The sequence below is a fragment of the Misgurnus anguillicaudatus genome, chromosome 25 (assembly GCF_027580225.2).
Source record: "Misgurnus anguillicaudatus chromosome 25, ASM2758022v2, whole genome shotgun sequence".
In the NCBI taxonomy this organism is placed as follows: domain Eukaryota; kingdom Metazoa; phylum Chordata; class Actinopteri; order Cypriniformes; family Cobitidae; genus Misgurnus; species Misgurnus anguillicaudatus.
The window spans coordinates 30,076,887-30,323,336 of NC_073361.2; the positions used below are offsets into that span (position 1 = coordinate 30,076,887).

At 36.1% G+C, this 246,450-nt stretch overlaps 14 protein-coding genes across 27 annotated transcripts; 6 read left to right on the forward strand and 8 right to left on the reverse strand.

Annotated features, from left to right (window-relative positions):
• Positions 1-9,141: 9,141 nt before the first annotated feature.
• Positions 9,142-11,934, reverse strand: dcakd (dephospho-CoA kinase domain containing). 2 transcript variants are annotated; one of them, XM_055182785.2, is made up of 6 exons: positions 11,795-11,860; positions 11,589-11,673; positions 11,093-11,205; positions 10,687-10,890; positions 10,509-10,596; positions 9,142-9,837 (listed from the first exon to the last, which is right to left on the reverse strand). In XM_055182785.2, the coding sequence occupies exons 3-6, from the start codon at positions 11,202-11,204 to the stop codon at positions 9,552-9,554; spliced, it is 690 nt and encodes a 229-aa protein (XP_055038760.2). In that variant the 5' UTR covers position 11,205; positions 11,589-11,673; positions 11,795-11,860; the 3' UTR covers positions 9,142-9,551. The 2 variants fall into 2 exon arrangements, with proteins under 2 accessions (XP_055038760.2, XP_055038761.2); XM_055182786.2 differs by lacking the exon at positions 11,589-11,673 and having other exon boundaries at positions 11,795-11,934.
• A 2,058-nt stretch (positions 11,935-13,992) lies between these two features.
• On the reverse strand, positions 13,993-24,991 carry fam171a2b (family with sequence similarity 171 member A2b). Its single transcript, XM_055182777.2, has 8 exons — positions 24,641-24,991; positions 23,681-23,908; positions 22,752-22,844; positions 22,177-22,329; positions 21,287-21,466; positions 21,086-21,199; positions 18,359-18,485; positions 13,993-18,245 (listed from the first exon to the last, which is right to left on the reverse strand). The coding sequence occupies exons 1-8, from the start codon at positions 24,735-24,737 to the stop codon at positions 16,712-16,714; spliced, it is 2,526 nt and encodes an 841-aa protein (XP_055038752.1). The 5' UTR covers positions 24,738-24,991; the 3' UTR covers positions 13,993-16,711.
• Positions 24,992-25,965: 974 nt separating this feature from the next.
• LOC129426039 (carnitine O-palmitoyltransferase 1, liver isoform) lies at positions 25,966-44,848 on the forward strand. The gene is made up of 19 exons (XM_055182157.2): positions 25,966-26,226; positions 27,911-28,053; positions 28,975-29,114; positions 29,592-29,763; positions 29,875-29,976; positions 30,579-30,716; positions 30,968-31,045; positions 31,241-31,348; positions 33,072-33,159; positions 33,944-34,139; positions 38,349-38,537; positions 38,637-38,742; positions 39,034-39,150; positions 39,950-40,114; positions 40,267-40,395; positions 40,499-40,654; positions 40,871-40,984; positions 41,404-41,496; positions 42,936-44,848. The coding sequence occupies exons 2-19, from the start codon at positions 27,913-27,915 to the stop codon at positions 43,059-43,061; spliced, it is 2,358 nt and encodes a 785-aa protein (XP_055038132.2). The 5' UTR covers positions 25,966-26,226; positions 27,911-27,912; the 3' UTR covers positions 43,062-44,848.
• A 1,175-nt stretch (positions 44,849-46,023) lies between these two features.
• Positions 46,024-74,914, reverse strand: dnaaf3 (dynein axonemal assembly factor 3). 3 transcript variants are annotated; one of them, XM_073864155.1, is made up of 12 exons: positions 74,809-74,914; positions 74,468-74,550; positions 74,145-74,257; positions 73,883-73,976; positions 73,542-73,702; positions 73,280-73,456; positions 47,533-47,655; positions 47,314-47,436; positions 46,840-47,050; positions 46,622-46,736; positions 46,468-46,542; positions 46,024-46,374 (listed from the first exon to the last, which is right to left on the reverse strand). In XM_073864155.1, exons 2-12 carry the CDS (start codon positions 74,547-74,549, stop codon positions 46,236-46,238), a joined length of 1,413 nt encoding a protein of 470 aa, XP_073720256.1. In that variant the 5' UTR covers position 74,550; positions 74,809-74,914; the 3' UTR covers positions 46,024-46,235. The 3 variants fall into 3 exon arrangements, with proteins under 3 accessions (XP_073720256.1, XP_073720258.1, XP_073720257.1); XM_073864157.1 differs by lacking the exons at positions 46,468-46,542; positions 46,622-46,736; positions 46,840-47,050; positions 47,314-47,436; positions 47,533-47,655 and adding exons at positions 71,948-72,022; positions 72,130-72,244; positions 72,342-72,552; positions 72,834-72,953; positions 73,072-73,194; XM_073864156.1 differs by lacking the exons at positions 46,024-46,374; positions 46,468-46,542; positions 46,622-46,736; ... (1 more) ...; positions 47,314-47,436; positions 47,533-47,655 and adding exons at positions 71,201-71,848; positions 71,948-72,022; positions 72,130-72,244; ... (1 more) ...; positions 72,834-72,953; positions 73,072-73,194.
• Positions 50,006-51,935, forward strand: LOC141362020 (butyrophilin-like protein 2). Its single transcript, XM_073863590.1, has 4 exons — positions 50,006-50,136; positions 50,236-50,565; positions 51,374-51,706; positions 51,901-51,935. The coding sequence occupies exons 1-4, from the start codon at positions 50,100-50,102 to the stop codon at positions 51,933-51,935; spliced, it is 735 nt and encodes a 244-aa protein (XP_073719691.1). The 5' UTR covers positions 50,006-50,099.
• Positions 74,915-86,456: 11,542 nt separating the features above from the next.
• kcnc3b (potassium voltage-gated channel, Shaw-related subfamily, member 3b) lies at positions 86,457-157,074 on the forward strand. 6 transcript variants are annotated; one of them, XR_012368174.1, is made up of 7 exons: positions 86,459-86,648; positions 99,896-100,555; positions 127,090-128,068; positions 128,156-128,344; positions 133,698-134,358; positions 142,195-142,235; positions 152,799-157,074. XR_012368174.1 is itself a non-coding variant. In XM_055181339.2 (6 exons), exons 1-6 carry the CDS (start codon positions 86,634-86,636, stop codon positions 147,074-147,076), a joined length of 2,019 nt encoding a protein of 672 aa, XP_055037314.2. In that variant the 5' UTR covers positions 86,457-86,633; the 3' UTR covers positions 147,077-147,440. The 6 variants fall into 6 exon arrangements, 5 of the variants coding, with proteins under 5 accessions (XP_055037314.2, XP_055037315.2, XP_055037318.2 ...); XM_055181339.2 differs by lacking the exons at positions 142,195-142,235; positions 152,799-157,074 and adding an exon at positions 146,922-147,440 and having other exon boundaries at positions 86,457-86,648; positions 133,698-133,718; XM_055181343.2 differs by lacking the exon at positions 133,698-134,358 and having other exon boundaries at positions 86,461-86,648.
• Positions 157,075-158,791: 1,717 nt separating this feature from the next.
• cog7 (component of oligomeric golgi complex 7) lies at positions 158,792-169,550 on the reverse strand. 3 transcript variants are annotated; one of them, XM_055181337.2, is made up of 18 exons: positions 169,179-169,550; positions 168,859-169,044; positions 167,456-167,604; positions 167,214-167,330; positions 166,965-167,133; positions 166,643-166,725; positions 166,431-166,553; positions 166,139-166,337; positions 164,965-165,092; positions 163,456-163,610; positions 163,262-163,378; positions 163,124-163,189; positions 162,857-163,037; positions 162,637-162,777; positions 162,467-162,550; positions 160,173-160,287; positions 159,929-160,072; positions 158,792-159,453 (listed from the first exon to the last, which is right to left on the reverse strand). In XM_055181337.2, exons 2-18 carry the CDS (start codon positions 169,022-169,024, stop codon positions 159,287-159,289), a joined length of 2,304 nt encoding a protein of 767 aa, XP_055037312.1. In that variant the 5' UTR covers positions 169,025-169,044; positions 169,179-169,550; the 3' UTR covers positions 158,792-159,286. The 3 variants fall into 3 exon arrangements, with proteins under 3 accessions (XP_055037312.1, XP_055037311.1, XP_055037313.1); XM_055181336.2 differs by having other exon boundaries at positions 169,230-169,545; XM_055181338.2 differs by lacking the exon at positions 169,179-169,550 and adding an exon at positions 169,156-169,174.
• A 1,588-nt stretch (positions 169,551-171,138) lies between these two features.
• LOC129426595 (interleukin-4 receptor subunit alpha) lies at positions 171,139-183,983 on the forward strand. 2 transcript variants are annotated; one of them, XM_055182997.2, is made up of 9 exons: positions 171,139-171,599; positions 175,553-175,616; positions 175,732-175,852; positions 175,955-176,130; positions 176,212-176,354; positions 177,025-177,193; positions 177,300-177,384; positions 177,467-177,533; positions 179,363-183,983. In XM_055182997.2, exons 1-9 carry the CDS (start codon positions 171,543-171,545, stop codon positions 179,666-179,668), a joined length of 1,188 nt encoding a protein of 395 aa, XP_055038972.2. In that variant the 5' UTR covers positions 171,139-171,542; the 3' UTR covers positions 179,669-183,983. The 2 variants fall into 2 exon arrangements, with proteins under 2 accessions (XP_055038972.2, XP_055038973.2); XM_055182998.2 differs by lacking the exon at positions 171,139-171,599 and adding an exon at positions 173,770-174,951.
• Positions 183,984-184,838: 855 nt separating this feature from the next.
• Positions 184,839-188,468, reverse strand: ube2ib (ubiquitin-conjugating enzyme E2Ib). Its single transcript, XM_055182714.2, has 7 exons — positions 188,308-188,468; positions 187,248-187,355; positions 187,043-187,126; positions 186,885-186,957; positions 186,694-186,803; positions 185,860-185,939; positions 184,839-185,573 (listed from the first exon to the last, which is right to left on the reverse strand). Exons 2-7 carry the CDS (start codon positions 187,311-187,313, stop codon positions 185,510-185,512), a joined length of 477 nt encoding a protein of 158 aa, XP_055038689.1. The 5' UTR covers positions 187,314-187,355; positions 188,308-188,468; the 3' UTR covers positions 184,839-185,509.
• Positions 188,469-189,703: 1,235 nt separating this feature from the next.
• kctd5b (potassium channel tetramerization domain containing 5b) lies at positions 189,704-199,672 on the reverse strand. Of its 2 annotated transcripts, XM_055182973.2 has the most exons (7): positions 199,251-199,672; positions 196,455-196,563; positions 196,284-196,375; positions 193,631-193,726; positions 193,388-193,498; positions 191,699-191,824; positions 189,704-191,459 (listed from the first exon to the last, which is right to left on the reverse strand). In XM_055182973.2, the coding sequence occupies exons 1-7, from the start codon at positions 199,446-199,448 to the stop codon at positions 191,430-191,432; spliced, it is 762 nt and encodes a 253-aa protein (XP_055038948.2). In that variant the 5' UTR covers positions 199,449-199,672; the 3' UTR covers positions 189,704-191,429. The 2 variants fall into 2 exon arrangements, with proteins under 2 accessions (XP_055038948.2, XP_055038949.1); XM_055182974.2 differs by lacking the exon at positions 193,388-193,498 and having other exon boundaries at positions 199,251-199,671.
• A 2,165-nt stretch (positions 199,673-201,837) lies between these two features.
• On the reverse strand, positions 201,838-211,690 carry pdpk1b (3-phosphoinositide dependent protein kinase 1b). Its single transcript, XM_055182301.2, has 14 exons — positions 211,532-211,690; positions 209,745-209,939; positions 209,254-209,296; positions 209,000-209,137; positions 208,060-208,204; positions 207,694-207,791; positions 207,522-207,597; positions 207,240-207,308; positions 206,143-206,239; positions 205,878-206,051; positions 205,452-205,681; positions 205,311-205,368; positions 203,419-203,571; positions 201,838-203,336 (listed from the first exon to the last, which is right to left on the reverse strand). Exons 1-14 carry the CDS (start codon positions 211,553-211,555, stop codon positions 203,229-203,231), a joined length of 1,608 nt encoding a protein of 535 aa, XP_055038276.1. The 5' UTR covers positions 211,556-211,690; the 3' UTR covers positions 201,838-203,228.
• A 1,845-nt stretch (positions 211,691-213,535) lies between these two features.
• On the reverse strand, positions 213,536-215,671 carry tsr3 (TSR3 ribosome maturation factor). Its single transcript, XM_055182437.2, has 6 exons — positions 215,162-215,671; positions 214,872-215,079; positions 214,535-214,728; positions 214,227-214,394; positions 213,997-214,051; positions 213,536-213,853 (listed from the first exon to the last, which is right to left on the reverse strand). The coding sequence occupies exons 1-6, from the start codon at positions 215,280-215,282 to the stop codon at positions 213,736-213,738; spliced, it is 864 nt and encodes a 287-aa protein (XP_055038412.2). The 5' UTR covers positions 215,283-215,671; the 3' UTR covers positions 213,536-213,735.
• Positions 215,672-215,836: 165 nt separating this feature from the next.
• On the forward strand, positions 215,837-219,203 carry gnptg (N-acetylglucosamine-1-phosphate transferase subunit gamma). Of its 2 annotated transcripts, none has more exons than XM_073864169.1 (10): positions 215,837-216,095; positions 216,265-216,314; positions 216,399-216,526; positions 216,781-216,864; positions 216,965-217,058; positions 218,175-218,289; positions 218,375-218,457; positions 218,537-218,662; positions 218,738-218,819; positions 218,936-219,203. In XM_073864169.1, the coding sequence occupies exons 1-10, from the start codon at positions 216,047-216,049 to the stop codon at positions 219,043-219,045; spliced, it is 921 nt and encodes a 306-aa protein (XP_073720270.1). In that variant the 5' UTR covers positions 215,837-216,046; the 3' UTR covers positions 219,046-219,203. The 2 variants fall into 2 exon arrangements, with proteins under 2 accessions (XP_073720270.1, XP_073720271.1); XM_073864170.1 differs by having other exon boundaries at positions 215,843-216,095; positions 218,954-219,203.
• An 8,246-nt stretch (positions 219,204-227,449) lies between these two features.
• Positions 227,450-234,172, forward strand: sbk1 (SH3 domain binding kinase 1). The gene is made up of 4 exons (XM_055182725.2): positions 227,450-227,882; positions 230,131-230,315; positions 230,492-230,694; positions 233,137-234,172. The coding sequence occupies exons 1-4, from the start codon at positions 227,842-227,844 to the stop codon at positions 233,908-233,910; spliced, it is 1,203 nt and encodes a 400-aa protein (XP_055038700.1). The 5' UTR covers positions 227,450-227,841; the 3' UTR covers positions 233,911-234,172.
• Positions 234,173-246,450: the final 12,278 nt, after the last annotated feature.

Consider the following 246,450-nt stretch of genomic DNA (forward strand, 5'->3'; position numbering starts at 1 on the left):
TTTTAGTATGTGTGCCTGATTAAAAGAAAATAAAGGTGGCTTTTGATAGATTATCCATTAGTCTGTGTTAATATGTGGTATAAATGTGTGTACATATTTTTATGTATATATTTCTATATAATTTTACATGTTATTTAAAATACATTCTAACATATAGTAAACATGCATGTGCCACTATATCTGTACATATATTGTTAATACATTTTTGCATATCAATCGGAATACAATATGGCGGATATTTATGATTATAATATTGCATATATTTTGAGATATATATAAACACATATATTATATTCACGTGCAATATATTAAAAGCGACAATTATTTATATCTATCAATATACTCCAATAAATTACATATAGAATATATATATCAACATATTACTCATGTATTTTACAATATACTGCAATATATTGCATACATTTTGAATATATTTATCAACATATAACTCCATATATTGCCAATATATACCGCAATATATTACATACATTTAGAATATATGTATCAACATATTACTCCATATATTGCCAATATATACTGCAATATATTACATACATTTAGAATATATGTATCAATATATTACATACATTTAGAATATATTTATCAACATATTACTCCATATATTGCCAATATATTCTGTAATATATTACATACATTTAGAATATATGTATCAATATATGACATACATTAAGAATATATGTATCAATATATTACATACATTAAGAATATATGTATCAACATATTACTCCATATATTGGCAATATATACTGCAATATATTACATGCATTTAGAATATATGTATCAATATATTACATACATTTAGAATATATTTATCAACATATTACTCCATATATTGCCAATATATTCTGCAATATATCACATACATTTAGAATATATGTATCAATAAATTACATACATTTAGAATATATTTATCAACATATTACTCCATATATTGCCAATATATTCTGTAATATATTATATACATTTAGAATATATGTATCAATATATGACATACATTAAGAATATATGTATCAATATATTACATACATTTAGAATATATTTATCAACATATTACTCCATATATTGCCAATATATACTGCAATATATTACATACATTTAGAATATATGTATCAATAAATTACATACATTTAGAATATATTTATCAACATATTACTCCATATATTGCCAATATATTCTGTAATATATTATATACATTTAGAATATATGTATCAATATATGACATACATTAAGAATATATGTATCAATATATTACATACATTAAGAATATATGCATCAACATATTACTCAATATAATGCCAATATATACTGCAATATATTACATACATTTAGAATATATGTATCAACATATTACTCCATATATTACCAATATATACTGCAATATATAACATAAATTTAGAATATATGTATCAATATATTACATACATTTAGAATATGTGTATCAATATATTACATACATTTACAATATATGTATCAACATATTACTACATATATTTCCAATATATTATGGGATATATTAAATAGTATAATGAGATTTATTTACTCAATATATGAAAACGGCAATAATTGCAGTATTGTATAATATATTGTAATATATCACTTACATATATATAATATATTCTTATATAATATATCATGATATATATTACTATGTAAATTTCACAATATATGGAGACACATGAAATATATTGTCATGTAATATATTGAGAAATATATTTTTGTTGCATAAGGGGAGAGCGAGAGAAAGAGAGAGAGAGATGTGGTGATGAGTGGTGTAGTTCTGTAAACAACATGAAGTTTAGATGTGAAGTTTAAATGACATGGTCCACTGCTGAGACGACACGGTTCATTGTCAGTAACTGAGGACAAATGAAGAATCTCAGACATTTGCGATGATATCAAAAGTTCATTGGCCCCTCCAGGCGTTTTTAATTACATTTCTGAGACTCTCATGGAAAATATTCACCGTATCTGTTCTTTCATTAATGGGAAACTCTCTCTGTTAAACGATATCTTTAACTCATAATGTCAAAGTCTAATCGCTTTCAACAACCTCAAAGACTCTCTGTGGGAAAAACCAAACACACACAAAGCAGATGAGATGAAGCTTGAATCTTTGTAGCATTAACAGCAGGTGCTCAGTTTATGTACAGTTCATAGTCAAAATTCACCCTAATACTCATTCATATCAAATTGTAAGTACACGTTTTCAAAAGTAAAGATTTGTTTTTGCTAAAATAGGCTGTGAGAAATGGCAACTAATAGTTCAACTCCTAAAAGGACAAATCAACGACCCGGAAAGTTGACCCAAGGAAGGCGTTTAACCCCAGGACTCGCCCTGTACTAAATTACTGTGGATTACAAGAAGCGTCTGCTAAATAGCCAATAACCAAACACCAAGGAGAGGTCAGTTTACCCATAAGTCTCTGCTTCTCTCCTCTCCTCTGGGGGTGTTAATGTGTACCCTCCAATTAGACTCATCACAATCACAATGTCATTTCAGACACGCCGTCCCATACATCAAGACACGGAGGAACAAAAACAAACAGCCGATGACTGACAGGTGAGAAAAGGTAACTGTCTGTGCTTCATACACAAAGCTATCTGGACAGATTTGCCAAAACAAGCTTCCTGTGGTGATAACTTCAATGAAATATATTAAAAATATGTCGTGTGTAGCTTCAAGAGACCGTGACAAGTTTTCAGATAATACATTTGCAGCTTGTGTATTTCAGACAACAAAATATTTCATTTTCATGGATTAGTTAGTACGAATGAGTGTAAATCAAAAAACGTGTTGTTTTTTAGATAAGCAGATGAAGGTAATTTCTGTGTGTAATGAGATTGTGATGGCATTTCTGGATGGCTTTGATGGGTTAACTTTTCTTATCTCAACCAGACAGATTTGAGATTTCAGCAGGATACCTGCTTTAACAAACAGCGTACAGTGTCAGGATCTTGACGTTGTCTGAATATGTTATCAACACCCTATTTTAAAGCTTTGTCATTCTCATAAACACTAACAAAACTGCCATTTCAATACAACGTGGACTTAATACAAATGTTTAATCATTTTACTGTACATTTTTCCATTTAAATGCTTTAAATTGAGTATTTAATAATAGGCATGGGCCGATAACCGATTTCAAGGTATACCGAGGTTTTAAACAGTCAAGGTTTCAAAACCACTAAAATGTTCTGTGATACCGTCTCCAAGGTATGAGCTGTGTTCATACAAAATTCATTAAATTATTAAGTCATGTGATTGATTTGATGTTTACATTTAATATACATTACAAAAATATATATATTTTAGGCTTTATTTTTACCTGGCATATAAAAATAACACATTTTAGTGTTGCAATGGCAATACCGCAACACCGTAAAACCGTGGTATTTTTGCTAAAGGTTATCATACCGCCGGAATATTATACCGGCCCATGCCTATTTAATAACCCTTTCCATCATTTATCTGACTGAATTAAACAGGCCAATTTTTTGCTGCTGTGCCTTTAAGTCTACGTGAACACCTGTGCACAGGTGATATAAATCTAGTCTGCCAAACGTTTTGTCTTGCCCAATGTTTTAAGAGCATCTTTGCAGATCACAAAAAAAAACCACGAGTGTTCAGAGAGTGTTCAGATCAAACATAAATGATAAATGCGTGGACATAAAATCAGCTTGTTTGTTACAACAGGAAGTTACAGAGCAACAGGTGACGAACAAAGCCGAAAACTAGGGGTGCACCGATAAATGCCGATATACACAAATACGTGGCCGATAACTATTGTGAATCGCACAGCCGATCTTATTCACAGCTATTTCATTTACTATGGCTTTTAATCAGTAAGTCCTTATCGATCTGAAATCACTGTTAGTTTGAGTCTTTTATAACATGCATTTGAAAGGGCAACACTCGTGAAACATAATCATTATACATATTCTTAATTATCATTAAAATACATGAAAAGGTTAGAAGAACAGCAATATAAATATATCCTGAAACCATTTCCTGGAGCGTTGTGTGTATGTTTCTTTGGCTGCATCGCATATTGCGTTACTGCGCGAGAGCGCCCTCTGGCTTTTGGATGTAGCGGCTTTTCCCTGTAATTCATTGAGAAGCATCGTCAGCCGATATATCGGTGCACCCGTACTGAAAACAAAGCAAAGTAACTTTATCTTTTTATTCTTATGGGTGTGACTTTTTCTTTTTTTGCCTAAATAACTTGCGAGATGTAAGATACTTCATCATGTAAGCAAAGTCAACAGTGTTTACAATGTGTTTGCTTTCATTTATTTTTGGGCTATGGTTAGACGCCTATTAAATTTTCACCAACAGCCCAAATTTGGCCTTGTTTTAGCCTTGATGTCTGGGCTCTATGTTTGGACGACTATAAGACGTCTTTTAAACAGAAAATTTCTTGCAAGGTATATTTAAAAAGAACTCAACCATATTTCTCAACCCATGCAATCCACACGTGCAAAAAATCAAACCATAGATTAAGGTGACCAGATTTTTAAAATGAAGACCGGGGACATTTCCTAGTTAAATGGTGAAAATATCATTAAAATCTAGTTTTTTGTTATCCATGAATTAAAAAATGGGAACAAAATGTTTTCTTTTTTATTGTTGTGGGTTCACTGCAAAAAATTACTTTCTTCTTACTTAATAGTATTTTTGTCAGTACAAATATTTGTACATTTGTATTTTCAGTACAAATATCTAAAAAATCTTTAAACAAGATGCATTTTCTTGATAAGCAAAATCCCCTAAGAAAAATCTAGCTTTAAGACAAAAAAAAATTAAATGAATTTGTGCTTAAAACATGCAAAAAATATTTAAGTAGTGGTAGTTTTTTTGCTTGTTTTAAGCACAAATTTGATATTTTGGTCTAAAAATTAGACTTATATCCCTAGGTCATTTTGTCATTTAACATGAGTAGTTAGTACCTTAAGCCCCCATAACTTTAACTGTTTTCATATCTTATGATAACTTGATTGATGATGATGCTTTCTCATGTCTCGTTGTAAATTCTTTATCGCTAAATCAGTGGCGGGCACAAGTAATAAGTAGCTCGCGGCCCCCTCTGCTGGTGAAAATAATCATTACATGATTGCTCCGGTCTGGACTGGTACTACAAACGCTATGTTGAGCGGGTTTTTCCGTGTATTTGCTGGTTGTTTTGGACATGCTGTAAAACGGGGACATTTCCGGGGACAGCTTCAGTCGGGGACAGAACACCAAAAAACGGGACTGTCCCCGGAAAACGGGGACGTCTGGTCACCTTACCATAGATGTCTATAAATGAAGTTATGAGTAATCATGTACAATGACACAAGGAAACGTATTAAACATGCTTACTGAAATGTAATACTTTGTAAAAAAAAAAAAACTTTGTTGGTAATGAAAGCTTCAAGATTTCTCTTGTATGGAGATATATTTTTAAATATAATTTTAAATATATTTCAGAATATACAAAAATGGCCAAATGGTAATTTTTTATATAAAAATTTAAAAATAAATATATTTTTAAGCATTTATATTCACGTTGAATTGAAAGAAAAACCTTGTATGTTGCAAACCTGTAAACATAACATTTAAACTAAATATATTTTCAACTAATACTTATTATTTTATATACCAACTTGAAAATTTTGGTCAGGAAAAATATATTTTTTGCCGTATAGGTTGTAAAATTGGAAATGTATTTGTTGCCCCAGAAATACATTTTGAAATATACAGTATGTTAATATATGAAGGGTAAAACTAAATATATCTTCAACTTTTTAATTGTATTTAGCATATATGTAAAACATATTTTTGGCCAAAGATTTTTTTGCCATATGGGGTTGCATGCTCAGGTGTGGTTTTCTTGAAGGTTCTGGTGGCCTTTTCTATGAACTCTGACCTTTAGTTCTTTCAATAGATTTTCAATTGGATTCAAGTCAGGTGATTGGCTGGGCATTCTAGCAGCTTTATTTTTTTCTCTAAAACCAATTGAGAGTTTCCCGGCTGTGTGTTTGGGTTTACCCATCGTGAGATGTTTCTTGCGTGACACCTTGGTACTGAGACACTAATTAATATTTATTTATTGAACATCTTTGAATGAATTGCATACACATCTGGTGAAATGTCAGCACCTTTAGAAATACATTTACTAAAAAAAAACCTGCCGATGTGTTCAATACTTATTTTACCCACTTTAGTATATAACTGATCTGTTTAGCATTATTCAGCTCATTGTTTTTTGTTTGTTAATAAGTAAAATGATTGTTTTCAATCATCATGGAAATGTTTATGTACTCATTTCATGCACTTTTGTTTATTTCCATCTCATTCTTGAAGTCAACTTCACTCTATATAGACGCCATCCAAAAAGTGCTCCCACACACACGAAATCCGACCTCGCTTACAAGCGCACACAAAGCAGCTGTCACTTCTCATTTGCAGGGTGTTTTCCAGCTGAGTTAGTGTGATAGGGCTGGGTGACTCGACCAGTGACAGTGTGTTATGATGTGGATGAGGTCTGCAGGCGAGAGAGAGAGAGAGAGAGAGAGAGAGAGAGAGAGAGAGAGAGAGAGAGATATCTACAGGACACACGTCCAGTTATGGAATTAAATGCTAAACTATTGCCATCAATTCCATACAAATCATTCAAAAACCTGTCGATAACATGCAGTGTTATGATGAGCATGAGCAAATCTGTTAGAAACTTATCTGGGTAATTTTTTATAATAAAAATATTAAAATTATATTACTGGAAAATAATAGTGTTTCAACAGGTTGAACTATCTCCTGTCTAATATTGGTTTAAATAATTCACAACATTTAGTATAATACATAGATAGTATGAATAAGATTAGATAGGAGAAAGGTAAAAAAGACACTTCATCTTCAAATTATCAATGTATTTATTTGCATTTTTAGTCATTTTTAATGATAATTTAAATAAAAAGGAAATATTGTACTATTAGTGTTTTAATAAATTACAACAGGTCAATTACTACATCCAGACAGATTACAGTAACAATAAGGACCATTTTTATTGTGTTTGTTTTAGACCAGCGTGGATTAAAATACACCCTGATCGAAAATATGTGACCCTGGACCACAAAAGCAATCATAAGGGTAATTTTTTTTGAAATTGAGATTTGTACATTATATAAAAGCTTTCTATTAATGTATGGTTTGTTATGACAATATTTGGCCGAGATACTATTTGAAAATCTGGAATCTGAGGCTGCAAAAAATCGAAATATTAAGAAAATCGCCTTTTAAAGTTGTCCGAATAAAGTCCTTAGCAACACATTATTAATGATAAATACATTTTTATATATTTATGATATGTAATGTACAAAATATCTTCATGAAACATAATCTTTACTTAAAATCCTAATGACTTTTGCCATAAAATGTTTTGACCCATACAATGTATTGTTGGATATTGCTACAAATATATCTATGTGACTGGTTTAGTGGTCCAGGGTCACATACATGGGTGACACCCATAAAAAACACACACAAAATCAAATTCAAAGAGATCCAGAGGTCTTATACTGTACTCCTCAGAGCCGCTGGCCCGCGTCACTCTGTATTAGCATAAGAAAAGCTTATTAAAGACAGAGACCATAACCACAGGCCAAGCCTTAAGATGTGTGGAGTGAGTGAGAAAGATAAAGCAAGAACTCACTGTCACATCTGTCTGTGTGTCGATCTACTAAAATAATAATAATATGAATAATACAATATTAGTGTTTACACACCCCTACACCCATGTTAATGTTGCCTTTGTGACTAAAAAGTACTGAAAAGATTTTAGGACTTGCATAGACAAATCATACTTTTGCATTAAATATAATTTATGTGTATTAAAGGGCACCTATTATGACCATTTATACAAGTTGTAATACAAGTCCCAAAATGTGTCTGTGAAGTTTTAGCTCAAAGTACCCCACAGATCATTTATAATAGCATGTCTAAAATGCCTCTATTTGGATGGGTGCACAAATTTGCTGTTTTGTGTCTGTACCTTTAAAGGTGCAGTGTGTAAATTTTAGCGGCATCTAGTGGTGAGGTTGCAAACTGCAACAAACGGCTTATCCACAGCGGACCCCTCGCTTTTGAAATGCATAGAGAAGCTACGGTAGATGCCACAGGACAAACATGTCTACATCAGAGGCAACTTTTTAAACAAAGTTTGTTCGTTAAGGGCTTCTGTAGAAACATGGTGACACAAAATGGTGGCTTTCACGTAAGGGGACCCGCAGTGTATGTACATAAAAACGTATTATGTTAAAGTAATTAAAACATAATTGTTCATTATTTGAGGTCTTTAGACACCCCTGATAATATAGTTACGTATATTATATTGCATTTCTGTCAAGAGATTTTTTTAAAAGTTACACACTGCACCTTTAAATGCGAATTAGCTACAGCTCCTCACTCCCTTACCAAAAGAGACAATGAGCGCTTTTGTTAAAATAGAGATCTGATTCCTGTGAATATAGACCGAGACAATAGTATCTCACTCTGTTGCTTTATCAGTGTGACATCACATTAACAAGAGAATCAAAACAGCATGGCTGCGTCCAAAACCCAAGGCTGCTGATATGTTGCCTCGCTGCCTAATGTGGCAATGACTTTGGCAGCCTTAAAATGTCGAAGGCACTTTGAGATTTCGGACGCAGCCCATGTCTAATGAGACTGCTTTGATTTAATGTGGATTAAAAAAGGAGGTGGATTTTTTTCCGTTGTTGTGTTCACACTGCCAACACACACTCATGTCCAAACACCTTGGATTAAAAGTGGATTTTGCATAATAAGCGCCCTTTACTTTGTTGTTTTTTTTCACATGCATATGTTAGTTCATGGGACTACTTTTTCCTTTTAAACATTTTTGCACAAGATGCACATGAAAGTTGACCACTACACTTTCTCCACTGATACAAATATAGAGAAATCAATCTCTGGTTTTCTTACTGCTCGCCCAAATTAAATGAGTCTCTGGATATGAGTTATGTTGACCAACTTCAATGTCAAGCATGTGCAAGATGGCCTTATCTCATGTCCCTTGCCTTATATTTACCGCATATCATTCAGCATAACATAGAGAAAAAACAGGCCATGATGTGACAGTTTAATTCTTATATAAGTCATCCAGTATATATCTGATAAACAGCAGCAGACACATTCAGTACTTTTTGTGTGTGTGTGTGTGTTCGAATTCATAATAACAAACACACGTGTAGAGGTTAAGAAAACTTCACATCATTACGGTCCTATGTTTATACAGTATTTAAGCTAACATACTGTAAGTGCATTGTTAGCGCATCTCACATTACAGAGATATAATTCACAGTAATTTCTGTGCTTTGTGAAACGGTTGGGTTAGCCTTAAGTGTTTATAAATACAGCTCTGTGAGTGAAAGGTTATCAAGTCAAAAATTTTAAACTGAAACAAAATCTTAAAATGTTAAAATATAAAATGTCTCGGCCGTGGATGTCTCGGTGTGAAAGTAGTTCTGTACGTTTGCTAAGAGACGAGCAGTTTGACTGTATATAAGAAAAGACCGCCGAGCCCGGCGACAGCTGCTAAAGCGACGGCCCTTACGACCAAAAACTCCATGGAGTCCTCCAGCTTGGTGTGCAAGCGGAGAACTTGTCTGTGAGTGTCTTCACGAGAGCTTGAGTTTTCGATGACGTGGCTGGCCAGTCCACGCTTCTCATTGAGGGGCATCTGGGCAGCGATTCTCTGTTCGGCTTCTTCGTGGCTCAGGCCGTCTCGCTGCATGAGTCTGGACAGCTGTGTTGCTGGATCACTGTGGATTTACAGAAACGCAGAATAAGATCAGGTTTGACACCCTCTTATTGTTTACACATTAAAACAACATTTGCTTGGGTCTTTCCAAACATGTATTTGTTATTTCTCAAAGAATTTCAATGGTGCTTTTATCCATACAATGAATAGTGACTGAGGCTGTAAATCACTAACACTATACAGAGGTTTGGAGTGAAACTTTGATTTACATTTATGCATTTTGGCAGGCGCTTAAACTGTCTGTTTCTTTAAAACAACTTTCTTTTTCAGATGATGTCACCAAGCCCACCCCTTAATATCATGCACAGACATGGGACCCAAAATCAAATCATTTTTTGGCTTAAATATCTTATATCATTTAGAAATACATTGCATTATAATATATAAATGAATTTCATGTAGACTTCGATGCAATAAACCACAAGGGGCTGTTTGGCCTGGTGCCTAAAACTCCCAGAACTCTGATAAAATCACGGTCACATATGGCCTCGAGCCGTGTATTGCTTTTTTTACTGCAGCTTTGAATGTGACTCATCTAATCAGATTTTTGCTTGAACAGTTTGTTTTATAAAACAGAGGTTAAACATGACAATTAAAGCAATCAAACATAACTCACTAACATGCCCTGCAAAACATTATACATACTTGAAAGAGAGAAAATGAATATCTTACCAGTAAACAACAACAGTGTGGGTCAAAAAACGAGTGAGACGTCGTGTTTCAAAAAGCAGAGGCACATCCAAAATCACATATCTGTAGCCTGATAAACCAATAGAAACAATTAGATGACATTTATTTATGTATTATTGGCACATAAATGTTTCACTATACCCATGTGTGTGTCTGTAGCCTTTAATGAAGTACAGCAGAATCTGTTTGAACATTTCTTTATGTATCAGTGGATGCGTTATGGAATTAAGAAGTCTTCGTTTCTCGGGGTTGGAGAAGATGATCTGCCCCAGTTTCTGTCTGTCAATCTCTCCATTCTCTAACAAAACCTCCCGTCCAAAATGCTGCAGGATGAGCCTGTACGCTGGGCTCTCAATCTCCACCACTGACGGACAGAGACATTAAGCATCACTTAACTTGTTAAATAAAGGTCAAATAATACATTTTCATATGAGAGTTAGTCGCAAAGATTGAGCAGGTGTATTTAAACCTTTTATTGATAACATATGCATGAGCGCAATGTGACTGTACAGGAATGTAAAGGGCAGTTATATTACATATGCATGCAAATGTGCAATGCATCAGACCTTTGCGAGCAACCACATCCGCATCAATCACCGGACATCCCAGTTCTCTCAGCTGAGACGACACTGTGCTCTTCCCTGAAGCGATACCGCCAGTTAACCCCACCAGAAACATGCTGAAATAGACAAAAATCTGTTATTGTACTGTGTCTGTCATGCAGTACTGTCATTGAATATTAATCACTGGCGGCCTCTATCGGCAACAACTGAAAGTGCAGTGAGAATTTGGACAAGCAAGATGATATAAAACATGATATAAAAACAGAAAAAAATATAAAACCACAACTGTGAAGATTAAACAACATTTAGACGTTAAACAACAATATTATGATAGCTGTCTTATTTATAGCTGTACATTAACCATCATTTTCTCTCGTCTAGTTTATGTAGTTGAGTTTATCCGCTGCTTATGTTAATCCCTTCATTCTTTTCGCCATATTAGAACTGTATTGAAATTAAACACACCTTTAAAAATATTAATGTGCTAAAATGCACTTACCTAACACCAATGACCTACTTCATGTACTGTAAACAGTGATTGTCAAAGCTGTTCAGCATAAACAAGCGCAAAAATACAGACGAACCTTGAAGAAACGTCACAACATAACTTCAATGACACTCAATAGTCAATGATATCTAAAGAGTATGCAGTGCTTTCGTGAGACAAAAAAATAATCTCTAAATGTTTGTGTACATAACATTGACCTGTGTGCTTCAATGGAATAGTTCTCTTCTTCGTCGCAGTACAGTCAGCAACATCAGCGCCACGCACGAGCGCCGCCACACGGCTTGGAGAGGATGTATACGTCACTTCCGCATTTTCCAGAAGTTGCAGGTCGCAGGTTTGTCCATAGATATGTATAAAGGCCTTTATACATATCTATGGGTTTGTCTCTCTTTTACAGATTTAGTGGTGGAATCTAGAAAATGCAAAAGTTAAATTTTTGCGTTCTTTCCTATTTGTTTTGGCTAATTTAAACTGGTTTAAGCTGTTCTCCAATGTAGAAATGTATAACTTATTTTTAAACGTGTTTTTTATTTATATTAAATTATTGTTTGGTGTTTTTATTTTCGACTGCTAATGCACCTTAAGTCTGTAAATAATATTAAACTCTAAACTTTATTTATGTTAGCCAATGAATCAATGTTATTCTGTTTTACATGAAAATTAAAAGCATGTGCATGTACACCCATACAGCAAAAATATATATATATAAAAATTTATTTTTTCAAATAGAATTTTAAACATTCAAAATTTACAAAAAATATATGTGCTGAAATATATTTTGAAGTATGTTTACAAAATGTATTTTTTTACCAATATATATTTTTGGCAATTTATGTATATTTTAAAATATATTTTAAAAATACATATATTTTAAAGCATTTATATTCGCATTGCATTGAAAGAAAAACTGTATGTTACTAAATTGTGAACATAACAGGTTTGAAAAGGATCAAATTAAATGTATTTTCAACTGCAAAAATATATACATTTTATACTTATACTTTATACATTAAATTGAAACTTTTATATTTACCCCAGGAAAAACTGAATTGTTTATAAAAAATTAGAAATGTATTTGTTGCCCCTGAAATACATTTTGAAAAATAAAGGTTACAACGAAATCTATTTTTACATTTTAAAAAATGTATTTAATTAAGCTTTACTTTCTACAAAATGTATTTTAGACATATTTTTGGCCAGATTAAAATGTATTTTTTTATTTTGTTTGCTGTATGGGCACAGACATCATAAGATCTCATGTACTGTGCAACCATGGACTGTTGATATATAGTTGATTTTTATATGTAATTTACAGTGTTCATATCCCACTTCAGTATAGTTTAGACTTGAGTAATTAAATAAATAAATTAATGAATTTAATGTAAGAGTTTTTAAATTACAGCTTTTTGTTTGTTATCCAGATACTCAACTAGGACACTCAAGTGATGGTATGCAGGCATTAAATTGAAGAACTAGATCTTCTGGTTTTAGTCTAGCTATAATACACCTGTTGTTGTCATTTAAACACTCGGACCTTGATTAGCAGGTTTAGAAGTATATCTGATGGTGGTTACTTTTATAGCAACATATGTTGCAGATTTCTGTTACATTTTACAACAAAAATGTATATGTAGAAGTAAAACATGTAAATAACATTTCTGTTATTTATGCCTAAAACAAACAAAAAAAAAACTTTTTGCCAACAAGACAAAAACTTTCATACAAGAATTATTTTCTGAAAATAATTATTAGCTATTAAATCAAACAATCTTAAGTAAATGTGGTACATTTTCAATAATATAATTATTATTATATTAAATTATACCACGGGTCTGTTGAATGCTGCATTCTGATTGGCTGAGAAATGTTCTATGGGTGTTGATTATTTTTCTGTAAACCGCACACCTAACCTTTCAAATGTCTAAAAAATAGGCACCAGAGCAATGTTTGTGGTAACCGTGGTATAAAAGGAATAATTGACTCCGGTCCTTTGAATTATTTGAAAATAATGCACACCCGCGGTGTAACGGCACTCCGCTTCGCGTCGTGCCGCATTACCACCTTGGTGTGCATTATTTTCTTATAATTCAATGGCCCGTCGTCAATTATTCCTTACAAAATAAATTCTAATATAGATAAATTTCCAAGACAGGGTTAAGATTAAGCCAGGACTAGGCCTTAGTTACATGTGATCATTAATGTAGTTTTTTCAAACATACTTTACCAAAAAAACATTACTGGTGTGCATCATGAGACAAAATTTGTCAGTGCAAGCTGCTTTCAGTTAAGACCGCTCAAACATGCATTTACATCATACTTGACTTAAGCCCTGTCTGGGAAACCAATAATGCATTACAAAAACATAGTGCATTGCAAAAAATGACAGACATGATAATAATGAAATGTTACTCTGTAAACAAGTTTATTTTCATTTGGAAGAAAGAATATGGAAAATGTTTTTCTATCAAACAACACATTGATGCAGTTTTCACATAAATCTGACCTTGACCTGCTCTGTTATTGTGGCAGGTATGAGTTTGTTAAACAAAAATGACCTTAAAGATTAACTGAAACACACTGTACTGTAGACAGTTCTCATTTCTGAACATAACAGTCATACAAAACAAAACAAGCATGTTTACATGAATCTGTTTGGGATATTTCAAGTTTGAAAAATCCATGATTGCTAAACGCTCATTTGTGTTTTATATGAAAACAGAAGCAAAAGAAAAGAAGAAAAAAAAAACAAGAAATGCAATTTCCTTTTATTTAACAGCACATGACTTTCTGACACTTCAGAAGTGACACAATCTGTTTTCCACCCGTTTCACATGTGACTTTTCATGAACAAATTATAAAATTGCAAAAGTTCATTACGAAAGCTATTGTGCACAATGGAAGCGACATCTATAATAGTGTCTTTCATATTCATATTGAGCTAAAGCGAGAAATATTTACACGGTACAGAGGAAAATGTGTTCATAGAGCACCACGTCACGTGATAAACGTACATTGACAAAGGCATATAGAGATTTCCTATGGAAGTTATCCACAGGTTTGAGCAAACTTTAAACAGAGAAAGAGAATGGCTTTGATTTCATGTCTTTGTCTCGTGACTGACTGTGAGCTTCGCTTTAAAAAGAGTGAAATTATGTTTTATACATTTTTAAGACTGCTCAAGAATTATCTTGAGGTTTATAAGTGTTTTGCACCCAGTACTATATAACATACAACTGAAATCCTCTACAGCTACAGCTTAGTCTAGATTTGTAGTATTTGGATAATCTGTTAATCTCAGTGCCAGTTAGTTATTGTAGATGTTGGCTGGCTCATATAGTTGCTTTCAAAAATTCTTACAAAACAAGTGATACACATCCAGCATAACATGTTGCAATGTTGTGACAGTCATTGCATCTCATGTGATTGGCACCTGGTGAGCATGAGAAGACATTTCAGTAATTTTTTGGGTTTGATGGTGTTTTTAATAGGATCAGCCCTCATGCAGCATTTGGTACCCTGTAAATCTGTCTTTAATAATTCATAAAATGTGCTTGACGTGTTTTGATTATAGTAAACAATGCATTAATAACTAGCATTTAATTTATGAATGGCTTATTAAAAAACGCTCCCATTTTCACAGTCTTTGCAAGCTACAGCCTGTGTGAATCCAATCCGAGCTGGAAGAATTGTGACGATGTGCATTCGCCAAATGCCGGCCTGTAAAATGGTATCATTTTGGCAAATTTCTCTCCATTAAGCATCAAAATGAGATGCATCCATCGTCATGCGTGAATAGTGTCTACTTCAGTTTGTGGGCATTAAAAAAATCTCTCATCCTATTCTAGTTACTGTATCTCATGCACATAAATGCTATCATACATATACACAAAATGATTTTCACCCTCTAAATAGAAAAACACTCCATAGTCAATGTAGTTGTAAATTCTAAGCAATAAAACTAGTTGTATTGAACTGAAACTGTCTGGGAGACTTTGAATTGTACATTCATGTTTGATATAGTCACTATACAGGGTTCAATTAAATAAATTGTGATGTTAATTTGGAATCAGATTTTGTATACAACTTTGCACTTTGGCACAACATGTGCTAAATTTAGCCCTGTTTCATCATCAAAGAGTAGAATCAAAAACTGTCAAAAATAGTGCATGTGGTGCACATAAAATTAATAAAAATGCAATAATAAAAAAATGCATAGTTATGACCCAATTAGTAAAATCCAGGCTAAAGTCTCATAAACAAATGATTTGGAGCATCAAAGTTTGATTTCAAGTCAATATTAAAGATATCAAGATTATATTTTCACAGCATGTTCCTTACATAATGTAGGATGATTTTATGTACAAAACAGTAAATAAAAAACGACTTTAGCTCGGTTTTTACATGGCAAGGTCATAATTATCTAATGGCTTACGAAAACTGATATAGGCTATAAAATCACATCTAACATCAACATGAAATTGTGTTAATCTAATTGAAACAATTAAGGGCTACGGTAAATCATCTGGAATGTTTGAAATCTGAACTAAACATTTCAGATTTACAATGCACATAACATATAGTATTAGTATAAAAAGAATTGACATAAAAATAATAAATATCAAAGTCAAAAGAGAGAAAGTGGGAAGATTATACTGCATTATTAGGAAATAAGGAAAAAGCAGGTCTCTAAAGATCTAGAGAACAGAAAGATCCTCATCCATTCGAAATAAATACATTGAAGATATATATGTATATCTCCATCCATTTAAAAAGTTTCAAAGCCATTGAATGTAAAGCGGTGGTTATATGTAAAACACCATTTTTTAGATGTCGTGTTGTGCTTTATTTTAACACACTCGCTGTTCGGCTGTTGATTAAATGTAATCCTCCTTTTTAATGAACACACTTTGTAAAAGTGTGATGCCCCCAATTTGTGTTTCGACCCCTGAGATGCATTCAAATTGATTAGTAAACACCTGCTGACATAGTGACAGTTTTAAGTTACATTTTGAAATATAATAAAGTTTGAGTAAAACTTTTAAAATCAATTTGAACACATCTCTAGTTTGTCTATAACTGGTCAAGGCATCTGCTGGGATTTATTATTTCCTTTGTCACTTCTTGGGATGAAACACCATTAGCGGGCGCTCTTCGATGCGTTGCCACGGACTCTTTTTGTTCTCATCTTTATCATCGGGGTCGTTGTCATCTTCTGGGCTGGTGACAGAGTCGCGCTGCGTCTCGCTGTTGCTGCTACGTGAGCTGTTACCGCGACTGCGACCCCTTCGAGGTATCGATGACCCTCTGGGCTCCTCCGGACCGTCGTCTAGAAGAGGTGTCAGGGGATTTTCCAGCGGTGAGCTGGCGCCCATGCGGCTGGCACCTCCGCTTAAATCAAGTGAGTCGTGGTAAAGAGGTTTGGAGTAGTGTTTCCCACCGGAGCCGCTTCCTCCGTGACCTTTGCGTCCCCCTCCGTGGTGTTCCTCTTTGCTCTTGCGACCGGATGCTGGTTTGCGGTCGTGTTGGGTGTCTTTGTGACCCTTGTCCACGCTGCGGTCTTTGCTGCTGTTGGCAGGGGCGCTCAGCGTGCTCTGGGCGCTGTGGTTACCGCTTTGGGCGAGCTCAGTTCCTACGTCGATGTACGAGTGGCGCACGTGAGCGTTGGCGCGACCGTCGAGAGATATGAACCAGGCGCGAGGGTGCTGCTTCACCCCCAGCTCCAAAAGCTTCTTCTCGGTTAGTGCTTGCAGCTCCCCGTTCATCTGCGAGATGGTGGAGTCATTAAACAGAACGGGGATGTGAACAGGTCCTGGTGTACCACCGGGATTCCAAACGCTTTCATCTGAGCCATCTGGAGAGGTACACTGTTGGCCGTCCCCGTGGCCGGGCGTTTGGCTTTGGTGACCTTGATTCTGAGCACCACCGTTGGTACCTTGTGAATTCAGTCCATCTCTTTCGTTCTGGTTCTGTCCGTCCTTACCTTGGTCGGCGCCGCTGAACTCGGACGACAGCCTCATGTAGTGGGCGGGGATGACGAGAGTAGGTACCATGGAACGATACATATTCTCCTTCATCTGATCTAGCGAACTGCAGAATATAATCTGGCCCGGTTGCGTGTTTAGGGATGTTGGACGAGCGAGGTGATCCGGCCCTTGCAAAACCTGCGAATATTCTGGCGGCTTGTCTGCGATTGGTGGAGACGGCGGGTCAGACGTATAGCCACGGTTATCGTTGACGACATGCCTTCGGCGGTAATCGTGGTCTTTGTCGTCAGGGTTGTAGTTACGTCCGTAGTCGTCGTGTAGGAGGTTGGTGTCCTGGCTGCTCGTCTCAGTGGATCGGTGGACCTTCATGGGAAAGCTCTCCACATTTCGCTGAGCACCCTTAGACTGTTTGTTCTTCGAATGCCTGAGTTTATGGGCGGGAATGTGTCTGGTGAACTCATCCCGAGCGCTCTTGAAGGCGTGAGAGGGCGACGCTTCCGATTTGTTGGCGTCTAGATTTCCAATAGAGGCGGCTGATTCAGCATGGCCACCGCAGATGAGGTTCAAGTGGGACGTGGAGGTGCCTTGGTCCCGCTTGGAGCCGTTCAAAGCAGATGGAGCTTGGACTTGTTTCTGTTGACGTCGTGGTTTTAAGCATCGCCGTCTGGATGAGAGAGAAAGAGATTAAGCAAAACCCACTCAGTTCAAAACTAATACTATGTTTACTTATCAATAGTTTGTGCAGTATATGCACATATAAAAAAACACAGAACATACCTGCAATAGTAAAGAAGAACACAGAGCAGAACTAACACAAGCAGAGCCAGAGATCCAAGGATGGACAGCAGGAAGAAAGTGTGGTATGCTGTGATGTCCCTGAGGCCTGGATGATACAAACTTGAGCCTGATGTAAATACAAACCCCGCCAGGTGAATAAAGTGCACTAAAATACATTTTAAGTACACTTATGCTGCGTACACACCAGATGAAACATGAAGTCCCTCGCTCTAGATTACTCGCGGGATTTAACTTTGTGTCATGCAAATTTTTCACTCTAGTTGAATATTTTCAGCTTGTGCAAAGACGCGTTTGAGGCGAATAACACGTTTTATTTTTCAGCAATTGCATCACCCAATTCGGGTGATTAGCATCGCCCCCTGTGAGTTCGTATCTATTCACGTTTTTGCATTGACTTTGTGGCTGTGTCCCAATTCAAAGGCTGCGACCTTCTAAGGACGTATTTTAAGACCGATTGCGTCACAGCAGCGCGACTTGAGGCTGGTAAGGACGTCCCAATTTAAAGGATGCTTAGAATGAAGCCTCAAAATGCGTCCTCATTTCTCCGCGATGTTAAGGATAGAACGAATGGATCCTTAACAGCCAAGGATATCCCAAGATTCATTGCGCGCCTGCAACAGCTGCATATAACGGCTGGATATTCTAAAATAAACAATTAAAACCTTTATTAAATAAAAGTGTGTATTTATCAAAAAAACTTTGTCACTGTTTTAGTATTATAAGTTATGTTTTGTGTTAATATTATTATTTTTATGATGCATATATTTCTAAGGTTGATTAATTTAATATACTATTGAATAGTTTAATCTACATCAACGTGTCATATTTTCTAAACTAAATTAATATTTTTCTGATTTCATATTTATTTTAATAAGTCAGAAACGTTTCCGCTATGTCCTGCTGCCAATTATGGGTTGTCCGAAGGTTAGACCGTCTCATTTCAGTTCTCTTCGCGAACTTCTGAGGCTGCCACTTTGAAAGACCGAGTACTCATCTTTAAGGTCCCATGCTTATAAGGTCGCAGCCCCTGAATTGGGACACAGCTTGTATGTAATCCAGATTTAAGCCGGGTACACACCAAAAGATAATCGGGCTGATTTTGGGCCGATTTCCCCTCTTCCGACAATCCTAGCTATGTCCCGAGTATCACGAAGGTTTCACAGATAATCTTATCAGATTGTCCCTTCATGTGAGGTGTGTTAAGAGTGTCCGAACCTGCTCGGAAGAACGTCGGAGCCGCGCCGATCGCGAATCGTAAATATTCAACTTATGACTTGTGAATGTAATGCTCAGTTAACTTGAATAAACCAGGTTTCATGACGTATGCAGCCTGCATATGCGACCTCAGCAGGCTACAGCCTTCGGATTGAGAAACGGCCAAAGTGAAGTTGATGTGGACAGTAGAGATGGAGGATCAGCTTGTTGATTTGTGGCAACAGCACGAATACAACGTGTCTTGTAAAAATTATTCCAAGCACTATCATTGAAATGTCTTCCTGCATATCGTCCGCCATGCTTGTTTTGAAGTCTTGCGAGATTTTGTGGGATTTCCTGTGTTCACAGTGGAGACTCTGATTAAAAATCTGTTTGTGTGTGGTGTGCTGTCTTTAACACATAATGGCACACCACACACTATAGGAGCAAAACGGATAAATCTAGGATTTTTTATCCTCAAGTTTGTGGTCCATCACATTTTTAAAATCTTATAAGATGTAAAAAATCTTCTGGTGTGTACCCAGCATTAGGTGTCCAGCATCAGAATTTTTAAAAAGCCCTTGAAGCTCTTTTTTGCACATTTAAGATTAAGGTCTGAACTTACTATAACCATTATTTTTAGAGGATTTAAAAAATATTTCCTATGAAATTATTTACATTTTTTAGATTATAATTATAAAAATGATCATTACCACAGCATGATATTACATTAAATATATGCATTTACAAACTCATGTTTCTGTAATGAGGACTAAAAAGTTGTCTAGATACTATAACAAACAAAATTGTAACTTTTATCTACAGAGAAAAATTAACTGTTCACCTGGTAGCCATCTTGAGTGTCACAGTCAATTATGTCCCTTCCAACAATTTTTTTTTTGAAAATGATAGTTCCTCGAGCGCTTAAATAATGATTGAAAAATTGTTGCGGAGGATGAGAACATTTTTCTTTGACACATTTATATTCCTTATTATTGTCTCTACATTTACCAATGATCACCAAATACCACATGTTTCTTTACTGTAAATGTTTATAGTATAACATGCACTGAAGCTTTTTATTTTTTAGATTTTTTAATTTAATTTTCCATGTCAAAGAACCCAAATCCAGTCATGGACACGTTGCGGTAATGAAAATTTTCCCCTTAAATGTGAAAAAACAACAAAATTGATTTGTATGATGTCATTTGAAATCATGTGCAAAAATAGTACACGAAGAGATGTTTGTAACTGTATGCTTCTTATTTTGATATTCATGACACCTCATAAGTCTAATTTCGCGAGAATCACCCGTTTGCTGTGCACACCCGATTAGGCCTGATTTTACAACTACACAACATAGATTAAAAATAAAGGGTGTAATTTTAGCTCTGTTTACAGGAAAATAGTCTATGAATGGCTTCTTTATAGTTAACTCAAAATGTACACCTTTAAATTTTAATCTTTAAAGGTACGGCTGTGTGTTGTTCCAGTCATCTTAACGTTTGTTACCTGCTGAAGAGCGAAAGGCAGCCATCCAGTATCCGAGCTGCGATGCGGTGAAGTCCAGCGACAGGTGCGATCCCTCTCGGGTGATAAATCCGGTTCCATTTCTTACCCATAATCCTGAAATTATGAAAAAATTCAGATGCTGTACTGATTTACAACATTAATAAATATATAAACAGACTTTTAAATTGGAAGCATGTTTACCTGTCTTGGTGTCGTACATCCAAACAGGAACACTGGTGGCAGAACGTATGTGGGAATCGGTGGGCAGAGGAACAGAGATGTGAACGGGTTCGCTGACCTCGACCGCTCGACTCTCGCGGTCAAACAGCTGTGCGCTGACGGCAGCTACGGGTGTCAGGTCTGTCCAGCTGTTTTCCCCTCCTGAACAGTTACAACATCATAAATATATTTACAAAAAAAAAATTCTCTGGCCAAAAATATGTTTTAAATATAAGCTAAATACATTTTGTAGAAAGTAAAGCTTAATTAAATATATTTAGTTTTAACCTTCATATATGAGAATATATTTCAAAATGTATTTCAAGGGCAACAAATACATTTCAAATTTTACAACCCATACGGCAAAAATATATTTTTTCTGGCCAAACTTTAAAAGTTTTTATAAAATGTATTAAAAGATTAAAATGTATAAAATATAAAATAATAAGTCTATTTTTGCAGTTGAAAATAGATTTAATTTAAACATTTTCAAACCTGTTATGTTTATAGGTTTGTAACATACAACGTTTTTTTTCCAATCCAAGGTAAATATAAATGCTTTAAAATGTATATATATATTTTTTAAATATATGGCACAACAAAAAATGCCAAAAAATATATTGATGAAAAATACATTTTTGTAAACATATTTCAATAGCACATATATTTGTTGGGCCATTTTTGTATATTTAGAAAAAGATTTCAATCTTTGATCTTACTCAGTCAATATTAAAGATATCAAGGCTATATTTTCACAGCATGATCTTTACATTATATAGTATGAGCTTATGTAGAAAACAGTAAATTACTGTAAAATTACTTTAGCTGGGTTTTCACGGACTGGGTCACATATTTTTGGGTCTTTTTCTGACCTGTGGTGTTTGGCTCCAGGGCGAGCGGATAAGGGAACGAGCTAATATCATGCTGCTCTCTGGCTGTTGTTAAAACCCCTGTAAGTTCTGTGTAGGAGGAGTTAAACTGTAGACTCCGCCTTGGAACCTGCAACCGTGGCTGACTCCGCCCACCTGAAGGTAAGAAGCCAGAGTAAAATAAATGTGCCATTCTTAGATTAATATTTCAGAGACGGTTATTCCAAATGTGCACGTTTGACATTGCAACATGGTCAATTATCTAGAAATGCACTTTTTTATTTGAACTTTTCCAAATGTACAATTCTCCAAGGCACATCACTGCTAACCCTACAATTTAATGTCTGTCTTTACTCCACAATAAAAGGCCGATCGTCATTGGGGAATTAAGCAATTAGCAGTTTTAGATGCCAGGAAATTCTGTAATAGAATACTTTCGCTGTTGCTATGGCGACTGGCACAGGAATTAAAGTGTCATGTTGACATAAGCTGAAAGCTTTAAGGGGAAGAGGAAGACACATGGATGTATATTCTGCCACAAAGCTTCATTCTGTATCACATTATTCATTAGTTCTTACTTGGGGAGCCATGAAACACCTGGATGACATCATCATAAAGGATCAGTGTGCCAGGTTTCTGAGCCATCAGGTAAAGACTTACAGAGGCATACACTGATAGAGAGAGGAAAAAAAGATTTGTTTACCAAAAGTACCAAAATGAGTTGGATGGTAATGTGTGTAATGTCACACTAAATGATAAAAAGCTGTATGATATCGTACATCATCATCAGTTTGGCATTCAGTAAATAACCGATACAGTGTCTACATAAGGATCATAATAAAATTATGTTTTTCCAGTTTAAATAGTTAAACGAACAGGGTTTAACTCTTAAGAGTCTTAGGCCCGGTTTTTGCAGACAGGCCTTAGTCCCAGACTAAAAAGCATGTTTGACTGAAACCAATTTGCACTGACATATCTTAAAATATATCAGTGCCATTGTTTGGAAGATGCAGACTTTGTAAATAAGGTATATATCAAATTAGGTTTTGTACCCCTGGAGGTTTTTATTAATTAAAGCAAATGTGTAAATTTGTGTTAAATTCGAAACCCTCCTGGTGTCTGACACATCTTTGCACAATCACAAATAACAGTTTTATCATTCATTAATGCACACACTTCCTAAAACTTAAAGGCGGGGTGCATGATCTCTGAAAGCCAATGTTGACATTTGAAATCACCTAAACAAACACACCCCTACCCCAATAGAATCAGAACCTTCTTTTGATAGACCCACCCCACACATACACAACCCAGGCAACGATGTCGGTTAGTACACATGCCCCTTACTGCTGATTGCCTACAAGTGTGTTTTGGTACTCGGCCCAACTCCAAGTGTTTTTCAAAAATCATGCACCCCGCCTTTAAAAAAGATGCATGATTAATGATTACATCATTGCTCATAAAAATGTATGTACTGTATAATGCACTATTTAATGTGTTTACTCACAGGGTAAACGGCTGGCGTGCCATGGCACTGAGCTGGTGAGGTAATCCTTTTGAGATGCGGTAATGATTACCCATGTTCCTGTGCGGTACAGGAAGCTGACAACCTGCACTCCATCACTGCCTGCTTTGCTTTGTGCCAACACACTCTGGTTACCGTGAACGGCAATAACAGCGTTGGACAGAGGCGAAAGATCACCACCATCAAACACCTGAACTCTCACCTGCACCTCTGAAAGTATGACAAAAATGAGTTCATGAGAAATAAAAAAGACTGAGAGTTTAGTGCTTCCAAGCTACACCTTAAAATTTTGGAATATGAAGCATTAACCTACTAACATCATAATAAATTATGCATTTTAAAGCCACTCTGTTATTTTGGTACTTGATAGACTTCCAATGCATTGTGAAATCTTTGAACACACACAGTAGCAGCATGGTCTTTACAGTACTGACAAGTTATTTTTATTTTGTCAGTGTATGAGGTTTTTCCCAGCTCATTCTCAAACAATAGCTTGCAATCACACAGACACCCGAAGTAATAAATAAACGCATTTGTTTGGCGTAATGGGCTGCCAGAAGGCCTCTGTAAATCTCAGATTTGCATAATTGACAACCACACACAAAGCTGTTCAGATTGCATCTATTTACGTTTTTGATACTGGGAATACTGTGGAAATTTCAAATAGGGAATTAATCCGGATTGCCAATATTATGCACTTATTGTTCGCAGCCCGTAAAGCCATGTATAGTGCGTGCATGTTTGTGGTCGATCAAAATTCATCCGAATCCAAATGCAAAATTTTGCTTTTAACAAACACGTGCAGATGCATACCACATTAACATTTTTTTTATTATTATTTTGATGTCTGTTTTTGCTTCAGTATCCGCTCGATTGCTTAAAGATAAAATTGCTCACCACTCCCACATCTTACGCGCTCTGCGTCCTTTATTCTCTACTCACCGAGAGCTCCGCTGTCAGGGATGGATTTACCAGCTATACCTTTAATATTGGACAAAAAGAGAAAGAGGAGAAAACGAGAGACGAGGAAAGATGGCATCTTCAAAGCTACATCGCTTTTTCCAGCTCGTCAGCCGTATGGATATATGCCTGTGTGTTTTTAGACATGGTTGCCTGCATCCTTCTCTGTGTGATGCGGGATGCTGCGCTTCCTGCTGGATCTCATCACAGTTTCATTGTCAGTACCGGGGAAAACAGCGACCTCGTGTGGCCAACTTTGATTATACGTTTAAAATCTTTTTATGGTTTATAGTTTATGATAAAAAAATACCTAAACCATTTAGGCAATTTATATAGTTGTGTGTAGGCTACTGTGTTCATTGTGTATTTTCATATCGTGAATTCTGTCATAGAAGAAAAAAATATTACGTTGATATTTTTGTTATAGCTGCTTAAATGCAAAGTATATATAATTTTGACACTGCTCGCATTATCTGATTTTACACTGTTTTTTAGTAAAGTTTATTAGTTATATTTAAAAACTGAATTTGCCCTAAAAAAAGTGGTTTGTTTTATATCGCCTGAGGGGAAGTTTAAAATGTTCCTCATGGAATGCTGCATAACAATGTGGTGCTTTTTGTCGCTAGATGGCGCAAGAGAGTTAGTGTAAATAATGTATTCTGTTCTGGCTTGCTAATCAGTAAACAAATTATAATTAACCATGGTCAACGTTTGTACAGTAGTTTACCTTATGAATATTTCGACCTTAATAAATATAACGACGGACTAATAAATATATAGTGTGTAAATTTAAAGATAAGTAGCTTTTAAAAGTGTAGAAAGGATCGAGTGAGCGGATCAAGAGCGCGGGATATTTGTTCAGCTCATATATTTCTATACGACATGAAATTATAAACAATCCTAAACTGGATAAACCCTAAACACAACCAAGCGATTGTTTATGTCAACGAACTCAAGTGCTCACTGATATTTTAGGTGGTGGGGGGCGGGTGATTTACACAAATTGTTTGTCTATCTGCTCATTCAACATTCATCGCAATGTTTGCTTAAGCATTATTATTAAACAATATACTCTGCATCCCACGCCCAAGATCAAATTGTAAGCGATTTAAGTGCCGCCTATGCATACTATTTGATTGACGGCGGTGACGCCCAATCACAACAGCGTTTCTAGTTCCTCGCGTCGCATTCTACATGATTATTTGCCAACCCGCCTGTCATGTTCTACATCGCACTCAGCGCCCATTGGTCAGGCCGGTAAACGTCACTACCTCCAGGCCAATCGGGAGGCACTTCCGAACCGCTTGTTAATTCCCGCCCTCGCGCTGTATCTATTACATTCTTTCGCACTAGAACCAAAGATACTTTGTATCAGTCACGTATTTATCAGTTACATTCCCGCGCGCCATCAGGATATTATATCGAGATTAGTACATGCGCGCGAAATTGATCTGTTAGCCCCATTTTATGTTTGTGCTGCTGGAAAGCAGAAGGGAGGAAAAGAAGCTCCGTCACTTTGTTCCCGTCATCAGTGCATCCAGTGCACCCGTATCACCAGTAAACAGCAGGTAGGATGCGATGCTTTCTTGCGGTTACTGTATGCACATCTGATCCATGCTGTTCGCGGGAATACTGAAGTGTGTGGATGTAAACGTGTGTTTTTTTTACTAATGATGGTAGTTCTGTATTTTGTAGCTGATGTGCTAGAGCCATCACGCGTTATTGGCCTTGGTTATAGTAAAAGAAGATGGTGATACACATCTATTGCTATTCGCTGGCATTAGAGTTGATTCACACGAATTTAATATTGATGCATTAACCACTAAATAGATATTTATGATAATTTGTTGCAAAGCTTTTAAATGTATAGTTGGTGGCTGCGTGTTATTTATTTATTTATTTGCTCCGTGTGTGTGTTTTACCCGCCAGGTATTTGATCTGATTTACTAACATCGATTAGTTAACGATTAACATCACTGTTATGCAATATTTTCCCTGTCATTTACGTTGACAAGCACGTGCACTGATGTCTAAAACATGCTCCTTACGATTTGTTATATTTCATTTTAATGTTATTATTTTAATCTTTTTATCATTTATGTATCAAATGAGTACACGACAGGGTTCTAGTGTGCATTTTATCAATTGATTTAATGCGTTATTTAAAATTAGGTGAAAGGTCATTTCGTGCTGCGCCCTCTTATGGGCACTTTTGAAAGTGCGTCTTAAGGACCGTTCCTCGTTTTCATATTTTTCCTTCAGTGTAATTGAATTTGAATAAGTGAAATAAGGTGAATTAGGACACGTTTTTTATTTTCACAGAGAAAAGTCACACTAATAAGTAGAGTACCTAAATGAATGAGCTACTTTACATTTGTGCTTGTGCTTACCCTATTGAAAAAAGTCTCCCAGCTTTTTTTTTCCTGGTTTAGCAAGCTGGTCTAGATGTGATTTAGATTGTGTTTTTGTTTTTAAGCTGGTCAAGCTGGTGGGTCAGCTGGTCTTCTAGCCTGACCTGCTAAGTCCAGCTTGACCAGCTTAAAAACAAAGATGGGGGAGGACCGCCTTAAATCAGCTAAAACCAGCTAAAGTTGGTAGGGAATATATTTATAAATGCATTTCTGTTGTTTTGGTTCATATGAATAAATACATTTTGTGTCTAAATGTCTAAATGTGTAGGCATGCTGTTTTTAATTCTTTGACAATGTAAACATTCCTTTACCATAAGCTACTTAATGTAACCACACACATCGAGCATTTACAAATACTGTGGCAGTGTTTTTGTAAGCAGAATATTATATAGGTAGAGATGAGGGAACCATTTGCACTTGGTTGCTATAACGACACTGTTGCCATAGATACGTCTTGTCTGGATGTAGAAGATATATATAAATATATTGTGTCTGGTCTATCTGAACACATGCTATGACAATATAACAGCAGAAAGAATGAGAGTTCATTGGGACGTGCCAGAAAGTATCAGGCTGCTCATGATGTGGAAAATTTGACTGTAGTTCCTCATTAAATGAAAACCTCAACAGAAAAGTTTGTGTCAGCGATCAGTGTTTTGTTCATGAAGGATAATGCAATATGTCTCATATATAGATTTATACTAGATGGTGATGATCATTCAGAAACATACTTTACATATTGAGACTGAGGTGAGATGGGCGATTCACAGACTGCATAATGCCACTTTGCTGTAATGTTATTTGATTCTGCTGTTGTATAAGCTCGTCTTTCTCCATCTAGAAATGGCTGAAGCCCATCAGGCTGTGGCGTTTCAGTTCACCATAACTCCAGAGGGAATCGATCTTCAGCTATCCCATCAGGCCCTGAGACAGGTTTATCTGTCAGGTCTTCGCTCATGGAAGAAACGAGTCGTTCGGCTGAAGGTAAAGAGTACTGCAAATGGCTAAAAACATAATTTTGTGTGTGTGATGGGGTTGCAAAGGGGTGGAAAGTTTTCAGTAAATGTCCAGAAACTTTCTATTGGAAATTTTTTTAATTGAAAACTTAAAGGTGCAGTGTGTACATTTTAGTGGCATCTAGTGGTGAGGTTGCGCATTGCAACCAACGGCTCAGTCTACTGCTCACCCCTCATTTTTGAGACGCATAGAGAAGCTATGGTGGCCGCCACTGGGAAAAAAAACATGTCATAGTCGGACACAACTTAGGAAAAAAGTTTGTCCGTTAAGGGCTTTTGTACAAACAGGGCGGCACAAAATGGCGACTTCCACGTAAGGGACCCTCGGTGTATGTAGATAAAAAGTCTCATTCTAAGGTAATAAAAACATAACAGTTAATTATAAAAAGGTCTTTATACACCCCTAATGATATAGTTTTGTATATTATTTTGCATTTCTGTCAAGAGATCTTTCTAAAAATTACACACTGCACCTTTAATAGAAAATTATTGGAATTTTTTGGAAATGTAGGGAAATTTATATAAACTATATCATATACAATGATAAATAAACATTTTGTTTGGTCATAAGCAGACATGCATGCAAGATAATACAAATTTTGAAGAATCCTGGATTTATTTGATCAAAAATCTATTATGACTTTTAATATGACTTGCTTCTGTGGAAATCAAGGCATGGAAAATTGAAGGGAATATTATCTTATAGGGGGATGTTTTAGGCAACTCGGAAAATTTTTCAAATTCCCAGTTTATTCCCATTAATTCCCATATATTCCCATTAATTCTCATTGAAAGTATCTAGTCTTGAACATTTTCGAACTTTTACAACTCTACTCATGGCTCTTTTTCCTAATTTTTGTGTTCGTTTGTAATTCTTTCTCTCTTACAGAACAATGTGATCACTGGTGTGTATCCTGCTAGCCCGTCCTCCTGGCTGTTTGTTGTCATTGCTATCCTGGCGACCATGTACACACGCTCCGACCCCTCCATGGGTCTCATCGCTAAAATCCAGGAACATCTGCCAGTCAGGTACAAGAAGATGATTTATTGTTCTGTACCTTATACAAATATTATTTGATTGCATGCAAATTACAATTTTAATAAATCTAACAAATTGGAATGATCGGCAATGATCGGCAGTGCCAACATAGTTTGGTGTGACACACACTGAGAGATTATGTCATTGTGTGACTCGCTTTACAAAAGATTCACACCCATGCATTCTTGAAACTGAAAGGGGTGTGTACACTACACACCTTGATGTGGGTAAAAGCAAAAACAAGCGTGAAAGTCATATGTGATACATACAGTAAAAGGTTTATTAATGAAAAATAATATATTAGTATTAATATTTATTTAACCAACCTATGAGAGTGTTTGGTTAAACTAGAAATTACACCCTTTACTGCTATAATATTATAGTCAAATATTTTGACGTTTGTTTATTTGACTTCAGATAAAAGCATCTGCCAAATGACTACATGTAACTCTTGTCTTTCTTTCTAGTGATTCTCTAAGCATTCAATGTCGGACGGTGGTGTCCGCGGTGTTGTTCAGTACCCTCCTCTGGTTATCTCTCATCTTCACCATGAGACTTTGCCTGAAGCAGTTACTATCCTACCACGGCTGGATGTTTGAGCAACACGGGAACGTGTCCAACACCACCAAAATCTGGGCGGTTAGTAGTACAGTGGAATTATCAGACACACCTGACCTGACCTGAATCAGACACACCTGACCTTCAGCCACCCAACCAGTAACGGCAATCAAACACGTTTGTTTGTTTCAGGGCATGGTTCGGATTTTTTCTGGTAGGCAACCTCTGTTGTACAGCTATCAGGGGTCTCTGCCCAACCTGCCTGTACCCCCGGTGAAGGACACGGTCAAGCGGGTGAGCCCACTGTCGTCATTATTACCGCTAGCTTTATCACTGTGAACCCTCCTAATGGAGGTCGGTTATTAAAAGAAACCCCTTATGTTGGTGAGTTTTCAGCGGACCACTCACGTTTGCTTTACTGTGTGATCACACCAGCCGCGCATGAGGCGTGAAATTTGTGTCTAGTTTGCTGCTTGAACATTTTGAGTTTACTCGCTTCATTGGCGCGTTAAAGGCGCACATGAAATTCTAGTCATCAAGACATTCACGTGGAAATTTGCGTCATGGGAGGGGCTTCTGCGACTCCGCCTCCTTCCTGTAATCATGTCATTACTAGAGTAAGCTCCTGATTGGTTAACATGCCGTGTTTTCTGCCAAATTTTTCAGTTCAAATTTTTCAACTCACACATTTCCCATCGCAACTCTCAATTTGCGCCATTCATGCGAACTAGACGCACGAATGAGGCCTTAAGCGCGGTGCAGTAGAGACCTTCAGACGCGCGTCATCCGTATTGACATTGACTTAACATTGAAATCACTCGCGCTTGACGCCTCTACCGCGGCTGGTATGAACGCAGCATTAGAAGAGATTAGTTAAAGTATTTTTCCCTCTTTAGTACCTGGAATCCGTGCGTCCGCTGATGGACGATTCAGAATTTGAGAGGATGACCAATCTAGCCAAAGACTTTGAGAGCAGTCTGGGAAAGCGTCTCCAATGGTACCTCAAACTCAAAGCGATGTGGGCCTCCAATTATGTGAGTGCATCTAATACATTTAATATATCCAGGGTGCGATTTGTGAAAAAATCCAACTAAAGGCGTAAATGAACAACAGGGGATAAAAAAAAATCCGAAAAAATAATTAATCAGAATCAGAGATATAAAGACCAAAGGTGGGAATAATCCCTCCCAGCAAATCGCACCCTGTTATATCCATTTAATTTAGAGTTTCTTAATATTGTGTTTCTTTAAGGAGAGCTAATTTTTCTTGTGTCTGTATCTTTAAGGTCAGCGATTGGTGGGAGGAGTATATCTACCTGAGGGGGCGTGGCCCAATTATGGTCAACAGCAACTACTATGGAATGGTATTACATTTACTTACTTACTATTAAATACATCTGCATCAAACCCAATGAGCTGTTTTGTTATAAACCTACATACTGCATACTGTATGTAAGCAAGCAGATAAGCGTAGACTTTTTGGACATCATCAGTGAAGTGCTGTTTTATTACAGAACCAGAGTTTTAGTATCTCATAAATGTGCATCTGTTATTCTCAGGACTTCCTTTACGTGACACCAACACCGATTCAAGCCGCACGGGCAGGAAACACGCTGCACGCTTGCCTCTTGTACCGCAGGAAGCTCAACAGGGAGGAAATCAAACCTGTGAGTCCACATTACAGCACTGACAGATGGTGTCGGTAGGGATGGGGGGGAGTTAAATCTGCATCTGTCACCCCGAGCAATTGCAGAGATTGATCGCATGGCTTGTTTTTGCTGTGCATTGGATTTGGTTAAGCTACAGATGAGTAATGCAGACTGTGTGATAGATTCATGTATGTTAGGGACGAATTTGTCCAAAGATGTGACGTAAATCTATTATTTATTCAGCTGAGTACAGGCACGTGTGTGTTTACTGAGTTTGTGTATGTGTTTTCAAGGGGTCATATCACAGCAAATTAATTATTTGTAAAGTTCAGTGTATTCTAACAGTCACATCATGTATGTACCTGTAGTTCACTCAGATTGGTTTTAGGAAACGTCAGAACCATTATATGTGGGTGGGACAAGACCCACCCACTTTTTAAGACCAATGATATTGGAGAAATGCTCTAATAAATTAAACTCCATTCCACGTTTTAGCTACAGCCTTTACTTACATGCCTGCATCCTCAAATCCATTCTACTTGCCTCATTTAGAGTCCATATAAATTAAACTCCATTTCGCGTTTTCAATACCTAGCACCCACGAAACAATCAGTTAAGCAAAGCTTTTAGGCTATAAAAGCAATCGTTTAATTAAAAGGCACCAGAATACTACAGGGTTCCCACGGGTCCTTAAAATTCTTAAAAGTTTGTGAATCTGGGGGAAAAAATTCAAGGCCCTGGGAAGTTTTTGAAAAAACTATACATACATATAAACAGGTAATTGAAAGTGCTTGAATCTATTTTATGCAAGAAGTTTTCTGAAAAAAAATCCATATTATTCCCTGTATAGTGTGTTAATATCATAAAAATTCTACACGCGTGCTAAACTGTTCGCTTTAAATGCTGATATCTTTTGTATGCGAATGTTGATTCATACCAAAATGCTTTTTTGCATAGTTGTGTTTGACACATGTCTCGGGTTACGTATGTAATTGTTGTTCCCTGAAAAGGGAACGAGACGCTGCGTCTCCCTTGCCATACTTCCTGCGTCCCTGTAACGCCATCTTTGGCTATATTTCAGATAGCTATATACTTCCTAGCCCACGTGTCACCCTGTCTTTGTCGTTAAGCCTCACCATTGGTTGAATTTAATATACGCATGCAGACGCACTTACTCCTGGAGGTGTCCCCAAAGTGTCACCGCAGTGACGCAGCGCGAGTTCCCTCATAAGGGAACTGTAACATTGTATCTTAAAGGGTAACACGATGTAACCTTGCTCTAACTTGAAATGTGCCCCCACATTTAGTCCTTGAATTTGAGGGTATTGGACCCAGAAATTCCTTGAAGGTGTGGAACCCTGTACTAAAAAATGGCATCTACACCAGTAAATGCTTTGGATCACCCGCGCCCGTGAATCATAATATTCACAGTAATGAAATGAAAGTGAGAAATAGTTCTTAAAATGCACTTTAGAAGTGTCCAGAAGAGGGCGCAGAATGCAATGACCTTTAACCCAGTTTTAAATAATGCATTAAATCAATTAATAAAATGTGCACTAGAACCCTGTTGTGTTAAAATATGACCACCCACGTAAATATAATGTGAAGAATGGTAATCAATCATACAAGAGGTCATTACTGCCTTTGTTTACATGTAGACATTTAATTCTGAGGGTGGAAAATGCCTGTAAAGAATAACAAATAATCTCTCTCTCTCTTTCTCTCTCTCTCTCTCCATCAGAGTCGTGTACCAGGTTTAAATGTTCCTTTGTGTGCGGCTCAATGTGAGAGAATTTTCAACACCACACGAATTCCAGGAGAAGAGACAGGTAACACACAAACACGATGTGTGGTGCGATGAATTTAGTCTTTCAGCTGTTGGTCAAGATATCTTTGCTAATTTTTCTAAAAGTTTTTGTCTTTCATGTGATACTTCATTGTTTAGTCTTGTTACATATTGTGTTACAACGGCGTTACATCTTCTCAATATCTACTAAATATTTATAACACGTCCCTGGATTATTCATTCTGATTGGTCAGTTTCAGTATGTCCCATATCTCTTATTACGCCCTGCTTTTTCTTCCCACAGTATAAAACAAAATGAACTCAAATCATTATTTCATCTAAATTGTTTGTTCGGTAAGCTCATGTGGAAAACGCAGGATAAAAACCAAAACAAAATACACAGCCTTCACTTTCTATATTATTTTTACAATTCTTCTCATCCTTATCCACATCTATATTTTTTCATTCACTTTTGTTTGCTGGGACAACAATTATATTGTTATATTTAAAGTGATTTTTATATTTGTCAGTGCTTAAATTAGTGTGTGTGATGTTTGCTAGATTCGCAAGTTTAAAAACATCAGTCACACTCACACCCCTACTGGGACCGTCCTGGTTTATAACATACACAGAGCCTGACCCAGATACACAAACACCCCACACAGCAGGTTCTGTTTCTCTTCTCGTCTTAATGGAAAAGTACAGCCATTATTTACTCACCCACTTTCTTTCCTCGAATGCAACTTTTGATCTGGTTGGAGAAATTGAGAATGAATTTGTGCATAATAAAAGATTTGAAATGTTTTGTCCTCTGTGTGCACATTTAGATTCACTGGTCCACTGGCAGGACAGCGAGTATGTTGCAGTATTCCACAAAGGTCGGTATTTTCGGCTGTGGTTGTATCACGCCGGCCGTATGCTGTCGCCCAGAGAGATCGAACATCAGGTTCAGCTTATCATGGATGACCCGTCACCCCCTGCGCCGGGAGAGGCCAAACTCGCGGCTCTGACAGCGGGAGACAGGTACTGACGTACATCAACAGCTTTAATGACACATAGAGAAGTAAACATGCACAGTCAATGTACGTTTAAATACACACATAGCTTTTCTGGAGTCTAGCCAGGGTGCAGTGACAGAACGTCAACGATAAGGGTAACAGCCAAGCTAGAAACCACCAGCAACCACCTAAAAAAGGCCTGCTTTTCCTGACATATATGGCGATATTTTGTTTCCTGTGGTTTATATATGCAAAATACAAGTAATTGCCTTTGCTAGATTACTTGAAAAGCTTTGTTTAAGAGGAATTTACTTCTGCCCTACATTTCCTGTATTTCTTGTATAGCTCTTGGATTGCACCTTTAGGAAAATAGTTGTGTGATGTATTTCATACCTCTTGTCAAACAACCATTGCGTTATTTAAACTCCTTGAACATGTGTTGTTGTTACCACCATGTAAATTTGACTGCATCTTTGACTTATCTGTTGCTGAAAGATGGGGAAACAAGATATTGTGCAACCCTAACTTAAAACACCATAGAAACGGCATACTAATGCAGTAAACACTAAACTTATTAGCAAATGCATAGTGAACTAACCACTTTTGATCCTCTAGCATCATGTGCAAGCATAATTATGCAGTGTTTCCCACAGGATTTTGAGGAGACTGTGGTGGTGATGACGTCACCCGCTAATTAGGATATATGTGACGTCATCATATCGTGTTTGCGTTTGATCTAGTGTTGGCACCTGAAATATGTTTCACTTTTACTCTTTGATCTTTATCTGTATTTGATCGGTATTATATATCAAATTATATTTTAAGCCGAATTAAGCTGTTTTAAATAGTGAAATAAAACTGTAAATGGGAATCATGAAAATTCTATTTGTGGGGGCCAGTGTTGATTCTGTGGTGGGCCACCACAAATTAATCAATGTATGGGAAACACTGATTGTGTATGCAAAATTTAAAAATGTACTTGCGTACTTTAAATCTTTATGGGGCGGTTTCCTGGACAGGGTTTAGGTTAACCTTATTTATATCAGGTTTTTACAAACATACCTTACAAACACACTACAGGTGTGCATCTTGAGACAAAACAACATCACCGTTATATGTTAAAATTAGTCAGGACAAGGTGTTTTCAAATGAAAGCGGCTCAAACATGCATTTTAGTCTGGGACTAAAATAAGCCGTGTGTGGGAAACCGCACCTAAAGTTGGTTTCCTGGGCATGAATTAAAATGAGAGTTGGTCTAAATCTTTAGTTTTATTGTTTTAAAAGTTAACATACATAAAAGAAGCCAAGGTAATATAAAAAATATGAAAAATCTGGATATTAATAGATTTTGCCTGGGCGTGCAATTCACAGACTGCATGTTTGCAACTTGGTGCCATGTTGGAGAGCACTGACCTAGACTATGGAGATCTAAACTAGGAAAAACTGGATTTTTATTTAAATCTGTTTCAGAAAGCCATTTTGTAAGACTAATATTAGACTGTCTGGGAATCTGTATGGCCCAGTTTGGCAGACAGGTCTAGTCCTTTAAGTCTAGTCTCACACTAAAATGAATGTATGAGCTGTCTTAACTGAAAACAACTTGAACTGACATAACTTGTAATATATCAATACCAGTACATTTGTCTTAAGATGCACACCAGTAATATTCTTTCTAATATTTTTTAGGTTTATGAAAGGTACTTAAATGTACCTAAGGCCTAATCCTGGCTTAGTCTGTGAAACTGGGTTTATATGATGAGCTCGGATGCAAAAGCCGCTAAATGCCACCTGCCATCAAAAATTACACTGCAAAAAATGACTTTCTCACTTAGTATTATTGTCTTGTTTTCAGTAGAAATATCTAAAAATTCTTAAATTAAGATGCTTTTTCTTGATGAGCAAAATGACCTAAGTAAATAAGTCTAGTTTTAAGACAAATAATATACAATTTAAGTGAAATTGTTCTTAAAACAAGCAAAATTATCTGCCAATGGGGTGAGAAAAAACATTGTGAAATAAGATTTCCTTTTTCTTAAAAACTTAATTCAAGTAAAATTTTCTCACTCCATTGGCAGTTATTTTTGCTTGTTTTAAGCACAAATTCACTTAAGTTGTATATTTTTTGTCTGGAAACTAGTATTGTTTTCTTAGGTCATTTTGCTCATCAAGAAAATACATCTTGATTTAAGAATTTTTAGGTATTTCTACTGAAAACAAGACAAAAATACTAAGTAAGAAAGTCATTTTTTGCAGTGTAGATAATGATATTAAAGGTGCAGTGTGTAAAGTTTAGCTACATCTAGTGGTGAGGTTGTGAATTGCAACCAACGGCTTAGTCAACTGCTCACCCCTAACTTTTGAAACGCATAGAGAAGCTACTGTAACATACAAACATGTCATTGTCGGAGACAACTTAGTAAAAAATTGTCCTTTAAGGGCTTCTGTAGAAAGCCATGTATAAGGGGACCCTCAATGTATGCAGATAAAAAGGTCTCGTTCTAAAGTAATAAACACATAACGGGTTATTATGAAAGATCTTTATTCACCCGTGATAATATAGTTTTGTATATTATTTTGCATTTCTGTCAGAAGATCCTTTTAAAAAGTACACCCTGCACCTTTAAACGAAGGCTTCTGGCATTATATTTAAATTCAATTGTATTTATATAGCACTTTGCACAATTGTTCACATTCTTTTAAGCAGCTTTACATTAATAAAAGCAAGAAAAAAACACTGAAAAATCAGGGGACAACCAGAGTAGCATCAGCTAAAGTTTAACTGTACTAGCGAGCGGAGTAATAATGTAACTTATAGAAAAGAGTTCAGGCAATGTTAGCTGAATCCCTAGGGGTTGAAAAAACTCCTAGGAGAAAAAAACTAATTTATCTAATTTATGTGGGGGTCTTATGGAGAAAAAACCTTGAGAAGGGTTCCCACTAGTCCTTGAAATCCTTGAAAAGTTGTGAATCTCGGAGAAACAATTCAAGGCCCTGGGAAGTTTTTGAAAATATACTTACATAGATACAGGTCACTAAAAGTGCTTGAGTCTATTTTATGCAAGAAGTTTTCTGGAAAAAAAATCCAATCCAAAATGTAGTGGAGGATAATATCATAAAATTCTAGACTTTTTAAGCACATGCTTTTATCTTCTGTATGTAAATGTTGATTCATACCAAAATGCTTTTTTGCATAGTTGTGTTTGTCACATGAAAACGTCTCGGGTTACGTATGTAACTGTTGTTCCCTGAGAAGGGAACGAGACGCTGCGTCTTCCTTGCCAACCTTCCTGTGTCCCTGTAACGCCGTCTTTGGCGATATTTCAGATAGCGATATACTTGTTGGCTCCCGCGTTACCCTGTTTTTGTCGTTAAGCCTCACCATTGGTTGAATTTGATATACACATTCCGACACACTTACCCCTGGTGGCGTCTCCAAAGTGTCACTGCAGTGACGCAGCGCAAGTTCCCTCAAAAGGGAACTGTAACAATGTATCTTAAAAGGTAACACGATGTAACCTTGCTCTCACTTGAAATGTGTCCCCACATTTAGTCCTTGAATTTGAGGATATTGCACCTGGAAAGTTATTGAAAGGTCCTTGAATTTGAAGTTAGCCAAGGTGTGGAAACCCTGCTTGAGAGAGAACCAGGCATAGCTGATTCTATGGAGGATATATGTATATCACTTGGAGGGTTTTGCATCTGAGCTTTTCATATGTTTTATATCTTTGACTAAGCTTAAAGCAGGTCCGCACATTTAAAATGTTTTTAACGTTAAACAGACGGCTGCCCTTGAACATTTAGAGTTCTGCTTCATGCACACTACACACTTTTTATCAGTCTGCTGGTAAACAAGGTCATGTTTACATGTTTCCATGTTGTGTGATAAACTATTCACTGAATCTGCTAAAGGTTGTCAGGGTCATGATGACATCGAACCTTTGACACACATTCAACTTGTTAACGTATTCAATTCGTGTTCAGACGCTTGGTAGCAAGTACATCACACCAGAAAATGTGATTTGTTTTACATTTGAATTCATACACACCCTTATAATCTTCATAATAAAACTAAACAAAACTGTGGTTAGTCAATAAAAATAGCACACAGTCTGTCTGTGGTCTAAAATGGGCTGCAAAGCAGACAATATGCAATTACAATGAATAGAAGCGCAATTAAATCCCACTGGCATAGGTTACTACCCAGTGCTTAAGTGTTTTTGATTATATTTCCCAGAATCCCTTGGGCTCAAGCCAGGAAGGAATTTTTCAGCTCGGGGGTGAATAAGAGATCCCTGGACTGTATCGAGAAAGCGGCGTTCTTCGTTACCCTCGATGACGATGAGCAAGGCATGATGGGAGACGACCCAGCTGGTAATCTGGATCGGTATGCCAAGTCCCTGTTACACGGCAAGTGCTACGACAGGTGAGTTCAAAGCTGTCCGTTAGTTACATAACAAGTGAGGCATGTCGTCTTAATCAAAACATTCACCTGTATTGCTATATATTGCTCTCCGTGTCTCAGGTGGTTCGATAAGTCCTTCACTGTGGTGATTTATAAGAACGGAAAGAACGGCCTGAATGCCGAACACTCTTGGGCTGATGCACCTGTGATGGCTCACCTGTGGGAGGTATTACTGCTGCACATACAACACACCCATAACCATAAATATTAAGATTAATGGGTGTCACTTTATTTTCGCTGAGCAGGTCATAAATACTTGGGTTGGGCTCTGTTTACCTGCGCCTGGAATCATAAATACCATTCGTAACATATTAGCAACCACATAACAATTTTAAATTCCTTAGCAGCCCCAAAGCAACTTGTAAAATGTCTGTAACCGTTTTTAAAACATCACTCACAACATCTTATGATCAAAGCAGATGTTCATCATCTCTCGCTCTCTCTCTCTCTCTCTCAGTATGTGATGACTACAGATAGTTTCCACCTTGGTTATAATGAAGAAGGTCATTGTAAAGGTGAAGTGGACCCGTCCCTGCTGCGGCCTCAGCGACTCACCTGGGATATACCTGCGCAGGTGCAAACACAGCAACATGCAGGGTTCCCACAGGTCCTTGAAATCATTGAAAGTTGTGAATCTGGGGGAAAACATTTAAGGAAGTTTTTGAAAATGTACATACATAGATCATTAAAAGTGCTTGAATCTATTTTACTGGGGGAAAAATCCATATTGTTCCCTGTGTAGTGTAGGATAATATCATAAAAGTTCTAGACTTTTTAAGCACACGTGCTTTAAATGCTTATATCTTCTGTATGCGAATGTTGATTCATACCAAAATGCCTTTTTGCATAGTTGTGTTTGACATATGAAAACGTCTCGGGTTACGTATGTAACTGTTGTTCCCTGACAAGGGAACGAGACGCTGCGTCTCCCTTGCAATACTTCCTGCGTCCCTGTAACGCCGTCTTTGGCAATATTTCAGATAGCGATGTACTTCCTGGCTCCTGTGTCACCCCGTCTTTGTCGTTAAGCCTCACCATTGGTTGGATTTGATATACACATTCAGACCCCTGGAGGCGTCCCCAAAGTGTCACCGCAGTGACGCAGCGCGAGTTCCCTCGAAAGGGAACTGTAACAATGTAACTTAAAAGGTAACACAATGTAACCTTGCTCTCACTTGAAATGTGTCCACACATTTACTCCTTGAATTTGAGGGTTTTGGACCTGGAAAGTCCTTGAAAGGTCCTTGAATTTGAAGTTAACTTCAGTGGTGTGGGAACCCTGAACATGTCCCAATGTTTACCTTCTCTCTGTACAGTATATAGTGACACTTAATTAAGCCACTGAATAATTGATTTTTTTCATTGTGATTTAGTGTCAGGAGCGCGTGGAGAAGTCTCTCACCGTGGCGCAGGCTCTGGCCGACGATATCGACTTTCATGTGTACCCCATACAAGAATTTGGCAAGGGCGCCATCAAGAAGTGCAAAATCAGTCCTGATGCCTTTATTCAGATCGCCCTACAGCTGGCATATTACAGGGTAACACTAAAACAAACATGATTTCATACATTTTACTACTTTGTTTGCAATAATAAATATAAATAAACCTCACAAGAAGGAAAATTATTTGAACGCATCTATATCTGTATGTAGCTACATTGATGAATGTTTCCTTTCATCCCTTAATCCAGAATCGAGGCACATTCTCTCAGACTTACGAAGCATCTATGACGCGTTTGTTTCGCGAGGGCCGTACCGAAACTGTTCGTTCCTGCACCATTGAGAGCTGTGCTTTTGTGAAAGCATTTGAGAACGGAGAGGTAACGCATGCCTGCTATCTTTAAAGTTTTAAACGACACGTTCATGCATGCACATGTAACCTATATAATATAAACTAAACTAAAATCTCTCCATCTCGTGTAGAGTAAGGACGTGTGTAGACGTCTGTTCCGTACAGCGGCTGACAAGCATCAGAATCTCTACAGGCTGGCTATGACGGGTGCGGGGATAGACCGACACCTGTTCTGCCTCTACATCGTCTCCAAATACCTGGGAGAGGAGTCGCCCTTCCTCAAGGAGGTGTGTGATATTATCTTTAGTTAATTAAGAGGTTCAAATTATTTGATCCTTTTCCAGACAGCAGGCGACTCCGGGCCGGATCTGCACTGAAGTCGAGGCGGATCTGGCTCGGAGTCGTCTGCTGTCTGAGTTATCTCCAAATACCTTTCTAGTTGTCTAGCTCTAAAATGTTCTGATGTAATATGTGTTGGTAACGTTTATATGTTTATTCCTAAGGTTCTCTCTGAAACCTGGCGTCTCTCCACCAGTCAGACTCCTCTCCAGCAGGTGGAGCTGTTCGATTTCGTTAATCACCCTGAATACACCACCTGTGGTGGAGGATTTGGTCCAGTGAGCAGAATTTGTGCTACTTTATAAATTTAAAATAGGAATGTTAAAAGATTAATCGGGATTAATCACATACAAAAATAAAATGTTGTGTTTGCATAATATATTTGTGTGTGTGTGTTGCGTGTAATTATTATGTGTTTATAAATGTTTATTTATGTATATATTTTTATATAATCTATATAAAATATAAAAAAATATATGTAAATGTTTTCTAAATACATGCATGTAAGTATTTATATATACAAAATAATTACACACAGTGCACACACATATATTATGCAAAAACAAACTTTTATTTTGTATGCAATTTATTGCAATTAATCTTTTGACAGCCCTAATTTAGAATTTACTCACCAGTCACATTTACTTATAATGCACATGCTTCTCTTTCAACATTCGATTTGGTGTGCTCTTGACAGGTGGCAGATGATGGCTATGGCGTGTCTTACATCATCATTGGAGAAAACATGATCAACTTGCATATTTCCAGCAAGTTCTCCTGCCCTCAAACTGTTAGTATATTACGTCTTCTCTTACAAGTCCTAGCCATGCAACTCAAATTTTTTTTTTTAAGTCAATCAGAATTTTTTCCCTGTCATTATGTCTGGTGATAGATCGATATATTGCAGTGGCCAATATATCGACAGATATTTGGATAATTTATCTTATAATCGGCATCGTCAACTTTTCTGTTACTTATTTGTTGTTTGTAATGAAAAGACACTTAGATGTAAAACCAAAGTCGTCTTATTCGAACAGTACCATGAGATGTCAAATCCATATTAATTATGTCTTTTTTAATTATGTTTTAAGTACTTTAAAATGCAACTAATCGATAAAACCTATAAAAATCGATAACAGATTTTTTTTTGTCAAAGAATCTCATTATCGATTCGTCACATGCTCTGGCAAAACCAATGGACAGTGCGGACACACGTCCGCTTCATACAGCGCGAGCTGCACATTTGTCAGGCGCTGCTTTCTCACCACGCAACCAGCTTGTTTAAAAACAAAGCAGTGTTGCCAGGTCCCAATTCGTTTTTTATTTATACTGTGACTTTTAAAGATGTTTTACTATTTAAAAGCTGCACAATTTTATTCAAGGCCCTATATGTCAAAATCCAAAATATATATATATAGGGTTAGATTTCATATTTGTTTAAGCAGGTTATTTAATATACAGGTTTCTCTATGCTTTTGTCTATATTTAACCCATGTTCGCTTGGAGTTGGGGTTAGAGATGGGGTTTGGGTTAGGATGTAATTTTTATATAACAAAAAGTTGTTCTAACCCTAAACCCAAGCGACAATGGGGAAAAAAAACAGAAAACAAATGAGAAAACAATAATAAAACGAAACGATTCGCCATGTGGGTGAGTGGGAGGGACTGGCGTATCATATGCATATATATAAGTGTGTGGCTTTTGCACAAAGTACACTTCTACATGTAAATACCCTAATTTAGTCACTTATATAGCTTTAATAAGGGGAGAAAATGATTTTAAATTATTGTTTTTATCCGATTAGTCGATTAATCAAAAAATAATTGCACGATTAATCGATTATTAAAATAATCGTTAGTTGCAGCCCTATGCATAACAAATTACATTTGTGTTATATCTGCCTCATATCGGCCAATACTGCTTTATTAATATCCGCATCGGCTATTAAAAAAAAACATATAGTTCGACCACAAATAATGACACGAAGGTCCTTGAAATTTTAGTTATTTATTGGTTGAACTCGTTTTTTAAATAGTTATGTGGAGTGAAAATTTGTGTCCAATAAGATTTGTCGGTGAGGCTATCTATTATCAAAGTTTTGTTGCCATTTTGAAATAAAACAGAAGCTTGAATGATTCATTGCTGTACTGTGCCACAAATGACATATTTTTACATGAAAATATACTAGTTTAGTTCTAATCTTTTGCATTCACATCTTCTCTATTTAAGGACTCGCATAAGTTCGGATCCCAGATCGTTCAAGCCCTGAAAGACCTCCTGAAGTTGCTGTCACCAGAAAAGTCCGACCCATCCAAACCCGAGCAGAACCACTTTCAGAGCAAAAAAGACCTGTAGGGGTGGAAATCATATACAACAAGAAAACAGAAGGTCACATAAGTGTGTGTGTATGCGTGTGTGTTTGCGTGTGTGTGTGTGTTGAATGCATGTATAAATCATACAATTTTGCATCCCTACATTCCATGCTTGTGTAAAAATGCATCGATGCCATGAAGCCATGAACAACATAAGAATGTATCAATGGTGGAAGTTGCTTCGTCATTAAAAATGAGAAGAAGTGAGATTATAGTTGAATAGTGGAGGAAGATGTTTCTAACCGTATGAGGGCCAGTTGCCTGGATAACTTAGATTCAGTTTGCCCCTAATTCTTATATGAAGCTTTAAAGTGGTTTAGTATATGCATATATTACCACAAAAATAATGAGTGTTTAATGGATGAAGATCTTACTCGCAAGTATAAACAGGATCACACTGCCGTATCACCTCTGTATGTTCTGATGAAGGCACTTTAATCTGCTGTTACACAGTTATAATCACATCACGGGTCATGTTAAGCTCGATTGAAATTATACTTGAAATCTGGAGCAGAGCTTCATTACGGTTACAGTGACTTATGACTCAAAATAATACACGTGACTGCAGTGTGAATATGATTGATTTTTGTGGCATGTTGATCTCACTAAGACATTCGTTTTATAGTGTTTTTTTTATCGTTATTATTTAAATGTGCTATTTACCTTTGACATAAAGTCAAAAATAACCCAATAACTTTATACTTATTCACTGTGTTTAGTAAGTTTGAGTTGTTTATGTTACAGCAAAAGTTTAATGGCATTAAAAGGAAGTAACACCCAAGGAGGAAACGCATTAACACATTTTTGTTAACATCTCAGATTTTTATTTTAACTATAATGTGAGGTATAATTCATGTTTACTGTGGTACAAAAAATGCAACAAACTAAAAGTTGAATGAATCAGTTTAAGATAAGAGGCATTTAACAAAAATGTTAAAACCTCTTCCGTCCGTTTATACAGCACTTAAAACGTTAATATTTTGTGAAGGATATGTGATGACTGATTTGAGATTTTACAGTAAAACCACACGGCTGGTTCACATACATCAATAACCTCAAAAAACTGCAAAACACAATCTGCATTAAATAAATCATTCGGTATTATTGTACGCCCGCTGCTTTACCACTGACACACATCATCTTAGTGTTGCTTTATTAAGACGTAGATGAATGAAATCTTGGTAAGGGCTTCCTGACCTTTCAGTTTTAGTTTCATTCTGCGTTCTTTTGGCAGCTGTAACTGTAGACATTCAGCATTGTTTATTTGGCACTTACTCCTTATTATGAAGTTGCCTTTCGATTTTTTGATTTCACAACTCCTAGATATGGTCATTGTGAGAATATTACTATGTATTATCCAAGTCTTATCTTACTATGACATAATGCTTTTACACCCTATGCTGTATATCTTACTTGAGTTTAAACCTCACATATGTTTTTTTATTGTTGTCGTTTATAACTATTGTTATTATTCTATTAACTTGAAACTGAAAACAATAGCAATGCAAAAGTTTGTGCTGATGTTAGTCTGGAAAGGCGAATATTTTACCTCATCTGTCTTATGAATGTTCATCCAGAGATCTCTTCTGTTCTGGGCCAGTACTGTATTCGCTGTCTGCTTGTCTTTTCCTCCGATTCAGTTTCAGATCATCTGTGTATTGCAAAGCTTTACTCTTTCTCTCTGATAATCTTTCATTCCTTTACATGTTATATCTGAATGGAAAGTTGTAAAGACAAGCTCACTTTTTTAATTAAAATGGTTTAAGCACACGTGTGTTTGTGGTGTTATTATTTCCACGGGCCAAGGTTTTTTTTCAGACATTGAATTTTATATATTTCATGTCCAAATCATGGAATATCAAGGATTTTGTTTGTTGCTTTAAATTTAAGTTTCCATTAATCAAAATCTGCTTGTTAACTTGTGACATAAGGAAAACCATTTCCGAGTCCAATCCTCCACTACTGACTACAATCAGGGTTCCCACGGGTCCTTGAAATCCTTGAAAGTTTGTGAATCTGGAGGGGGGGGGATTTAAGGCCCTGGGAAGTTTTTGAAAATATACATACATGGATACAGGTCATTGAAAGTGCTTGAACCTATTTCATGCAAGAAGTTTTCTGGGAAAAAATCCATATTATTCTCTGTGTAGTGTAGGATAATATCATAAAAATTCAAGACTTTTTAAGCACACCTGCTAATCTGTTTGCTTTAAATGTCAAAAAAGTTGTGTTTGACATAAAAACGTCTCGGGTTATGTAACTGTTGTTCCCTGAGAGGGGAATGAGACGCTGTGTCTTTGGCAATATTTCAGATAGCGATATACTTCCTGGCTCCCGCGTCACCCTGTCTTTGTCGTTAAGTCTCATCATTGGTTGAATTTGAATTACGCATTCAGACGCATTTACCCCTGGAGGTGTCCCCAAAGTGTCACTGCAGTGACGCAGCGCAAGTTCCCTTGAAAGGGAACTGTACCAATGTATCTTTAAAAGTAACACAATGTAACCTTGCTCTCACTTGAAATGTGTCCCCACATTAAGTCCTTGAATTTGAGGGTATTAGACCTGGAAAGTACTTAAAAAGGTCCTTGAATTTGAAGTTAGCCAAGGTGTGGGAACACTGTACAATACAAAAGCTGTTTATTGGCTCTGTTTATTCATTTTACACTTTTAAGCTACATTTTTATAAACTCACGGCATACCAGACATAGGCCCTGAAAATTTAGCTTTTTAGTCCATGAATGTTTGGGAAATATCAGGGAATTTGACATTTGACTTGGGAGTGGGAATCCTGATAGAAGGGCTGTCTGGTTGTTTGTGTGATTGAATTAATGTGACAACCGTTCCGTTTTATTCATTTCCTTTTCTCCTCTTCTATTATTATAGTATTTTAGTTCAATTCCTTACAATTTTCTGTTTGATGATGGAAAAAAGTAACTGGCACAAAATTGAAAGTACATAATATATAATCATTAACAGATTATTATTATTTTTTATTTCTTGTGTGATATTGCTTTAATATACATTTAGATAAAAAATGTCAAAAGTTAAAAATAGTACAGTTCAATGAACAAATCTTTATATAGAAAAACTGAAATACTGGATTGTTTTTATTTATATTCAATGTAGGTGATTTTTTTACTGACACCAATTTGCACGTTCAGTCCTGTTTCAATGTAAATGTTGAATAGACATCATCGCTCTGGTTTTGTTTCAGTGTGAAACCGGATTCTTCAGCGATCTCTTTCACTCTCTCAGCAAAACCTGACACCTGCTCTTTTGAGAGGTCCAACAGATAGCTAAAGAAAACGGGAAGATCAGATGTATAATACTTGAAAAAGATACTCTTCAGAGTAAGGATTATTTGTGTGTGTGTGTGATGAGAGACTTACTTTGCCATCTCTACAACCAGTACAGCATCGGGTGCTGCAATCTGTCTCAGAGATGAATCAATCTGAGGAACCATACTGAGAGAGAGAGAGAGACTGTTATCATTACTGAATCTAGTTCAGTGTAGTGGTTTCTATTTTCTCTTTGATGAGTTACCTGGCTGAACAGAAGATGGTGTTAAACAGGTTTCTGTATCTGTTTTTAAGAGGAAGTTTGGTGAGAGAGTCTGGAGACAGAAAAGAGACTTTCACCCCGTTTAAATTCATCAAATCTGTGAAAACACACAGAAGCAGAAGTAAATGATAGCAAAACAGCAAGAGATTTATATGGTTACAAGATTTCACTGTTTATGTATTTATTTAACATGATGTTACCGTGTGGCTGTGATATCTGTGGTTCCAGTTCTGTGTGAGTTTGAAAGGCGGCTTCATTTGTGTCTTTTTCCTCTGATGTTATTGGGTCATCCGTTGATGGATTATAGGTACCTGAGGTGCTAGGAGCATCTTTACTTAGAGGAGATCGCTCTCTACTGGCAAGACATTCAAACAATGCCAGGACGTTGACTTCAGAAATATCCTGAGCAGTCTGAACATGAAAGATAATCAGAAAAAGGTAAAACATGACATGTATAACATGTATTTACTAGCTGTAAAAACATGTTATAGGTGTGGGCTTGAACAGGTGTCATATTTAAAGAAGGAACAATATGTTACCTCTCCTTTGCATTTTTTTACACTTTAACATGTGTTACCTCACTCAATATAATAATGACGTTCATTGTAATATCTTTAAGGTTTATGTGTATGAAATTTGAATTGTATATGGAGTTTTTATCTGAACTTTTTCACCTTTACATGCTGATTGTTGTGTTTCTTTAGCAGGTCTTTGTCTTCCGTCTCTATGCCGAAGGACAGATATGGACTGGAGACGATATCACCCCAATATCCTCTTACTCCAACCCTGTTTCCTCTCTGGTACACACACACACACACACACACATAGCGTATCATGAGCCATACATAACAAACTATAATAGATATCTGTATGTCAAATTTGATGCAACTCACATGATTGAACACTCGTGTTGAGAGCAAGCTCTGATTGGCTGTTTGATATAACCCCTCTCTCATCTCAAAGGCAACACCACTTTCTCTCCATTTTACATACTGATGTTTGTTAATGACCTCACACTAAAGGAGAAAATCTAACAGTCCTGATATCTTAAACTTTCAGGTGTACAATAATGACATATTTTTACATACCCCTCTCTAGTGCAGTTTTATGGTGAGATCCCAGTCGAAACAGCCCTGTCATGAGTCATACCGAGTTCCCAGGTGCTGCCGAACACGGGTGTCCCAAACCAAACTTAAATAAAGGCAAATAAAAATACTTAAAATACTTCAACCTTCGTTAACAACAACAAAAATATGATACTCCAAACTCTTAATATCATCACAACTGAAAAAAGTTATTTTCTTTATATAATTTTGTGTTTTGTCATCAAAATCAATTGGTGGAAAAAATGACCATCCTTTCCTCGCCACCTGTAGATTAATGCAAACTTAAATACATTATAAAACACTAATACGTCAATGGCTCCAACAGAGGCTAAACTGTACTGATGCTCTGTATCTCATCGTTGATGAGATTTTGGTTGCACACAGAGCATACATTTTACTACAGGTTGCAAATAACTGGGCATTTGACAAAAATATCTTGAAAACATTATTTATTCAACTAGCCTACAGGCCAATAGGAAGTCTTCAGAAGCAGACTTTTTAATATTTTCACATTTTTGTTTTAGAAGTAGCTATGTTTATTAAAACAAGAATACTGAACAACATAACCACATTCTGCTGCTGTGTGAACATGAGTTCTACACTAAAAATTTGAATATATAATAATAATTAATATTATTAATGCAAAAAGTTATCCAACACCTGAACACTTATCCAAACCAAATGCCCAATTTGCAGGACATATCATGAAAATCTGACGTTTTCCATGTTTAAGTGCTATAATTGGGTCCTCAGTGCTTCTATCAACCTAGAAATTGTGAAAACTCCAGTACCGTTTGTTTTTAGAGTGTACTTTTGGTAAACCATTCTCTGCAAGCATGTAAAAAAAAGGTAATTGAAATTTGCCTCCCCTCGTTATGTCAGAAGGGGATAATACCGCCCCTTAATCTGCACTATCAAACCATGACACTGCCATTATTATTGTATTTTGAGCTAGGACTTCATATACGCACTCTGGGGACACCAAAGTTTTATTTGACATTAAAAAAGTATTGTGAAATGTCCCATTTAAACCTGAAATATGTTTGTGCCTTTTTTGCAATAACTCCAAAAGCTCTGGAGACATAAGAGAGTTAAGAGATAACTTGCCTTAGTAAACAACATTATCCTTTTGGGGTGTTTCAGGTTGCCCTTTATGTTACATTTTGTTTTCTTTTTTAAACTATTTAGCATGAGATATAAACAAAAACGGAAGAAACCCGGATGTGTTTCTTAGCGCTGTAAGTTACATCGGCGGTTGAATACACAAGAAAAAAAAAACTGATTTACAAGTGAAAGTGAAAGCATATCAGAAAAATAATGTCAGTTCCGTGTTAGCTTACCTGTACAGGTAAATATTGTGGGTTTCAAATCAAAACGTCTGGGAGAGAACTATTTCTGTCAAAATAATTAAGGTAACTGGGTTTATTTCTGCAGGAAAATAGATATTAAGATTTACAGTTAAATTCTACAAAGTTTATTTAGCCACATAGCCAATCAGTCGCCGATAGCATATGTTGTTCGCTGCGTAGTTGGTATCTCGTTAATAGACAGACCTATGAAACAAAATAACTCGGTATTGTGAAATTAGTCTACTGTATATTTAACCACAGTAAATAACAGGCGACACCTAATAAAAATTTAGAAATATATAGGATGTGCTTTTTTAGTCGTATAACTTGTCTTACGAAAATGGCTTAACTACAGTAAAAAACATGGTTACTGTTGTAAAACCATGGTTTTGTTTATAGTAACCAATACAACAGAAAACTACATATACTACACTTTTACAAAAAAAAAAAATCTATATGGGCAACGTCAAGTATAACTAATGTGGCGGGGAGTAGGCTCTTATGTCAGCCATAGCCTACTTATTTCAGTGTCAGTAGTATGTAATAGTCTAATATTATAGACTGAATTTTTCTATCGCGGAATATGAGATAATAACGCAACTCATGTTTTTTTAGACAGAAGTTGTAACTAGTATTTTGTTTATTTTGCTGACTTAGATACCACTGTTTCTTGTCTAACCGGTTTACATGCTTCCTTGTTTTTCTGCCAGTAGGGGGCAATATTTTTACATTTAATTAAATAGTTTTGTTTTAAATAATAATTAAATTAGTTGCAAAATAAAGTAAACAAACTCTTTACATCTTACATTAGCCCTATCAAGTTATTTTAGTGCATGTACTATTTGATATGTTTTAGATGATTAACCACTCAGGACTAAATTAAGTTTTGTAGTAGACATAATGAATTGTGATGTCATTCATGCAGTTACTTGTAATGTTCTTGTTTATTTTTCAGGATTACAGTAAATTTTTTTATCTGTGTCTTTGGTGTCCAGAAATATTAAAATGTCTGAGCCTGAAGATATAGCAGGAAATATGCAAGGCAAGTTAAAGACGTTACCTGTAACTTCCAGGCACAGTGTATATTAAATACTGTCACAAAAATGACACATCTGACTGAAATATGTTGTTTCTTTTTCAGAGTTCTCTCTTGTTTGCCAATGTGATATTGAATTTGCTGATCCTGGAGATGATGTTGTTCTGTCATGTCAACTTCAGCCAGCCATGAGTGCTGCTTCAATGGAGATCAAGTGGAAGTACAGAGGTGATCTTATCTGTCATTATAAAGATGGACAGATGACAGTGAGTGAAGGCTATGAGGATAAAGTTAGCCTCTCATTGCTGGATTTACAGAATGGAGATGTGTCTCTAAAACTCAGAGACATCCAATTATCACAGAGGGGTGCCTATACATGTGAGGTCATCTCTGAATGGCAAGCAAAAGAAGAATATATTTTTCTCCATTTAAGCTGTACATGTAAGTATACAGACTTAATGTTAAAGTATAACATTCTTGAATGGCCAGAGACTGAACATGTTTTAAAGACAATTCACAAAAGATAAAACGATACATTAGGTAGTAACTTTTTTAATTAGTCAGAAGCAAGCCTAAAATGAATTTGGAAATTCCTGATGTTTATTTTATTTTACCATCATCCACCCACATTTAAATTGAAATCAACATGATTACACTATTGAAAAAAAATCGCTGCCTTTGCTAAGTTTAATCAACTTGGATTTACAAATTATTTAACTTACTGTTTTTTTATCTTGACTAGAGATAAGTTGCTATAACTTATAAAATATAGTTGTTGTAACTCGTCTGTAGTCAAGATAAAAACTTGCTAAAGTTGATTGAACTTAAAAATTGAAGGCAGCAAAATTATGATCGTATTTTTATTTGACCCTACAGCTGCAGAGCACAATATTCAGTTTTACTTTTAGCATGATCTGTTTGTGCTGAAAGAGGTGACATTTTTGAAAAGTTAATTTAAACGTATAAAATGGTTCTTCTTGCTTCAACTGGAAGGACACAGCTTAAATTCTTTGTAAACACAGCCTTCTTATAAAATAAATCTTTGAATGCCATGTAAATTTATTTTGATGAAACATCTGCAAAAAAATGCATTAATGCAAAATATTGTCATACTTTTTGATATGATAAGCTTTATGATAAAGCTTTAAAGGATTTTTAAGTCGCACCTTTAATATTAAGTTTCAAACTAGTTTAACTGATAATCTTTTTTATGCTTTTTTAATAAAAACAATTCTCTCTCCAGCTGAAAACTTTAGACTTGTGGCCCCTTACACAATATTTGCTGACCTCGGAGAAGATGTAACCCTACCTTTTAATCTTGAACCTGAAACTAATGCTGTGTCAATGAAAATCAAATGGCTTAAAAGCAGAGAACTTGTTTATGATTGCAAGTATGGCCAGGAAACAGCAAACCCTGCTTATGTGGATCGAGTGAGTTTGTCCACCGAGGAACTTGAGAGAGGAAATCTTTCTCTGACTTTAAGAAATTTTCAGCCATCAGACTCAGGAAGCTACACATGCAAAGTATTTTACGATGGAAATTTGATCACAGCAGAAGTTCACTTACGTGTCAGAGGTAAGACATAAACTATATCTCAGTTATTGCATTTTTTTCTACAGCCTATTTTTGTCGTTTAGAAATAAAAACATTTATAGATAAATTTAGAAAATATTCAAATACTGTTACAATATCGTAATGTATTTTTTATTTAAGATGTATATTTGATGTGATATGCACATTTTTTAATTTTATGTAATCACTCTCTGTAGGTTCATATTGTTTAACCCTCATGATTAGAAGTTGACAGTGTGTTGTGTTATTTAATGAATAAGGAAATACAGTAAGGCAAGTTTTGTGTAAATATATACATAAATCTGAGTTGAATCAAAACAAATAAACAGAACCATGGAAAAACAACAACAATGCAACAGGAAACACATGCATGCATACCAACAAACAACAACTGACAAGCCAAATGAGAACAGACAGGGCTATATATACAGAGGGAACATGTCAACAAAAGAACATAACTTGACTTCAAAAATAAAAGCACAAGATACAGATAATGTTTTGACTTATGTAGTGATAATGTGATAATCCTATTTTTTGGTTCATTTTAGATAAACCGAAGAGAAAGATCGGAAGGTGGAGAACTAGTAAGTCTAAAATACAATGAGATGCAAAAATGGCCTTGAATATTATAAGATGTAAAAAGGCAGGTATCAAACAGGGAAATATAAAAGTAACAAGTTTAGAACTGTTCACCCTTGATGTTCATGTACTATGTTTAAATAGCTGAACAGAATTTACAGTGTGTTCCATTGTAAAAAAAAATTTTTAGAAACAGTTTTAGATACAGTATTACTGCAGCTGGATGACAGTAACTTATTGTAGATTTAAAATTTAAAATTAAATTTGTTATTTCCTTGCAACATTTTAAATTAAGTTAAATGAACAATACACATTAACAAGTATTTATCTTTACAGAATAAAACTCTAACAGCCTCATGCAAAGCATTCTGCGAAACAAAATCTGAAGGAAAAACAGGAAAAGCTAGATGAGGATTTCTGGTTCCAAGAATGCTTTGAATGAGGCTGTAATTTTATAGTTAATTTAACTTTAAACAAACTGTTGCCAGTAAATATAACATCAATTTAAATCAGCTGCCAGTAATAATGTCATTTCTACGGATTTTGTTTACATTGTAGAATTTACAGGGTTTTTTTACAGTTTCTGAAATTATTTAAACAATCGATTATTAAACAAGATTATTTTTAAACAATCAGCAGGTAATTAGTACAAAACTATTTCTTGTTATTGATTTATTTCATATTTATGGTAATGTTAGTTTCATTATTTATGTTATAGTAAACTAAAGTAAAAAAGAATCTGCTTTAACATAAGTATTTTCATAATCATATTTTAATTATTATATTTCTTAATATTTATTTATTTATCTGTTATTTATTGGGGCTACAATTTTACTGGGGCTACCCTGCTTGTAATAATTTTTTTTAATTACGTTTTGACTTATGAAGTGATGATGTGATTATCCTGATATTTGGTTCATTTTAGAAGAAAATATGTGTGGGAAAATGCTTATGCCAACATACAATCCAGTGGAAAGTTTACAAGAATGTAAGTGTTTACATCTACATTTAGGCATTCAGACGCTTTTGTCTACACTGTCAAAAAATATATGTACAAAACTGTACCTTTTCTGTCACTGCACCCTAAGTTTCCGTTTACTACCTTAACAGGGATACAAAACATAATACAATTTTGGGTAGATTACCGTACCTTTAGGACCTACATTGTTAGAATAAAGTCAAAATATGTACCCTAGCTGCTGGGGCAGCACCCTTTAAGAAGGTAATTGTATGGATCATTAGGTACAGATATGTAAACATTTAGTACCAATATGTACCCTTGAGATACTAATATGTATTTTTGAGGTACTAATAAGCTCTCTTTGGTCCCAGAATGTACATCTGAGGTACTAAAATGAAATCCCTCGGTGCAAAGCTGTACTTTTTGAAAGGGTACAGCCCCAGTGACAGAAAAGGTACAGTTTTGTACCTTTTTCTGACAGTGTAAAGCAACTTAACAAAGACTAGGAAATAATAAAAGCGATGTGTCATAGGGAGGCAATAGTACAAAAGGTGCTTATAAACAAGATACAAGTTTTTACTATTTCTACCTGTTTGAGAGAACAAAAAAATAGAAAATGCACTTCCGGAGGAACCGCAAAAGTGTGCTTGCTCTGTTGCGGTCACTAACATGATTTGTGAAATGTAAAATTTTAGAATGTTTTTTTATCTTGTGCATCCTCGCATTGGAGTCCCAAGTTCATGTACAAAGTTTGGTTTTAATAGGTGAAAGTATTCACTCTAAAAACAAACGGTGCTATATAGCACCAAAAGTGGTTCTTTGCTCGTAATCATAGAAGAACCGTTTTTAGTGCCATATAGCACCGGTGAAGCACCTGTGTTGCACCGGTGAAGCACCTGTGTTGCACCGGTGAAGCACCTGTGTTGCACCGGTGTAGAACCAAATAGGGGCCATATAGCACCACACATGGTCCTACATAGAACTATATGGTTCTACACAGGTGCTTCACTGGTGCTTCACCGGTGCTATATGGCACTAAAAACAGTTCTTCTATGATTACGAGCAAAGAACCAGTTTTGGTGCTATATAGCACCGTTAGTTTTTAGAGTGTTCATGTGACACACACACACAGAAATTTATACAGACTTGTAACAACTGTTTCTCTAAAATTTAAGATAAAAGAAAATATTTTACTCAGTGATTAACAGCATAATGCAATCGATCGTGTTCCCGTTCAACAGTAGCTAAGCATCAGGGACATGCACAGGAATTTTGAGGGGCAGTTGCTCTGACCTGGTTGCTCTGGCATCTGAATAATTACTAGTAAAAGATTTTAAAATGTACTTGCATGAAAGTAAAAAAGTATGCAATGAAAATATTCTCAAGTAGTGAGTTACTTATTACTCTTGAAAAAAAATACACACACACACACACACACACACACACACACACACACACACACACACACACACACACACACACACACACACACACACACACACACACAGTATATACAGTGTCCTCCATAAGTATCAGAAGAGTAAAGACAATATTTTTTTGTTTGCTGTGGAGACCAGATATTGATAGGATGAATATCAGTATGTCAGAAGTACAGAATGTCACATTTTATTAACATTTGTTTATGTTTCAACACATACATGCTTTACCAACAAAGAACAACAGCATTTAATGCTGTATGTGTGTTGTACCCAAATGCACATAAGTGAATAAAACTGATCCTACACATTTAATGCTTTTCATGTGTGAACAATTAATGCATCAGGACACAGTTCATCACTTCAACACTTCTTAGTCAATGGTCTCAATATGCCCACATTAGATAGGAGTATTAAAATACAAATGTGTTGTTCAATTGAGTTGGAATATTGTCTATGTTAAAGGCGGAGTGCACGATGTTTGAAAAACGCTTTGGAAAAGGAGACGGGCCGACTACCAAAACACACTTGTAACCAATCAGCAGTAAGGAGTGTGTCTACTAAACGACATCTTTGCCGGGTTGCGTATGTGTGGGGCGGGTCTTTTAAAAGAAGGTCCAGATTATATTGGGGTAGGGGCGTGTTTGTTTAGGTGATTTATCAAATATCAACATTGGCTTTCAAACATTGTGCACTCCGCCTTTAAAGGAACACGCCCACATTTTGGGAATTTAGCTTATTCACCGTATCCCCCAGAGTTAGATAAGTCCATACATACCTCTCTCATCTCCGTGCGTGCTGTAACTCTGTCTGACGCAGCCCCCGCTAGCTTAGCTTAGCACAAAGACTGGAAATGCATGGCTCCAGCTAGTATACTGCTCCCAATAAGTGACAAAATAACGCGATCATTTTCCTATTTATGTGTTGTGATTTGTATAGTCAAACCGTGTACAAATAACAAGGTGATATGAGACACAGCGATCTTTTAACAGTATACATACTGAGAACTATATTCTCTGAAGACGAAGCACTGCCGCATGGGCGGAGTGATTTGCACAATTCTGACCGAACTCTCTGCTCCTCACCAGGGGCTTCTCGTGTGCTGCAAGCAGATCACTCCGCCCATGCGGCAGTGCTTCGTCCCCAGAGAACACAGCTCTCAGCATGCACACTGCCAAAAGATCGCTGTGTCTCACATCACCTTGTTATTTGTACACGGTTTGACTATACAAATCACAACACATAAATAGGAAAATGATCGCGTTATTTTGTCACTTATTGGGAGCAGTATACTAGCTGGAGCCATGCATTTCCAGTCTTTGTGCTAAGCTAAGCTAGCGGGGGCTGCGTCAGACAGAGTTACAGCACGCACGGAGATGAGAGAGGTATGTATGGACTTATCTAACTCTGGGGGATACGGTGAATAAGCTAAATTCCCAAAATGTGGGCGTGTTCCTTTAAAACAGGTAAAAAGTTTATGTGACAGATTCTGTACTGTATCATGTTCACCTTTTAATGTTTAGACATTTCTTGACTCCACAGCAAACAGAGAAATTTTGCCTGCATTTTCCCAATACTTATGAAGGGCAACATACACAAACAGTACAGAAAAAAATACAAATACAGAATAGACAGGGCCAGATTAACACTTTGCTATACCCTGGGCAACAATATTCAAGGGCCCCATCATCACGACCCCAGGATCACCAGAATATGGTCATATACAGAATATATTACTGTATATAATACTGTATATTATACAGTAAATATACTCAATACTTCAAATTCTAACTGTCATCAGGTGTATTTTGATTTACAAATATTTGCTATGCTCATACAAATGCACTACCATTGTCTAAAAATGAAAATAGGCTTTTACTTAATTATTATTACAAGACCATCATATAGCCTAATATTAGACACCCAAACCAAAGTGAAAAAAATGATCTTTAATTTGCAAGTCTGAACTGAACATCAATGCAGACATGAATTTCATCACAGAAGTTTAAGATCATATAGGCTACACTGAGGCGATTCTTGGGTCTATGGGGGCCCCAAGCAGAAAATTCCCTGTGTGCAAGAAGTGCAAAACTTCAAATACAATGTCCTTTGCTTAACCCACTATTCTACAGTGCAACAGTTACTGGGAAAGATACATATAGTGTAATCCTCATAACATTATTAACATGTTTGGATGCATAAATGGCATAACATGTTTGGAAATAATAACAGCAGATAAATATTTTCTACATTAAGTCATGTATCATTGCTCTCATTGTATATTTTTAAAAGAAATTTTTAAGAAACCAGTCATTTTATGACTGCTATACTAAATAATCTCAGTCATAGTTACTGCTAACTGTTATGTAAGTTAGTGTCCTAGAGTTAAATATTAGTAAACTAAATTTTTATTTCATATGTGAAAATACAGAACAGTATAACACATACATCTGTTGATTTTCTCAGCAACAATGCAATCCTATAGATTTCACAAGAGGTTTTCCTGAGATTTTTCCTCTAATGTTTGAGACCTGACAGGATGTAGTTTGTCTTACCTCCCTTAAACTCATCATCTCTCCTTTCTGCTTCCCTTTCCCTGCTTTGCACAAAACATTTCTGATGTACATCTACAGAAGCCAATCGAGTCAAAATTAGCATTGTTATTTAGAAACCTCCTTTAGTCTCGTCATGTTTTCATAAGCTAACTCACTCGCGTGTGGCGTCTTTTGAATGCGGTTGTGCGCGAATGAACGCAAAGACGCTCGCGGACATGGATACGTGCGTGCACGCGGCAATGCGACTGCTTTGTCGCTTTTATAAGCATTGGGTAAATACATTGCATATAGATCCGTTTTTGCCACGATTGTCATTGTAAAGGATTGCACTAGTTAACCGCTAAAATTTAAACTTGAGATTTACACCAGGGCACAAAAGATTTGCACTTGGGCACGTGCCTGACTGGAACTGGACCGGACACATTAAACCACATGTGCATACAGAAAGCTGCTCACTTTAGCGCCTTTTTGCGGTTAAATTGTTTTAAATCACTTGAGTGTTAGCATTTGCAAGCCTTTGAAACACATGCAAATTATAAACTTTTCCTATTTAAATTTGTGTATTAATCTGGAAATCACATGCGAGCCAAACCCAGGGTCGTGACCCGTACCACTACGACAGCACTACTGAACGATACAACGTCACCCATTCGCCACGTTCATTTTCGAAACTGTCAAGTTATCCACCTGGGTTGGATTTTGACTGGGCTAAGCCAATGTCAATCAACATTCCCTCCAATCGGAATTTTGATATGCAGTCATGTTGAGTATCTATGTTCATCTACCGGGGGCACATTCAATCTCACACCGGTGCGCAACGTTTTGCTACGGTTTCCGGGTTGAACGACATGTTTCCTTGAAACGGTGTGCAACGAAGTGCAACAGGTTTTAGAAGCGTTTTCTCTTGTTTGGTGGGTGTGTCAGAAATTGGTGGTGTTACAAGTTTACAGATTCAGACATAATGCTATCATCGCTGTTTCGTCGTGAAAGATTTAGTAAGTAAATCTAAAACATACTTTGCGTTGTTGTTTTAATCATCTAGCACTAATTTAAAGAGTTTGCCAAAATGTTGCATAAACTATAGAAATGAAACAATCTTTATTCACAAAAACAATCACAGATATATGATGTCGCTTACAAAGAAAACAAGACGATTGATGAATGCAAAATATTGTCTGAGCAGATAGAACTAAGAACAAGTCTGAAGACTGCCCAAGTTTGAAAAGCAAAAGTTTAAGAAAAATACACAAGTATGTGCATCTGATGAGTTTACAAAAAAAAATCTAGCGAATCTGACACTAGCGAAGAAAAAACTATGAACAAATGTATGCAAAAGGCAAAAGTATGAAGACTGTCTAAGTTTGAAAAGTAAAAGTTTGTTTAAGAAAAATGAGATTACAAAATCTCAGACACGAGTTGACACTAGCGAAGAAAAACTATGAACAAATGTATGAAGAGACAAAAGTCTGAAGACTGACTAAGTTTGAAAAGCAAAAGTTTGTTTAAGAAAAATACACAAGTGTGTACATGAGTTTACAAAAAATCTCAAACAGGATTTGACACTAGCGAAGAAAAACTTTGAACAAATGTATGAAGAGACAAAAGTCTGAAGACTGACTAAGTTTGAAAAGCCAAAGTTTAAGAAAAATACACAAGTGTGTACATGAGTTTACAAAAAAATCTCAAACAGGATTTGGCCCTAGCGAAGAAAAACTTTGAACAAATGTGTGAAGAGACAAAAGTCTGAAGACTGACTAAGTTTGAAAAGCAAAAGTTTGTTTAAGAAAAATACACAAGTATGTACATGAGTTTACAAAAAAAATCTCAAACAGGATTTGACACTAGCGAAGAAAAACTTTGAACAAATGTATGAAGAGACAAAAGTCTGAAGACTGTCTAAGTTTGAAAAGCAAAAGTTTAAGAAAAATACACATGTATGTACATGAGTTTACAAAATCTCAGACACGGGTTGACACTAGCGAAGAAAAACTTTGAACAAATGTATGAAGAGACAAAAGTCTGAAGACTGACTAAGTTTGAAAAGCAAAAGTTTGTTTAAGAAAAATACACAAAACTAGGAACATCAGTAACAATGCATAGGTATAATATAATTTCATGTTTGCTTATTATGCGTTGATAGATGTTAACCTAAGTTGTATCTAACCCCACAGGCTGACCTAGGGCCTGTCCGTCACATAAAAATCCTGCCATTGATCATTTGGGACCCCCACCACGTGATAACCACACACACACACACACACACACACACACACACACACACACACACACACACACACACACACACACACACACACACACACACATACACACACCCTCACAGTCTCTCACATCCCCCGCCCTACTCTACGATCGCATAACACACACATACATAAACTGACACGGACACGCACACAGACACGAACGCGACACGGTACGGCTCATATGACATTAGATATAAGTTTACTCTGACACCAAAAATGTTTGATTTTTTCCAAATGTTTAAATTTCTTAAACTTTAAAAACCTTATTTTTAATACCACAGATATGTGTGTGCATGTGCCTATTGCCCTAAGCAAAAGTAACTTGTTTTAATAAGAGACTTGGTTAAAGAAATGGCTAAATCTAAAATAAACTTTTATTTTGCCAGAGCGGACAGAATTACATTTATTAAGTTTATATGAACACACACCCGGTTCGTTCTCTGGTCATCACCGGTGATCGACCTTTAATGCGCGTGAACAATAGATTGCGGTGCATGAACAGTTTCTCGGCGTTCGTGATGCAAATAAACTTTTATTTATGTTAAAATAAATACCCTTTAGTCTAAAGAAAAGAGTATTGGCGACCCGTCCGGAGATTATGGACTCGGGGGCATATTGCTTATACATGTACTGTATATTTCATTAAACAAATTCTTGGTGTTACAAACTTTTAGAACCTGAAGTGTTTGCCATAAAGGCGCTGGTGGACCATCTTAAATCTAAAATAAACCTTTTACTTTTTGTCAATGGCTGTATTACACTTATTTTACCAGCACGGAGTTTTAGGAACAATACGGGCCGCTGAACCCCACCACTGTTCAGACACACTAGGGTCTACTGGGTGGGTGATAACGGGTGGTGAGAATGAGAGACCGCTGGTAAAAACCAACCGTCCAGAAACTGAACGTCTTAGACATCAAACTTTTTTCACATCAATAAATATGACGAGCACTCGCGAGACAAAAAACACGCACTGGAATACCATGTTCAGGAAACCTTTTATTTTGACAATGCGTATCGTGTTACATTTATCGTAAATACACATGTACACACTCGGATGTTAGGTGACATAATGAATTCAAACCACAAGAGGGGCTTAAATGTCTTAAAACGTTTAAAAGTTTCTTAACGACAGATATAAGAGCGCATCAGCGTAAGTTCTCTTGTGCACGCATTCAGACGTTTTAATCACAGACTTGATTAAAGAAATCCCTAAATCTAAAATAAACCTTTACTTTTTGTCAACGTGGGGGTGAATTACTCTTTATTTACCAACATTGAGTTTTAGAAAGCTTTACTCGTTTACAATGGACACCCCGCAGTGAAGGAATGTAGGGCTGGGTGCGAGAAACGCTGACGGGAGATACACGCACACAGAGACTGCTGACAACACAGAACCTGGACAGTCTAAAACAATAAACTTATTTTTGACAGCAATAAACATGACAACATTCGCCTGACAAAAAACACACACACACACACACACACACACAGGAAAAACAACGAGCTGATTGACACTTCGTAAAACACACACATCTCCGGACAGCCGCAGATGAAAACGTCTTTAATCGTTTAAAAGTTTCTTAACGACAGATATAAGAGCGCCTCAGTGTAAGTTCTCTGTCGCCGTCGGTGCACGCATTCACATGTTTTAATCACAGACATACATGGATCAAGAATTGCCTAAATCTAAAATAAACCTTTACTTTTTGTCACCGTCAGGGTAAATTACTCTTTATTTACCAACATTGAGTTTTAGAAAGCTTTACTCGTTTACAATGGACACCCCGCAGTGAAAGAATGCAGGGCTGGGTGCGAGAAGCGCAGTGGGGGCGAGAGAGAGAGAGAGAGAGAGAGAGAGAGAGAGAAAGATCGCTGACAGCACAGGACCGCTTGTGAAACTACGCAGTCTAAAACAATAAACTTATTTTTGACAGCAATAAACATGACAACATTCGCTTGACAAAACACACGCACACACACACACACAGACACACACACACACACACACACACACACACACACACACACACACACACACACACACACACACACACACAGGAAAAACAACGAGCTGATTGACACATCGTAAAACACGCACAGGATACTCGCTGTCTAAAGCCCTTGATATACCATTCTCAAACCTAGACAGATTGTACAGCTTTTGATTGATAGTCCCGCCCCCCTGTTAAAGGGGTCATAAATCAATCAAATTTTGACAGCAAGCGCCTTCTATAACTACTGACGTCACTAGGATTGGAAGACAGGGGGGGCTCAGCCCACAGAGTATTTGTAACTTGTGTTTGCAAAATTTTTGCACTCACATCTGAGCTACAATTATGTCAACAACCAGTCAAGAAACCAAGATGTTAACAAGTAAAACATGACAGACATATCCTCCTCCTCATATTAAATATAATGAAAAAAAATGTAGTGTATGCTATGCATAGTGCCTAGACCTGCCAACAAATGCTTATTGTTATAAGAAATTCAAGAAAAGAAAAGAAAAACAATCCTTAGACCTATAGACCATTACTGACCTCAATCACACCGGGTCCGGCTCCCTCAGAATCAACTGGCCTGCCAATCTCCTGCAGCTGCTTCTCTTTCTCTCTCCTAAAATATTTTCTAATATCCATCTCATCTGCTCAATGAATTGAAGGATACAACAGTATTGCATTAACAGGGACCCTATGATGACATTTAGTTTTCAGTGACAACAACATTCTATGGGGATTGATACTGTTGAATATGCCTCTTTTAGAGATATTTTATTTTAGATATATTTTATTTTAGAGATGTTTTATTTTAAAGATTATTAGGCCTATATTGTTGGCAAAGAATAAAGAGTTGTGATTAGATTGCTAAATTAACAATTTCTTGTATTTTGCTTGTGCAAGACTAAAGTTTTTCATGACATAGCAAACCAAAATATTCCCATTCCTTTACCTCAAGAAAACGTAGCTAAAGGTAAGCAGCCAGCAGGTAATTAAAAACACCTTACAATTTCACTCCTCCGTATCACGACACTTACCAATCTTTATTTCACCATTAGTGTGCGTACTAGCGTGTGTATCAGTATCAGTTTGTGTGTGTGTGTGTGTGTAATAACAAGCTTCTTCTTCTTCTGGTGTTTAATGGCGGTTGGCAAACCAACTAAAGGTGCATTTTCCGCCACCTACCGGATTGGAGTATGGAGCACAATTTGTAAAAACCATAGATATGTATAAAGGCTAGATGGCTCAAGGCGGAGTCCCTAACGGCATCACCTGGCGGCCATCTTACGACAGGGCGCTCGCTCGCTCGTAGCATTGAGTTTAATGGTGCAGGTACTTTTAAATGACCATAACTTGCTCAATTTTCTACCGATTTTCAAACGGTTTGGGTTTTTACAAACGTTATTAACGTGGCTATAATTCTGGATGCTTTAACATGTTTCATGAATTTATTTTTTATTTTTAGTATAGGTATGCAGTGTCATAGGTACATCTTTGACGTTTATAACAAACCAAACCGTTTGAAAATCGGTAAAAAATTAAGCAAGTTATGGTCATTTAAAAGTACCTGCATCATTAAAACTCAATGCTACGAGTGAGCGAGCGCCCTGTCCTAAGATGGCCGCCAAAATGCGGACGTTGCACTCCATTGGCCAGCAGCGCGGACGAGCCATCTAGCCTTTATACATATCTATGGTAATAACAAGCTACAAGCACATACAGGCAACCGGAAGCGATCGCCGCTTTCCGGTTTGGTCACTTGACGTTCGACATCTAGCGTATTCTGTCCGACTTGTCAGATGTTTTTTTTGTAGCTGGATATATAACATTTGTTGTCTTGTTTTCCACGGGTAGTCATTTTCCCATTCAATTCTGTATTTTTGTGCTCGTTTCTTTTTCGCCGGCTGCTCGGATGCAGTCATTTTTACATTTCCAGCTGTTGTCACTTGACGTCATCGTTGCTATGTTATGTGACATCACAATGACTGTAACAACCAATTAAAAGGGCATTCCCCGATGATGCTGCAAGATGTTAAAAACGCTACGCTGATAATCGACAATCAGGGGGAGAAATTACTGCACCGTCAGGGTTTTCTTATACAGATGGCATATTAGAAGCTATGTGTCTGTCATGTATTTGCACTGAAATGATTTTCAAAAAATACGGAACAAAGTGCGTTCCGTATCAGTTCAATACGGAACAAGAATTTTATGTGTCAAATACGGGACGATTCCGTATCATACGGAACAGTTGGCAACCCTAGGCGGCACAGTTGCCTGGGTAACATCCATTTGCAGTTTTGTGCACAAACGTATATGAGAAATATTAATATTCCATCGGATTTAGTATCAAATAATACTCAGTATAGTTTTTCAATACCGTATTCACGCAGTCAGGTCAGGTTAGTTTCTGTCTAGTCATGTGTGAAGGCAATTAAACACGCTTGGGCTGCCCTCTAGTGGTAAAATTGTATTAAAATTTTTATTTTTACATAGGGTTCAATTGGATATTTTAAACTGAAAATAACATAATATAGACATGTTACTGCAATGTTTTTTTATCTTGGGCATTTTCACATTGGAGTCCCGAGTTCATATAAAAATTTGGTTTAGATATGTTAAAGAGATCCTGAGATATGAACTACTTCCTGTTTGGCGACTATGCCACAGGTATCTTGGCTGTGATGGGCAAATGCTTCCGAAAATCAAAAATCCTTCTAGTAACTTTTGTGAGGCTTGGTCCAAGGATCGTGTACGTCAAGTTTTTTGCAAGCACACTTAAAAAGAGTTAGTTTAGGTCTTGAAGATACAACGTCTCCCCATGTGAAAGACTCTTCACAGTTTGGTTTAGGGAGAACTACAATAAGTTCGACGAACTGAATCCCTTAGTGTCCCGTCCCGATCAGTGGGCTTAACATTACAAATCTATACCCACAGAGCGTCATCAAAAAACAAAAACAAAAAAATAGTTGAGTAAGGGAGTAAAGGGAGACGGAGACGAGACTGCAAAAGCCATCTCCCTGATGCCTGTCTGGGCTTCATACTACTCCCTTACCCGCCACCCTCCTCTTCAGAAAACTCAGGAGGAGGGTGAGCAAGTGATAACATTATGCAATACTTATCTTTAATCTTTACTCTATGTTTGGGAATTAATAGCCCGATTTGGGGCCTAGTTTAGTAGACTTTTTTACCGAAAAGGGAGAAGAGAAAGAAATGTGGCCAATAGTCTATATTTATGTAAAGTATTTTGGTTTTTTTGGAAGAGATGGGTTTTTAATTATATTTTGAATGTTGCAAGGGAAGGTCATTCCACCAGCATGGAGAAGTGAAAGTAAATAAGCGGGAACATGAATTAGTGCACCTTTGTGAAGGTAACATAATGCGCCGCTCATTTGCTGAATGTAAGGTTCTGGAATGTGTGTAGGAATGAAGGTGCGAACGTATACTGGTGCAGTGCCAGTAAAAGTTCTGTAAAGCCCTTTTCACACAGACATTCCGTAAAATACATCTGGGCTTTTTCTGGGATTGTTTGATTTTTTTGTTCATTCACACTGCCAATGATTTGCCGGAATCTGTGTGTTCCAGAAAGGTTCTGGAAAGACACATGATGTATTTAAAGTCCTGCACTTTCTTCTCCGCAGTGTCTGAAGTTTGCTTATTGTTTATTATTTCTTTTTCCAGAAACCACTCGCATGCACTTGTATGACAAAGAAAAATGTCCACCTTGGTGAACAATAAAGATTTATTATCTTCTATTCTATTCTAAAATAGTGTTGCCAGTTTGATTATACTTGCAAGTTGCAAATTTAATTCTTTTAAAATGCAAGTTTATTTTTTTCTCCTTATAATGTGCTTTAAGTGCTATAAGTATGTAGGTTAGAAGTAACATATCAGTACAAAACTGATGTGTTACTTCTTAGTAACAATTGCTATTATATTTTTTGTCTTTGCTTTAAATAACTTTGCCTCATTTCAATTGTAGGGCACTCACCACGCAGTTCTTGGAGTGAAAATGATAAGGAAGCGTCAGTTTGGTGGTTTAAAAGTAAGTAGGAAACACAATGTTACAAACACACAGGGAAGAGTAACACACGCAAATGCGACCACACAAAGAGTGCAGATTTAATAATCAGACACATGTTAACTGAATGAACTAATAAACCAAGAAAACAAGAAAGTTAAAAATGCAGTTTGTATTATTTGCGCCGCTGGATGGCGCCAGATCAACCGACAACAACGATGTTGTTTACTGACGCTCTGAAGCAGCGTGGAATTATGGGATTTGTAGTCTTTAACTTTAGCCATATCAGACGAGAACAAGAAATCACGTTGATGGATAAGGTAATCAAGTCTTATAAATGTTGCGTTTGATGACATCGTATATTTCATTATGTAAGTTTATATGTGATGTTCAAAACAAAATTTTCAGTCATAGATATTACAGTATTAGTCCAAATTTGATGGTTAACACAGCACCGAATTAAGTTTTCAATTTACAATCTACAATGATTTTTCACCTAATGTAGTACAAATCTTATTGTGAAGTGTCTTAAAATGACCATTTATATTGCTGTACAATACCTTTGATGTGCATATCGTCCGCAGGAAGACGCGCTGATTACAATCGACACACTAATGTTGTGATCAATATAATAGCATGCGTTTTTTGAAGGGTTACGAATCAAAACAACTCAGCCATCGCGTAAAACACAAGCAGGATCAGAATCTCGATCTAGTTAAATGTTGTCGTGAAGCTCTCTCCATCCAGAATGCAACAAAAAATTTATCCTCTCTCGTTTTGTTCCAAACTCTTCTTGTGTCGTTTGGTTGGACCGTACGCAAACAGGAGCTTACACAACCAGCGGCAGACGGTAAAGAGTTATCCATAAGACCATAAGAAAGATCAAAGTTCATCATTTGTCCACGACACTGCCAGCGTCAGAAAACTCAAGGCTGTGAGGACTTGTTGCCTCGCTGCCTCATGAGGACATGACTTCGGACTCGGAGGCCTGAAGGAAGCTCAGAGAAAGGCTTTCCAACGCACTTCAAAGGCAGCGTGTTTGAAATATAAACCGAGAGCGCCTTTGTGATAACTAATCACATATTTGAAAACTACTATACTAATTTCTCAAGATATATGCTATTAAAATGTTTAAAAAGTGAAAATATACGTTTATTTACACTAAATTTGTGCTCCAGTCGCTTCCTTGGCCGCCATTTTATTTTTTCGAACTCGACCAGTGTTGTCATGTGGGTTACGTCAGTAAAGGCGGTGACAAAGGGTCACATGGATATTAACGTCATTGACAGGAGACTGCGCTGCCCCGTAACAATGTTTTGAATGGAAATTTTCTCACAATTTACAAGTAGTTGAAAACATTACAGATATTGATAGTAATCAGCTGGACAAAATATATAACACTGGCCTAGTGGTTTTTGGAGATTTTACTGCAAATATCTTACAAATTGCACCTTTAAGGAACATAGTAAGAAAATACAAACTTAAAATCTGGATAAACTGGATAAAACATACTGTACTCACCTAAAGGATTATTAGGAACACCTGTTTAATTTCTCATTAATGCAATTATCTAAACAACCAATCACTTGGCAGATGCTTCAATGCATTTAGGGGTGTGGTCCTGGTCAAGACAATCTCCTGAAATCCAAACTGAATGTCAGAATGGGAAAGAAAGGTGATTTAAGCAATTTTGAGCGTGGCATGGTTGTTGGTGCCAGACGAGCCGGTCTGGGTATTTCACAATCTGCTCAGTTACTGGGATTTTCATGCACAACCATTTCTAGGGTTTACAAAGAATGGTGTGAAAAGGGAAAACATCCAGTATGCGGCAGTCCTGTGTGCGCAAATGCCTTGTTGATGCTAGAGGTCAGAGGAGAATGGGCAAACTGAATCAAGCTGATAGAAGAGCAACTTTGACTGAAATAACCACTCGTTACATCCGAGGTATGCAGCAAAGCATTTGTGAAGCCACAACACGCACAACCTTGAGGCGGATGGGTTACAACAGCAGAAGACCCCACCGGGTACCACTCATCTCCACTACAAATAGGAAAAAGAGGCTAGAATTTGGACAGTTGAAGACTAGAAAAATGTTGCCTGGTCTGATGAGTCTCGGTTTCTGTTGAGACCTTCAGATGGTAATCAGAATTTGGCGTAAACAAAATGGCCATCATGCCTTTTAACCACTGTGCAGGCTGGTGGTGGTGTAATGGTGTGGGGGATGTTTTCTTGGCACACTTTAGGCCCCTTAATGCCATTTGGGCATAGTTTAAATGCCACGGCCTACCTGAGCAATGTTTCTGACTATGTCCATCCCTTTATTACCACCATGTAGCCATCCTCTGATGGCTACTTCCAGCAGGATAATGCACCATGTCACAAAGCTCGAATCATTTCAAATTAGTTTCTTGAACATGACAATGAGTTCACTGTACTAAAATAGCACCCACCGTCACCAGATCTCAACCCAATAGAGTATCTTTGGGATGTGGTGGAACGGGAGCTTTGTGCCCTGGATGTGCATCCCACAAATCTCCACCAACTGCAAGATGATATCCTTTCAATATGGGCAAACATTTCTAAATTATGCTTTTAGCACCTTGTTGAATCAATGCCATGTAAAATTAATGCAGTTCTGAATGCGAAAGGGGGTCAAACACAGTATTAGTATGGTGTTCCTAATAATCCTTTAGGTGAGTGTAGAACTGTGACAGGAAGAAATGCCCCCATTCAGTAAGAGACAATGGTACTGTAAATGCTCATACAGTGAATGCAGTAGGCTATAAATCTTAATAAAATTATAACATTTGTGTAAAGGTTAGAGAGGAGGAATAGAAACCATCATCAGCGCAAAAACAGAAAAATAATTTGAAACATAAACAGAGAATATTACACTGCTGTTAAACTGGATTTTTGCTGCATATTAAATTCAGGAAGCAAAAATTGCCTTTGAAAGCTTCATATAATGTTGTTTACTAACTGTTTTATGTTTTAGATTCTGCACTGGGATATAGATACAGAAGTAGTATGGAAAATGTTCATCCAAGCAGTAAGAGTCCACTTTCTTATTTTACTTTCATGTTTTACTTCACATCTTATAATATTAACAGATTGTGTTAAGGGGAACATATCAAGATTATAAAACAGGAGAACTTCAAAAGATATACAAATCTGTGAAACAAACCAGTTTGTGTAATTCTTTAAGGGTTCAAATGTTCATTGTATTGTATTGTACTGCATGTAAAACAATAAACTGGCATTCCAAATGACATGATTTTCATAACATTTTGTAACTGTCAAATAAAAGTAAAAGGCCTACAGTAAGTTTAAGTGACATAAATTAGATAAATATGATTCAAATACTACACTTTGTAAATAGTGTAATGTAGATATTGTAATAAGACAAATAGACATGCATGTTGTGCATCTTACTTCAATCTATCAAGCATTAGCATTTTAAAGTAAATGCCTCAAATTCATGCAAGAATGTTTATTCTTCTTTAATTTAAAATTTTTCACATTTCATTATTTCTTTGTCAATATTGCAGTGAAAGGGGGGAGCAGAAATTCTAGCATACGAAGTCTTGATTTGGGGTATGCTACTCCATTAGATGATCTGCTGAAAAATGAATTAATACTAGATGACCCAAAAGCAGCTGTGACAGAATCACAAGACAACATGTAAAAACCTCAGAAAGAAGATAAAAGAGAATGGCCCAGAGCAACTTGTATCTACTACCACTGAGAGATATCACAATCAGTCAATTATAGAACTTAAACTAAGCTAATTAGGACTAGGACATTTAAGTAGTTTTTGCAAAGATGACTTACAAAAAACAATACCAGTGTTCATCTTTAAACAAAACAATAACACTGATGTGTGTATGCGCAAGCTTTTATGGTTAATACAGCTCTAGCAAGCTTTTTTGTCTTGGACTAGGATAAGACCTGTCCAGGAAACCAGCCCTTTGAATTAAAGGCATCTGACATTTTTTACAGTGATTTTATTTTTTTAATTACACATAAATTAAACACATTAATGAAACTCATATAAGCAAGCTTCTTCAGGTTTACAGTGCAAGTGAATTGAACTGTTTGCTCACAGCAATTGTAAATGTATGTCGCTGTTAAATATGCTTTGTAAAGATGCAAGATTTCATAATCTGATTATTTGTAAATATTAAATCAGTTTGTTCTTTTGGTAATTTAAGTCTCTTCACTACTTTATATTAAGAGACAGTAATATTATGTCACCATTTATAGCAATTCAATGACATAACTACATCTTTGTTTGATTTATTGTTTAACATATCTTGTACTTTTTGGTCCTCAAATTTGTAATTAGTTAAGGTGTGTAGCTGGTGTAGCACTCTTAACTATTATTTCATAATTTTTCATATGACCTGTTATCTTAAATTGCTCTTCATGTTAAGCACAGTCTGTTTATAGTTGCTGTAGCTGCAATGTAATACTTTAGGGTAAAGTTATAAAGATCAAATGTACCTTAAATATCTGTCCAAGTTCACTGATAAAAAGATAAAGAATAAAGTGCTTTTTTGGCTAAATATGCTTGAATATGTTATGCCAATGTGTTCATAGTGCACATTTAGACATACAGCACTATGCTGTATACTTGTACAATAAGTATAAACAATTATACAATTGTCAACACACAAGTTAATGACCATGCACGCATTAACAGTGTTAACAACAACAAATTACATCTGCAATACATGTAGTTATAATTCAGTTAGTGTATTCATTGTCCAGATAGACAAGAAATATATTTACTGTCTGTATAAATGAAATTGGTCTTGCACATGGTTATAATATTGCACATATAAAAAGAACATGTCACGTAACTGAGCTTATGGAAGGCTGTTTAAAATCTTTTGGCTGTTGGCTAATAGCTACAGTATGTTGGAATGTGGAATATTAGGCTGTGTGTGTGTGTGTGTGTGTGTGTGTGTGTGTGTGTGTGTGTGTGTGTGTGCGCGCGTGTGTGCGTGCGTGTGTGCGTGTGTGCGTGTGTGCGTGTGTGCGTGTGTGTGTGTGTGCGTGTGTGCGTGTGTGCGTGTGCGTGTGTGTGTGTATGCCATTAGAGAAGTTGATAAAATAATGAAAGGCATTGCAGATATGTGGGAATTTATCTTTGTCTATAAGCAAATAAAAGTGAACAAACACTAAAGAGCTGAAATCAACTTAACCATTTAATCTGAACTGTCTTTCCATGGCGTGCCATCCACTTAACACAATGCAAGTGTTTTTGGTAATAAAATTAGAAAACATCTCATTGGGAGAAACTTAAACAATGCTTAAACAATGCCAACATTATATGCCAAACCTGAATAAACTGCATAAAAATAATGATATAAAATTAATTTGTGATTTGCCATCAGTTGTGGTCTGACCGGTCTTAAAATTCAGAGTCCTCTTTGTCCGAGACCGAGTAAAAATGCGGTCGATTCCAAGACGAGACCAAGACTTTTAAAAAGTGGTCTTGGCACTTTATTGAAAACACAGAGTCACCTTTTTTACTTGGCACAATAAAATCAGCTTTCATTTGAATGAGTATTGCTTGCATCATACAGACTCTTATAAAATCAGATTTGTGTTGTGTTAAAAGATCCTAAATAAAATCCTAGGTCTAAGAATCTTAGCTAGTTGGAAGAAGACCTTCAATGGCAGACAGTCAAAACAAAAGGCAACTTTTATTAGATTAATAGTCATATTTAAACATTAGGTTATATTTAAATGTACAGAGCTCCTTCACCCAGAGAATCATCAGTTTTTATTGATTAATGATTGTTTAATTCATTCACAAGGCAGACTTCTCTCACCAGAGCGGCTATATTGAACATTTAATTGTCCCCTATTCATAGTTATAGCAGTGCTCAATCTTGTTATTCAACACTGTGGTGTACCGTCTGTTTCAAAGCATATAGTGGGTACATTGAGTGACATGGTGCAAAGATTGCTTCATAATTTTTATTTGCACATCCTTGGTTTCTTTCCTCGCTTTCTTTCCTTGTGCTTTAGCTTCACCCCTGATGCAAGGGAAGGATCCAAGGAAAAGATGAGAGGAATCATTAAGTGGAGCATATAAATATAAAGTTCAATCTCTATTATCAAATACCAAGTGCATTAAACACCAAAAAATTAAACAAGAAGAATAAAGTTCAACACATACTTCAGTTCAGTCCTGTTTCAATGTGAATGTTGAATAGACATCATTGCTCTGGTTTTGTTTCAGTATGAAACCGGATTCTCCAGCGATCTCTTTCACTCTCTCAGCAAAACCTGACACCTGCTCTTTTGAGAGGTCCAACAGATAGCTAAAGAAAACAGGAAGATAAGATGTATAATACTTGAAAAAGATATCTAGACCTGTGTAAATCCAAAGGCATTATTTGTGTGATTGTTGACAGACTTACTTTGCCAACTCTACAACCAGAACAGCATCAGGTGCTGCAATCTGTCTCAGAGATGAATCAATCTGATGAACCATACTGAGAGAGAGAGAGAGAGAGAGAGAGAGAGAGAGAGAGAGAGAGACTGTTATCATTACTGAATCTAGTTTAGTGTAGTGGTTTCTGTTTTCTCTTTGATGTGTCACCTGGCTGAACAGAAGATGGTGTTAAACAGGTTTCTGTATCTATTTTTAAGAGGAAGTTTGGTGAGAGAGTCTGGAGACAGAAATGATACTTTCACCCCGTTTAAATTCATCAAATCTGTGAAAACACACAGAAATGGAAGTAAATGTACAGCAAATATTTATATGGTTACAGGATTTCACTGTTTATATGTATTTATTTAACACGATGTTACCGTGTGGCTGTGATATCTGTTGTGCCAGTTCTGTGTGAGTTTGAGAGAACACTTCATTTGTGTCTTTCTCCTCTGATGTTATTGGGTCATCCATTGATGGATTACAGCTACTAGAGGTGCTAGAAACATCTTTACTTAGAGGAGATCGCCCTCTACTGGCAAGACATTCAAACAGCGCCAGGACGTTGACTTCAGAAATATCCTGAGCAGTCTTTAAAGCAAAAATTATCAGAGAAAGGTAAAACATAACATGAACGTTGATCTATATACAATGTGAATTACTAGCTGTAAATACATGTTATAGTTGTGGGCTTGAACAGGTGTCAGATTTAAAGAAGGAACAACATGTTACCTTTTTACTTATATCCTTTTTTATCTTTTTACACTTTAACTTATGTTACCTCAATCAATATTATAATGACGTACATTGTAATATCTTTGAGGTTTATGTGTATAAAGTTTGATGGAATTTTTTTATCTGAACTTTTTTACCTTTACATGCTGATTGTTGTGTTTCTTTAGCAGGTCTTTATCAGTCTCTATGCCGAATGTCAGATATGGGCTGGAGACGATATCACCCCAATATCCTCTAACTGCAACCCTGTTTCCTCTCTGGTACACACACACACACACACACACACACACACACACACACACACACACAGCGTATCATGAGCCATACATAACAAACTATTATAGATATCTGTAGGTCAAATGTGATGCAACTCACATGATTGAACACTCGTGTTGAGAGCAAGCTCTGATTGGCTGTTTGATATAACCCCTCTCTCATCTCAAAGGCTACACCACTTTCTCTCCATTTTACGTACTGATGTTTGTTAATGACCCCACACTGAAAGAAAAAATCATAGGATAACTATCAGTCCTGATATCATAACCTGTCAAGTGTACAATAATGTCACAGCATTTTTACATACCCCTCTCTGGTGCAGTTTCATAGTGAGATCCCAATCGAAACAGCCCTGTCGTGAGTCATACCGAGTTCCCAGGTGCTGCCGAACACGGGCGTCCCAAACCTTACGTACGCTCGCCGGCACAGAAGGGGGTCGTTCCCACAACTTAAAGATCTGAAGCAAATCATCTCTCTCCTTAAACTAACATAAAGCAACAGGTTTAAATATCTCTAAACTACAGTTTGAATAGAAATATTGAATGTAAAATAAATGCATATTTATGGACCTTCAGAAGGCTTGTATCAAGGCATGGATGTGTGTTTGAGTCGGATGAGAGTGTGTTTGTGATGAAGAGAGAGAGTTCAGCTGCAGTGTGTTTTAAAGTCTCTTCCGTCTCGCTGCGAATCTCAGAGTTCCCAAAGATCTCCAGAAACACTTCTGTCTTCTCTGAAAACATAAAAAATACCTAATTAATCCCAACACAAGAGCACCACTTAATATTATCTGAGTATGCAAACATGAATATACTCAGTGTTGTCTAGATTTATAACAGGAAACAATGCTGACTAAAGGGAGGATCTGTCATGATACTGTGTATAGATATATTAAAAACAGTAGAGTACACACTGTGTAAACTCATGGTCTCAGGGTTCAGAAGTGACAGGTAGATCAGTAGTAATTGTCTGGCAACAACTTCCATGCTGTTCTCTATCACCCAAACCTGCAACATTAACACATTCACATGCACAACATAGAGTAATGTGTGATAAGGTGATTATGTACTTACATAGTTTTACATTTAATTATTATGTACTTCCAAAAATGTTAGTAGACATAATATTGTTTGTTGTGATGTGGGCATTTAAACTGTTTATAAATAATTACTAACATGTAAGCTGTCAGTCTCTCTCATTCCACTGATGGTCTTTAGGATGTGTCTGGGGTCTCCACTGCCAACCAGCAAAATATTCAGCTCATCATGTGACTTCATTGTGTGTATATCTGTAAGTATTTTAAGCATGCGAATAAACACAAATGTTAAATAAAGTGTCTATTTATTTGATGTAATTATGTGTAAATGTCAACATTACAGATTAAGCTTTTCCGTAACATGACTGATATGCATGGTTATTGTGTTTAGTCAGATACGTGATGGTTTATTTTATTCAGTCTGATATGTGATGGTTTAATGTTTAGTCTAAAATAATTTACCTGAGCTCAGCAGGTCTCGTGCAGGTCCGAATCCCCACCAGGTAACACATCCAGCACCTTCAACACTCCGCCCCGCGCTCATTCTTCAGAAATAATATGATTATTATTGTAATAAGTAAGTAAGTAAGTTAGGCCTTATTGTCTGATATCATGCTTTCTTCCGCTTATATAACCATTTCCCAATCCAGAGAACTTGTGGATGGTTAGCTGGCATCTCGCTAAACTGCTTAACTTCATCGCAATATTTAGTCCGTGATGTAAGTTCAAACAAACACACAAAATTTCTGTTGCATCAGTTAATTAATGTAGCGCATACACTAGTTAAACCCCGTTAAACTCACCTGTTTTTCTCTCGCGGTGTAAACACGGTCTGAAGTTTTACTGCGGTTGCCAAGCAACTACAACAGCGCAGCTAACACAACCATATGATATCTATACAACTGTCCGAGTTCGCCCCCTAATGGCACTGCCAAGTTTTCTAGCAACAGCTCACAGTATTTTTTACGTAAAATAACAGTTTTACAGTGTAAATTAATATAATTAAAATATTACAGTAAAATATATGTGTTTACATTATTGATTTACATTTAAATTGTATCTGTCATTTCAATTTATTCAAAGAAGCATGTTGTTTCATGGTGTCTTTTCAGGTTGACTATGTTTTTTATATTTACTGACAATTTGTAATTCATTATGATTTAGCACGTGTACAGTCTACAGTAGAAGGATAGGATTTGCCCCTATTCAGCTCAAATGTCAAGCTACCTACACCTGCAAGTAGCCTACTGTGGTACCAGCCTAACGTAAATGAAAGCAAAAGCATTATGTCAGTTTCAGGTTACATTCGGGATTTTCCAACATTCAATATACTTCTGTCAGCAGAATAAGGTAACCGATTTAATTTCTTTAGGAAAGGGCGAAAGATGGTTATACACATTTCGAGTGTATTTATAGCTAATATCGGTCTTAATATATTTTTGTTCAAAAGCCTAAGTTATATCTTGAAGAGACTTCTAAAATTGAAATGAATGCCGCCCTCGCCCTCTTTGAATGCAGTCACGTCGTCTGTTTCATTGTGCATGCAGACTTGCAGGTTTCTTCATCTGTGTCTCAGATGTCCAGAAATAAAATAAAAAATGACTGAATCTCAAGAGAAGAAAACTGTAATAGGCAATTTGACTTATTTATTTATTATTTTTTTCATTTAAAAACATGATTTTTACGTCAAATCTAGAAGTTCTCTATTTTTAGAAAAACACCATAACCTTTTCTTTGTGTAACTGTTGTAAAATGCTATTGTTGTATGTACTTCCAAGTCACTTGTCACATAAAGTGAGTAAAAGTGCCTACATCTATGGCAAGTGCTATAGGAAGTGTGGGTGAGTTAGTTGGTCGACAGACAAATAGTTAGAATAAAGAACATATACGTTTGGTTTGTTTGTTTAATAAGCTGTACATGCTTGTAGGTTCTACTCTCTCAGAGTTCCTTTGTTTTTACATCCAGGAAGATTTACTGTTTTACATGGTCTATAGTCATTATCCTTTCTCGCCATGTAATCACTCATTATTAAAGTTTGATGTTAAATAAATAGTTGAAAATTAATTCTGAACAAAAAGTTTACAAGTTGAATATACTAAATGTGCAGGCTGTATATTTGTTTTGATTTTCATTGTTAGTTAGCTACAAAAAATCAAATAGTCTAAAACTACCTGCCAAAGTTTAAGTTTTTCCTCTGACTTCCTCTAATTAATTTTGTCTGCCTCATTTCAGATGTAGGTTCTGCACCACCAAGATGTTCAAATAGCAAAGAAGGACTTCCCCCTGTCAGTAAGAAATCACTCCACATCATTACAGTAAATGCTATATACGTTTTTGTGAAAATCTAACACCCAGAAAGGTTTGTGTGAGAATTAGGTTTAGGGGAAATACACTCCCTGACAAAAGTCTTGTCGCTTTATAGAAACACCTGCTATTAACCTGACTTTTAATTAATCAATTGATGAAAAGCTAAAACCCTCACAAATTATTTTTTATTATTATAAAAAAATATTTATCATTTAATCAAGACAAAAATGTCAAATTTTGGCATGACAAAAGTTTTGTTGCCTATACAAAAATTGAACAAATTTACTGCAAATACAAAAATATGTCAGCAAATTAAGTAGTGGTGCTGTGAGATCCGAATTTAATATCTTGTATGACTTCCATCATGAGCTTGAAGGACTGCATCCATGCGGTTTGGCAAGGATTCATACAATGTATTGATGAAGTCATCAGGAATAGCAAAGAAAGCCCATGCCTCCCAGAGTTCATCAATATTCTTTGGTTTCATCTTCCATGCTTCCTCTTTCATCCTACCCCACATATGTTCAATGATGTTCATGTGGGCTGGCCAATCCTGGAGCATCTTGATCTTCTTCGCCTTGAGGAACTTTGATGTGGAGATGGAAGTATGCGATGGAGCACCATCCTGCTGCAGAATTTGTCCTCTTTTATGGTTGGGAATATAAGAGGTAGCTAAGATTTCTTGGTATTTTACTGATGTTGCCTTCCACCCTGCAGATCTCTCACATACCCCCATTCTTGATGTAACCATGATTTTTCTGCCACCAAACTCCACTGTTTTCTGGGTGAATCTTTGATCCATGCGGGCTCCAGTAGGTCTCCTGCAATATTTGCGGCGACTGTGATGTAATTCAACAAAAGATTCATCTAAAAATCAACCTTCTGATTTTCCAGCATCCATCCATTGTCACGGTACGTGTAAAACCGGATTGTGGAAAATAATAGAAGATGAACCCAAACGCAAGATGTAAGAAAATATAACAAAGATTTATTTATCAAAACTGAAACACCCACGAGGGGGTAAAACGGAAAGGAACAAAACAATGTGATGAAACACAAATAACTGTAACAGATAAACGGGAACCAGAACACTTGGATTTAACAGACATCAAACAACGCACGCACACCACACAGAGAACACAAGGGCATTATAAAGACACCACATCAATGGGGAACAGGTGAACATAATTAATCACTTAAGACATGATTACATAAGGGAGTAGGGTAAAAGTGACAAGACACTGGGAATACGTGTTACACAGATATGATGTGAATACACACGTATTCCCACATAAAACACTGCTGCCCTGGTCCTGCCCTCTGGATAATAACCAAGGTCAGGCAAGACCATGACAGCCACAAAACACTGGGAACACGTGTCACACAGATATGATGTGAACACACGTGTTCCCACGTACACACACTGCTGCCCTGACCTTGCCCACAGAACATAGACCTGATCTACACTAAGGTCTGGCAAGATCACGACAGCAACAAGACACCAGGAACATGTGGCAGCCACACACAGAATGTGATCCCACATGTCCCCACACAGAACATGATACTGCCACGGTCCTGTCAGATGCACTCAGACCTAATCTAGCACGGATGTCTGACAGGACCGTGACATCCATTTAGCAGGCAGTGGGCCTCTCGGTTTTTCAATTGTCTTTTGTTTAGTGCTGGCTTCTGGGCACTGATTCAACCATGGAGGCCATTTCGAGACAGAATCCGATAAACTGTTCTGGTTGACAGAGGAACTTCAGGTGACTAGGTCTCATGGAGCTCTGCTGCAGTGGAAAATTGGCTGGCCTTGGATTTCCGAGCCAACAAACGGTCCTCTTGAGCAGTTGTTTGCGGGTCTGCCTGACCTGGCTTGTCAAAAACCTCTCCAGTCTCTTCAAATCTTTTTTGTTTATCCTCTGTACTTGACTCTGACACACATTGAAGGTGTCTGCCACATCAGCAGTGGATCTGGTCTTCAGCCTCTTGATAATCAAAACTTTAGTGAATCTTAGGCATGTTTGCAGAGGTCTAGTTGCAGTTGATGTGAATTAAAATGAGCCATTTTACAAACAGTAGAAGCAGCTTAACCAGAGAATTCAACATTGTTACCATCAAATGCTTTCTGGTTTCTTTTGAAATAAGGGACACCTTATCATTCCAGCAGCAGTTTGGAATTTAGTTAGTTCAAAATTAAATATTTTGCATGTCCAATTTCTTAGCTTGTTTGTCATTATTGCAGTGGGAAGTGAGAGCAGTTCCACACAGCAGGACATCTCTTCATCTGATGTGCCATCACAGGAACCACATATAGAAAGTCAGTTAGCATCATCAGCACCACCACCTGCAGCAGCAGCAGCAGCAGCACCACCTGCAGCTAAAAGAGAAAGACATAAGAAATCCACAATCATATGAGGTGCAAATATGAAATTCACAATAATGACACTAAATTTCCTGCCCACAGGCTCTTTACAGTAATGTGTCTGTTACATAACTTTTTGTAATGATGCTGGCCTTAAGAACCTCTAAACCAGTTCTCAATTTGTGTAATATGGGTCACAGCATGAACTTCAATCTTTGTTATTTTACTTTGCTCTTAAGGTTTGGCCCTATTCACAGACTCAACCTGTTTTGCTCAGACTGTGTGATAACTAGGCTATTTACTACTAGAGGCAGTGAGATTATGTCACAGCTTATAAATATGTATGAAAATGTTTAAAGTTCTGTATGTAGTATTATTAAAGTGTAACCATAAGTCACTTTGAACACTTCGTCATGACACCCTTGAGTTAACTATAAGAAATGCACAGGGCTGGGTTTCCCGATAACGATTGAACTTAGCCCTTAAGAGCGCTTTCTACGAGCTACTTAACAAACATTCGTTGTTCATTTACGTGCGTTTCCCAAACATGCACGTAAAACGATCATTCGCAACTGGGTTTTAAGTGCTACTTGCGAGTCGCTATCCGTTTGTCAAGTGCTGAAATGTCACCAATAGAATGACTCGAATTTGTAGCAGAAGCTTGTTTAGGCTAATGATCTACAGCCGATGTGCACTAATGTTTTAAAGGAACAGTATGTAATAAATGTATATCAATTAATCATAAAATGGCCCTAATATGTCACTAGACATTAAGAAATCATTTTCATTTCAAATACTTATATCACTGACAACAGTGGTCTGGCCAGGATATTGTCATTTAAAAAGTGGAGTTGCAGCCCTCAACTGATGTTTATTTTGTCATTTTGTGTATTGGCCACCAGTTGTGTGATTGCAGTACCAGTTTTAGCCACACGTTTTGTGATTGCAGTTCTAGTTTTGGCCACAATTTTACATACTGTTCCTTTAATAATATATTTTCATTATTGTTCAAAGACTTTTTAAATGTTTTAATAATTTATTAAATATTCTTTTTCGTATTTAGTTAGGACTCGTCCCACTGCGAAATGCCTTCTGCGTTTCTATTATAGTTTAGATTGTTATTATTATTTGTTGTTTATTATCTATGTTTATTTATTATTATGGATTATTGCATTGTACCGTAAATATTTATTTGGTTTCTTTAATTAGATGCAATTTCAGAAAAAAATTCAATTTTTTTTTTTAGATGCATCAATCAGGAACCATTTATCAATTTGCTAGTACCAACTTTTACCAAAATACGTTTTCCTTCTTTATTAATTTATGTTTAGTCATTTAAATTTGATTTCTCATTTGAATTTTAAATATATTATATTATATATTTAATATAAAATAAACAAAGAAGAACCCAATAAATAAAAATACATTTAAAACATTACATTATCGTCATTGCAGGAGTGCAATTTGCTGGTTGTCCTGCAGGTGACCTTGTAACTCTGTTGTCTTACGATGCACTTATGAATGAACGATTACTCCAGAGCACTCGTAGATCTACAATGATTTTCAAGTGCTACTTAAGTTACGAAGCTTTTGGGAAACAGCCCGTAATTCTAAGATGATTCGTACGATCGTCTTTACGATCTACTTAGCCTTACGATGCTTTTGGGAAACCCGGCCCAGGTGGAAAAGTAGTACACTTCCATAGTGTATTTAAAGTGCTTTATTTTCTCACATTAATTTTGTACTTAATATACTAAAAATGTATCTTTAATTCAATTCAATTCAATTCAATTTTATTTATATAGCGCTTTTCACAATACTCAATTGTTTCAAAGCAGCTTTACATTAATAGAAGCAGTAAAAGCACAGAAAAACGACAGATAGCATAACATAATACACAATAGCATAAGCAGTCAAATTTGCTGCGGCTATGACGCGACATTATGAGGGAGCATATTACTAATGTAACGTCGAGAAGAAGAAGCTAAGTTAAGCCCAAGCAGGCTACCTCCCCGGGGTAAAAAACCCCCTAGGAGAAAAAAAACAAAAACCCCGGGTTGTTTAGCCGAGGAAATAAAAATAAAAGTCCTAGGAGGGAAAAACCCTTGGGAGATATACATGTATATACACACATATTAACGGATAAGGAGCTTAAGGGGAGATTAAGCAGAGATTAAGCAGAGATTAAGCGGATATTAAGCGGGTCCTGCCGGTGGTCGTTGGTCAGGCATCAGCTGGGCATCACATTGAAGGACGACCAGTAGATCAGAGGTGTGCCGACTTCCACATCCACCGGAACTGGGTCTGTTTGTCCCATTGTCCTCAGGGTCAATGGGACCCAGGGACGAGACAGGGAGAGAAAAACAAAATCATATTAGCGTAGGGGCCGTTCACATGTAATGCAAGTGTCACACAGTGATGTGGTTGAATCAGCTTAGTTTCAGACAGACTAACTATTGCGGCATAATTATATTATCCACAGTTGAGGATTTTGCAAATTGGGGGCCCACTGCGACGGTATATATGGTAACTAAGGGTCACCTTCCGATTTTTAAGAGAAAATGAAACCTGTCGACCCGTTTGACTAAGGCCTGTAACCCCACTGTCGTCGTTAATGCAGGTTCAGTGGCAAACGGGTCTATATTGCATACTATTTACAAGATCACGAAAAAACGCCAACATCGCAACCTGACCATACGTGTCAACTCGTTTGACTAAGGCTGGAGGCCCCACTGTCGTCGTTAATGCAGGTTCAGTGGCAAACGGGTCTGTATGGCATACTATTCGCAATAGAAAGAAAGCGCCAAAATCACAACCCGACCATACGTGCCAACCCGTTTGACTAAGGCCAAAAGCCCCACTGTCGTCGTTAATGCAGGTTCAGTGGCAAACGGGTCTGTATGGCATACTATTCGCAATACAAAGAAAGCGCCAAAATCGCAACCCGACCATACGTGCCAACCCGTTTGACTAAGGCCGGAAGCCCCACTGTCGTCGTTAATGCAGGTTCAGTGGCAAACGGGTCTGTATGGCATACTATTCGCAATAGAAAGAAAGCGCCAAAATCACAACCCGACCATACGTGCCAACCCGTTTGACTAAGGCCGGAAGCCCCACTGTCGTCGTTAATGCAGGTTCAGTGGCAAACGGGTCTGTATGGCATACTATTCGCAATAGAAAGAAAGCGCCAAAATCACAACCCAACCATACGTGCCAACCCGTTTGACTAAGGCCAAAAGCCCCACTGTCGTCGTTAATGCAGGTTCAGTGGCAAACGGGTCTGTATGGCATACTATTCGCAATAGAAAGAAAGCGCCAAAATCACAACCCAACCATACGTGCCAACCCGTTTGACTAAGGCCAAAAGCCCCACTGTCGTCGTTAATGCAGGTTCAGTGGCAAACGGGTTTGTATGGCATACTATTCACAAGAACACGAAAGTTCCAAAATCGCAATCCGACTATAGGTTAAGATAAGATTTTTATTTATTTATTTGGTTGATCTGTGTTATGACCGCGAGTGCTTTGTTCCGTACAGATAACTATTTCGAGTTAAGTACTTTTACTAGACAAATTATGCGAATGCTTTGTTGAAGAGAAAAAAAAAAAAAAAAAAAAAAAAAAAACTTCTTAAGATGTTCTTAAGATCATCTAAGTGTACTTCACTGTGCTATTTTGAGACACCATAAATATGAACTAAAATGTGCTAAAAATTCATTTAAAAAATGTATTTAGGTAACACTTGTAGTAAACTTGAACCCATCTTGTATGAAAGTTGAGTTCAAGTTTAATACAAGTGTTAACTAAATACATTTTTAATACAGAGATGTTAAAAGTGCATTTTAGTTCATATTTATGTCTTAAAATAGCACAGTGAAGTACAATTAGATAATCTTAAGAACATCTTAAGAGTTACTAAAGATTAATTTTTAGTATATTAAGTACAAAATTACAAAAATAAAGCACTTTAAGTACACTATGGAAGTGTACTGCTTTTTCACCTGGGTGATCCTGACAAAATAGAGTTTTAATCCTGTTAAAACAGTCTGTTTGTATTTGCTGTACCAATAAATGTTATACTTTTATGTAAAATTCTAAAGTGCTCGTTTTTATTTAGGATTTCTCTTAATGTGCCTTGAATATTTGTACAGTCATTAATTGCCAAAAATATTGTTTGTTTTGGTATACTGGAAAACAGTGATAAGCATCATAGGTTTTAAAGGGTTTTAATGGCTTAATAATTAAATTTATGCAAAGAGTCAATGTTAACAGTGTTGACCCTTGTTTTTCATAACCTCTGTAATTTACTCTGGCATGCTGGATATTAACTTCTGGCCCAAATCCTGATTTTTGCCTTGTTAGTAGTTGAACCCAATTTGTGGGCTTTTGCTCGTCCACCTGCAGTCTTTTACTGATTGACCGCGGGTCAAAATTTCAAAGTAATAATCTTTGAGCCACTTCATTATCACACTTGCCTTATTGTGACATGATGCTCCATCTATCATGCCGGAAAATACAGATGTGGACTTGAGACGATACCTCTTTGGTATACACACACACACACACACACACACACACACACACACACACACACACACACACACACACACACATCATAGAGATTTGTAGGTCAAATGTGATGCAACTCACATGATTGAACACTCGTGTTGAGAGCAAGCTCTGATTGGCTGTTTGATATAACCCCTCTCTCATCTCAAAGGCAACACCACTTTCTCTCCATTTTACATATTGGTATTTGTTACAGGTTTTTTTTTTCCGATTGCTAAACGACAGTGGGCACAACTGGAGTCACATGTGCAAAACTCTGCACAGCAGCACTTCATGTGGACCAAACTCTAGTTGGTTTTTCATTGGTTAAACACAGTTTTCAAAACTCTACACACTTATCCCATGACTTTAAACACAACCTGCACAACACTGTGGATTTACAGCACTTTGTTCAAATGCTAACACACTGCTGTCAAAACTGTGAACCACACATTCAAAACACAATTGATTTCAGCCTTGTGCCTTTCAAACATTGCTGATTGCAATTTCATATAAACATATAAATATAATTATATATAAATATTACGTAATAAATGTATATATATATATATATATATATATATATATATATATATATATATATATATATATATATATATATATATATATATATATATATATATATATATATATAAAATAGATATAGGTAGAGCTCAGTTTCCAATTTTGGAAATGGAACAAGGAAGACGGGTTCGTGGAGGGAGGAGGGTGGCAGGTAGTGGCCTGATGCTATAGAGAGGCAGGATTAGCCCCTCAATTATTTGTTTGAATTACAGTATGTACTTTTAGTTTCTACCTTTTTTCTCATTACTACAATTACGTAAATTACTACAGACAATTGAAGCAAACTGCTTATTTTTATTTACCTTAAAAAATTATGATGTTCTAAAAAATTAATAAATCATGTGATAAATCAATAAATAAATTATTCTTTGAAAAAACATTACTTTGTATGAAGTCACTGAAATTGTTGAATCTGTAAAGATAAAAAGTTAGTATTTTGTGTATTGGTGTTTTTTTTTCCTCTCAGTGTGTTGTGAGTGACAGTGTGTGTTATCTCAGTGAGGGTTGTGTATAGTGTTTGGCTGCACTGAGCTGTTTTGAGTCGTGTGTTAAGAGTTGTGCTCAGGTGACTTTTGGTAGTGCAGACTGTAGTTAGTGTTTTGCACATGTAGCTCCAGTTGTGCCCACTGATTAAGGTTTGGCAATGTTAATGGTATAAATACAGATGAATGGTACTATTGATCACTTTGAACAGTTAGCCACTAGATGTGACTCTTGAGTTAACTAGTAAAGGATATTTGCTGCATGTGAGTATGTCGTACTGTTAAACATGTGCACTGTCTGTTTATTTGCTTTAACTGTATTCGTGGATGTTGTATTTTCTGGCCAAATGTACTATTTACAGGTACTGGGCATCAAATTATTTATTTAGACCCAAGCCAACAAGTCAAGTTGTTTTGCTCTCAGTTTATACATCACATCTACAATGCAAACTAAATCATACTTAAACTATTAAGTTATTGCCCTTTAATACAACAACCCGTAAACTTAATGTTCAAGTAAATATTCACTATTAATTTTGAAGAGTTGGAATTTTAACATTGTGTACATTTGTCAAAATATATCATATAAGATGTGTTATAAAATGACCCAAATTTTCTCATGTGGTTCCTCTTTCATTCAGTTTTCCTTTCATCCAAGTCTTTACATGTGATTTATCTAAACTATGATATACCTGTCAGATCATTCATTTTTAATGTAATTTATTTGTGAGAATTTAAGAGAATTGTACTTATTCAGAATTAAGTTCAATGTAAAGGTAGTTCATATATCTGTCAGGCTTTATAAAGTGCATGTGCTTATTTTTATGGCTGAAACAAAAAAAGGTGTACAAAAGAATTCGTCATGTTTTAACAATATGTAAAATAATCATTTTGAATCCTCTCATTTGTAAGTCACTGAAGTGCCCATGAATAAATGTCTCTGTTTTTGTAACATTGAATAGTTTTTAAATGTCTCATGTTGCACTTTCTCAGTGTTTTCTTAGGTTTGGCAGTCAGTTGTGTGAGCTGAATCTGGAGATGATGTCACCTTCAGTCATCAGTGTTGTTTCAGTTTGTAAGATGCTGATCTTGATGGGCAGGTGACAGATGATGGTTTTATCATTTTGGTATCTACAAAGGTGAGTTTATGCACACAGCAAAACCGGCTAAGTGTTAAATGTATCATAATTTTTATGAACTGGGACAAAACAGGCACGATTCTTATTTTTTTACTATTTTTTTTATTTAGGCATAACTCCATATGGGTCAATACCATATGATACAGGTCTTAAATATTTATTAAAACTTCAGTAACTAAATTTAGCCAGTTAATGGATTTTTAGCTCCATCTACCAATATAAATAAGAAATGTTAGTATTGACAAAATCCATCATATCACAATAAAGTGGAACTTGTTTAATTTTTTTAAGTTAAAGTAATTTAAACATGTGTTGATTTGACAAAAATGCTAAGTATTTTATTTTTTTACAGTGCTTATTACGATGTAAAGTTACTTGTAAGAGATTAGTGCCCTCTAGCGGCCAGTAGCTTAAACTACCTGTAAAGTGCAGTTTAATCATTAGTCAAAGTCTTTATTCTAAGAGAGAATAATTTGTATAAGTAAAAGAGGAATTCAAACTGAATGGATCAGCAAAAAAATGGACAACAAATCCAACTGGTCTCTCCGGATGACGGGTGTCGCCGGGGAGGTGAAACTAGGTGTCTTAAGAGGGTTGTTTGTGTCCCCGTTTTGGGATGTTGGTGCAGATTGGGAAGTGTTTGCTGGTGGGGACAACCGGTCCCATAAGGTGACTAGAAACAAGGACACAATGACCCGACTGGAAAAGGAGACAATCAACAATAAATGAATAAGGTTATCAATGTGATTTCACTCAATACAATCAAGCTATATTGTACGATATTGACTGTATTCATTTATTGTCAATTGTCTCTTCAGTAGGCTACTTTTCCATTCTGGTCCTTGTGACTTGACTTGTTCCTTGTCCCCACCGGCTGGCATTTTGCAGTCAACCACTGGCATCCTAGGGGCGGGGATACAGATATCTTTCTCTTGGATATTTGGTTTCACTTCTCTGGTGGCATGTGTCCTTCGGGGGGACCAGCAATAACCAGTTTGGATTTGTTGTCCATCTTTTTGCTGATTCAATCCTTTTGAAGAGAGTTTGAATTCCTCTTTTACATATAAATTAACATCTGTCAGGAAAAAACTGACTATAACTATTGAACTGCAGTTCGTTGTCTCTGTCATTCTTGGTCCCTGAATCTAGAGACCTGCACTACCGCAAGACTACCGCAGAACCCGACGCAACCAAGTGCGACAATGTGGTGGCTGACGGTAAGAGAATAAACTTATATGCAGGACTATACCACAAAATGAAACAGTTTTAAAAAGTACTAAAAAGGTTATTTATGTGCTATTTACTATTTTATCTAAAAAAACAAAAAAAAAACAAAGAAAGTGTCAGAATCTAACTATACACACGTGGCTTTAAAAATATTTACGTTTTACCAACTCTATTTTAAAGTGAAAATTTTAAGGTGATTTTTTTTTTTTTAAATTACTTCAATTGGTAAAATTTTAAATATTTACATTTTACCAATTTTATTTTAAAGTGAAAAATTTAAGGTGAAAAAACTTTTTTTTTAAAATTACTTCAATTGGTAAAACTTAAAATATTTACGTTTTACCAATTTTATTTTTAAGTGAAAAATTTAAGGTGAAAATTTTTTTTTTTTAAATTACTTCAACTGGTAAAATTTACACTTTAGTGCTTTATCCACATAAATTACATATTTAGGTGTTAACAATTTAAGTATTTTTTTAAGTTATTACAACTTTCACTTTTTACAATGTACAAGTATTAGTTTGATAAGAAAGAAAGGAAGAAAAAAACCTATAAAACCAAGCAAAGGAAAATCTGATCTTTGGAAATGTTGATAGTAGTATGTGAAATTGATGCACTATTACAAAAATGCTGCATTTTTGTCAAATCCCTATCTTAAAAAAAAACTAAGATAAACAAGTCTAACTTTTTATAAGTTATTTCAACTTATCACATGCAGGTCAAAACTTAAAATAATAGTTTGAATTGAGTTGCAAAACCAAGTTGCATTTTTTGGCACATTCCTTTAGCCCCCATGAGACCTGATTTTTCAGGTGTTTAATTAGTGTGCCTTATTTTGATTGGCTGATTAGCATTTTTATTGGTTTGTGAACCACAAACACTGTAAAAAATACTTTGCTGCCTTCAATTTTTTTGTTGAATCAACTCGGATTTACAAGTCATTTCCACTCTAAAAAACAAACGTTGCTATATAGCACCAAAACTGTTGCTTTGGATCGTAACCATAGAAGAACCATTTTTAGGGACTAGGGATGAGTTGTTATAACTACAGGTGAGTTGTGTTAACTTATAAAATTAAGTTGACCTTTCTCAACTATATTTTATAAGTTGTGACAACTCATCTCTGTTGACATGACTTGTAAATCTGAGTTGATTTAACAAAACATTTTAAGGCAGTCAACTTTTTGTTAAATCAACTAAGATTTACAAGTCATGTCAACAAAGATGAGTTGTCATAACTTATAAAATATAATTGAGAAAAGTCAACTTAATTTTATAAGTTATAACAACTCACCTGTAGTTATAACAACTCATCTCTAGTCAAGAGAAATAATAGCAAGTTGAAATGACTTGTACATCTGAGTTGATTCAACAAAAAATTTTAAGGCAGCAAAGTATTTTTTACAGTGCACATGCGACAAATGCAGCCACATACATGGGTGTGAGACTGTGTTACAACCGACATACACTGTTAAAACAACTTGGTTTTGCAAGTCAATTGAATCTACTATTATAAGTTGTGACCTGTGATAAGTTGATATAACTTAAAAACAAGTTAAAATTGTTAAAAACTTAATTTTTTAAGTTAAAGTAACATAAAAATGTTAATTTGACAAAAATGCTGCATTATTATACAGTGTACAGCCAGGAACATTAATCTGAAGCCCTCTCAGTTTAAAAACATACCGTATTCCTGCATGGCCAAATTAATTTTATTTTATTTATTTAACTAGATAAATACTCCAATTTATTTATATATTTTTGAGGATTAATGATAGTTTCTGTTTAGTCTTGGGACATTAAAGGCAAATAAAAAGCCAACACACATTTTTAAGCAGTAGCTCTATTTTTGTTTGACCATGAGAAATCTAGGTTAATTTCTTTTTATGGCATTATATCTATTAGTTCTGACTTTATTTCTACGTTCTAAAAAGGTCATTGTTCATGTCAATGTTCATCATTCCATTAAATTAAACTCAGATAAAACAAAACATTTGTTTATTTTACATTTTATTAGGAAAGCAAGTAAAACAAATAACAAAAAATTACTAGTCTACTTATACGTTTGCGGGCAGGAGAAAATAACTTTGTGGAAGCAAATCCATCCCGCGCAGAATCCAGGTACTCCAGTGACTGACTCGATTCTTGATCATTTAATTAACTTTATTTTAACAATCGCAGTGCCAGCTCACATATAAATGCTGTCTTGCAGAAATGACATAGAAGCACTAGTAGTCTCTGAGTTAGACACCACTTGAACAAAATTTCCCAAAATCACAATGGAATTGTGCCCTGCTTATTGCAACGCATCCATGAGTCGCATTGAATTCCCATGCATGTTTTTGAATGAAATGCGCCTTTGATAATCCACGTCATAGTCACCCACTGGCCTCGCGCGTGATTCCTCCCACCACCCACGCGTGGCACCTGAAAGAGAGAAAAGAGATGAACTAAATAAATAAATGACTGCGCGAGGTGCAGCTCCGCCAGGGACACGCGAGTGTGTGCGCGCGCGCCCCCCAGTCTGTGTGGATGTGTGTGTGCTGTCTGTCTGATGCATGATGCGCGTGCATTAAAACATAAGGAGGGGGATTCAAAACGGGGAAATATCCTCATCTTCGTCGTCGTCTTCATCAGTGCACGAGACAGAGCTCTGTTCACACGCGCAGTGGATGAGAAAGAGATGAAATCCGGCTGGTGAATTTATTTTACGCGCAAGAAACGTGTGACGCGCGCATGTAGACAGGGTGTGTGTGTGTGGTTCTCTGTGTTATTTTCATTACTGTTAATTGTCGTATTTACTACAGTGTCATTTACTGTATTAGCACCAACGCACCGCGTCTTATTAACCCTTTGCACACATCCGTGGAAAATTGGACCACACATGTCGTGTTTTCGTCGCGTTTTTCATATGGATTAACATATGATCTGAACTCAACCTAGGCCAAGTGAGTATACTACTTAGTGTAGTTATGCATCTCTGTGTATAGTGCAGTACTCTATGTGCAGTTTATGTTTGTGAACTCTTCATTGTGTCGGTCTGATGTTGCATGCGTACAGTGTCATATATACTTGTTATATATTTGGTGAAATAAAGTATCTTTATATCTGTTTGTTCTGTTTTCATTTTCATTTGATCATGTTTGTGCTCTAAGGTTTGAAATGATTTATGATAATCTGTATGATTTAAGATAAGGCAAGCATTGCCTTACTTTCACAACATTCAACAAGTATTGTATTGTTTTGTGTCAATGCCAATGTATTTGTGGTAACAGATACAGAGGTGACTGTAACAGGCACACATTGCAATATCATGGCAGACAAGCAGCAGGTGTGTCAAATGATGCACAGAAAACACTACATACATGTCCACGTACAAGAATATAAAAATATCTCTTGACATGCAGCTAGATTTATTATCAATAAAAAATAAAATAAGATTTTACACAGTTTTCCCAATTTTCACCTATTGGTCCCAGTCGAAGCTGCCCCAATATATTACTAGACTAGTATCTCTTTTCTGCAGGGATGAGTAATCGAGAGAGAGACAGACAGAGAGAGAGAGAGAGAAAGAGAGAGATAGGAGACTAGAAATCAGAAAGATGTTAGTGTGAAACTCATAAATTTTAAGCACAGAAGTCAGAAATGGAGGATGTCAGTAGGTTATATTTATACATATAGTAAATAATTGAATAGTCACCAGCGAGTGTTGAACCTAGTTGTTAACCTTAAAGTCTGTACCTGGAAATACGACACATGACTTATATATTTTCACATACAAACCATTTGCCCTTATTGTAAATAAAATCATCACATAATACTATTGAATGCACAAATTAGACTTCTTGTAATAATATATTTATATTTTTGTCTGACTTCCTCTTATGTTTCCGAATGTCCATGCACTGTTAGGAAAAATGATCACTGGCTGTCACTGGAGCAACATCCTTTTAAAATGTAAAACTTTTGGACCTATATGCCTGGTTTCACAGACAGGACTTAAGGCCAGACTAAAATGAACGTTTGATTTGTTTTAACTAAAAATAATTGGTTTAACATATGTCAGTGTCATTGCTTTGACCTTAAGATCAGGGTTCCCACGGGTCCTTGAAATCCTTGAAAGTTTGTGAATCTAGGGGAAAAAATTCAAGGCCCTGGGAAGTTTTTAAAAATATACATACATAGTTACAGGTCATTGAAAGTGCTTGAATCTATTTCATGCAAAAAAATTCTTGAAAAAAAATCCATATTATTCCCTGTGTAGTGTAGGATAATATCATAAAAATTCTAGACTTTTTAAGCACACGTGCTAAACTGTTCACTTTAAATGCTTATATCTTCTGTATGCGAATGTTGATTCATACCAAAATGCTTTTTTGCATAGTTGTATTTGACACATGAAAACGTCTCGGGTTACGTATGTAATTGTTGTTCCCCGAGAAGGGAACGAGACGCTGCGTCTCCCTTGCCATACTTCATGCGTCCCTGTAACACCGTCTTTGGCAATATTTCAGATAGCGATATACTTCCTGGTTCCCGCGTCACCCTGTCTTTGTCGTTAAGCCTCACCATTGGTTGAATTTGATATACAAATTTAAACGCACTTACCCCTAGAGGCGTCCCCAAAGTGTCAACACAGTGACGCAGCACGAGTTCCCTCGAAAGGGAACTGTAACTATGTATCTTGTCCCCACATTTAGTCCTTGAATTTGAAGGTATTGGACCTGGAAAGTCCTTAAAAGGTCCTTGAATTTGAAGTTAACTAAGGTGTGGGAACCCTGTAAGATGCACACTTAAAAGTGACTTAAATATCTTAATTTACCTGAGGCATATATAGACAAAACTGTAAACAAAACATAAACAAATGAACTTTTGAGGGTACCACCACAGCAACCCTAAAAAGTTACACTTTTGTACCTTTTTTCTGACATTGTCTGTGAAACTGGGCCATAGTGTTCATATTAGTACCTCAGAGGTACATATTGGTACCAAATGTGTACACTGGGGTATTAAATGCTTATTTTCAACCCAGCGTTGGATCAAAAACGGGACAAACCCTCATTGGGTTGTAATTTAACCCATGTTGGATTTTTTCATTTTAAAAAACAAAGTTGTTTTAACCCATGGGTGAAATAAAACCATTTTCTGGGTTAATTTTAGCCAATGGCTGAGTTTGTCATGATTTTTTCAGTGTGCATGCATGCGTACATAAATGGGTACTGCCCCAGTGACAGCTTCTGTATCAGACATGCTTCATATTCTCACAAGCCTCTGTAAAACGTATAATTGTTCATACAGTGTTTTAGGGTGATTGGGTCATTTAATATATACCACAGAGCATTAAACGTCTCTGGTTTCTCTGCTGCTCAGAACAGTAAAGATTTACAGTATATTCATGCATTTAGCAGATACTTTTATCCAAAACGACTTATACAGTGCATTCAAAGTATACATTTCTCCTATTAGTCTAAGTGATCTCTGGGATTTGAACCTATGACCTTTGTGATGATATTGCATTGCTCTTCCAACTGAGCAACAGGAACATTAATGAAGTTTTTAATCCACCTTAAACATTAGTTGAATGATTTTCTCGTGTCAGTAATCACTCTCAGGATGTGACCTGTAACACAACTAATTAATATAAAGCTCGGATAGACAGACTGGGATGTCACCCATTTCTGTAGTGTTAATAGAAATCTCTCTCTCTCTCTCTCTCTCTCTCTCTCTCTCTCTCTCTCTCTCTCTCTCTCTCTCTCTCTCTCTCTCTCTCTCTCTCTCTCTCTCTTTCTCTCTCACAGACAGTCTTTACTGTAATTACAGTTAAACTAGAGAAAGAGCTGGGCTCTTGGGAGACAAAGGGCTTTCATTCACTGTAAAATGATGCACTTAACTTATTCAGCAACTTTGACCTTCATCTTTCCTGTAATCTCTTACATTTTCAGTCGTTGCTTGTGCAGGGTTTAATTTGTGTATTTTTACGTTGCCTTTTGGCCGCCGCTTAAAGTATGAAATTGAACCCTCGTGATGAGTCACTAAAACACTAGTGGATTACTTTTTTCTCTGTTCAATGAAAATCTCAAATTTCAGTACTCAATAAATCATAAGCAATAATTTGATATAACTAAGGCCTGGATTAATCTAAACCCTGTCTGGGGAAACCGCCCCTATGTGTTCATAGCAGTGGCGTCCGGTGACTTTTTTTTCAAGGGCGCTCAATGCGAAGTTCGTCACAACATGTATTTAGCCCGTCATGTGTGTGGTTCCTTTTTCAAAATATGTGTTCTGCGCGTCGAATGATCCTATGTGATTCACGTGTCTTGTCAAAACAAGTGCGTGCTGCAGACCCGTCTAAAGGGTTTATGATAAACGAGACGCTCGCGTTTGCCAGATACTCGCATAATCTCATGCGTAATCAGAGTTGAAGTGTACTTTGTGAATGTGAGCGTCTCTTTTATCATAAACAGTTTTGACACATGTGCAGCAGGCACTTATTTTGACAAAACATGTGATGCACATAGTAGTCACGAGCCGCCACTGGTTTACAGTACATGATAACCAGCGTGTAGTTAGATTTTAGTCTTTATATACTAGGGTTAGTACTACTAAAGATCGTTCTTGTAAGGATGCATAAGAAGCAGCTAGTTTAACAGGACCACAAATTAAGAGTGTAACTATTGATACATTCATAAAGTTTGTCTTAGCTATAATGCTTGCTTTTCAGGACTAAATTTTGTTGATTTTAATTCCTAGTAGTTCAATGTGAATCTATATCGTAAAGACATTTTATAATTCTAAGAAAAATCCCAATATTCACTGTAAACAAAATGCATTTTATGCTATTTTTTAAAAAAATTAAGTTAAACAATTTCAACTTGTTTTTATACCTTATGTCAAGTTTTTAAAGGTCAAAACGTAAAATAATATGTGAAATTTACTTTCAAAACCAAGTTATTTTAACTTCACACTTGAAAAAAATAATTCATTCAATTTACTCAATTTTTTTAAGGTAAGTGGTTGCAATCAATTTATTTAAGCTACATTTAAATAAATTTTTGTTTTGTTTTGTTTTGTTTTGCCTTTCTCATTTTTTTGTTTAAATGAAGCTTAAATAAATTGATTGCAACCACTTACCTTAAAAAAATTGAGTAAATTGAATGAATCATTTTTTTCAGTGTGAAGTTAAAACAACTTGGTTTTGAAAGTAAATTTCACATATTATTTTACGTTTTGACTTGTAAAAACTTGACATAAAGTATAAAAACAAGTTGAAATTGTTTAACTTAATTTTTTAAAATAGCAAAAAATGCATTGAATGAATGAATAATTTTTTTCAGTGTTTTTGAGATATTAGGGATCGACTGATCAATACAATAAAATACGAAAGTACTGTATTTCAAGTACTCTATTTACTACATTAAGGTGTGGTTTCACAGACAAGACTTATCTAAGTCCCAGACTAAAATGCAAGTTTGAGCTGCCTTGATTAAAAAACACATGACATATCTTAACATATCAGTGCTATTGTTTTGTCTCTAAATGCACACCAGTAATGTTTTATGTAAGGTATGTTTAAATGTCCTAATATAAATAAGGCCTGAATTAATCTAAACCCTGTCTGGGAAACCTCCCCTTAATGTTTTGCCTAAAGGAGATGTGCTGCAAGTAAATGACGTGTAGTAGGTGCAGATGTCTTTTGTGTGAAGTATAGAAGGCTGTTTGTAAACACGGTAGCTCAGAATGATAGTTTTCCCTTAAGAAAGAAAACATTTTTCATCACAGCTGCTAAAGCAAATGTTATGGAGTCCTCATCACTGCGGTCACACACACATCAGTGAATTTATGATAAACAAACACACATATACAACACTGCCTTTCCCAAATGCAGAAACATACAGATACACCAGCAATGCTGCATGCATGGAGCACCAATGTGACGATATGAATGAGTTTTCTTTTGTTTTATTGCTTTGGATATTTTTGGATCAGGAAATACTCCTATGTGTGCAAGAGATAATACTGCTAGCAGGCAGGAGAAAGATTGTCCTTTTATCTCTCTTTCTCTTTCTCTCAGCCCATTCATGCTATATTTTCTTCTGCATCAGTGACTCTGTTGTTTTGACCTTTTGAAGGAGAGAGAGAGACAAGTTGGTGATGATGTGGGACCGGGTGTGTTTTTGATAAATGTCTTGGTGGACTGTTGGAGATTTTTCAAATAAGGATGGAAATGAATGTGTGGTGTATTGCATGAGTTGATAGAGGACATTGAATATGGTGTCACTGCAAAGGGGAGGCGACTGCAGCAGCCTGCATTGCTGCGCTTCCATTTATGATCTATGGGGGGCTCCACTGGACCAGACAGAGACATGTGAGGGTCTGCCAGCGTTTAGAGACACTGAAGCCCTCTAAAGAGGGTCTCTTTTGGTAAACCGCAGTGGTGGAATACAGTACATACTGCTGCAGGGAAGGTCTTTAATCGTCCTACTGCTTTTTCCCTTTTGCCATCTCTCCTCTACATTATCTTGTGTGATTTTATGACCTCTGCGTTTTGTCCTTCAGATTGCTTTTTTTCCCAGCCTTTTTTGTGATTTGATATTCACAATTTTTTCCCAAAACACATAGTGTAATTTTTTCTATACGAAGATGAAGTGTGTGCCATTACATTTGGCTGCATATCCCTTTATAATTTCTGTGTCTGATTGCAGTTTTCTCACCTGTTTTTGACAACTTTGGCAACCCTGAGATAATGTGCTGCTGCTGCCCTGACAGACAGAGTTTCTAACTTGTAAATACGAGTTAGATGAAAATAAATCCTTTGCTTAGTCTGAAACAATTTTGGAGCATCAAAGTTTGATTTTCATTTATTGATTTTACATTGATTTAAATCTTTGAGTCAGTATTAAAGATATCAAGATTATATTTTCACAGAATGATCTTTACATTATGTAAGATGATTTTATGTTGAAAATGTTAAGTAGAGGGATTTTCCAACGCTATGTCACGAGAATTCGTACATATTTTACGAGGTGGCTAATTCGTATTAATTCATACGACCACATTTGTAAGTTTTGGTATGATTTGTCTTGACCCCTGTGACGTCGGGGTTAGGTGCGGGCCGGGGTTAGGGGTTCGATTTCGTTGTTGGTTTTTTCTTCTGAAACTATTTTGGAGCATCAAAGTTTGATTTTCAGTTATTGATTTTACATTGATTTTAATCGCATGACCTTACTCAGTCAATATTGAAGATATCAAGGTTATTTTTCACAGAATGATCTTTACATAATGTAGGATGATTTTATGTAAAAAACAGTAAATAGAGGGACTTTCAAAGCTATGTCACGAGAATTCATACATATTTTACGAGGTGGCTAATTTGTATTAATTCATATGACCATCATTTGTATGTTTTGTTATGATTTGCCTTGACCCCTGTGACGTTGGGGTTAGATGCGGGGTTAGGGGTTCGATTTTATTGTTGTTGTTTTTTCATGAGAATCGTACGATTTTGCAACTACAAAGTCATTTTTCTTATTGAAGATAAGTGTGTGCCATTAAATTTGGCTGCATATTTCTTTATAATTTCTGTGTCAGATTGCAGTTTTCTCACCTCTTTTTGACAACTTTGGCAACCCTGAGATAATGTGCTGCTGCTGCCCTGACAGACAGAGTTTTCAACTTGTAAATATGGATTAGATGAAGATAAATCCTTTGCTTAGTCTGAAACTATTTTGGAGCACCAAAGTTTGATTTTCAGTTATTGATTTTAATCTTTGAGTCAATATTAAAGAGATCAAGGTTATATTTTCACAGAATGATCTTTACATTATGTAGGATGATTTTATGTAAAAAACAGCAAATACAGAGATTTTCCAACGCTATGTCACGAGAATTCGTATATATTTTCGAGGTGGCTAATTTGTATTAATTAATACGACCACATTTGTAAGTTTTGGTATAATTTGCCTTGACCCCTGTGACGTTGGGGTTAGGTGCGGGTTTAGGGGTTCAGTTTCGTTGTTGTTTTTTCATGAGAATCGTACGATTTTGCACGATTAACTTCGTATGAATTAATACGAATTAGCCAACTTGGAAAATATGTACGAATTCTCATGAGATCTGGCTGGATTTAGGTCACAGTTGTTTTCAAAAGCATTGAAGAAAGATTGCTCCTCCATTCTGCCATTGGTTGGACAGATATCTGTATTCTCACCCCAAAAAACATACCATTGATTTTAATACCAGACTGCTTGTGAGCTCAAATATACACTTATAGCCTTTTTTACATACTGCTCCTTTAAGGTTTTAGGCTAAACTACAAACACTTAACAGCCTCTGATCGAGTTTTACTTTATTTGACAGTCTTCTTGTGCTCTCCTCTTTTTTACTTGTTTCACATCGTCATCACATCTCTTGCATTATCCTCCTTTTATTCTGCCTCTCTCTCTCTCTCTCTCTCTCTCTCTCTCTCTCTCTCTCTCTCTCTCTCTCTCCCCCCCTCCCCCTGTTTCTGTCAGTGTTGGTCTCTACTGATCTCTTCAGTTCTCCCTCCCCCTCTTACTGCAGTGTTACTGCTAATGTATATTAGCGTCACTGCAGTCCTCCTCAGCTCACCCCTCTCCTCCTCTCTCTCTCTCTCACACACTCACTCTCTCTGTCTCTCGCTCTCACTCTCCCCTCCACTTTCCATTTCCCATTCGTTTCTAACAGCATTTCTGCCTCTTGCTATGTTTCTCTTATTTTGCTCAGGTTTTATGTGCCGCATGCACACACATGAGAGTGCACGTGCTGGTTAATCACACCTCATCTTTTCTACTCTTTCTCACTTGCATGATTTCTACATATTATTATTTCTCGTGCTTTTATCTTTTTTCTGTTTTTATTTCTTACCCTTATTTGAGAGCCCCCCCTCTTGAAAAATACAAATAAATAAATAACTCGAATGAAACGTCACCGCTTCTGCTGAGCTCTGGTGCTTTACAAACACACACGGTTCAGTGAAAAGATATTAACCCTTTTTGTTCTCGTTCTTCACTTCTATAGAGCACTTGTTTAATATTTATCATTGTCCTCATCTGATCAATATCCACAGCATTTAATTGTTTCCTGAGGCCCATTTAACATTTCCTAAAATGACCAAAACATAGTTTAAACTTTTGTAAATTAGCCCTAATTTTTTTTCACACAAGCATTGAATATTGACATTTTTTATTTGTGCTAGATATTATATACTTGTAATTTTTCTATCTTTAACTAATTTCACGCATATTTACTTTTTGGTTTAAGATTTGGCAACCCTCTCTCTCTCTCTCTCTCCAGTATGCTGCAGTGTTGCTGTCCAGGGTGCTGAAATCAGCAAACTTCTGTCACTTTATTTATTTGCTTTTTCTATATTTTTATATTTATTGCTTTGATTTATTTGCCCTCAGCATCCATTACAGTATTTCTCTCTTTTATCTTTATCTGTATATTCACTTATCTTACTTTTTAATGGTTTCTGTGTTAATCCCTCCTTTGGGTGTCCTAAAGTTTCAAATGATCCTATAAGTAAGTCATATTTATTCACTTGTCCAGTTGCTCATACTATAAAATATATCAGACTATCAATGCCCTGTATTTATATAGTGTAATACTATAAATGCTTTTTATAAAACCTGTAAAAGCTTTCAGCTCATAAAAACATTAAATCATACAGTACACCAATTATCGTTTTATGTGTCAGGAGAACACATTAAAATACAAACTTTTAACATTTCTCTTAAAAAGTATAACTTTATAGCTTGTGAAAGGAATGGCACACAATACTTTTAGTTTCCAACTATTATTACTTTTATTTAACAATAACTAGGACACATTAAATGTACTTAATCATAACATGCATAAGAACTACTTAAAAAAGCAAAACTAACCTAAAAATAGTTAGTGCTTTGTCTGCGCATACTCATACAGAAATGTGAGTAAACAAAGTCTTACCTATGATTTTGTCTTCTTTTTTGCTGTTTTTCTTGTTTGTCAACGCAGTTCTCTTAGAGTTCACGCATGAGAAAGACAGTAAAGTGACTGTAAAGAATTCAATCAAAGAGTTTTCACGTGCAAAAAACCCTGAAAGTGTTAAAACATCAAAATGGATAAAAAGAGAAAGTGCTGAAAGAACAGATGACAAAAAAGACAAAAAATAAATAAAGTGAGCAGGTGATTAAATAAAAGAAGAAAGTGAAAACGCACATGTGTAAGAAGAGAGTTAAAGTAAGGAGTCCGGAGTGCTTCCCTGTGTAGTGTGAGTCCTTTCTGCGGCCCTGGCGCGCGCGGGGGGGGGGGTGAAGGGGGAGAAGAAGAGAAGCGGTGGGGGGAATATATTGTAGACAAATGAAGGAGAGGAAAGTGGACTTATTACTTTAAAAGCATGCAAAATCAGATTCATTTGAAACAGGGACTATCAGTACACCGATGGACGGGATTTGCTGTAAAAAAAAATAAAAAGAAGTTAAAAGGAAATGCAGAAAGTCAGGATTTTACTGCAGCAAAATTACACACACACATTCTCTCTCTCACATTCTCTCACGCTCCCCAACCCCTCCCACCCAGTGACGCTTGGGCTACAGTACTGCTGTGTGTGCATAATGAGCATCTCTCTCTCTTTCTTTCTCCCATGCAATGAAGCTGCAGTGAAGCTCTTGACTTATTAGCTGCTTCATTTAAAGAGATAGAGAGACAGATAGAATCTTAATCAGTTGCAAGAGTCGCTTACCCGCAATTGCATCCGTGCACTCACTGGCATTGCTTTGTGATATTTGACTGCAATAAGGCTGTCAGATTGAGAGACAACATCTACAGTCAATATGATGTTGCTTTAACATGCAGCCCTGTTAAACATATCCTTCAATTTCATACAATAAATGATTTTTCAAAACTTAATTCAGAAAATAAAACACTGCTTATGTGATCTTAAAATCTTGTTTGAGATGGGTTATCATCTTGTGTTTATGATGCCATTATTTTCATTGATGTTTTAAATGTTTACTTTTTAATGGATAGCTTTTAAATGTTGAATGTTGAATGTTTTAGTGCTTTACAGAAAGCGTGTCCAAAAACATACAAGGTCATAGTGTGCACTGCAGTATTTTTGGATTTTTTTACATCTGCAAGTATGGTTAAGCTAGATTTGTTAAATGTTATATATGCCCTCCATCTTTACCTTTACTAAACATCTCCCCTTTTTCCCCCCAACCCCCTCCCCTCCCAGCCTGCTCCTCTCTACTCCCCTCGCCGCTCTTCTCCCTCCCTTATGCTCAGTTCGGTGTGTGTCTCCTCATTCAAAGGGCGCAAGGGTGGGAACAAGTCGTCCAACAAAGCATGTTACAGCGCCGACATGACTTGCCCGTCGGAAAGCGAGAAGATCGTCATCAACTGCGGCGGCGTGAGGCACGAGACGTACCGGAGCACGCTAAAGACGCTGCCCGGTACGCGGCTCTCGTGGCTCACTGAGCCGGACGCGTTCAGCAACTTCGACTACGACCCGAAGTCCGACGAGTTCTTCTTCGACCGACACCCGTCAGTCTTCTCCTTCATCCTCAACTACTACAGGACGGGCAAGTTGCACTGTCCCAACGACGTCTGCGGGCCGCTGTTCGAGGAGGAGCTCGCCTTCTGGGGCATCGACGAGACGGACGTGGAGGCGTGCTGCTGGATGAACTACCGGCAGCATCGGGACGCGGAGGAGGCGCTGGACAGCTTCGAGAACCCCGAGCCGGAGGTACCGGAGGACGACCCGGCGGTGGCGGGGGACGAGGATCTAAAACGACTTTGTCTGCAGGAGGACGGCAGGAAGGCGGGCTGGTGGCGCGTTTGGAGACCGAGGATCTGGGCGCTTTTCGAGGACCCCTATTCATCCAAATACGCGCGGGTGAGTTTTCAGCACCACTGAGCGGTGGACAGCTCCGTAATGTAGAAGTGTTCAGCTACCTAAGCTAAACTTAATGGGATGGTAACTGAAAGATTATAAGTTTGAACCCCACAAGGGTGATCCATGATAGCCATTAAGCCCCTGAGCTTCATCATTAGTAACCACAGACAGTATTCAATCAGGTATGCATGCACTGATTCAGCAAGCATCACGTCTTCTTAGTATAAATGATTAAGCCACTTGATGTACATTTGTGCTTTACACTTAATGGGATGGTAACTGAAAGATTGTAGGTTTGAACCGCACAAGGAGTATCCATGACGTATAGCTATTAAACCCTTGAGCTTTATTGGTAGCCACCATATTCATCTAGGTACTGTATGCATGCACTGATAGTTCAGCATCTATCAATGAACATCTCCCTTAGTATAGAAGCTATGGTTTAGCTTAAAGTGGTTCAGCTTAGTAGGATGGTATCTGAAAGACTATAGGTTTGAACCCCATGACCTATAGCAATTAATCCCTTGAACTTCATTAAAGACCCCTATTTTTCAAAAAAAGTATGCATAGATGGCTATTCAGCATAATTTTACCAATAGACAGCTTTTTAGTGTTTAGCTTAATTTAAGGTGGTTCAGCCTAGTGGGATGGTAACTAAAAGGTTGTAGGTTCAAACCCGACAAAGGGGATCTATTTACTTGAACTTTATCGTACTTTATTATTAAATCTTTGCACCCTGTTCACCCAGGTCCAGCATGCATGGATGCTTATTCAGCCTTAGTATACAAAACTCGTAGTATGCACTGCATCTGTTCAACAAACTTTGTAGTGTGTTTGAAAATGCAGATACTTACAGTATGGTGTAATATTTGGTTTGGTAACTAAAATGTTGTGAGTTTAGCACCACGATCATTGTGCCCTCGAGTAAGATACTTAAAGTAAGATTACTACAGACAGACTGAATGTGTAATAGTATACTCGCTCAAGTCACTTTGGATAAAAGCATCAATGAAATGACTTAATAAAGTCATTAATAAATGTAGATGCTCTTTAACATGTACATTTGTTAGCGCAACTTGTATGTGCAGGTAGTGGAGCATATCGTGGGCTAACAGCTGAAAGGCTTATTGATCTATGAATCATTGTGCACTTCATAAGTTTATGATAAGTGACTGTGGATAAAAGTGTCAGACAAATTAATTTGTGTTTGTAATACATCATAGTGAAGCCGAGTAACTTGTGATCTATCCATGCACTTTGACCTCAGGGAGGTTCAAGGGAGTCTAAATCTGTCAGCTGAATCAAGACAATTTAGACAAAAGATAAACGAGCCATTAAAACATAAAAATGTATGCATGCTCATTGCAAAAGTCGAATGAGTTCAGACCTACAGTATCACGGGCATCGCTAGGGCATCTGTCTCCAGAATCATGTGTTGCACCAACATGTACAGGATTGAGAACCTGCACATATCTGCACAGCCTTTAAGTGCTGCACCATACAGTAGCAGACACATAACCACATTTATAGCTCATAAAACCCACAGCTCTTATGAATGTTTAATGCATGCGATGCTCCACGCAGGAAACACGGTCGCCTGCTTGTTAATCGTGTCCTTGGTAATTTTCATTTGAATGCACGCTTGTGTTTTAAGAGCTAATAACGTCCGCTTGTGTTCCTTCCGATGGGATTATAACTGCCGATACAGACTGTTTTACAGAGGAAAAACTGCAGAGATCAGATAGATTTAATAAAATCTAGTTGATATGGCAAGATCGTGATAGACTGTGATTCATATCTTTGCATGGAGACGGTTAAACGCTTGAAACTGAATCCCTCAGTGTGGTTGCACATCAGGTGGTATATTCATGTGTGTGTGAGATGGAGGAAGTAACTTAAGGTTGTGTTACAGGAAATGGGTTTTTGGTATATATTGAAAATCCATGTCCATTTGTCCACATCGTCCCATTTATAGGCCAAAGACTTGTGGTTATGATAATGCCTTGTTATGCTTTTCAAGCAGTGCACTGTAGATTCAATGGATGATTTAAAAGCATTTCTCTGCTTTATCCATATTTTTCACTGTCATGCAGAATGTTCATAATGGTTGAACGGTATAGCAGTGTACTAATATGCATACAGTAGATGAGACCTGCCCAATCTCTGTCAGGTGTGTGCGTGCATTTAAAACTAGGTTTAGAGTTTTATCAATGGACACTTGGGAAATGCATCTCCATATGTTCAAATGTCACATGCAGGTCAATATTCGCCACTGCTTTCTCAGCCACTTTACTGTACAGCTATTGCTTTGTGCACTGAAGCATTAAAATGCAAATGATCATATACAATCTAATGGTTAACCAGAATAGGTTGTTTAATGACACTGATGTTAATGAGCTGAAAGTGAGAGGCCGTATACTGTAAGTAATTCAGTGTATTGATAGCAAATAAGATGTACACACAACTGAAGTAAACATTTACTTCAAAAAATTTGATCACAAAATACCCTATCTATTGACAAGGTTATTGGAAGATTTTGGTACAGAATAGTCATTCAGCTTTACGCCAACTGGGCGCATTAACTGGGAGCTGTCGATAACCTTAAAATAGGCAAATATTGACTAATTCATTAACCCAGCCAATATATCGGACTATTAATACAGTTAACATAAAGCAACATGATTGCTATATAATCTTAAAAATAAAGCATCTAATAGAGGGCCACGGGGATGATGTATTTTTGTCTTCCAAGGAGTGTTCGGTGCATCATGGGAAACTATGTGCATCGCGTGTCATGTCAGAATATGTGCCTGCTAATATATGCCTCGCAAGAAACTCACTTAACACTATAATCATTACGCATGACATTAAGGGAGTATCTAGCAAACGTGAGCGTCTCTTTTATCATAAACCCTTACGAAGCGTCTGTAGCGGACACGGATTTTGACATGATGAGCTACACAGATTATGATATTTTGACAAGTTTTGCATTTTATGCCTTCTCAGAAAAGAAGTCACGAGCCGCCATTTTTGTAGGCTAAACTTAAAGTTATAGAGACTCTGGTTCCCTCGCAAAAAAAACATGAATTTTTTCCACAGACTTTTGGATTATCGCAAAAACATTGTTTAGCAAAGGTTTATGACACTAACACGTTTTGTCCAACAAGTTCATCTTCACAGATTAATACAAATTTTATGAATTTTGAAGTGCAAATGCGTTCACTAGAAAAAATAAAAGTTGCGTTCATTTGTTGGACAAATCGTGTGTCATAAACTTTTGTTAAAGCCCCCCTAACCTAAAAAACGCACTTTAAATTTTTTTCCATCAGAAAATGAGACGTCAGAGTGTGTGCAGAAACATGCTGTAATTATACGAATCCATCTATTTTTCTTTGTGTAATCTCCTTAAACCGCAACAGTTACAAAAAAACAGGCTGTTGGGGATCTCCTATCAATGTGATGTCACATTGATTACTCCCCACCCATGAACGCTCACAGACTCCACCTTATGAGCATGTAGGTTAACCTTCTGCCAGAGACAGATGTCTTGATGTATACTAGTCAACATTTGAAGTGGATCAAAACCTTTCCTAAAATTTGTCCTAAAACCAATACCAATTACCCGTTCTTGTCTTGGGACAACTTTGATGAATGTTTTTGATCCACTTCAAATGTTGACTAGTGTAGATTAGGGGGGTTCCCATGGTTTTATTAAAATTAAAATAAAATAAAAATACTACAAGAATTTAAAAGTCTTGTGCTGTCCTGGCACAAAGCGATAATTTCGCAATAAACTAATCCAGAAAATTTCTGTCTGACATGTAAACTCTCAAGTACGCCTCACACTGTTTTCTGGAGGAATTGACAGATTGTTAAATTTAGGATTGGGTTAAGGCGTTTTTAAAATATTATTTTCAAACTATTATTTCCCACTAATTTGAGGGGTAAATGGTTAGGGTTTGAGATAAGGATTAATTGGGGTTTCTTGGATTAAAGCGTTGATCCAGGACCAACAAAAAATGTTGATCCAGGGTCACATCTTACTTTGTGAAATCACTGATAAAAAGGGCACCTATGGTCCGATTCACGTTTTTTCATGTACTTTAGTGTTTAAGTGTGTGTTCATGTTCATGTTAATGGTATGCAAAAGGTACAAACCACAAAGTAAGCGATGACGCGAGTTATCGTCTTCAACGTAAATCCCTTTTCATGGACTACAACAAACACATGGATTGTAGGCAACAGTTACCTTCCTGGGATTGATGATGTGTACAAGACCGACATTATCATAATTCCTCCTGCTTTAGACTCATAGCCTGTAAATTAACTCCTGTTAGCATTGCATTGTGAGCAAATCTTTCAAACATGGTAAGGAGCGTCACATTTCCGGCTGCCGTCAGAAGTATTCATGCCAATCACAACGTACAGATTATCTGGCCAATAAAGGAAACAGCGCTTTTCAAATCGATGAGTTTTGTACAAAATCAGAAGACAGGGATATCTGGAGCTACAAAAATGTACGGTATGTGGAAAATAATGTGTTTTTTAACCATAAACCACGCGGGCACATTGTATTATACCAAATACACAAAATAACATTGTTTTTTAGCAATGAAATGCACTTTAAAAATAGCCGATGATCCGTCTAGATTAGATTTTATTTTTGCAATGAAAAACGCATCCGTACTCAAGCTGTGTGAATATTTTTAATTTCATGACACAATAATTTGAAAGAATGAGTACAAAGAAAAATTATCCGTATGTATTTGTATCGGTAGGCTAGATGGCACAGACATATTGTTTATTTAACTGTTAAGGTTAACTATTTTAGGTTCTCCAAAAAACTTTTGAGTTAAAGGTTCTTATAGACGGTTTCAGCAGTAACAACATAAACAAGCGGCTTTCGTGGTCAACACGTTACTTCCGGTAAACCCCGCTAATAATAAATAACAACAAAATACTTAAACTTAGTTTATTTAGATAACAAGCAAAATAAACAACACGTAGATTAGGAATCCAAAACATTTGTTATTTTCGACATGGTATTTGTTCAAAAGTTCACTTTAGCAACTAGTCAGACCATTAAAAAAAAACTGAAACCAGAAGTAAAGTTCGGACCACACGTGCATCTAATAAAACCGTCTATAGCAAACATTTCATTTTTACCTCATCATAGTTTGTAAGACATTTTTCGACCACAAAGTACCATTTGTGCACCAGAACATAAAGGTTTCAAAACTGGTCTTTGTCTGATTATATGGTTTCATAAAGAACCGTATGCATAAAATTAGATACTCCAGACTATAAAAAGGCAAGAAAGAAATGGTTCTTCTAAAAACATGACATGAAATATGACATCGCCGCAAAGAACCCTTTCAGAAACCAGCATTTGTAAGCATGTATATCACATGTATAGGCTGTTGTGATGGTACTGTATGTCTCTGCTCCGATCATACTCGTATACGTAACCTGCATAAGTTACATTTCACTGAACTCACATCTATTAGGACATCAGACAAAGAGAGAACGATGCAGAAAAAGGGCTGTAGTGAAACGGGCATCTGGAGGACAGCGAAGGAAAGGTGACTGGAAGGATGTTGTTGATGTGATTTAGCAGCGATTCATAGCACGGGTGAAGTGTGTAACATTTATGAGCCGAGTGATAATCCACATGTTATTCATACCAGCACCAGTCCTTTCTCTCACCAACACACACACACACACACACACACACACACACACACACACACACACACACACACACACACACACACACACACACACACACACACACACACACACACACACACACACACACACATAGTGCCGCAATCCCACTCTACGCAGTCAGAGCTGTGCACTGGAGCAAGAGATTAGAGAGAGACGTTAAGATATACTGGGAATGAAAGAGGGAATATGGGAAAAACAGTGACTGAGGAATGGAGCAGAAAGATAAATGGATTACGAGTGGACGTTTAATAGTGGGAGTGGCTAGAAAGGACAGGACGAGACAGACGGAGAATAAAAGAGAGATGGTTTATGGACTCGATTTAATGTATTCAATTATGACTGAAGGCATCGGCCGTCCTCCTCCCCCCACTTGCAGCTATTGATTGATCATTTATTGATCGCCCTGTCTTTGTCTGTTAGATCCAATCGACACACACACACTGTGCATTGACACTCCTGAAGGTTATTGAGACTGAATCCTCTGATACATGCGTTTAAAAGAGATCAGTAAACATTGAAGGTTAAGACTAAGATTTATAGATTTGCATTTGATGCACTATGCTGGGTCACAAAACATTGGTGGTTCAAAGGAATATGAATCAAGGCAAACGTGTGTGTGTGTGTGTGTGTGTGTGTGTGTGTGTGTGTGTGTGTGCTAACCCACCAGACTACAATTGATAATTTAATTCATCTGCGATAAAAAAAAGGTGTTGTAGAGAGACAGAAAGGGTATTTTCTAATGTAACCGTGAGATCATTTATTACAACAACCAGGTACAGGTATCAGAAAGCAGGTGTGAAAAAGGTGTAGATGTATCACCTGGGGTTTTATCTCACATGTCATTTGAAGGTGATAAGCAGATATTTGCAGCCGTATTGGGCACTAACACACTTATATATATATATATATATATATATATATATATATATATATATATATATATATATATATATATATATATATATATATATATATAGAAATGTAAAAAAAAACACTTCAGAAAATGTACAGAATAATATAGGTAGCACAATGTGACATAATTATTCTTCTCGGTTGTATTCTGGCCATTATGTGTCTGATAAACTCATTTGATTGCTTTTGAGCGCATTGCTATATAAAGAGATTTACAGTATAAAGAGATAGTATCAGTTAGCATGTTGGTTTTGAAAAATCATTATTTAAGGAAGTATAGGATCTTATTTCAGCATTAAATTCTTGTGGATATCAAATGTCATTGCTCTGGTGAAGACAACATAATGCATGTTTGCTGATGTAAGCATCTTGGCATATGAAGGTCATGTCTAACAATACAATGCGATTGTCCCAGTCTTATCAAGGGTACAGTTGGCATAAAGTCTGCCAACTGTCAACAGTTTTCCTATCCTGTGCAGAGACACGCCGACCCTCAGGGTCCTGGAACATCAATCATCCCACCGGGATGATCCTGTCCCAAACATACAGTAGCAGTCATATTATGCTGTTGCAAAAAAATATAAGTTTGACAAACACTACTAATCACACACATATTGTCACGTTTTATACTTGCATACTTATAAATACTTACACATGTTATATAAACACTCGTTTGTATGAATGACACGCAGTGTGATTATCGTGCAAATACGGCAAATTCCGATTTTGCGTGCATGATACGCCAGTCCTTCCCATATGGCGAATCGTTTCGTGTCATTTTATTTATATTTTTTTCATTTGTTATCTGTTTTTTTTCCCCATTGTCGCTTGGGTTTAGGGTTAGAACAACTTTTTGTTATATAAAAATGACATCATAACCCAAACCCCATCTTTAACCCCAACTCCAAGCGACCATGGCTTGAATATAGACAAAGCATATCCTGTATATTAAATAACGTGCTTAAACAAATGTGAAATCTAACCCTAAACCCAAGCGACAATGGGAAAACATTAAATAAAACAACACGAAAAAATTCGCCATATAAGTGAATGGGAAGGACTGGCGTATCATATGCACGCAAATCACACTGCGTGTCATTTGTACGCATCTTGGTGAGAACGGCTAGCAAAAAACATAATTACAGTTCTTTTATATCAATGTTTGGTCATTTTTAAAAAGGAAATTCATATTGAATATTAACAATGATCTCTACAAATAAATAAATGTTATTACATTAAATATTAATAATGCATGATTTATTTTATAAAATGTAATGAAAAAGTAAACAATTCATATCAATACATTTGCACTTTTACTTGTAAAATAAACTACTTTTATAGCAGTCTTTCACCACACTCTAAAAATGGCTGGGTTATTTTTGACCCATAATGGGTAAATATTGGACAGAGCACGTGCTGGGTTAAAATAACCCAATGTTGGGTTGTTGTTATGCAACCATTGAGTTTAATAACCCAGCAGTTGTGTTAAAATAACCCAGCATTCGGTAAATTTTTAACCCAGCACATGTTCTGTCCAATATTTACCCATTATGGGTCAAAAATAACCCAGCCATTTTTAGAGTGCATATTTACAGCCAATTTTAATGTTTTACCCAAGTAATTATCCTTCATTAAAATGCACAAGATTTGATGCAAAAGTACAGATTTAAACTATATTTTAATATTTTACACTTTAAAGGCGGGGTGCATGATTTTGAGAAACGCTTTGAAAAGGGGAGTCGGGTCGAGTACCACACTTGTAGCCAATCAGCAGTAAGGGGCGTGTCTACTAACCGATAACGTGTATGTGTTGGGCGGTCTGTCAAAGAAGGTCCAGATTCTATTGGGTACACTGTAAAAAAAGTCCGTAAAAATTTCAATGTTATTGCAGCTGGGTTGCCGGTAATTTACCGTAGATTTACATTTATGTTATTTACTGGCAAGAGTTTGTTCAAAGTTAAATAAATTTTAAATATTAACAAGTCTTTATCTTTACAAAACAAAACCATACAACAACAGCCTCATGCAAAGCACTCTGGGAACCAGAAATCATCATCAACCTTTTTTCTGTTTTTTGCTTCAGAATTTGTTTCCCAGAATGCCTTGCCTGATGCTGTCCTTTAGTTTTACTCTGTAAAGACAAAGACCTGCAAATGTTAAATGTTCATTTAACTTTGAACAAAATGTTGCCAGTAAATAACATAAATTCAAATCTACTGTAAATTACCGGCAACTCAGCTGCAATTTCTACGGATTTTTTTTACAGTGTAGGGGCATGTTTGTTTAGGTGATTTCAGATGTCAACATTGGCTTTCAGAGATCATGCACCCCGCCTTTAATACTATGGTAAACTAGTGTATTTTTATGCAAATTTTTGTATGTTTTTTTCTGAAATTTCACAGATTTTATCTAATACAGGATTTTTTTATGGGATTTTTTTACAGTTTACTATTAACGCAGATATTATCTTTACTTAAACAATGGAGTAAACATCACTTAATATTTTGTGTTTTCAGCAGTAACAACATAAAACAAGCGGCTGTCGCCGTCCGCACGTAACTTCCAGTAAACTCCGCTAATAATAAATAACAAAAAAGTACTTTAAACGTAGTTTATTTATATAACAAGCAAAAAAACAACACATAGATTACCTAGGAAACCAAAACATTTGTTATTTTCGACGAGGAATTTGTTCAAGAGATCAGTTTAGCAACTAGTCAGAGCATTAAAAAAAATGAAACCGGAAGTAAATTTCGGATCCAGACGTGTATCACGTGCGTCCGATGAAACCGTGTATACTTAAATGAACTAAGATTTTTTTAACTTTTAAGCATATTAAACACATTAAACCCTTCAATTGGAATTAACTTAAAATTATCATTACTTGCTGTAAAGAATACCCATAAAGCCAGAATATTTTGATTTATGAGGTCTATTTATGCTTTTTTACAGAATAAGAACTAATAAAAAGTTAACTTCTTAAATATTTGTTAATAAAATGTCATAGAGGTTTAAGCTATTATATTTATAATGTAAATTATCATTTTGTTGAAGTCACCCTTCAGGTGATCAGTGTTTACTTACGTGAACCCTGTGTAGCAGTTGACAATTCATGTGAAAAACACAGTTTGTTTGTGTTATGTGGATACTGACTTATAGTCAGTCATGACATTTGTGTTTTAATGCTATTTATAACACTAACTCATTGTTGAACAGAGCAATTGATGTTACAATTTTTTTTAAATTAAATCAACTTAAAATCAAGTTTACTGAACTTGCTGAATTAAATTGGAATTACTAAAAATGTTAAGTTAAATGTACTTAAATGTAAAAAAGCTGTTGCTCTTAAAAAATTAAGTAAATTCAACTTGTCTGGGTTTACAAATAATCAAACATGTACAGTACAGTACAAAATCCAATTTAAATTTCCATTTTCTCCAAGACAGCAGTGAGATTAAATGGAGAGCAACTGGATTTCATAGAGTTGTGAAACTTTTGATTAGGTCTCTAGAAACCAGATTATCTACAGTATGTAATCTAATATAATATATATAGAGAGAGGGAGATCCATACTCTTAATAAATTTAAACAATTGGTTGATATCTGTTTCCAATTTTCACCTAAGAAATTTTTGTAATGCTTAAATGAAACACAACTGAGAAGTGCATGCATCAAATCTCCAGAGCTTTTAAAGAGAGTCTGAGCAATAAAAGTTTTATATGGGTATGTACATTCAGTCCTGATCTCATTTTTAGCCATCCACTGTGATTTTGCACAAGGTTTTTAGCCCTGGACCTTAAAAAACATTCACGTCTGTATAAATGACAGTATTACTGGCAGTGGTTTGCCGGTAACTTACTGTAGAATTAAATGTATGTTTTTCATTGCAATCGTTTGTTCAAAGTTAAATGAACATTAAACATAAACAAGTCTTTATCTTTACAGATTAAAACTAAAATATTAGCCTCATGCAATGCATTCTGTGAACCAAAGTTTGAAGAAAAAAAGAGAAAAAGGTTGATGAGGATTTTTGGTTACTAGAATGCTTTTGCATGAGACTTTTATTTTGTTGTTTGACTTGTTAATGTTTAATGCTCATTTAACTTTAGACAAACTGTTGCCAGTAAATAAAATAAATAATCTACAGTAAGTTGCTGGCAAACAGCTGCATAACTACAGCAAATCTTTTACAGTGTTCATTAAACATGCACACATTGATAAATACACATTCCCACGTTACTTGACCCAGATTTATAGATTTGAATATCTGTTAAATATGCCTCCTCTGTATGTTTTTATGGTGTGAAATAAAATACATATAGAAGTCTTGATCGTGATTGGCTCATGCATAGTTGTGCAACTGAGATTTGTGATCATTTTTGTAAGAATGAAATCCAGAGACAAGTAAGAGTTAATGATGGTGTTTGTTAAATGGATGTGGTTTGACTTTGGTCAAATGATACGCTACTTCCCGCTTTAAAATAATTGTTGTGTCTATAGAGTCTGGTTCAACCTCTTTGCCAATCTGTCTGTCTCGTGATTCCTCACCTGCAGGTCCACTATGAGTTCAGAGACTCTGGCGCCCTGCTCCATGAATATTTTATTCCCAGTCTTGACATGGCTTTAGACACCGAGCAGATGAGCTGCTCTTATGTGATGCCTGTGGATTTGGCTTTTCCCAGAGGCTCGCCATCCAGGCTCCTGGTTGCTTAATTGACAAAGACAAGTTTACTGTCATGTTCCATGGGCGAATCAAACAGCCGTCCCCCTCTTTCATCCTAATGTCCTTGACGGGCACTTCAGTGATCGGTGGTGGCACCAAGGCTCCAGTGAGAAGCTGGTGTGGAGGTTCATAACTTCATGTTTTGAGGGATGGCAGTGGAAGCTCTCACAAATCATTTTTATCGTCTTTTCTTTAATTTACATTGATGCATTTGGCAGACGCTTTCATCCAAGGTGACTTACAGTCAGAGCATTTGTATGAATCCAGTGGTCTTCTAAAAACCAATGTGGCCAGTGAGATGCACATTCCCATTCTTAAAACGTAAGAGTTGTTGAATGTTGTGAATGAAACAAACATCTCCACATTTTATTGATTGGTTGTAACTCTGCAAGCATTGTTTGAGTTACTCTCTGTCATAACTCCTTCTTCTGAAACCAAAAGATGCCCATTGGGTATTATCATCCTTTCACACAATGACACACATTTTTCCCATGCTCACACACACACCCTAGCTCAGATTTACTAGTATGTGCACTATCGGTCATGTATACTTTACATACGCTCTTCATTCTGGCAAGTGTGAATGATTGGCGCCAGACCTTTGACAGTTTCAACATGAGGCGTTTCAGTTTCCCCTGACACAGGTGTGTGTGTGTGTGTGTGTGTGTGTGTCAATCTCTTTAGTTTCATGTCTGATCCACTGGGAACCTGAGCTTGGACCTGCTGGGTAATTTCATCTCTGTGATAATTGGAAGTTCCTGTGGTGATGAGATCATATCCTGCTGAGCCACATCAAAACAGCACTGTTGTCTGACACACATAGACTGAGATCTTTATGATCTGGGATCATGTTGTCCCGTTTATTAATACAGTGTGAAATGTTGGGAATGTATAACTAGGATATGACATCTTTCCCAGTGAACACACATACTATATTTATAGCTTTTTTATGCCTTTAGCAGGCACTTTAATCTAAACCAACTTACATTTAATGCAGCCTATACATTTCTTTTAGTGTTATGTGTGTTCCAGGGTATCAAACCCATGACCTTTGCAGTAGTATTGCAATGCACTGAGGCTCAGAAACACAATAAATACTGATAATTTGTAAAGCTTGAATGCACTGTAATTTAAAAACTTCCACCAAATGCGTAAATGTAAATCTTAGTTTTTAGAAAATGTGTGATGTAAAGTCCTAATCTTATTTCTTATTTTCTATACATACAAATGTTGTAAATGTGATTTATATCCTATTTATATTTATAATATATATGAAGAGCTCAGATCCAAAACCCTCTAAGTGAGTCTTTTTTTGTAAATGAGCATTTTTTATCAGACTCTGCCAGATTTTTTTATGGATTCTGCCAAGAAAATGGTATTTCTGAATGGCCAGTGGCCATACTGTAAAAAAATTCCGTAGAAATTGCAGCTGGGTTGCCGGTAACTTACTGTAGATTTAAATGTATGTTTTTTACTGGCAACATTTTATTTAAAGTTAAATGAACATTAAACATTTACAAGTCTTTGTCTTTATAGAATAAAACTAAAACTACAGCATCAAGCAAAACATTCTGGGAAACAAAATCTGAAGCAAAAAACAGAAAAAGGTTGATGATGATTTCTGGTTCCCAGAATGCTTTGCATGAGGCTGTTATTTTATAGTTTATTCTGTAAAGAAAAAGACTTGTTAATATTTAAAATTTATTTAACTTTGAACAAACTCTTGCCAGTAAATAACATAAATTTAAATCTACGGTAAATTACCGGCAACCCAGCTGCTATAACATTTCTACGGAATTTTTTTACAGTGTATTGGATTTGAAGTGAAAGAATTCAATGAACGTATAATGCAGGCTGAGTTTATCTCATTATCTTATTTTTGACAGAGATGGCATTTAGCGGCTTTTGGAATCGAACTCCTCATATCCCATAAGCTAAAAAAATATATTTTCAAATATAATTTTAAATATATTTCAAAATATACAAAAAATAGCCAAAAAATACATATTTGCTGACATTTATAATTTTAAATATGTTAACAAAAAATTATTTTTCAATATATTTTTGTATATTTTGAAATAAATTTTAAAAATAAATATATTTTAAATAATTTATATTCACGTTGCATTGGAAGAAAAACTTTGAATGTTATAAACCTGTTTAAAAAGATTAAAATTAAATATATTGTCAACAGCAAAAATATACTTTTAATATAATTTTATATTTTACACATACTTATATATTTTATTCAAACTTTAATATTTTGGCCAGAAAAAATATATTTCTTGCCATATGGGTTGTAAAACTAGAAATATGTATATTCTCATATATGAAAGTTAAAACTAAATATATTTTCAAATTCTAAAATATTTAATTAAGCTTTAATTTCTACACAGTGTATTTAGCATATATTTAAAACATATTTTTGGCTAAAGAAATGTATTTTTATGGTGTATGGGCTATCCTGTATTTTTCTTTTATATATAATACTAAAACTTTTTTTTAAAGTTATATGTTTTTGGGGCTTTTATGCATTTATTTAGACAGAATAGTTGAGAGTAGACAAAAAATTGATGGGTGGAGATAGGGGTGCGGGATCGGATCGGCAAAGGCCACCAGAGACGGGAATCGAACTCGAGTTGCCGTGAGCACACTAGTGTTATATCCCTTTAACTACCGTTTTTAGTCAATATATTTTATTGAGAGGAGTATCTAACTGATTGAGCCATCTCTGCCATCTGGTTGAGGTATCTTATGCCAAAAAATGCACGAAATGTCAGTGTGTCAATCAACAGCAGTTGTCACAACACTTCTTCTTAGATGGATGTCAGAGAGAAAGAAATCACTCCTGCCATGTGAACTTTTCTTAGTGAATTTTTGCAAGGAAAGCATATTTTTAAGAGCCCTCACTTTACAAAATGATGTTACTTGGTGACACAAAAATGTGTGTTTTATAATAGTTTTGCAAAAACGTGCTCTACCAAACGGTTTATTTGTCATTTTATGGTAAAAGTAGAAAAGCTAAGCTAATGTTTTCAGATCATTCATTTCTCTTATCAGAATGTACTTTTTGCTGAGAAATATAAATGATATAAAAGGGATATGTCAGCACACTAACCATGAGGTTATTGATGCAACAAGTTGCCAACAATTTTAACTTTTTTAAAAATATGTTCTTAAACTTTAATTTTGTCTTTACAAAAGAGCAAAAGCAAAAAAAGTATTAGTGCCCCAATAGTTTTATTGTTTGATAATAAAATATTGACTTTTATTGATAATCACCCTTTCAGTCTTTTAATTTTCTTGTGTACATTTATGCATTTGGCAGATGCTTTAATCTAAAGCGACATACAGTGCATTACAAAGTATATATTTTTATCAGTATGTGTGTCCCATGGGTTCAAACCCATGACCTTTTGTGCTGCTAATGTAATCCTCTACCTTTGAGCTATACAAGAGCAAATAGTTGATGGTGCCATCTCCGCTTCTTCTGGCCGTTTTATATTTATTTTTATGTTATTTGCTGACTCAGGAAATCTGTGTCCATATCCAGGGATAGGACAATGACAACACACACACACATAGCAATGCAATGGCAAAACCTTGACAGGTGGACACTCAGTATGGTTAAGTGATCTCACCATGAAGTTTTTATAAACATAAAAGACTAAACCATAATCATAAAAAACTTTTGCACTTTTGAAACAATAATGAATAATTTGTTGAGATGTCCAAACCTAAGATTTTCCTACTAATAAATACACACTAAAATGCATGCATGCATACAGTATGTACCTGCTATATTAGGCTGTGTATGTCTTTTTGTATGTTTTTGTTGGCTGTGTGTGCGTGCGTGTGTGCGATGCCATCTGCTCGTTCAGGATAGATGTGATAGATCCCAGGGTAGCCAATGCTGAATTCATCACTTTGACTCATTGCATGCACACACACATACAAACATATGTAGATGCAGGTGTATGTAAGGAGTACTTTCGGTGTTTTTCCCGTTGTAACACGCGTTTGCATGCAGACGACCTTGTCGGTTCTCTTACAACGCAATTTTTGTCACAAAAGCTCTCAGATAGATTAAGGACAAAGATAGAGAGAGTGAGAGAGGGAAAGTAAAAGAGGTGAGTGAGTGAATGAGATGAGAGAGTTTGAAGCAGAGAAGGGGGTGGGCGCTGTGTCGCAAGGACAAACGTGCATGGCAACACTGCAGTGTTTCAGAGAGAATACAAAACAGAGAGGACCTGAGCGCAGTTCACACGCTGCATGCAACAGTACAGGAACCAAATTACACACACACATATAGGCTATAGATTTTCACATTCGTCATCGGTTTATATTGAATGTGTGCAGTATTTGTTAATGTAAAACACACAGACAGCAGATCAAATACAAAACAATCCATCACTTTACAAATAACAGCCTTGTGATATTAGTATCATGCACATGTTCCTCTAAAGCACCTGTAACAAGTGTGAATTGCTATTATACAACACTAGCTGTCAGTATCACTAACATACACACACACACACACACACACACACACATCAAATCACGTTCACTCTTTCTTTCTCGCTCAATCATTCGTTCTCTCTTTCACTTACTCTTCCCTTGTTTTACTCATTCTGTCTCACTCCTTTATGCACATCTCATTTGCTTTGTTTCTTACTCTTTTATTCACTCTCTCATTAACTTTCTCTCACTTTTTGTCTCTTTCACTCACTCTCTCTCATTTGCTTTATTCACACACTCTTTCTTTTCTTCACTTACTCTCTCTTTGCTTTCTTTCTTTCTTTCTTTCACTGACTCTTATTAGCTTTATCACTCATTCTTACATACACTCTCTCTCTCTTATTTGCCTTCTCTCACTCTTTTATTCACTTTCTACTTTGCTGTCTCTCACTTTTTGTCTCTTTTACTCACTCATTTGCTTCATTTACTCTCACACTTTTGTTCATTCACTTACTCTTACTTTTTCTCCCTCTTTCTTTTTCACTCACTCTTATTCACTCTCTCACTCTTTTATTCACTCTTTCTTCACTGTTCTCTCTTGAAACCACGCCGTTTCACTCTGTCACTTTTTTGCCTTCTCACTTTTCCTATCTTTCACTTATTCTCTCTTTCACCCTTGTTTGCTTTCTTTCACTCTTTTATTCACTTCCTCCTTTGCTTTTCCCTCTCCCACTGTCTCACTCACTCTTTCTCTTATTCACTTAATCACTTTCGTTTGCTTTTTCTCTTATTCTTTCTTTCACTCACTCTCTCTCTCGTCTTCTTTCTTGTACTTTTTGTCTCTTTCTCTCACTCATATTCATTTTTCACTCTCCCTTTCTTTCATTCACTAAATCTCTCTTTTAATTTCTCTTTCTTTTTCACTCACTTTTATTCAATATCTCACTCTTTCTTTTGCTCAGTCTCTTACTTTTTCTCTCTTCACCCACTCTGTTTCACTCACTCACTTTTTCTTTCTTTCAGTCACTTTCTCTCATTTGCTTTTTCACTATCTTTCACTTATTCTCTTTCTCGTCCGTGTTTGCTTTCTCTCGCTCTTTTATTCACTCCCTCCTTCGCTGTCTCTCACTTTTTCTCTAACACACTGTCTCACTCACTCTTTCTCTAATTCACTTAATCACTTTCATTTGCTTTTTCTCTTATTCTTTCTTTCTGTGTTTCACTCACTCTCTCTCTCGTCTTTTTGTCTCTTTTACTCACTCATTTGCTTCATTTACTCTCACACTTTCTTTCATTCACTTACTCTTACTTTTTCTCCCTCTTTCTTTTTCACTCACTCTTATTCACTCTCTCACTCTTTTATTCACTCTCTCTTCACTGTCTCTCACTGTTCTCTCTTGAAACCACGCTGTCAGTCACTTTTTTGCATTCTCACTTTTCCTATCTTTCACTTATTCTCTCTTTCACCCTTGTTTGCTTTCTTTCACTCTTTTAATCACTTCCTCCTTTGCTGTCTCCCACTTTTTCGCTCCCACACTGTCTCCCTCACTCTTTCTCTTATTCACTCAATCACTTTCATTTGCTTTTTCTTTTACTCTCTCTCTCTCTCGTTTGCAAATGACCCATAGAGTGATTTTCATTTAACCTTAATCTTGTATTTTTTCAATTTCAAGGCCAAATTTTTGAAATATAAACATTAGTATGTTTCATCTTGAGAGGCGTCCAGTTGTCCTCACAGAAATACAGTTTTTCTGTATTGCTAAAACATTAAACCCTGTTCTCTGAACCACATTCACATTGGCCTAAAACCATTTTTCAAACCATTTACACTTTTGTCAAACCCTTAAACAAGTTTAGATAATTAGACACACAAACTTCTCACTTTACACATTTCACAACGCAATACACTTGTGTTTAACACATCTACAACATAGTTATAGTCATGTAAACACATCAACTCAAAATTGTTCACACTTTGAAGCTTTTTAACATTTATACAAACTGGATGAGGAGGAAAATGTGGTGGATGAGGAAGAGGCGGTGGATGAGGAGGAAGAGTATGAGGAAGAGGCAGTGGTGATGAGGAGGAAGAGTATGAGAAAGAGGTGGTGGATGAGGAAGATTACTGTATGAGGAAGAGGTGGTGATGAGGAGGAAGAGTATGAGAAAGAGGTGGTGGATGAGGAAGATTACTGTATGAGGAAGAGGTGGTGATGAGGAGGAAGAGTATGAGGAAGAGGTGGTGGATGAGGAGGAAGAGGTGGTGATAAGGAGAAAGAGTATGAGGAAGAGGTGGTGATGAGGAGGAAGACGTGGTAATGAGGAGGAAGAGTATGAGGAAGAGGTGGTGATGAGGAGGAAGACGTGGTGATGAGGAGGAAGAGTATGAGGAAGAGGTGGTGATGAGGAGGAAGAGTAGGATGAGGCGGTGGATGAGAAAGAAGAGTATGAGGAAGAGATATTTTCGTCGAGGCAAGATAAGCGATCAGGGCTGGAGCTCCAGTGAACTGTTGCAAAAGTGCTTTTGGCAACCTAAGTTCCAATTGTGGTTCTTTCCTGACCAAAAAAGACTGTTAAGATGAACTCATGCATCGACAGCTATGGGAAATACGACTGGGACTATGATTATAGTTAATAGTGATGCAACAAAGTTTTAACTTTATGCAAGTGATCAGTGACATCATGCAGCAATAACTAGTAGAAGTGCATGTAGTAGAGGTTACATGATGATCTGCACTTTACCAGTAAAGTTATAACATTTAAGTCAGTAGCATAGCTTGGTTTATTAGGTCTTGAAAGAAATATGCATGCACGTGTTGAGCTTTATTTGTGCTTCTCGAATCACAGTCAACTCACAGTGTCACTACATGGACAAAAGGTCTCCCAAACTCCTTTAGTGTTTCACAATAAGAAAAATAACTTTAATAACAAATCACTTCGCAGAGAAATAAAGACATAAAGGATCAGCTCAATGAGATGAGCGTAGACTGTGTGAGTTTAAAGCGATGACTGACTTCTGCACACACGCTGTGAGCCATCGCCTCTTTATTTTTATGCGTCACACACTGTACGGTAGCGTACGACCCTCTCTGCGTTTCCGTCTTGATGTGTGAGAATCTGCACACGAGTGTCAACGTGATTGTAATGACGCGCTGTTTACCGCAACACAGCTTCACCACTGTCTCCATGACAACCACTGCGCTAGCATCCCTTCTGCAGCAAAGACCAAAGAAACAGACATCGGACGAGAGCTGCTTTAAACCATACCATGGTATTACTGTGTTATTATAGTCACCTTGGGGTACCACATAAACATTTTAGGACATTAGCAAGGTCCATTTGAAAATACCACTGTACCATAATGCTGTTGCAGTAAGACTCAATTGTAGTATTATTATAGTGTTAGTGTTATGGGTTGTGCATGTATGTGTGTTTAAGTCAGATTACAGACACACTTCATAGATGTCACCTACATCACAGAAATGTTGCTTCTGTATAGACAAAGGGTCAAATTGGGTACAAATGTGTAACCAGTGTATCAACTGCTTGCTTTCCTAGTTTAGCCAGTATGGAGCCTTGAGAGAAAAAGAGAGAGAGCCTGAGAAAGCTGGCTACTGCAGCAGTCTGTAACTAGGTCAGGTTGAGAGAGACAGACAGAGACTGAGACAGAGAGATACTGAGAGAGAGAGAGACTGAGAAAGAGGAGGGGGGGGCTTATGGCATGAAGCAGGTATTTTACATAATTGAGTCATTTATGTTCACCTGTGATCACTGTTGTCTATGTTCTCCTGATTGCTTAAAGAAAAACGGCATACAACTGTATAAATAATGAAAATGCAAAATATGCGGAAATAGTTCTGTGAGGACTTTCTAGTGAGGAGATCTCTTTAAAATCTTAAAATTATAAATGTAAGAACATAGTAGTTGGTACAGATTTGTGCAAAAGTTTTGCAATATTTTCTTAAAGTCGATTAAGTACACTGTAAAAAAAATCCGTAGAAATTACAATGTTATTGCAGCTGGGTTGCCGGTAATTTAAGAGTTTGTTCAAAGTTAAATAAATGTTAAATATTAACAAGTCTTTATCTTTACAGTATAAAACTATACAATAACAGCCTCATGCAAAGCATTTTGGGAACCAGAAATCATCATCAACCTTTTTCTGTTTTTTGCTTCAGATTTTGTTTTCCAGAATGTTTTGCTTGATGCTGTTTTTTTAGTTTTACTTTTTACAACATTTGTAAATGTTTAATGTTCATTTAACTTTGAACAAACTCTTGCCAGTAAACAACATAAATTTAAATCTACGGTAAGTTACCGGCAACCCAGCTGCAATTTCTATGGATTTTTTACAGTGTAACCGTTATTGCGAAATTACGTCTTTTTCATTATATAAAGTTATGCGACTAAAACATAATTTTTTCCTCCTGTGACAAGTCATTCCAAAATGATGGCGACTGATGTTGGTCCTTGGTAGGCTTATGTATATCGCAGTCACTGCATTAGTCACGATTTTAAACGTGCAGTGTGTAAATTTTAGTGCCATGTAGTGGTGAGGTTGCAAATTGCACCCAACGGCTCAGTCCACTACTCACCCCTCGCTTTTGAAATGCATAGAGAAGCTACGGTAGCCGCCACCAGAAAAACGTGTCATCATCGGAGACCATAGATATATACACTAGATGTCGCCTTGGGGTTCTAAGTATGCTTCAAAACCTCCACCATCTTGGAACAGGGGTCTTGTCATAGGAAGTAGCTAGGTAATGCTGCTATCTCCGCCTGTACTTCAAATTCATGGACAATGCCGGACTTTTGTGCTGCAAATGAATGTTAGGGCTACTAGCAATATACATTAGAGTTAGAAAAAGTAGATTTTCATAATATCAAAACTTTAATTTTTTTATGGTCTCAATGTTAAATACATCTGACTGTTGAAACGAACCAAAAGAAAACCTAGAAAATCGCATTTATGACGATTTATGGTGATTTTATTTCCGTTACACCATTGCCTACAATGACGCTGATGCGGGGTTCCCCTGTTTCAAGATGGCGACTCTATTTGACGCATTCGGTCCAATTAACTGCCATAGCCAAGACAACATCTAGTGTACATATCTATGATCGGAGACAACTTAGTAAAAAAAAGGTCTGTTAAAAACGGCGACTTCCATGTAAGTGGACCCTCGATGTATGTAGATAGAAACTTATTCTAAGGTAATAAAAACATAACCGTTCATTATGAAAAGTCTTTATAGACTGTTTCATCGGGCGCACATGCGGTGATGCGATAAGAGTCTGGTCCGAACTTTACTTCCGGTTTCTGTTTGTTTAGTTGCTGAAACTGAACTCTTAAATAAATACCTCGTCGAAAATAACAAATGTTTTGGGTTCCTAAGTGTTGTTTATTGTGCTTGTTATATAAATAAACTACTTTAAAAGGACTTTGTTGTTATTTATTCCTTGCAGAGTTTACCGGAAGTTACGCGATGACCACGAAAGCCGCGTGTTTATGTTGTTACTACTGAAACCGTCAATACACCCCTGATAATATAGTTTTGTATATTATTTTGTATTGCTGTCAAGAGATCCTTCTAAAAATTACTCACTGCACCTTTAAATCATAGGAGACGCAGGTGTGTTATCCAAGCATTAATGGCAAGGAAGCAGTAAAGCATTAAGGGCCACATATGAGGTGTTCTTGGGAGGATGTAGTATGCAATTTCTTTAAAAAATGATCATGTGACTTTTACTAGTTTTGCACCATGTTTCTTTTTTAAATTGCCTCATGTTAGCGTAAAAACTTTTGTGATATATGAGACTAATGGGAGATTTTTTGGCAGACGCTTTTATCCAAGTGCATCAAGGTATACATTTTGTGTTGTCTGGGAATTCAACCCACAAAAAGAAAACATGTGCGTGTAAAGGTTTAATGTAAAATCTATGGCCTGTAAAACAACGGTCTTAGATGGAGGGATAAATGGAGCAAGCAGATCTTCAGGCTGTAGTGAAGAGGAGCTTTTAACCCGGTGTTCACACTGACCGTAACATTTCACACACATGAGGTTACATGTGATCTCATTAAACACTAAATGCATTCTTCGGTAGGTTTGATGTTGTATTTTTCCCTTTCCTTTATATAAGTTTTTACTTATTATATTACTATTTTTGGTGTGTTATGTCACTGAGCACATTTTTAGGTTTTTAATTTTACAGGTCCTTAGAGACATGCCAAAAATCAGCTTGTGAATACATTAAAAAACTGAAAAGCTCACAAATTGGCAAAAACATTTTTTTTTGTTTAAAGTCACAATATGTAAGTTTCCGCCACTAGAGGTCCTATTTAAAAAACAATAACAAAACCGAAGCTTAATGATGGAACGATAGAAGACGTCGTCTTCACTATGTCTAACTGTATGGAAATCACAAATTATGGTCATGAATGAGGTAATGAAGTCAGTATTTAGTTTTTGGATTTTCTGTACTTGCCTATGGATAATCGTGATTCATGACTGATTAACACAACGGTGTGCAGTGATGGTTACTGTAACTCTACTACTTCTAGCAGTAACGAGCATGTAACGAAGTATTTTTTTAAATCAAGTAACGCAATTACAATTAGTGAAATTTAAATGAGTTCGTTACTCGCGTTACTCTATTTTGTAAAAAATAGACGAGACATATCTGACGTCGCAGGACCGTGGTTGGCGGCGCAATGAATCATTACACTTCATCATAGCTGACAGTGCATACAGAATGAAAGTGAAAAATCTAAATGGGACAACATACCTTTATTTAAAAATTGTGCGCAAGTCATAATCCATCCGTTCTCATGTTTGTAAATTATCTTCGCCAAGCAATACCAGTAGACATCAACTTGCATTAGTAGTCCACAAAAGTAATAAATCTGAGAAATGTTCATATATTTGATGTTTACATCGGCTTCATGGAAGAGAACGATCCGCGATTGTTGTTTCCACTAAAATATTCACACTGCGCTGTACGCCCGTGTTAAAACTCCATAGTGTGAGTTCGCTTTTAGTTTTAGTTTCAGTCTCTCCGTATCCGAAAAAAACAATCCACTCGCTCTGTGTCCGTCCGACAAAACAATCCACGTAGCCTACTCCATTTTCTGATTAAATATCTTCCTTTAATCTTGTTTATCATTTTAATCAAACATAAAAAGTATAGAAACAATATACGACCAAAGAGCACAGTCCCTGCCGCAAGCTTCACAAGCTGTGTTCCAATTCAAGGGCTGTACCCTACTAAGCATGCGATAAAAGGTGAGCACTCGGTCTTTCAAGGCGCTCAGAAGTTCGCGAAGAGAACTGAAATGAGACGGTCTAACCTTCGGAGGACCCATAATTTGTGTCACCTGCTGCACGCGCACCGCGCCTGTCAGCAGGACACAGCGGAGATGTTTCTAACTTATTAAAATAAATATGGAATCAGAAAAATGATAATTTATTTTAGAAAATATGACATGTTGACACAATTGTCTCCAAATTTTTAAAGAGACACTACACAATTTTAACACATTATATATTTTTGTAAACACACAGAATATTTGTCTAAATGGTCTAAAAGCTAAAAGCTTACATATTAAGATAACTTCTAACAAAAATATTCAAAGGTTGAATCTAAAGCAAAATAGGCTCCTACAGTATGTGATATATTAGAGTCTTATGTGTAAAGTAGCCCATCCATATCATTTTATTGTTTGACTGTTCAGTACTGTTCATATTTACATTTAAAAAGCAGACATAAAAGTAACTTAAAAGCTACTTTTCTTAGTAACTAATTACTTTTGATATACAGTAACTGGTAGAGTAATTCAGTTACTTTTAAAAGAAGTAACTAGTAACTGTAACTAATTACTAATTTTCAGTAACTTGCCCAACACTGGTGGTGTGCTAGATGCTGTATATCTACCACTTCCACATTTGTCCAAATATGTTGCTACAAGTTTACAAGTGGAAACTGAGGATAGCACGGATATTACATCACTTATAATTTAATCAATTTTTTTAAGGTAAGTGGTTGCAATCAATTTATTTAAGCTACATTTAAACAAAAGTTTTATATTTTATTTTACATTACTAATCTTTTTTGTTTAAATGTAGCTTAAGTGGATTGATTGCAACCACTTGCCTTGGAAAGGTTGATTAAATTCAATGATTCATTTTTTTCAGTGTAGACAAGTTTCCCAGGTGAAATATGCAGGCCGGCATTAGCCTTTCACTCTGCCAACAACTTCCGGTTAGCGTCTTTTACTGTCTTTGGTTAGCGTGCAGAAAAAGTAAACTATGGATGGTGTTACACGCCGACACGGCTCCGTGACATATTGTGCCGTTCGCGGTTGCAACAACTCGTGGCGAAAACAAACTCGCTAACCGGAAGTGCTTGGCCGGGAAACTTGTCTATAGGAGGATTCATTAGTTAAATTGGAATTTCTATGGATTTAAAATCCTTGGGAACTTTTGGGATAATGTCAGTACACAACCGCATTAAAAAATCACACTGCAAGTGGTTTTTGGATATTTTAGTACAAAAATCTGCTTAAAAATCCAAAAATGTTTGCAGGCTTGCATGGGGTTGCTCACTATAATGAGTTTGGAGCACAGCTTTTAGGTCCGTTTTTTTGTTTGTTTGTTTATTTGACATTTGACTGTTGTGTAAATTAAACTGTAAGAGGTGAGAGGGTTTGTAAGGTAGAAGTCTTCAAGGGTCCACTTATGAAAACTTGAGGTCCGACTTGAGAGGGTTTGGGTCTAAAAGTTTCATGTGTGCCTCGGACACGGGTCGGGTATAATGTAAGTGGCTTCGGGTGTCGGGTAATTTAAAATGAATGTGTTTTTGCCAAACAGAACCCACAAACACCACCGTGTGTGCCTTGAGTCCTTGCACTTGTGACATCGTGTGTTCAGCGGTTTGTTAATTTTTGTCGAACCAGACCTGTCAATCAATTTTGAATGCACACTTAGCGGTTACCTTGGTGTCGTCGTCAGATAACAAATGAAAATAAATGGAGCAGCAGGTCAAATTGGTTGCGAGACCATCGTGTTTCTTTCTGTCTGACTGGTGCGTGCAGAGCCGCTGACTGAACACACCGTTTACATTCAGGTCCAGTCAGGTTAAAAAATTACCACTGGGTCGGGTTGGACACAAGTCTATTTTCTTAGGATTGTCTTGGGTCAGGTCTTTTTAAAAAAATAAAAATGTATGCATGTTGGGTTCAGGGTAGAAATTGATTCGGGTCAGGCACATTTCTTTAAACCTGAGAAGACCTCTAGTGTAAGGTATAAGACTAACTAGGCTTTTTTTCTGTTACTTTACTGAATGAAAAGACTGTGTGTGTTTGAATGTTTGTACATCAAGACCTAGTTTAGGTTCTGGCACAGTTTTGAATGGACCAAATAGAGAGGAAAGACTGTGTGAAAGTGTCTGGGGAGCATAAGATGATGATACGTTTTTCATTTGTCAGCTGTTTAGAATATCATGAGGACTTCACATAAATCAAATCAAAACCTTAAATAGGAAATTGTTCGAATACAACAAAAATTTTATAAAATATGATGATTTGACATTTTATTAAACCTGCGGTCTTCCAATTAGGAGACACCATCCTGTTACCAAGTTGTTATGCTTGCAATTTTAGCCCCTTGTGTCCAATACATGTTTTCCCCTAATATTCCCTGAGGTTTTCTGACCCTTCTCAATATCCTCCTCATATTAGTAGTGACAAAAATGGGAATTGTTACATAAAAACATCCTGTCCTGACATTCCATCCCTTTAACCCTCATCCAGAAACTTGTACATCATGTCTTAATCAGTGTAGGTCAACTTAAAAAATCAATAAAACTCAAGACAAATGTGAAATGATCGATGCGTGTGGTTAGGCTTAACGTCTTTAAAGTGAACGATCAGGTCATCTCATTGAAACACGTTCAGGTCATACACGTCAGTGTTCAAACTACCTTGAGGCCATTTGTGTGTACTGTTATAGAGGTCAAAACTACACATGGGTACTTCAACAAAAACAGACTAACCTAAATAGCCATCTGGAGACATCATCCGCTTTTATCTGTAGGGGACAACGTTCCTATGATCTTGTAGAGGACACATAGCTCTGTGAACGGTCTGGGAATATGTTAGATCATTTTTTAACCAAATTGCAGCGGTTAAAAGGTCTGTTTCCTGGCATTACAGTATATAGCTATGTCTCCATTTATAGAAAGGGTATTGTTTTACCAATGCATAACATCGGACGACTACATCATTGGAGTCCATGTTGTGTCATGGATATTTGAAACTATGTATTGTCACCATGGCCATGAAAACCGATCTTATAAGTAATCAATGTCTAAATATCTAAATGAAAGACAATTAATGATGTTTTAGTAATATTTTTCTACTATGAAAGTCAATAGTCCTCTAAAACTTGATTACAAACATTCTGAGTAAAAATATGAAGATGGTTTGGCAGAAGCGTTCACGTTCCCCGTTCGGACCCCATCAGAAGGGAGTCATGAGTTATTAGCATTGTGTCCTTGAGCAAGCACTTAACATCAAGTTACTTCGGGGCGGTTGTCCCGGTAATAAGCCCACTGCAAGTTGCTTTGGATAAAAGCATCTGCTAAACGACTACTTACTGGAATGATGGATGTTTGTTTTCTCTGCCTAACTCTCTTTCTCCTTCTCATTCCTCAGTATGTGGCGTTTGGATCCCTACTCTTCATCCTTATCTCCATTTCCACGTTTTGCATGGAGACGCACGAAGCCTTCAACACCATCTACAACAGAACTGAGAACGTTACAGAGGGGAACGTCACGAAAGAGGAGATCGTGTACGAAGTGGTGACGGACAGTTGGTTGACGTACGTGGAGGGCGTGTGCGTGATCTGGTTCACCATCGAGGTTTTCACGCGTGTCGTCTTCTGTCCCGACAAGGCAGAGTTCTTCAAAAACGCTTTGAACATCATCGACTTCGTGGCCATCTTGCCCTTCTACCTTGAGGTCGGCCTGAGCGGCCTCTCCTCCAAAGCGGCGAAAGACGTGCTGGGCTTCCTTCGGGTGGTGCGATTCGTCCGAATTCTGCGTATCTTCAAGTTGACCCGTCACTTCGTGGGCCTGCGCGTTCTCGGACACACGCTCCGCGCCAGCACCAACGAGTTCCTCCTTCTAATCATCTTCCTCGCCCTCGGAGTTCTCATCTTTGCCACCATGATCTACTACGCCGAGAGGATAGGAGCGAGTCCGGACGACCCCACGGCTAGCGCGCACACCAACTTTAAAAACATCCCAATTGGTTTCTGGTGGGCTGTGGTGACCATGACTACGCTGGGCTATGGAGATATGTACCCTGAGACGTGGTCAGGGATGCTGGTGGGGGCGCTGTGTGCCCTCGCGGGTGTGCTGACTATTGCCATGCCCGTGCCCGTGATTGTGAATAACTTTGGCATGTATTATTCACTGGCCATGGCCAAGCAGAAGTTGCCCAAAAAGAAGAATAAACACATCCCGCGAGCACCCCAACCCGGCTCGCCCAATTACTGTAAGCCGGATGCCCTCGCCATGGCCACGGCCTCGCCACAGAGGATCCTGGGTAATGTGCTGGGTGGATTAGGTGGACTTACTGGAGACATAGGATGCCCTCTTGCTCAGGAGGAAATCATAGAGATTAACAGAGGTAAGATATACCTGTACGTTCGCACCATACACGCAAAACAATCCATAAGGAAACACCTTGAACATTTTATATCCTTTTTTTCTTTAGACTCAAAGCAGAATGGTGACGCTGCCAGCGCCGCTTTAGCGAACGAAGACTGTCCGACGATCGATCAGGTACTAAGTCCAGAAGAGCGCAGCCCGATGGGCCGAACGAGAGAACGGTATCAGCAGGACCGAGCCTGTTTCCTCCTCAACACACGAGATTTTCGACCCGCTGATGGGAATGTGAGGAAAGGTACATTCGCGCGCTTTTATATGGCACTTACACATACTGACACGCATTTACACAATTCAATATCTCCCTCATAATCTCAGGCCATTGGTCAATAATATCACCAAACACATGTCAGACTTCTGTTTTTTCGCAAGACTCTTTTCACACTTGGGTCTAAAAACAAAACATTTAAATGTAGTAAAAATGTAAATGCACCAACTGGATAGACTCCCTTCTTTATAGATCATGAACTGTAAAGGTAAAGTGCATTGTTTAGGCTTTGATTTTATTTTCATTGATAGCTCAAATTTTGCCCTGCTTTAGCCTAGACGTCTGAGCTGTGTCTTTTTAAAAGCAAAATTCGATTTTCTTCTGTTCACATTTGTTCTGTTCACAAATATATATTAATAAAAGTTATACTGAAACCAGATTAGTATTAAAATTAGCTTGAGAGAATTTCACTTTTTGGTTTACTTAATGTGTCTTGAGTTTGGTTCATTCAAGTGTGAAAACGTTTAAAAACGCACAAAAAAATTCAACACTATTGACTCTATTTTTTGTTATTTTACTACATCTATTTGTGAATTTTGCATTTCTTTAGTTTGAATCTTTTTTATTTTGTAATAATAATATTTAATTGATCTCGAATGCCTCCTTGCAGTCCTGTTTTTCATCACATTAACTAACCTCTTAAAGGGACGGTTCACCCCAAAATAAAATTTACTCACCCTCGACCGATCTTGATGTATATGATTTTTTTTCAGACAAACACAAAGTTATATTACAAAATGTCCTGGCTGTTCCAAGCTTTTTAGTGGTAGTAAATTGTATTACGTACAGTAGAACATAGCGTACGAGATGTAGTGGCATTGTGACAAACACAAAGACAAAAAAACAACGTAATATCTTTTTGTCTAATATCAAAGTCCTCTGACATTAACTCTGATTGTGTTTGTCTGAAAAAGATAATCATATAAGCTATCATCGAGCATGGGTTAAAGGATTAGTCAATTTTCTTAAAAAAAAATCCAGATCATTTACTCACCACCATTTCATCCAAAATGTTAATGTCTTTTTTTGTTCAGTCGAGAACAAATTTTGATTTTTGAGTAAAACATTCCAGGATTTTTCTCATTTTAATGCACTTTAATGGACCCCAACATTTAACAGTTTTAATGCAGTTTAAAATTGCAGTTTCAAAGGACTCTAAACGATCCCAAATGAGGCATAAGGGTCTTATCTAGTGAAACAATTGTCATTTTTGACAAGAAAAATAAAAAATATGCACTTTTAAACCACAACTTCTCATCTTCCTCTGGTTGCGTGATGCACCAGCGCGACCTCACTTAATTGCGTAATGACGTGGAAAGGTCACGTGTTACATATATGAAACACACATTTGCGGATCATTTTAAACAATAAACTCACACAAAGACATTAATTAGTATCATTCGACATACAACAACGTCGGAACGGTCCTCTTTCTCCACACTTGTAAACACTGGGGCGGAGTTTCGCATACCTCATCCGTGACCTCTTGACGTGATGACGTATTACGTGAGGTCGTGCTGTTGCGTCACACAACCGGAGGAAGACGAGAAGTTGTGGTTTAAAAGTGCATATTTTTTATTTTTCTTGCCAAAAAGGAAAATCTTTTCGCTAGATAAGACCCTTATGCCTCGTTTGGGATCCTTTAGAGTCCTTTGAAACTGCAATTTTAAACTGCATTAAAACTGTTAAGTGTTGGGGTCCATTAAAGTCCATTAAAATCAGAAAAATCCTGAAATGTTTTCCTTAAAAATTCATAATTTCTTCTCGACTGAACAAAGAAAGACATCAACATTTTGGATGACATGGTGGTGAGTAAATTATCTGGATTTTTTAAGAAAATGTACTAATTCTTTAAGGGTGAGTAAATCATGGTGTAATTTTCTTTTTTTTTGGGGGGGGGGGTGAATTATCCCTTAAATCTGACCCCCCCACTTGCATTCATTCTTATTTCTTTTTATCTTCGGTTGTTATTTCATTACTTCAACAATACAAATCTTTTGCTACATATAACCTTCCTCAAAATGTTTTGTGACCTGGTTCTGTCACCATCAAAGGCCACACAAATCTCTCCGGCGCACCATAAAACACTGAAATGACCCAAAACACAATCATCTCATACAAATACAAACACATCTACACACAAATCTGCATGTGTGTGTCATTGTTGATAAGTGTCTTGATGTTGTGTTGTTATCCTAACAAGTGTCATTAATTTCGTCCGTTAAAGGAAAATGAATCAAATGTTTTATGATGTCACTGAATATGAGTTAAGGTTGGATTTCATGCACTCTCTGACAGACAATTTTGTTCAGTTTTTGCAAATTCAAACAGATTTGTTTATTTGTCAAACTGCTGACTGTCCCACTCCTGACAGTCAGTGACAGATATGTCTGTTTATTGGGCAACATTTATCATCCACTTTAACCAAGCATTTGCTATATACTCAGCAAAAAACTAAATAAGATTGCAAAAAAATATCCAAAACCCCAGACGTACATTTGGCAGACACTGTGTGGTGTGGAGGACAATGTAATAGAGGTCAAAAGCGTGACACGTTTATTATGTGTCTAATTTAACTGAATAAATTAAAAAAGTTTTTAATCAATGTGAAACCTTTGTAGAGAAAATTCTGTGTTACAGAATGTTAAAATGTTATATATATTTAATTCAAGTTTATTTCTACTACACAACACATTTCACATTTTGCATTGTTGCAAAGCAGCTGTGCAAAACACATGGTTGAACAAACAGCCAATAAATATAGATAATATACAATAATAAAAATAGGAAAAATATATAACAATAGCCTGGTTTCCTTTAAAGATTTGTGTAAAACGTTTGCATTATTTTCTTAACGTTAATAAAAAACTTACTAACAGCTTGCGGCAGCGCAAAACATCATTTTGGTGTTAAATAACGACTGTCAGGATTTTGTAAAGACGTGCAGTGTATCATTAACGCTGAAAAGATGTCGTCTAGTTATTTTTGCGACTGACCTTATTGCATATGCATTTCTAGGAGTTTCCCTTTTAGACACAAAATTTATGGGAGGAGATTATTTAAATGATTCACGCAATTGCGCGTGTTATAACTGGCATTTGCGCCACTATTTAATGCCAAAAAAGCATGTCTTAAATCATTTTGAGCTTGAAATGACTGCAATTGTTGCTAAAAAATCGTCATTACATAGATCAGAGAGCGCGTGATACAAGGCAAAAGATTGTTTAAACATCTAACAGTTTATTTGGAATGCAGAGGAACATATTATTCAAAAATGTTGTTTGGCAAGCCATGCTATTTTTGATTTGCTAAAGTAAATTAAACAGGAGTCACAAAGTCGTTACACAATACCAGACGTTTCAAAACCTTCATCTTTTTGTCCTCCAGTTCTTTTCCGTGTCGTATGGCTTTGTTAGCTGGGATGTCTGTGGTGTTGAGCTCAAGCGCATCAGGTGTTAGTAAATCACCTGCACCTCATGAGCTCTGCTTGTTTGCGAAAATTAACTAATTTGCGCTGTTCTTAGTAGATTACGTTGGTTATTATGGAAATCAGCTGTTGCGCCTATGTTATTTAATTTGCGCTTTTACTTTTTTTAGTAAATAACCCGCAGATATTACCACTCCCATCTGCACTTTTTTGGAATTGCACTCTCACGCTAATTCGCCCAGTTTAGTAAATCTGGCCCTAAATGTTTTGTGAACATTTGCGAAATGTTGCAGTTTCCATTAAACAGGTTTGATTGACTTCATATGGCAGCGCAGACCGATAAGCAGATGACATGAAAATACTGCAAGAACAATGTAAAAACATACAAAATAGTCTAATCTCCAATGGCTCTTGTGGTATGTTGATGTCATGCGCTTGTTGGTTCTATAAGTCAAACACACCTCTTCTGTCTTTCCTCCAACCAAACATACCTCAGCATATTTACATAATGATCATGTGATCACGCACACACGTCAGGTGACTTGTAAAATGTTTTACAGTATATTCCTTCTTCGAATTGATGGAAAAACAACTCAAGCAAATAAACTTTTTTGTGATGAACTGTTTTTTGCAAAATATATGCTTTCTATTGTACCGAGCCCCTAAGGTGACATTGGAGTAAAAAAAATCTAAAGCTAAGTTTCATGTGCTCACGCGAAACCTTCATGTGCAGAACTTTTTTTAACAAAATTTTTTTTACAAAATTGGAGCAAAAATTAAATAAAGTTTAGTTTTGTGTGCTCACGTGAAACTTTTGTGTGCGCATGTGAAACTATCGCATGCGCACGTAAAAGCGAAAGTTTCTCAAAATTGGAACAAAAATTAAATAAAGTTTAGATTCACATGTGCACGCGAAACTAAACTTTATTTAATTTTTGCTCCAATTTTGTGAAACTTTCGCATGCGCACGGCGAAACTAATCATTATTTAAATTTTTGCTCCAATTTTGTGAAACTTTCGCATGCGCACGCGAAACTAAACTTTATTTAATTTTTGCTCCATGTCCCCTTAGGGGCTCCGTACTATTGGGCACATTTTCAATGTACTATTTTAATTTACGCATTTGACAGGTAATGGAAATGCGTCTAGTTGGGGATGCACAATACAATATTTCTGTGCCGATACCGATGTTCAATTACTAACTAGAATGACATCTACCGATACTTTTTGTTTTATCTTCTTGTTTCAAATTATCATGTCGTGGAAACATAGAAGTGCAATGCCAAAATTGTCAAACCGAAATTGCTTTTATCTGCTGATATAATTATAGGTGCATCCCTAATAATAATACAATAAGATAAATATTGATGGACACGATGGTAGAATGGACAGTGCTCCGACATTTGGTGCAGATGCACTTCCGGTGATCCGAGTTTGAATTCTGGCAAGAGGTTTTTTGCTGATCCCATACCCCACTTCCCACCATGTACTTTACTGTCGTCTCCTTAATTACTGTATATCAAATAAATGCAAAAATATAAAAAATATTATAACAGATAAAATGACCTGGATTTTCCCTCTCAAGCGAGCGTGTTGCATTGACAACAGGACGTATACACGTCGTCTCTTTTATTACTATGAAAATCTTATGTTGATCAGATGAGAATGAAAATCCAATCTTACCTCAGACTTATTCAGATCTGTTACACTAACCTCATACTGTAATAACAAGAAGATGTATGTGGGACAAAGTCAGACACTGTACTTGTGTAACAAAGATATTTGACTGTCCTTTGAGATCCGCTGCATTTACAAATGGAAGTGAACCTGCTGCAGTGTGTGTGCGTGTGCGTGTTCAGTGGGATCTCACAAGTTCTGTATTGTCTTTCTCTTCAGGTTGTGTCATATCCCGCGTTTGTATGTTGGCTTCTTCATATATTCTCTCACTGTTTTACTGTCTACCCCGTCCTCCTCGCTGTATGTGTGCGCGCGTGTGTTCGTGGTGACGTCGCTTATCGTGTTTTCAATGTGTTTTCCTCACTCTACCGGTGACCTTTAACCCTGGCGCGATACAGGACGGGCACACGTGCACATCAAAGCAACACTCGCTGAATGTTATGCAAGTTGTTAAGGTGTCCATTGTGTTGCGTTACTGTGAATCATCCAACTGGGGTTAAGGGTCAGGGGTCGATTGAGGTCAAGGTGAATTCAATTGAGCAGAAGTTCTCAGTTCTGTGCCACGCGACCAACGCCACGCATTTGTCATATTAAAAGAAAAAATAAAGGTAAAAGGGCAAAAGTCAAAGACGCGACACAGAGACACACAGAGTGTTGTTGTGCGGCACGGCTATGAGAATCTGCTCATACGACCTCAACCTGCTTTAGTTCCTAGCGTAGCCCAGAAACTCCTATGTGTGTACTGTACGACTGTGTGTGTTAGCTTCTGTTTTGAAGTGTGTGTGTGTGTGTTGTGTAACATTCTGACGTGTGACTGACTGGTTGACAGACAGACACTGGGATATTTGGACAGACTCACAGACAGACTGACGTTGAGAAGGTAAGAACGAACTGCGGTAACACAACCCTGGGCTTGAGCATAGCATCGTCTCCTGAGAGGAAGTGCCGAAATATCACTATAAAATCCAGAGCACACTTACAGTACTGATGATCTGCTGACTCATCAAGACATTTTGTGAATGTTCGGTTGTGTGTGAGTTTTGTTGTTTTGTGTAAAACAGACGGCTTGTGAACTCTTGTCTAGACAAACTGCCCGGCAGGCTCTGTTCCAAAACCCAGCGAGCTTCCAGCATAAACAGCATTTTTAGGCATCGTAGATGTTTTGCTGATGTAAAGGTTGTTATGAACAGTAGGCTGCAAAACCAGTCATGCTTGCCCAATGCACAAGTAGCATCAAATATATCTTATTTGAACACAATCCCAGAATGCATTGCGACAAGCACAATTACCGATTACAGTCCAAGATGTTCATGTTATTGAGCATTATAAGATTTATTATACTGTAGGGAGAGGAATAAATCTCATGGGACGGAGGTGAGGGACAGCTATATTGACCTCATTGACCATGCTTCTCCTAAAAATAGTTAAAGGCGGAGTCCACGATGTTTGAAAGCCAATGTTGATATTTGAAATCACCTAAACAAACACCCCCCTACCCCAATAGAATCTGGACCTTCTGTTGATAGACCCGCCCCACACATATGCAACCCGGCAAGGATGTCGGTTAGTAGACACGCTCCTTACTGCTGATTGGCTATGAGTGTGTTTTGGTATTCGGCCCGTCTCCTTTTCCAAAGCGTTTTTCAAACATCGTGGACTCCGCCTTTAAATAAACTTCAATAAAAGTCGACATAGTCACTCATAAGAAAGAAAAATAATTTCTTTAACATTATTTCAGTGAGATTAACCTTTTAAGCGTCACCCCACCCTATTGAGTTAAATCTACACTCTTGGAGCTTTCAAACAATATACAGTTTGTCATGATTAGATAAGAATTCATATGCAAACATTGAAGCAAATGTAGGCGTCCTGCTGGTGGGACAGTGACATTTAGCAGAAAATAAATGTTTTCAGGCACACTCTCTTTATAAATGAATCAATTACTCTCCCTACATCATTTATTTTATAAAACACTGTTGAAATGTCTATTCTGGAGGCCTAGACCTTTTCAACGATATATAGTTTGTAGTGATAGAATAAAATTTACATCAACAATATTAATGCAAACTTGGGTGTCCCGTATTTCGGGACGGCGACGCTTAACATTAAAGAGAGAGCTCAGATTTGCCAAGTCTGCATTTAAAAGTCAATAATATATCATTTAAAATTTCTCAATAGATAATTTACCCCTAATCCAAATTATTTTTATCTATACTATTAACATTAGTTTTACAGCTCCATACTTGGAATATATTTACATTTACACTTTGGCAAACGCTATCATCCAAAGTGACTTGCAGTGCATTATTAAGTTTTTTTATGCATTTGGCGAAGCTTTTATCTAAAGTGACTTACAGTGCATTACACGTATGTGTGTTTCCTGGGATCAAACCCATGACCTTTTGAAATGCTAATGCAATGCTCTACCACTGAATTATATACACTCAAAAAAATTACTTGTTGGTTTAACTTAATAAAATTATGACACATACTTTATTCCCACACAATTGAATTTGATTTATTATCAACTTATTTTGTTTAAATTTATTTGTGTTGAGCCAACTAACTTTACTTGCTTTTGTTGCACAAATAAAACAATTTATTTATTTATTAAATATTAAATGTTTATTTATTTTTACCATAATGAATGGTGCTGACAGGAAGCACCAGTGAGTTTATACATTTATTGTTTAATGAGTATTTGCACATGATTTACTCATTGAATAAAGCTGCATACATGCCAAAATGGCCCCTATAAGTGAAACACTCACACTTTGCCCCTAACCCCCCAAAAACGTCTGAATTTCAACATTACAGAATAACAAAAAATAACATGTCCCCGTTACTTTCATCTTGCTTAAAAACTCACCGTTTAGTACTTAATTTAACATTTACTGTCTTCATTTGTCATGAGATCAAAGCATGCTGGGAACTCAATTCTCTAGTTGCAGTTAGTCAACTAAAATGAGTTGAGTATTTTCAAAAAGAAAAGAACAAGTTATGTTAAAGAGTTTCCTATTTATGTCAGTATTGTGCATTGCAATTGTATTAAAAATAATAATAATCCTACCAAGGGCCAAAAATCAAACCTGACTGAGGGCCATGGGCCAAAAGTAAATGTTGCTGTGTTGCATTAAAATTAAAGTTGCCCTGATTCTCCTAAATGTATAATTTTCTATTGCTGGGCAGAGATTAATCACGATTAATCGCATACAAAATAAAAGTGAGTTTTTGCATAATATATGAGTGTGTGTAATTATTATGTATATATAACACACACACATTCATGTATGTATTTAAAAAAAATTATATGTGTATATATATTTATTTAGATTTTTATATATTCTATATAGGCCTAATATATACATTTAAAAAATGGATATATAAAAAAATCTGAAATGTATACATGTATGTGTGTGTGTTAAATATACATAATAATTACACACAGTAAACACACATATTTTATGCAAAAACTCACTTTTATTTTGTATGTAATTAATCGTGATTAATCGCACTATAATTTTCTAATATTTAAAAAATAAATAAGCAAACATTACTCTGTTTATGCATAACTAATGTAGTTTTACTTTTAATGGTAACTGCTGTAAAAAAAGAAATCATTTTGCCAATAATTTTTTAATTTCCTTTTGTCTGTGTGCCAATGCCTTCGACCTCTTCAATATTAGCCTATAGTACCCGAGTTTGTTTAGTTTTGTGATGCATGCTATACACCTTTAAGTATGCATGTACATTAAAAAAATATTTATTTTATTTCCTTGCATTTAATTTCAATTTACATTTTTGTAATGTACACATAAAAAAAACATTTTAGAAAATGTTAAATTAGAAATATGAACATCTGCATCAATAACGTTTATCTTTTTCCGGGCCAAATTAAAGGTCATTGCAGGGCAACTAGTTTGGGCACCCTAGTTTGGGCAAGTCTGCATTAAACTATACTGCATAAGCAAAACAAAAAACCTTTAAAAATCATAATCTTTTTTATTTCTCCTAAGCAAAACATCTGAGAACTCAATAATATCTCAATATAAATGATCTAAAACAGTTGTCTCCAACATTGTGCCTGCACTGAGTTTGTGAATTGCCCGCCAAAGCACATTCTATTAATAGCCTCATTTTTAATATTTATTTATTACATATTTTTATATTAGCTTGGCTTCTTTTATAAGTTAAGTAAAATAAAATAAAAAGTTTTCAGTAGACTATATAAAACGTAGCCCTCCAGTTTGTTTTATTCATATTTTTCTGCATTAAAGTCATCTTAGCCACTTTAGTTGATTTTCTTCTCTGCTTCAGTGTTATTTGTCGGAGGCGTACAGTAAAGTGACCATTAACAGGGTTAGTGTCCATGATGGGCCCATTTATAGTCACTTATAAGGTTTGGTTTCAGTCAGCACGCTCGCTGCCTGTGTAGACAGCAGACAAAGAGGCAGCTCGCAGGAGTTTGGAACGGATCCATACCGTCTCATTGAAATGGACATCACTCTGTTAATTCGGGCTGATACGGGAGTGAATAAAATACTGTGTCCAATTTACCAATGGGAGTCAATTTAAGATCTATATATACTTCTGGAGATCACTTGCCAGATCTGGATATCACACACAAACACACACATTGCTCTGGACGTTAAAGTGATCTCTTCCTGTGCAATATAATCCCTAAATGCTATTCACATGTTTTAAGAGGAGTGTGTGAGAAAGAGCTGCGGTGTGTATGAGCGCACTGACCTGCCCTCTGCTAATGCTGTTTGCATGAGGCCGTTTGCTCAGTAAAACTCAGTATCGGACTTCTGGAAGTCTCTGTTGGGATCTCTGTAAGCCATCGTGAGTTCTGTCTCTCTCTCTTTTGTCTTCCTCCATCTCCCCACTTTTTGCTTGTATGTTTATACTCTTGTGTTTGAGTGTTGTGTTGTCTATCATTCTGGTCAACACAAGGAAGCAAACATCTACCCATACTGTATGAAGAACAACATACGTTTCTTAGGATATATAAGTATGTGCTGTACATTTTGTTTGAGCTTAGAAGTACAATTAAATAACAAGTTAACTGTTTTAAAGGGACATTCCACTTTTTTTTAAATAGGCTCATTTTGTCAGCTTTCCTAGAGTTGAACATTTGATTTTTACCATTTTGAAATCCATTCAGTCGATCTCCGGGTCTGGCGCTACCACTTTTAGCATACCTAAGCATAATTCATTGAATCTAATTCAACCATTAGCATCGCGCTCAAAAATAACCAAAGAGTTTTGATTTTTTTATTTAAAACTTGACTTTTCTGTAGTTATATCGTGTACAAAAACCGACCGAAAATTAAAAGTTGTGATTTTCTAGGCAAATATGGCTAGGAACTATACTATCATTCTGGCGTAATAATCAAGGACTTTGCTGATGTAACATGGCTGCAGCAGGCGCAATGATGTTCTGCAGTGCCCGAAAAAATGTCCCCTCTGTAACTTTCAATATCAGGAGACTATTTTCAGGCACTGCATAATACACAATGTAACTATTGATTATTGAGATATTGAAACTCTTTGGTTATTTTTGAGCACGATGCTAATGGCCTAATCAGATTCAATGAATTATGCTAAGCTATGCTAAAAGTGGTACCGCAAGACCTGGAGATCGGCTGAATGGATTCCTAAATGGTAAAAATCAAATGTTTAACTCTAGGGGAGCTGGAAAAAGACCATATTTTCAAAAAAAGTGGAGTGTCCCTTTAAGGATAATAATTTACTCAAAAATGAAAAATGTGACATTTTGTCACCCATATGGCATTTCAAAGAACGATCAGTAACACATGACGATAAGGTTCATTAGTTAACACTAGTTAACTACATTAGTTAACTGCACTTTTGCAGCATTTATTAATCTTTGTTCATGTTAATTTCCGCCATTACTTATACTTTATTCATACTTTATTATCTGGTTAACATTAGTTAATCCACCGTGAACTAGCATGAACAAACAATTAACAGTTTCATTTCTATTAACTAACATTAACAAAGATTAATAAATACTGTAACAAATGCTAATGGTTTGTTCATGTTAGTTAATTGTAAACCTTATTGTAAAGTGTTACCGAATGATCTGTCTGCGTTTATTCATACAATAAAAGTCATTGGGGACTGGAAAGCAGTGATTTGATGAGAGTCATCATATTTTTTTATATGTAACTGGACCAGACTGAGCTCACTGGAAGTCGTGTTATAGTCACAAAAATTTGATACATTTATTCTTGTCCATGGCTCAAAATTCAGCTTTAAAAATTCAACTATAATTCTACCGAGCCCCTAAGGTGACATTGGAGTAAAAAAATCGTAAGGTTATTTTTATGTGCTCACGTGAAACTTTCATATGCAGAATTTTAAAAAAAAATTGTTTCGCGTGCGCAAACTTTTTAAAGGGGCGTTTTAAAGTTATTTTTGATGAAACTTTTCTAAAAATGTAAGTATAAACATGCATTAGTGCTACCTCAAGGCATTTTGAAAATATCGTCACAAAATATTTGATTTATTTATTCATGTTCATGGACACGATTTTCTGCTTTTTTCATGTCGTAGAGCGCAAATGTTTTTCTATAAAAAAGTGTCTATAGTTTTTCGTGTCCCTAGCACGACTTTCTTTTTCATTTCATTTTACGTATAGTTTTTTTCTTTTTTTCCTGTTTTTAAATCACTATCGCATGGGGTTGGATTTTACCGAGCCCCTAAGGTGACATTGGAGTAATGTGCTCACGTGAAACTTTCATGTGCAGAATTTTTTTTAAAAGTTTAGTTTCGCGTGCGCAAACTTTTCAAAGGGGCTTATTAAAGGAGAAAGATTTTTTTGATGACACTTTTCTAAAAATGTAAGTATAAACATGCATTAGTGCTACCTCAAGGCATTTTGAAAATATCGTCACAAAATATTTGATTTATTTATTCATGCACTGTAAAAAATTTCTGTAGAAATTACAGTATTTCTGGGTATTACTGGCAACTAGCTGCCAGTAACTTACTGTAGATTTTACATTTATGTTATTTAGTGACAACAGTTTGTTTAAAGTTAAATGGACATGAAACATTTTCAGTCTTTTTCTTTTACAGTAAGTTACTGGCAACCAGCTGTATAATTACAGCAAATTTTTTACAGTGTGTTCATGGACACGATTTTCTGCTTTTTTTCATGTCATAGAGCACAAATGTTTTTCTATAAAAAAGTGTCTATAAATAGTTTTTCGTGTCCCTAGCACGACTTTCTTTTTCCTTTTATTTTAAATATAGTTTTTTCCTTTTTATTTTCTGTTTTTAAATCACTATTGCATGGGGTTAGATTTTACCGAGCCCCTAAGGCGACATTGGAGTAAAAAAAATCTAAAGTTTAGTTTCATGTGCTCACGCGAAACCTTCATGTGCTGATTTTTTTAAGTGTAGTTTCGCGTGCTCGCGCGAAAGTTTCACATGAGCATGCGAAACTAAACTTTATTTAATGTTTTTTTTTTGTGACACTCGCACAAATTTCTCTAAATAGTTTTTTGTGTCCTTGGCACGACTTTCTTTTTCTTTTCATTTTTATGTTTTGTTTTCTCATAGTTTTTTCCTATTTATTTGTCGCTTGGGGGTTATAATCCCTTTCTGTTATATTTTTAGACATACCCAAACCCCAACTTAAACCCCAACCAATGATTTGAAAATAGGAAAACAAACAATACATAAAATGACACAAAAATGAAAAACTATTTCTAGAAATTTGTGCGAGTGACATGAAAAAGACATTTGTGCTCAAAGCATGAAAAAAGCTGATTTTTGTGCCATGGACACAAAGAAATTAATCACATTTTTTGTGACTATACCACAACTTTCTGTGAGATCATGTTGAACTGGAGAGACCTACTGCTGTTTCAAATGTAGTAAACTTCTATTACTGTAAATGCATTAAGTTAATACTGATATTTCTTCTTTAAAACCCTAGTTGTGTATACAGTAAATATACCAAATGATAGATAGTTTCTCACTCTATCAAACTCCATTTATCATCCCAAACACGCTTCTTCCATGTGTTTATGACCTGCATGTCTGTGTTTCTTCTGCAACTGCGCATTTTCTACCTTTGCAAATATCATAACTGATCATTTAGAGACCCCGGATGTGTCAGTACTTAAAGCGTCCTGTTTAACATCCAAACAGTATTGTGACCGGTGTCATAACCGCCATTGTTTAAGTTTAAAGACTAGTTTGAATCGTATCAGAGCTGCAGATCTGCTCTCTTGTTACAAAGCTGCACACTCCAGCGTCGTGAGCGGCTTGCCACGGTTGCGATGGTCACACGCCGATCAATACAGCTTAATTGTGGGTAATGTGAACTCTAGCAGCCCGTCGGTCGATACGCCAACAACTGCCAGAACAGACCGAGGTGAAATCACATTTCATTGGTCACAGTGTAGGCTACATGAGACCTTCATAGCATCATACAGTGTATCATAAACACACAAAACTACTCATTATCGTCTGTCAGCATATCATGTGATGTCACTTCCTGTTTGTAAAAATGCATTTGCCATAATCATTAACCAACGACTGACGCTGATGCTGTGATGGTCGCAATGTATAAAAAAACGTCAGGGCATCTAAATGTGGTTGTGATATTTGCACGTGTGTACTTTCATGTCTTTTCACTGTGTAACTAACACTCATCTCATCCCTCATATATCTCCAGGCCGCCATTGCAGCGCAAGTGTTTCTAATGCGTGACTGTGGGTAGGTATATCATCTCTGTTTTAAATCTCTTTCTCTGAAGTATTCCTGTCATATAGTAAGTAAATATGTAGTCGGGTCCTATTGTACACTGAACACTACACAATACTACACAACATGTACTCGCCTTCTCAAAGTGACGAAATTTATGAAGGCTGGTTACATTCGTTTGCAATAGGTGGGGTGGAGTTACGAGGTTTTAAAATCCAATCTTCTCATTGGTGAAATATTTGCATCGATTTATGTAATGATTTATATTTGATGAATTATTTAATAGTAAAGAACTACGAAAAATTTAAATGAATAAACATGGAGGTGCAAGGTTTGAACTTTGGTTGAGTGGCTTTGTTTTGCGTTTTGTTGGACATCGGGTTTTGATGATTGATTCATGAAAGTATTTTATTACTTATTATTGATAAAAAGTTGCATATCCTTATTGCATAAGTCATTTTTAAAGGAGAAAGTTATTTTTGATAAAAGTAAAAAAAAAACAAGTATAAACGTGCATTATTGCTACCTAAGGGCATTTTGAAAATATTGTCACAAAATATTTGATTTATTTATTCATGTTCATGGACAAGATTTTCTGCTTTTTTCGGGTCGTTGAGAACAAATGTCTTTCTATAAAAAGTTTCTATTAATAGTTTTTTGTGTCCCTAGCACGACTTTCTTTTTCATGTCATTTTACGTATAGTTTTTTCCTTTTTATTTTCGGTTTTTAAATCACTGTCGCTTGGGGTTAGATTTGGGGTTTGGGTTAGGATGTAATTTTATGTATTGATTTCTACATGTTTTTCTTCGGATTTATTTTCGCTTGGGGTAAGAGTTGGGGTTAGGATGTCTGAAATGTAACAGAAAATTGTGAGTTTTTTCAAAAAAATTTGCACAGGACTTCATTTGCGTTAGATGGGGTGGGGTTACGAGGTTTTACAGACAGTTTGAGGATCCAAGCTCTTTTTAATGCTTTTCAAATATTTCCATTGATTTATGTAATGATTTATATTTGATGATTTATTTAATAGTAAAAAAGTAAGAAAAAAATGGGGGTGCAAGGTTTTAACTTCGGTTGAGTGGCTTTGTTTTGCGTTTTGGGGGACATCGGGTTTTGATGGATTGATTCATGAAAGTATTTTATTACTTTGATATTATTTGTCAAAAGTTGTATCCTTATTGCATAATGACAAAAGTCATTTTTAAAGGAGAAAGTTATTTTTGATAAGTTTTTTTTTAATTAAGTATAAACATGCATTAGTGCTACCTTAAGGCATTTTGAAAATATCGTCATAAAATATTTAATGTATTTATTCATGTTCATAGAGACAATCTTCTACTTTTTTCATGTCATTGAGCACAAATGTTTTTCTATAAAAAAGTTTCTATAAATAGTTTTTCATGTCTGTAGCATGACTTTCTTTTTCATGTCATTTTAATATAGTTTTTTTCCCTGAGGTTAGATTTGGGGTTTGGGTTTGATTTCTTCATGTTTTTCTTCCAATTTTTAAACTATTTTCGCTTGGGGTTGTAACAGAAAATCGTTCTTACCCCAACCCCAAGCAACAATGGTAAAAAATAGATAATTAATGAGGAAACAATAAATAAAATTACATGAAAAAGAAAGTCGTGCTACAGACATGAAAAACTATTTATAGAAACTTTTTTATAGAAAAACAGTTGTGCTCAAAGACACAAAAAAGCTGAAAATCGTGTTCATTAACACAAATAAATAAATAAATATTTCGTGAATATATAACGATTGGGTGGTTCCCAAACTGGGAGGTGGACCGCTTTAAGGGGTGCGAGATTGTGCCAGTTTTATGACATTTTATTAAATACTTCTGTGTAATCAAACCTCAGAAAAATATAGCTACCAACACACAGCACTACATTGTATCATTTAATGTTTTATTTAATTCAGATTTTAAGTTTAAGATTGTTTTATGTCATGAATTTTCTTTGGGAGGGCAGCAAAGGGATGCACCCTACACAAAGGGGGGGTGCACTCCACTGCATTAGTAAACCATGCACATAAACCTAACAAATTTATAATAAAAGTAGACATGTTGTAATTTCATGTTAATTGTCTTCGACATTTTTATGAAATATGTTCACCCAGTTTTTTAACCCCCGTCACACAATCTTCCCTTCGTCTGTCGAATTCCACATCGTTCCTCTATCAAGCATCCATCAATTCCATTAAATGTATTTACTCTTCCTGTCTTATTCCACCCCTGCTAATGCGCTCTGCCTCTTGAGGAATCTGTTTAAAAGCTCTTACTAGACAAACGTAATAAAAAGGGGGTGTGGTTGTCTCACTTGTGCTGTTGACCAGGCAGAGCGGTAAAAGAATCATCAAAGTAAAGTTGTTTTTGTTTGTAGGCGTGTACTGACCGGCAAATGAAGGTACAGGTGATGTACGTGTGGTTACTGTGGTGTACACAGACTGGACGATACTTTAGTGAGAGTGAGTGCTGAGAGGACAGCAGCTATTGTGTAGTAACTTATAGTGTGTAATATAACAGTTAAAAGGTTTCTAATGCAAACATCCGTCCTGTAGTGGTTGAAAAGATGCAGCTCTATACTGATTGTTGTTTAGTATAAAGTCACTTTACTGGACTTCCCAGAAATCAGACGACTCTGGGCCGGATGCGCTCCGGATCCGCTCCAGATCCACTGACTTTGTCCCTGATCCGATGCAGAGTTGTCTGCTGTCTGGGTTTAGATGTTTAATATTGTGCAAAAGTCTTACTGTGGGTTCACAACAGCCGCGCTTGAGGCGTCAAATTCGTGTCTACCGCGTGTAGTTTGCTGCTTGAACATTTTGAGTTTACTCGCTTTATTCGTGCATGAAAGCCGCATGTGAAATTCTAGTCATCGAGATATTCACGCGGAAATTTGCGTCATGGGAGGGGTTTCTGCGACTCTGCTCGCCTTGTAATCATGTAACTACTAGAGCAAGCTCCTGATTGGTTAACGCGGTGCGTTTTTCCGAAAAAGTTACAAATTTTCAACTCGCACGTTTCCCGAGGCAACGCTCAATTGGCGCTATTCGCGTGAACTACACACACGAATGAGGCGGAATCACGTGTACCGCGCTAAATGCCTCATTCACGCGCGAGACCTCCAGACGCGCGTCATCGTGTCTTCAGATTGACTTAACATTGAAATCACTCGCGCTTGATGTCTCTACCGCGGCTGGTGTGAACGCAGCTTTTTTTTTTTTGGCAAAGTTTTAATATATGTGTACTGTTTGTATTCGTGTGTGATTGTGTTTTATGTTGGATGTGCATACATATATTTGATTGTGAATGTGTGGCAAAAATATTGAGAAACTATATGCGTGCGTGCGTGTGTGTGTGTGTATGTGTGTGTGTGCATATTACAACAGACTTGACTCACCACTTTCTTGGTCTGAATGTGTGTGTGTGTGTTGTGTGTGTGTAGGTCATTGTCCTACAGTACTTTCAAGGCAAACTTTTCTTTCATGCTTGTTTTTAATGCAGAGTGTTTTCTGTGGTCAACATGCAGCAAACTTTTCCCACGTTCACATCTCTCTCTCTTTCTCTCTCTCTCCCAGACAAACACACATATAAAGTAAATGAGAAAGAGAGATACAGATCTGATATGTGGGCAGAAGGCCGCTGCTCGTGTCTTCACATCACTTGACTGTCTGATCTTACAAGCCTGATTTACAAACACCCAAATCCTGATGCAACACTCTTTAAACACAATGCCAATGCACAGTTCATAATTATAATATGCAAATGAAGGCTTCTATGACATCACAGTCAGGTGAAGTGTAATAGGATGTTTAAGGAGGTTGTCAAGGAAACCAGCCAGAGGTCTTTCCCTGATCACTCTTATAGTGTAATGTATTGGCGTCATTGACATTTAACTCCGTAATGACTTCATGTCGGCCACTTCCTTATTAGCTCTGTTCTAAAACCTTGTAAGCCGCCTACCAAGACAGCACGACGATGTGTGCTCTTGATATAAATCACCTAAATTTCTACAATGCCCACAATGGTGGATATTTGTGCCACTTCAAAATTATAATTATATTCGGCAAGGTGGCTCACTAGGTTTTAAAGCAGCGTTATTCTTTAATATCTATCAATATCAAACATTAGGATCAGAATCTTCTAGGTTGTCTCAAAATTGCTGCTGTGGTTTTCTTAACCGTCTCCTATGGTCTGATGAAGACCAGCGTCTCTTATTTGTGTCTATTTACAACTACCTGCCCTGCTCGACTACTGTACCACTGGTTAACTGAACCAACTAAACTTCTTAGCAAACAAGCAGCCGTGTTTTTTAACCAGTGGGAACATGTATGTGTGGAGACTTTGTGTTTTTATGTTGTGTAATATTTAGATACAAATGTATAACAATTTTCATAACTCTCATTTTCCTGTTCTGTCCTGTCTTTGTTCTGTGTGTGTCTGTTTATATGTCTCTCCACATTTTTTATTTCCCATTCGCTTTCATTCTATATGTATGTTTTGCAATCATGTTCGCATTTATTTCGCATAATTCACATTTCGTTGGCTACATTTTCAACTATTAACTCATATGACATTCTGTTAAACCCGCATTTAAAAATGTCTTTGGTCTCTCACTAACATAAACGTTTAATATGATTAAACGACAACCTAATTCATCTATAAACCCTATAAACCACTCAATGTCTGCCAGCCACTGGCTACGAGAAATCTCGTAGCCTAAACAACATATCAGGAATGACGGGGTCAGCGCTGCGTTTGACCCCCATCACCAGCACGCCCTTTGACCCTTACGAAGCCCCGGGACCCCTGCGACGCTGCCGATCGCCCATTCCCTCCATTTTGTAGCAGAGAAAGAGACAGAACGACTCAGGAAAGGAGATAAGAAGGGCAGGACGGCCTCATACTCATACTGACATTCATAGCAATAACAACCGTGACTGTCAGTAGATACACGTCAACACATGCAAACTAAATAGTCATGTTTGCGAATGATATCGGGTCATGTTAAAATTAAACTTAAAGTAGCTTACCAGGTCAAAGCTCAGTGCAGTAGTGTGTGTGTTTATAAACGGGAGTAAATAGTTTGAATATTTCATTTTTCGTTCTGGGATGTACATTAATATCAAGTTCACATTCAATTTTTTTTAACCTTATTTCACTGCAAAAATGATTTTCAAGAAAAAAAATCTTAGTATTTTTGTCTTGTTTTCAGTAAAAATATCTAAAAATTCTAAAATTAAGATGCTTTTTCTTGATGAGGAAAATGACCCAAGAAAATAAGTCTAGTTTTAGACCAAAAATATCAAATTTAAGTGATTTTGTGCATAAAACAAGCAAAAGAAATCTGCAAATGGGGTAAGCAAAAAAAAAAGTGAACATTTTTCCTTAAACACTACATTCAAGAAAAATCTGCTTACCGCATTGGCAGATTTTTCTGCTTGTTTTATGCACAAAATCACTTAAATTTGATATTTTTGGTCTAAAGACTTATTTTCTTGGGTAATTTTGCTCATCAAGAAAAAGCATCTTAATTTAAGAATTTTTAGATATTGTTACTAAAAACAAAACAAAAATACTAAGAATTTTTTTTCTTGAAAAAATACTTTTTTGCAGTGTTTGTTTGCTAAATCCTTCAATCTTGTGCTTTCACCTGAAACATCGAATTATCCCTATGAATATTACTGTGAATAAGTGTCATACAAGAGTTTTTAATGCAAGAATATTGTATATATGCAATCGTTATTCTGCACATAGTAACTTTCATAGGGTAAAAAATGTATATCACACATACCTATTATCATTGAATTATCATTGCTCTCCAAATATTTTAAAGGTGCACTGTGTAACTTTTTGGAGGACAGAAATGCAATAAAGTATACATAACTACATTATCAGTGGTTTATAAAGATTTTACATAATGAACTTTTGTTTTTATTACCTTAAAATGAGCCATTTTTATCTACATACTCTGCTTCCGTTCCTTTTACATGGAAGTCGCCATTTTGCGCTGCCATGTTTCTACAGTAGCCTTAAACTGAACTGCCCTACAGAGCGCATTTCTTCAGACGTATCAGACGACGAAATGTTTGACCTGTGGCGGATACCGTAGCTTTATGGAGAGGGGTGAGCGGTGGACTGAAACGTTGGTTGCAATTCTCAATCTCACTGCTAGATGCCGCTAAAATCTACGCAGTGCACCTTTAATTTGTTATTAATCAATTTAATGACCAAAGTACTTTATTAATACAACATTAGTTGTAATTTACATGAGCATTGTTCTGTTTTTGTTTGTGCATTTGCTTGGTCATGTTTGTTTGTTTGTTTGTTTTGTTTATGTTCGATTTTACAGTATCTCATTATAATTTAATTTGTTGCCAAATTCATGTCATGCGAGAAGCAAAAAGTCGAAAATAGATCATTTCCAAAATTCATTTTGTGCACATGCATTGGCGATGTCATAGAGTTTGACTTTTAAATGCTCTGGAAAAAAAGGAAAACTGAGCACAAAATTTCCATCTTCATACATATATATGCAAAACGTGCGACTCATATTGCTGCAAATAAAACTCACTTGCACGTGTTGTTTATAGTTATATGTGTTAACAAACGTATGTTTAATCTTAATTAAATGAAGGTTCAGTGCAGGAATGAAGAATGAAGAGAATCAAACCGGGCATTTTTGTGTGTCTTATCGATTGTTATTGTAATGTTGTTTTCTATTATATTTTGAATGTTTTTCAAAGACAATTTGTTTTTGTTTTCAAAAACACTACACGACAGTTTCATTTGTATATAATATATACGTTGATGTGTTACTGTGTTTCTTTTCGATATAGAAATAGACAAAAAATATCTCTATATATATATTTAGGTCTACGTGACCGAGTGCTTCCAGAATCAAACAAAAAGACAAAGTAAAAAAGCCATGAGAAAATACTGTACTTTGAAATAGTGAAAAGAAAATATGTTGCAATAATTGCAAAGCAGTAGTTTATAGGGAACTGTATGTTACTAGTTTTCATTAAATGTTATTTAGTTTCCCAATGGAGAACAGGTCACTGCTAAGACAGCAAATCAATCAATAAGGAGCCATTTTGTTTTAAACATGGCACCTCTATCATGCAAACCTGGATCCCACGGTGTGTCCGGCGACATTAATGTATTTTACCATGCAAGTAGTGGGACGCCAGGTCTTCTCCACAAACACACTGTGAAACCAGAGACTTCTTTCACTAGAATGTTTGAGTCTCCATTAGTTATAGATCTCTAGTGATTAGTTAGTGAAGAAGATCAATAATAATCTCTGTCTTCCATTTGTAAGTCAATGTTAATGTTTATATTGTGCTTGTATTATATAGATGTTTAGATGTTTCTTTCTGTGAAGTGTATTCCATATAGTTGTACTGTATACGACACGGTCAGCTCACTAAAACACATGTTTATATTAAAAAAGCAAGACCCCTCTATGAGGATAATTTAGGCAACAGTGTTGTTTTAGAGACCCATACACTGCTAGCTAGATTTAACTAGCTTCACCCGTCAATGCGAAGCTTCGTACACTTGATATGTACGTGTCTGTATCTACATGTGTGAATGCCCATTAAACTCATCTCTAATGCTTTTCTCTTTACGTAGACTTGTTATTCTTGACAGTATTTGTTGTGTGTGTTAGATTGATATTTATTCACAGCCAGGAGTGTTTTGTTATGCTGCATATATGTGTTTGAGTGTAATGTTGTGTGTGGTTGTTTGTGTTTTTCAGATGATAGATTTGTAATTAATTTGAGATAAAATGAACTGTATTTTTCATTATTTAAATGCATTCAAACACGTTTGCACACTGTTAATGTTTAAATCTGAGAACATGACATCATATGATAAATTAATATTTTTGTTATCTACGGAAGATCAAACACCACTTTATGATTATGATATCAATACGCTTTAACTTAAAGATTTTTTGGTTACACTTTACAATAAGGTTGTATTTGTTAATGTTAGTTAATGCATTCACTAACATTTTTTAAAAGTGAATAGTTGGATCAACTTAAAAAATTACTTAAATTGGTAACATCTAAAAAAAATTCAATTAAAAATTGAAACATTTTTTTTTTACGTTTATCACACTTTAATTTCATAAAGTTTAAATGCTGATATTAACATGAATTAAGATAAATGCTGACAAAGTATGGTTCATTGTTTCTTCATGCACTGTAAAACATAAAAGTTTAATGATCCTAAACTACAATTACTTCAAAAAAGTTCTTTCAACTTAAATTTTCTCAATTTAAGTTGACAAATATTTCTTTTTTAAGATTTTTCACATTGATTTTTTCACTTAAAGTGAGAAATTTTCAGTTGGAAGAACTTTAAACGTAAAAGTGGGATCAACTTAAAAAATATTTCAACTGGAAACACCTAAAAATTACGCTTTTTCACCTTATATGTTTAAGTAATTTGTTAACTACAACACTGAACAATACAGAATTAAGTGAAAGTTTGATATACTTAAAAAATATATTTAAATTGGTAACATTTTAAAAAAATCAACTTACATTTTCTAACTTTAGGTAAACAAAAGTTGAAAAATCTTAAACAAAATTTAATCTTTCCTAACTTTAATTAGTCATTGAAATTGAGAAAATTTAAGTTTTAGGTGTTAATTTTTAGTGAAAAAAATAAGGTAAAAATCTTTTTAAAAATGCAATATTTATCAACTTAAATGATTCACTTAAACTGAGAAAATTTAAGTTGGAAAAACTCTATTGAAGTAATTTTTAAGTTAATCCAACTTTTACATTTTATAGTATGAACAATACTTCGTCAGCATTAATCTTAATTCATGTTAATATCAGCATTTAAACTGTATAAAATAAAAGTTTGATCTACACTGTAAAAAATACTTTGCTGCCTAAAATTTTTTGTTGAATCAATTCGGATTTACAAGTCATTTCAACTCGCTATTATTTATCTTGACTAGAGATGAGTTGTTATAACTACAGGTGAGTTGTTATAACTTATAAAATTAAGTTGACTTTTCTCAACTACATTTTATAAGTTATGACAACTCATCTTTGTTGACATGACTTGTAAATCTTAGTTGATTTAACAAAAAAATTTAAGGCAGCAAAGTTTTTTTTTTACAGTGTACATAAAAAAATGTAATTGATAACACTTAAAAAAGCTTCAACTTAAATTTTCTCACTTTAAGTGAAAAACTTAAGGTGAAAAATTTGAAACAAATTTAATCTTTATCAACTTGAATTATTCACTTAAATTAAGAAAATTTAAGTAGAATTTTTCCAGGTGTTACCAGTCAAAGTAATTTTTTGAGTAGATAAAATTTTACATTTTACAAACAATGAACAATACTTCGTCAGCATTAATCTTAATTCATGTTAAAATCAGCATTTACACCTAAAAATGTTTTTTTTTTTTCAACTTACATTTTTTCAATTTAAGTAAATCATTTAAGTTGATAAAGATGTAAAATCAAAGATGTAATGATTTTTCACCTTAATTTTTTCACTTTAAGTGAGAAAATTTAAGGAAAAATCTTTTTTAAGTGTAACCAATTTAAATAATTTTTAAGTAGATCAAACTTTCACTTTATACAGTGTATTAATACATATTTAAAATCAAAGGTTGTAATTGTTTGCATTAGTTCATGCACAAAGAACTAACATGAACAACTGTATTTGCTTTAACTAACATTTACAAAAGCCCTATTCGGACAGGATTAGTTTTTACAGGGGTACCTCTGAGAAAATCGTGCTTCTCAGAGGTCCTCTGTGTTTTTAATCCCGTCCGAATCGGCCAAGATTAATGATGATAAACTACATTGTTTGTTAGTTTAACTAATTTTTCTATAGTGGATTAGACAAAATGTCATTGTCTTGCAGTCACAAAACAGATTTATTTGTGTTTGAAAATCACTATTGAACTCAATATATAGTACAAACTTACAAACAAGTGATAAGGTTAGTATAATTGAATGAATTATCTGTTAACAAAATTCTTACACATGCTTAACTTTTACCAGCCATCCACAGGTAAACCTTCCCCAGCTTTCTACTGTTCTCAGTCTTAATCACTAAGTTTCCTTTCTCAGCGATGATGTAATAGTGAATTTTATATCGATCTTAAATGTATCTGGGGTGGACTATTCCATTCCTGCTAAAAAAACATCTTTAGATTTTAAGGTATTATAAATTAATTGATCTTACACGTAGTCAAGTCGAGTCTTTCATCCACAGATTTATGCACCATACACTCTCTAAAAACGAATAATATAAATGTCCACGTGTGCGTCCGGGACTGGACTTTTTCACCCCCTGAGAAGATACATTGCACATTGATGTTCAATGCATGCAGTTCATCTTGAGATTTACGTTCACTGTGTGTAGATCTGTAATCATGTCGTGTCTCAATTCTTCATAGTTTTGCATTTGTGCAGTATTCTTACATTTTTCAATTTTACGTTTTTTATCGATAAAACTGATTCAGTCTATATCAAATGTAGTTTTTTTGTCTAACAGCTGTGTTATATCTCTGTTTTTATTCGCAGTGTTAAGTTTCTAGCGTTTGGCAAATCTTTTAAGGAGACACACAGTTAGTCGCTGAATCCTGAAAATTTTGCCGACGGGCCGCACCATCCACACTGGACATGTGAGGAATGTCGGAGTGGCAAGAGAATGCGAGTGACTGGAAAAAATAAGGAGTACGGACGGATCTTCACACGGTAACCAAAGCAACCTCACCGAAATTCCGGATCGCTCCTCTTCCTAAAGACAGACTCTGACTCTGAACACCGACACAAAAGACTCGAAAGGAAAACATTCCAGTGTTTCTCATCTGCCGTTTAGGATCAAAACATCAGATGATTTGACTGCCACACTGACCTGGGCCCTGACTTTCTGTATATTCATCTATATGTGAGAATGAAGGACCAAGTTAGAATAATTATGTAGCATTTCTGCTAAGACCCTGTAGCATTTCTTGGCTGGGAGAATCTCCAACAACCTTTTTAAAGACATTGACCGTTTGCACAGAATGACTAAACATGGCTTAGTCATGCACAACTTTTTTCTTATCGTCCCCACTCAGCATTTTCGCAGCGAAACGTGTTCGTGCTTTGCCGTGTGGTAGTTTCCATTCGCTGTCTGAGAAAAACGTCCAAGTCTTAGATTAGCTTTTTTCTATTTGAAACGGGGGAAGCGAAACTCGAGCATTGCTATTCCCAAAACAGTCTTCCAGTTTTTCCCGCGAGTTTAGGGGAGGCGACGTCGAAAACACAATGCGACCCGACACACCAAAGCCCACTTCCTATAACCAAATAATGTACGGCACAGATTATCCCTGCCGGATCTCAACGTTCTGGGGAATTTTAGATAGGGTATGTCCCTTTAAATATGAAGAGAGATTGGCTGTACTGCCGGGGTAAACCCCCCAAAACCTCAAATTGAGGATTTTCGATTTCCATATTAAGCCTCTCTTGTTCCTAGAATTATTTTTTTGTAATTGTATGATTTATTTTGTAATTTAGTCAAGCTAATGCTGCCATAGATTGTGCACACGCAAAAGTGCTTGGACCAATAACAAGCGTAAGTTTGTTTACTTTGTTTCGTGTTTTTCGAAAGAGGGTACGCAAAGATGTTCTTAAACGCTCCCTTTCTAAAATAAAAAATATCGTCTACGTAAGACTTAAAACTATAACTGCCTTCAGAGTTTCCCTCCGTCATCGTCTCGTCTCCTATTGGCTTGATGTCTCTCACTGTTGTTCCTTCTTGACCAATCGGAGGGGGGAGCGTTCTACGAGGTCACGCCAAACCAATCAAGGAGAATAAATGTACAAAAAGAACATATTTATATATTTTGATATGTAGTTGCAAAACATCTCCATGGTGATGCCGCAGATGTTGGAATGCGACAAATGCGATCGTTTCGGCTTACGCAAAGAACTTGAATAACGAAAAATACATAAAGGATGCTCTATGCGCAAAATAGATCATCAAAAGAGATTTCCTCATAGACTGTGAGAAAATGGATGTCAAAATATGAACAAAAAACCAACATGGAGATAGAAAAAAAATGCATTTTTGTAACTTTGTTTACCAGCATGAAACCTTTGCATGAGTGTATTTTCTGCGAGCCCTTAGTTGAAGTGAGGAGGGCTAAAATAATAAAAAAATATTAATAATAAATATGTTAATAAAATACAAAAAATCATGATATGCAATGGATATTTAAGAAAAAGAATATATTTAAAAGAGCTATATTTTGTTTTGAAATAGGAAGAAAATGTGAATAAATTCTGCGAGCTTTTATTAGTTTAAAAAAATGCCACCTAAATCTGTTCTGCTACATACTGCCCCATGTACCGTTCCTGTTTGCTTTACATGTTTCATTTGTTCCATCCAAAAACTACCCCATGTATTTTTTGGGTTGCGTATGCAGAAGGGGGCTCGTTTTTAATCCCGAAATGTTCGTCTTAGTTTCCTCTGTAGCCATGGTAACAACTGTGCCCCTCTGTAAGTGGGATACGGCTTTTTTCCCAGCATGCTTGGGGGCCGATTGCGTTTCATCACGTCTCGGTTTCACTTCAGTTTCTCTCATTGGCAATAATACGAATGATGGTCCAGAGATCTTCTCAATGGATTTTGTAGCACGGCAAAGAGGAGAATGGTAATAATCTCAGCATCTTCCTTACGAATGGATACAGTACGGAAAACCGGCGTACTATTATCTCAGGTGAAATATGAGAAAGATCCGCACCAGACTTCTGCCTGCCTGGTTGCCATTGCTTGTCTCTCTGATTCACATCTTTAAACACCCGATAAACGGTTGGACAAGCACAGTTATCTCTTGGGTGTTGATGGATTTCTCATTGAAGCAGGAGGTTGCATGCGGTAGCCAACAGCCAGTTTTTGACACATGCAGGACTGCAAAAGCACAGCTGAAATAAAGCAATGAATAAATCCAATGTTACTTGGGAAAGTACGTGATGCGTGAGCATTAGACGAACGAATACACAGCACTGAGCCATGATTTGAGTATGGGTATTGTCTTTGGGTATTCCTAAACATTTGTTTACATCCATCATTGTAGCACTGCAGCGATTGATAGCATCACATGCTGATTTATTTGTAGAAACTTCAAATAAGGGTGTTTAAAACAATCTTAAATGAGATACAAAGATCCTATGCAAGGCACGGTAGCATATGTGAAGGGCAAATTATATGTGATACACGTTTTGCATACTATGCTTATTGTTGGCGTTGGAAAAAATGTTGAATCTTCTTTATTTTTAAGTCGCTTTTGGATAAAGGTGTCTGCTGAATAAGTTACTATGTAACAAACATTGCAGATGCGAATATCAAAGAGAAGCAGAACTCCCAGACAGCAGACGACTCCGGGCCGGATCCGGCACAGATTCGTCTGCGTTAGAGATATTGGTGCTAGTGGATATAAAAGTGAAATGCGACCCTGTCTGTGAAATCCAGGTTAAAGATCGGTTTGATTTTTAGTTATTGATTATTGATCTTACTCGAGGTTATATATATATATTTTTTACTTTATGTAGGATGAGTTCATATGTAAAAATGACTTTAGGTGGGTTTTCACAGACTAGGTCACAAATATGAAAGGTCAGAAAGTTAAGGATACGTGTACACTTGAATAAATCACCTGACTTTGTTATGCCACACTGTAAAAACAAATACAGCGTGAAGTAAAAACAACTTGGTTTTGCAAGTCAATTCAACATAATATTTTAAGTTTTGACCTGTGAATAGTTGACATAACTTATAAAAAGTTAATTTTTTAAGTTAAAGTAGCATAAAAATATATGTTGATTTGACAAAATGCTGCATTTTTTTACAGTCAGTTACTGTATATGGAAAGCGTCTGTGAAAGATGAACAAAGGTGAAAAGATGAATATGAGAGAGTTTGTGAAGGTTGAAGCAGGCAGCGGTCTGGTGTCATAGCAGAGGGACACTTTGAGTTTTTAGGTCTGCTGATATTGATATGTGAAGCGCACAGGACGGAGATGAAAATTTGATCTTTAGGAGGAAGACGATATGACACGGCTTATATTTTCGAAACCTTTGAAAGCGGAAACCAGATGTCTTCGTGTCGTTGGGTCACTGGGTTCATTCCCACCCCAGAATGAAACCTTATAGCCCAAATAGGTCTTTATTTTACATTTCCAGAGTTGTGCATATTTATAGTTTTATAAACTTTATTTTGTTTATAATTACTGATTTATTGAAATGATTTATATTTTCTACAGAGTTTCGTTCTTCGCTTTTTCCCATATCAGAGGTTGTTCATATTTTTATGACCACTTTGTTCACACGCACACACAGACACACACACATATATAAATATAAATAAAAAAGCCTGCTGGTTTTATTTTAGAAGGCATTAAGACCACTTTGGTCCAAGGGTCACAAAGTAATGCAGAATAAATATTTTAAAGCATGCTCTTCCAGCAAAAACACATATCCGCACTAGGCCTGATGTGTCACATCATGAGAGATTTTGTTTTATTCCTAAACCTGTTCATTCATTTCATTTTCTTTAAAGTTAAAATGGTCTTCTTTTTTATGTTTTGATGTACATTTGAAACCACACTGCCCTCTTTAATGATCTGGAATGGTAGATCTGTCTGCATTTCTTTCTTTGTGCCTGCTCTTGTATTCAGTGTCTGATCGATCATTCCTCTCTTGTGAATTACGTTTTATTTGATGTACTTGAATTACAGATATGCAATCACCACCTCTCTGACCACTGCCAATCATCCCGATCAATAATCAATATGATTAAAGTGATTAACAACCTTGATGTGCTTTTTTTTCTTACACATCGCATTCATACTGACACAAAATACAACCCAGGTAAATAAAAGTATGTTTAAATGTACTAAAAATATTATTAAATACCAGTGAGTACATTGATAATACATTATTTTTTGTGCTAAATGGGAAGCACACACTACAAATATATACTGTTAAAAATTTCTGGGGCAATTACAGTATTACTGGAAGCTGTATGTCAGTAACTTACTGTAGATTTAAATTTGTGTTATTTACCTCATTTGGCAAAAAATACATATATGCTTAATACATTTTATAGAAAGTAAAGCCTAATTAAATATATTTTTGAATTTGAAAAAATTGTATATATCAACATATACATTTTAAAATAAATATCAAGGGCAAGCAAATACATTTTAAATTTTACAAATGATATGGCAAGAAATGTATTCTTGACCAAAATGTATTTTAAATATATGCTAATTTTATAAAGTATATTTTTGGAGTTTAAAATTTATAACAAAGTTTTTCTTCCAATGCAACGTATATATATTTTAAATGCTTTACAATATTTTTCAAAATATACAAAAAATGGCCAAAAAATATATTTGTGAAATATATATATTTTTAAACATATTCCAAAATATATTTCAGCAAATATATTTTTTGGCCATTTTTTGAAATATATTTTTTTGCTGTATGGGACAGTATGTTTGAAGTTACATGAACATTAACTAAGTCTATATAGTTACAGAATAAAACTGAAATAACAGCCTCATGCAAAGCATTCTGGGAACCAAAATCTGAAGCAAAAAACAAAAAAGGGTTGATGTTGATTTCTGGTTCCCAGAATGCTTTGCATGAGGCTATTATTTTGTAGTTTTATTCTTTAAAGATAAAGACTTGTTAATGTTTATGTTTGAGCAAACTGTTGCTAGTAAATAACATACATTTAAATCTACAGCAAGTTTCTGGCAAAAAGCTGCATAACTACAGCAAATTTTTTTACATTGTACTAATTGAAAAATGAAAGTACCTTAAAAACTTAGTCAGTAATCAGTCATCAGTATCAGTAATAGTTCAATCGAATGTTAGAGAGAAATTATGTCTCAAAATAACATAATTGAGTATACTTAGAAATTCTTAAGTTTATCTTAAGTATATTTTTTTGTATATTAAGTACATTGCATTTTGTTGCTTTGTTTACATGTAGACAATAAATTTGAAACTAATCTAAAAACTAAAATAGTGCATAAAATAGTAAATTTACGAAGTGTACTTAATGTATTTTACATACTTTTTTTACCTGGAAATGTATATATGAAGAGTTTAGTTGCAAAACGAGATAAATCCATCTTTTAACATTTTTGTCAAAACATGTTTATTGTTGTTATCATGTTATTACATTGTTTTATGGTGCTACTTAGCTGTATTTTTTAAGTTATGAAGGTTTAAATCAAAACAAACCAACTGCAGTTGAATTGATATTAATTGGAATGCACAACCAAAAAACGAGATTTCTGAATAATTTAAAAAAAAACGTATTTATCCCGTTTTGCAACGAAACTCTTCATATATAGAAATGTCTCCAAACACAAATTACTGATACATCCCAGTGTCTGACATTCAGACTTTTTATAAGGAGGGAGGTTTGGGTTGAGCAGAGAAATATTGAAATAAGTTCAATTAAAATATTGGTGACATTTTTTTTCAATTTCACATTTTTAACTAGTAAACGTGTCCTTAACTTTTCAGATGGTTTATTTTGTTAAATAGACAGATATAAACAAGTTCTGAATGAACTTGTCTTATAAGCAAAGAACAGAAATAAGAAGTCGGATATTTACAGTGACCTATAGCTTTCTTCATCAAGATTAATAGTAAACATGCTGAACTTTAAAGTAAATATGCAAAACCTGACCCCATAACATTTCTAACCTTTAAATCCCAGGATCTGATCAATTTCAGCATATTTGAAATGTATTTACATTTTTATTTTGCACATTCTATGCATTTTCCCCCCAAACAGACAATTAAAATAAGCAATTGTTTAAAGAACGAACAAAAGAAAGAAAGAACATTTTTAAAAGCGTAGTTACAAAAGATGCCCATTTAAAGATTTATTCTGTATTTGCTGGGTATATCAGATCTGTTTGGTTTCACATTTTGGTGTTAATGCTCCATCAACAAAGATCCTTCATCATACATGAACCCATCTACTCATCTCACAGTCCTGTATCAGTACTCCAGACCCCGCATGCCGGCGATGGAGGATGAGAGTCTGCGTGGGAGGGGCTTGGCCGTCTGACGGTATTCCTCTGGTTTGGCACGGAGAAGGGTGAGGATATTCTGCAGGGTTCTGGAAGTTTGCAGACCTAACGAATCCACAACGTTACTCAAGTAATCTATAAAGGGCATAAGAAAAACAAGTGGTTTAAAAGACAAGCAGTGTATTATAACATTGACGAGTTCATTTAGGGTTAATCCTCCATAAATTATTATTCAATGTGATAAATCTTTACCAACACTGATCAGTTTGTGGACACATTGTGTCAAAGTCTGTTGTTGTTTCATATATTCGGTCCCTAATGTACATTACTGAATATCTAAGACTCGAAATGTAAAATAACCTTTTTAAAAAAATATTCCAGATTTTGCATGTAAAAAAATTGGCAACCTGAAACATCATGTCGAGATCTTAATGGATCATCAGGTTTTTGTACAAAAAAGAACTCACGCCAGCTAAAGTGCATAATGCCATTAAAAATGTCTTGAATGAAAAAGCATCTCTAGTGATCTCATACTTTTAGACACAACTGTATAATATATGCATCAGTTATTGATTGTGACAACAGTGCAGTGATGTAATAATGATGTCACCGATGTCAGTCGCAAGCTGTTTAGTTGCATGTGGGTTCAGTTCAGGAATCTGTAGGATGACATCACAATAGGTCTGCATGGTTGCCCTGGCGATAGACCCCAGCCAATAGTCTGCAGTATTTTCAAGCTCTGGAACATCATCACCTAACAGGAGGATAAAATAAGTGTGTATTTGTGAGTTTGTGGTCTGTATGCACTATTCTGCTGGGTGTGGTGTACTTGTGTGTTGTGTTTTTATATAAACCTTGTTCCGGTGGGTACGGGAGTTTGCCAGTATGTAAGGCAAGTTCAAGTGCTGGATCCTCTTGAGCCACAAATGGTTCCAAATGCAAAGGCAAAGACATGATATACTGTCCAATCTAAAAATAGATATATGCACAAACACAGATATTATATACTGTCCAATCTATAAACTATATATGTAATCCTGTCTGTAAAATTCAAGTCATACAATCTAATAAAGAGATCTGTAGCAACAAAGTTTGATTTCCCATTGGCTATGTTTACATGCACAACATTTTGTCAATCCTACTGAATTTAACCCGATTGCAGTTTACATGTACCCTAAACCAGTGGTTCTCAAACTTTTTCCAAGTGCGGCCCCCTTGTGTACAGTACGTTCCTTCGTGGCCCCCCAAAGAAAATGTATGACAAAAAACTGTTCTAAAATGTAACATTTTAATTTAGCTATACAAAGTAGTGCTTTTGGTTAGTAGCCTTATTATTTTAGGTTTAATTACATAAAATTCATGATAAATGAATGTATTTTATAAAATGTCATAAAACTGGGGCCCCCCTGGCACCATCTCGCGGCCCCCAGTTTAAGAACCACTGCCCTAAACATTGCAATTTGATTCAAATTGCGCAAGGGCACAGCCAGGGTTGCCAGATTTGTGTTTCAAAACCAGCCCACTGTACATTCAAAACTAGCCCAAAAGCATCCCAATGACTATTCACAGCCCAAATATGAATAACTAACAAAAAACTTTACAAAATTCTTTTACACTTAAAAAAATCAACTCGCTGAAACAGTCCGCAAAAAGCAGAGGACTTGGCAACGCAACGCACAGCATCTCTTGTCAAGTTCACACTTTATCTCTGGATAAAGTCAAAGTTGATTTAGAGAAAGTGTTTCTTAAGAAGTTTTATGATAACACTTTTCGAAAGGCACAATGCTATTTTATTGCTTTATGTGACATCAACACTGCAGAACGTACAGCGTGTGACCCCATTACTCTTATACTGCCTTGTATTGCATGTTTCTGTGACGTAATTCATGTGATACGTAAATAAGAGGTAAATATAAGACGTAAACCTATTCTTCTGCGCATGTGCACGAGGTATTTTTGCATCCGGTTGAGAAAATACTACGATTCACGCGTCTGCATGCATACTTTTCTCCTGATGATCGGATCTCAGATTGGACTACACCATCCCTTTCAATACGATCAAAATTTGCATCCGATCGACCTCAATCGTATTGATAAAGGTGTTTACGTGAAGGCTTTTCAATCCGATTCAGCCATCAATACGATTACAAACAGATTATTTGGTTGCATGTAAATGTACCTATTGATTTTAATCTTTGACATGGTCTTACTCAATTTTAAACATATCAAGATTAGAAGTAGAAAACAGTAAATCACATAAAATGACTTTAATCCAATATTTTTTATTATTTATTTCTACAATTTGACCCTCACATGTTTTGGTGATCTTCACCCTGATGCTGTATTTGTAAATTGTAGTGTAAGTTTATTAGTAAAACTTTGTTAGTAAACATTAGTAAATGCATGAACTAACAAACAAACAATGAACATTATAGCTTATTTGCATTTATTAATTCTTGTTAATGTTAGTTAATGTCAATATAGTTATTTATGTTAGTTGATGGGGCATTAACTAATATTTAAAGCTACAACGCTTGGTTTTATTAATGTTTAACAAAAATTAATAACTGCTGCAGAAATTTTGTTTATTGTTAGTTCATGCATTAATTGTTAACAAATACAACCTTATTGTGCTGTGCTGAATTCAGTGAGATCATTAGCAGCTTGTGATTTGTCAAGATATAAGGACATTAAAGGAGACATTTCACAAAATTTTTATAAGATGTCAAATTAATTTTTGGTGTCCCCAGAGTACATATCTGAAGTTTTAGCTCAATATATCATATAGATAATTTATTATACCATAACATGCTAAAATTGCCACTTTGTAGGTGTGAGCAAAAATGTGCCGGATGTGTGTGTGTCCTTTTAAATGTAAATGAGTTGATCTCTGCACTAAATGGCAGTGGCGTAGTTGGATAGTGCTGATTAAGGGGCAGTATTATCCCCTTCTGACATCACAAGGGGAGCCAAATTTCAATGACCTATTATTTCACATGCTTATGGAGAATGGTTTATCAAAACTAAATTACTGGGTTTATCTTTTTCACATTTTCTAGGTTGATACAAACCCGATTATAGCACTTAAACATGGAAAAAGTCCCCTTCAAATTACTCTTGCCCTCTGATGACATTAATATTGCCTTACATTAGTGATGTACTCCTGCGGTGACAAACTGAATGCCGGTAGATCATCAGCCAGTGTTTCGCTCAAATCAACAGAGCTGCGACCCTTTAAAAGTAAAACACAGTGTCAGATATTAAAGCCTCTATAATCTCACGCCAATCCCAAAATTATCTGAAACGCTAAGCACGCACCTCTGGTTTGTTAAGAAGAAAGAGCTGATGTTTGATTTGCAGAAATACCGAGTCAAAAGCGAGCTGATTGGCCTGTTGGTTCAGACGCGTGAGAGCAGAGCGAGTCTCGGCCATTAGGCTCGAATTTCCTGTTCCTTTCTCCTGCACACAAGAGAACAGATATGAGTTTGTCCTTTACGCTTCAAAAAATATGAAAGCTTTAAACTAATTAAAGTAAAACCTTAAGCGAGTGCAGCGTCTCCAGTAAATTGTTATACTCCGCTGTGTTTGTTTGCTGGAGGTAGTTATATTCCTGCCATGGGTTCTTTTGGCTCCGCCTCTCAGACACGCCCTCATGTAAGCCAGTCAGACTCCTGGGGTTAAACCCCTCCCACAGGAAACGACCCGCCCTCCCCAAGATCCTGAAAATAACATTGCACAATAATAACATGAGGCCAGAAAAACGTTAAATAATGCGAATACATCTAAACGCATTTGCATTTCTTACTTGTTTGAAAGCTGCTGTTCAAAAGCTCCACATTGTCTGAGCAGCTCTCCGCAGGTCGCTATGATCCTGAGGAAACACAAATAATTATTTATTAAAAGTAAACTCCACCTTAAACGTGAAAAACGAAACCCCGCCCACCTGACAGAGTTCTGGAAAGCCGTCCAATCCTCTGTGAAGACATCAGAAGTGGACGTGTCCTCCAACTTATACTTCTTTCTGATGGACTGAAGAGTGACAGAAAAATCTGACACGTACCTGAGAGAGAGCAAAACGGCGATCAATACAAGACCGTGACCATCGCTGGTGGGATAAATGTGTGTCATGATTCATACTTGTTGAAAAGACCTCGGAGGGCTTTGATCAGCCCACACACAGCGAGACCATCGGTAAACTTAACGCAGCGATCGACTGCAGCGGTTGCCAAACCAAAGACCTTCTGCACGGAGTGTGTGAGCTCTAAAACACAGTCCAACACCTCACCACGCTCCTAAAACACACAATAAAACATATAAACACAGTGAATATTTTTGCTTCACATAACTGTTTTTACACAAAAAATGTTTAAAAGATGAAATGTTTAATTAAAATGCTATATATGATACATTCATTTAGTAATCACTCAGAAGCTCAAGAATTATTAAAATTAATAACAGATCTTCTGACTGAATCATTTAAATAAAAATGACTCCTTTACAGTCCAGGCTTTTGGGGCTCAACGGTATTGAAGGAAAATGCAATATAGGTGATAATAGCTAAAGATGCGTTACGAAAGTACTTTAAGTTTTTAAAATCAGATAGAATATTAATAAAATATATTTTTAAAAACTGAAAATTATATAACAACATCCCTCTTTCTAGCTGCATATCCATTATCCTTTAAATTGCGCAAGTTGAAAATACGGTCAACGAAAAATATTATATATAAAGACTTTACATAATGAACTGTTTTTATTACTTTGGAATGAGCCGTTTTTATCTACATACACCTCGGGTCTTCTTACATAAAAGTCGCAATCATGTTTCAGACATGTAACAGACAAACTGCTCTAAAAGGTGCGTATTGTCCCTACATTGTCTCAGACGATGACATGTTTATCCTGTGACGTCTCTATGCATTTCAAAAGGGAGAGCTGTGGATTGTGGTTGCAATTCCCAATCTCACCACTAGATGCCGCTGAAATCTACAAAGTGGACCTTTAACTCATTCACCGCCAGCCTTTTTGAGAAAAGTTGCCTACCTGCATTTTTGTGATTTTAACAAAAGTTTCACAAAATTCCTTGCAGGAAAAATTATCTTCTATAAATATATAAACATACAAATTATATCAAATTAAAGAACACACCCTCTGCTTTCAAACAAACAATAAACAAACAAACAAACAAACAAAATGGGGAAAAACGTTTCAATATATATTTACTTTTTCCACTTAATTTAACCACTGAAATATGGATATTTCTCTTAAAAAATACAACATTTTGAGCAAAAAGCTTAAAAAAATTGCATTTTTGTAAAGGAATTTATGTTAGAGATCAGACTCAGAATGACTATCAAACATAAAGGCATTTAAAATCAATCATTAAATCTTTTTAACGTCTGTTTTTGATAAATTCGGTTTGGCGGTATTACAATTTCACTTTGAAATTCGTCCAGAAAGGCATATTTATTAGTTAAACATCAACTCATAATTGACGAGATAACTCGTCAATGGTGGTGAATGAGTTAATCTCGAACTTCAGTACCCAGCCTTTCTTATAATTCAATTCAGATGCAACTTAGGGAAAATATCATTTTAAAAATTACACAAAAAAGTATGTGGATGATAGATGCAAAGTTTTCTCACCAGTGGAACAGCACTGAGTTGGACCAGCAGATTTGTCTCCTCCAGGTCTCCATACTGCATCTGATAAGTCTTATATGGTGAATATACAAATGACACCAGCTCTCCGACCTTCAACAAGTTACACTCCCCTAACACGCACATAAAGCAACAAGAGTATGGGCAATAATCTCACACATTCACAAAAAAATAAAAAGATGAGACTTTTCAAAACCTTAAACATTTGTACAAAAAATGGTAAAGGCACAACATGTAAGATTTAGCACATTGTTATATGTTTTGTTTACATGTGTACCTACATTATCCCAAATGTTTTCAACAACTTGTGTTAGAGATCAAATTCAGAACGATGATTAAAACATACACAGAGTTTTTACTGTTTTTGGATCACTGGATGCTTCAGTGTAAGAGCGCCACCTAGCGGATAATAGCATAAATATGGATTGCTGCGAAAACTCGTCATTAGCAGGGAAGTGCTTTCTCTTTAATTGATGACATAAAGAGTTAACAGCTTCATCAAGCTCTGGACGTTGTTGCTGTTTAGCGACCTCTAGTGGTGAAAATTACACATTGTGCCTTTAATGTGGGAACAGACGCAGTAGAGGCGGCAAAAACGTGCCATTCGCGCATAGTTGGACGCTTGAACATTTTGAGTTTACTCATTTCATTCGCGATTGAAAGCCACCCGTGAAATTCTAGTCATTTGAGACATTCACGTGGAAATTTGCATCATTGGAGGGGTTTCTGCGATTCTGCTCGCTCTCCGTAATCACGTCACTGTTAGAACAAGCTCCTGATTGGTTAACGTGGCGCAAATATCCACCAAAGTTCAGAATTCGCGCCTTCTGCTCCGCGTCATTCGCACCGCGCCACGCGCGCAGCAGGATGCCTATTCGCGTCTTTGCATTGACTTAACATGTAAATCACTTGCGCTTGCCGCCTCTTCCGCGTCTGGTGTGAATGCCACATAAGAGTTTTTTTATTGCAATTATGCACATAGGATAATGTTATCCTGTATAATTTCTGCATGCCATAATGTACACTTACAGTGGCACTTTACACTAGACAAGTATATAATTTAACTACAAATGTATTTTTTCACATTACAATTGCCAAGAATTTTTTACAGTAACCAACTTCACCAAACGTGTGTGCATATTCTCAGACAAACACGCACCAAGATGTGGCTGCATCGCTGCTTCAAGACTGCGACCGAAGTTAGCCGCCGTCTGATGGAGCTCCAATAAGATGTCGAGGCGACAGTCGCTAGTGCAACCCTTTAGTGCCGCTGCAATGCATTCTGGGATAGATGGTGACATGGCCCCCAATGTCTGGATCAGCAGTACGGTGACCACTTCGCAGGGGTTTTTAAACACCTAACCCACAAGGAGACATTGGTGAGTGTGTGTGTGACAATAACAGCTACAGAGATGATGATGATGATGATATGTGTGTAAACGTGATTGTACCTGAGTGCTCCACTGTAACTGTGTGTGCCATGTTGACAGCAGCGTGTCGTAAAACTCAGAGAGCTGCTGTTTTAGGGGGGCATCTGACTGACACAAACTTTCCCAAATGTTTAACAACTGCCCCTAAATGCACCAAATACAAAGCAGATGAAGAAGTGTTACTCTAAAGATGCATTTACAACAGTCTGATAAGAAAAAATGAATTTTTTTACCTTGTGGCATTTGTAGTAATACGCCAGCAACTGCGGCATTCGATCCATTTCTGTGAAAACTCTTACAAAAACCTTGGCTTGATCTACAATAGGACACACAAACAGTGACATTATCCCATATAACAAAATATAATCTTAATTTATTAAAAAACTTTTTGTTCTAATAGTTGATGTTTGTTTTTATAGACAAATGCAATAAGTGACTTAATATGCATTTCTTTAAAAAACAAAAATCTTAATTATGACCCAGTTAAAATCTGCCTCCAATAACTTATATGCATAAACTATTTTGTCCATTAATATTTGTGCATTATCACGTCACCTGTAGACATTGAGTTGAACGTGGAGACGATCTGTGGGCTGGCGAGAGCTTCCAGGCGATTTTTTAGCGCTTCCAGCTGAACACATTTCTCACTGTAATCCGGTGTGTCCACCAACATCGCCAAACTACCCTGCATGGCAGCCAGTTTACCGCTGATCACAGCTACATCCTGCGAGCAAACACACGAATCACGATCACATCCATTCCTGTTGAATACTGTGACACGTAATGTACTCAAGCAGACTTTACCTGTGTTTTAAAGGTCTCCTCGATGTCAGCGCTGAGAGTACTCCATTTATCTGCTTCCTGTAAAGCGTCTGCTGCTAACTGCATACGAGACTTCACCTGGTCGATCTCCACTAACACCTGCCAGACACAAGACAACTTGTTATTTAAAAATGAACTTTCAGGCTAAAACCCTTTATGAATATCTGATATGCAGACACTGCTAATCTATTTAACAACGCAATGTGCATATTATATATAAGTACCTGCATAGACTGCACTGTATCCTGTTCAAATCTCCTTATGTCCTCTTTAACCAAAATCATTTGATCCTTTAAAAATGAAGCCTCCTGTTTCACAGCCTCAATGTCCCTCAATACTCGAGGCATATTCTGCAAAGCCTGATTGCTGCTCTCTATACAGAGAAAGAGAGAGAACATAATATACATAATGACATCACTCATCCCCTATACAGTTATTGACAAATATAGCTCCACATTTTTTGTTTCTAGTTGTGTGTATGTTTTACTAAATGCATCTGTTTATTTATTTTTTCTTTATGCTTGGTAGATGCACCTCTTTGAGGTCGTTAGCTGCACAAAGACACCTGTCCACCCCATACAATCAGTAAGAATCCAACTACTAACATGGCCAAGACCAAAGAGCTGTCCAAAGACACTAGAGACAAAATTGTACACCTCCACAAGGCTGGAAAGGGCTACGGGGAAATTGCCAAGCAGCTTGGTGAAAAAAGGTCCACTGTTGGAGCAATCATTAGAAAATGGAAGAAGCTAAACATGACTGTCAATCTCTCCTTCGGACTGGGGCTCCATGCAAGATCTCACCTCGTGGGGTCTCAATGATCCTAAGAAAGGTGAGAAATCACCCCAGATGTACACGGGAGGAGCTATTCAATGACCGGAAAAGAGCTGGGACCACCTTTTCCAAAGTTACTGTTGGTAATACACTAAGACATCATGGTTTGAAATCATGCATGTCACGGAAGGTTCCCCTGCTTAAACCAGCACATGTCCAGGCCCGTCTTAAGTTTGCAAATGACCATTTGGATGATCCAGAGGAGTCAAGGGAGAAAGTCATTTGGTCACATGAGACCAAAATATAACTTTTTGGTCGTAATTCCACTAAACGTGTTTGGAGTAAGAAGAATGATGAGTACCATCCCAAGAACACCATCCCTACTGTGAAGCATCATCCTTTGGGGGTGTTTTTCTGCACATGGGACAGAGCGACTGCACTGTATTTTTTTAGATTATGTCTCTCACAGTGGACATGCACATATGATGACAATTTCAGACCCCCTCCATGATTTCTAAGTGGGAGAACTTGCAAAATAGCAGGGTGTTCAAATACTTATTTTCCTCACTGTGTAGAGGTCCATATAATGACAAAACTCAAACCCGCATACAGTCACTGACGTATAGATGTGTACATAGTGACATTACTCAAACCCCTATACAGTTATTGATGAATAGATGTGAACATAATGAGATATTAAAGTCTATATAACTATATCACTCAAATCCCTATTGAAATGTATATAATGACATCACTTATCCATTATACAGACATTGACGTATAGAGGTGTATACAATGACATCACTAATTCCTTATAATGTTCATGAGATGTATATATAATGATATAACTCACCCTCTATAGAGTTATTGACCTCTTGAATAAACAGCTGCAGTTTCATGACCAAAGTAGAAGCGTGTGCGTCTGTTTTTCCAGGTGCTTCTTTCTGAACAACTTTAAAGGCTCCATTCACCCAATCCTTCACGTCAAAATCATCTGCCAGGAACTTGGAGAAGTCCATGTTCAACCTTTGTTAAAACCCTATAGAGACAAATTCACTATCTTAAAAAAACAACAACAACCACTTGCAAAGAAAGAAAGAAGGAAACTAGCATGTCTTATATATATAGTGGTAATCTTTTGAGGCTTTACTTAGATTCTTTTATGCAACATACTGAAATCTCTGTTCAGTTCTTTCCCATAACTCTTGCCAACACGAGCCTTACCACGAACATAAAATAAACAGCCCAGGAGAAAGATATAACCATGACCACAAGATACAGTTCAAACAGCAAAATCGCCTCCTCCAGCGTTGATTCAATAAAACATTTACTGTAATAAACAGATCCTGAGCTCAATGTTTCCGGGTTGAGCTCGTGCTAACGCGCACCTGTGAGAAACAAAAACTGCGAAGAAACGTTCCGCTGTTGAATGTTTGAGGGAGAAATTACTTTTAAAGATAATATGATAATATAAAACAACCGTGTGTGGAATTTCACTAACATGTTATACAGCTACTATAATTGTTAATGTAAATAAACACGTAAATTACGTTGAAAATATTAAGTCATTTGAGTGACGTGGCTGTGTTGCCTCTCATGGTGCTCGGGTGGATGTCATGTGCACTAGGTAAAATTAAAAATAAATAAAATGCTGTTTGTGGTGCTAAATAAAGAAAATGTAAATTATTTAATGATATACGCTTTATAAAAGTAAATTTAATTCTATCGAGGCTCTTTTACACGTTTTACACTATGTATACGTTTTTATTACAGTAATTGCTTTTTGAACGGGGTTGACTGTTGAATGTATTTTGTGATTTCATTTTACTGGCATATTATAATCAAAAAACAACAATTGCTTTTATATCAAAAATCTGTGCCACATTTGTTTAAAAGTCTAAAAAACGAATAATAAAACATAACATAATATTAAATAAAATACTGGAATATAATCACTTATTACAAATAACTTATTGCATTACAATTCTTCAGACCAAGAAGTTCAATAGGTGCGAGGGTGATGTAATGATTTTATTAGTATTAGCCACCTGCTGCAAGCTCATTGCTGCCGCTTGCTGGCTTCTCGTTGAATTACCTCTTTAGGTCAATATTGCATTATTATCCCTTCAAAAAGAAACATCTTAATATTAAAAGAACAGAACTAATAAAAATGCACTGGGCAAATGAATAATTTTATTGTAGGCTACTACTGGTTTGGTGAATAACTGGCTAATTTATTTTTTATATATTAAAGTTAGAAGGCCACTTAAAAGTGTGACACGACCTGAACCTCAAAAATAAAATAAAAAGAATAGACAATAGACAACACCAACTCAAAAAGAAGACATTTATTCCTGAACATTTTATTTTATTTTTTGTACATATTTCCTGTATTTTCTGTTCGCATCTTAATAAAATAGCCTAGATAATGAAATAAATATAAATAAATGTATAAATATGGATGGAAATTAAAACTTCAGTAAAAAACAATTCTGGTGGTGGTGGCCGAAGACTTTTTGCATAGTAGTGCATAAATATATAAAGTCTTTGGCCACCATCACCGGACAGTACTGCATATATGCTATATATGCCGTAGACTTTTGCACAGTACTGCATATCTATATTTAAGTGCAGTACTGTGCAAAAGTCTTCGGCCGCCACCACCACCAGACTTGTTGTTTTACTGAAGTTTTAATGTCCATCCATATTTATTTATTTATGTATAGTTGTTGTATTATCTATTTATTAAAATGCGAACAGAAAATAGAGGAAATATAAAAAAAATAAAATTCAGGACTAAATGTCTTCTTTAGGCATCATCGGTGTTTAGTGTGACCTCTCTTGGCAATAAACACGTCTTGAGCCTTTTTGAGCAGAATGAAGTAAAAAGACAAATTTCTTTAAAATCAGAAATTAGGATTTAATTTTATTTAGATTTAAGAGACCCTGCAGTTTCATGCTATTGCTCAAGTGGAAGGAGAGTTTACCTTAAAAACTTGACACATCAGTTTACATTTTTATACTGTTTTTAATACTATATACACAAGAGACTGAGAAACAATTATATATGATCACTATACAATTGCAACACAACAAGGGCTCTCTCTTACACCAGGCGCAATGCAGCGCAATGCGCGACGCAAGTGTCATGTGCTATTTTCCACCCTGCGCAATTATAATTTTCACGTTTAGCGCCGCGTTGTTTAAATAGCAAATGCATTTGCGCCCCCTTTTGCGCCCATGGGCGTTCTGGTCTGAAAACGAGATGTGTTCAGGCGCATTGTTGGCGCGTTGCTATTTTGAAGCAACTAAAATAGACTACGCCATTGACCAACAAAAACCTGGTCTAAAGTCAAAAGTCAATGGCGCAATATATTTTTTTGTTATTTAAAGAGCGCATTAGTAATATGCGCCTAAACGGGAGGACAATGCGGGTTTGCTTAACACATACATGAATGCGCAGCAGCACAAAAACGCTTTTAAATATGAAAGATTAAAGGATTGAATGTAAAAGATTATTGAGTCTCTTGGACATAAATGAGGACTAATTATGAGACGTTAGAAGGCGCAAAGAGCTGCTTCACCTGCAGCCTGGTAAGTAAATAAATGCTTTGCTTTAAACAAATGCATTTGTTTTTATATGTTTTTTTAAATGCTACCTCTGTCAGGAAGGGGCAGAACACGAACCCGGGCGCAGACAATAATAGGAAAAACACTAGACTTTATTTACAAAACAGAAAAACAAAACCCACGAGGGGGCAAAATAAAACACAAGCAAGATAAACTAAACACTGATTAAACTTGACTAGACTCAGAACACTAACTACAAATGCACAAAACTAGACTTGGTATATAGGAAGACAAAGTACTCACAGGAATATAGACAATGGACAAGCAACGAACACTGACATTAAATAGGAGAACTAATGAGGGGAACAGGTGAAAATAATAATGAGGAAATCACACAGAGCAGGAACACCTGTGAGGGAAGCGCATGTGAACCTGTGAAACAAACACAAAAACACACCAATGCACTAACAAGACAAAACACATAAATATATATATATATATATATATATATATATATATATATATATATATATATATATATATATATATATATATATATATATATACACACAAGAAAACAGTACACTAAATAAACAAGACTTAAAAACAAAGACTAGAAAATGCAAGGGAGCGGGGATAAATGACGACACGCAATGACAAGAGAAAACAAGGGAGCGGGGAAAAGTCACAAGACATGGGAAAAACGTGGTCTAATGAGACAACACTAAAACCACGTTCTCCCACACAAAACATTGTACTGTCAGAACCCTGCCACACTAGACTAGATATAATAACCAAACAGGACTCCGACAGGGTCCTAACAACCTCACAGATTTATTGTATATGATGACTCTGTACCTGTGGATATGGTGAGATGAGAAACATTTTTAAGCATTACTTAATGCTTAATAAAGTTTTTTTAGAGTACAAACCTTTTCTTACATACTTGTAAATAATTTTTTGATGATATTGAATAGCCATACATGTAAAGCAACTAAAGCCTGCTTTTTTACTTCCATGACTAAAAGAAAACGGGTTTTAAAGGTTTTAATAAAAAAAATAACAATTTCAATACAAGGGAAAACAACACAATTATTTAACATTAATCTTAAACTGGGGATCTTCTTCCTCCGCTTATTTTTTCAGTTTACAAAGTCTGTCATCTAAATAGGGATTAGACATAGTGCCAGCGCAACAGGCTTTTAAAGGGGATGAGAGCTGAGACTCTCATTGATTTATTGCACGTTATGCCCGAAATACTCCCATTTCTCATTAAAAAAAAATTTACCAACCCTTTTCGACCATGCGCTCGGCGCACAAACCATTTTTCCCGGCGTTAAATTAGCAAAAGTGGATTCGGACACGCCCATTTAGACGTTGCGCTGTGCGCTTTAGACAATGCGCTTAGATCGTTAAAATAGGGCCCAATATCTAACAATGGCATGGTAGCCTAACACTTTTGCACAGTATTGTAGGCTCTCTCTCTCTCTCTCTCTCTCTCTCTCTCTCTCTCTCTCTCTCTCTATATATATATATATATATATATATATATATATATATATATATATATATATATATAAAACATATAAAACACACACATATAGGCTAGCTATAAGTTACATATAACATATAAATGCAATCACACTCAGTATTCAGATGAGATGGTTAAAAAAGTAGAAAAAAGTGAAAATGATCATTATCTGTTCAATAGATAAGAGGTGTCGACACTGAACTTATTTGGCCCCTCTCTTTCTCTCTCTCTCTCTCTCTCTCTCTCTCTCTCTCTCTCTCTCTCTCTCTCTCTCTCTCTCTCTCTCTCTCTCTCTCTCTCTCTCTCTCTCTCTCTCTCTCTCTCTCTCTCTATCTCTCTCACGCACACACACACATAGTTTTAAGTTAAATATAAGATAAAAATGAAAAGAAAATCTTTTTTTAAATAATAATTTTTCTTATAAAGAAAACATTTCTATAAGCTACTGATGATACTGTAAACACTGTGTATGGTGTGACCCCAGAGATATAAACCATAGCTTTAGCAAACTTGATATCAATCAAATGTTACTGTATAGCTCTATAGGACAATAAACATAAATACAATGTACAAATACCCCAATTTTCAGGCCTGTTTTTATTTCTGCATAAAACCTGCAGACCCATAGTGAAACTGTGTCCATCATGTTGATCAGGTTTTGCTGAGTTTATTTATAGCTTTTAGCACTTGACAGAGCAAATCAGATATTTTTTTAGATAGAAAACCACAAACAACAAACACGTGGCTTAGTACCTAGTGACAGAACACATATCGTGTGATATTATCGTCATCATGTTTCCTGAATACTGAAACGTCCATTTGCCATATATATTTACTATCTTTAGGAGACTTGTTTACGTTGTAGGGCACACTTAAAAGTAGGACACGACAGGGCAGCGCTTCTCATGATGCAAAATTAGGTGTTGTCATCCAGATATGTGATTTAGGGCAAACGAGACATCAGGTTCAGCTCACCTCCAGGCCTCAGAGAGACTGATATCATCTAGATATTGCAAAACTCCTGCATATGAGAGGCAGAAAATTACATCAGTTTAGCGAAAACAAGTCAACATTTCTCTCCTTGATCTTCTAACTGTTGTGCAAAGACGTGTAGGTCGAAAGGGAAAAAAAACTTAAAAACTAGTTAGGTTGAATAAAGGCCACATGAATAAATAAAGTCCTCATTATTATTATTATCAACAAGCGCATGGGGCTCTGAAGTGAGCAGTTTCACATTTAACCTCAAGTTTGTCTCACATGACTATACGCATATTCTTGGGTCTACATAATAGAGTTTCATTGTGACGTTCACATGCTGCACAACTGCTCTGAAACCATAAAGATTTTCATTCATCTCAGTGGTTAATAAATACATGCAAGCATGTGCTGCAATGAAACACGTTATCTTTTTTTATAGGCCTATAGTAGTGAATTATTGACGTCTTGTTGATTTCTTGCTGTCTGGGCTGTGGGTTGTGATGTGCATGATCTCTTCACAAGAGTTTTGTGCGTATCAGTGTGGATCAGTAGCTGAAGTTACCCACTGCATATCATAACCATCAAAGTCTTGTGAGACACACAGAAATGTAATGCGAGTGCTTAGGAAACTTACAAACGTGACACAGAATTTGCTGATCTGAATACTCAAGTGTGAAAATGTTGGAGATGATAAAAGAACCAGATTAGATGATTGATATACTATATCTATCTCGGAGATATAAAGAGAGAGAGAGAGAGAGTAAGATAGTGTGTAAGAGAGAGAGAGAAATAGAGAGAGAAAAAGAGAGAGAGCTACACATCTACACATCTGCTGTCCTTTACCGGTAACAAACGCTGAAACTGCAGGTAAACTTTTTGGTACTCTTGCTTTTTGATGTTTTAAATCCGCTTTTTTAATTTTCTTTTAAGATGTGCACTAACATTTGTCTGTTTTGTGTTATTTTTTATCTGGTTTAGTTATACTTTATATAACTTATATTTCTTTGCATTGCATGGTGTTATTCTCTAATAATTTTTTATCCAAAAAAGGTTTAGAATCACTTAAATAAAAAGATGCACATTTGTTAGTGATACTCCAAGATATTTACTAGCAAAATAAGTTTCACTTTAGAAATGAGAGGTTCTTCAAATGTGTCAAATGTCAGGAACATATAACAATGCATTAAAAACCTGTAATCTGTGTCATTTTAATGTAAAAAATTGCTGTAATTATGCAGCTGGTTGCCAGTAACTTAAAGATAAAGAGTGAAAATGTTTCATGTTCATTTAACTTTGAACAAACCGTTGCCAGTAAATAACATAAATTTAAAATTTACAGTAAGTTACTGGCAGCTAGTTGCCAGTAATACTCAGTAATACTGTTATTTCTACAGATTTTTTTATAATAATAAAATAATAATTTTTAATAATAATAATTTTCCTTTTTATGTGTGTTTGTTGTTAACAGGGTAAAGTAAACATGCATTGGCTCCTCACATTACTTTGTTTCTCTGTCATATTAGGGACTTCAGGTAAGAAAGTCACTTAATCTTCGCATTGTGCCATATTATATTATTCTTTATTTTTTTATATATTATGTTCTGACACTGACACCTCATACCGCATCATTTATGATCATGTGTTCAGGTGATGGATATAATCTGGAGTGTTTCAATGATTATAAATCTACCATAAGCTGCTCTCTGAACGTTTCTGCCGTCTCTACAGACAACACATCAGCATACTGGCTACAATTCAGTTCCTTCGAGTGAGAATTCCTGCACATTATCACAATTATTTATTCAAATCACATAACTGGTTAAGGTTTTATGTACATGTAGTAATTGCATTTGATGATCTGATTTTGCAGTGAATACTATAACTGCACATTGACAAGGAGAGAAGCGTCACTGGTGTGCATCTTGGATTTAGGTCCAGAGGTTATGTTCACTGATACGGACAGCTACAGCATCTCCCTCCATTCTGGTTGCCATGGCAACAGTTGCTCTGTCGCACTGAATGGCGACTACGTGCCTAAAAAACATGGTAAGAACATGCTGGCATGTCATGAGCCGAGCTTACTGTAATGAATTTCCAGTCCGTATTGATGATTTGTGTATTTTGCAGTACGCCCGCTTGAACCACATAACCTGTCATTGCTCTGGAATAAGACTGGGGCTGTTTTTCAGTGGCAAATGGAATTGTATACAGGAAGCTTGATCATAAAGTACCTCCAGTACCAGCTCAACATATACAGCAAAGATTCGGAGGTATGGTGGTCCCAAGCTGTCATTAGGGTCGTACCCTCTGCACCTTAAGAGTTAATATTAGTACCTCAGACGTACATATTGGTACCAAATGTATGCATATTTGGATTTAGATTGTACAGATTGGGAGCTTTTTAAAGGGTACGGCCCCAGTGACAGCTTTTTCTGACATCGTTTCATTTAATACATTTTGTCACTTTTTCCCAACATAAAACCAAAACTGGCCTTGTTTAATTTCTTGATTTTTTTTTTAAACAATTTATTCATACATGCTATTTTACATTTATGTAAAATGCAGAGTTATTTATTAAAATGATTTCTGTTTCTGTATATTGAAAATGTGTCCATAACCCTCCTAACACTTCTGTCTAGGGCAGTGGTCTCCAACATGGTGCCCGCACAGAGTCTCTCCAGCCAAAGCACATTCTATTAAAAGCCTTAATTTTAATATTTATTTATTACATTTATGTATGTTAACATCTTAAACAATGATAAAATATATCAACAAGTAAAACAAAAAAGTTTTGACTATATCAAAAAAGTAGCCCTCCAGATTGTTTCATCCATTGCGGTAGCCCTTGCTTACAAAAAGGTTGGAGACCCCTTGCCTAGGTTATGTTACATTTCAATGTTTCGATGTTTTAACATTTTTGCTTGGTCTGTGTGATTACAGCCTTATAACGTAGAAGTCTCAGACCAGAATGTGTCTGTGGAGACGTCTAGATTTAAACCTCACACAAATTATACAGCACGCGTGCGATCACGCCCTTATCCAGACTACTATAATGGCGTTTGGAGTCATTGGAGTACTTCCTTACACTGGAACTCGGGCAACATTCATGGTATGTCCATTTGCAAGACAAGACTACAAAAAATAAAAACATTAGATGGGTTGCGACTATAAATACAATATCTCACTTTCTATATGTGTGTGTGTGTGTTTTAAAGAAAGCTCTCCAGAAGGCTCTTTCCACGCTATCATGTATCTTCTGCCGATATCATTGGCACTTCTGTTCTGTTTCTCATACTCCAGGTAAGAATGATTTAAAATGTTTTTAATTTCTGTGTTTACATTTCTAATGTAAATACACCATATGGGCACGCTTGTGTTCCAGATGCCGAAAACAGGAGTATATCCCATCACCTGCACCATATCTGAGGGCCTGGAACGTAGATGCTCAGGTACTCGAACGGCACATACATAATGCTGAGCATGTGCATGTTATTCATAGGACTTTCTATAGGGCCAATCTATATAATTTGTTCATCTTTTGTGCAGAAGAAAATTCAGTTGTGCCTGCATAAAAAACTTGTTGTTTACTGAGCCACCACGTAAAAGTCTCTATATATGCTCTAGGTCCTTTCTTTAGTCTATACCCAGCAAGCAATAGCCGTCATTTCACAGTCTAGGTTAAATATAGACCCAATATGAGTAACCCACTTAAAGCCAAAATAAACTTAAATTTGGTAACACATCGTTTTTTTGCGAAAAACAACTTGCGAGATGCATGTATAATGCATCATATAAGCAGTCAACAATGATTACACTGTAAAAAAATACTTTGCTGCCTTAAAAATTTTTGTTGAGTCAACTCGGATTTACAAGTCATTTCAACTTACTATTATTTTTCTTGACTAGAGATGAGATGTTATAACTACACGTGAGTTGTTATAACTTATAGAATTAAGTTGAGTTTTCTCAACTATATTTTATAAGTTGTGACAACTCATCTCTTTTGACATGACTTGTAAATCTGAGTTGATTTAACAAAACATTTTAAGGCAGTGTACAGTGTGTTTGGTTCCATTTATTTCATTTATTTTGGGGCTATGGTAAGACGTCTATTACATTTTCACTGTCAGGCCAAATTTGAGCCTATTAGACGCCTTTTAATGCAAAATTGCTTGTTGCATAGTAAGTATTTTTAAGTAAGTATTTTTTCCTGTTTTCTTATTCGCTATGTGAAAAGCTCACGTCTGATCACTAAAAAATAAAAACATCAACACATCTCTCATCAGTCCGCTGCTTTATTTAATATTGAAACCTCTGAGCCTAAGTATGATCACTGGTGAGGTTTACACCACTAATGAAATAATTTTAGACATACGCGACACACCTAGTAAATAATCTTGCTGTAGACCGCAACAGACTGAGATGGGTTTTTCCATACAAGTATCTTGCAAGTAAAAATACAAGAATTAAACATTAGTAAATGTTTAAATTAACATGAACAAAGATAAAAAAAAAATGCTTTAAGTGCATTTCACAATAGCCAACAATAAATTGTCAAAATCATACATTTTTCTTTTATGCCAAAAATAAGATATTAACCGTCGCCCATTCCGTTTATTTAACATTAAACATTAACAAGTCTTTATCTTCACAGAATAAAACTAAAATTACAGCCTCATGCCAGGCATTCTGGGAACTTTTTTCTGTTTTTTTCTTTAGATTTTGGTTCCCAGAATGCTTTGCATGTGGCTGTAATTTTAGTTTGATAATGTAAAGATGAAGACTTGCTTATATTTAATGTTCATTTAACTTTGAATAAATTGTTGCCAGTAAATAACATCAATTTAAAGCTACTGGCAAACAGCTGCCAGTAAAACTGTCATTTCTACAGAAATCTTGAAAGTGTTTCAAAGTGTTATTGATAAATTTTCCTGATGTATAAATCTCAGTTTCACCAAATTTTCCCCTTATGACTGGTTTTGTGGTCCAGGGTCACATATTCAGAATTCAGACGCTTTATAAATATTGTTTTGAGATGTTATCAAAAATGTGATTCTGACTTATTGCACTTGATTCTGACTTATTAACTCATCTAAGATTATGTTAAAGATTGAAAATCAAACTTCTTCATTACAGACTTGAATTTCAGGGTACATGTATGTTTGAACAATGTTGCAAACTCGCAAACGGCAACTTTCCAGCTGGTTTGTAGTAGTGGTATATAATGTATAAGATGTGATCTCACTAACATTTCATGTACCCGTGTGGATATTTTCAGATCCAGACATTGCAGTCGCAGAAGGTGAGTGATATAATGCACGGGGAGGAGGCTTTACAGATGGACATTCTGATAGAAAACAAAGACACGCCCCCTCCACTAACCACTTTGGAATATGAGATGATGGAAATGACCGACGGACAAAGATCAACACCCAAGTCTCCCAGCATGCTTCATTCTCCTGAGGGGTCAGAGGTCGACTCAGGCTGCTGGATTCGTGATGCCATGGCAACACAAAGAGGAAGCATAACATGCAGTGAAGACTACTGTACGCTTTCTCAGTCTCAAAATACTTATGGTGTCTAATAAACACTCATAGATACAGCTGAAAACAAGGTGACGTTCCTAAGTAACAAGGATGTGTTAACGGAGAAATTATCTGTTTTGCACATTTGGGTTTTGCACATTGATCTACGATAGTAAAACCCACAAAAAGTTACTTTAGTTGTCATGCTTAAGAGTAAACAAATAAAATGCATATCGTTAAACAGAAAATTGACTAAAACCAGGCAAACAAAACTGTTTTCATGCAATGTGCAAGATTGTAATTTTCTTGACCTTTTGTACAGATTTGCTACAAAGTTTACTGCTACTATTGTTATTTTTTACATTGCTATTATATTTCTGTCTTTAAAGTCCATGTAAGGTCTGATATTAAATGTGTTCTTAGTTTGTCACATCACCCAGACATATTTTAAAAAACACCAAGTAAGTAAAATTAGTTTCAAAATCTTGGAAAACAGGCAGGTTCCTCTGCTCTCAAACCAAACATACTTGCCTATCTTGCTGTCTATCTCAAGCCTGTATCACACCAAAAGATAATCGGGCTGAATTTGGGCCCCTTCCTAGGTAAAGTCCCAATCGTCTTCATGGTTGAACCGATTATCTTATCAGATTTTTATGTGGTGCGCAGTGTGCAAGGCCGCCTTAATGCACGGGCTTACCTGGGCTGAAGCCCAGGGGCCTCCGAAGTTCAGGGGCCTCCCATATGATGAGCGGAAAATGTCATTTTGTTTTGTAACTTGTCAGGTTTCTGTCAATCACTCTAATTGCATGTTACATGTCTGCTGATTGGTCCGTGGTAACTTACCGCGTAATGTAATTAACTGCGCGTTGTCAACTTGCATTCCTGCATGTTAGACTGAGTGTGACAGAGAAACGGGAAATAATCCACCAACAAATGAAAGAGTAATTTCTGAATTCCAGTGAGGTGCAGGTCTCTCTCTCTCTCTCTCTCTCTCTCTCTCTCTCTCTCTCTCTCTCTCTCTCTCTCTCTCTCTCTCTCTCTCGCTCGCGTGCTCGCTCTCTCTGTGCTCGTGCAGCTGATCTCTGACATGCAGAAGTCTTTCCAACCGTGCGTAAGAAACTGTTCCGCAAAAATAAAGAAAGGAGTTCCCGCACATAATGCTGTTAGTTGTTATAAAGTTTAAGTTTACTCGCGTTTATATCAGTGACGCGTGCGCAGCTGGAGCGATGTAGTTTGACGCGACGTTAGCTCACAGTACACACATCTGTTGGTTTAGAAAGACGAGAAAGAGACGCAACGGTAAAGGCGCAAAGTCTTAGAAAGTAAAGAGTGAAAAGACCATCTGAAATGATCATCCCCTGATAGCACCATTCATATTTATAATCTCCTTATCTTAAGATCTTATATACAGGTATGTTCCCTGTCTGTTTTGTGCATATTCATGCTTGTTCGTTTTACATGCTTATGTATGCATAAATACTATATACAATGCATACTATATCTTCAATATCCTACAAAATAAATGACTGATTAAGATAAAAAAAATAAGGTTTTGTCTATAAAGACTTATCTTTTGTTATCATGAATGCATTTTCACTTTTAAAATAAACTTTAACTTATTATATTTTTAAAACTGTGCTGAGCATTTGGTTAGTGAGTGGCAACGAATTTTCTGCAAATTTGTATATTCCAAAAACAATATAAAGCTTATAAACATATACTTTCACACATTTTGGTTTTATTATCACCACAAGTTGCTGTGTGTGGTTGTTAAATAAAGTGTCTTGAGTTTGTGCTTAAGTGGGCTCAGTGATATGTTAATAATGATATTATGTTGTTTTCTGGGTCAAAGAGGGAAAACTCACTGTTGTATGTCTCGAAAGAAACTAATGCATTTTGTGATGTAGATTACCTAGATATTTCACTTAAAAGTGCAATGTGTAATTTTTAGAAGGATTTCTTGACAGAAATGCAAAATAGTATACAAAACTATATTATCAGGGGTGTATAAAGACCTTTCATAATGAACAGTTATGTTTTTATTACCTTAGAATGAGACGTTTTTATCTATATACATGAGGGTCCCCTTACATGGAAGTCACCATTTTGTGCCGCTATGTTTCTACAGAAGCCCAAACTTTTTTACTAAGTTGTCTCCGATGATGACACATGGTTGTCCGGTGGCGGCTACCATAGTTTCTCTATATGTTTCAAAAACGAGAGGTGAGCAGTGGACTGAGCCGTTGGTTGTAATTTGCAACCTCACCACTAGATGCCACAAAAATTTACACACTGCACCTTTAAAAAAAAGAGACTATAAATCGAGGGTATGGGGGGCCTACAAAACCTCTCAGCCCCAGGGCCTCACATTAGGTTAAGGCGGCCCTGGCAGTGTGTTAAGAATCTGCTCGGAGGCACGTCGCATGTGCTCCTATAGCAAATTGAAAATATTCAACATGTTAAATGTTGAATATTTTCAATTTGCGATAGGAGCACATCAGACTTGCCGCTAGAGGCTCCAAAAGGGAGTTAAAATGCCCAAATTTACAGCTGGAAATAATATTTTTACAGCCTGGTACAAAAATGGTTTTTGGTCTATAGCTAAGTTTGCCCTTCATGACAACTGTGAGTTAATTATATTAAGCCTTATAGTTCTGCATAATTAAGGGTGTGGCCACTTGAGTGACGGATGGACCCCCACTGCTGCTACTACAGTCGAGCTAGGCGGCGTTGTTTAAGCAACCAGCCACCTCAGCTTCACCCACGTTCAATTTTCGGTTATCTGGGAATGATTCGCTGTGACGCGGGCCAAGATGGCGACGGCAGGCACCGCCTACTATTGGCTTCAGAAAAGCTCTTCACAAACCTATCTATGGGTGACGTCACGGACAATACGTCCATATTTTTTTAAAGTCTGTGTGGAGCTTGGGTCAGATTCTTTGTAATATTTTATTACTAATAATATATTTAAGAGGATAGGTGGCCTTTCTTTTTAATGAAATCTAATTACTCACTGGTAAATGACCTAATAAACTGGCTAGATTCCATCAACAAGCTTTGTTAGCCTAGAAACTGGTTTACAACCACAACCCCCACCCAACAAAACCATCTTATACCATGGAATAATTTGGATATCAACATTAGAAGTAGATACATTTTCGATAAATGGTCTATTCAACCCTAATGTTGATCTGTTATCTTATGAATGCTTTATGAATATCCACCAATGTCCCGTTCCGTTTAAAGAATTTAACTCTGTTATAAAGGCGATTCCTGATGGATTAATATGTCTAATGAAAGCTTCCCTTACCCGTGAGTCATGCAAAAAACAACTTTCAGAGTTATGTTAGGGAGGCGTTTCGATTTTAAGTAAAGAATGTAATAATACATTTATTCGTCAACTTTCTCAATCTCGCAACTCAAATTCTCCAAAAAGGAATGTTTTAGGGCGTTCTAAAATAGATCAAGTGAAAAAAGTGCACTTTAAAAATATAATGCATTTTTATCTACATATTGTGATGTAGCTGATACATGTAAATTCTGTTAAATATTTGCCATTTATTTTTCTCATGCAATGTTTTAGCACTTTTTTGGAAAGATTTGAGTTCCTATTGTTTTTCTAAAATTATTGTGAATTAAAATTTACACATAAAGGATGTGGTTAGTTTTTTTTTTTTTTTTTTTGGAAAATCAAAACAAATTGTTAACTTGTGGCAAAGTTATATTTTCACAAACAAAGATTTCTTGAGAAAATACCTACTTTTATAGATTTCTTATGTGAAAAACCACCACTAAGACTAATTGATAACAAAAAAATATGATAATAACTTTCAAAAAATATGATCAGATCTTTCATGTACCGTAATTAATACTTTTTAAACATTTTTAAATTTTAATATTTTTGTCACTGTTTTTTATTTTCTTTTTTGTTCACATGACCTTGAATGTATTGTTAATAGATTTTATGTAATATATATTCATATGTAATAAGTTGTATTTCATATATGACATTTCTGAATTTTGAATAAAAAAATACAATCTAACTTATGTGGGAACCTATGGAGAACAAACGCACAGGCACGCTGTAGATTGTCACGTAAAAAAAAACGATACCCAATCAGAAAGCGAGCTGAGAAAGACGAAACCATAACACTGTCCAAAGTGAGATGGACATCAGAGATGTAAAAAGCAGTCCACACAGTATTCATGACTTTTCTTTATGCCTGTCGTCCGTAGTTTTTGTTTACTGCGAAGTCACGTTTGACAATGACAGACATCGCGAGATTTCCAGTGTTCTCGGAGACTTCTTCTTCTTGTTAGTTTTTTGGCGGATTTCAACCATGACTTATCATGTGCATACCGCCACCTACTGTATCGGAGCATGAAAATCTACTTTATTTTTAATTACAGTAAAATAAAATAAATAATAATAATAAAATAAAAATAAAAAATAATAAAAAAGCCAAACAAATCTGTCGAGACTCGTGTTGTTTGTGAACTTATGTAAAGTTACACACACTATAGGAACAAAACTAGATTTTTTCATCAGGTTTGTGGTCTCTCACATTTTGATAAGATTTAATGGGGAAATATCATGACAATCTGACTTTTTACATGTTTAAGTGCTATAATTGGGTTCCAAGTGCTTCTATCAACCTAGAAAATGTGAAAAAGAACAACCCAGTAACTTAGTTTTGGTAAACCCTTCTCTGCAAGCATGTGAAAAAATAGCTAATTGAAATTTGGCTCCCCTTGTGATGTCAGAAGGAGATAACACCCCCCAAACTGCACTATCCAACCACGCCACTGTCACTTAGTGCAGAGTTCAGCTCATTTGCATTTTAAAGGACACACCCAAAAACAGCAAATTTTTGGTGTGGCCCTATCTTAATGCTACAAGCTGAATGGAAGCTCGCAACTGATTGTGTTAGGGGAGTGACCATGCTCGGTTGCTTCGGTGCGTCATCTAGCAACCCTCTTAGCCCCGCCCAAATAATCCTAAACACAAAAATGAGGAAAACCTGTATATTGATGTAACCCCACATTTTCAACCATGTTTGTCTGAAGTCACTTGAAATCTATATCTTCTCTACTGCATAGATGTTAAGTTTGGCTATTTGCACCCTTTAAGACAGCGGGTCAAGTTAAAGTTAAAATATTGTATTCTGTAGCGTTTCGCTTGCAAGAGTAGTGTCTAAACAGGACACACGCACACAGTCTGTAGGCATGTTTTGTAGAAAGACTTTTATTAAACATACAGACACAATCTGTGTGAACACAGGAAACATGTTCCCATCCAACAGACAAGAAACATACAGCATGTTGAAGAAAACTGAACTCTGGTTCCACTGCTCCCACAAGCAAATGTTCTGGACTTATCTGGACATATCAACATCTTCTAGACGTTTCTACGACCACACGGCCGGTCAAATTCAACAAGTCCGATGAAGTGCAAACTGGTCCTAAATCAACATTTCGGGGGGGAAATTTTACCATGAAGTACTATGTCTTACATACCAACATAACATAATAAACCATCCAAAAACAGACACCGTAACACACACTCTCACGCGCACACACACACACACTTCAAAAAAGAAAATCCACAAACATAATAAAATGACATCGCACACAGACGAACAGACAGCTAAAATCCAAACAGTCTGAAGACACATTTCTAGTTTGGGAACGCGATGGGACCTGTGGGTAGAGAATTTGTGGCATCATTCTGGGCGGAAAGAATATGAAAGTAAAAGGGAAGATGAGCGTGTAAAGTATGAATTTGGTGATGGTGGGTTGATGGCACAGACGTCATATTTTAAGTCCTTTTAGTCCCAGTGAGAGGACAGCACGAGTATTCACATAATCCCTCATTCCATTCCTTCGACTCTCCATCTAGTTTACGATGGGGAGAATTTCTTGGCCTGTGCACGAACTCTTTTCTCGTACTCCACTCTATTCTGACTGCAAACAGAAACACAGAGACAAATCAACACCCGAAACATTTTTAGCTGCGCTTAAATAACTCACAAGATACATTTTTAGCTTTCCACACGAACTGCTCCAAATTTATACTGCTTTAAAAATTGACAATGCATTCTGGAAGTTTCTTAATAAAATGACAGCATGATAACAGTTGCATATTAGATGATTCACTTTTAAAGCTTTATTTGGGTTAGGTTAGTGACTCAAAAGATATCAAAATATGTAGACAGTAAGTCAGCCCATTAGAGTTTGACATTTCTCATACCAATATATAGTGTAAGCCTCTGCCTGAGCTGGATCCTGTATGTTGGGTTCATTTAGAAGCTCTTGAATACCCAACAGGATCTAAAAAAGAAAAGACATATTCATATTTTCAGAACATTACATTAGATTTATGCATTTGGCAGATGCTCATATCCAAAGTGACTTGCAGTGCACTTTATATTTTCCTTGGGGATCAAGCCTAAGACCTTTGCGTTGCTAATGCAATACTTTACCAATTAAGAAACTGGAACACTGCCTTGCACACGTAAAGCACTAAAATATCAGTCGTGAAACAAAAGATATTATTATACAGATGTAGAAGGTGTGAAAATGTGTCTAAAATAAAAGTAACTTCAGGAAACACCACATTAACCAACATAAGAACAGTTTGTACTAACTGTACTGTCACAAAAGAACATCACTTGCAAATATATTCATAAGGCACAAATTCGCTTAGATCCGAAAATCCGAGTGCCCAGACAAGGGTAGGCTATAATGTTAGCAGCCTCGGGTAATTTAAAATGAATGTGTTTTTTTCCGAACAGACCCAAAAAGACCTAAACTATCTTGCGTGTGTGCATCAAGTCTGTTTCCAACCCTTCTCTTGTATGCCAAGAAATCTTGCGACAAGGTAATTTTCATTGAGCCAGACCTGTCAATCAATTTTAAATTCACACTGTAAGCAGTTACCTTGGTGTCGTCATCTTATATAACAAATGAAAATAAATGGAGCAGCGGGCCAAATTGGTAGCAAGGCCACCAGATTTTCTTTCAGTCTGACTGGTGCGTCACGCCTGTGCCGTTTACATTCGGGTAAAATAAATCTAATAGTTACCTGTTTAATAGTAATGGCAGGTCTCCAGTCTTTGTCTTCTTCCAGGATGGACAGACACACTGTCCCTGATGGATACACATTTGGATGGAACAATGGTGGTTCAAATTTACCTGAAAAAAAGAGAGATGGTGTGATCGATCACAGCCATGAATTCAGGCACTAGGGTTGAAACGTGTCTGTAAATAACTCACATTTTGGGGGCGAAGAGGGGTAGTCGTCTTTAAATAGCATCCTTAACTTAAACAGCCCTCCTTCCCATGGAGTCTAGAGAATGACAGATATAGATGTCACACAGTGCTGTGTATCAATAACTGTATAATTGAATAAATGCTTAAGTGAGCAGCCTCACCCCCTTCTTTCCTGGAATGGCACATTCCCAGTTCATAAGATTCATTGTACCGTCTGGATTTTTTGTTGGAACGGCAACAAAGCCCTGGGAATGCAGAGATGTCACAGGGTTTAGAAAGATTTATTTGTTGATATATAAAAATATGTACAGGATAAAATAGATGTGTGGACTCTTAGTGCTGTTTGTAGATGAACGTGTGACTTACGAAAGGATGGTCTTTCCTCCATGCTTTACGCTCCTGCGCAAGTCGACTGAGAGCAATTCCAGACATGACAACTAATTCTACGGAGAAATGTATCTCAGTGCGTGTTATCTGAAAACATATAAATGAAAAAATATATAATTTAATTTACTTCGTAAGAAGTTATGCAATTTGGGCCCTTACAAAAAGATGCCAACAATGAAAACACTCAAACACAAATAATACAACATGCAAAATGCTTTAACCAAGAAATGTATCTATAATGTTTGCATTTAACAAAATCTGGATACTTCTAAACTCTTTATGATGTTAAAAAACTAAATGATTTGCATTGTAATAATTTGGTGATATTATAAATGTATCTGAATTTGTATTTATACATGTATTATTTATAATTTTTTCAAAACTTATTATGACATCATTGACATTAAAAACTTGTATGGCACAAATTAACCAGATTTTTCAAACATCAACTATGACATGATTACCATAAATGTTTTGATATTCACACTGTTATTACAGCATAACAAAGGACTTTAAACTTCAACACATGACGTCACAGTCATGTTACCAAAGCTAACCTTTTTTTGACCTCACATTAAGACATCATAATCAAGGTTTAACTCCTCATTATGACATCACAATCAAGATTTTTATCTTTGCAACATGATCAAGGTTTTTAAACTTCATGCCAGGACGTCATAATCAACGTTTATAACGTCACGCGGTGGCATCAAATTTAAGTTTTTTAACTCAACGTTATGATATCACAATCGTGTGACATCATAATCAAGGTTTCAACTCCGTACGTTACAACACCGAAATGAGGGTTTTTACTTTCGCGATATGACATCATAATCAAGGTTTATTTAATTCTACATTATGACATCATAATCCAGTCCAGCGCTCGAACGCCGTTCATGAGCGCGCAGGACAAAGAACTCGACTTCCTTTGACGCGAACGCGCGTTCACACAGCAACCGTGCCAAACAAAACCGATGCGACCGTTTACCGGCCACCAAAACAAACAGCTCCTTGACAAATTCCGATAAAAGCCCCTTACCTATTGATTCCCAGTGTTATACGAATTCTGGGTCCGCTCCCTCGAACCGTGTTTGACTCGGAACCAAAGCCGTGAAGTTTCCCTCGCGAAAACACATTCGGTTCTGAAGCAGTCTAATCAGGACCAGCGACACTACCCGACGAACGCCTGAAAGAAATTCAGAATCAGTTACAATTATACTAACGCCATTAGTTTAATCGATCGAATAGTTCATATACTTCAACTTAAAAGTACAGACGCTGTGTGTGTAAAAGTGTGAGAATTTGTACTTCGCCTTGTGGAAAATATTTACAACAGGCATTCCCTCAGACACCTAACATTTAAAGGGACCGTAACCTAATTTAAATGGGTGAATTCCAAGCTGCGTTTTTGCCCCCTTGAAGGGCACTTCGTGAAGGGGACGTCGTAGTCGCTAAAAAAAATAAAGAGAACGTTGTTTTTTGTTGCTATATTCACCAAGTGTATTTTAATCGGCCACACTTTGAGACACAATTGCACAACTTCCTTTGGAGTTTACACATAAAGAGTTCTGAGATTCAAAGGATGATCACTTCCGATTGCAATTCGCCCAATTATGACTATCTAAATATCTCTCTATCTTGGACTGTAACCCATTTTAATGTCCATTTATCTATTTGTATGTCTGTCCATGAAAATAAAATTGTAAAATTAGCAAAACATTCTAATTAATGTTAGCAAAGTTAACATTTCGTATGTCATGTTATTGTAACGTGTAAAAATATTTATGGTTTGAAAATTTGATCAATCGACAAACATTGGAAGTTCCATGGACTGAATATCAAGATGGAACAGAGTTCCACATAATTTACATATTTTATGCATGTAATAGCCCCTATACACACTAAGCAAGTTTCATGTAAATATAGTGTGAATTTCTTCATCTATGCACTCTAAAAAATTATTTTAACCCACCGTTGGATCAAAAAGGTTGAAAATATTTTTAAAAAATCACAGTTATTAATTATATAGACTTTATAGTTACATCAATAAGCTGCTTTATTTATCAATGCAGTTAGACATGCTTGATGAAATTCACAAAATCACAGTTGTGGTCACTCTTTAATATTATCAGTAAGCAGATTCTGTTCTTTACATGATGAACGACACCACAAGAGAATATATATTTAATTACATTGATTCTTGTCTTTACAGAGCAATCACTGTAAATGGAAATGCTGCTCATGTGCACAGATGGTGTAGCCTCAATAACAAGCTGGAGCCATGGATTAATCTCTGAATGAAAGGATTAAACCATAAAATCAAATAGTGCACTCCATTATGCATTAGCCCAAGCCCATAATTACATAATGTTTGCAATGATGCTGTTAAAGTGAAATGTATCAAATCATGATATGATCTTATAATGCTCTGCATGCCTGGCTTTGACAAATACTGTGCAACCAAATTAATTTTAGGATCCAGGTCAAATACCATTTAGTGATGTAGTACATATATAGTTTCTTGATTATATTTACACATTTAGCTTTATTACTGCTATACAGGAACACAGTGATTAGATTCATTGCGACTAAACTGGTAATTATATCCAGCTTGTGGAATTGACAATGATCTGCTTTCTCAAAAAAGAAACACAGACACATGGACTGATTTAAAAAAAATTGATTTATATTTTTAAAGTATAGGCTATGTGGATGTTTTTGCTACAGTTGTCTGTTTGGAGTTGACATTGGCATGAGATGATTTGTTCCATTCAGATTTTCAAACACAAGAAAAAAATACAAATATTACAGAATAACACTGTCAATATATCAAATGTGTCTGATAATAATAATAATAATAATAATAATACAGTAGTGCAAGAGCAACATATTTTACATTATAAAGGAGTAATAACATATAGTAGTTTTATATTGTAAGTAAAACAAGTTTTTATTTATAGAGCAAAAATCTTAAAGCATTATTACAATTTCATAAAAAATTCGGATAATTTACTCATCCTCATGTCATCCAATATGTTTATGTCTTTCTTTGTTCAGTCAAAAAGAAATTAAGTTTTTTTTTAGGAAAATATTCCAGGATTTTTCTCCATATAGTGGACTTTGGTGGACCTCAACAGTTTACAGTATTATTGCAGTTTTAAAGGGCTCTAAATGATCCCAACTGAGGCATAAGGGTCTAATCGAGCGAAACAATCATAATTTACACCAAAAAAATAATAGTACTTTTCTAACCACAACTTCTCATCCTGCACCAGTCCCGCGATGCGCCATCGCGACCCCACACACTACGCAATCACATCGAAACGTCATGCGAAACTTCCGCCCCAGTGTTTACAAGTGTTTAGAAAGAGGACCGTTCTGACGTTTTTATATTTGTAATGATACTAATTCATGTCTTTGTGTCAGTTTATTGCTTAAAATTGTCTGCAAGTATGCGTTTCACATATGTAACGCATGACCTTTCGATGTGATTACACAATACGCAAGGTCGCGCTGGCGCATCACGCGGCCAGTGCAAGATGAGAAGTCTTGGTTTAAAAGTATGTTTTATTTTATTTATGATGATTGTTTTACTAGACAAGACCCCCATGCCTCGGTTGGGACTGTTTGGAGAGATTGTTTGGTTCTACGTATGTGATGTTTAGCACTAAAATGGTTCCCCTATAATTATGAGCCAGTGAACCACTTTTAGTGCTAATTGGCACTATTTTTTTGAGAGGGAATGAGATTCTATATCCAACTTAAAAAAATTAAAACCAAACCAAAATCTATTATTAAATTACTACTATTATTGCTTTGTTGTATATGCAAAATAGGCCCTGGACAGTTATCAGTACAAATATGACGTATGAGTTATTAATACTAATATGGTTTTGTTAACAAAGGAAAGTGTATTGAAAGTGATTAAATGTTGCATTTCATTTTGATCCCTGAGATTTACATTGGTCCAGTTTATCAGTGTTTAAAGATCAAAGCATTTCCGTTTTTGTTAAAATACACAGGCACCATTTACAGTAGACATGCTCCTCATTTGTTGTGTGCTTTTGATGTCCGATGTGTCCGTCTAATGCTCTTACTGGAGTGAAGAGAACAAGTTACTGGAATGTTCAAGAAAGAAAGCTGTATTGTGAAACATCTAGATCATATTCTAGAACCTCGTTCCTGTAGAATCTAGAAGAAAGCATAGCACATTAATACATTACCTATATATTCAAATTTACTATAATCAAAACTCTACCACACAACTACTGTATGTTCAGAATAAAAGCTCTAAAGATTTTATGCACCTATTATTTATATTATATTATATTTTTTATGAACTATATGAACCTTTATTTATAAGAGTGTAATCCTAATTCTATTAAAATAGTATACTGTGCATTTTATATGAATTTTCGGATAGTACACACCTTGGCTTTCTCACTAGGTTGGTTGTTTCCAGTGTATGATTGATTGTGCAGCTCTTTGGAAACAACACACAGAAACTCCGCCTGATCTTCATTACCATAATTGTAGGAGGAGCCAATATTGACCAACTACACAACACAATAAAGATAAAAAGTTAAGTAAGTGTTCTAACTAATTAATCACAAAACATCAAAATGAAAAGCACATTTTCAAATCACAATTTTTTTAAATTCACAATTAACCTTTTTCTAAGATACTCTGCATGCAAGTCCATTTTTAAAAAGCAGCTTAAAAAGGGGAATTTTTATTTATTGCAAAAGTCAGATTAACTGGCAAATTTTCTTTTATTTACAATCCTACAGACAATTCGTTTTTTTACAGTTAGCATCGCTAATGTATATCTTATAAAACATTTGCAATAACTGTTGTATTATTATATTTCTTAATTTTTATAGGTACTTTTTCTTTATTTTTCTTCTGTATTTGTTTCGTGTGTCTCTACTGTTTGTTTTAAAATGTATTTTCTGTAAAGCTGTAAAAATTCCTTGTTGCACTAAAATTTTTAAGTTTAATTAACTTATTTATATATATATTATAATTAATATAATATGTATAATAAAATAAAATTATAATTTTTTTAATTATAACATAAAGTTGAAATAACTTAAGCTAATTTAACTTTATTTTTTATAATTTATAGCAACTCCTCACTAGTCAAGAAAGTTTAAATGAACTGTAAATTCAAGTTGATTAAACTTAAAAATGTAAGTGCAACAAGGAATGTTTAGAATGTATAGACGGTTTCATTGGATGCACGTGCGGTGACGCGATAAGCGTCTGGTCTGAACTTTAGTTCCGGTTTCAGTTTTTTTAATGGTCTGACTATTGCTAAACTGAACTGAAACAAATACAAAGTCAAAAATAACAAATGTTTTGGTTTCCTGGGTAATCTACGTGTTGTTTATAGCTTGTTATTTAAATAAACTACTTTTAAATTACTTTGTTGTTATTTATTGTCAGCGGAGTTTACTGGAAGTTACGTGTGGACCACAAAAGCCGCTTATTTATGTTGTTTCTGCTGAAACCATCTATACAGAAATAAATATAAACCAAATTGAATTGTTTTACTGTTAATTTCTTTTTGTACTAATTTTTTTGTTTGAATTTTATTTTAGTCTATAATTTCGTAAAAAGGCTGGTCACCTTGCAGTACCTCAGTTTGTGAACAACTTGTCTAGACAGTAAGCTAAACAGTGTCTATGGCCATTCACTTTTACTGTAAGGAAAGAAAGAACGTTGATCAAAGCAAAAAATCTCTTTTTTGTATTCTACAGAACAAAGAAACTATTGAAACGAAATTAAGCTATGTCAAAGATCACAGATTTTCCACGTGGGTGAACTGATTCTTTAACATAGAGGAAGTTGCTCTTTGTGTTTACATTTTTCAATATGAGCACACACCAAATACAGAACAATGCAAATGTATCAACATGCTCAGGAATGCATTAGTAGATTCACCCTTTCTTTTGCTAACACATGCAAAAAATGGCCACTCACAAGAAAAGATTAAAACATGCACACAGTCACAAACAATATCCACTGTAATCACTGCAATAAAACCCAGTGTTGCAGCTGACCAAGGTGCATTGCATGCAGCGGTTAGCACGGGCAGAGGGGATTGTGTGACACACCTCTCCGCTGCGGGCGGGGCGAGTTTGGCTCGACTCTTCCCCCTTCACCTCCCGAGACACAATCAGGAAAAACTCTGACTTCTGCGCCCGCCCATAACCTACACTGACAAGCTGCAACAACCAATCAGAGCATAAGCAGGTCCTGAATCATACAGTGCCAGTCAGGTGACCCAGCAGTAGCGTTTCTGTTTGCTGTGAAGCTGAAATGGTCAGAAAGAACTAGAACATTGTTTTGATGTATACCTGCTCAAACTTCCATCCATCTGACATGGTTGAGACCATCTGGGTCAGTTCTTCCTCCTGACACTGCAACACTCGGTAAACATGTTTGACTGGTGTCTACAAAGACAGACATGCAGTGTTATTATTCATTTTCCCTATAATTCACATTGACTTTTTACACTGCAGTACAGATTTATTTCAAAGTTGGATCAATTAGACTTTAATTGGTAACGCCTATGGAAGTTTTTCAACCAATATTTTCTCACATTTTGAAAATGTTTCGATATTATTGGCCCTAGTACCATTTAAAGCAACACTATGTAGTTTCCATGTAAAAATGAGTTACAGCTCCCCAATGTGGTTGAAAAGCGCAACAGTGCCTGGTATCAGACACTCTTCTGCAGGCAGGGGGAGGGGGCGGGGCTGTGTGCTCTACCCTCCACCCACTTTCAGAGTGTGCTTGTAGCAGCTAGGAGGCTGCTCAGGTTGCAGCAACAGTACAATTTGTCCAGTTAAAAGTTGTTCTATCCCTGAAATAATTTTAGAGACATTATTTAAAGGTAAAAAACTACATAGGGTTGCTTTAAAGTAATTTTTTTAAAGTTGATCTAACTTTTACTTTTTACGTTAAATGTCAGTTGTAGTTTTGCATGATGTCTGTTTATGTCTGAAGGAAATTCCATTAGTATTATATGGCAATATTACATTTTATCATTAGTCTTAAGCGATCAGATCAACAGAAAAGAAAATGTTTAGCTCATTTATGTTTGTATAACTTGATAAAAATGTATATTGTTTGGAGAATAAAAGCCTATTATGCAAATTATTCATTTTAATGTCTACACAAAATGCTGAGTTGTGTTCAAATGGTTTGGTAAAATATGGGCAAAGCCAACTGATTGGGTTTTAAATTAACCTAAGGTTGTTTTAACCAAAATACTTAGTTGTTCTCACGAGAATTTGTACGTATTTTACGAAATTCGTATGAAGTGAATCATAGAAAACCATAAGATTATCATAAAAAAACAATAACAAACCCCACCCCTTACTCCGCCCAACGTCAGAGTGGCAAAAGAAATTGTACAAAAATGTACAAATTAATACGAATTAGCCACCTCATATAATACATACAAACCGCAATGAGATAGCGTTGGTTTCAATCAGTGTTTTCAACCCATGGGTAAAATATGGACATTTTAACATAGTTTTTATTTTACTGCAAGAAATAACATTTCTTAGTTACTATACATGAGATTGGCTATATTTTAACACAAAATTATTGTTGGTAGACATGGCTGTTTTATATAACGACAACTAAATACCTTCATTTCCAGATTATGTATGTAGCTACTTTTGAGGATTTTAACATATATGATTATTTATCTTTTGTCCAATCATTTTGTTAAAATATATTTCTGTAATATTTTAGTCTTTGATTTTATGTACTTATTGGGTTTTATACATTGTTCTTAGTTGTTTTGTAAAGATAAGCTATATTTAAGAGTAAACTGTTTTTTTACAATGTATTTTCACATACTTATTACGCTTTTTAATAAAAATGACTAATAAAAACCATACCTTTACAGAGAGTTGTTTTTCGTGCATTTTCACATACTTGCTACGTTTTTTCCACAGGTCTTTTTAATTATTTTACAAAGATAAACTGTATTTTAAAAGAATGTTACTGTGTAAATACAAAGCAATTTAATAAAATAACTAATAAAAGCCGTATATTTACAGGGATTGACCTGAAAAGTAGTTTTTCATGTATTTTCACATACTTGCTACGTTTTTATACAGTTTTATAACAATTATTAACAGTAATATTCTGTAATTTAATGAATTAGGACTGTAAAAGATTCTCTGTATTTTTACGGTTTTTGTATCTAATTTTGAAAAACATTTTTTACCGTAATTTGACAGAATTTCTCTGGCAACTTTGCTGCCAGAGATTTACCGTTTTTTTACGGATTTTTTTACAGTGCAGGTTCATTTAAACAAGCAGTTGGATTTGTCAATTTTTTACCCAGCATGAGTTAAAACAAAAATGTCTTAAAATGTTTTTAAGACATGCATTTTTGGTTTGTTTTTTGCACCTTTACTACCATTTTTCATGACCCTTAGTCCAGAAAAACATATTCTACACAAGTACAAAGTTAGGATAGTAGTTTAATTAATGTAAATATATGCTAATGAGTTATTAGTTCTAATGGGGCGTACACACCAAATGCGAATTCAACGATTTGCGCGAGCCGCGAGTAGATTAAGTCAGTGCAAAGAAGCGAATAGATGGGAATTCGCGCGATTAGGATGATGCGTATGACGCAAAAAAGCGCTATTCGGTTCAAATGCATCTTTGTGCAAGTTAAAAATATTTAACTTAAGCGAAAAATTTGCATGTCATGAAGTTAAATTCCGCGATTAATCTAAAGCGATGAACATGATGCTTCGCGATTGTTGTGTACGCAGCGTAACATCATTACTTTGATGAATTCTGAATGTGTTTGCAGTTTAACTTCCCCAAATGGTCTAGGATTAAGTTTTGTATTGTAAACATGTCCACATTAAGCATATTATTTCATATCACTGTTGCCTTCTTTATGATCACAGACTGTGTGATACGACCTAAATTATTTTGGAGAAAAGCATCTGCTAAATAATTGTGTTGACTTACATGTGTAGTCTTGGCATCTCTGTCACTAATCTTATCTTTAATGAGTTTGATCAAAGATGTGATGTTGTAGAACTCCGCCTCTTCAAGAGCTCCTAAAATACACATGATCGCATGACTTTACTGTCATTGGTTTGTCATGAATCATGTATGTTGTATGTGTATGTCTCATACCCTCTTCTGTCAGGTTCCTGTTGAGAACCAGCTTGCCATGTCTAAGGTAATTCAATACCGGCCCGAAATACATCGGATCCCTGTCAATCAGGTATGCCCCAGTCTCGTCCTGTGTAAAAGAGGACACACAAAATGTATTCAATCTTTCCACTTGACCTGATTTGTTTTAAAATAACCACAAATGGTGGCTTGTTGAGGAGAGATGTGCTTTTGATGTTTTATGGTTTCTGTGAGAAGAAAATATCATACGTTTTTAAGAAGCTCATTAGACCTGGATTAACTGTAACTGAACACTTGAGTATCTTTTCGGTCACAATTCTCTTTGGAAAATGTAAAAAACGCTCACATGGGAAATGAATACAACACAGAGTAAAAATGCTGAGTGTTTCTGTGAGACTGTAAAACCTTGGCACCAAGAGAAGAAAACCATTAGAGGAAAGTGATCTTAAAAATTTATGATGCTTGTGTAACTGTGTTCAGCATCACTTTTTTTAATGGCACACAGGCCACATTCATAAAAAAAATGAATGCACCTGCACACACACACACGCACGCACGCACGCACACACACACACACACACACACACACACAATGACACCAATATTTCTTTCTACCTCTCTAACTTCCAGATTCCAAAGTAAACCTGGAGTGTGTGATCTTATTCTGAGCAAGGAAGTGATGCTGAAATCATACTTTATAAAAATGTAAAATCTGGGACATACAGAGAGAGAGAGAGAGAGAGAGAGAGAGAGAGAGAGAGAGAGAGAGAGAGAGAGAGAGAGAGAGAGAGAGAGAGAGAGAGAGAGAGAGAGAGACACTCTTGCTCTTTACAGAGTTAAAGCCTCTAGAGAGCAGGATTATTCTGGATTAGGGTTATTTTGAGATTAACGTCTGAGATTTAGAGATGAGAGGAGGTTAGACAGCCGTAACAGAGCAGTGTGATCATAAGATAATGTATTATATGTGTTATAATGAAATTATATCATGAAATGTTCACTGAAAACTGTTACATGCAATGTTAGTAATGTTATAAAACAAAAAGTGATTTTTGCATCACCAAAAACAGTTCCACTTTAGAGAATTAATTAATTATAGCATCATCTTTAGTATAATTTACTTAACATTGTCAGAAAGAAAAGGTCAAGTAATGGTCCCAAGCTGTCACTGGGGCAATTCCTTTTAAAAAGTTACAATAACACGTAGCATTTAGGTACAGATATGTGTCCATTTGGTACCAATATGTACCTTTAAAGTACTAATAAGAACTCTTTAGGTTCAAATATGTATCAAAAGTATTGCGCAGCGCAAGAAACAAATGATGGAAACGGCAAATTTCGAATACAAATCCTTTAATTCGCAAAAATGTTTAACGCTTGTTGTGGTGGTATGCGAAAAATATTAAATTCAAATAATGAGAGATGGAAACGCATTTGCCGAATAAATTCTGACGTAGGGAACATTAAACCTACGGGACTGTCTGTCTATCTGTTTCCACTTTCGTTGTCTTTACCATATATGGGGCTTGTCGTCGTCGTAATGCCCTTGCTGCTAGTGCCTGCATTAAAAATTCTGCATTCCTTTTTCTGTGCAATTTGGTAATTCTGCACTGCTAGTAAATGTATAACTTGCCAAATCGAAAGTAAATGCAGTCCTGCCTCCATTTTCAAAGTGTGCCTTGTTTTATTTACTGTTGAGGTTACCAATACCACTATTTTCGCTCGAACAACTTGATGGAAATGCACCTAATTCGCATTTGTTTGTTTTTCTCTTTTTTTGGGAATTTCGAAAAGCTTCATGTTTCGATGAAAAGCCAGACTAAATAAAGTGCTTTGGTACCTCTTTGATTTTACACCGTAAAACTCAATTGTTATTTTATTTTTAGCTCAGTTAATTTCACCAGATATGACTTCACGGTACTTGAGGCTGTACTTCAACTTAAATTTAGAGATAAATAAAATTATGAAATGTAACCCATTATGATATTTTGAAAACACAAAACTATCACTAGCTGACGCTGTCAAACTTCAACTTGCATTTAACAGACTCATTGCCCTGTTTGACCCAGTAACTTTGAACTGATTTTTGACACAGCTCAGGTGACACAAGTGGGATTGAATCCAGATTACAGGCCAAAACTGGGGCACATGTGTGTGCAGGACACAGATGATGTCATCGACATGGGTTCCCCAGGGTGCCAGACAAACAAGCTTTCCCATTAAAGGGAATGAATTGGAGAAATTATCCCACATATACAGAACAGTAGAGACCTTGTTCCCGGAGTTGGGAGGAGGGGTGAGGAGTACAGTTAAAATGTGTGTGTTTATTCAACCATATAGACAAACACAAATTACCATAAGACACCACAAAGCAATACAACAATATACATGAGCAATACAAACACACATGATAATGAACTTGACTGAAGTCAAACAACAAGATAGATTTTTGATTTTTGATGATGACCCATTTTAGGGAGAAGCCTCGTGAATTTATAAAGACAAAAATGAATTTAAACATAAGTTAAATGGACAAAATGTTGCTTTTATTGATATACTCTTTGGTCTTTACATAATAGTTTACAAAATTGTATTATATAAACAGTGTTTATTATAATGATATTATATTAATATTAAACTTTAAAAAAAGCAATGACAAATTCAAGAAGCTGTGTTTAAGTTGGTAGTAATACTCTTTATTTTTGCAATCTTTTTATCCCTACACAAATTTATAAGTTACTTATACCGTTTTGTCTGCTATTAGATGCCAGTATACCAAACTAAGAAATCTTACTTTACCTTATCTGAATCCAGATCCGGGTCCGCTTGGCACAGTCGGAACAGGAATGATTTGGGGTCCCGGCACAGAGTCTGTCGGGTGGTAAGAAAATAAGTACCACCGACGTTCAGACGGACCCATTTGGATGATCTGTGGTTGAAAGTTGTTATCGGTCGCCGACAATCGTGGCTGCTGATCTCAGCGTGACTCTCCGCCATCCTGCGCTTAAAGGCGTAAACGGAGACCGCGCGCCTTTCCAATACCAACAGAGGCGCACGGCAGCGCGCAAAGAGCGCAGGGCACTCAGAGAGAGATGATCTGTTTAATTCACATGAGCAACACACCTCAGGAATCTATTTTAGATAGGCTACAGATATTGAAAAACGCGTGCTGTTAATTCTCATAGCCCATTCGTTGCGCGAACAAGTCGTTCGCTTGAACTGATTCGGCACCGGATTCAGTGGAACCGATTCGCAAAACGGTTGGCGATCACTTGAATGTACGGGATTACCAGTAAGACATAAAATGAGAGTAATACGTTTAGGCAATATGCAGGAAAGAATCAGACGTGATGCTGTATGCTTCGATATATTAATATGACCCTGGACCACAAAACCAGTCATAAGGGTCGATTTTTCCCTTAATATCACCTGACTAAATAGTTTCCATTGATGTATGATTTTGTAAGGAAAATATTTGGTAGAGATACAACTATTTGAAAATCTGGAATCTGAGGGTGCAAAAAAATCTAAATGTTATTGTCCAAATTAAGTCCTTGGCAACACATATTAATAATGACAAATAAAGCTTTGATGTTTTTACTGTAGGAAATTTACAAAAATCTTCATGGCACATGATCTTTAATGACTTTGGCATTAAAAAATGTGATGAATCATACAATGTATTGTTGGCTATTGCTACAAATATACCTGTGCAACTTATGACTGGGTTTGTGGTCCAGGGTCACATATATATAATTTTTTGTAGTTATTTTAAGTTATCCCTTTTATAGATGATACTTAAATTATCTAACGGATTAATGTGTAGGTCTGCAGCTACAATGGTGTTTTGATAGCATTTAATTTTTAGATTTGAGATATAGATATCAAAATTATAACTTTTAAAATGCATGCATTTGTATTTTTATTGTTTTGAAATCAAGTTTAAAAGTTTTGTTAAAAGTATTTAACCATGTGCAAATAGATGAGTTTCAGCAGTTGTTATGAAATGAGAAACAAATTCATTATATTTTAAAGTAGTCAATGAATGAATGTTGTGCCCAAACAATGATAAATGACTTACATTTAGCCAACACAGACTGCTGTGTCACCAAAGTATGCAAAGTGTGCAAAAGTCACCAAAGTATTGAAAAAAAAATTTCTGATTTAAAAAAAAAAAGATCCTTGACTGTTGGCTATCAATCATAAGGTGATTTTTTTTAAGCAGTGCTCTGTAAAAATATATTTTGTTGAATCAACTCGGATTAACAAGTCATTTCAACTTACTATTATTTATCTTGACTAGAGATGAGTTGTTATAACTTATAAAATTAAGTTGACTTTTATCAACTATATTTTATAAGTTGTGACAACTCATCTCTGTTGACATGACTTGTAGATTGATGGAAGTTGATTTAGTAGTTGATTTAACAAAGAATTTTTAAGGCAGCAAAGTATTTTTTACAGTGTGCGTGTTCATTGTGTGTAATGCATAAATGTGACTGTAAAACACATATTTTAGGTATGGGAGTGTTACATTTTGGGTTTTGGTATTTGAACTAAAGACATCGGTCTAGGAAATCTGGCAACCCGGGATGATGCTACAATACATGACAAGTTGGCATCAATTTGAATTTTCATGAATGTGGAGGGAAGCAGGTTTTACTATTAAAGGGTTGTAAGTTAATGATCATATCCCATTCTGTCTTTTCATCTCATAAGAGGTACATTTCTCAAGGGCAACAGTTACTACTAGACCAAGTAGACATTAAAGCTTTGTACTGAAACCTGAAATTGATTACAAATTGGTTGGCATTTTATAATTGCACTTTAATTTTAAAGGTGCAGTGTTTAAATTTCAGCTGCATCTAGTGGTGAGTTTGCGAATTGCAACCAACGGCTTAGTCCACTGCTCACCTCTTGCTTTTTAAACACATAGAGAAGCTACGGTAGCCGCCACCGGACAAACATGTCATTGTTGGAGACAACTTAGTAAAAAAGTTTGTCCGTTAAGGGCTTCTGTAGAAACATGGCTGCACAAAATGGCAGCTTCCATGTAAGGGCACCCTCTGTGTATGTAGATAAAACGTCTCATTCTAAGGCAATAAAAACATAACGGCTCATTATGAAAGGTCTTTTCACACTCCTGATTATTTAGTTTTGTATATTATTTTGCATTTCTGTCAAGAGATCCTTCTAAAAATTACACACTGCACCTTTAAGTCCTTTAAGTTTTAGAGAGACCAATTCAAGCTAAACGCACCATGACAGTAAACATGCTGCTAACGTTCACGATAACATGCTTTCACTTCAGTCGACCAGAGCATCATCACTATTCAACCAATCATCTGTGACCATACACTTGACACTAAGAAAAAATGAGACAGGATTTGTTGACCTAAAACTCTACATGCTTTATTTCAGTTCTAGGTTTTGCCGAGCGCAAAAGTTCGACAAGAAGAATACACACATTGCCTAAATGCACAAAGGCCCCACACGCGCACGCACACTTTATCACACTCATAGACACACGCATTCGCACACACAGACGAGCGGGGCCGTGCGCACGCAGGCATTAAATTATCAGAAATGAGCCAATCACTGCGCAAATAGAAAATGTATATGATATAGTAAGAAAACAAAAGCAGTAAAATATCATAGTTTACAATAATTCTTCACATTCAAAGGCTTTACATATTCAATACATACACAGCAAGGCCCTGGAACATGACTTCAATCCAAATATGCTTTCATATATTAGAATTTAAATAACACAGAGAAGCCAGGCCAGAACGGAACGGCCCAATAACCTTATACAAGAATAAAAATACAAAACCTGGATCCTAGAGTCACCTCATAAGTCGCCTCCCATTTTCAATATTACATCAACTGTACATCACAGTCATTTGTTACCGATCAGGAAGACACACACGCACTCACTCGCTCGCTCGATCAATCAATCAATCGCAGTCTGACGGTCTCACAAACTTCCTGTTAAAAACGGCCAAATGAGAGGAGCCAAACACACACACGCACACAATCAGATTGCCCCTCCATCACGAGCCCCCGAACAGCAATGCATACTGTCACATTGCAAGCACTTGAAAGGAAAACAGCTAAACAGGAAACTCAGTCGTGCTTTTCGTTCAGGGCCCGGGCAGGGGTGATATACTACCCCCTTAACCCACGTTACCAATGCGGCTTTCACGTGGCTGTCTTGTGTTTATAGATTTATTCGGGACGTGCTGAGGAACACCTCAAAAACATTCGACGCCACAACCTCCAATCAGAATCAGCAAGACCAGTTACTGTAGCCAATAAGGGGTAAAAGGACCCGCCTTAATTTTAAACGCAAACTAAAGCGACACTTTGGAGAAAAGCATTTAGGTCTTTTTCAGGTGAGGGGTTGGGCGTGTGTGTGTGTTTGCGTCGAGCAAAAAAAAAGAAAAGAAAGTGTGCACTCGTTTCTCTATAGATGGGTGGAGATTGCACAGGTCGAAGACGATGCTAAAAATCAAAGGAACGATTTGCGTAGTGATCTGACTATGTGATAAAGGTTTCTGTGGCTCTGCTATGGCCTTGCTGCTTTTGCTTGCAAAGACACCCTTTGTCGGGGTGCTTAACAACTGAATCCGAAAGTGCCAGGGAGAGAAGGGACTGATATAGGAAGAGACAGAAAGACAATATATAGCTGGAGAGGTGTCTCTACGGGGCGTGTCCCTGCTCTGTGATTGGTTGGAGGGCTGTGGGTGGTGTCGCCGAATGAGAAAAGCTGTAGTCCTATAGACCGTGGTGTTTGTGATAGATCTTCCTCCACACCTCCTGGATTTTCTTGCACCATTTATCAGCGTTGCCGCTTGGGTCCATTAGATAGTACGTCCGGTTTGGCTAAGAAGAAAACGCAATTAATTCAACTTCTACCTTGCAATACTGATTTCATGAATGCAGATAAGATAAGAAATGTCATTACCGTGTGAACGAAGAAAGTTTTAAAGTTCTTTGCTTCGGGTCGGAGCTCGAGTGACCAAGGAATCTCCCCTTTCAGTACTTTATTGACCGGGTCCACGTAGTACAAGTGAGGACCCTCTGTCAGTAGCAACTGCCTCCTCCGGGCAAACAGACCCTACACACAAATTGTTATAAAATTATGATTTGAAAATATATAATTTTAGTCCTGGATGCATATTCGTCAACACAGCGAAATAATGCATGTCCACTACAACCCTATGTAGTACCTATTGCAAACTTATGCTACATACGTAGCATCACGGTTCTCGCTCTAGATTACTCGCGGGATTTAACTTTGTGCCATACAAATTTTTCACTCGAGTTGAATATTTTCAGCTTGCACGAAGACGGCAACCGTGTTGCCCAATTTGCGTCGTTCGGATCACCCCGCGCCAGTTTGCGTCCTTTCATATTTGCGCAAATCGTTAAATTCGCATTTGGTGTGTATGCCCCATAAGGCTGGGTAAAAATAAGATTCTCAGATTTTAATCAATCTTCAATTTAACAAAAGAATATAGATTCGGAAAATCCTTGAATAAATTTTTCCAAAATTACATGATTATCCTCGTAAACGTGGTCTGTTGTGTGAATGTAAACAATTCAGAAAGAAATCGCATCTGTAACAGTATATTGGATCCGTGCATTACATGTAAGTTTTAACTCTTTCCCCACCATTGACGAGTTATCTTGTCAATTAAGAGAAAACGCTTCCTTGCCAATGACGAGTTTTTACGCCAATCCATATCTCTGCTATTATCCACTAGGTGGTGCTCTACCTTATAAAACACTATAGCATGTTTTGATCATCGCTCTGAACCTGAACTCTAATAAAAGCCCTTTACAAAACTGCAATTATGCAAAATTTGGTATTGTTGAAGAAAACTACGCATATTTGCGAGGTGATAAAACAAACAAATGAAGGTAGGATAAAAAATGTTATTTGTAGAAAATTTTCAGAAAGGCTTTACGTTTGCGAAAATCATAAAAATGCTGCCGCTGGGCATTTTTTTTAAATAAATGCTGGCAGGGAAAGAGTTAAAGTGACAACTAGAGATGAAACGTCATGCTAATTTTACATGCAAGTGCACTTTTGTTCGCATAAACAAAAACAAACCGGGGTTAAAAATTAAACCGCCAATCTTTACATCTGAAAACAAACCAAATAAATTTTAAGTCTGCAAAAGTAAATATTTAAATTAAATATTGATAACTAATCGATATTGGACTGATCAAAATCATATAAATCAAGACTCAAATCGATTAACCAAACTGAACGCAATACGCAGCACTATTGCAGAGCTTTATTTCTGTTGCATAGCATGCCATAAAACTGCTTATTGAAAATATTAGGAATAACATTATTCATTAAAATGTTAATTTTATTATTAGCAACTTTTTATTAATTTGAATATAGACCGTTTCATCGGACGCACGTGCACTGACGCGATACATGTCTGGATCCGAACTTTACTTCCAGTTTCATTTTTTTTTATTGTCTGACTACTGATCTCTTGAACAAATGTCTCGTCGAGAATTACTAATGTTTTGGTTTCCTAGGTAATCTATGTGTTGTTTTTTGCTTGTTATATAAATAAACTACGTTTAAAGAACTTTGTTGTTATTTATTCTAAGCAGAGTTTACCGGAAGTTACGTGCAGACCACGACAGCCGCTTGTCTATGTTGTTACTGCTGAAACCGTCTAGTGACAGCTTAATATGGTACAAGCTGGATGCACATCATGACTTTTTTACCATGAAATATTGTTTAATATTTCCTCAAAAGACAATTGTCATGACATTTTGAAATCAAATTTGGGTAATTTGTAGTTGTAAACAAAATCAACAGTGACTCACTTTGCGTTTGTCCACTGGACCCATTTTTAGGATGAGGTTATTTTCCACAAACTGGTGCCTGTAAGAAATCAAGACAGATTTACAGCAGGCATGCATGAATAAAGTCAAACAAATTTTGTTTATGTCCAGTCTAATATTTACCATGGGTTGGCGGCAGTCTGCTTGTCCAGCAGGATGCGTTTTTCCTCCTCGCTATACTGCAGGTCAAGCTCCATACTATTACTGTCCAACTCATGAATATGTATAAACTGATCCACACTAGGGGAGGGGCTATACGTTGGAGGACTCGGCTCTACTGTAAAGGGAACTAAAGGGGTGGGGCCAGGCTGTGCCACCTGCATAAAACTGAACTGGCTCAGGAGATCATCATACTGAAAGAGGAAAGAGATTACAAATAGTTTAGATTTTGTGAAAGTGTGCAAATCTGCCAAGGTGATTAGCATGCATTTGTTTGCTGGTAAAATACTAGCTCAAGTTAAAAACCTGGATATAAAGTTCTGGAAAAATCAAGATCAAGTATGAACAATCAATATAGTGATGCTTAATGTGATGTTTGTGTTAACTCACATTGCCATAGCAATCCTCATCATCCTCGGACATGGCAGGCAGATATGCCGTTAATTTGGGTGGAGTTTGCAAATGCAGATCATCCCAGCCGACTGACTCAAAGAAAGGGTGAGACTTCAGGGGCCCGTATCCGCCCATCTCCTCACAGCCAATCCGCTTACACGGTTCCAACGACTGTGAAAATAAGACATCAGATAATGTAGTTAATGATCCGCGCCTACACAAAAACTAACAAACTAACTAACACTGATGATTAAAGGCTGACCAGAAGTTGCTCCACCAGGTCCTTTGCTTTAGGGAAAAATTTCTCAGGAAACTCATATTCCAGTTTTATAATCTTCTGGAATATTAGATACTCATTCCTGTAACAAATTAAAAACACAGGGTTAGTCTAACCAGGGTTTCCTTATACACTATATGGGTGATTCTCACGAAACCATTGAAGCACCACGGCACTAATGATTTTAGCTTTAAAATGTGTAATATAGTAACATTAAAAAGCATCAGAATTAACACAATACTGTGTTCTACCTTGCACAATGTGTGATTTCAACATAAGAATTTATAATTGGAAATTTTATCTCATTTTCTGCTGAAATTCTCATTACCGCAATGTGTCCGGCTGTGTTTGAACATGCGTTATGTTGTAATTTAATCAAATTAACAAAAATATTAAGAAAAAAAATAAATGGATGTTTTGTTAGACTACTTTACATGACAGAAAAAATATTTACTGAATATTCATGTATAATAATAATGAAGAAAAATTAGGACAATGATGTGTCCATGCCTGATGTTCTCATCCTCCGCAACACTTTTTGAGAACAGTTTAAGCACACATACAGAATTTTAATAAAGTTTGATTTTGAGTGACCAAGCACATGGACCAGTTACTTCAAGATGGCTACCAGGTAAGATCATTTTTTTTACAGTTAATTTGAAATATTGTCTTGTCAGAATGATTACACGACATTTTGATTATCATTACCGCAACAGATGCTTATTAAATGTTAATTTAATTAATAGAAGCATAATACTTTGACTTTAAATGCATGTGCAGAATCTCCAAATTATGTTCTTTCAGGTTTGTCATATCATTTTGAAAATATGTCAGTGTTGATGTTTTCTGACTGTTGCGGTAATGAGATTTTTTAGGACTAATTTTTAAAATTATGTTACAAAAAGTGTTAAATGATAAGTAAAAGTTTTTAAATTAATGTTCCCATTTACTCCAGACTTTTTTTTTCAATGTCTGGTGGGAAAATAAGTAAATTTAAGCAATTTTTACATTTTAATGCTTGACATTTTTAAAACCAAGTTTTCGTGAGAATCACCCATATAGGGTGCTGAAAGTTAACTTACCCGGCTCTAAATGGCGGCAGACCAGCAACAAGCTGATAGATGATGCAGCCTAATGCCCACAGATCCGAACTGCCATATGAAACATTACAATAAATAAATCATTAGACATAATCATCACACTTTCTTCTAAATGTGATTATAAATCTCCTGTTATTAATGCCGATTTTATAGACATTTTTACTGGATTTGCCAGACAAACTGTTAAATAACAAACACACAACCCTTTGTGAATTAGGCCAATGAAATCATGACAACAGCACAATATTCATTATCTGTGTTTACCTCTTGCAGGCAGATTTCTCAGTTAGTAACTCGGGCGAGACGTATTGAGCCGTACCAACAAATGAGTTTGCTCTCGCTGCGGGGGAAACGTTACAATGACAATATCATTTAATAAAAGTACTGTCAGGATACTACGCAAGTTGTTTTTCAGCTGTTCATCCAAGCGTTTTACCTTGTTTGCTCTCAGACGACAGTTGCTTGGCCGTGCCAAAGTCTGTTATTTGAATGTGCATCTCCTCACTAAGCAGAATATTTTCTGGCTTTAAGTCTCTGTAATAAAACCACAACATAATCGAAATAACTTGCGCAATACAACAGCATTTCACAAAAAAACTTTCACTTTCATTTTGAAATATTAAACATTAATGGGAAAGATAACAGCTGCACTGCAAACACGATTAAAAAAATACATAGATGTATATGCATAGGTTTATTAAATTTAGAAAAATTGTAAATGATCTTAAAGTGCTCTCTTAACTTTTTCTACAGCTGAAAACAAACCAGAAATTTTTTTTAACTTTATAACAAAAGGACTGACCTGTGGATGATGCCTTTCTGATGCAGATACTCCAGAGCACAAACTATCTCTGCCGAGTAGAACCGCGTGCAGGTCTCATCAAATGAGCCGATTTTTCGAATGTATTTCAGCAGTTCGCCATTTTTAGCGTAGCTCAGACCAAAATCTAAGGGTATGTTCAGGAACATATCAGATGATAAACATTAAACTCATTTAAGGTGAACTCCTAACAAATCCTGCTTGTAAAAGGGGACGCCTCCAGGGGTAAGTGTGTCTGAATGTGTATATCAAATTTAACCAATAGTAAGGCTTAACGACAAAGACAGGGTGACGCGGGAGCCAGGAAGTATATCTCTATCTGAAATATTGCCAAAGACGGCGTTACAGGGACGCAGGAAGTATGGCAAGGGAGACGCAGCGTCTCGTTCCCTTTTTAGGGAACAAGTGTTTCATACTTAACCCAAGACGTTTTCATTTGTCAAACACAACTATGCAAAAAAGCATTTTGGTATGAATCAACATTCGCATACAGAAAATATAAGCATTTAAAAAGTCTAGAATTTTATGATATTATCCTACACTACACAGGGAATAATATGGATATTATAAAATAGATCTATCTATGTATATTTTCAAAAACCTCCCAGGGCCTTGAATTTTTTCCCCAGATTTACAAACTTTTAAGGATTTCAAGGACCCGTGGGAACCCTGGGAATAGATTAATTGGCTAAAGTTTGAAACAAAATGCCAGTCTGGGTGATGAAGTGAAATGCTAGCTCCCCCTTGTGCCAGAGTTAAAAAATATCTACTGTCAACTGCGTGTTATGTTTTTAAATAATATCTCGTGCACAGCTTTATATCACATTATGACATTATTTTGGCCACCTGCTATCTACGTCAACACCAGCTATTAAAATGTTCATACTGGTTGATGACAGGCGAGTATGTGAGTGAAGGATACACAGCTTCTCCTCGTCCTGAAAGGTGAAGTAAAGCTTAACAAAGAAAGGATGATCCAGGTGCGACATGATGTCTCTCTCTCTCTTGACATATTGAGCTTTATTCTCCTTCATTATGTGGCGCTTCTCCAGGATCTTAACTGTTTGAATACATTTTGGCACATAAACAGTTCTCGGTACAAGTTTCAAATCCAAATGCTTGTACAATGTTAAATTACACGTATATAGTTTAACTCAAACTAATGCTGTGACTTACTTGCATATTCCTTCGCCGTTGAGGTTTCTTTTGCCAAGACAACCTGTCAGCAACAAAGATGGAGAGTAGTGCATTAGTTTGATTCATTTTTGCAATGAACAGTACTTATAATATATAAATCATATCACATTACATTTGTAAGGCTTGAAGCCTTGCTTAATGTTAATTTTTTTTAATGGATGTAAAGATTTTAGGCCAAGTGATCGTGCAAGACTTCATTGACATGACATTTTGATTGTGACTCATCACTTTAAGATTTATTCCAGCCTGACAAGAATTTGTACGTATTTTACGAGTTTGCTAATTCGTAGGAAGCTAATCGTAAAAAATTTGCGGTTAGCCACCTCTTAAAATATGTACGAACTGCCATGAAATTGCATTGTTTATTCCTGTGCTGTAGCAAAGTTGTTAAGTACAAAATGAAACTGAGATTTTAACTCTTTTAATCTCTTAAGGTCGCACAAAAGGTTCCTGTGTGTGCACATGACAACGGTAGAGAAGGAGCCTTCTCCCAATATTTTGCCGAATCGGAAATCTTCGGGTCGCTTCTTGCGAGGCTGAGTCGGCTGGGGGGGTTGGACCTGTCCCTCCATGCTGTTGCCGTGGAGACGGGGCGTGTCCTGCTGGCCTCTTACCATGGATGGACAGGAGATGAGAACAGAGGAGTGGAGGGATGCAACATCATACTGACAAGAAAGAAAGAGAGAACCTTGGTCATTCCTTGGCCTTAAAACACATATGATGTAATGCCTGTTTGCATGATGTCATCGCTGGAGCTTCATAACAGCAAGTGACAAGTGTGATGACATCACTAACAGATGAAGGAAAACAGCTTTAATACTGGTTTAAGTATTAGCAATCTTTAACAATTTTAAAAGCATTTACACAAAGCCAAGTGTTTACAAAAACACAAAATCTGTAAATAAAAAGATTTAAACACTCTTCTCATTGCATCTTTATTATTTTCAAGTTACTAACATTTAAGGCTTTTAAAATGTGCAATTGTGAAACTTTTGTAAAAGGGAACCATACCGACTACATCGCAAAACGACCAAATAGGTTTGTCCACACTTCTCCCACACCCACCCACACAGCCGAATATAATCACCAGTTTACTGTAACTTACTGTACTCGTAATCAGCATTCCTACATATAATGAGCTTCAAAACAACACCATAAAACTATACATGAACCAGGTCAACAACATCAAGTGCCTTCTTGAACAAGTGCCTTAACTACACAACCAAACAAATGAGTTTAAACCCAACCTAACTTATTATAAATGACCAGAGAAATAACAGCTACCAACAAGACCCAAAACGACCTTTGCTGGATCAAAGCCAGCTTACATCTTGATAAACCTTCAGCCAACTATTTGGTATCTGTTTAATGTTTATTATGCTAGTTCTCAGCGGATTTGTTAATCAATCACCCATCACATTTATCAAGGTTTGGTCTAAATAAAATCATATATACAGCATGATTTATGTTAACACTAGACTGTCAAGAAGGTAAACCTCTAAGCCACTTGTATAGGCCTCGAGACTGTGAATATGTTGATTTTACTAACTAACACGTCTAAATAAACCAATGATAACGCAGAAAACCCCATGTCTAGACTTTTGGCAGGTAGTATTAATAAATATTCCCTAAAATATGATTTAAAAATTACCAGCTGAAACGCAAACGAGGTTAGACACCCAAGGCGACTTGGGCTAGCAGCTCTACCTGACTCCTGAAGTCAAGCCAGTTTCATATTTACTTCAAGACGTAAACACATCTTCCAAATATCGCATTAATGTGATGAATTAATGTGTCGAAAGAGAAATAAAAATAACGCAGATTGAAAGCAAGTTTCACACAGGGTGTATCAAAGCCCTGTGTCGTGAGTTAGCGGTCAGGCTAACGGGTAAGAAAACAAGCAACTTCATTTGTTGACAGAACTAGCTCGCGGGGCTTAAGGACAATAATATCAATATTTATTTACAATACACCTTAAAAAATACACACATCGAGCCTAATCATTCATTCAGAAATTCCTGTACAAAACACGAAAATATCTTAAGTTGACACTTCCTGGTTTAATGACTTGCGCTTGTTTTGGGGACTAGCATGCTAACGGTGCTATAAACGCTAAAGCTAGATGCTACAGCTAACAGCGGGTAGCAGTGCTAGCGTCCCGCGCCGCCACCAACAAAAAACGCGTTAACGAGCGGCGCGTGCGACGAGGCGCGAGGCGGCTTCGAGCCCGCGCCCTTTAGACACCGGCGGTACTCACGATCTGACTCGTGGCTCTTGCCATGGAAGTTTTCCGTTGGTAATTTATTTGGGATTAAATAATTGTGGAGACCAGAGTCATGGCCGCCCTCTCTGCGCCTTCATTTCACGGCTGTGACGTCACGCCACAACAACATTACTGCAGTCAAGAGGAAAAAAATAGATGCGCGCCCCCAAACGGTAAATCCCAAAAAATCCATGTGGTAGAGGTATCAAGGGACCTTAGTAGGGGCCACTTAAATTTTAATTGCTATAGAAAACGAACACACCGTCGATTAAAAAAGTGTACAATGTTTGCACAGAGGAAATATATGTGGTTAGACATTTACCATGGTATTTGAAGTATTGAATACCACGGTATATGAGCATGGCAAGTGCCCTACAGTGAAAGATGATGGGTGTGGGAACCTTGCAAAAAAAATAAATTCCACTGTCATAAAAGTATGTTAAATTGGTGATATTTTGTTAAATGCTGCTTTTTTGTAATTGGTTAAAGGGGACATACCATGAAAATCAGACTTTTCCATGTTTAAGTGCTATAACTGGGTCCTCTGTGCTTTTATCAACCTAGAAAATGTAAATAAGATCAACCCAATAACTTAGTTTTGGTAAACCATTCTCCACAAGCATTTTTGCACACACCTACAAAGTGACAAATTTACCTTGTTATAATACATTATCTATCTGATATTTTGAGCTAAAACTTCACATGTGTACATGGGGACAGCAAAAATTTATTTGACATCTTAATAAAGTCTTGTGAAATGTCCCCTTTAAAGTTTTTGCCCCCCAGCCCCAAGAATAGATTAATTTTGAATTTTACTGCTAAAATACAATAAAATTTTACATGTATTAATCATTTAATTTCATTGTATATATCATGCATTACCATAAATAACTTTGTAATAACTAAAAAATACAAAGTTTGTAAAACGTACCTTTATAAAAGTTTATGAGCAAATGTCAACCTTTTCATAAAAAATAATGTTTTTACCAAAAGTTTTTAACCGTACTAATATCTCAGATGTCAATATTTAGTGGCTTAAATGTTTTCAAACATTTATGCCATGTTTACATTAATGCGAATTACTTTTGCCACGTTTATGCCTTTCATTTAAATGAAAGGGTAAACATGGCAAGAGTAATGCATTTTAAAACGTAAACGCATCAGTGTAAACATGGCCTAAGTGCAGCTTTCAGAATTGTCACATCCATAAACTTAAATGTGCAGAATTAAAATAAAATACATTTATTTGTTCATTGAAGAACCGTCCCTTCTCCATTTGTTTGGTATTAATGCTTCACAGAATTCATACAAAGTAGGCTATGTTGTCTCCCAAAAACGTGTTATTTTTTAGAAAATAGCACATTTATTTCCCTTATATAAAATAGAAAACAGAAATATAGACTTATATTTTTTTCTAATGTCTGGACTATCATCAGTGGTTTAGGAAAAAATAAACTGATGGTTCAATATATTGGTAATAAATAAATTCTCTTAGAATTTATTTAGAATGTCACTCCATTATGCTGGAATTGCTCATATTGGAGTTGTTTAGATCAAAGTACAGTAATTACATGTATACTATATTTATCATCTGATACCATCTCTGCACCAAATAACTCCAAAATTTTGTAAAGTGTTTACATCTCATCAAGGTTTATATTTAGTTTAGATCAAATAACAGTGGTACAAGATCACTTATTCGTAGTAAATTCTGGCTATTTTTCTCTTAAACTGATGTTTTTTCTGTTGAATACTCTGAACAAACATTATGCTCAATGAGCCCAAATTTATGTTCACAGGCAAACACTTTTTTAAATGAGGCTTTTTTAATTACACATGCAGATTTAAAGATGGTTTGTAAATAAAGCCCTGGGCACAAACCGACACCTTGCAAACTAAACTCAAACACCATTTAAATATTTATTTTGACATTTAATTATCTGTGGAAAGAACAGTCAATATTTATTGCTATTAAAATATAATTACAGTGCAAAAACATCCTTTTCATACAAAGAGTTTATTTTTGCACCATGATCAAAAATGCATATATTTTTAACACGCAAACATTCACAAAATAGAAGTTTGCCTTTGTCACACAGAGGTCAATGTCTGAGTGCTGACTGAATCTGACCAGTGAATCAGATTACTGAATCAGTGACATCACGCTTTCTCTGATCGTTCGTTATAAGGTTAGAAATTCAAGACTCCTGATCACTTCCATCTTCATCGTCTGCTTCTTTACTCTTCTTGTCTTCCTCCTCCTCTTCATCATCATCATCTTCCTCTGATGTCTCATCACTGTCACACTCCTCAGCTCTGAGTGTACACACAACACAAACACACACAGAAATTACTTTTATTTTAAACTAGGCCAACTTCTCAGGTCATTAGTTTTACAGGATTTTAAACATGTTAAAGGGATTAAAACATAAGTTCACAGAATTTAAAATTATTCTTACTGGACTGGTCTGTTGAGGTTAACAAAGTCTCTGCCTGAATCCACATCAAAAGGATCTAAAACACACACACAAAATTAATATTTGTAAAGCTATTTCATTTTAAAGACAGCTGAAGTGATGACATATTTTTGTGTAGGCAAAACCCAAAAACAAGTTTAATGAGTTTTTGGTTAAAGCCTTAAATAAGATCTTTATTTTAAGCACATTTGACCTGTCCTGTTGGGTCATACCTATATCTTCTTCCTGTGGGGTGGAGGTGAGAAACTCTTTCTCCACAGCCAGCAGCTCCTCTTCTGATTGGCTGGAAGCATAACGCTCTAGAAGAGTCTTATTCAACTCCAAAAATCCCAATCCCCATTTGAATTTCCTTAGCAGAAGCACAGCAAGGTCACGAAATCCTGACGTTCGATCACATAAACATACACAGACTCATCAATATCCATCATGTATCTGCTTTTTAGGGTTGTCATTGAAAAACAACACTGACTGACTGTATTTGGAGATACAAAACCCTTAAAAGCTAAAATGAGCTGCTTACCCACAATGCAGAAGGTGGCGGCATATGCCTCAACACAGGACAGCTTGCATGGTTTACCATAGTTTACAGGATTTGCTGCGACCAAGTAAGGTAAAAGCCTGGGATGTGAGCCAATCATTTTGCTGAAGGGTGTGTCTTCAAGACGTGCCCATGAACAGTCAATCACGGCTAGTCCACACTGAGCCACAATCTCCCTGAAGAATATCAAAAATGTTATACATGTGATGCATTTGTGCTGCTAGGCTGGGCTTTGAGATCTTCAGATCCCGAGTTGCCTGTCTGTGTGGTGTTTTATCATTTTATAGTGTGATTAGATTGGATAAAGAGTCTGACACACCTGTCTGCAGGTGTTACGTATTTGGTACCCATTGGGCTCAGTATTAGGCCATTGAAGCGTTGGTTAAGTCGCAGGCAGCGTACAAAACCCTTCCTGGCCAGTTTACGCCCCGTACAGCGTTTAGGGTCACAGTGACCCAGTTCCCACATGGCTAGTGGACAGGGCAATTTTACACCTCCAGCAGCCCCTGATTCTGCATCCTCACTGGCTGGAAATACACAAACTCACATGTCAAACAAACCTGATCACAATTGAATGCATAACAATTTCATTAATGGAACACAACAAACCCTGCAGAACTTCATGCATCTCCTCTGTAAAAGTCTCTAGAGATTTTCCCTTCATCTTGTGTCTCGTGTCTTTACCCTTGTGAACCGGTCGATCCCCTTTACATTGCTTTTTCCGCCCCATGTCTAAATTCCACCTTGTTTATAGGAATTATGAAAACGTTTCATAAGTACGTATTCGCTTTTTTGCAGTGCCCTGTATTATACACCAACCGACCACTTTGTTGTACTTAACATGTTGTATTTACTTCGCGATTTACATCATACATTTAAAGTTTTATGTGCTTTCTATATCAAGTCTAAGATTTATTCTGCAACGCACGTTCTTCCATGTGAGGCTAAACACAGTGACGTAATAAAAAATGGCTGATAACTAAACACAAAATAGATTTATATGCTTATGTTATATAATTATTTATACTGTGACGATTAAATATTAGATCATAAAGAATATTTCTAGCTATACGTTTTAAAGTTAAATAACAGACACTCGAATGATGTATAAAATAACGACGGAAGAAGACTTTTATTTTAGAAAAAATACACCCCGGAAATAGCCGTAATATTTTGTTTACTGTCATCGCCGCTTTTTCTACATGCGTCAAAGGTTCTATACGTTTTCCTTTGTGTTTTATTTAATCAATAAATAGATATGTATAACTAGATTGAATATACATTTATCTAGTCAATATTTTTTTGTCAGACAGTTTAGTTTAGTGCGATAATATTTACATTTTATCATCATCCGGTACGTCAAACATAAAATCTTTATTAGCTGTGTTCTTCCTATCATCTGTACTGTCACATGAACAACAGAGGAAGAGATACAGAGCAATGTAGTTTTTAGTTTTAAAACCTCGATTTGAAGAGTTTGAGTGTGTTGAAGAGATGGATTGTGGATATTTAAAATGTTGTATGGTGTGTTTGACAGCGTTGGGTAAGTTAACTTTTACCTAACTGGGTCTTGTTTTATTGTATTTCATGAATGCTGTTGTATGTTATGCTGTTTTGCACACTGAACAGAGTTTCCAAAGACTTCTCTTATTTATTCACTTATTGTTTATTGTTTGTTTTTTTAATATTAAAAATGTTTTTTTATGTTTTAGTGGTTGTCACATCGGGAGGGAAGATGAAGATAGTGGAGGAGCCAAATACATTTGGGTGAGTTTTCCAACAAACCATGTTTTGAAAAACCAAATACCAGATGACAGCAGTTCTTTCTGTTTCTACTCTGTTTTTTTTTGGGCTAAATAATCAGTTTGTGGCTCAGAGTAATCGACTTCAGGCAAGAGTTAACCCGTCTCCTGTGTCTGGACCGCAACATCTGCACAGACTTGCAGGAAGATGCTACAACCTCATTGAAGCCACGTCAGTAGGACATCTAACACTATATTTCAACAATATTTGAATGTAGAGAATTCAAAGCGCTCCGTTCATAGGGTCGCTTGTCAATGATGTCATGTCTGGGTTATCCATATTGTGCCTTAAAAAGAAGCGTATTTATGTAAATCAGGTTATTACACACGCACACTTTAAATGCTATAGTTTGTCTTTTACGGTATTAGGTTTGGATTTTACACTTTCTAAAATCTTCAAATAAGAGCCTTTATTTCTTTTTACAGATATAAATATGTGTTCTGTCCATTTCATAATGTTACCCAACATGAGCAGAGTTTCAGATGGAACGCATACAGCGGTATACTTGGGTAATGATCATTAACAAAACATGTGTCTTAAAAACATTATGATTCTTCCATTAAACAAGCTCTTTAGTATTCAAAATGATTGTGTCTGGTCTGTGTGCAGTATTTGGCAGGAATGGGAGATTCAGAATAACACGTTTACCGGCATGTGGATGCGAGAGGGAGATGCATGCGGAAACAAAAACAGACAGACCAAGGTACAATAAGCTTTCATACTGTATGTGTTCTTATACTAACACAATTTTAAAGGAATAGTTGATGAAAATTATCCCATATTTTATACACCAGTAGTTCTCAAACTTTTTCGGCGTGCGGCCCGAAAAACAAAACTTTTAAAGTAGTTTAAAAGTGTAGTTTAATTACAGAGAGTTTATGATAAATTAAAGGTATAGCGGAGGATTTTCTCGAATTTTAGAAAAGAACCGCCTTCTCCACTTTTTAAAAAAATGCAATTGCACAACACTACTGATTGACAACTAGGAGGACCAATAGTCTTGATGATCCACCCGGAAACAGAAAATCCTCCACAATACCTTTAATGTATTTTTTTAAATGTCATTAAACTGGGGCTCCCCGTCACTATCTCAGGGCCCCCCAGGGGTCCACGGCCCCCAGTTTGAGAACCACTGTTATACACTCTTTGTGTATACATTTTCATATACACCAATTGTCGGTGTACATAACTTTTTTTTCTTTCAGTCAAACACAGAGTTATAATGGCATTGGATAGTGCCCCATATTTAAAGCTTCAAAAAGCACATCAAAATCTATTAAAAATTGATCCATACAGTTATTAAATGTTTTCTGAGGTGAAGTGATGGGTTTTTTTTGTAACGATGGTCTTACTAAAACTCACTGCTTAGGGCACTATCCAATGCCATTTTAAAGCTGAAAAGAGCCAGGATATTATTTAATATAACTCCGACTATGTTTGGCTAAATGAAGAAAGTCATACACTTCAAAAAATTATTTTCAAGAAAAAATTGTATTAGTATTTTTGCTTACCCCATTGGGATTTTTTTTTTTTGCTTGTTTTGTGCACAAAATCACTTAAATTTGGTCTAAACCTTAGACATATTTTATTGGGTCATTTTGCTTATCAAGAAAAAGCATCTTAATTTAAGATTTTAAATACTAAGAATGTTTTTTCTTCTAGGATGGCTTGAGGGTGAGTAAAATATAGGCTAATTTTCTTTTTTGGGGTAAACTGTTCCTTTAAGTAGACTGTAGATTGCATGTATTGTGAATGCAGCATCTGTGTGTATAATCTTGCTGTGAACAATGAACTCATTTTTTATTTTTTTACATTGTAGGTGCTGATGGTCTGTGGTGGAAGCAGTAAACTAGTGAGTGTGTCTGAACCGCAGACTTGCATTTACCTGATTACATTTGAAACTCCACTAGTGTGTCATTCTCACTCTCTTTTAGGTGGGTAATATAACCTGTTTTATATTATATGGCAGTGTACTTAGGACAGTGGTGTTGAGTTTTAAGTCTGGTTGTGGGTTTGTAGTTTATCCGGTATTGACTGAGAAGTTGCAGAAGGAGTGGGATGAGATCGAGCAAGCTCGATATGACGAACTGATCACAGAACAGGTGACAGTACACAGACAGCTGTCATCATTACACTGCACAATGCACCTAAGGCAATACTAACATGTGTGTGTGTGTTTAGGGTTATAATAAGCTGCTAAAGGAGCTGTTTGAAGAGGCCGGTCTTCTGAAAAGAGCTCAACAGCAGAAGAAACCAGACGAGAGCATCACATCTCTCACACATCACAACCTGGAGGAGTGCACACAGGTCAGAAATACCCATGTACCATGATCTGTGTTTGGCTTTAGCAAACAGTACATATTTTGTTTATTCTGTGTTTAGGACTTTGAAAAACAACGAGCTGAAATTGAACGACTACGCACACTTCTCACACAGCATAACATCTCCTATGAGACAACCACAGGTGAGACACAAACCCACTCTCTTCTCACAATACTGGGAAGCTTGAACATTATGTCCTGTGAGAACATTATGTAACACTTATAAACAAAACAGTACACTAGTCCTGACGGAAAATAGTGCTCGCTTCTCTTTCAGAAAGAACACAGGACCGGGGCAGTCTGAACCGCTCACAAGTCCAGAACCAGCACCTCCGCGGTGACGCTGGCTTCATCGCTAACCTGAACTGAAATGTCATGCGGTATTCCAGAAAACCAGATTCCCAGGAATCAAATTGAACTAAACATATAATCAGGAAAATACTGTGAGATTATGGAATTTAATGTTTTTAAGTTGATTCAGTCCAAACTGACAATGTTTTGTGACAAATAAAGGTTTTATGACAGGACAGTGTCTGCCATCAGTACTGAAACGGTGAAGTGTGGATTTTAACAATACCTTACAATTACACGACACAGTTTATTGTACAGCGACAGAAGTAATCCATTGATTAAGCAGGTCCAGTCAAGGGCATCTCCAAAGTATCATAATGAAATATGCACTGCAAAAAATTATTTTCAAGAAAAAAATTTTTAGTATTTTTGTCTTGTTTTCAGTAAAAATATGTAAAAATTCTTAAATTAAGATGCTTTTTCTTGATGAGCAAAACGACCCAGGAAAATAAGTTTAGTTTTTTTTACCAAAATATTAAATATAAGTGATTTTGTGCATAAAACAAGCAAAAAAATCTTTGTCAATGGGGTAAGCAAAAAAATCTTGAAAATTTTTCTTAAACACTAAATTCAAGAAAAATTAGCTTACCCCGTTTTTTTTATACACAAAATCACTTAGATTTGATGTTTTTGTTCTAAAAACTGGACTAATTTTCTTGGGTCATTATAATTGTTAGTATTTGTTAGAAAACAATGCTATTGTATAAACTTATTCATCCAGTATTCATGATAAAATAATAAAATATCGATATCATAATACATAATAAGTAACAGGAGAATGATTTAAAGAAGACATATCATTAAAATTAGATGTTTTTTTCATGTTTAAGTGCTATAATTGGATCCCCAGTGCTTCTATCGACCTAGAAAATGTGAAAAAGAACAACCCATTAACTTAGTTTTGGTAAACCACTCTCTGAAAGCATGTGAAAAAATAGGTAATTGAAATTTGGCTCCCCTTGTGATGTCATAAGAGGATAATACTGGCGCTTAATCTGCGCTATCCAACCACAGCACTGCCATTTAGTGCAGAGATCTGCTCATTTGCATTATAAAGGGCACACCCAAAAATGGCAATTTTAACATGTTATAATAAATTCTGTATGTGGTATTTTCAGCCCAGTCACACGAAATTATGTACCTATAGTCATATTTTTTCCATACTGTCACGAATATCTGCGTTTTTTCGTGATTGTATCACGCATTTCTGTTTATGTGTCATTGTCACGTATTGGTTACTCAACTGTTTTGGCCTGTTTTCTTAGTATTTTCACTTCGATTTAGGGTTAGATTTACATAAAATGACATCCTTATCTAAACCCAACTCTAACCCTAATGCCAGGGACAATGTTTTTAAATTTAGAAAATATAAAAAATGTGACATCCTAATGCAAACACCAAATCTAATCCTAAACCGAAGTGAAAATGGTTTGAAAATAGGAAAAAGCAGCTGAGTAACCAATACGTGACAATGACACATAAACCGAAAAACTGAAATACAATCACCAAAAACCGCGGAAATTCGTTACAGTATCACGAAAAAGAATAAAAAAATTACGTGACTAATTTTGTGAGACTGGGTAGGGTATTTTGAGCTAAAACTTCACATACGCACTCTGGGGACACCAAAGACTTATTTGATGTCTTAAAAAGTCTTGTGAAATGTCCCCTTTAAAACCAATCATTTGTCTTTCTGTACCACCAGATGGCAGCATCCTAAATGCATCTTTCTCTATTTACTTCATTTCATTTTGAATAAATAAGCCAAGTGTCCATTACCACATAGACCTCCAGCGACAACCATCAGATCAGATTAGACCCTTAAAGGAATAGTTCGCCTAAAAGCTAAAACTTTGTCATTAGTTACTCACGTTCATGTCTTTGTTCTTCGGAACACAAATGCAGAAAAAAAAGATTTGTGTTACTGACTGCCTCAGTCACCATCCACTCCCATAGTAAACCTTTCGAGCTTTGAATTAATTTAACACTTTAGGTGTTAAATAACTAAACTCGACTTGATATATATTTTAAGTGTCCTGAAGACATTAAATCCTCTACTTTCTTGCTGTGGATATCAGTGTTGTTATACATGTCGACAACAGCTCAGACACCGAATGTGCACTGAAAGAGAGACAGATCATCACAATTTTGTATGCCTTCGAGACACTAAAAACCCCGGCATGAGTTGAGTTATTGTTTAACACTTTTGGGTCATTTTTAAGCTTGATGAGGTGGTCACCATCCACTCCCATAGTAACTAAAAACACAAAAAATCTGCGTTTTGGTTCTGAAGATCAAAAAAAGACATTAGGATCAAACAACACGAGGCTGAGTAATCAATTACAATGTTTTCGTTTTGGGTGAACTGTCCCTTTAAGAAGTCACTGAGGCATAGGCAGCCGTGTTCCCCTCGACACTCAATAAGTTGTAATAACTGAGAATGTTCTGTCTGCTGAGACACCAAACAGCTTGTTAGAAGCAAAACCGAGCAGAGGAGACTGAAAAAAAAATCGAAATCCTGTAACACAGAGACGGTCTAGACCACCAGCTAGCGATGTGTGTGTGATGCTTTTCTATGCTAAATTTGTCGCTGTGGTGATGGGGTATTGTGGTGGTTGCCAGGGTAAACGTGGTTGCTGGGGTGTTCTTAGCGTGTTGCTATGCAGTTGATAAATTAGGATGTTCTAGGTGGTTGCTATGGTTCCTTCAATAAGTCTAAAGCTGGAGATATAAATCTGATTACTTGGAAAAATAAACACAGCACTTCTGAATGAGACAGAAATTTGATGAATCGCTCATGTCCGATGTTATGCATCATTAAATACTTACACGGAAAAAAATGACTTTCTTACTTAGTATTTTTGTCTTGTTTCAGTCAAAATATCTCAATTCTTAAATTAAGATGTATTTTCTTGATGAGCAAAATGACCTAGGAAAATATAAAATGTACGCCAATTTGGTGCTTTAAACAAGCGAAAAAATTTGCCAATGGAATAAGAAACATTTTCTTGAAATAAATTTACTTTTTTCATAAACACTTAAAGGAACAGTATGTAAGAAATGTATATCAATTAATATGAATCAATAAAATGTCTCTTATATGTCACTAGACATTAAGAAATAATTTTCATTTCAAATATCACTGACAACAGTGGTTTAGCCAGGATATTGTCATTTAAAAAGTGGAGTTGCAGCCCTCAACTGATGTTTATGTTGTCATTTTGTGTATTGGCCACCAGTTGTGTGATTGCAGTACCAGTTTTGGCCACTTAAATTTAATATTTTTGGTCTAGACTTATTTTCCTAGGTCATTTTGCTTATCAAAAAAATACATCTTATTTTAAGAATTTTTAGATATTTTAACTGGAAAAAAATACAAAAATACTTTGTAAACTTTGCAGTGTACAAAGTTTAAAATCTCACATTTATTTATTTAGCATTTTTTCAATGATTCATTGCTTCAAAGCAGCTTAAAAAAATAAATAAACACAGAAAAATATAAAATATATAGTGGATATAATAGAATATAGTATTATTGAAAATTTTAATGTATATACTTTATCATATATCAGACATGTAGTCAATAAATATAACACTGCAAAAAATGATTTTCTTACTTAGTATTTTGTCTTGTTTTCAGTAAAAATATCTAAAAATTCTTAAATCAAGATGCATCTTCTTGATAAGCAAAAGGATTTAAGAAAATAAATCTAGTTTTTTGAAAATATATATATAGAATTTAAGTGAATATGTGCTTAAAACAAGCAAAATAATCTGTCAATGGGGTAAGAAAATGTTTCTAGATTTTATTCTTGAATTAAGTGTTAAAGAAAAAGTAAACTTATTTCAAGATTTTTTTCGTGCTTGTTTTATGCACAAATTCACTTGAATATGATATTTTTGGTCCAAAAACTAGATTTATTTTCTTAGGTCATTTTGCTGATCAAGAGAATGCTTCTTAATTTAGGAACTTTTAGATATTTGTACTGAAAACAAGACAAAAATACTAAGTAAGAAAGTCATTTTTTGTGGTGAATAAATAACAGGCGTCGTATTAAACTACACTGCAAAAAATGATTTTCAAGAAAAAAAATTGTAGTATTTTTTGTCTTGTTTTCAGTAAAAATAACTAAAAATTCTTAAATTAAAATGCTTTTTCTTGATGAGCAAAACGACCCAAGAAAATAAGTCTAGTTTTAAGACCAAAAATATTCAATTTAAGTAATTTTTGCATAAAACAAGCAAAAAAATCTGCCAATGGGCTCAATGTAAGAAAAATGTAAGAAAAATTTGCTTACCCCATTGGCAATTTTTATTTGCTTGTTTTATGTACAAAATCACTTAAATTTGATATTTTTGGTCTAAAAACTATAGACTTATTTTCTTGGGTCGTTTGCTCATCAAGAAAAAGCATCCATATTTAAGAATTTTTAGATATTTTTACTGAAAACAAGACAAAAATACTAAGAAATTTTGTCTTGAAAATCATTTTTTGCAGTGTAGGGCAGGCATGCATTTCTATCTTACATGAAGATGGCCCTTAAAATAAATAAAAAAAACAATTACATAAGAGCAAAAGTATGACATTACATAAGGAATATGCAATAATAACATGAAAAGGATAAAGAAATGAAATCAACATTATTAAGTGCTCCCCAGCACCACCCACCTAAAACCACAACAGTGACGTTTTTAAGAATGTAGCCGGACCTACAAGAAATGTTTTATAAAAAATCGACAAAACCCTAAACTAAGCTAATATCAGATGTTTCCTAATAAGTAAAGCAAGTGGAAGATGCTTCTGATAATTTGAAGGAGCGACAGCTTTTGATGTCAAAGAAAAGTCTTTTAGAAGCATAACAACTATTTCAAGTCTCATAGGATGTGCACAACTCCAGATGGGGCATTTGTGATCTGTGAGAGAGAAAGAGTGACCTTATTTCAAAACTCAAGAGAGACAATTCCTGCCTGCTGGGCATCCGCTTTCAATGACGCACTGAAAGGGTGCAACGGGTCTGGGATATTTATATCACGGTTTTATACGTTAGATCATCATTCATTTAAGAATTGCAGATGACTCATAAAAGTCATTTAATGCTGTTCCTGTAGCTCAGCTGGTTGTGTTAACCATTGCAAAGGGTTGTGTTTGATTTCCATGCAACACGCATACTGATCAAATGTATGCCTTAAAGGGATAGTTCACTAAAAAATGAAAATTATGTAAGTTCTCAAGTTTTTAAAAACCCTATAAATTTCTTCATCTTGAGGGTGATACATTTTTTTTTTCATTTTGTTAAATGCACCATAAGACACTTTGAAAGGAAAGCATCTGCCGAATGCATGAATGTAAATGTTGTTTTACTACTGCACACAGTTTGGATGTAAATGAGCGAAAATGTGCAAAGATGATAAAATGTTAAGCAGAAAGGTGTAAGTGTTGAAGCTGCCATCCTGTGCTCAAGGTTTTGTGGCAGCCATGATGGATGTGATCTTCAGACGCTGTCACTCAAACCTCGGGTGGGTAATTACGTCGTGGTCTAATTATATCTAAACAAAAAACAGTGATGACATTCAGCATGAAATCTGTGAAGTTCACATTCAAACGCTATTTGTTTGATGTACAGAGGCTGTTATTTGTGGTGGAGGACACCCAGGAGATCAAGAAGGTAACAGTATGAACAATTATTGACAATTGCTTAGCGAGCGACTACTGAGCGGCATTTTACAGCATCACGGGAGATGTTGACTGAAGGCTTTTCCCAAAGGTGAACAACTTAATCATGCTCCCTGACTCTCTTAAGATTTTTTAAGACATCACCACACATATTCAAATCCCACAATGCATTGCAGTGAGCCGCATGCAAAATGAATCAAAGTAGGATGTGCTGATAAAAGCGTTTCTAGATGCTTTGTATTGTTAGGCTTGCATGGATTCACAACGTGCTGTTGAAATGTATTGTTGGGTATATGTGTCGTCTTGGTGCATGTGTTTGTTTCAGATTTGTCATGATGCTACTTATGTAGGCAGTTGGCTGTGAAGTTGCTGGGTTTTTTGTAGGGCCGAGCTGATGCTGGGCACTCTCGTTCTCGCCAGGAAAGGCAGAAAGGCAATTGAGTGCTTCTCAAATAATCAGCGAATCACAAATATCCTCATTCATAAAGCCGTTGATGAGCTCAGCTGAGTGTGGAAGAGGTCTTTCGCTTTTCAGCAAATGCCATTTTCTGGACAATATACAGAATCCTGACTGCATGTATACAGTATGGCCTATTCCTTCAGATGTTTGATAAAGATTAATTCAGCGTTCCTGTTCCGGCTCTTAATATTATATTGCGTTAAGATGAGTAAAATAATAATTATTTTGATAGCCAAATTAAATATATAAAAGATATACCTGTATAAAGTGAAAAAAAGGACAAAACTGTTCAACCAGTACAGCAACCCATACAGCAAAAAAATAATTTCTTTAGCCAAAAATATGCTAAATACATTCTGTAGAAAGTAAAGCTTACTTAAATATATTTTTGAATTTGAAAATATATTTAGTTTTAACCTTCACATATTAGCATATACACTCACCTAAAGGATTATTAGGAACACCTGTTTAATTTCTCATTAAAGCAACACTAAAAACGTATTGCTGTTTGCTCCCCCTACAGGTTAGAAGTGTAATTGTTCATTACTACTGTCGTAAATAATGCAGCATAGCTGGCTCTGATTGGATTATAGGTCGGCCGTAAAGCAAGTTTTTGTAGTTTTCACTCGAACTACAGGACCACTACCCGACGGTTGGAAACTTCTTTAGTGCAGTTTTGGCCGATAGAGAGCTGCAAAGCGAATGTGAAAATGCCATTCACCATGTTTTGAGTGGATGAACGACTGAAACTTTTTTGGAAACGTTATTTTAAGGTAAAAAAAACTCTTTGGTGTTGCTTTAATGCAGTGCTTCTCAAATAGTGGGGCGGGACCCCCGGGGGGGCTCGAAGCGACACCAGGGGGGGCGCGCAAGACCCCGGGGAAAATACTTTTTCAGGTCACTTAAAGACATTACACCCCAATCACGCTGATAAGCCGCTTGAGTTTTTATTATTATTTATTGATTATATTTAATAACATTTTTCAGTATCAAATGGTCAAAAAATATTATACTTTAAATAAGGATTGTTTTTTTTTCAGGCAAATTGATGCATTTTAAGTCTTTTTTGTTACAGACTAAAAAACAATGTTAATAAAGTTATTCTTTGTTTGTCTATTTTTGTGTTTTCTTTAATGTTAATAAGGATACAATGTTTTGCAGATGTGTCATTTTATAGACAAATTATACTATTTACAGTGGCGGCGGAGAGTTGGGGGGCGCGAAATGTTTACTTCCCCCTAGGGGGGGGGGGGGGGTGACAGAAAATAATTGAGAAGCACTGCTTTAATGCAATGGTGTGGGGGATGTTTTCTTGGCACACTTTAGGCCCCTTAGTGCCAATTGGGCATCGTTTAAATGCCACAGCCGACCTGAGCATTGTTTCTGACCATGTCCATCCCTTTACAACCACCATGTCCTCTGATAGCTACTTCCAGCAGGATAATGCACCATGTCACAACGCTCAAATCATTTCAAATTGGTTTCTTGAACATGACAATGAGTTCACTGTACTAAAATGGCCCCCACAGTCACCAGATCTCAACCCAAAAGAGCATCTTTGGGATGTGGTGGAACGGGAGCTTCATGCCCTGGATGCGCATCCCACAAATCTCCATCAACTGCAAGATGCTATCCTATCAATATGGGCCAACATTTCTAAAGAAAGCTTTCAGCACCTTGTCGAATCAATGCCACATAGAAATAAGGCAATTCTGATGGCGAAAGGTGGTCAAACACAGTATTAGTATGGTGTTCCTAATAAACCTTTAGGTGAGTGTATTTCAAAATGTATTTCAGGGACAACAAATACATTTCTAATTTTACAACCCATAGGGCAAAAAATATATTTTCCTTTGTATAAAATATATGAGTATGTATAAAATATAAAATGATAAGTATATTTTTGCACTATTTTTGAAAATAAATTACATTTTAATCTTTCCAATCCTGTTTTGCAGGTTTGTGAAAAGGTTTCCTTCCAATGCAACCTGAATATAAATGCTTTAATATGCTCATCCTGAGATTAACCAAGCATAACATGTCAAGACTCGTGTGTGTGGTGTGAATTAAACTCCAGAGCAACCCAAACACTGCGCGCGCACGCTCGCGCGCACTCTTATTGTCCTTCTCTGAACCTGAATAAATTATGGGATGCACTTGGCACTGGGTCTCTGCCATCACATGAATGAGAGAATGGCTTTGGATGAGCGGGACCCTGGATACTGCGAGACAGATACGATCATATCAACATCCAGCAGCGGAAACGCAACGAAGTAGGTCATTCTCTCTCTCTCTCTCTCTCTCTCTCTCTCTCTCTCTCTCTCTCTCTCTCTCTCTCTCTCTCTCTCTCTCTCCCGCGCGCGCGCACATTCACACAAACACACATTGTTCATCACAGACTCTGGCCGCGCGCACTGAGCACAGCATCTTTCCGGAGCGCACAAGGAACCAGAAAGGGAAACCACAAAAGGATCTTTTATTCAGGATGTTAAAGAAAAGCTGAGGATGTAGAGCAATGCTGAGTGTTTTTTGTTTAAGGGAGCATTGATTCAGCTATCTCCAGTGACCCGAGTGTTTATATAAGTCATTGTTTGTTTATTATAAATGATGTTTAGTAGATAAGAAATGAATTCATCATAGCCTAATTATCAGAGAGCAGAAATCTGGACGCAGCGTTTGGATGCAGGAACATGAGGACACGAGACAGCAGGGCACCGGCAGGTGAGTTCAGTAGCATCTCTGATGGCTTTTTTTCATCACAGTGTCAAATTCAACCCTGACATCTGTATTGATTTGTTTGGTTTAAAGATGCTGACCAAAAGAGACTTCTTATTCTGTTCTTATTATTATTTTTTGCATTATTTATTTATGCAAATTTCATTGTTTGCATTTCTATAAAGCATAAAAAGTGTTGCACTAAAAAGAGAAAACTATGTAAGAAATTGTAGGTAAATAAATTCATTTATATCTTAAATTAATATTATGCATTTGTCAGATGGTTACATTCAAAGTGTGAACTGTACAGCGATTGAACCCATGACCTTTGCATTGATAATGCAATTTTCTTCCAGCTGTGATGCAGGAACACTGACAAAAATGCAATAAAATGTGAATTTTCACAGCACTGCAAAAATGGCTTTTTTGCTTAGCATTTTTGTATTGTTTTCAGCAAAGATATCTAAAAATTCTTAAATTAAGATGTCTTTTTCTGATAAGCAAAATGACCTATAGGAAAATAAGTCTAGTTTTTAGACAGAATATATAAAATATAAGTGAATTTGTGCTTAAAACAAACAGAAATTGATTTTCTTGAAATAAGTGTTTATGAAAAATGTAAACTTGCAAGAAAATTTTTCTTATTCCATTGGCAGATTTTTTTTTGTTTTTTTGCTTGTTTTAAGCACAAATTTGCTTAAAATATTTTTATTATATTTTTATTATATTTATTATATATTATATTTTTTGTCTAAAAACTTGACTTATTTTCTTAGGTTATTTTGCTTATCAAGAAAATACATCTTAATTTAAGAATTTTTAGATATTTTTACTGAAAACAAGACAAAAATATTAAGAAAGTTATTTTTTGCAGTGAGTATGTTCAGTTTGTGTCCAATACGTGAATATGTGGCTATTTTGGAAATTAAAAATTTTGAAGATATTTTACAATGGAAATCCAGGGTCAAAGGTCATTTTCAGATCTTGTTAAGAACTTAGGATCGGCATGGAAAAGATTGTTTTAAGTTGGCAATGAATTCTGAATAAACAATAACACATCTACATTGCAAAAAATGATTTTCAAGAAAAAAATGAGTTGTATTTTTGACTTGTTTTCAGTAAAAATATTTTAAAATTCTTAAATTAAGATGCTTTTTTTGATGAGCTAAACAACCCAAGAAAATAAGTCTAGTTTTTAGACCAAAAATATCACATTTAAGTAATTTTGTCCATAAAACAAGCAAAAAAATGGGGTGAACAAAAAATCTTGAACATTTTTCTTAAACACTAAATTCAAGAAACATTCAAGAAAAATGTGCTTACCCCATTGGCAGAAAATGCACAAAATCACTTACATTTGATATTTTTGGTCTAAAATCTAGACTTATTTTCTTGGGTCTTTTTGCTCATCAAGAAAAAGCATCTTAATTTAAGTATTTTTAGATATTTTTACTGAAAACAAGACAAAAATACTAAGAATTCTTTTGCTTGAAAATCATTTTTTTGCAGCGCAATACTGATAAATATGTAGCTACATGGTGTTCAAATTAGAAATTTTGAAGATATTTTACAATGAAAATCCAGGGTCAAAGGTCATTTTTCAGATCTTGTTAAGAACTTAGGGTCAGCGAGGAAGAGATTGTTTTAAGTTGGCAATGAATTCTGAATAAACAATAATACATCTCTGATGCATCTACAGTATGTGAAGTAAAACAAACAGACATTTAATGCACAGTCTGATTAGTTTTAATTGGTTCACGGTAAGCAGGGACTGGGAGAAAGACTGGTGATGCAATGTAAAACTGCATGATATCAAGCAAAAGCAGTCAATGACCTCTAGAGAAAATGGAGCACTTTCTTATTTATTTCTCAGTCAGGGGCTAAACTGGAGCTTCGGCACCCACAGCTTTCAGGGCGGTCTCCTAAACACAAACATTTTAATCTGAGACAGCCACTGTTGTTGCTGTTCTCTACATAACACGGTTGGTTAGATGAGGGTCTTGTTTCTCCATGATGCTCTGCACGCTGTCACTACGCATGATGCTGAAAACTTGACGCCTCATTCTAGGTCAGTGGTTTGTTCCCGTGAGCTTTCTTAGACATCAGGACTGTGATTTAGCTTGTGTCCTTACTAAAATAATTTGAAGGTTGAACTGCTGAAACATCACCAAAATGAAGCAATGCAGAGTAATGCAAGAAAAGGAGAACATGCACATGTGTTCGTCACATTATTGTTTATTTGCACTTCTTTCAGTGCCCAGGTTGGGGTCCTCCCAGCGGGGCGAGGCAGCAGTGTGGGCGGGGCCCCTGTCGAGGACATGCAGGCGCTGTCAATCACTTCTCTGTCCGCCTCCGAAGTCGAGCAAGAATTCGAGCTGATTGGTCCTCTGGGCAAGGGCACCTACGGCAAAGTCGACCTGGTTTTGCATCGGAAACAGGGTGAGATTGCATGAATCTGATATAAAGTTTGCAGGTTCAAACCTCAATAAGTGTGATTGATAAATTTCCACCATTGTGTCCTTAGGCAAGTCAGACAAATTCTCTTAAAAGTGAAATAATTGACATGTTTGTATGTATTGAAGGTGTCTTATCCTAGTTTATTGTGTGTGTTTCAGGCACTAAACTGGCTCTGAAGTACGTGAATAAGAACAAAACAAAACTGCGCAGTTTTCTGCGTGAATACAGTCTGACGGCTGCTCTGAGCTGCAGTCCGTTCATCATCAAAGTGTTGAATGTTCTGTTTGAGACAGAAGAGAGTTATGTGTTTGGTCAGGAGTATGCACCTGCGGGAGACCTGTTTGACATCATCCCACCTCAGGTATGATGTCATCAACATTACAAATGAGTTTAGTTGCAAAATGAGATAACTCTGTTTTTTCAATTTTTTAGAAATCTTGTTTTTTGGTTGTGCATTCCAATTAATATCAATTAATGATATATAAATTAATAATAATCAATACAGCTAAGTAGCACCATAAAACAAAATAATAACATGATAACATAATAATAAACATGTTTTGACAAAAATGTTAAAAACTGAGTTATCTCGTTTTGCAACGAAACTCTTCAAATATCTAAACATTCACTCATGTGACCTCACAACTATTATTATGTCACAGGAATATGAACAAATTAATATATTTCTTACGAATATATTAATAAATTAATAAAATCCTAAAAAAATTGTGAAAAATACTAAGATATTTTTGAAATTATATGAGCGTATCAAAATTGTAAAATGTGTTTAAAGCTTACCTTTCCACGATTCACAACAATAAGCTTATAAAAATTTGATCTGTCAGGTTTAATTTCATAAAAAATATATTTAATATATATAATTTTTTTATTACATGTTAAAGCAACACTATGTAGTTTCCATGTAAAAATGACTTACAGCTCCCCCATGTGGTTGAAAAGCGCAACAGTGCCTGGTATCAGAGACTCTTCTGCAGGCAGGGGGAGGGGCGGGGCTGTGTTTCCTACCCTCCACCGCCACTTTCAGAGTGTGCATGTAGCAGCTAGGAGGCTGCTCAGGTTGCAGCAACAGTACAAGTTGTCCAGTTAAAAGTTGTTCTATCACTGAAATAATTTTAGAGACATTATTTAATGGTAAAAAAACTACATAGTGTTGCTTTAATAAAAGTACTTAGAGTAACCTGCAGTTTTATGTTTCAGACAGAGATGGCGATAGAGAGGCAAAATTACACATTGTAGCTTTAATGATTTGTAAAAAAAATCTCAGCTTTTGTCTGGATTAAGTGCAAATAAGTTAACAGATGTAAGCTTAAGCCAAAGAAATGTACCCTACATGACCCAAATCACTTTTTACCCAAACCCGAGGTGCATAAATATTTTTTTAAAAGAAAGACCAAACCCGAGAAAAACATGAGAAAATTAGACTTGAGTCCGACCAAGTGGCATTTTTTTCCCCAACTGGACCTGAATGTAAACAGCACTGACGTGTGTGCAGTCTGCAGCCCTGCACGCACCAGTCAGACAGAAAGAAACCCCAGTGGCCCCGCAACCAATTTGGCCCCCTGCTCCATTTATTTTCATTTGTTATCTGACGACGACCCCAGGTTAACCTCTAAAATGTGCATTTAAAATTGATTGACAGGTCTGGCTCAATGAAAATAAACCTACCGCCAGCCACACAATGTTGGAAGCATTGGAAAAGGATTTGATACACACACGCTAGATAGTTTGGGTCATCTCTGGTCCATTTGGCAAAAATTTGTTTTAAATTACCAGAGACCGCTAATATTATACCCGACCCGTGTCCGAGGCACACATGAAGCTTTTAGAACCAAACCCGGTCGGATCACTGCAAAAATTGACTTTCTTACTTAGTATTTTTGTCTTGTTATTAGTAAAAATAAAATTAAGGTGTATTTTCTTGATGAGCAAAATGACCTAGGAAAATAAGTCTAGTTTTTAGACAAAAAAAAAAAAACGTGTGCTTAAAACAAGCAAAAAAATCTGCCAATTGAATAAGGAAAAATTCTTAAAATTAAGTGTTTATGAAAAAAGTAAACTTGTTTCAAGAAAATTTTTCTTATTCCATTGGCAGATTTTTTTGCTTGTTTTAAGCACTAATTTACTTAAAGATTATATGTGATTTTGCTCATCAAAAAAATAATGTTTAATTTAAGAATTTTAGATATTTTTTCTGAAAACAAGACAAAAATACTTAGTAAGAACATCATTTTTTGCAGTGGTCTCAAGTTGGACCTTGAATTTTCAAATCTACACTTCAAAAAATTATTTTCAAGAAAAAAAATCTTAGTATTCTTGTCTTGTTTTCGGTAAAAATATAAAAAGATTCTTGGATTAGGATGCCTTTTCTTGATGAGCGGAGCGACCCAAGAAAATAAGTCTAGTTTTTGGACCAAAAATATCAAATTTAAGTGATTTTGTGCATAAAACAAGCAAAAAATCTGCCAACGGGGTAAGCAAAAAAATCTTGACATTTTTTGAAACACTAAATAAAGAAAAAAACTAACTTTTGGTCTAAGAACTATATACTTGTTTTCTTGGGTTGTTTTGCTCATCAGGGAAAAGCATCTTAATTTAAGAATTTTTTGATATTTTTACTGAAAACAAGACAAAAATACTAAGAATTTTTTTCTTGAAAATCATTTTTTGCAAGTGGACCCGTGAAGACCTCTAGCTTGTTGAAAACCTCATTTTTTGTTATCAACTCTCATTATCCACTGACCTCATCCTAACTGTGTCTTTGTGTTTCTCCATCCCACCTCAGTCTGGTTTGCCAGAAGAAATGGTCAAGCGCTGTGTTCAACAGCTGGGTTTGGCTCTGGACTTTATGCATAGCAAGAGTCTCGTCCATCGGGACGTGAAGCCAGAAAACGTTCTCCTCTTCGATCGCGAGTGTCGACGTGTGAAATTGGCTGATTTGGGAATGACACGGCGGACGGGCAGCAGAATAAAGCGGATCAGCGGCACAATCCCCTACACCGCGGCTGAGGTGTGCCAGGCCTCCGTATCGGAGGGCATTATAGTGGCGACGACCCAGGATGTCTGGGCATTTGGAGTTTTGCTGTTTTGCATGCTTACGGGAAACTTTCCTTGGGAGGCTGCGTTGCCTAGCGACGCATTTTTTGCAGAATTCCAGCGTTGGCAGCGAGGGGCGTGTCCACCCGGCGTCGTGCCATCCCAATGGAGGCGCTTTTCTGATGATGCGCTACGTATGTTCGGCCGGCTGTTGGCGTTGGAGCCGGAGCGTCGCTGTGGGGTCAAAGAGGTGTTTTACTTTCTGAAATACGATCTGCTGAATCATCAACGCCGTAGAGCTTCCTGCAGGGCATCTAGGGGAGGTTCCAGCCGTTGCTCCACCCACAGACACGCAGACCCCTCCCCTCCTTCAGGTACTGCCTGTCTACGCCCCACCCCCCTCAAACGTAGCATCTTGTCCGAGCCGCATTCTTCACGGGAGGAATCTTCCAAAAGCCCATCACCGAATCGACAAGACAAGAGTAAAGTGATGATGACCACGCCCATTGAAATTTGCGTATGAAGCCAATGGAGTCACAGCTTATTAAAGCCTATGTGTCTCACGGTGATGACCTGAGGTTTTTCAAAGGAAAAAGTGGCAATATTACTTCCAACGTCTATTGGGAAAACAGGTTTGCGTAAGGACAGCAGCCTGATGGGAGAACTATTATAAAACTTTGGTTACTTTGGACGGATCTATACAAAACTTTTCATGAATTTTCCCCTTTAAAAAATTTACCTCATGACAAACTTCATACTAAAATTTACCCTCATGTCATTCCAAACCTGTGTGACTTTCTTTCTTCCATTGAAGACAAGTGCAGAAATATTGCAGAATGCTGTTTTCCAGACTGCCAAGGAAAAAATGACCCTGAAGTCAGAAAGTACTCTGGACATATGCACTGTTTTTGTGGGTCTATTTTGTCTCATGTGGAGCTCGATCATTCTGCAATATTTCATATTTGGTGTCTTTATAAATTCATAAGGGTTTGAAGTGACCTGGTGGGAAATTTTAATTTGGGATGGAATGTGCTGCTTTCCCACTTTCCAGGTTATTATAAACACTTAGGCTGCAAAAAAATGATTTTCAAGAAAAACAATTCTTAGTATTTTTGTCTTGTTTTCAGTAAAAATTCTTGAATTAAGATGCTTTTTTTGATGAGCAAAACGTATAAGTCTAGTTTTTGGACCAGGGATATCAAATTTAAGTGATTTTGTGCTTAAAACAAGAAAAAAATCTGCCAATGGGGTAAGCAAATTTTTCTTGACATTTTCTTGAATTTAATGTTTAAGAAAAATGTTCAAGATTTTTTGCTTGTTTTATGCACAAAATCACTTATGTTCGGTATCTGTGGTCTTAAAACTAGACTTATTTTCTTGGATCATTTTGCTCATCAAGAGGAGGCATCTTAATTCAAGAATTTTTAGATATTTTTATTGAAAACAAGACAAAAATACTAAGAATTTTTTTTCTTGAAAATCATTGCAGTGTGCAGTGTACCTTTTCTATGATGCGCACTGCAAAAAATAACTTTCTTACTTTTTTGTCTTGTTTTCAGTAAAAATATCTAAAAATTCTTAAATTAAGGTGTATTTTCTTGATGAGCAAAATGACCTAGGAAAATGGGTTTGTAGTTTTTAGACAAAAATATAAAAGCGAATTTAGGCGAATTGGTGCTTAAAGCAAGCAAAAAAAAATTGCCAATGGAATAAGAAACATTTTTTTGAATTAAGTGTTTATGAAAAGAGTAAACTAATTTCAAGAAAAGTTTTATTCTTCCATTGGCAGATTTGTTGCTTTTTTATGCACAAAATCACTTAAATTTGATATTTTAGTTCTAAAAACTATAGACTTATTTTCTTGGGTCGTTTTGCTCATCAAGAAAAAGCATCTTAATTACATCTTAAATACTAAGATTTTTTTCTTGAAAATCATTTTTTGCAGTGTATCCTATGAACAGCAGCGTTTATGAGGGAAAATGATTCCAACACCACCTTTAAAAAGCAAAGAAGCATCAAATGACCTTTAAAACCAGCCTATTACAGAATCATATGTGTGTGTAGCAAATGAAAATAAGATATATTTTATACAGGATTTTGTTTAGTTTTAGACCAAGCGAAACTAAGACTCGGAGAGTCACTGCATCCTTGTTAAATTTCTAAAAGATGGGCGATTTTCTTCAAAGCTTCCTTAGTTATAAATGTAGTTTTTTAAGAGTAAGTCTCCTTTAGATTACAGGGATTTTAGTATGACTTTCTTATTTAGGATTTTTGTCTTGTTTTCAGTACAAATATCTAAAAATTCTTAAATTAAGGTGTATTTTCTTGATGAGCAAAAGGGGTTTTCTTTCCCCACTGGCAGATTTTTTGCTTGTTTTAAGCAAAAATTCACTTAAATTTTATGTTTATTGTCTAAAAACTTTCCTCATCAAGAAAATGCATCTTAATTAACTCTTTCCCTGCCATTGAGGAGTTATTTTGTCAATTAAGAGAAAACTTTGCAATTAAAGAAAACGTGTTCCTGATGACATTTTATGTTAATCTGCAATACCTGCAAATACCTGCAAATTGTTAAAAAAAACTGAAGCCAAAATATTATTTACAATTTTTTAAATTTCTTCACAAAAATGCAATTATTTCAGCTTTTTGGTAAAAAAAATATTTTTAAAGGAAAATACCCATATTTAAGAGTTTCGGGGGAAAAAAAACTATTTTTCCCCGTTTGTTTATTTGTTTATTGTTTGTTTGAAAGCAGAAAGTCTGTTCTTTCATTTGATATATTTGTACGTTTATATATTTTTAAAATAAAATTTTCCTAGAAGCATTTTGTGAAACTTTTGTGAAAATCACCAAAAATGTTGGTGGCCAACTTGGCGGGGAATGAGTTAAGGATTTTAAGACTGAAAACAAGCCAAACATACAAAATAAGAAAGTCATTTTTTTGCAGTGTGTGTTTGTATTTGTTGTGTTTGAAACACAGCCTTTCTATGAGATCTTTGAAGAAATGCATCAGGAGGTGAGATGTTTTCCGATCTGCTGTTTTGATCCTATAATGACTCAACTGAGATCAGTTTTCTGTGTTCTCATATAATGGGTCAATGAGGTACGAGAAGCCTCGAGGGCTTTTCAAGAACATAAGAACATCTGCGCACTAGAACATTGTGACATTGTTTTGTCAGGTATAGTGCTAATTCGTAGCATATTTTATATCAGAACCAACTTGTTTAGTATTAACTTAAAGTGTATGTTTACATAGAATGTGTATTAGATATTGAATTAGGTGGTAGAGATCTCTTAAAGTCTTTAAATGTTTGAGGATAAATGTGTTGCAAAATAGCACAAGTAACTTCCTCAGCATAAATAAACTTAAAGGAGAGATGAAAAGAAATACACACATGAGCTCTCCGGCCTGATCTCAAGGGAATTCGTACGTGTTTTGGTACGAATTGGCTAATTCATATGATGTGAATCGTACAAATATGTATAATTATTATTTAAAACAACAGTGAAGGCCGCCCCTTGCCCTGTAGGGCTGGTCGGTATTGAAATTCATATTTCAATAATAGTGCAGTGTACGGTAAATATCTCAGTATGTGGAAAACATGTTTAGATGCAAGTCAAACCCTCATGTGAGATGTCACGGTCAACTTTATTAAAACAGCGTATGATGAAAATAAATGTCCAAATGGTTGGATAGCTTATGTCTGACCTCAGTCTACATTTCTGTCAGACCATCTGTTGCAAAGATTTATATATATGGCCATATAAACGGTACTGTCTCATCATATCCTGTTGGGGAAAAAATATACAAAAAATTGATAAACCGTCATGCCCAACGCCAAGCAAATCGTACAAAACATGCGAATGTGGTCGTACGAAGGACTACAAATTAGCCACCTTGTAAAAAAATGTATGAATTGCCATGAGATTGTGTTGTTGGAGTGCTCTGATGTACTATGATGCTAATGTTTGCAAACGATTCGACAGTTTAATGCTGGTAAATTTCTTCTATAATAGGAATCATTTTTAATGATAGTTTATAATAGTTTATAGTTGAATATGGTTACAAAGTGCTCTGTTAGGACTTGAAATTTCAATAAGGAGTAACAATAGTTGATGTTTTTATAAATATAAAATAACTGTATATGAAACTGGATGTTATTTAGCTGCCGTAAGAGTTGTAAATTGTTCTGATTGATAAACAGCTCATTAAACTCTTAAAATGCACAGAAAACTGCCTATTCAAGTTTATATGTCATGTGATTCTTTTTTCAGATGTTAGAAACAGTAATGCATTGTGGGTAATACATTACAAGTAACGTGCATTACGTAATAATATTACTTTTCTAAAGTAACGAACAAAGTAAAGCAATACTTTATAAATTTAGGTACTCATTAATATTTGAGTTACTTTTTTAAAAAGTAATGCAAGTTACTTTTCAGTTTAATTAATTAGATTTAAAAAAATATATAATTTACTAAATTAAACTGAATGTAGTCACGTGGAACAACGCACTGCTTGCGTGCCTGAGCGGAAACAGTTTCAGTCAAAAACAGAGATGGCAGGCCAGAGTTTTAAATTTTTCTGATAGAAATATGCAATTTCTGAATGAAGAACTTCTCCGTCATAAAAAAACACCTGCAAGGGCTGAAAGAGATCAAACCTCAGCCAAGTAAAAAAGGAAAGCATAAGTAACTTAAAGGTGCAGTGTGTAAATTTTAGCGGCATCTAGTGGTGAGGTTGCAAATTGCAACCAACGTTTCTTGCTTTTGAAACACACAGAGAAGCTACGGTAGCCGCCACCAGACAAACATGTCATCATTGGAGACAACTTAGTAAAAAGGTTTGTCCGTTAAGGGCTTCTGTAGAAACATGGCTGCACAAAATGGTTGCTTCCATGTGAGGGGACCCGCAGTGTATGTAGATAAAACATCTCATTCTAAGGCAATAAACACATAACGGTTCATTATGAAAGGTCTTTATACACCCCTGATAATTTAGTTTTGTATATTATTTTGCATTTCTGTCAAAAGAGATCCTTCTAAAAATTGCACACTGCACCTTTAAAAGTAATGTAAGTATTACTTTCCATGAAAAGTAACTAAGTAATGCAGTTACTTATTTGGGGAGTAACTTAATATTGTAATGCATTACTTTTAAATGTAACTTTCCCCAACACTGGTTAGAAATGATGCATAACTAGAATGATGATTGATGCTGCGTCAAAATTCCTGAATCATGAAAATTTTGTGAAGTTTTAACTCATTAGGTTATCCGGATTTGGCTCATGTGGCGGACAGTAATCCAAGCGTTGCCTAAAGCTATAAAGTTTTCAACCCAAATTTAAACATGTTAATTTAACCCAACGGCTGGGTTTGTCCCTTTTTGACCCATTGCTGGGTTGAAAATAGCCCAGCATTTTGTTGAGTATATTCAATTAGTTACATTTTGTGGCTATGTGTAGCATTTGAATGAGGTATGTAAATGTTACACACATTGTAAATATTTACAGAATAACAGTGGTGTAATATAAATATTTAATATCTGGGCTTTGTTCCATCCACTAAAGTCAGAATTCCCTGATGTGTGTTTGTTTACAGATTATCACCATCTGGAAATAAGCAGCTCGGCAAAAAACAAAGCAATGTTCAATACAGACACAAACAGACCTCACAGTTTTAGCTCGATCAATAGCATCGCTTACAGTATAGGAGAAAAACATCACATTGCATTTGAAGCGTCTACGTGTGTGACCCTGTCTGTCAAATCCATGGAGCATCAAATATTGATTTTAATCATTCATTTCCATTTTTAACATGACTTTACTCAGTCAATATTAAAGCTATCTAGGTTGTATTTTCACATAATGTTCTTTACATGAAGAATTTATAGAAACAGTCAATCTTTAGATGGGTTTTCACAGGCAGGGTTACATATGTTTATGTCTGTGAGATGATATATTAAAGATTGTTTGTGTATATTTTACAGTAATCATCTGGTGATAGTCTGGCCTTTTCACCTTCTTACTTAATTCATGCTTTTATCCAACTTGTCTTCGCATTTTGCCGGTTATCTGAAGGTCATTAAACTGGATCTCACTCGCTCTGATATAAAACTCTAATGAGTTGTTGCAGAGAGCAAATGAATAAATGCACAATTAGACTGCGGGGAGTTTTAGTGGATAACTAGATGCTTGTGTATGTGTGTACGGATGTGTGTGTGTGTGTGTGAGTGTTTAATGCCTGTAATGCTTGGGAGCTCATTAAGTTGTGGTGATAAGAAGTGCTCGGATTCAGTCACAAGAGAGTTCAAGAGAAAAAATAATGAAAGAGTGAATAAAAAGACTGAACGCCAACAGAAAGAGGACAACGCAGATAAGAGGAAAAGGACCTCGCTCTGAATCCTTCAAAATATCCCATAGTAATGAAATGAATACTAATGAGGAACCGGGAACCTGTTTCATCTCTCTAGGGAGCAGTGGGGGCTCGTGACTGCTCTTCCGACGGGCGCAAATTTAAAATATGTGTTTGTTGCGTCATGTAAACTATGTGCATCACGTGTTTTGTCAAAATAAGTGCCTGCTGCACACGTGTCAAAACAGTTTATGATTAAAGAGACGCTCACGTTCACAAAATATACACAAGTGATGCACATAGGTTCACTTAAAGCGCCGAACACATATTTTGAAATTACGAACCACATGTTGTGACGAACTTCGTGAGCAGTCACGAGTCTCCACTGATCCACAGCAACATTGAAAAAACAATAAAGTGATTATTATTTGCGTAAACATTTACTGATTGATTGTAAAAATAATAGAGGGGTGATGTTTTTCCCATGCAGACATAAACGGGGTGGCCCTTTAGTCATTTTTCTCCAGGTATTTAGTCTTCAATTCATTCATTTATTCATTAATTCACAGCTAACTGTACAGATAATTAACATTTCAACCCAACACACAGACAGACACAAAGATTCATTATGAATGTAATTAAAACTTTACTGATGATTTTCACTCGTGTTGTATTCGCTTGAGACCCAAGCTGACGCATGCACATGTTGCCATGGGACTGATAATGGAAAGGGGCTTTGTTTCGTTTCTTTTATGGGTAAATTAATTCAATATATATATAATATAAAAACAACTATATATGTGATATTGTATCTACCAAGACTGAATCATATTGTAACAATTCAGACTCGAATGAACTTGCCGTAATCTAGAGGAACATTTCTCTGAAGTTGCTCTGTCAGTAATGTCGGATGTTTCTTTTTAAAGAAGATAAATTGGACAGAAATAAGACATGCACTAAGAGAAAAGAGCTACGACATTAATGTACATAGCAGAGCTTAGATTATTTGGTTTTGGAGAGAGACTTTTAATCACAGACTTTGGTTCCCTGACAAATCTGCAGAAAAAAACTTAATTTATACCATTAACTCATCTATGTTTAGGTAAAAATAAAAGATTTTGTTTGTGATTTTTTTATTTTTTTATTTAAAAAGACAAAGGTCAAAATATGTACCCCAGCTGCTGTCACTTGGTCACTACCCTTTGAAAAAAGACCTTAATGTTAACCATAAACACTGCAAAAAAAAATGACTTTCTTACTTAGTATTTTTGTCTTGTTTTCAGTAAAAATATCTAAAAATTCTTAAATTAAGATGTATTTTCTTGATGAGCAAAATGACCTAGGAAAATAAGTCTAGTATTTAGACAAAAAATATTAACTTTAAGTAAATTAAGCAAAAAATCTGCCAATGGAATAAGAACATTTTCTAAAAAATAAGTTTACTTTTTTCATAAACACTTCAATTCAATAATTTTTTTCTTATTCCATTAGCAGATTGTTTAGCTTGTTTTAAGAACAAATTCGGTTAAATTTTATATATTTTTGTCTAAATACTAGACTTATTTTCCTAATTTTGCTCATCAAGACAATACATCTTAATTTAAGAATTTTTTGATATTTTTACTGAAAACAAGACAAAAATACTAAGAAAGAAAGTCATTTTTGCAGTGTATATGTATCTGCCAATGGGGTAAGCAATTTTTTCTTGAATTCTTCTTGAATCTAGTGTTTAAGAAAAATGTTCAATATTTGCAGATCAAAATTTGCAGTGCAAAAATGATAAAAAAAACATTCTTAGTATTTTTGACTTGTTTTCAGTAAAAAAATCTAAAAAATTATCCAATTTAAGTGATTTTGTGCATAAAACAAGCAAAAAAATCTGCCAATGGGGTAAGCAAAAAAATCTTGAAAATTTTTCTAAAACACGAAATTCAAGAAAAACTTGCTTATCCCATTGCCAGATTTATTTATTTATTTTTTTGCTTGTTTTAAGCACAAAATCACTTACATTTTATATTTTTGGTCTGAAATCTAGACTTATTTTCTTGGGTTGTTTTGCTTATCAAGAAAAAGCATCTTAAAGGTGCAGTGTGTAATTTTTAGAAGGATCTCTTGAAAGAAATGCTAAATAATATACAAAACCATATTATCAGTGGTGTATAAAGACCTTGTAAAATGAACCGTTATGTTTTTATAACCTTAGAATGAGACGTTTTTATCTACATACACACAGAGGGTCCTCTTACAAGGAAGTCGCCATTTTGTGCAGCCATGTTTCTACAGAAGCCCTTAACGGACAAACCTTTTTACTAAGTTGTCTCCGACGATGAAATGTTTGTCCGGTCGTGGCTATTGTAGATTCTTTATGCATTTCAAAAGCGAGGGTTGGGCAGTGGACTGAGTCGTTAGTTGCAATACGCAACCTCACCACACTAGATGCCACTAAAATTTACACACTGCACCTTTAATTTAAGAATTTTTAGATATTTTTACTGAAAACAAGACAAAAAATACCAAGACTTTTTTTCTTGAAAATAATTTTTTGCAGTGTACATTTAGTAATAATTAAAATACTCATATGAGATACTCATAACATGAACTCTTTAGGATTAAAGCTATACATTTTGAGAGGGTATTGCAACCGCCCCAGTCACAGCTGGGGGTATTTAGACGACTTTTCTGGTGAAGTTAAACCAGTGTATACCATATACTTATTTCACATATATGTTACCATATTAATACCAGTAAACAGTAAACAGTATACATATGGCAACCATAGTATAATGGTACATAACATGGTAACATCACTGTACCATGCCCCCCCACACACCTACACACACACACACACACACACACACACACACACACACACACACACACACACACACGCACACACGCACACACGCACACACACACCATTTGTCATTTCCATGGCAACCACTGCAGGGCAACTTCCAGTTTTAGTTCACAGATGTATTTAATAATAATCTCACTTTCTAGTCTCCTTCATCTCTCTCTCTTAGTTTTCTTCTTCTTCTCTTGCTGTGTTATTTTCACATTGAACATTAATTAACCACCGGCTGTGCATCGCCAAACAAAACATCCAAGCACACACACGTCTCATTAAAGAATATCTGTTGTCTTTCATTTTCTGTGTTTTTCTAAAGCAAACAAAGTGTTACTGTTGCTCATAACTAGCTCTAAGTATTATAAATTATGACATAGTTGCGTTTCTGCAGTGTTTGAAATCATGTAATGAGAGTTTGCTACATGATAATGATTTTCATTTTCTGGATGATACAATAATAATAATAATTTATAAATCCTATAAATAAATCACAGAGGCATAACAGCAAAGCTCTTTTGACTTTGCCCATAAGAAACCATCCGAAAAACCATAAAAAGCACAGCAGTACCCCCAAAAAACATTTAAAACACCCCAGCAACCACAAAGCAATGCCTTGGCAACCACATACCATCTTACAGTAACATGAGTGAGTTTAGCTTTAATGGGTTTGTGTGATTAAATATGGCGACACCCCTCCCATGTGATAAGATAAGAGGTTATGCCGTCCTTGTTAATTTCCTCTCATCTCTTGTTCGCTTTGCCTCAGCATTATTATTGGCATCCTTTAAGAAACTAAGGTTATAGTTGTTGTGAGAGAGATAGAGAGAGAGAGAGAGAGAGAGAGAGAGAGAGAGAGAGAGAGAGAGAGAGAGAGAGAGAGAGAGATTTGCATCACTGAAATATTCTAAGTGTAGCAAAATTGGGATTACATTCACTGTTTTATTCAAGGTCATAACATTTCACATAAACATGCAGTACAAATTGTCCAGTTATTCCCAAAGTAGGTTAGCCCATATATCTGGGTTGTTTTTAGATTCTGTAACCCAACAGTATCTCCTTCTTCTAAGCGCATGCTTAAAGGAATAGTTCACTCTAAAATGAAAATTAGCTCATATTTTATTCAGAATCAAGCCATAGGTGACTTTCTTCTTTATGCCAAACACAGTCAGAGTTACATTAACATCCGCTTTATAGTGGCACTGGATAGTGCCCCATTTTCAAAGTTCCAAAAACACATCCATCCATCTAAAACAAATCCATACAGTTGCAAAATTGTCTTCTGATGTAAAACGATGGCCATACGCATGAGATTTAAAACTGGGGCACTATCCACTGCCATTATAAAGCTGAAAAGAGCTAGGATATTATTTTATATAAGTCTGACTGTGTTTGGAGGATAGTAGAAAGTTATATACTCCTAGGATGGCTATATGCACACTCACCTAAAGGATTATTAGGAACACCTGTTCAATTTGTCATTAATGCATATATCTAATCAACCAATCACATGGCAGTTGCTTCAATGCATTTAGGGGTGTGGTCCTGGTCAAGACAATCTCCTGAACTCCAAACTGAATGTCAGAATGGGAAAGAAAGGTGATTTAAGCAATTTTGAGCGTGGCATGGTTGGTGGTGCAAGACGGGCCGGTCTGAGTATTTCACAATCTGCTCAGTTACTGGGATTTTCACGCACAACCATTTCTAAGATTTACAAAGAATGGTGTGAAAAGGGAAAAACATCCAGTATGCAGCAGTCCTGTGGGCAAAAATGTCTTGTTGATGCTAGAGGTCAGAGGAGAATGAGCCGACTGATTCAAGCTGATAGAAGAGCAACTTTAACTAAAATAACCACTCGTTACAACCGAGGTATGCAGCAAAGCATTTGTGAAGCCACAACACGCACAACCTTGAGGCAGATGGGCTACAACAGCAGAAGACCCCACCGGGTACCACTCGTCTCCACTACAAATAGAAAAAAGAGAGTACAATTTGCACAAGCTCACCAAAATTGGACAGTTGAAGACTGGAAAATGTTGCCTGGTCTGGCCTGCTTGAGTCTTAATTTTTGTTAAGACATTCAGATGGTAGAGTCAGAATTTGGCGTAAACAGAATGAGAACATGGATCCATCATGCCTTGTTACCACTGTGCAGGCTGGTGGTGGTGGTGTAATGGGTTGGGAGATGTTTTCTTGCCACACTTTAGGCCCCTTAGTGCCAATTGGGCATCGTTTAAATGCCACAGCCTACCTGAGCATTGTTTCTGACCATGTCCATCCCTTTATAACCACCATGTACTCATCCTCTGATGGCTACTTCCAGCAGGTTAATGTACCGTGTCGCAAAGCTCGAATCATTTCAAATTGGTTTCTTGAACATGACAATGAGTTCACTGTACTAAAATGGCCCCCACAGTCACCGGATCTCAACCCAATAGAGCATCTTTGGGATGTGGTGGAACGGGAGCTTCGTGCCCTGGATGTGCATCCCACAAATCTTCATCAACTGCAAGATGCTATCCTATCAATATGGGCCAACATTTCTAAAGAATGCTTTCAGCACCTTGTTAGATCAATGCCACGTAGAATTAAGCCAGTTCTAAAGACAAAGGGAGTCCAACACAGTATTAGTATGGTGTTCCTAATAATCCTTTAGGTGGGTGTATATATATTGGGCCATATCTTATGTACCATATATCAGCTCTGAAAAAATATGGGCATATTTTAATTTTGGGGTTGACTTCATACACTCTTAGAAGAAGAGTTATTGAGTCCTTATATGTACCATTTAGGTAGAGATATGTATCTTTCAGACAACAAAATGTCCTCTAATGTACCAGCGTGTACCTTAGAGGAACCAACATGTACAATTTAAGTACAAAAGTGTACCGCCCCAGAGACTTTATTCTCAGTATATATAATACCGCTGCCCTCTTTATACTCCTGAATGGAAACACTCATGAAAATCTGTTGTTCAATGCCATCATGAATGAAATTTGTCTTCCAACCAGTTTGCATTTGCCTGAAAAGAAATTTCAAAACAGTTTTGGTGGAATTGCTTCTGAAATGATAAAGTGGAAAAGCTGTAATCTACCCACACCTGACATTTCCTCGTTTCCTCTGCTCCACTTTTTATTTCTCTCCCTCTCCGAAGGAAAATAGAGCAGAGTTTTCCCATGAGCCTTGTGGGCCAGACAGAAGATTTATTACCTGAGCTGCTATCTGAATGATGGATAAAGCACTAAGGATTGGTTATTTTAGATGGTGGGATGCCCAGAAGAGAACAGGTAAAGAGGAAACAAGGTTTTAGTACATTAGCTGTGTCCCAATAAATCTGCTTTACCTGGCACAAAAACTAAATCAAATTATGTATTTTTTTATAAGAAAGTATAGCATTAACACATCGTATCCCTATAAAACCACATGTTCCTTATCTCTTTTAAGGATTTTAAAGGTCAGCAAGGTCACACAGACTAGTTAAGAGATCATATACATGTAAGACAGACAATTTATTGATAAACATTTATAACATCTTTTTGGTGTTGGCTCAAATAGGCACACAGACAGGGAAATACCTCTGAATCTATTTAATAGAATAATATAACATAAAGCAATTCATGAACTTTGTTTCCCAGACATACTTAACAATTCTTTTATGTGTGTGCAATACTTAAGCATCATACTCCTTGTTGCCACGGTAACAACAGTCCATGCTGCACCAGACCTAAATATGTTTTGTATGAACACAAACACAGAAATGCATTCACACACACACACACACACACACACACACACACACATTTATACACAGATATGTGTGAACAACTCTTTCCTACTCCAGACTAAAAATAGAGATTCAAAAAT

What these genes read in the sequence shown, in the direction of transcription:
- tsr3 (XM_055182437.2), bottom strand. Translation starts at nt 215,282, where the DNA reads ATGGGGCGGAAAAAGCAATGTAAAGGGGATCGACCGGTTCACAAGGGT. An exon ending in GATGCATGAAGTTCTGCAGG is followed by an intron (nt 215,080 to 215,161) that starts GTTTGTTGTGTT and finishes GTGTATTTCCAG; the next exon opens with CCAGTGAGGATGCAGAATCA. An exon ending in AACCTCAACAGACCAGTCCA is followed by an intron (nt 213,854 to 213,996) that starts GTAAGAATAATT and finishes GTGTACACTCAG; the next exon opens with AGCTGAGGAGTGTGACAGTG.
- cog7 (XM_055181337.2), bottom strand. Translation starts at nt 169,024, where the DNA reads ATGGACTTCTCCAAGTTCCTGGCAGATGATTTTGACGTGAAGGATTGG. An exon ending in AACTCAGTGCTGTTCCACTG is followed by an intron (nt 163,611 to 164,964) that starts GTGAGAAAACTT and finishes TGTGTGTTTTAG; the next exon opens with GAGCGTGGTGAGGTGTTGGA. An exon ending in CTCCGAGGTCTTTTCAACAA is followed by an intron (nt 163,379 to 163,455) that starts GTATGAATCATG and finishes GCTCTCTCTCAG; the next exon opens with GTACGTGTCAGATTTTTCTG.
- gnptg (XM_073864169.1), top strand. Translation starts at nt 216,047, where the DNA reads ATGGATTGTGGATATTTAAAATGTTGTATGGTGTGTTTGACAGCGTTG. An exon ending in TAGTGGAGGAGCCAAATACA is followed by an intron (nt 216,315 to 216,398) that starts TTTGGGTGAGTT and finishes ACTCTGTTTTTT; the next exon opens with TTTGGGCTAAATAATCAGTT. An exon ending in GCATACAGCGGTATACTTGG is followed by an intron (nt 216,865 to 216,964) that starts GTAATGATCATT and finishes GTCTGTGTGCAG; the next exon opens with TATTTGGCAGGAATGGGAGA.
- fam171a2b (XM_055182777.2), bottom strand. Translation starts at nt 24,737, where the DNA reads ATGCCATCTTTCCTCGTCTCTCGTTTTCTCCTCTTTCTCTTTTTGTCC. An exon ending in GCACGCCAGCCGTTTACCCT is followed by an intron (nt 22,845 to 23,680) that starts GTGAGTAAACAC and finishes TCTCTCTATCAG; the next exon opens with TGTATGCCTCTGTAAGTCTT. An exon ending in GGTGTTTCATGGCTCCCCAA is followed by an intron (nt 22,330 to 22,751) that starts GTAAGAACTAAT and finishes TCTTACCTTCAG; the next exon opens with GTGGGCGGAGTCAGCCACGG.
- dnaaf3 (XM_073864155.1), bottom strand. Translation starts at nt 74,549, where the DNA reads ATGAGCGCGGGGCGGAGTGTTGAAGGTGCTGGATGTGTTACCTGGTGG. An exon ending in ACGAGACCTGCTGAGCTCAG is followed by an intron (nt 74,258 to 74,467) that starts GTAAATTATTTT and finishes AAATACTTACAG; the next exon opens with ATATACACACAATGAAGTCA. An exon ending in ACAGATATCACAGCCACACG is followed by an intron (nt 46,737 to 46,839) that starts GTAACATCATGT and finishes GTGTTTTCACAG; the next exon opens with ATTTGATGAATTTAAACGGG.
- dcakd (XM_055182786.2), bottom strand. Translation starts at nt 11,204, where the DNA reads ATGTTTCTGGTGGGGTTAACTGGCGGTATCGCTTCAGGGAAGAGCACA. An exon ending in GGATGTGGTTGCTCGCAAAG is followed by an intron (nt 10,891 to 11,092) that starts GTCTGATGCATT and finishes TCTGTCCGTCAG; the next exon opens with TGGTGGAGATTGAGAGCCCA. An exon ending in TCTGCTGTACTTCATTAAAG is followed by an intron (nt 10,597 to 10,686) that starts GCTACAGACACA and finishes TTGGTTTATCAG; the next exon opens with GCTACAGATATGTGATTTTG.
- LOC141362020 (XM_073863590.1), top strand. Translation starts at nt 50,100, where the DNA reads ATGTCTGAGCCTGAAGATATAGCAGGAAATATGCAAG. An exon ending in TATTTTTCTCCATTTAAGCT is followed by an intron (nt 50,566 to 51,373) that starts GTACATGTAAGT and finishes TTCTCTCTCCAG; the next exon opens with CTGAAAACTTTAGACTTGTG. An exon ending in AGTTCACTTACGTGTCAGAG is followed by an intron (nt 51,707 to 51,900) that starts GTAAGACATAAA and finishes CACTCTCTGTAG; the next exon opens with GTTCATATTGTTTAACCCTC.
- LOC129426039 (XM_055182157.2), top strand. Translation starts at nt 27,913, where the DNA reads ATGGCTGAAGCCCATCAGGCTGTGGCGTTTCAGTTCACCATAACTCCA. An exon ending in ACAGCAACTACTATGGAATG is followed by an intron (nt 31,046 to 31,240) that starts GTATTACATTTA and finishes TGTTATTCTCAG; the next exon opens with GACTTCCTTTACGTGACACC. An exon ending in TACAGCTGGCATATTACAGG is followed by an intron (nt 40,115 to 40,266) that starts GTAACACTAAAA and finishes CCCTTAATCCAG; the next exon opens with AATCGAGGCACATTCTCTCA.
- sbk1 (XM_055182725.2), top strand. Translation starts at nt 227,842, where the DNA reads ATGCAGGAACATGAGGACACGAGACAGCAGGGCACCGGCAG. An exon ending in GGTTTTGCATCGGAAACAGG is followed by an intron (nt 230,316 to 230,491) that starts GTGAGATTGCAT and finishes TGTGTGTTTCAG; the next exon opens with GCACTAAACTGGCTCTGAAG. An exon ending in TTGACATCATCCCACCTCAG is followed by an intron (nt 230,695 to 233,136) that starts GTATGATGTCAT and finishes ATCCCACCTCAG; the next exon opens with TCTGGTTTGCCAGAAGAAAT.
- LOC129426595 (XM_055182997.2), top strand. Translation starts at nt 171,543, where the DNA reads ATGAGGACTAATTATGAGACGTTAGAAGGCGCAAAGAGCTGCTTCACC. An exon ending in GCTGCTTCACCTGCAGCCTG is followed by an intron (nt 171,600 to 175,552) that starts GTAAGTAAATAA and finishes TGTTGTTAACAG; the next exon opens with GGTAAAGTAAACATGCATTG. An exon ending in TATACAGCAAAGATTCGGAG is followed by an intron (nt 176,355 to 177,024) that starts GTATGGTGGTCC and finishes GTGTGATTACAG; the next exon opens with CCTTATAACGTAGAAGTCTC.
- kcnc3b (XM_055181339.2), top strand. An exon ending in AATCATAGAGATTAACAGAG is followed by an intron (nt 128,069 to 128,155) that starts GTAAGATATACC and finishes TTTTTTCTTTAG; the next exon opens with ACTCAAAGCAGAATGGTGAC. An exon ending in TTGTGTCATATCCCGCGTTT is followed by an intron (nt 133,719 to 146,921) that starts GTATGTTGGCTT and finishes AATGTCTGCCAG; the next exon opens with CCACTGGCTACGAGAAATCT.
- pdpk1b (XM_055182301.2), bottom strand. Translation starts at nt 211,555, where the DNA reads ATGGCAAGAGCCACGAGTCAGATC. An exon ending in CAAGAGCCACGAGTCAGATC is followed by an intron (nt 209,940 to 211,531) that starts GTGAGTACCGCC and finishes CTTTCTTGTCAG; the next exon opens with TATGATGTTGCATCCCTCCA. An exon ending in GTCGTCTGAGAGCAAACAAG is followed by an intron (nt 207,598 to 207,693) that starts GTAAAACGCTTG and finishes TTTCCCCCGCAG; the next exon opens with CGAGAGCAAACTCATTTGTT.
- kctd5b (XM_055182973.2), bottom strand. Translation starts at nt 199,448, where the DNA reads ATGGCGGAGAGTCACGCTGAGATCAGCAGCCACGATTGTCGGCGACCG. An exon ending in CGGATCTGGATTCAGATAAG is followed by an intron (nt 196,564 to 199,250) that starts GTAAAGTAAGAT and finishes TCTTTTACACAG; the next exon opens with GACGAGACTGGGGCATACCT. An exon ending in AACCTAGTGAGAAAGCCAAG is followed by an intron (nt 191,460 to 191,698) that starts GTGTGTACTATC and finishes GCTTTCTTCTAG; the next exon opens with ATTCTACAGGAACGAGGTTC.
- ube2ib (XM_055182714.2), bottom strand. Translation starts at nt 187,313, where the DNA reads ATGTCTGGAATTGCTCTCAGTCGACTTGCGCAGGAGCGTAAAGCATGG. An exon ending in CTGCCATTACTATTAAACAG is followed by an intron (nt 185,940 to 186,693) that starts GTAACTATTAGA and finishes TTTCTTTTTTAG; the next exon opens with ATCCTGTTGGGTATTCAAGA. An exon ending in GAGGCTTACACTATATATTG is followed by an intron (nt 185,574 to 185,859) that starts GTATGAGAAATG and finishes TTCTGTTTGCAG; the next exon opens with TCAGAATAGAGTGGAGTACG.